Source organism: Saccoglossus kowalevskii, chromosome 9 (assembly GCF_978046115.1).
Source record: "Saccoglossus kowalevskii chromosome 9, keSacKowa6.1, whole genome shotgun sequence".
Taxonomy (NCBI): Eukaryota; Metazoa; Hemichordata; class Enteropneusta; family Harrimaniidae; genus Saccoglossus; species Saccoglossus kowalevskii.
The window spans coordinates 21957368-22244488 of NC_140649.1; the positions used below are offsets into that span (position 1 = coordinate 21957368).

Sequence of the window (287121 nt, forward strand, 5' to 3'; positions counted from 1 at the left end):
CCTTCGCTCATATTTATAATATAAACGTGGTCCTTCGTTCATATTTATAACGTACTCATGGTCCTTCGCTCATATTTATCACGTAATCATAGTCTTTCGCTCATATGTATAATATAAACGTGGCCCTTCGTTCATATTTGTCACGTAATCACGGTCCTACGCTCATATTTATAATATAAACGTGGTCCTTCGTTCATATTTATAACGTACTCATGGTCCTTCGCTCATATTTATCACGTAATCATGGTCCTTCGCTCATATTAATAATATAAACGTGGTCCTTTGCTCAATTGTATAATATAAACGTGGTCCTTCGCTCATATTTATCACGTAATCACGGTCCTTCGCTCATATTTATAATATAAACGTGGTCCTTCGCTCATATTTGTCACGTAATCATGGTCCTTCGCTCATATTTATCACGTAATCATGGTCCTTCGCTCATATGTATAATATAAACGTGGTCCTTCGCTCATATTTATAATATAAACGTGGTCCTTCGCTCATATTTATAATATAAACGTGGTCCTTCGTTCATATTTATAACGTACTCATAGTCCTTCGCTCATATTTATCACGTAATCATAGTCCTTCGCTCATATGTATAATATAAACGTGGCCCTTCGTTCATATTTGTCACGTAATCACGGTCCTTCGCTCATATTTATAATATAAACGTGGTCCTTCGTTCATATTTATAACGTACTCACGCTCCTTCGCTCATATTTATCATGTAATCATGGTCCTTCGCTCATATTTATAATATAAACGTGGTCCTTCGCTCATATTTATCATGTAATCATGGTCCTTCGCTCATATTTATAATATAAACGTGGTCCTTCGCTCATATGTATAATATAAACGTGGTCCTTCGCTCATATTTATCATGTAATCACGGTCCTTCGCTCATATTTATAATATAAACGTGGTGCTTCGCTCATATTTATAATATAAACGTGGTCCTTCGCTCATATTTGTCTCGTAATCATGGTCCTTCGCTCATATTTATCACGTAATCATGGTCCTTCGCTCATATTTATAATATAAACGTGGTCCTTCGCTCATATTTATAATATAAACGTGGTCCTTCGCTCATATTTATCATGTAATCATGGTCCTTCGCTCATATTTATAATATAAACGTGGTCCTTCGCTCATATGTATAATATAAACGTGGTCCTTCGCTCATATTTATCATGTAATCACGGTCCTTCGCTCATATTTATAATATAAACGTGGTGCTTCGCTCATATTTATAATATAAACGTGGTCCTTCGCTCATATTTGTCACGTAATCATGGTCCTTCGCTCATATTTATCACGTAATCATGGTCCTTCGCTCATATTTATAATATAAACGTGGTCCTTCGCTCATATTTGTCACGTAATCACGGTCCTTCGCTCATATTTATAATATAAACGTGGTGCTTCGCTCATATTTATAATATAAACGTGGTCCTTCACTCATATTTATCACGTAATCACGGTCCTTCGCTCATATTTATAATATAAACGTGGTCCTTCGCTCATATTTATAATATAAACGTGGTCTTTCGCTCACATTTATAATATAAACGTGGTCCTTCGTTCATATTTATAACGTAATCACGGTCCTTCGCTCATATTTATAATATAAACGTGGTCCTTCGCTCATATTTATAATATAAACGTGGTCTTTCGCTCATATTTATCACGTAATCATGGTCCTTCGCTCATATTTATAATATAAACGTGGTCCTTCGCTCATATGTATAATGTAAACGTGGTCCTTCGCTCATATTTATCACGTAATCACGGTCCTTCGCTCATATTTATAATATAAACGTGGTGCTTCGCTCATATTTATAATATAAACGTGGTCCTTCGCTCATATTTGTCACGTAATCATGGTCCTTCGCTCATATTTATCACGTAATCATGGTCCTTCGCTCATATTTATAATATAAACGTGGTCCTTCGCTCATATTTATAATATAAACGTGGTCCTTCGCTCATATTTATCACGTAATCACGGTCCTTCGCTCATATTTATAATATAAACGTGGTCCTTCGCTCATATGTATAATATAAACGTGGTCCTTCGCTCATATTTGTCACGTAATCACGGTCCTTCGCTCATATTTATAATATAAACGTGGTCATTCGCTCATATTTATCACGTAATCATGGTCCTTCGCTCATATTTATCACGTAATCACGGTCCATCGCTCATATTTATAATATAAACGTGGTCCTTCGCTCATATTTATAATATAAACGTGGTCTTTCGCTCACATTTATAATATAAACGTGGTCCTTCGTTCATATTTATAACGTAATCACGGTCCTTCGCTCATATTTATAATATAAACGTGGTCCTTCGCTCATATTTATAATATAAACGTGGTCTTTCGCTCATATTTATAACGTACTCATGGTCCTTCGCTCATATTTATAATATAAACGTGGTCCTTCGCTCATATTTGTCACGTAATCATGGTCCTTCGCTCATATTTATCACGTAATCACGGTCCTTCGCTCATATTTATAATATAAACGTGGTCCTTCGCTCATATTTATAATATAAACGTGGTCCTTGCCCATATTTATTACGTACTCATGGTCCTTCGCTAATATTTATAATATAAACGTGGTCCTTCGCTCATATTTATAATAAAAACGTGGCCCGTCGCTCATATTTATAATATAAACGTGGTCCTTCGCTCATATTTATCACGTAATCATGGTCCTTCGCTCATATTTATCACGTAATCATGGTCCTTCGCTCATATTTATAATATAAACGTATTCCTTCGCTCATATTTGTAATATAAACGTGGTCCTTCGCTCATATTTATCACGTAATCACTGTTCTTCGCTCATATTTTTAATATAAACGTGGTCCTTCGCTAATATTTATAATATAAACGTGGTCCTTCGCTCATATTTATCATGTAATCACGGTCCTTCGCTCATATTTATAATATAAACGTGGTGCTTCGCTCATATTTATAATATAAACGTGGTCCTTCGCTCATATTTGTCACGTAATCATGGTCCTTCGCTCATATTTATCACGTAATCATGGTCCTTCGCTCATATTTATAATATAAACGTGGTCCTTCGCTCATATTTATAATATAAACGTGGTCCTTCGCTCATATTTGTCACGTAATCACGGTCCTTCGCTCATATTTATAATATAAACGTGGTGCTTCGCTCATATTTATAATATAAACGTGGTCCTTTGCTCATATTTATCACGTAATCACGGTCCTTCGCTCATATTTATGATATAAACGTGGTCCTTCGCTCATATTTATAATATAAACGTGGTCTTTCGCTCATATTTATAATATAAACGTGGTCCTTCGTTCATATTTATAACGTAATCACGGTCCGTCGCTCATATTTATAATATAAACGTGGTCCTTCGCTCATATTTATAATATAAACGTGGTCTTTCGCTCATATTTATCACGTAATCATGGTCCTTCGCTCATATTTATAATATAAACGTGGTCCTTCGCTCATATGTATAATGTAAACGTGGTCCTTCGCTCAGATTTATAACGTAATCATGGTCCTTCGCTCATATTTATAATATAAACGTGGTCCTTCGCTCATATTTGTAATATAAACGTGGTCCTTCGCTCATATTTATCACGTAATCACGGTTCTTCGCTCATATTTATAATATAAACGTGGTCCTTCGCTAATATTTATAATATAAACGTGGTCCTTCGCTCATATTTATCATGTAATCACGGTCCTTCGCTCATATTTATAATATAAACGTGGTGCTTCGCTCATATTTATAATATAAACGTGGTCCTTCGCTCATATTTGTCACGTAATCATGGTCCTTCGCTCATATTTATCACGTAATCATGGTCCTTCGCTCATATTTATAATATAAACGTGGTCCTTCGCTCATATTTATAATATAAACGTGGTCCTTCGCTCATATTTGTCACGTAATCACGGTCCTTTGCTCATATTTATAATATAAACGTGGTGCTTCGCTCATATTTATAATATAAACGTGGTCCTTCGCTCATATTTATCACGTAATCACGGTCATTCGCTCATATTTATAATATAAACGTGGTCCTTCGCTCATATTTATAATATAAACGTGGTCTTTCGCTCATATTTATAATATAAACGTGGTCCTTCGTTCATATTTATAACGTAATCACGGTCCTTCGCTCATATTTATAATATAAACGTGGTCTTTCGCTCATATTTATAACGTACTCATGGTCCTTCGCTCATATTTATAATATAAACGTGGTCCTTCGCTCATATTTGTCACGTAATCATGGTCCTTCGCTCATATTTATCACGTAATCACGGTCCTTCGCTCATATTTATAATATAAACGTGGTCCTTCGCTCATATTTATAATATAAACGTGGTCTTTCGCTCATATTTATCACGTAATCATGGTCCTTCGCTCATATTTATAATATAAACGTGGTCCTTCGCTCATATGTATAATGTAAACGTGGTCCTTCGCTCATATTTATAACGTAATCACGGTCCTTCGCTCATATTTATATTATAAACGTGGTGCTTCGCTCATATTTATAATATAAACGTGGTCCTTCGCTCATATTTGTCACGTAATCATGGTCCTTCGCTCATATTTATCACGTAATCATGGTCCTTCGCTCATATTTATAATATAAACGTGGTCCTTCGCTCATATTTATAATATAAACGTGGTCCTTCGCTCATATTTATCACGTAATCACAGTCCTTCGCTCATATTTATAATATAAACGTGGTCCTTCGCTCATATGTATAATATAAACGTGGTCCTTCGCTCATATTTGTCACGTAATCACGGTCCTTCGCTCATATTTATAATATAAACGTGGTCCTTCGCTCATATTTATCACGTAATCATGGTCCTTCGCTCATATTTATAACGTAATCACGGTCCTTCGCTCATATTTATAATATAAACGTGGTCCTTCGCTCATATTTATAATATAAACGTGGTCTTTCGCTCATATTTATAACGTACTCATGGTCCTTCGCTCATATTTATAATATAAACGTGGTCCTTCGCTCATATTTGTCACGTAATCATGGTCCTTCGCTCATATTTATCACGTAATCACGGTCCTTCGCTCATATTTATAATATAAACGTGGTCCTTCGCTCATATTTATAATATAAACGTGGTCCTTGCCCATATTTATTACGTACTCATGGTCCTTCGCTAATATTTATAATATAAACGTGGTCCTTCGCTCATATTTATAATATAAACGTGGTCCTTCGCTCATATTTATAATATAAACGTGGTCCTTCGCTCATATTTATCACGTAATCACGGTCCTTCGCTCATATTTATAATATAAACGTGGTCCTTCGCTCATATGTATAATATAAACGTGGTCCTTCGCTCATATTTGTCACGTAATCACGGTCCTTCGCTCATATTTATAATATAAACGTGGTCCTTCGCTCATATTTATCACGTAATCATGGTCCTTCGCTCATATTTATAACGTAATCACGGTCCTTCGCTCATATTTATAATATAAACGTGGTCCTTCGCTCATATTTATAATATAAACGTGGTCTTTCGCTCATATTTATAACGTACTCATGGTCCTTCGCTCATATTTATAATATAAACGTGGTCCTTCGCTCATATTTGTCACGTAATCATGGTCCTTCGCTCATATTTATCACGTAATCACGGTCCTTCGCTCATATTTATAATATAAACGTGGTCCTTCGCTCATATTTATAATATAAACGTGGTCCTTGCCCATATTTATTACGTACTCATGGTCCTTCGCTAATATTTATAATATAAACGTGGTCCTTCGCTCATATTTATAATAAAAACGTGGCCCGTCGCTCATATTTATAATATAAACGTGGTCCTTCGCTCATATTTATCACGTAATCATGGTCCTTCGCTCATATTTATCACGTAATCATGGTCCTTCGCTCATATTTATAATATAAACGTGGTCCTTCGCTCATATTTGTAATATAAACGTGGTCCTTCGCTCATATTTGTAATATAAACGTGGTCCTTCGCTAATATTTATAATATAAACGTGGTCCTTCGCTCATATTTATAATATAAACATGGTCCTTCGTTCATATTTATAACGTACTCATTGTCCTTCGCTAATATTTATAATATAAACGTGGTCCTTCGCTCATATTTATAATATAAACGTAGTCCTTCGCTCATATTTATAATACAAATGTGGCCTGTCGCTCATATTTATAATATAAACGTGGTCCTTCGCTCATATTTATCATGTAATCATGGTCCTTCGCTCATTTTTATCACGTAATCACGGTCCTTCGCTCATATTTATAATATAAACGTGGTTCTTCGCTCATATTTATAATATAAACGTGGACTTTCGTTCATATTTATAACGTACTCTTGGTCCTTCGCTCATATTTATAATATAAACGTGATGCTTCGCTCATATTTTTAATATAAACGTGGTCCTTCGCTCATATTTATCACGTAATCACGGTCCTTCGCTCATATTTATCACGTACTCATGGTCCTTCGCTCTTATTTATATTATAAACGTGGTCCTTCGCTCATATTTATAATACAAACGTGGTCCGTCGCTCATATTTATAATATAAATATGGTCCTTCGCTCATATTTATCACGTACTCATGGTCCTTCGCTCTTATTTATAATATAAACGTGGCCCTTCGCTCATATTTGTAATATAAACATGGTCCTTCGTTCATATTTATAACGTACTCATGGTCCTTCGCTAATATTTATCGCGTAATCGCATGGTCCTTCGCTCATATTTATAATATAAACATGGTCCTTCGTTCATATTTATAACTACTACATAATTTGTGAACAAATGCAACGTATAACAACGTTATTTGTATCAGGTTTTATGGTCATTACACCCGTTTAAGTCCTTCGGTCCTTCGGTTAGGTTCTTCGGTCCTTCGCGGTCCTTCGTTTTAGTGAGTACCTAAAATAACTCAGAACAAAACATATGACAGGGAAAGGGCACAAAGTGTTCATGAACACTGCCTATGTTTTATCCATACGTAAATAAGGTAATTACTTAGAAGTGGAACGATAATAAAGCTCACTGTAATTTATATTAATTTATACCAAAAATAGTATATGACTGTTCCAACATCACTAAACTATACCCTGGCCTGAACATATGCAGACATTTTAAAAAACATTTTCTTGTTTAAGGATCTGTCCTCCACACCATCTGCTGTATGATACGTCTCCAATTTCCACTGTATATACAATATTTGAACATTTTAGCGTATATGAATTACCCATGTCGATGGTTTAATATCACTTCAGCCCTTCAGGTTTATATTTCTCGTTTATTTTGCCAGCAATGCTAAAATTGTCGTCGTCGTGTCTGGGCCTTGTTGCGGCTGCAACTATGAGATTATTCATAATACCGACATACGTCATTTGATATTGGCTAGATTACAGGGAATAAAATCCAAGATGGAAAACTTGTGATTGATTTGAAGCTGTGTATTGGATAACTCAGGGGATAGTTTTCGGGTAAGCAATTTGCGTAACAGGTATATAAGGCAGTTAGCAATCATTAAAACAGACGATTATATTTCCTTAATTTTTCAATGTAAAGTTGTATGGTGCTGTTCATAACAAAGATAAAATACGTGGTCACTATACGACTTTTTGCACAACAAAACGTGTAAAACCACCACGACAATTTTAGGGCATTTGTTTACATGGCTAATGGTTTATTACATATATCTATCTATCTATTCTCCAGGTGCCCAGTTAAATACTTTGTTCGAAAAGTAAAGGTCTTTAAGTACTTGAAATACTTCACAGATCATCATTATAGTTATTCCCTATGTGTGTCTTGTCGTCTCATACTGAGTAGATGATTGAAATTCCATCAGCAAATTGTATTTTTCATGCCAAGTCCAAAGTGTCTCACTAATTCCTAATTGCACTCCTGTAAGGACCATGGCTTCCCCCAAATTGTTAGGCTCAGTAGTATTCGTTCGGTATCTGGTTTATGTAATTATAGATTAGGTTATTAGCCCAAAACCAAACCACAACCTGGAATACGAGGGGACTATAGCCGTCTAGTTCTATCCGTCAACCTTTTCGACTTGGATGACCCTACCAGAACTACAAGCCTTCTGGCGGTATAGCACTCAAGGTTACTGAAGCGCACAAACACCCCCATCAACGATAAGGTGATAGTCCCAATGGTTATAACGTATAACCATTACTATATACTTGTTGAGCAGGTTTCTCGTGGAGTACGATCTATGATTCGAATCTATATTTGAAAATGTTATCGCTTGAGCAGGAGCACGGTACACGGAGAATTGCCATTAATAAACATTTTAAGAAAGTATTTCACTTCTTTTTTGTACATCATTTTATTAAAATCATTAAAAAAGTGAGTCACCCAAATGTACAGAGCCACTTTCATGACTACCATGACGAGTATTGACACGATATATGGCGGTTCTGTGGAAGATTCGTACAGTACTTTGAGATTGTTTTAATGTAAACACTCCGATAAACATTTTACCTCTTCCGATATTCCGATTTTCAAAAAAAAAATTACAAAATGCAGCTTTTTGTCATAAAAGGCAGGTGTTGAAGATCATAAAAAATAGAGTGTATTATCTTCAACAATACTCCTATGAACTACCACAAGTTTTAACTTTCATGAAACCTATATTCAGTGTAGCAATATAATAAGGAAAAAAATAAAAAATATAAAAATATCCAAATGAGCATTGTGCTTTTGTTATAATTTCAAAATATGCAATTTAGTGAATATTATTTATTATTTGATGGACATGCACACTGACCAGCTAGGTTTACTATTTCAGAGGGGCTGATCACCATAGTGAATTGCAATTATTATCTATCTTTTTTTGTCAATAGCGAATCTATATTAACAGTGTTAATCGTTCGAGTACTATTAAAACTCCAATAGCTGTTAATATCAATATTATTCTCTTTGATTTTAATTTTTAATTTTTAAATTTTTCTATTCCTGTGTTATTAGCACCAATTTGAAACACCGATCACCAAAAAATAGACACAAAAATTATAGCATGTGAGTTACATTTCGACGTTGTACATTACATCACTTGCAAGTGAAAACAGATGGCCAATGATTTGCTTCTATATCTCTAGAGGGCGCCATTTATTGAAATCCATGGAAAATTTTGTGGAGTGAACCTCGAAGATAACGGTACAAGATGAACATTTCGCAGAGAATCATAACGGTGTGTTCAATCTTCATCCAACACTCACACATTGACCAAAGATCATCTGATAACTGTTATCACGTGGTACCGGTAAGCCAAATTCAATTGTAGTCAGTAAATTTGACAACACTTCCCACTGTATACCATTAATTATCACGATGAGAATTATTCGGACAGTTTTAAATTACAAGATAGATTGCAGCTTTGCATAGCATTGGGTTTTTGTTCACTCTAGAGTAGACGGCGCCGTTTCATTGACACGCCCACAATTTAGATCATTCCATTATCATTCTAGAAGTTATAAAATAGTGCACTTATTTCAAAATAGTATGCCTTATATAAAATACCTTATAATGCAGTGCACTACAGCAGTCTGTTTTAGTCGATCGGACGAGTAGGCTCGCTTAAATAACCGGCAATATGTCTACCATTATTGTCCTCCCCCTAATATCACACGATAATGGAGTGTGCGTAGTCTTTAAAATCCTACGTAGGAATGTCAACAATTTCATTTATGTTTCAAAGGTATATTGACCAGGTAGTACTACTTAGCCATACTGTCGACCTACTTACATGTAATAACACGAATGTAACCCTATATAAGGAAGCGATTCAGCGCTCGTACCCTTTGACTCCACAGTGAAAATACTCGTGTGATTTATTTACAGTAAAGTTGGATGTACGTAGTAGACTTTTATTCTATTCAGGGTGAAGATCAATACATTTTGACGGTTACTAGCCATTAGATAATCATTTGAGAACAAAACAATCCCAGTTTCAGGTACGTTATATGAGTTTGTTTTACATTTGTATGCATATTGTAGTCAACAGGGCAATCTGTACATGGTTATCGTAATTGAAAACTGTTGACGTTAGATTATAGCTTAACCTGACAACACATAAGCTGGTGTGTTAATTATTAACTACTGAAGGACATGGTGTAATTCTTCTAGCTGGTCAACTGTGTAACTTTAGTATTTGGCTTACATATACAACGAATGACGCCAACAAATATCAATGTTTCCCGGAGTTGTTGACAGTCAAGGTTGAGATCTCATAATTCATTTTTTCGATTGATTTTCCCAAAATCAATTTTGATTCTTGATTGGGCTACACATTTCTTGCACATCATCTACATCTCGTTGATTCTCGTGAGACTATGATGTCATATCATTCTCTTAAATTAGGGGCGATTTGTCTTCAAGGACAGCAGAATAAAGGAAATGTTTTCTTTTTTAAATATTTGTGTGCGAAGCTGTGTGACATCATCAAACATAATGGTAGTTTGGGAATTTAATGAGCTAGTTCCGGTCCAACACAAACACCTGTGGACCTGTGACCGTGTGATGTCTTGCAATTTCTACGATTCTCCGCAAAAGATTATACTTGGTTTCATGATGATCCACACACATTGTAATAGTTTATAACCGCACTTATATTCAGTAGTATATGCTACTTTCTTAGAAAACTAATTCATTATTGTTTGTAATTGTTTTATTGAAGTAGTGTTGGCATAATATAACAATGGAAAAAACAACAATGCACAGCCAAAATTGTTGTCACTACAAACTGTTTTTTTTTCATAAACATAATTGTAGTATTGTTATTTAACTCGCATGTTCTTATTGAAATTGTTAATTATCAGAAAAGTGACCCTTTTATTCACTAGCTACCCTATGGCGACTCTAATAAACAATCCCTAATGTGCACCGTTATTATTGTAAATTAATGCTCTTTCGCGCTGTGCCTGGGGTATTTATTTATAGATAGATAATATGTGGTTAATGAAATAAAATATTGATACAAATGTGACAACTTGAATTCAGAGTGTAGAGATTATTTGATGAATGCTCTGAACAAAAATAATAGTAATAAATAACGACAAGTCTTCCCAAGTTTCATCATTGAATACATAACATGAATTGCGTACAAGTTTTAAAATAATGAAATAATATATCAACAATCGATCCGGAAGAAAACTGTTCAAAATTTTAGGCGAGAAGATGCTTGTCAAAATTATGGCCGGATAAAATCTGATCAATAATTACAACAATATATATTGTTTACTGTGTAAACTACAAAAAAAAGTTATGATGAGGATGACATCAAAATACATTTTCGCTCTCGTATACCTACGCCAAATTTGACTGGAAAAAATTCTGCACAAAATTCAGGCTCGAAAAATACAGATCTTTAGGAAAGAATTCTCTCTGTACCCTCAACTTTTAAAACTAAACTTAACTCTTACCTAAGGCTCCAAAATCAAATGTTTATGGACATTGACATAACTATAGTGTTCCCAGGGGGCATATGCAGTTAAATTTGGGAACTCTGGATGGTAGGGGTATGGGTAGAGTTAAGGTTTCGGGTAGAGGTACATAAGAAACCCTGTTCATGATGATTGCAAGGTCAATTAGAACAGGCATTTTTTCCGGGTCTTCTTTACTGTCCCGTGAATGTGACCGTTCAAATATATGTCACCGTTTTTTGCTTTTCTTTTTGCGTTCAATATATCAATTACCATTTTCATTAGAACTTTCAATTTGTGTAAACTATAAATACCAAACCGTGCGCATTTAATTGTTTATAAGATAATATATAAATCTCACTGTTGATTATGGCATGGAAAGTTTATTTTGACTACAGGGTTCAACTGCTGTTTATCAAGTCATGTTCACGGAACTGTATGAATGCATTTAAAATTTTATTTTAGCTACAATGGTGTTAACAATGGATGTAAAATACTCATTATTGCAAATGTGATTATTTTTGTTTGCACAAATTGTGCTCTTAATCCTCTTTCTCCCAAGGGGTATCTCCGTAGGTCTCCCAAAGCGTAATTTTATGTAATCCGTGATATGCCCGAGTGGTTTTGAGGCTCCTGCCCGACATAAAAAATGCGTATTGGGTTACAAGGTCAATTGCTTTTTAATGACCTGTGGTAAACTGATACTGCAGGAACATTACACTTGGTTGGCCCTAACTACTGTAGTGCTCCATCTGGATAGCCTGTACTACCATAAATTACAGCTTGGATAGCTGTGAGTGTTTGACAACTACTTAAATAAACTACTTGGCTGACCGTGAATACCATAGGATGCATGAGGGGTTTTCACCAACTACTAAAATATGCTGTTTGGCTGGCAGTAACTACCATGGGACAACTTTCAGATAACTGATACTACAAATATATCATATTTGCCTGCCCCATGTTCAAGTAGCTTCGCAATGGCTCTGACAGAATGCATATATTTTTGGTTAGGCTCTACATTATGACATCTAATTACCTGCAAAACACAGTACTGCAGGGGCTCTACAAACGTATAATTGTGTATAGTAGTGATATATATCTTGTATTCTGAGGCTTTATCTTCTATGCTGCAATAATAAAAAAAACATGGTAAGCTTACATGTCATGTACATGTCTTCTCAGTCTCCTATCAAGACCCTCCACCCTGGGGCCCAATAATCTGTTCTTCAGACTTTTCTGATTCCTCCTCTTCTTCTTCCCCTTGTTCCAACTCTGCCGCCTCCTCTGCCACCTCTGACTGCTGTACCATCACTCCTGCCATGATCCCATCTTTTTCTGGACTCTTGAAGATCATTTTCACTGGTCTGTGTTGTCTTGGGTCTGTCTGGGCAACCTGTGGCCACATGGTGGTAGGGCAGAAAACAGCCCTTGCATAGGTTGATGCTACACTCCTGACATCTGAACACAGTCGATACAGGGCAACCTTTCCTTGTTTTTCTCCCTAACTGAATGCACCATCTGCAGGATGAGCCACGGGAGCGCTGACTATGTACTAAATGGTGGTTTTTGAATGAGCTGATCACAGGTTCAGAATTTCTGGTATGCTGTTTTCGGGATGAAAAACCACCAACCAGTGCCATGCCAACTTCAATTTGGAAGGCTTTGTGCATTTTCTTTGGATCCACTGATTCTTTGTACAGGATCCAGCTGTTGCATATAGCAGTATCCAGAAGGTAGAAAAAAATATACTTCCACCATTTCTTTGACTGACGCTGGGCTGTATAATAGGACCTGAGTTGGTTTGACTTGTCAACTCCACCCATGTACAGATTGTAGTCATAAATTGCTTCTGGGGAAGGTAAAGAGTATGCTACTTTCCTGCCAGTATCTGGTGAGCGCACAAAACGGGTAACTCTTTGATTCTCGGTTCTATAGCCCTCATAGTATGTTGTCAGTATATTCAGGAGGTTGGAGTCCTTCCATGATATAGCCACCACTGTATCCTTTTGTCTGGATACAAACTGTCCCCTCTCTAAATTTGTTATTGCCTTGTGATTTGAATTTTTCTTGGAGTTGGTACGGAGGGCATTTGGAAATCCCACTCTATCTTGCCTAACGCTGCCAACCACATATATTTCATGATTTTCTAGCAGGTAACTCACCATGTCTACACTGGTATAATAACTGTCAGTGTACAGGACATGATGGCATCCCCTAATGTCAACGATAAGCCTTTCACACAGATCTCTTGTTCTGGACACATCCCTTCTATACTTCTCATGACTACCAGTAATTGACATGATCTCAATCCTGTAGTTGTAGCCTGATTTGCTATCAGCCAAGGCATATATTTTGAATCCCTTAGCATGGGGTTTTCCCTGGATAAAAACTGTAGGTACTCCTCCATAACGACCCTTGTAGCCAACAATAGATTCATCTATGCTAACCTGGCGATGCATGTTGTAACATTCCCGGGAATTGGTGAAGACAGCATCCAGTACTGGCTGTACTTTATACAGAGGCGCTTCTTTTCTCCTTTCTCTGCGTTCTTCATCATTGACTATATTCATTGGGTCAGTTTCTGGGTTGTTACAGTGAAAATACTGCATCAGTTTTTGGTACCTGTTGCGGCTCATAACATTGGCAATGTAGTCATTTCTTATAGCTTGGTAGGTGGACCAGTAGTCTGCTATCTCTGGTTTTGAATCAACACCCATGATGGCAATTATTCCAATCAGTGCACTTATTTCTTCACTGCTAGCTGGAGACCAGAATCTATTCCCTCCATTCTTAGTGATGCACCAGGTTGCATAACTGTTGGTTTCTTTCCATAATCTTTTCACCAGGGATCTTGGAAAGATGGAATAGAAAGCATCAATGGGTTTTGCACCCTCACCCAAATCAATGCTTGGTCCAGGTGTGTTACCAGTGAAGGGCTGTGTATGGCGTTTTTTTAGCATTGTACTCCATCCATCATCATCTATCCTACTACTGTCGTCTTCAGACTCAGAGTAGTGTGCTGGTTCAGTATATACTGTTTTCCAGGTGTTTTCTATAAATTTGGCATTGTGGTTACGTAATCTTAACCGTGCCATCTCTTCATCTTCAGATGAAAAACCACCTATTTCACTCCCTGATGAGGAATCTACTGGAGGTGGTGGGGATGGTGAGGACATGTATGAACCATCATCATCGTCAGAAGTACTGCCATGTACCAGGGCATGGCTTACAATTATCCCCTGCATTTCTGGTAGTGGTTGCTCCCTACTTTCTGATGGTGGTGGGTCTATATTTTCTGGTGGCGGTGGGTCTACACTTTCTGCAGATGTGTCATTGCTTGTATCCATCTTTTCCTCATTTTCAATGTCACTAACAATTGCATCTTTTTCAATATCCCCTTTTTTCTGCTGTTTTTGTCGCACTTTCCCAGACCTGGTTGTTGAAGGCTCTGTAAGGAGAAGCTTTTCTGCATCAGTAAGCTGCAATGAGGACATGCTTCATGCAAGTGGCTCACAGTTGGACCAATTCCTGTAATAACAATGAATGAGAACCCACTGTTACTGACAGGAAACAGGTTTCCATGCATATAAGGGAGGGTGCAGAAGGAAGGGCACTTGGATAGAGAAATCAGCGTGTCCTCCTGCAACTCTCCTGGACACCATAAAATAAACGCCATGCAAAGGAATCACACATAAATGACAGTAGTGCATATCAAAAATATTTGCATTCTAGCAGAGCCAACATGTAGTTATCAATTTTTCATACCGCCCCAGTATGGATATTTTATAGTGTGGATGAACCAAGGCTTTTATATGTGTACTTGCTACCAGCAGAGTTGAACTGGCATGCACTCAGGCCATGCTCAGTGGTATGAAACAGTAGCCTCGTGTATCCATTACGGTATTTTATGTAGTTAGCTTTGACTGATCAGCACTCAGGCTATGCTCAGCGGTATGAAACAGTAGCCTCGTGTATCCATTACGGTATTTTATGTAGTTAGCTTTGACTGATCAGCACTCAGGCTGTGCTCAGCGGTATGAAACAGTAGCCTCATGTATCCATTACGGTATTTTATGTAGTTAGCCTTGACTGATCAGCACTCAGGCTATGCTCAGCGGTATGAAACAGTAGCCTCCTGTATCCATTACGGTATTTTATGGAGTTAGCCTTGACCGATCAGCACTTAGGCTATGCTCTGTGGTATGAAACTGTAGGCTCGTGTATCCATTACAGTATTTTATGTAGTTAGCCTTGGCTGAACTGTACTTACCAGTTCTCAGCATGAGCTGTGTACGGGTTTCTTGCAATTCAATGTAGACAAAATTCAACGGGAGAGCTGACAAAAACACGTCCTGTTTTATCCTCAGGAATGCACCAAATAAACAGGATTAGTGAAAAATATTCCCTTGAGTCACCTCTATATGCTAACATGGTTGGCTGCAGGATATATGATATCCCTGACCCAGGGGTGCTGCCAGACCCCACATGTTCAAGACTGCATATTTCTGCAACTTGGGCAATGAACCAGTGATCACTCAATTACATTTTGCTGCACTGTGGGAGGTAATCTCAAATTAGGTTGGGCAAATCACCGGCTACTAAAAATTACATTATTCTTTGGTTGAAAAGTGGAAATAACATACCCAACCAATCTTTGTGAGATGTATAAGTTTAGAAAGGAGTAAGCACATCCTTTACAAATACTTTATTTATTGTTTGAAACAAATTATGAAGTCACATTTTACTCTTTGATCTAAATTACCTTTGGAATTGTGAGAGCACTTATTTTCGAGGCACAACGTTTTGAGAATGACTGTCATTGAAACTGTGTAGTGAGCTTTTCAGGATATCAAGCCAGTTGGCTGGGATATTGGGCAATTATCTAGCCGTCTGGCGCCTTGTAGAGATAATACGTCACATGGCCGACTGTTGAAATTCCAATTAAATTTACTATAATAGCTGGTTGTTTATATGTTTTTAGAGACAGAGACCTAAGAAAACACTCATATTACAAAATGAAAGATTCGTTAACTTCACTACGTCGTATATTTTTTAAAAATAATAATGTTATTAGTGTTGCAGTAGAAACAAATAGTAATGTTTCTTTACAATACAATGAACATGCTATACCATAACAACCGATTTATCTAGAAGAGTAACGTTTATTTTGGGAGGCTTGAAATGTGTTTTTATTGTTTTATACTTAATACCAATTTTTAGTACTTTGATTTTATGTTTCATGGGATATGGTTGTACATATTCACCCAGTGCATTCAGGACAAGACAACATTTTAATTTTCAATGAACTCATTTATTTTAAAAATAAATTTTAATTTGTAATAAAGCGGATCGTGAATAATATTTTGTTTGCAAAGTATGTTCATTATTCCCTTTGATTCTAATATATATTTATAAAGGCAATCCGGCGACTGAAGTTGAATCAGTTAAAAAGCATTTATACTAAGCCATGCATATTAAAACTAGTACTATTGTTTATTTACAAACTAATATGTCCAAATATAATAAACATACTTAAAACGCATTTTTAACATATTCAAAATGCATTCACTTCATCGCTCCAAGTGTTGAAAACGAGGGCGTTTTTTCGCCGTGTAAAAAACATTTCAAACACCTTTAAAACACATGAAAAATACATTAAAATATGTAATTAAAAACGCATTGTAAATACATTTTAAATGTATTCTTATTTGTTAAGGTTTCTCTTCATAGGTCATGAATTTATATATACATTGAGTCATCATGGTCAGCATATTAACAGTTCGTTGTAACAGCTTTGTTAAGTACTAATACAATGTCACTATAGGGTACACACAATAACTCGCCTGTTATAGTATATGGACGTTCAAAGGGGTTTCAGGTAAATACAACATACGCAGTAAAAGCGATTGCAACTGCGTGTAGATTAATGCTACACTTGTCCTCGTTGCACTAAAGGTGACCTTGTTCGACCTTGGGAAAATGGCTGCCACCGAGGTCACTCGCGGTTCAGCGAGCTTAAACACAAGGAAAAAACAACATCAAACAAATAGTCTTTTGTCACAGTTTTCGCTCTGGTGGTTATTGACAGGTTAATCGTCGGTCAACACAAAGTAATCTTTTAAGATATGTTTATTTTTTGATAGTTTTCACTCGAAAATTTAGGTTGATTATGTATACACATATTTCAGTAAGCCTTGTGTATAATTTAAAATGTTATAGTTTTAGTGCAAGCAAACTTTGAACGCGTTACGAAAGAATTGTTGTTGACAATTAGTTTATTAGCCTGTTCAAACTTCAATAACCTATTAAACACGGATTATGCGATATTTGTATTGTCCCTTATTCAGTGACTTTTTAGTGTTTGTCTTTTACGATTCAGACAAATTGAACATCTATTTTAAACTAAATATGGTTTATTACAGCACTATTGTTCTTTTCCAGAGTCACATTCTTTGTCATGGCAAGACATGGTACTATGTCACAGTTGCTGGTTATTGTGATCGTATGTGTGATATTTGTAGATTCCACCATTGTCAATGTGTTTACCAAAGATTCCCTTGAATTCAATCACATGACTGTACATGGCAGCACCGGTGACGTATACATTGGTTGCGTTGATTACATCTATAGACTGGATAAAGATTTACAACTAATCTATAATATAACAACTAAACTTGATGATGGAACCGATAACTATAATAAGATATTATCAATTAACTACGATGACAATAATTTGGTTACTTGTGGAAGTGACCATGGATATTGTCAGATTAGAAACTTGACTGACTTGTCTGTGCTGGGTACTAGTGACATATATGTTGCTGCACCTACTGTGGAAGACTCTACTGTGGGATTTGTAGCACCCGGTTATGATGATAAACCTATGTTGTATGTTGGGACATTAAAACGTGGACTTAATTATGGAAATGAAAATGTGAGTGGGCGACAACTTCAAGGAAGCATTTTCAGTGTAGTATCTGAAGGCTCTAGACCTGGAACTTGTGTAAATATGGATGATACCATTGTTCAAGATTTTGTAATCTATATAAAAGGTTTCAGCTATGGTAGATTCAGTTACTTTCTTACGGTACAGCGTTTGGGTAGATCTGAAAATTCATACATATCTAGGATTGTACGTGTATGTCAAGAGAGAAATCCCTACTACTACGACTCTTACACAGAAGTAACGTTACAGTGTATTGGATCTGATGGTACGTCATACAATTTGCTACAAGCAGCCCATGTCATGAAACCAGCATCAGATTTAGCTACATCACTATTGTTGGAAGACGGGGAACACGTTCTATTTGCTGTGTTTGCCAGGGGAGAAACACCACAGGATTTAACACTATTACAACAATCTGCAGTGTGTATGTATAAAATGACAGACATTGAACACACCTTCAGTGATGTTATAATTGGCTGTGTTAATCAGGGTGGTGTTGATTATGAATTAGATTATATACGTTGGTCCGTATGTCTCGGCTCTGGAGGCACTGTAGTAAGTATACACTGTAGCATGTATGATTGAGACATACTTATGGTTTACTTGCAATATCTATATATAAGCATGACGTAATCGCTATAAAATCGCTGTAAAGGTGTTCTCGGTTCAAAAATATTAAAGCACAATTACAATTATTGGCGAATGTTGATGCTACAATATTACATGACCTGGTTAATATGATGCTTACTACAATATAATATATATTCTGAAAATCGATTACAAATATGTTACTTGTATAACTTTCTTATATTGAGTAAAATCGCATGTTGTGTTCAATACGTTTTATTAATTTCATTAATCTGTTGGCTGTGTGCATTATTATTTAGGAGGAATGTTCAACAGGTGGTCTGTATAGATTTTTAAATGGAATAGATCCCTTATCCATAAATGCTAGTCTTGAATATCCCAATAGATTGCTCACATCTATTGGTGTAACCACTGTACAAGGACACACTGTTGGATTTATAGGGACACAGGATGGACACATACTTAAGGTAAGAGTTACTATGCAAATAAATCCATGATTGATGTACATAAATAATATCCCAATACACTGCTTACATCTATTGCTGTAACCACTTTACAAGGACACACTGTTGGATTTATAGGAGCACAAAATGGACAATTACTATGCATAATAAATCAATTGCTGGTGTACTGATATACCCCAGCACGCAACACTAATAAATTGTACTATTCCCTTGCACTAATGCATGGCGGGTAATTTAGTAAAGTCATTAGCTTTCCAGGTAGCGGGATCTTACCCGCACAGAATATTGCCATCGACACTATTATAGTAAGTTTACATTCATCCTACCATGGCCCTTAAATGTCATAATGGTTAGTTTATTTGGAGTGCTAAAATTTTGACCGTGAATATTATTTTTCTTGTGTATTATTATTTGTAGGTTCATTTCAGACAAAGTGTATCTGCCGTAGATTATTACACCCAGTACCTGCAATCTTCATCTGTTCTGTCTGATATAGCGTTTGACAATAACTGTCAACATGTCTATGTTCTTACCCAACACAGAGTGAGTATAACACGTTAACAAATTAAAGGAATTCTATCGGTAAAACCAAACTGATTTTATGAATGCTAATAGAACGAAATATTTCAAGCTGTCGAAATATATATTTTTTTAATTATACTAAAAACAAATTCAACTGGGTCAAAATGCGTTTGGTATTTCCATGGAGAATGATCGTCGCCAGTGCTCTCGTTCGCAATATAATGAGTACCCAGCATGTGATTAGTGTACACAATATTTGACTAATAACTTTCTGTGTAACTGTAGCTTTACAAACTCAAGGTACAAGACTGTATTCAGTATACAACATGCAGTGAATGTTTTAGTGCTATGGATCCTTACTGTGGTTGGTGTACACTGGAAAAAAGGTTGACATAAGTTGCATTAATCTTCAATGTTTTATTCACATGAAAATAACAAATTAAACAGATATGTAAATTGAATCACGACGAAAACATTTTATAAACCTGTATGTTTTTGGTTTAGCAGATGTTCCCTTTATAGTGATTGCCCATTTTCACATCAAACATCAAGATGGTTAGAAGTGTTTTCTGATGATATGTGTGTTAATATAACATCAATAAAACCAACCAATAGTATCGCCATTACTGTCCGAAATCAGGTATAAATTAGAACAAAGATTCATCGCTCGATATTAAAAATAATAGTAATGCTGTCGCATTTTACATTGTCGTGTTACAACCATATAACAATACGTGATTCTCAGTTCGTGTAACTATTATTATATTGTTATTCAGATCACTCTCAGTGTTACTGAATTACCTGATGAACGTGATATAACCCCAGCTTATCATTGTATGTTTGGAATAATATTTATTACACCAGCTGTTCAATCTGGAAATGTCTTGACTTGTGATACACCGCCTTTCGACATTCGATCTAATACACCAAGTGGACAAGGTTTTGTATAGCATGTTATATTTATCAACACTTATAATACAATCAGCAGTGCTGTCAACATATTGTAGATATTGCGAATACCTGTACTTGCAATTAAGTGCCATACGACATTTCTTTTGTTGTCAGATTCCGTGGCAGTACAACTTTCTGTAAAAAGTATGGAAACAACTGTAGAGTTTGTACATACTGAATTTTATTTTTTCAATTGCTCTGCCCACAACTCGTAAGTGTGTTAATTGTTTTATCTATACATTCTTGATGTTTATACAAATATTTCATTATACTATGATAGTTGATATAGTTAACAAATAAATATTACAGCCATAGAGTATACGTGACATGATAAACAAAAACTCACATTATATTCGTATCGTGGTCATCGTTATTGTTTACAATTTACTATCTACAGATGTACAGAGTGTGTAAGCAGTAACTGGGCATGTGATTGGTGTATATATGAAAACAAATGTACACATGAAAGTAGTACATGTGCTGAGGATGATAGTTCTACAATTGTTGTAGGAGAAAATGTAAGTTCACAACATAACATAAATGCGCTAACTATTGATAATGATAACTATAAAAGACCATCATAATTAGCACATATAATTCAGTTAATATAAACATTGTACTTTTATACGTACATGGCTATTGCAATTTCATTTCAGAATATATTTGAAAGCAGTGAGAGAAGAGGGCGTCATTACTGTCCTTATGTTGAGCAGCAAGGTGATGAAGTTCTCGTTCACGTTAGTTTGAGAATATCGCTTTTAGTAAACGCAGTCAATATCCCGGATTTGAAGGTAAACTAAATTATATTGTAATGAGTATATGTTCTTTATTTTGACACTATGCATTTTGTTCAGGTTACAACTGTACAAGCTGTACCATGAACATGCTGTTACTGTAAATAATGTACACACATACACGCACACACACACCCACACACACACACACACACACACACACACACACATACACGCACACACACCTGGTAATTAAACGTTTATATTTGGTTGTATTGAGACACGTTCAATCAAATTGTAACTCCAATGTATGGCAAATGTAGCTAGTCTAGCATGAGCATATTACTTTCCTGGAAAGATTATTATTGACGAAACATAAAAATACGACCCTTCAATCTTATTCTAGTATTATATTGAAAGTTATATTTGGAGGATAAGAGGAGGACATTCAGTTAAGCTACTAGATATAATGAATCTTTAATATTTGTAGGGTAATCCAGGTTATGAATGTATTCTAAGCGGAGATGGATTTGAGGATTCTACATCAGCTACTAGATATAATGAATCTATATTGATATGTGATGCTAAAGAAGTGAGTTTACGAATGGTAACTTAGCATTGAGTGGGTGATCCATGTTTTGATATGTATAACTTTCAATGTTTTGTGGTACGTACACCCAGAGTTATGTCATTGTATTAATATTACTGTCAAGCACGGTATAGCAATGATATACAATGTAATACACATTTACGTGAATTGGCTTTTTGGCAGATACTATATGGCTGACCTGTGGTCATGTTGATAACAAATTATCCAAGATCACCATTTTCTTAGTTGTTAATGTTTCTACTCAATCAGATAATACACGAATGTTAATTTAGTTATGGCAAATGTGGTCCAAATGAAAGCCTTATCTCCATATTGGTTGAATTGGCATGTAACTTCCAGTTTTACTCACATTCAATATAGGGACATATGTATTATATGTTTACCTCATATATGTAAGGACGAATAAACATTTGTATGTTATTGAACACAATTTCTACTTTTGTTTATGTAATACTTGTATAATCATTTCATAGGAGTCAGTATTTAATAGTATTTTGTAAACTTCTGCCTCTGTCTTAGTACCATTATAATGCTGATACCAAAGAGTTGAACGTTAGTTTAATTGTACAATGGAATGATAACTATATCATTGATGATATATATGGATACATAGGTGAGTATATTGTGGAGAAACAGGTAACCAACTTCCGTTTAACGCTGAGACTAATTTAAAGCCAGGCAATTCGAAGATTACCAGTGTTTGTGATATGACATGCATGTAATCTGCTTTGTTAAATTTGTGGCGTCACTTTGTCGAGCTAGTGCATAAATCTATAACATGACTATTATGGTTTTGTGTTGTCTGACATTTTACATCTGAGATTTTATTTGCAGTAACATTGTATGATTGTAGTGTCAGTCTTGACTGCAGTGAATGCTTATCTACTGTAACAAGTAGAGAGGAACTACAATGTGGATGGTGTGTTAGTGATAATTCCTGTCAGATTGAACAACATTGTGATCATGATTGGTTGCCACAAGATACAACTCACAACTGTGCTGGTCCTGTTATCTACGAGGTAATATGAAATATTTTAAATTTGAAAAATACAATTGGTGCACTGGTTGATATATCAAGTGAATATTTTTAATATTATTCGAATTATTAAAATTAAATTATTCTCTCAGATCTGGCCGTCTTCTGGTTCATTTGAAGGTGGGACAGACATTGTCGTTAGTGGCAGCAATTTGGGAAAGACGTACTTCCACATTGACAATGTCCACATTGGAGGTCGTGACTGCATACTAGTTGAAGAAAGATACACTGTATCTAGAAGGTAATAAGTCCAGCCAAGCTATTATAACGTACCATCGCAAAACAACGCAAACGGGAATGAACTAAACAAATTTGATAAATTATTAGGTGCAACACAATTGTTGACAATGACAATATAATTTTATTTTATTTCACTCTAATCACAGTATCGAATGCACAACCGACTCTGCAGATGTTGATATGTCTGGCGAGATCAGTGTCACAGTTATTGGTAATGATGGAACAACACAAACTGGAATATCTGGAAGTTCAATACAGTTCACATGGAGGGTAATATTTAAGCTATGTTGACTAGGGATCAGTTGAGGCACAGGGGAGTCGCCCCTCCAAAACCAAGCTGAAACCCTTTGTGTCAGCAAATTTTGTTCCTCAAAATGCAGGATATAGCGTTTCAGAGGGCCTAGAGTTCAAAATCTGTCCCGGACTCCCCAAGTAAGATCTCGCCCTCATGCAAAATTTCGTGCCGCCGCCTCTGAGGTGTATTGTGTCTTTTCAATTACTAATTTCGTGCACGTAAATTTATTTAACATTTCTTCAGAAACAAATTCCAGATGACTTTATTCCCAAGATTGGTCCAAAAGCTGGAGGTACTAGAATAGTGATAACAGGAAAATATATGAATGCTGGAAGGAATATAACAGCATTTATCGATGGAGCGCTGTGTACAGTTAAAAGGTGATAACTCATTGTACCAATGCTGTAATATTTTATAGTGTCAGTATTTATTCACATGTTTCGACATATATAAATCAACAAATAAATAGTGCATATATAATGCATTTATTAAAATCAGGTTTTTTTTCTATTTTGTATTTGTCCATAGTGATTTAGTGAATAGTACAAGTATTGTATGCATATCCCCACCGCATCAACAACCATATAGTGCAACGATTACAGTGTATTTCGATGGCGCTGCACGGCCAATTAATGAAATAACATATGAGTACACAGAAAATCCTACAGTATTCAGTATTTCAAAAGAGGGAAGTATGTTCAGGTATGGGTAACTACCAAATATACAGACAAAATCTACAAGCATTGGTTTGATTATTCGGTTGCAGATCTCATTGCCTAATTGTGCGAGTTAATGAACCATGATTAATTGATGGATTGATTGATTGAATTGTTTATTGATTTTTTTTACTTTACCTTCCAGTGGTGGTCGACAAGTTAGTGTTTATGGAACTAATTTTGGTTCAATTCAGGAGCCCAAACTGATAATTTATATATATCAAGAAACCTATACCTCAGTGAGTTATTTCTTATAATCCTCTTAAAAATGGAACGCCATTTTATTATCCATTTACTGAATTATAATACTAGTAAAATAAAATATATAAAATTAAAAACGCCATACAATACATCAGATTGTAATCAGATTGCCTTCACTTTGTCCTTGTTTCAAACCATCAGAGGCATCTGAGTCAGGTGCCATATAACACAAATATATGAAAATATATTAAATTCATATTACCACACTGTGACATAAAGGTGAGAGCAAATCTACACCATTGGTAACAGATAATATTAAGTGTGATTAATTTATATTACAGGATCCATGTGAAGTATTGTCCGATACCAGTATGATATGCATAACTCCATATGTACCATATCCACCACCAACACAACCCAATCACACGAGATCAGATGAGTTATCACAATCTAAAAGATCGACATGCGGTGGGACCTGTGTAGATGTTACAATAGGATTTATAATGGACGATGTACACGAGCTACGCAGTCTTCCCCAGTTATATTTCAACATCTACATGAACCCAGTTTATTTTAGATTTGATAATGAAGCACATATCAGCCACTTTGAAAGAGAGCAACTCTATATCAAGGTAAATTGTTTCTACATTTAGAAGCAATAAGAATATGAATGGCATGTATAGAAAATGTTTAAATAACAAACCGTGCAATCTCCCAAAATGACGCAATTTGTCCCTCGAAACTATCTAGTATTGGTTCGTATATGGTTGTATACCAGAACATCGTGTATCACTTTATATTTACTACCAACGCTGACACAGTCTAACGTATTTTGTGAGTTAGCACAATTCCAAATTGTCGCATGTGTAGAGTTTGATTTATAATGGTTTGTGTTTAAGTGGTCTGACGTCTACCAAAGTACACATTTAAGAGAGAGGAAAATCTAATAGTGCTATAACATATGTTATAGGCAACAGTGAATATTTACAACATTTACCCACATTATAATGTCGAATTATTGGCCGTATATTAACACTTTCTATGCTATATATTATGTCCGCCTGATTGCATGTCTGATTGCATGGTGGCTTCGATATTTGTATTCAGGGAGAGAACCTCAATCTTGCCAGTACGAGGGATGAAGTGACCGTATACATTGGAACTGAGATATGTAATGTAACAGGTATTGATAATACTATATTATACTGTATACCTCCTGAATCGCAACCCAGAGGAGTGGATATTAATGGCACCGCAACTATTAACAATTTACCTAAAGTGATGGTAAGATATCTTCTATATTCTATATTCCAATTCACCAAATCAACTATCGTGATAATGTTAATGTGGTAATGTGTAGTAAACTCGTCATCAATACGTTCAATTGCATTACTTTTTTTTCTCCAGGTTGTTGTTGGAAACCTTGACTTCTTCATTGGATATTTGTCTTACATGGACCAGACGTCGGGTCCTAATATCATTCTTATTGTAGTCAGTTTATCTGTTGTGGCATTTTTATTATTGATTGTAATCGTAGTAGTTATTGTCATATATCAGCGTAAACATATTGATAGTGAGAGGCAGATCAATGACTTACGAAGAAATGTTCTGAACATGGACATTAAACTCAGTGATATTAAGGACGAAAACACGACAGATCTACGTGGTTCAACTGCTGAGGAGGAACTACAAACACCTGTTTCTGAAATACCAAGTGAAGGAGTTGCTAATATGTGTACAACGAGTGACTATCAAACATTACAACCCCAAGTTACCAGTGATTATCAAGCATTGGAAACAATGCTTATTTCGCGTGAATATGAATCATTGCAGCCATGTGATGTTAGTCAGTATCAATCACTAAACAAACCTGCAGTTACCAAGCAACAGGAGACAAGTAAATATGAAGAGATTGATCGTTCTACTCCAGACACCAAACCAATGGAATCGAAGTAATAGTATTGTATGTTAATAAATAATAAGTAAATGTACATGTGTGTTTTCACTGTGGCAATACATAAAGTACACATAAACTGAGACAACATATTATTTACCGAATGACTATATATTTTGATTAAAATTTGTTGAAATGAAAATGATGTTATCGTCATCATTGTGAATTGACAAAAAATGTTAATTCCTCATTATGTAAATTCATCATTATGTATCTGAATCATTTGCATTCAAACCAGTGTTTATATATTTCATATTTCTATAATTGAAAAAAACAAAACAGTTTTATCATTGTTAACCACTGTCAGAAGTAATAAATCATATATGTATTTTGAAATATAAAACTAACCACGCTTCAACAACTCGCCGACGAAGATATGCTTTTTTCAGGTATGATGAAATTAACGTTTTTTAATGTATTATACATTTATCATTTGTAGATTATGTGATATTGTAATATCTTTACATTACGCCACATTACATACTACTCTGCAGTGTCTGATGTACAAATAGTCTCTGTAAACATTTCTCTGTACGAATAAATATAAATGAAGTTCATGCATCAATTCGATTTTCTGTTTCTCAATTGACTACTCAATTGACATAATGTCATAGATTAAGAATTTTCAATTTTAGATTCTATATCACATTTCAGTTTGTGAATCTAAAATTAAAAAAACAGATCATTATCATCGAGAATGTTTACACATACTCGTGGAATACTGAAATACAAGCATTACGCACGGACCAACATATTCGACTTTACCGGCGTTTTGACGATCTGCATGACAGCTACGTACAGCATTATTCACAATTCCATGATGGGAATACCCCTTATTTTAATAGTAGTCTTAGCAGGTTAAAATGTCTTACATGTTAATACGTCTGGTAATATCATAACGATAAATATGAACAATAAACGTGGTCTTCTACGTAAAGGCCATGTGCTTAAAATACCGATTATCGTGTGATACAATTGCAATTGACGGACATAGATGTGCGCCACCACTGGCAATCACACTAAAAACTCCATAAAAGACTCCAACTCACAATCTGTGTCCCAACTCTCCTCGTTTTGTTATTTAATGTATCAAACACTGTAAAATTGTTTCTACTAAAGTTTCAACGTTATAAAGTGAATCTGCTGCAAGGTCTACCAACAAAAGCACATACTGCCATACATAGAAGGGGAATTAAGCTACAATCTCAAACAATGCTAGATTTGACTAATTGTTTTCTTTTTGACAAACCTCAGTTCAGTGCTCAATTGCTCCATTCCAATCCTGGTTACTATTTCATGGTACCATGGTTTTGCCATTTTATCTTCAATATCCTCCTTAAATACTTTTTTCGAAAAGTAAAGGTCTTTATGTGCTTGAAATACTCCACAGGTCATCATTATAGTTACTTCCCCTATGCGTGTCCTGTCGTCTCATATAGAGTAGATGATTGACATTCCATCAGCAAATTGTATTTTTCATGCCCAGTCCAATGTGTCTCACTAATTCTTAATTGCACTCCTGTAAGGAAGGACCATGGCTTCCCCAAATTGTTAGGTTCAGTAGTATTCGTTCGGTATCTGGTTTATGTAATTATGGATTAGGTTATCAGCCCAAACACAAACCACAACCTGGAATACGAAGGGACTATACTTCGTCTGGTTCTACCTGTAAATCTTTCCGTCTTGGATGACCCTACCAGGAGAACAAGACTCCTGGTGGAATAGAACTCCAGGTTACTGAAGCCCCCATCAACGATAAGGTGATAGTCCCAATGGTTATAGTGTCTAAACCATTACTATATACTTGTTGAACAGCTTTCTCGTGGAGTACGATCTATGATTCGAATCTATATTTGAAAACGTTATCGCTTGAGCAGGAGCACGGTACTAGACGACATGTATGATGTATATGAGAATTGCCATTACTACAAGTTTTAAGAAAGGATTTCACTTCTTTTTTGTATGCCATTTTATTAAAATCATTAACAAAGTGAGTCACCCAAATGTACAGAGCCACTTTCATGAATACCATGACGAGTATTGACACGATATATGGCGGTTCTGTGGAAGATTCGTACAGTACTTTGAGATTGTTTTAATGTAGATTTGAGAGCGATGTTTGATTGGCATGCGCACTGTCCATCTAGGTTTACTATTTCAGAGGGGCTGATCACTATGATAGTGAATTGCAATTATTATCTATCTTTTTTTTGTTAATAGCGAATCAATATTTCTATTATATTAACAGTGTTAATCTTTCGGGTACTATTAAAACTCCAATAGCTGTTAATACCAATGTTAATTCGTACCAAAATATTATTTTTCACCACCAACCAAGATGAAATTCATTGCATTGCAACAGAGTACTAACTCGTATATTTTATTAAATTTGGGTAAATATTTGTTTAAGAGTTTTCATTACAGAGAAATTGAAATGAAAGTATGATTTGAAGTATATGTATCTTGTAATTTTAAAGCGACCGTGTGTAATTTAAGTTTTGAAATGTAACAGTACTTTAGGCCGGTGGCCATATAGTGCGGAATAAAGAAATAATAAATAATAAAATATCATCCTTTTTACCTTCGATTTTTAATTTTAACATTTTCTTTCCTGTGTTATTAACACCAATTTAAAACACCGATCACCAAAAATTGGACACAAAAATATAGCATGTGAGTTACATGCAGACGTTGTACATTACATCACTTGCAAGTGAAAACAGATGGCCGATAGTTTGCTTCCGTATCTCTAGATGGCGAAATTTATTGAAATCCAGTTTTGTGGAGTGAACCTCGAAGATCACGATACAAGATGAACACTTCGCAGTGAATCATAATTGTTTGTTCAATCTTCATCCAGCACTCACACATTGACCAAAGATCATCTGATAACTGTTATCACGTGGTTGTACCGGTAAGCCAAATTCAATTGTAGTCAGTGAATTTGGCAACACTCCCCACTGTACACCATTATTATAGCGATGAGAATTATTCAGACAGTTTCAAATTACAAGATAGATTGCAGCTTTGCATAGCATTGGGTCTTTGTTCACTCTAGACTTGACGGCGCCGTTTCATTATCACGCCCACAATTTAGATCATTTCATTATCATTCTAGAAGTTATAAAATAGTGCACTTATTTCAAAATAGTATGCCTTATATAAAATACCTTATAATGCCGTGCGCTAAAGCAGTGTGTTTTAGTCGATCGGGCGAGTAGGTTCGCTTAAAATAACCGGCAATACATCTACCATTACTGTACACATCCCTGTCCTCATCCTAATATCACACGATAATGGAGTGTGCGTCGTCTTTAAAATCCTAAGTAGGAATGTCAACAATTTTATTTATGTTTCAAAGGTACATTGACCAGAGAGTACTACTTAGCCATACTGTCGACCTACTTACGTGTAGTAACACGAATGTAACCCTATATAAGGAAGCGGTTCAGCGCTCGTACCCTTTGACTCCACAGTGAAAATACTTAGCTTGCTTTCGTGTGATTTATTTACAGTAATAGTTGGATGTACGTAGTAGACTGGTATTCTATACAGGGTGAACATCAATACATTTTGACGGTTACTGGCCATTGCATGACATATCAGGACGTAATCGCCACAGCGAATAACAATAAAACATAATTTGAGAACAAAGAAATTCCACTTTCAGGTACGTTTTATGAGTTTGTTATACATTCGTGTGCATATTGTAGTCAACAGGGCAATCTGTACATGGTTATCGTAATTGAAAACTGTTGACGTTAGATTATAACTCTACCTGACAACACATAAGCTGTTGCGTTAATTATTAACTACTGAATAACATGGTGTAATTCTTCTAGCTGGTCAACTGTGTAACTGTGGTATTTGGTTTACATGTACAGAGAATGACGTCATAAAATACCAATGTTTCCTGGAGTTTGTGGCAGTCAAAGATGAGATCTCATTTTTTTTTTCGATGGATTTCACCAAAATCAATTCTGATTCTTGATTGGTATACACATTTCTTGCACATCATTTGGCGATTTTCCTTTATGGACAGCAGAATAAAGGAAATGTTTTCTTTTTTTGTGTGCGAAGCTATGTGACATCATCAAACCATAATGGTAGTTTGTGAATTTAATGAGCAACAAGGTCCGGTCAACACAAACACCTGTGGACCTGTGACCGTGTGACTATGTCTTGCAATTGCTACGATTCACCGCCAAAGATTATACTTGGTTTCAGGATGATCCACACTCATTTTAATTGTGTGTAATCGCACCTGTCTTAAGGTAGAGATGCATGTTCGTGGGCACTTGGGAGTGATTTTTTTTTGCTTTCTATTATACAAACGGTCTTGGCTATAGACTGTTAAAACTTTGTAGAATTGTGAATAGTGGAACATACTCAAAAAACGATTTTAAAATATAGATAACAGGTGCAAACATTATCTCTTTTGAATGCTTAGCATGATTTAGCAAGGCTGTACATAAATAATAAAAAAGAAACATGGTGAAAAAAAGAAATGACGGGATCTCCATTATGCACTATATTTAAGTTTTAACAAAACGATAATACATTTAAATTTGAAACTGTTACAGCCATTTTAATTATGAGCATTAGCAAACTTCTTACTGAGTGAATTGTTATGCAAATTAGCAATTATCTCAGCTTCTTTTTAGTGCACATCCCAAACTTAAAAAATAGCTCCTAGACGCTATGACCTATTGTTTTGAAATTTTCACAAATGATTGACAATGTGTTTATATTCAAAACGCCGTCGGGCATTGTTTTGGGTTGAACAGTGTTACAGCAATCGTACAGACACCTAGCCTGGGTGTTAATTATGCATAAACTTGACGTAGTGCAATTTGAGCTGCTGCCCTGCAAAATTGACAACTAGTAGACAGTTTTCAAGACGGCACTTTCTTCATAGTATACAGATGTACCCATAAACCAATTTTGACAGGAAACAGAAGCATGGTTTAGAAGCTAACTTTTTAAAATTTTTAAATCACTTTAGACAAAAAAGCACATTTTTGTGCATATTTCAAACTACAGTGTTCATAAAAAAAATACTACAAAATTTTTAAAATTCATACAATAAGCTTTCCGAAAATATATAGTTGTGTGGACAAGGAAGGTCATCTTGGTTTCCTAATTAACTAATTAAAATACCTGTCAGGTAAACGGCATTTCTACCTTAAGTAGTATATTCTACTTTCTTATAAAACTAATTCATTATTGTTTGTAAATGTATATTGTAAATGTACTGTATTGGCACCATATAACAATGGAAAAAAACAATGCGCTGCTAAACCTGTTGTTTCATCATTGAATATATAACATGAAGTGCATGCTAGTTTCAAAATAATACAATAATATATCAACAATTGGTCCGGAAAAAGAACTGTTCAAAATATGAGGCGAGGAGATGCTTGTCAAAACTATGGCCAGGTAAAATCAGATCAATAATCACAACAATATATACTGTTTAAACTACAAAAGAAAAATTATGATGATGATGACATCAAAATACATTTTCGCTCTTGTATACCTACCCCAAATTTGACTGGAAAAATCCTGGTATGGTTAGAGTTAAGGTTTGGGGAGGAGGTACAAAAGAAACTCTGTTCATGACGATTACAACAGTCATTTTTCCAGGGTCTTTTTCACTGTCCCGTTCAAATATATGTCACCGTTTTTTTGCATTCTTTTCCAATTGCGTTCAATATATCAATTACCATTTCATCAAAGCTTTGTGTAAACTGTAAATACCAACCCGTGCACGTTTAATTGTTTATATGATACATATAAATCCCACTGTTGATTATGGCATGAAAAGTTTGTTTTTACTACGGGGTTCAACTGCTGTATGTCAAGTCATGTTTACGGAATTGTATGAATGCGTTTAGAATTTTATTTTAGCTACACTGGTGTTAAAAATATATGTAACATACTCAATAGATGGGGAGTACAGATGGCACTGCCATATTTATTGCAAATGTGACTAACCTTTTTCACAAATTGTGCTCTTAAAACATTGACTTTGTATTCTTTGGTTGAAAAGTGGAAATAACATAACCAACCATAGATCTTTGTGAAATTTATAAGTTTAGAAAGGAGTGAGCACATTCTTTTCAAATAATTTATTTTTTGTTTGAAGAAAATTATTTTTTTCTTTGTTCTAAATTACCTTTGGAATTGTGAGAGCACTTACTTTCGAGGCACGACATTTTGAGAATGACTTAGTCTCTGTCATTGAAACTGTGTAGTGATCATTTAATGACATCAAGGAAGTTTGGAGGGATATTGGTGCAATTGTCTAGCCGTCTGTCACCTTTTAGAGGAAAAATCAATTCTCATGGCCGACTGTTGACAATTCAATTATATTTACTATCGATAGCTGGTTGTTTATATGTTTTTATTTGTGACTGAAGATGAACCTGTTAAAAAAGCATTTATACTAAGCCATACATGGTAAAATTAGTAATAGTAATGTTCAAACTAATACGGCCCAATATAATAAACGCACTTAAGACACATGTTAATACATTCAGAAGTCATTAACTTTATCGCTCCAAGTGTCAAAAACATGGCAGTTTAATGTAAAAAGCATTTCAAAGACCTTTAAAACACATGTAAATGCATTAAAATGTCTAAATATAAACGCATAGTTAATACATTTTATTTTTTTATTTTTATTTGGTAAGGGTTCTCTACATATGTCATGAATTTATATATATACATTGAGTCAACATGGTCAGCATATCAACAGTTCGTTGTAACAGCTTCGATAAGTACTAATTAAAATGTGTAAATAAAAAGCCATTGTAAATACATTTTAAATGTATTTTATTCAGTAAGGCTTCTCTTCATAAATCATGAGTTTATATGTGCATTGAGTCAGCATGGTCAGCATATAAACAGTTCGTTATAACAGTTATAACAGTTATATGCGTTTACAAAGTACTAATACAATGTCACTATAGGGTACACACAATAACTCACCTGTCATAGTATATGAAGGTTCAAAATGGACGCAATTGAAAAAAACATACACAGTAAAGGCGATTGCAACTTTATTTAGATTAATGATACACGTGTCCTCGTTATACATTATATGTATCCTTGTTCGATCTTGTAAAATTTTCTGCACCGGGGTTACTCGCGGTTCAGCGAACTAAAACACAGGGAACAACAACATCAAACAAATAGTCATTATCACAGTTTTTACTCTGGTGGGTGTATAATAAACATATTATTGATATGTTAAAATATGTTTATATTTTTGACAGTTTTGACTCTGTAGGTTGTAGGTCGACTTTGTATAGACATATTTCAGTAAGCCTTTGATTCTGTTAATCACAAGCTCCTTGTGTATAAGTTAAAATGTTATAGTTTTAGTGAAAGCATACTGCACTTCATTGAACGCATTACCAAAGAATTACACGCGGATTCTGCGATATTGGTATTGTCACTTATTCCGTGACCGTTTTACGATTCAGGCAAATTAAATATCTATTTTGAACTAAATATGGTTTATTACAGTAAGATTGTAATTTTTTATTGTTCTTTTTCAGTGTCACATTCCTTGTCATGGCAAGACACGGTATTATGTTAAAGTTGCTGGTTATTGTGATCGTATGTGTGATATTTGTAGATTCCACTATTGTCAATGTGTTTGCCCAAAATTCGCTGTAATTTAATCACATGACTGTACATGACATGACTGGTGACGTATACATTGGTGGTGTTGATTACATCTATAGACTGGATAAAGATTTACAACTCATCTATAATATTACAACTAAACCTGATGATGGAACTGATAACTATAATAAGATATTATCAATCAACTACGATGACCATAATCTGGTTACATGTGGAAGTTATCATGGATATTGTCAGATTAGAAACTTGACTGATTTATCTGTGCTGGGTACTAGTGATATATATGTTGCTGCAGCTACTGTGGACGACTCTACTGTGGGATTTGTAGCACACGGTTATGATGATAAACCTATGTTGTATGTTGGTACATCAAAACTAGGAAATTTTTACCATGGAGAAAAAGCCGTGAGTGGACGACAACTTGAGGGAACCATTTTCAGTACATTATCTGGAGGCACTGTTCATGAAACTAATGTAGATATACACACATCCTACCAACAAGCAAACAGTGTTATCTATAAAACTGGTTTCAGCTATGGTGGATTTAGTTACTTTCTAACCGTACAAAGTTTGGGTAGATCTGACAATTCATATATATCTAGGATTGTACGTGTATGTCAAGAGAGAAATGACTTCTACTACGACTCTTACACAGAAATAACTTTAAAGTGTAATAGCTCTGATGATATGTCAAACAATTTACTCCAAGCAGCCCATGTCATGAAACCAGCATCAGATCTAGCTAAATCACTATCATTGGAAGACGGGCAACACGTTCTATTTGCTGTGTTTGCCAAAGGAGAAACACCACAGGATTTAACACCATTACAACAATCTGCAGTGTGTTTGTACAAAATAACAGACATTGAACAAGCATTCAGTGATGCTATATTTGGTTGTATTAATCAGGGTGGTAATGATTATAAATTAGATTACATTAGTGGATCGGCATGTCCCGGCATTGGAGGCATTGGACACACTGTAGTAAGTATACAATATAGCATGTATGATACACTCATTATCTTAACCAAACAGTTAAGATCCATAAGCATGACTTAATTTTTGTGAAATTCCAGTATATCACGATTTTTTGTCGGTTTAGAAATATTAAAAAAGAATTATTGAAGAAGGTTGCGGCCACAATATTACATGTCCTGGTGATATGATGAGGTTAAGCGGCGTATACGTATTATTTCATATTAAATTTAATTAATTTGTAACAGAAATCATTTACAAATCAACCATATTTTAGCCTCGCATTGTTATTTAGGAGGAGTGCTCAACTGGTGCTTTGTATAGATATGTCAATGGAAAAGATCCTTTATCCATATACGCCATTCTGGAATATTCCAATACACATACTAAAGGTAATGCTTACTGTAAAAATAAATCAATTGTTGGTGTGCTGGAATATCCCAATACGCTGCGTTTTCCTTTGCAATATTACTAGGCGTTTAAGTAAGTAAATTCGGAACATTATTTTTCTTGATGGAGGAATTTTACTATCATTATTAAACTTTATTTACCAAAGCTATTATAGAATATTTTACGCCCATCTTACCATGGCCCATAGTTTGTTTGAGGTGCTATAAGAAAACCAAGTTTTGAACGTGAATATTATTTTTTCCGACGTGTATTTCTAGGTTCATCTCAGACAAAGACTATCTGCCGTAGAGTATTACAACCACTACCTACAGTCTTCAACTGTCCTGCCTGACATAACGTTTGACACTGTTTTTCACCATGTCTATGTTCTTTCCCAATACAGAGTGAGTATAACAAATTCACAAATTAAAAGAGTATTGTTAAAACCTAGACGACTGTATGACAATTAATACTGCTCAAATAATGTTCTTTGAATCATACCATTAAACTAGAAATAACTATGTTTTCAGATTAGTCGAAATGAGTTTTGTATTTCTCTGGAGAAAAGCAATCGTCAATGCATGGAGCCGGCTCAGGCCTCACTTTCTCTCGTTTGCAATATAATCAGTATACAACATGTGATATGTGTACACAATGTCTGACTCTGTCTGACTTTAGGTTTACAAATTAAAGGTACAAGACTGCAATCAGTATAAATCATGCAGTGAATGTTTTAGTGCTATGGATCCTTACTGTGGTTGGTGTACACTGGAAAAAAGGTTGGCATCAGTTATATTTATTTCTTTTCACATGAAAATAGCAAATTAAACAAAACTGATATGTAAAGAAACACAATTTTATAAAAGTCTATGTTTTTGGTTTGGCAGATGTTTCCTTTATAGTGATTGTTCATTGTCACACCAAACATCAAGATGGTTAGATGTGTTTTCTGATGATGTGTGTGTTAATATAACATCAATAGAACCGACGAATAGTATCGCCATTACTGACTGGAATCAGGTATTAGTACAGTGATTCTTAACTCATTAAACTGCTATAATGTTTCTAATATCATGATTGTACACATATCCGATCAATAATGCGTTTCATGATGACGAAATGGGTAAATGTAAAAATCGTAATGCATTTTGCATTATGATATTAGAGATATATAACAATTTATCTCAGTTAGTGTAACTATTATTGCATTGTTATTCAGATCACTCTCAGTGTTACTCAGTTACCCGATGAACGTGATATAACCCCAGCTTATCATTGTAAGTTTGGAGGCATATTTATAACACCAGCTGTTCAATCTGGAAATGCCTTGACCTGTGATACACCGCTTATCGACATTAGACCCAATATACCAAGTGGACAAGGTTAAGTAAATCATGCTATATACATCAGCATTTATAATACAGTCAGCAGTGTTGTCAACATATTGTCGATATTAGAGTACTTGCAATTAAGTGCAATATAACATTTCTTTTGTTGTTAGATTCCGTGGCAGTACAACTTTCCGTAAAAAGTATGGAAACTACTATAGAGTTTGTACATACTGAATTCTATTTCTTCAATTGCTCTGCCCTCGATTCGTAAGTGTAATACGTTATTTTATCTGTAAATGGTTAATGTTTATACGAACATTTGATCATACTATGATAGTAGACATAGTTAACAATTAGATATTACACTCCGTGTACACGCGGCATGATAAACAATTCACAGTATTTCAACAATATTTCACATTATAGGCGTATTAAAAAGTAATAATCGTTATTGTTTACAATTTACCATCTCCAGATGTACAGAGTGTGTAAGCAGTAACTGGGCATGTGATTGGTGTATATATGAGAACAAATGTGCACATGAAAGTAGTACATGTGCTGAGGATGACAGTTCTAAAATTGTTGTAGGTGAGAATGTAAGTCCACAACATAACATAAATGCGCTAATTATTGATAATGATAACTATAAAGAACATACAATAGCACATACAATTCGGTTAATATAAACAGTGTACTTTCATGCGTACATGGTTATTACAATTTTGTTTCAGAATATATTTGGAGGCAGTGGGAGAAGAGGGCGACATTACTGTCCTTATATTGAACAGCAAATTGATGAAGTTTTAGTACCTGTTGGTTTGACAGTATCGCTTGTAGTGAACGCAGTCAATATCCCGGATTTGAAGGTAAACTGAATTATATTGCAGCAATCAATTTATTTCCTACACCTTGAGACTATGCATTTTGTTTAGGGTACAACTTTACAAGCTATAGGAGAAACATCTTTTTACAGTAAGAAATGTACACTCACTTATGGTTATTACCAATAAAATTATTTATATTTTTTTATAAAACATTTACATTTGGTTCTAATGAGATACGTTTAAAACATTAGGGTGCAACTGCAATCATATGGATGACAAATATAGCTAGTCTACTACGGGCATATTACTTTCCTGGACAGACGATTATTGAAGAAACATATAAATACGAAGTTTTATCCCTTGATCTTATTTTAGTGCTCTAGTGGTTGTTGTATTCAAGGGATAAACATGGTTTCCCAGCGAAGGCAATGTATATATATTAGCTACTGAATATAATGAATGGACATTCATTTATGACATGTTTGTATCTTTATAGGATAATCCTGGTTATGAATGTATTCTCAGAGGATATGGATTTGAAGATTCTACATCAGCTACTAGATATAATGAATCTACATTGATGTGTGATGCTAAAGAAGTGAGTTTACGAATGGTAACTTACCATTGCGAGATTGATCTATGTTTTTATATGAAACACTTTCAATCTTTTATGATTTGTGCACCCGTAGTAATGTCAATCTATCAAAACAAGTTTGGGACAACGACGATACACAATGTAATACATGTGAATTGGCTTTTGGGCTGTTACGATATGGGTGGTCGTTGCAATGTTGATGTAAAAGTATCCTTATTTCAACCAGATATTATATGCATGTTATTTATTTATGTCAAATGTGCTCAAAATGACAGAATTTCTCTCCATATTGTTTTATTTGGCATGCAACATGCAACAGTTATGCTCAAAGGTAATGTAGGGACAGTGTAGTATTTTGTACTACATATTCACCAATCACGTGTGAACATTTGTATGCAATTGAATACAATTTCTACTTTTATTTATGTAATACTAGTACAATCATGTCTTATCATATACCTCGTATTGCCCGGCCTCGTAACGCTATGGGAATCCCGATGCGCGAGCCGTGCAATAATTTTCCATATCACGCCCGGGCCCCGTTCACCATATTTGGTAAACGCGTCTATTTCCTGGAACAACTTGCTGTTTACAAACAACGCGCGTAATTTGAGTCTGCGCTTCGATAGCGGCTGACGATATTATTCAGTGGATGGGAATTATACCAAACGACCAGTTGGACCCATTATTACCCTGACGAAAGCCGGCATTTCATCACAACCAATCATAAAGATAACTGGTCACAAAAACGTGTCAAGTTTACAGTACTACGATACTCACAGTCAGCTGGCATCGGTGTCGCTAGATACACCCAGCGACACCGATGCCAGCTGACTGTGACGATACTGTCCCCATGGAAGATCATCGGCACATTTCAGATATTCTTAGTTGAGCTTCGCCAGAATCTGGAACTATAAACCAAACTGCTTCTTGTCAAGTAATTGTTTCTCGTTTACCGACTACAGTTTTTAACAAAATCAGCTCCAAGAAAACGCCCGTTGTCGGACGGTCAGTAAATAACCAACTTAGTAGGACTGTAGTGTTCATTCTTAAGAAAGAAAATTTATAAGGAGTTCGTATTTACTACCGTTAAAATATTGTTCTAAATTTACGTTCATTTGCTGTTTCATTAAAACGTAATTTGTGGATATATTTGGTGACATTCGTTTGTCTATTGTGTGAGAGTTGTTGACGCGTTTGCGTCGTTTAGAATCCCCCCCCCCCGTATAAAGCCGCGCCAGTAAAACGGCCCGTAGCGAAACCCGGATTAAATCGAATAGGTTTTTCTTTTGGGCCAGACGAGCGTAAAATAACAAAACTAAAAACTTTTTTTTTCATATAAGGGATATGATAAAACCCTTATGGACTGGATACAGCTTTTGCTGCCCTCGATTGTACGGCTTACCTCGCAAGCTCAGGCGCTTCCGCCGCACGACCTTGGGCCGGAAAAGCCGTATCCAGTACATAAAGAATAATAACAGTCAATGCTTAAAAGTATTTGTAAGCCTTTGTTTCTGTCTCAGTACCACTATAATGCTGATACCAAGGAATTTAAAGTGAGTTTAATTGTACAATGGAATGCTAACTATATCATTGATAATATATATGGATACATAGGTGAGTCTGTTAGGGAGGAACATATAATTAACTTCCGGTTACCGTTTAGACTAATTTTAGATAACCCAATTCGAAGGTCACCAGTGTTTGTGATATGAAATGTATGTAATTTACATTTGCTAATTTTTTAGCAGCCCTATTTAATATTGAGCAAAACAGAACTGTGGTCAATTCGTCGGCCCAGTAAGCTCATTGCTAATGATTTTAACAATTGTTTTTTCTTGAGAGATTTGAATTAGTGATATCAGGTCACTACTTAAATCTTTTTTTAATCTTTAATTTATTCATTTACAGTAACATTGTATGATTGTAGTGTCAGTCTTGACTGTAGTGAATGCTTATCCACTGTAACAAGTAGAGAGCAACTACAATGTGGATGGTGTGTTAGTGATAATTCCTGTCAGATTGAACAACATTGTGATTATCATTGGTTGCCACAAGATACAACTCACAACTGTGGTAACCCTGTTATCTACGAGGTAATATGAAGTATTTCCAATTTGACAATGACAATTATACATTAGTTAATTTTTCAAATAGATATTTCAAGTTAGCATTAAACTATTCTAATTGTAATGTGCATTCTAATATTGTTCTTTCAGATATGGCCGTCTTCTGGTTCATTTGAAGGTGGGACAAACATTCTCATTAGTGGTAGCAATTTGGGAAAGACGTACTCCCACATTGACAATGTCCATATTGGAGGTCGCAACTGCATACTGGTTGAAGAAAGATACACTGTATCTAGAAGGTAATATGTCCCCTAAAGCTATATCATAACTTACTATCCAAAACAATGCGAGTGGAAATGAACAAAACTAATCTTACAGATTACTAAGTATAACACATTTGACAATAATAATTACATTTTATTTAATTTAATTTTTATTCCATCCACAGTATTGAATGTACAACAGACTCTGCAGACATCGATATGTCTGGCGAGATCAGTGTAATAGTTATTGGTAATGATGAGACACCACAAACTGGAATATCTGGAAGCTCAATACAGTTCATATGGAGGGTAATATTTACACTATGTTGAACCTATCTCAATTTGTGATGTATTGTCTCTTTTTAATTATCTAACGTGAATCGTTTTTAACATTTATTCAGAAACTAGTTCCAAGTGACTTTGTTCCCAAGATTGGTCCCAAAGCTGGAGGTACTAGAATAGTGATATCAGGAAAATATATGAATGCTGGAAGCAATATTACAGCATATATTGATGGATCGCTGTGTACAGTTAAAAGGTGACAACTCACTGTACCGAGGGTGTAATATTTTGATAGTGTCAGTATTTATTCACATGTCTCGACATACACATCAATAAGTAAATAGTGCGTTTATATGACACAAATGTATTTATTAAAATCAGGTTGTTTCTATTTGTCCATAGTGATTTAGTGAATAGTACAAGTATTGTATGTATATCCCCACCGCATCAACAAACAGATAGTGCAACGATTACAGTGTATTTCGATGGCGCTGTACGTCCAATAAACGGAATAACATATGAGTACACAGAAAATCCTACAGTACTCAGCATTTCAAAAGAGGGAAGTATGTTCAGGTAAGGGTAACTACCACATATACAGACAAAATCTACAAGCATTGGTTTGATTATTCGGTTGCAGATCTCATTGCCTAATTGTACGAGTTAATGAACCATGATTGATTGATGGATGGATTGATTGATTGATTGATTGATTGATTGATTGATTGATTGATTGATTGATTGATTGATTGATTGATTGAATTGTTTATTGATTTTACCTTTCAGTGGTGGTCGACAAGTTAGTATTTATGGAACTAATTTTGGTTCAATTCAGGAGCCCAAACTGATAATTTATATATATCAAGAAGCCTATACCTCAGTGAGTTATTTGTTATGATTCGCTATTTTATTATCCATTTACTGAATTATAGTACTAATAAAATAAAATGTATACAATTGAAAACGCCATACAATACATCAGATTAGAATCAGATTGCCATCAGAGGCATCTGAGTCAGGTGCCATATAACACAAATATATGAAAATATATGAAATGCATATTACCACACTGTGACATAAAGGTGATAGCAAATCTACACCATTTATAACAGATAATATTAAGTGTGATTAATTTATATTACAGGGTCCATGTGATGTATTGTCCGATACCAGTATGATATGCATAACTCCATGTGTATCATATCTACCACCAACACAACCCAATCAGATGAAATCAGATGAGTCGTCACAATCTAAAAGATCGACATGTGGTGGCAATTGTGTAGATGTTACAATAGGATTTATAATGGACGATGTACACGAGCTACGCAGTCTACCCCAGTTATATTTTGAAATCTACATGGACCCAGTTTATTTTAGATTCGAGAATGAAGGACACACCAACCACTTTGAAGGGGAGCAAATCTATATTAAGGTAAATCGTTTCTACTTTTAGAAGTAATAAGAATATGAATGGCATGTATAGAAAATGTTTAATAACAAATAATCACCCAACATGACGCAATTTGTCTCTCGAACCTATCTAGTATTTGTTCATATATGGTTGTATACCAGAACATTGTGTATCACTTTATATTTACTACCAACGCTGACACGTATTTAGTTAGTTAGCGCAATTCCAAATGTTTGATGTATTGGCACATGTGTAGATGTAGCTTCTTGATTTATAATTGTTTGTGTTTAAGTGGTACGTTGTCTACCAAAGGCCACATTTAGGAGAGAGGGAAACATAACATATTTTAAAGGCAATTATATATTAATGTGATTTCCTGTAACTATAGACTGGGTATTTGTACAACAGTCAATATTTACAAAATTTACCCACATTACAAAGTCGAATTAATTGCCGTGTTATAGCGTGTATATTAACACTTTCTATTGTATGTCCGTCTGGTTGCATGTCAACTTGATGGCTTCGATATTTTTATTTAGGGAGAGAACCTCAATCTTGCCAGTACGAGAGATGACGTGACCGTGTACATTGGAACAGAGATATGTAATGTAACAAGTATTGGTAATACTATACTATACTGTATACCTCCCGAATCACAACCCATAGGCGTGGATATTAATGGCACCGCAACTGATAATAATTTACCTGAAGTGATGGTAAGATATCTTCTAAATTCCCATTTACCAAATCAACTATCGTGATAATGTTAATATGGCATTGCATAATAAACTCGAACTTGTCAACAATGCGTTCAATTGCATTACGTTTGTTTTTCTTCTATAGGTTGTTGTTGGAAACCTTGACTTCTTCATTGGATATTTGTCTTATATGGACCAGACGTCTAGTCCTAATATCATTCTTATTGTAGTCAGTCTATCTATTGTGGCATTTTTATTATTGATTGTAATCGTAGTAGTTATTGTCATATATCAGTGTAAACATATTGATAGTGAAAGAAAGATCAATGACTTACGGAAAAATGTTCTGAACATGGACATTAAACTCAGTGATATTAAGGACGAAAACACGACAGATCCACGTGGTTCTGAGGAGGAACTACAAACACCTGTTTCTAAAATACCGAATGAAGGAGTTCCTCATATTTGTATAACAAGTGACTATCAAACATTACAACCCCAAGTTACCAGTGAATATCAAGCATTGGAAACCACTCTTATTTCACGTGAATATGAATCATTGCAGCCCTGTGATGTCAGTCAGTATCAATCACTAAACAAACCTGCAGTTACCAAGCAACAGGAGACAAGTAATTATGAAGAGATTGGTCGCTCTACTTCAGACACACAACCAATGGGATCGAAATAATAATTGTCTTGTATGTTAATAAATAATAAGTATATGTACATGTTTTTACTGTGGTAACATATAAGGTACACATACTGCTATTGTATTCAGACAAAAGTTAGTCAAATATTATTTATCATATATTTTTTTGATTGAAAATTTGTTGGAAATTAAAAATGATTTTATCATCATCAGTGTGTATTGACAAATAATTGTAAATTCATCATTATGTATATGAATCATTTATATATTTTTCATTTCTATAATTGAAAAAAATCATTATTAACTACTATCTACTATCACTAACAGAAATAATAAATCATAAATGCATTATGAAATATAAAACTAACCACTAACGACTCGCCATTGAAGATATGCATGTCTTTTTCCAGGAATGAAGAAATGAACGTTTTTTAGTGTATCATACATTTACACTTGAATACACACGGTGGAAGAGATTATATAATATTGTATTATCTTTACATTACGCCACATTACATACTACTCTGCAGTGTCTGATGTACAAATAACAATTGTAAACGTTTCTCTGTACAAGAACAAATAAATGAATGCATCAATTCAATTGTATGTTTCTCAATTGACTACTCAAAATATAAGACAGAATGGTAGAATATAACTTGAACGTTTTTAATTTTTGATTTTATATCACATTGGAGTTTGTGAATCTAAAATTTGAAATTTAAAAAAAACAGGTCATTTTTCATCGAGAATGTTTATCACATACTCGTGTTCGTTCTTTACGTATCTGAAATACAAGGATTATGCACGGACCATCATATAAGATTTCACCGGCGTTTGGATGATCTGCATGACAGCTGAAAGAAATTCCCTTTCAAAATTTGTAAACATGTTAATAAGCCTGGTAATATCATAACGATAAATTTGAGCAATAAATGACACATTGTAATCAAGTATTCGTAATTAGATATATGTAGTGTACACCACTTTAGATGGTTTAGTTTTAAACAAAGAAATAGTTGAGTGTGACATGGATTAGGTTGGGGACAGGTCGCCCAGCTGTACTATTATATTACGGGAAACTTTATGTGTTATATATAATGTGTAAAATAAGACAACCGTATTGCACATTTCGATGACTTTAGTATAACGTTTCACTAATAGGCAAAGAATCCTAAATTTATACACAGATTATATTTAATCTTTTTTTTTCTTTTGGCGTAATTTATTCTTTCAATATTATTTAACTAATGCATTCTGGTCTTAATGACTGATAGTCTGTGGATCACTAGGCATTATGGTCACAATTGTTGGTATCATATGCATGACAGGTCTCTGCGATGTATCGAGCGATTGTTAAAACTATACTATGATATAACTGTAGAGTTATATGACAGAACTCAGCGGCTTCGCTCGGGTGATTGAGATTTGCAAGCATTTTTTTAGGAGAGACGTAGTGTATTAGTGTATTCATTATCGTGTTGCTTTTGTTTACACCTACAAAGAATGCCAAGAATACATATATATTGCCATTTTGGTGAACATTTATTCACATGCCTGTTGTTGGCAAATTGACATATACAATTCAGGTTGTTCGTTTCGATTTGGCAATGTGCATCTTCCTTCACGAGTGAATGTTCTACAACAGCTACACTGCATAAGAATCTTAGTGAAACTTGACATTTTAATGACCCGTCAAGTGGGGACATTGGCAATCTTAATTCTTTGAGCATGGTTTGGCATGTTTACTGACAATTACACAGGTAATTATTTTGGTCCAATGTTTTGTTGAATAAAATAGTTAAATTGGTTTTTTTTAAAGGCTCAGGACTTACCCAATGAACGTGATAGTTCTGGGATGTGGGTGGGTGGCCCGTTTCTGTACTTATTGTGGATTCACTGTATTTTCCAAATTCCTGCACACTGTACAGTGAAAACCATCACATTCACATATATCGTTGCCCAAGAAATAGAAAGAGCATATTAAACTGTTTGGAGTTCGGCATCAACATGGTGACAACATTCTCGTTGCGATTCCCGCTCTGTATCGCAGAGACTTTGATGGGTGTATGTACAGAAACAATTTACATTCTACGTAGTCGTTTTGTATAACTCTCAAGTGTCAAGAGGATACTTGAATAGTTGGTCCTTATTTCTATTTCCTGATTCGTGGTAATATACAGGTGGCGAGAGAACATGCATGTAACTATATTACATTGCCACGTCATTGCATACTTGTAAGGCCAACTATTGGACAATCTATGTACAGGATTAATGCACCAGTATGTACCAGATGTACGGAAGTAAGTGCAAGATATCGACCTTAGGTGCGAAGCAATGTAATACATACAAGAACTTTCACACATATGGCATAGGATTACTTCAATAACAACGGTCAAATGCAACTATATGCATATAATATTACTTGCTTACTTCACACTCATACCATGTACGAACAAAATATAAAACATTTGTTTTACAGAACAAAGTAATGCCTAACAACACCGCATCATCAAACATATTGGTATCTATCGTTGATTTGATATTTATGGATAAAAATAAATCAGAACAAAAAAAATGTTTTATTTCAAGTATTCTTACCCTGTACATTAGACCAGCAATATATTCTTGTCTGCTCGCAATGAACCATTGTTATCACTATATTTCGTTCAGAACAAACCTACATACTTACCCAAAAGAGAAGATACTTGTTGCACTATCCACATATCTTAAATTAACATTCAAAAACATTTGAAATAAAACATCTTCCAGATTGTGAAGACGTTATTCAATGTCTGCACATATATGACTGGTGCATTGCAAATACCGCCTACAAAAACTGGATTAAAAAACATATTCGATAGTGAAGACAGTCTGGTGTTGGTCAATCTAACTTCATTTGCCAATGTAATTTTTAACTAATTACCAAGTGTACCTATTTTGAAAGTCTCTAAACATACCAAACCTTTTGCCTCACTAATCTTCACTATTAGAGGTTCTGGCACCATTTCGACACATATATATTGTATCACAGAATGCACATAATTTTGCATATATTGGTGTGTATATTTATTTTTTTATTCAAAAAGCCTTGTTAAATACTGGAAAACACTTTTAATACAGATAAACTGAAAAACATTTAGGATCACCAAAAAATAGACACAAAAAGTATAGCATGTGCGTTACATGTCGACGTTGTACATTACATCACTTGCAAGTGAAAACAGATGGCCAATGATTTGCTTCCATATCTCTAGAGGGCGCCATTTACTGAAATCCTGTTTTGTGGAGTGAACCTCGAAGATCACGGTATAAGATGAACAGTTCGCAGGGAATCATAATGGTGTGTTCAATCTCCAATCTTCATACAACACTCACACATTGACCAAAGATCATCTGATAACTGTTATTACGTGGTACCGGTAAGCCAAATTCAATTGTAGTCAGTGAATTTGACAACATTTCCCACTGTACACCATTATTATAGCGATGAGAATTATTCAGACAGTTTTAAATTACAAGATAGATTGCAGCTTTGCATATCATTGGGTCTTTGTTTGCTCTAGACTAAACGGCGCCGTTTCATTGACACGCCCACAATTTAGATCATTCCATTATCATTCTAGAAGTTATAAAATAGTGCACTTATTTCAAAATAGTATGCCTTATATAAAATACCTTATAATGCAGTGCACTACAGCAGTCTGTTTTAGTCGATCGGACGAGTAGGCTCGCTTAAATAACCGGCAATATGTCTACCATTATTGTCCTCCCCCTAATATCACACGATAAGTAGGAATGGCAACAATTTCATTTATGTTTCAAAGGTACATTGACCAGGAAGTACTACTTAGCCATACTGTAGACCTACTTACATGTAGTAACACGAATGCAACCCCATATAAGGAATCGATTCAGCGCTCGTATGCTTTGACTCCACAGTAATAATACTTAGCTTACTTTCGTGTGATTTATGTGTAGTGATAGTTGGATGTACTTAGCAAACTGGTGTTCTATATAGGGTGAACGCCAACACATTTTGACGGTTACTGGCCATTACATGACATATCAGGGCGTGATCGCGGCATATTTATTCAACATGGAACTGTCTGCCACAGCGAATAACAATAAAACATAATTTGAGAACAAAGAACTTCCATTTTCAGGTACGTTTTATAAGTTTGCTATACATTCGTATGCATATTGTAGTTGTCGGGGCAATCAGTACTTATATTAGTTATATTATAACTTTACCTGACAACACATAAGCTGTTGTGTTAATTATTAACTACTGAAGGACATGGTGTAATTCTTCTAGCTGGTCAACTATGTAACTGTTGTATTTGGTTTACATGTAAAGAGAATGACGTCATAAAATAGCAATGTTTCCTGGAGTTTGTGGCAGTCAAAGATGAGATCTCATATTTTTTTTCGATGGATTTCAACACAATCAATTCTGATTCTTGATTGGTATACACATTTCTTGCACATCATCTACATCTCGTTGATTCTCGTGAGACTATGATGTAATATCATTCTCTTAAATTAGGGGCGATTTGCCTTCATGGACAGCAGAATAAAGGAAATGCTTTTCTTTTTAAATATTTGTGTGCGAATATGACATCATCATCATAGAAAAAGAGGGCATTGTTTATCACATACTCGTTCTTTACGTATCTGAAACACAAGGATTGTGCACGGACCATCATATAAGATTTCACCGGCGTTTTGATGATCTACTTGGCAGCTACGTGCAGCATTATTAATAATTTATTCCCATGAAGGAAATACCTTTTTAATAGTAATCTTAAACATGTCTGGTAATATCATAACGATAAATTTGAACAATAAACGTGCTCAATCACACGTGTATTGTGCGATACAATTGCAGTTAAGGACATGGATGTGCATCACCACTGGCAATCACCCTGAGAGTCCAAAAAATGCGCAACTCCGACTCACAATCTGTGTCCCAACTTTCCTCGAGGTTTTGTTTTGTGATTTAATGTATTAATGTTTCTCTAAAATGTCAACTTTATGCAGCGGAACTGCTTCAAGGTCTACCAACAAGAGCACATACTGCCATACATAGACGGGGAATTAAGCTACAATGAAGACAATCCGTATTCGTTATTGTGTTTTTTTTATTTGCATCTACACAAAATGCTAAGAATACAGCTACAATAACATTTTGGCGAACATATATCCACGTTATTAAAATATTTGTTTTCATCTGAAATTCACAAACATTTAAAATAAAACATCTTCCAGATTGTGAAGATGGAAGATATCACATGATATGTGACTGGTGCAATACAAATACCGCCTACAAAAATCAGGATTAACGTAATGGATAATGAAGTCTGGTGTTGGTCTATCTGACTGCATTTGCCAATGCAATTTAAGTAATGACCACGTGTACCTATTTTGAAAGTCTCTAAACATACCAACACTTTCCCCTCACTAATCTGTAGCATCAGAGGTTCTGACATCATTACTGATTTCACACAGACTTGATACAAAAAGCCTTGTTAAATAATGAATAACAAACTTTTAATACAAACACAATTGAAACTATTTCGGGATGATTAGATTCGCTTAAAATGTGCTACTGTAGGGTAGTATTGTTCTTAATTTCCTCATTTCTGATATCAATACAAGAAATTATCAGAAAACAATCTAAAACGAACAAATACAATATTTTTGTGAAAACAAACCATTACAGTAGCACATTTTAAGCGAATCCAATTATTCCGAAATAGTTCCAATTGTGTTTAACAGATTTAAACTGAAAACATTTAGGGAGTAGTTTGCAAATACTCATACTATCCAATACGTGATCCGAAATACAAACAGATAAATAAAGTTATCACCGAGAAGTGGAATAATAAATAAATAATAAAGCCCCACTGTATTTATATTCAGTTCTACCAAAAATAGTATATGACTGTTCTAATATCACTAAACTATGCCCTGGCCTATAGTACATATGCAGACATTTAAAAAAACCACTGTCTTGTTCAAGCATCTGTCCTCCACTCCATCTCGTATATGATATGCCTCCAATTTCCACTCTATATACAATATTTGAACATTTTTGCTTTCATGAATTATCCACTTCAGCCCTTAAGGTTTATATTTCTCAGTTATTTTGCTTGCAATGGTAAAATTGTCGTCGTCGTGGTGGCCCTTCTTGCGGCTGCAACTATGAGATCATTCATAATACCGACATACAGCATTTAATATTGGTTAGATTACAGGGATTAAAATCCAAGATGGGAAACTTGTCGTTGGATTGACGCTGTGAAATGAATAACCCAAGAGATAGTTTGTAGGTAAGCAGTATACGCAATATGGTCAACGGTATATAAGGTAGTTAGCAATCATTAAAACAGACGATTATATTTCCGTAATTTTTCAATGTAAAATTCTATGCTGCTTTTCATAACATAAAGATAAAATACGTGGTCACTATACAACTTTTCGCACAAAACAACGTGTAAAACCAGCACAACAATTGTGATTTTAGAGCATTTTACCACTTGTTTACATGGCTAATGGTTTACCAATTATTGTGGTGGTTATTAGTATATATGCTGATATTTTGGCATTACATATATCTATATATCTATCTATTCTCCAGATGCCCGGTGGAGCCCCATTCTGTCCATCTGGCTTCAGCATATTGTTTGGGTCTCCCCTGTTTTATTATCTCTTCTGGGGTATATGCCAATGTCGTGTTACACATGCTCGTAGATTCATCTCTTAAAGTGCGCCCAACAAAATTCCATCTCCTCTTCATTACTATAGTGCTCAATTTCTCCATTCCAATCCTGGTTAGTGTTTCATGGTAACATGGTTTTGCAATTTTATCTTCAATACCCTCCTTAAATACTTTGTTCGAAAAGTAAAGGTCTTTAAGTGCTTGAAATACTTCACAGATCATCATTATATATAGTTCCCCCTCCTATGCGTGTCGCTGCGTCTCATACTGAGTAGATGATTGACATTCCATCAGCAAATTGTATTTTTCATGCCCAGTCCAATGTGTCTCACTAATTCTTAATTGCACTCCTGTAAGGAAGGACCATGGCTTCCCCAAATTGTTAGGTTCAGTAGTATTCGTTCGGTATCTGGTTTATGTAATTATGGATTAGGTTATCAGCCCAAACCCAAACCACAATCTGGAATACGAGGGGACTATACTTCGTCTGGTTCTACCTGTAAATCTTTCCGTCTTGGATGACCCTACTAGGAGAACAATACTCCCGGCGGAATAGAACTCCAGGTTACTGAAGCCCCCATCAACGATAAGATGATAGTCCCAATGGTTATAGAGTCTAACCATTACTATATACTTGTTGAACAGCTTTCTCGTGGAGTATGATCTATGATTTGAATCTATATTTGAAAATGTTGTTGCTTGAGCAGGTACAAGACGACACGTATGATGTGTATGACAAATGCCATTACTACAAGTTTTAAGAAAGTTTTTCATTTCATTTTGTACGCCACTTTTTTTTAAATCATCAAACAAGTGAGTCACCCAAATGTACAGAGCCACTTTCATGAATACCACGACGATGATTGATTTATAGCGGTTATGTGGATGACTCCTACAAAATATTTGGCGTTTGCTTTGTTGTGGATTTGAGAGAACTGCTTGATTGACATGCGCATTGTCCGGCCACGGTTACTATTCCAGACGGGCTGAATTGCAATTATTATCTATCCTTTTTTTTGTTAATAGCGAATCTATATTTCTATTACTAGTATATTAACAGTGTTAATCTTTCGGGTACTATCAAAACTCCAATAGCTGTTGATATCAATATTTTTACCTTCAATTTTAATTTTTAATTTCAAGTTTTCCTTTCCTGTGTTATTAGCACCAATTTGAAACACCCATCACCAAAAATTAGACACAAAAAGTATAGCATGTGCGTTACATGCCAACGTTGTACATTACATCACTTGCTAGTGTAAAGGGATGGCCAATGGTTTGCTTCCTTATCTCTAGAGGGCGCTATTTATTGAAATCCAGTTTTGTGGAGTGAACATGGGGTCTGGGCGAAATCATGTCAAATAATGTGTCACATCCCATAATAGTGTACGTGGTGTGTCATAATTTTTGTGGTCTCCTACACGTGACCGATTTTAATAATGGCGACTTTTTGACCATTATGTATATATTTAAACAAAAATAGATGTCCAAAAACACATATACCGCTGCTTTAAAACTGTAATTTGAATTTTCTGACAATTTGACGAAACAAATGTATTCATGGCTCATCTTGGTCAGAAAAATGTATTGACATTATCAAAATTGCCTGACTCGTTCATAAATGAAATCGACTGTGTAATTAGCGCTTCTGAGGTCGACATTCACAGGCGAACGACATGTGAAAACGCACTCACAGATATATTCTAAAAGAGAACGAATCATAATGGTTTGTTTAATCCCCATCCAGCACTCACACATTGACCATAAAAACTGCCCCGTTATCATCTGATAACTGCTATCACGTGGTTCCGGTAAACCAGTCAGTAAATTTGACAACAATTCCCGCTGTACACCATTATATACAGCGATGAGAAGTAGTGTGACAGTTTAAATTACAAGATAGCTTTGCAAAACATTGGGTTTTTGTTCAATCTAGACTTGACGACGCCATTTCATTGACACGCCTACAATTTAGATCATTTCCTTCTCATTCTGAAAGGTTATTGAATAGTGCACATGAAAGAGTATACCTTATATAAAATACATTTTAATACTGTGCGCTACAGCAGTGTGTTTCTTTTGGTCGATCGGATAGGTAGGTTCGCTGGAATAATCGGCACAGCCTCTACCATTATCGTACACATCCCAGTCCTCGCACAATATCACACGATAATAGAGCGTGCGTGGTCTTTAAAACCCTAGGTATAAATGTCAACAATTCCCTTTATGTTACAAAGGTACATTGACCAGGTAGTACTACTTAGCCATACTGTAGACCTACTTACATGTAATAACACGAAGGTCGCCCTATATAAGGAATCGGTTCAGCGCTCGTATTTTATGACCCCACAGTGAAAATACTTTCGTGTGATTTATTGACGGTGATAGTTTGCGATACGTAGCAAACTGGTGTTCTATTCAGGTTGAATGTCAACACATTTTGACGGTTACTGGTCATTGCATGACATATCAGGGCGTGATCGCGGCATATGTATTCAACAGGGAACTGTCTGCCACAGTAACAAACAACAAAACATAATTTGAGGACAAAGAAATCCGAGTTTCAGGTACGTTATATATATAAGAGTTTGTATTACATTTGTATGCATATTGTAGTTAACAGGGCAATCTGTACTTGGTTATCGTAATTAAGAACTGTTGACTTTAGACTATAGCACATAAGCTGTTGTGTTTATAAGCCATATTCCGCGTTTAGCGAGATCATACGAAATATCGCGTGACTTAAATCACGCACTTAGCAAACTGGCGACAAGCTTTTCATTCACGACAGTGGCAACCGTATTGATTGCTGTGTTGTAAACAACAATTACCGAACAGTATCGACATTTAAAGCAACAACGGGTGTTAACGTTGTGCGTATGGCGAACGTAAGAGTGATTCCAGATTCGAAAAATGGAATGAATGAATGAATGAATGAATGAATGAATGAATGAATGAATGAATGAATGAATGAATGAATGAATGAATGAATGAATGAATGAATGAATGAATGGACTAGCACATTGATAATAACAAAATATATTCTACTGATTCATATGAGGGATTTGAATTATAACACAACCTAAATCCTACTTTAATCCTATGAACGTTCTATCGTGTTTAGTGCTGACCTCAGCAAATATCCTGTTGATGTTTTTGAGTAATCAAGTGATTGGCCAATTAATGTGCATCTCGTTCAATATTGTTATTTACTACCTTTGAACCAACGAAATGTCCGTCAAGGCATGAGGCAATTCGACCACCAATCCAGTGACGTATTGCCACTGAAATAGTTATGTAGTAAACATATTAACAGAGCATTTGCGTTCGTACTATACAATATCGCTATAAAGTGCACACAATAATTCTCTTGTCATAGTATATGGTCATTGGTAATAGACACAGATAGTAAACTTGCACAGTAAAAGCGATTGCTACTGCCTGTAGATTAATAATAATAATAATAATAATAATAATAATAATAATAATAATAATAATAATAATAATAATAATAATAATAATTAAATCAACATCAAACCGATTGCCTTGTGTTATATTTTCCGCTTTGATCACCGATTCTGTTAATCACAGTTTCCAGTTATGGAATCGTTATGGTTTAGTGAAAATAAAGTATACTTCATTGAAAGGTGTTTTATTTTATTGGGACCACACATTATTTCTGGTAATGATCTCTGATTGCCTGCTATATCATGACGATGCTCCAAAATTGCTCCGATAGATTGCAACCATGTCAACTAAATGGTGTAAACAGTGTGTCTTCTTGGCATGGACGCTAAATCTAAATATCTGTCAATGTCATGTAATTTTGTTTTCCAACATGAAATCAACAATGAAACTTAATTATATCATACCCAAATCGCTTTAGAAACAATAATAAAGAAAACGATTCAGGATCAATTTTAGGAGTACTATGACATTTCTGAGCATATTATTTTACATAAGACCTTTAAAATGTTGGGGTTTATAACGAAAAAAAAGAGTCGAAATTGTTAACACATACACATGCCCATTGTGAATCACTTTGAATGTGCTTCTTTCAACTTGACAGCCTTAATTAATCACAATTACTTGGACTTGAGATTTGCATCAAACGAGCAAAACTAAATTCTCTGTTCATATACTACACATAAGATTCGTCTCCTTTATACAAATGTACGTCCACTGTTACACTTTTAATGATATAGTGAAACATTCCAAAAGTGTCGATCTATTCAGTGATGTGTCCATATTTATAAAAAGTACCTACGGTGTTCATTACATTTTACTCTGTGTTTTTATATTGTATATGTCGTTTCGTTTTGTATATACTGCTGTGTGTTATTGTATTCCAAATTATTTATAGGAGTTCAATAAACAAATGCGGCATAATAATAGATGGTATGACGTTATGTTAATATGAGCCACGGGAATCATTTAAATATCTAAATATAGTTTATCACAGCCAAATTGTTATTGTTGTTTTCCAGTGTCCCATTGTTGTCATGGCACGATATGGTACTATTTTACAGTTCCTGAACATTATAGTCATATGTGTAATATTTGTAGATTCCACTATTGTCAATACGTTTACCCAAGATTCAGTTGGTTTTAATCACATGACTGTTGATACAATCACTGGTGACGTATACATTGGTGGTGTTGATTACATCTATAGACTGGATACAGATTTACAACTCATCTATAATATAACAACTAAACCTGATGATAGAACTGATAACTATAATAAAATATTATCAATCAACTACGATGACAATAATCTGGTTACGTGTGGAAGAGATAATGGATATTGTCAGATTAGAAACTTGACTGACTTGTCTGTGCTAGGTGATAGTGATATATATGTTGCTGCAAATACTGTGGAAGACTCTACTGTGGGATTTGTAGCACCCGGTTATGATGATAAACCTATGTTGTATGTTGGTACATCAAAACGAGGACTTGACTATGGAAGAGAAGCAGTGAGTGGACGACAACTTGAGGAAAACATTTTCAGCACAGTATCTGCAACCCCTGGTGTTACAACTAGTGTAAGTATAATCAGCTACTACCAAACATCAGACGATGTTATCTATATACAAGGTTTCAGCTATGGTGGATTCAGTTACTTTCTAACCGTACAACGTTTGGGTAGATATGACAATTCGTACATATCTAGGATAGTACGTGTATGTCAAGAGAGAAATGACTACTGCTACCATTCTTATACTGAAGTAACATTACAGTGTAACAGCCCTGATGGTACGTCATACAATTTACTACAAGCAGCCCATGTCATGAAACCAGCATCAGTTCTAGCTATGTCACTATTATTGGAAGACGGAGAACATGTTCTATTTGCTGTGTTTGCCAAAGGAGAAACACCACAGGATTTAACACCATTACACAAATCGGCTATGTGTTTGTATAAAATGACAGACATAAAACAAGCATTCAGTGATGCTATATCTGGCTGTGTTAATCAGGGTGGTGATGAATATGAATTAGATTATATAAGTGGGTCGGCATGTCTTGGCTTTGGAGGCTCTGTAGTAAGTATAATCTATAGCATGTATGATTGAGGCATACTCATTGGTTGCTTGCAATATCTATATATAGGCATGACGTAATCTCTGTAAAATTCCAGAATATCAAAATAAAAAGTGTTCACGGTTCAAAAATATTTAAACATAATTACAAATATCGACGAAAGTTGATGCTACAATATTACATAATCAGGTTAATATGATGCTTACTAGAATATGTAATATATATATATCTATTCAAAGTAATCTTTTTCGCAATCAGAATATCGTTAACAATCTGAACATCCATTACAAATAGGTTACTTGTATAACTTTATTATAATGAGTAAAACCGCATATTTTGTTCAAAACGTTTTATTAATTTAATTTATTTTGATTTTAATCTGTTGGTTGTGTGCATTGTTATTTAGGAGGAATGTTCAACTGGTGGTCTGTATAGATATGTCAATGGAAAAGATCCCTTATCCACATACGCCATTCTTGAATATCCCAATACATTACTCACATCTATTGGTGTAACCACTGTACAAGAACACACTGTTGGGTTTATAGGAACACAAGATGGACACATACTAAAGGTAGGGATTACTATACAAATAAATCAAGTGTTGGTGTGCTGGAATACTCCATGACGCTACACTAACAAATTGTACCATTTCCTTGCACTATTGCGTGGCGTGTAAGTAAGTAAATTTATTACGTTTCTTGATAGCGGAATCTTACCCACACAGAATATTGCCATCAATATTGAGCTTTATTTACCAAAGCTCAATAATAAGTTAACGCTCATCTTTCTATGTCAATAATGGTTAGTTTGTTTGAAGTGGTAAATGAAAACCAAGTGTTGACAGTGAATATTATTTTTTTCTGTTTAATATTATTTCTAGGTTCATTTCAGACAAAGTCTATCTGCCGTAGAGTATTACATTCACTACCTGTACTCGTCAACTATTCTGTCTGATATAGCGTTTGACACTAATTTTCAACATGTCTATGTTCTTACCCAACATAGAGTGAGTATGACACGTTAAGGAATTAAAGAAATTACTGTTGGTAAAACCAAATCGATTGTATGAATACTAATAGAATGAGAAACTACGAAACATTTCAAACTGCTAGAATAATTGTCTTTGAATTATACTAGAAACAAATTCTACTGTGTTTTCACATGGGTTAAAATACGTTTGGCATCGCCATGGAGAATGCCCATCGCCATTGCATGGAACAATCACTTGCTCTAGCTAGTTCGCTATATAATCAGTACTCAGTATGAGATTAGTGTACATAATGTCTGACTAATAACTTTCTGCATAACTGTAGCTTTACAAAGTCAAGGTACAAGACTGTAATAAGTATACAACATGCAGTGAATGTTTTAGTGCTATGGATCCTTACTGTGGTTGGTGTACACTGGGAAAAAGGTTGACATAATTTGCATTTATCTTCAATGTTCTATTCAAATTAAAATAACAAATTAAACAGGATAGATTTATGATTTGAATTTTATACACGTGTATGTGTTTGGTTTGGCAGATGTTCTCTTTATAGTGATTGTCCATTGTCACAACAAACATCAAGATGGTTAGATGTGTTTTCTGGTGATATGTGTGTTAATATCACATCAATAGAACCAACGAATAGTATCGCTATTGCTGTCCGGAATCAGGTATATAATTAGTACAGAGATTTGTCACTAAATGTTAAATCATTAACCGCAGATATGGTATTTCGAATATCGTGGTTGTATAAGTCAAAAATAATAATAGTGATATATCGCATTTTACATTGTAATGATTCTCAATTTGTGTAACTATTATTATATTGTTATCCAGATCACTCTCAGTGTTATTGAATTACCCGATGAACGTGATATAATAACTCCAGCTTATCATTGTACGTTTGGAATAATATGTATGACACCTGCTGTTCAATCTGGAAATGTCTTGACCTGTGATACACCGCCTATCGACATTAGACCCGAGATACCAAGTGGACAAGGTTAATTAAACACTTATAATACAGTCAGCAGTGTTGTCAACATATTGTCGATATTTTAGATAGAGTAATTGCAATTAAGTGCAATATGACATTTCTTTTGTCGACAGATTCCGTGGCAGTACAACTTTCTGTAAAAAGTGTGGAAACAACTATAGAGTTTGTACATACTGAATTCTATTTTTTCGATTGTTCTGCCCACAACTCGTAAGTGTAATAATTGTTTTATCTATACGTATATAATGTATATACAAATATGTTATTATACTATGATAGTAGACATAGTTAACAATTAAATATTGAAATCGCAGCGTATAGTGGCATGATAAATAATATTTCACATATTAAAGAAGTAGTCAGCGTTATTGTTTACAATTTACTATCTATAGATGTACAGAGTGTGTTAGCAGTAACTGGGCATGTGATTGGTGTATATATGAAAACAAATGTACACATGAAAGTAGTACATGTGCTGAAGATGACAGTTCCACAATTGTTGTAGGTAATAATGTAAGTACACTTAAATGCGCTATTTATCGATAATGATAACTATAATTTGTATTAGTGAAAGTGGATTTGTATCATGCTAATTAGCAGATATAATTCAGTTATTGTAAACAGTATACTTTCTTGCGTACACGGCTATTACAATTTCGTTTCAGAATATATTTGGTAGTAATGGGAGAAGAGGGCGTCATTACTGTCCTTATATTGAGCAACAAAGTGATGAAGTTCTAGTTCATGTTGGTTTGACAGTATCGCTTGTAGTGAACGCAGTCAATATCCCGGATTTGAAGGTAAACTGAATTATTTATATTGCAATAAATATATTTTTTATGAATGAACAATTAAAATGCAACTGCAATCATATGTATGGCAAATATTTTCTAGTCTAGTATAGGCATATCATTTCCTGGACATGTAAATACGGTGTTTGGCCCCTTATTTTAATACTCAAGTGGTTGTTACATTCAAGAAATCAACATGGTTATGATTGTTTTCCAAGAAAAGGGCAGTGATTATAAGATTATATATCAGCTACTAAATATAATGAATGTGCATTGATTTATGATATATTTGTAAATCTGTAGGGTAATCCTGGTTATGAATGTATTCTAAGCGGAGATGGATTTGAAGATTCTACATCAGCTATTAGATATAATGAATCAACATTGATTTGTGATGCTAAAAACGTGAGTTTACGAATAGTAACTTACCATTGAGTGGATGTTCTATGTTTAGATATGAATCTTTTTAGGTTCGTGCTTCCGTGGTAATTCTATTAAAACATTGCCGTCAAGCATGGTACAACGATGATACACAATGTAATACATGTTTACGTGAATTAGCCTTTGGGGCTGTTACGATATACCCGTGACCATATTGATATTATATGCATGTTATTTATTTATGATCAATGTGGTAAAAATGACTTTATCGCCATATGATCAAAGATAATATAGGAACAGTACAGTAAGTTGTAATTCATATTTACCAATTTAAAAATCACCTCATATGTAGGATGTATGAATATTTGTATGTTATTAAACACAATTTACTTTTGTTCATGTAATACTAGTATAATCATGTCATAGCAGTCACTGTTTAATAATATTGTGTAAACTTCTGCCTCTGTCTTAGTACCACTATAATGCTGATACCCAGGAGTTGAACGTGAGGTTAATTGTACAGTGGAATGATAACTATATCATTGATGATATATATGGATACATAGGTGAGTCTGTTAGAGAGCATCAATTGAAAACAATACAACACAAATCAACTTTCGGTTCCGGTTCCAGTTTAGACTGATTTATGGTCACCCAATTCGAGGGTCGCCAGTGTTTGTGATCTAATATGCATGTATTTTGCCTTGGTAAATTTGGAAAGCAGAACTGTGGTCAATTCATCAAGCTAGTGCATAAATCAATAACATGACATTAAAATAACATTAAAATCTGATTTTTTATTTACAGTAACATTGTATGATTGTAGTGTCAGTCTTGACTGCAGTGAATGCTTATCTACTGTAACAAGTAGAGAGAAACTACAATGTGGATGGTGTGTTAGAGATAATTCCTGTCAGATTGAACAACATTGTGATTATGTTTGGTTGCCACAAGATACAAATCACAACTGTGGTGAACCTGTTATCTATGAGGTAATATAATATATTTTTAATTTAACAATGATATTTGATACATTGGTTGATTGTTCAGGTAGATATTTCAATTTAGCATTAAACTATTCTAATTGTAATGTGCATTCTAATATTGTTCTTTCAGATATGGCCGTCTTCTGGTTCATTCGAAGGTGGGACTGACATTGTCATTAGTGGTAGCAATTTTGGAAAGACGTACTCCCACATTGACAATGTCCACATCGGGGGTCGTAACTGCATACTGGTTGAAGAAGGGTACACTGTATCTAGAAGGTAATATGTCCCCCTAAGCTATTATCATAACGTACTATCTAAAACAACGAAAACCGAAATGAACTAAATAAATATATAGATTAATAGGTATAACACATTTGATAACAATGACAAATATTGTCATTTAATTTCATTTCAACCACAGTATTGAATGCACAACAGACTCTGCAGATGTTGATATGTCTGGCCAGGTCAGTGTCACAGTTATTGGTACTGATGGAACACCCCAAACAGGAATATCTGGAAGCTCAATACAGTTTACATGGAGGGTAATATTTAAGTCTTGTTGAATCTATTTTGAACTAAGATGTATTGTGTCTTTGTAATTACTAATTTTGTGCACGTGAAACTTTTTTCAACATTTCTTCAGAAACAAGTTCTGAGTGACTTTGATCCCAAGATTGGTCCCAAAGCAGGAGGTACTAAAATAGTGATAACAGGAACATATATGAATGCTGGAAGGAATATAACAGCATATATTGATGGATCAGTGTGTACAGTTAAAAGGTAACAGGGGAGTAATGTCAGTATATATTCACATGTCTCGACATATATAAATCAACTAATAAATAGTGCATCTCTATGACACAAATGTGTTTATTAAAATCAGTTTTTTTTTCTATTTTTTCTATTTGTCCATAGTGATTTAGTGAATAGTACAAGTATTGTATGTATATCCCCACCGCATCAACAAACAGATAGTGCAACAATTACAGTGTATTTCGATGGCGCTGCACGTCCAATTAATGGAATAACATATGAGTACACAGAAAATCCTACAGTACTCAGTATTTCAAAAGAGGAGAGTATGTTCAGGTAAGGGTAACTTCCACATATACAGACAAAATGTACAAGCATTAGTTTGATTATTCGATTGCTGACCGCGTTGCCTGATTTCATGAGATAAAGAACAATGATGCGTAAAAGGGTTTTAGTTGGATGTTTTCAGCTTTTGTTAACCAATGGCCGCTGTGTGTATGTTTGATTGAATATTTATTTATTGATTTATTTTATTGATTTTAACTTTCAGTGGAGGTCGACATGTTAGTATTTATGGAACAAATTTTGGTTCAATTCAGGATCCCAAACTAATAATTTACATATACCAAGAAGCCTATACTTCAGTGAGTTATTTTTTATGGTTCTCTAGACGCTAGAAAACGATCGAAAAAATACTGGCGTGTAATATATTTTTTTGTGTATTTCATTTTATTGCTGCTGAGTTGTACAAATTTCTCTATGAATCCTACAAATGAATACACAGTAGACGATGCGAAATTCTCAACATAACATGAATGCAGAAAAAGATAAAATTGTGAAACCATATTATTTTCAAAGTTTTTCAAATATATATTTATTACTAATACACTATGCTATATTTTATTTCGTTTTTTATTTGATGAAATAAAGTACTAATAAAATACATACAATACATCAGATTTAATCAAATTGCTGTCACTTTGTACTTGTCTCAAAAAGATTCCGATTTACATTATCAGCAAATCTGACCTAAGACTCTGGTACCATATCACACAGATATATGAAATGCATATTACGACACTGTGACATTAAGGTGATAGAAAATATACACATATGATAGCAGACAATATTAAGTGTGATTAATTTATATTACAGGATCCATGTGAAGTATTGTCCGATACCAGTATGATATGCATAACTCCATATGTACCATATCCACCACCAACACAACCCAATCAGATGAGATCAGATGAGTCATCACAATCTAAAAGATCGACATGCGGTGACACTTGTGTAGATGTGACAATAGGATTTATAATGGACGATGTACACGAGCTACGCAGTCTTCCCCAGTTATATTTCAAAATCTACATTGACCCAGTTTATTTTAGATTTGATAATGAAGCACATATCAGCCACTTTGAAGGACAGCAACTCTATATCAAGGTAAAATGTTTCTACATTTAGAAGCAATAAGAATATGAATGGCATGTATAGAAAATGTTTAAATAACAAACCGTGCAATCTCCCAAAATGACGCAATTTGTCTCTCGAAACTATCTAGTATTGGTTCGTATATGGTTGTATACCAGAACATTGTATATCACGTTATATTTACTACCAACGCTGACACAGTGTAACGTATTTTTTGAGTTAGCACAATTCCAAATTGGCGCATGTGTAGAGTTTGATTTATAATGGTTTGTGTTTAAGTGGTATGACGGCTACCAAAGTAAACATTTAAGAGAGAGGAAAATCTAATAGTGCTATAACATATGTTATAGGCAACAGTGAATATTTACAACATTTACCCACATTACAATGTCGAATTATTGGCCGTATATTAACACTTTCTATGGTATATATTATGTCCGCCTGATTGCATGTCTGATTGCATGGTGGCTTCGATATTTGTATTCAGGGAGAGAACCTCAATCTGGCCAGTACGAGGGATGAAGTGACCGTATACATTGGAACTGAGATATGTAATGTAACAGGTATTGATAATACTATATTATACTGTATAGCTCCTGAATCACAACCCAGAGGAGTGGATATTAATGGCACCGCAACTATTAACAATTTACCTAAAGTGATGGTAAGATATCTTCTATATTCTTTATTCCAATTCACCAAATCAACTATCGTGATAATGTTAATGTGGTAATGTGTAGTAAACTCGTCATTAATACGTTCAATTGCATTACATTTTTTTTCTCCAGGTTGTTGTTGGAAACCTTGACTTCTTCATTGGATATTTGTCTTACATAGACCAGACGTCGGGTCCTAATATCATTCTTATTGTAGTCAGTTTATCTGTTGTGGCATTTTTATTATTGATTGTAATCGTAGGAGTTATTGTCATATATCAGCATAAACATATTGATAGTGAGAGGCAGATCAATGACTTACGAAGAAATTTTCTGAACATGGACATTAAACTCAGTGATATTAAGGACGAAAACACGACAGATCTACGTGGTTCAACTGCTGAGGAGGAACTACAAACACCTGTTTCCGAAATACCAAGTGAAGGAGTTGCTAATATGTGTACAACGAGTGACTATCAAACATTACAACCCCAAATTACCAGTGATTATCAAGCATTGGAAAAAACGCTTATTTCACGTGAATATGAATCATTACAGCCCGGTGATGCTAGTCAGTATCAATCATTAAACAAACCTGCAGTCATCAAGCAACAGGAGACAAGTAATTATGAAAAGATTGGTCGCTCTACTCCAGACACACAACCAATGGAATCGAAATAATCATTGTCTTGTATGTTAATACGTTTATGTACAATTTAGAAGAGATTGTGTGATATTGTATTATATTATATTAACATTACGCCACATTACATACTACTCTGCAGTGTCTGATGTACAAATGACCATTGTAAAAATTTCTCTATAAGAACAAGTAAAGTGCATGCACCAATTCAATGCTTGTTTATTAATTGACTACTCAAAAAAATATTACAGAATGGTAGAATATCACAACTTAAGAATTTTTGATTTCATATCACACTCGAATTTGTGAATCTACATTTTTGAATTTAAAAAACTAGTCAATATCATTGAGAATATTCATCACATATTCGTGTCCGTCCTTTACGTATCTGGAATACAAGGATTATCATCATATATGATTTCTCTGGCGTTTTGATGTACAGCATTATTAACAATTCAATCCTATGAAGGAAATACCCTTTTCAATAGTAGTCTTAAACATGTTAAGTCTGGTAATATCATATCGATAAATTTGAACAATATATGAGGTCTTCTACGTTAAGGCTGTGTGCTTAAAATACCGATTATCGTGCGATATAATTTCAATTTACGGATATGAATGTGCGCCACCACTCGCAATCACACTGAAAGTCCAAAAAATGTGTAACTCCGACTCACAATCTGTGTCCCAACTTTTCCCGAGGTTTCGTTTTGTGATTTAATGTATCAAACACTGTGGAAATGCTTCTTCCAAAGTGTCAACGTTATGCAGCTAAACTGCTTCAAGGTTTACCAACAAGAGCACATACTGCCATACATAGAAGGGGAATTAAGCTGTAATGAAGAAAATCCCAAACAATGCTAGAATTGACTAATTGTTTTCTTTTTGACAAGCCTCCGATATACGTTAAAGTAGTATATTTCAAAGTTTTTCATAGCAGTCAACTTGTTGTATCCGTACCTCATTTATAACAACCGTCGTAACCTAGGAACGTAGTTACTTGGTACAAAATATTTATGTCGTACGTGCAATAGACTAAAACGAGCACCACAAGTAGTGGCATAGAACGAAGTGTTGCAGGAAGTGACCGTTAGATACGAAGCAACCGTCTGCCATGAAGTGACCCTGTGTTACAAGTGGCCACGTGGTACGAAGTGACCGAGTGGTAGTATTCAAGGAGACGCAATTTGTCAAACCATTTTTCATAAGTGTTAGTATGGACATTTTCATGTCTTCATTGGAACACCTTCCTACATGCATTGCAACTGTTAAATATTCATAATTATTATCCGCCGAGCAGAACTATAGCCGAGCTATCGAGCGATTGTTAAAACTATACTATGATGTAACTGTAACTGCTCGGAGAGTTCAGATATACAAGCGATTTTTTCGGAGAGACGTAGTGTGTCCGCCTATTCATTATTGTTCTCTTTGTTTACAACTACATAGAATGCCAATACATCCACAATACTATCCAAATATTTGTTTTCAACTGACATTCACAAACAGTTGAAATAAAACATTTTCCAGATTGTGAAGATGGAAGATATCACATGATATGTGACTGGTGCATTACAAATACCGCCTACAACAATCTGGATTAACATAATGGATAATGAAGTCTAGTGTTGGTCTATCTAACTTCATTAGCCAATGCAATTTTTATCTAATGACCACTTGTACCTATTTTGAAACATACCAAAACTTTTGCCTCACTAATCTCACTAATAAAATATATATTTGATATGTCAAAGTTGAAAATGATTTCACACATACTTGATACAAAAAGCCATGTTAATTAATGAATAACAAACTTTTAATACAGATAAACTGAGAACATTTAGGATGAAAATATTCATACTATCCAATACGTAATCCAAAATACAAAGAGATAAATAAAGTAATCACCGAGAAGTGGAACGATAATAAAGCCAAATGTAATTTAAATTCAGTTCTACTAGAAATAGTATATCACTGTTCCAACATCACTAAACTATGCCCTGGCCTATAGTACATATGCAGACATTTGTAAAAACATTGTCATTGTTAAAGATGTTGTAGAGAACGACTGGGCTTAACACCCAACAGTGTGCCATATCAAATTTTTAGTTCTCTGTCCTTCATTCTATCTGGTGTAAGATATGTCTCCAATTTCCACTATATATACAATATTTGAACATTTTAACGTTGATGAATTACCCATGTCGATGATTTAATACCACTTCAGCCCTTCAGGTTTATATTTCTCGGTTATTTTGCTAGCAATGCTAAAATTGTCGTCGTCGTGTCTGGGCCTTCTTGCGGCTGCAAAATATAACAACAAATCATAATCTATCAAATACATTTATTGTTTTGTGTGTGTATTTGTGGTGTACTCAAATAATAAAGTTAAACAAATTAATGAATGAAGTCCAATACCGAATCACAAACGACTGACAAACAATTAAATGTCGGTATGGGCAAGTTGCACCACAATGAAAACAGCCAGTAATTAATTTCAGGTGAGATCTGTCTAAATTGTTCTTCCTGTCTATTTGTCATCCTAATTAGATCATTACCCGGTCACTGATTTATTGATTGGTTTAGTAGTGGACTGTCAATGTCATCTATCATGATATTCATCTCAGATATAACATTAGTAAAGACGTTTTTGAGTGTTCCAGCATTACATGAAGTCAGGGTTGGGATAATTTACAATTTGTTTCGTCCTGTTTCATGTCGGAATGTGGTCTAGCGAACCCCAACCATACCTTTGCAAAAATGTCGTTTGTAATAAATACGTAGTATTGTAGGAATTGCTTTGACCTAACGAAGCGTCGGGGGTGTTCTCCTAGATGTTAAAATACTATTACAATTATATTAGCAGTTTTGCTGTATATATTGATTATCCTATTGAAATGTACCAAATAAACTTGACGTAATAATGATAAGTTGATTATCATTCAATTATTATAAAACGTCCAGCTACAATAATTTAAATATCGCACTTTTATGAGAACAATGATTACAAATTCCTGAAAGTCAACGCACATGTATATTGCAATTATCTGTGAATTATTAATATTCGTGAACTGTTATAGCATATTCCATTTAAAAATAGGGACATGGGCCGCTTTCAATTTGTAGACAGATTGTTTTCTCGGCTCGAAATTCATATCTCAGAAGTGGCCTCGTACTCTATGAATTTAATTATGTTGCTACAAACATATTATTTTCATTATGCGCATATAACTATGTGATTTATGTTGAAATGCGTCGTTTCAGTGGTTTCTAGTTTGCTTTAAAAACACAATTTGCGATGAGTCTTTCGTAATCAGTAATTTGTGATATTAATTAAAACAATAGAAATTGTTTAATGCTTTGTAAATCTCCATCACCACTCGTGCTAATTTTAGTTTACAATTTAGTCGATTGGACTGATCGTAAAAATTCATATCATCACATTGAACAGTGACAAACATTCGTACAGTTAAGGACACACAGATAAATGTAGACTGCCCACAGTCCTCGGGCCTAAAGTAATTGTGTTTCCTAGATATTCGAACGCCAAAAGCGTTTGATGGGAAATGCGAACCATTTTACGCAAGGGACTTTGGTCCAGAGAGACTGTCCCAGTCTGCAGGTTTCTAGATGATATGAATAATTCATAGTCGATGCTGACGTCACGAAATCAATTATATTAACATAATGCATGCAAATTTATTCTAAATGACCCCGCTGTACAGTTGTACAGTCGCTTAGAACCAAGGAAATAAAGTTCATTGTGGCAGTCAAATAGAAAATATAGAAAACTGGAGGAGACTGATTCGCGTGATCAACAGAGCTACGACATGCGAAGAAATCGAATTTGTTGTGGCAGAGACGATCATCTACATCTTGCCAGTTCGTATGCGTGCAAAAAATGTGGACTGAGAGCGTCGACTCTACATAAAAACATGGATGAGTTCAGAATACACAATATTTATTAACAATAACAAATTAATAATAGGTACAACCTACTGTCGACAGTCTAGGACAAATGTTGTATTCCCACTATCGGATTTTAGAGCTTCCATGCTTATTCCTTTTCACCTCGGTCATCTACATGTATTGTTCTCGTATATCTGTGTGTCGTTTATGTTTTGCATATTGCTAGCCAATGTTTGAGGAGTTCTTGGATTAGTGATTTCATTATAAAAAATAACGATTTGTTATCTATACAATAATATGTTATTCGCATTGGTGCAGTTGGTTTCTTTTTTTCCATTATCAGATTTTAAATAAAAAATGTGATGATAACATTCTAGTTGTGGTTGTTGATTTGATGTATCTCACCAGTGTATACTTACTTGAGCGAGTTGATTGGAGACTTGTTCTGGATTGTGACATTTCTGAATACGATAAAATTAATATAAGTATATATATAATATAATACTATAATGTAATACAATAACTATGAATTTCATCTAGATTAACGTATCAGCGCGGTAGATTTAATACAAAGGATGATACCAAACATGACTAATCATTTTTTTAAAATATATAATCTCAGTTGTGTCTGATACAGTGTTTATCTTCCCATCCATTTTCTATGATATTAAATTTAATTTTGAAAATTAAAGACTACACTGTTGTGTGTGTGTGTGTGCTTGTGTGTTTTTTTTTTTTTTTTGTGTTGTTTTTTTTTTTGTTTCTTTTTTGCCAAGATTGAATAGAGACTCTTTATGCATGTGTGGTTGTTGTTTTTTTTTGAATATCTGATTCGATTTATCTCACTAAAGTTCTATACTCACCTCTCATAGACATGCTTCTATTTGAAACAAGACTTGTTTTCGACATTTCTGTAATTACAAAAAAAATGGAATTGATTTTAAACATATAATTACAGTATGTTATCTTTATGAGTGTGTGCTTTGCTTAATATATTTTTTAATTACATTAAATTACTACCATTTAACCACGACTATCGATGCGTTTTGTGTATTCTGAGTTGAACGTTTCGCATGACGTGCGCATTTCCACGTAAGGGTATTTCTGTTCCACGAAATGCAGACGAACTTGAGTGTATTGTTCATCCGATTAATACAGATGAGATTTGTTGTTTTCTGTTGCATATACAATTGACTGCGAGGACATTCGCCATGGCTTGCCTGCACATTCAAACCCCAACGTACATCTGGCACAACAATATGAAAATGTTTAATAAAATTGATAGTATGAATGTTGTACTTGTAAATGGATAGCTAGGAAAAATATAAAAAAATCAAACACTGGCACTTTTAACTGCAACATGCAAAGAAAACCACAATTTAATTGGGAGCAGCACCAACATTGGACTAGTTGTTGACAAGACAATACAAGACCGGAGCACGTAACAGAAAGTTTTATCATCTTCCATCAATCACAATAAATGTATTTAATGTTTCAATAATTGTATCAATTTGATACACTTACTATGAAAAATTACTTCAATAATTATTTCAAATTTATGGTTGGTGTTATTGAAACATCAACACATACATAGCTAATGTTGTACATTTACAATAAACCTTAATACACATATCGTTGGCCTTGGTTATATTTGGTCGCAAATTCTGTCTCAAGTGAAATAATAAATAAAATTATCAATAAAAAGGACGTCATAAACATAAAATAATGACGGATTTCCTACAACCTTCGCATTTCAACCAATGGTTTGACTACTGATTGGGTTTATACTTCAACTAAACTTCATGAAAAAGTAGTTATAAATTGACCGACCTTTTCTCAATGGCCTTTTTTTCTTCTTGGACATATCCGGAAGAGGGCCTATTATACTGCCTTTCCTTTCATCAGCTGTAGGTGCAGCCAACATATTCTCTAGCTCATTGTTATTCATCGTCGCTGAAGCGTCTACCGAGGCGCCCTCTAGATTTTTCTGATTGGTATTGTTCATCTCTGACACTGGAGTAGCTTCTTTCGTTGATTTGCTATCAGACATTCGAGTGCCAACTTTCATGTCTGAATTTGGCTTGACTTTTGATTGATCACTATTCAATTTCTTCTTTTCATTTGATTTTGTATCATCTGCTTTCTTAACGACAGACGAGCTTGACATTAAAAAATATGAGAAGATACATATCCATTACAATTTCACAAAAAACGGTTTCTTAGTAACAATTGTCACTGTATATACTAGTAAAATTATTTAAACTCAACTTACTCGTTCAGTTTCTTATTAATATCATTCTTGTCAGTATTCTTGCCGTCTGCATTGTCGCCTACACCTTCCTTTAATTTTGACTGATCACTAGTAAGCTTCTTAATATTATTATTATTATTTAGCTTCTTCTTTTCATTAATTTTCTTAATATCTACTTTTTGGTCGCCGGACAAGCTTGGAATAAATGTATGTGAGAATTCATATGCAAGACAGAAACATTTTACAAAGGGTGGAACAAACTTGAGTTTCATAAAAACGATTAATTTGTTGTATAAGCTATTACATTATAATCATTCCTGACAGCGTTCCTGTCATTTAAATTGCTCCCTAAGCTGCTCTTCAATTGTGACTGGTCGCTGGTGAATTTCGTCTTTCCGTTTAATTTCAAATCATCTGCTTTTTTAACGGATATACTTAATGTAAATAGATATGAGAAGTTATGTATGTTTTACAAAATCATGATGACTGAAATGTTGATTTTCTTAGAAACGATTTGTATCGTATCTACTGATAACATTATAAACTCAACTCACTCGTTCGGGCTCTTGTCAACATCTTTACCATCTACATTGTCTCCTGTACCTTCCTGTGACTGATCATTAGTAAGCTTCTTTTTTTCATTCAATTTCTTATCATCTGCTATTTGGTCAGCAGACGAGCTTGAAGAAAATATATGCGAAGATGCACACGCATTATAAAAAGTGACAGAGCCAAAAACCCAAGTTTTGTAGAAACCATTTGTATTGTATGCGCTGATAACATTACATAAACTCACTCGTTTTGGTCTTTTTTAATATCATTCTTGTCAGCATTATTGTCATCTAAATTGCTCCCTAAGTTACTCTTTGATTTTGACTGATCACTAGATAGATTCTTCTTCTTATTATTATTATTATTGATATTATTTATTTTCATATAATTTCTGATCAGCTGTTTTTTGAACAACTGACGAGCTTGAAATAAATATATGCATTACAAATTCACATGAGTATGATAACAAATGGTTTGGTCTCGCACAAACGAAAAGTATATGCTGATAACATTATACAAACTCAACTCACTCGTTTGGATTCTTCTCAATATCATTCTTGTCAGCATCACTGTTATCTAAATTGTCACTCACGTCTCCTTTCAATTGTGACGGATCACTGGATAGCTCCTTGATTTCATGTATTTCCTTTTCCTCGGCATTATGAACGACGAACGTGCTTAAAGATGCGTATACGTTACAAATTTACATTAAAATTGTGATACAAATCTCGAGTTCCGAGAAACGATATTCATAGTATGTGCTGAAAAAAATCACATTAACTTACCCGTTTACATCATTCTTAATATCATTATTTTCAGCATCCACGCTTGAAGTGATAACTTGTTTATCGGTTCGTTTCTTTTTACGGATAACACACCAGCAGCAACAACATATGAAAACAATAAAGGATATTCCCGCTATTGCCAAGATGGTCATTGTAGCATTGCCTTCAGACTCATTAATCCACCAGTTGTAGGTATTATGCGTATTGATAATCTCGTACGATGTTCTCACGCCTACTACAGGGAAGTTGTCGAAATCCGTTCCGGTTAAGAGCGCCACTGGTGTGCCATCCGAGTCCATTTGCATTGCTTCCGCAAGGTCCGCAAAGTATACAAACTCCTTTGCTGTGTCAACATTGTCCTTAGAATCAGTAAGATCATTCTTCAACGCGTATATCTCTACAATTGCCGTGCTGAAAAGAAAACACAGTGAAGGACAATTTTTATACAATATATTAATTCAATGTTCACATTTTCGAGATCATTGGCACACAGTTGTAAGACTACCGGTACTTCAGACTTTTCTACACTGACTTTCACATTCAATTGTAGTCGCATGCAGTGATTTTTAGGAAAATTGATATTCAAAAACAGTTATATATCTTCATATTGACAATAGACCCTATTCTCGTATGGCCGCCGCGGTCTCACTGAGAGCAAGGAAACCACGCGAGATTCTCTGCAGTCTTCGTGTTAACTGTTCTATATAATCATAGTATTCGGAACAGTGGACACGATGGCGGCAGAAAATCTATTAATATATATATATATATAATATAATATATTATTTATTTAGTATTTGGTGGCGTGACTCTGATCCTCGCTCTCGGCGGATGATTGCAAATAAGGTACATAGTAGCTGATACTAGAGTGCTACTCACCTTTGAAGGAGTTTTCGAGTAGTCACCGTGGCATCACTGCGAACTGAAGATATTCTGAAGCTCCATGGTTTGAAACGTTGATCCAACGCAGAAATAAATGCAGCTTGTTTGGATGTCGTGAAATCGGCAACTGAAATACCCAGATGTATGTCCAAAAGAACGAACTGTGGTATGTAGGTGTCAATACGAATCGTGGAAACACTGTGGATATTATAAAGATAGAAATGTAAATGCAATATAGAAGCATTTGTGATATAATATATCCTTTACGCCATACTTGAATCAGATTCCTGCACAATATCCTGATACACACCTCGGTATCTGAGATAAATTACCATAAAGAAGAATAATTATTCGTGAACTAGCAATTAACAACGACGACGGTATTAGACGGTGTCAAATTAGACACCAGCTTAATAAAAATGAACATGTGTGCTTGCCATGCGATACAAACGGCATGGTGATTCATGGTATACTGTATCTGTAAGAACCATTATGAGAGACGTATACATTAGTTAGCGATTATCCATAAATCTCTCGATGACAACAGCATTGTGTAAAATTGAACATGTTCAACACACTTCGAGAAGTCTTTGAAAATCAACTGCTCAAACTCAACCCAAATCTCTGACTAGAAGTGTTAGAGCAACGTCCTAACAGAGTTTGTGGTATTTTCAGAACTCTGAAATCTAACAAACAACTTCTAGTACAAGATAAAATTGTAAAAACAATTGTCGTGAAGTGGAATAATATTAATTAAAGAAACATTACGAATATGCAGCACAGGATTCGAATACACGAACCGCAAAACAGTGACTGTCATACAAAGCCCCACAGAAAACAATGTTTTGTAAAATATAGAAACACGCTTGGGAGTAATAATTTATAGTACCCAATTCAATGCTCATTATTTCGAGATCCCTATACCAACATCGGTCATATTTTGAGTTTGAAAGCGTAACCCCAATCTCCGACACTTTTATAGAGCAGCGACTGTCACAATTAAAAGACACTGGCGCTATTAGCTATTGGTAATTAACAATAATTCAACGTTCAACAAACGTTAAAATCAGGTATGACATAATATTAAAATTTTATTGGACTTTTACATATTAAAATTTGATAATTTTTTGAGTGTGATTTTACTGCTACTACTCTACTATTAACATAATTTGTTTGACGATATAAAAAGAGTACACCCACCCTGACTTAATTGATGGCACACTATTATCTTCCGCATAGTACATAATTATGTATTTTTCTTCTGCCTTCAGTTTACCTGATGTGAAGACTTGACCATCTGTCGTCATGTTAAATAGTGTGTGTGGCAAATACAGCTTATAGGTGATCGAACCACTTTTTTCTGAAACATAAATTATAATGAAAATCATGTATGGGTGTGGTATGATCACATGGTACGAATGTCTATCGCAATGGACAACCAAGAAATGGGTGGATGGATGATGTGATGTCAGTTTAGGAAAATATAACCTACCAAAAATCTGATCAGTTGTTATGACGTTGTTAACGTGGTTATCTACGACCATGTCATAAGGCACCTCCCAATTCCAATAAGGACGTTCGTTGCTATTAATAGTCACAAAAATAGCGTCGACTTCATTGATGGTAACCTGAACAAAAGCTGTGTCTTGATTCGACCCCAGATCGGTAGCAACCAGTGTAAAGTTAATGACATCCCCACTGATTGATGAGTTAATGGGTTGGTTTACAGTCACCTCACCGACATGGGCGTCAATAACAAAATATGCATTTGCTGGCTGTATGGTGTACGTAACGATGTCAAACAGATCTGCATCCGTTGCCAGAACCTGTAGTACAGGACTTCCCTGTGATTCCCTATCAAACACATTTGCAGAGTATACTGCCTGGGTGAACATTGGTGAATTGTCATAAATATTCTGAAGGAAGACATTAACTCGTAAATAATCTTGCATTCCTTTTGGGTCGGTGACAGTAAACATTACTGAAAATGGGATTGGAAACGAGGCTTCATAATCCATAGTTTGTGCAATGCGTAATTCTGGGTTGAGTCCACCTGATAAGCTGAAGTAGGGAGAATAGGTTCCAATAACCATATTGAAAACTAAGTCAGTTAACGCATCGTCCACGTCGGTGGCTGCCCAGTTCAGAGGTATTAATGTTCCAACAACCTGAGGAAATATAATTTATAAATTAGTATTATATATGTTGAATGGCTTCATGACAAGTATAAATGACAAAAAACAATTTAAACTCGGGATGTGTATATAAATACCCAGAGGCGATGGCACGGAAATTTGCATAGGAGGTGAGATCTGAAATCTTGACCTTCTGAAACGCTATTTCCTGCAATTGGAGGGCCAAATTTTGCTGACACAAAGAGCTTCAGCTTGATTTGGGGCGACGCCACTCTAAATACCTGTTCTTCGTCAATATATACATCCTGGTTATCATTCATAAATACTGGTGGTTCTGCTATATCCACAATATCAACAGTCAGGGTACCCGTTGCAGTGAATTCCCCATCAGTGGCTTCCAATACGAGAGTATATTGATTCACATCCTCAAAGTTGAACACAGGATTGTTGGATATAAATACGGTACCATCATTCCCATCTGTTTGTAGAAATAACATTCAACGTGATGTAATCCATGTCATCAGAGCGAAAGTATTCATTGTGATATATTGGGAAACATAAATACAGGTTTGGGTGAAAATCTATCGTTTGATAATTGCGTCATAGAATGCAACCTGATTACGATTTGTTTCAAAGTATGGGATTTTTGTTCAATTAGTACCCTTATAACAATGAAATACCCCGTGCCTTTAAACTGGCAATGATACGCACTATCCTGCTAGTATAAAGAGGCAACTCAAATCAAATGCTTTATCTCAAGCACTTTCAACACAAGAACGTGCAGCTACAAATACATTTGGCAACTTACGTACAGACCTTCCCCACCATCGCTTTGCCCGACCTAAATTTTCCCTTTGTGTATTGCCATATACAATTATCGCTTACTTGAGTCTGGTACAGAGAACTTCCCCTGACCGGAGGCAGGTGTTACTGTTGTTAGAGTAAAATTTAGAGCATTGCCGTCCACATCAATACCATCAGCTTCGAATATAGATACCGAATGTATGACGTCTTCGGGTACTTTTACCGTTGCTGGTAGGTTAGATATTATCAGTGCTTCATTCTCGTCAGTGATTTGAACAGTTAGTACTTTAGGTGTGCCAGTCATGGAGTTTGCAGGGCCTATATCCCGACACGTTACGCTTAGGGTATATTCATCTACTGTTTCGAAGTCCAGATAAGGTGAGTTGATCATGTAGATGGCATTAGCTGTGTTTAAAAACGGAATAGTTGTTAACAATTGTTTAAAAGAAGCACTGACATCCCTCTCCGTATAGTCGTATAAGGATTTGAAAAAAGTACAATGAACATAGAACAAATTGTTAAGTATAATTGTATAAGTATAACCAATTGCTATAGAGACACTTAATGTTGCGATAAGACGTTCTGTTAAACCTTGACTTAACAGCTTGGACGACTGGAGTCGCAAAGCTCAGAATCGTATACACAATACGCAGGAGCCAAAGAGTTACTGCTACAATGATGGGGAACTTATTAGCTAAGGCTAACATGGTTCACGTAAATACATAAAATTGTTATCTAACCATGGGGGCCTTTCAAGTACTGTGGTCACCGTAGACTGAAAATTAGTGATTTTGAGTTCTTGCTTGGTTTTCCCCGCTAAACAATACAAGAAAATAACTCAGTCTTGCACACAATCCGATATTGCACTATCTAATCTATGTATTCACTCGATTGCAGCCTATCCATACATATGCATGTGAAATATTTCGTTTACGCTTTGCATAAATGTTATATGGAATAAAAGAAGAGTCCTGGAACATTACGACCAATTTTGTAAAAAAAATTACGAATTTCGAATATGGGAATTACATCACATTGTTTGACACTTTTAATATTTTTCATTTGCACATGCAAAGGATACAAGTAATGTAAATTAACAAACAAATTATGATTAATAAATTTATAAAGTTATATACTCACTTGAGGAGTTAAACCCAAAATTACCATCGTTCGGATTAGAAAACATGACACAGAAAAAGTCATCTCCTTCATTATCCGCAGCTTGCACAGCAAAGATATCCATTCCTCCTGCACTCATTTCACTAATCTGTACAGTATCGTCGAGATTGGTGATTTCGGGACCCACGTTAGACAACAACGTGATATGTAAAATTTTATTATCTGTAAAACCGTTTTGATCACCAATGAAAACTGTTACATCCCAAGTAGTTTGTTCTTGGTAGTTCAATCCAGGAGGGAGCACATAAATCGACCCTGGTAGGAGAAGGAAGATTGAAGTATGTCTTTATTTTTATTTGTGAATGCATATATTACATACACAACATACTTAAGTGTACATATTACATAAGTACTTTTAATCGGGTGTAAAATCAAAATCCAATCTCAATTAGTATTTTGCTTCATCGATATAAATTTTAGGGGAACACAGGAAGCAAATTTTCAAACATTGATATTAATATTTGAACTACACTGACATCACACACAAACACAGCGAAGTTATACTTCATGCACTCATGCGTTTCGGTCTATACTCGTCTTCGTACATACTTTTTGGTATCCTCGTAATAACATCATATTGTATGTGTACCTGATGCGTTGATACTAAATGATCCATTGGCCGGTGAGGTAGATATCATCCATATCGGCTCGTCAGGTGGATCCCACTCAACTAAAAATACACTTCCAATTAAAGATTCCGATATCGCGATCGAGTCTGGTAAATTAGTTATTACCATTGGTTCCGGTTCGTCTAAAATGTAGACAGTCAATGTAGCCGTCCCCTTTGCTCCTGATGAGTCAGCAGCTTCAATGAATAGCTCGTAAATGGTTGTTCCTGTTTCGTAGTCAAAGCCTGGTAAGTTCACATTCTGAATTTCTGCAAATGGTAGGTAAGGAAACTTGTGGGTAAGATAAATTGTGCGCCATTACACGATTGATTGAATTTTTATCGTGTTAATATCATTGATTTGCGATCAAGGCTATCACTACGCAATATCTATGATGTCATCATAGTATGGGTATAATAAAATACACTTTCGCCATCTTGAAATGACTGGTTGATGCTTATTTTGTGACAATTAACGCATAATCTACCAAACGAGTTCATTATCTGACTTATCCACTTGTTTTGTGTGTTTTTTCGGAAATTCTCTTGCAGCCTATTTGCATTCGTGTATCTCCCTTCGAGCAGTGTCTGTCTGTTGTCAATCCAATCTGATTTTTATTATTTTGTAACTGTTTTTTTTTATTATTATTATTATTACATATATCATCTTTGTAATTAAGCAATCATAATTTATAGCGTGCCTGGTGATGTCATCGGTCACAAATAAGTCACAAAAACACTCAAATACAGTGGCAAAATCTACCGATGTTAACGATGAAAACGATACGGAAAAACGCGGCTTTTCGGTAAGTTTATCGATGTTAAATGCAACGAACATCTATCTATGATTATTATAATTATATTGCAATATTTCTTCGTATTTTGAACACAATTGGCTGGCGATGATGTAATAGGAAGTGAGCACATTTGCTGGAAATAGAACAACATTGTCAAAAATTGTCTTGCCAAATAATACTGGTAGTTTCAAACAAAACTTTTAGAATACTTCAAATAAAGTTCGCAATGGTTGTACTCAAAAGAAATGAATTTAAAATTTGCAGTTATACTATCACTTTTGTGTTCTATCGATAAGCATTACGTCATTCGTAACAATGTCATTTTTTCTAAATATTTTCACAGGCCTAAGGCTTCGGCAGCAATCGACGGCATAATTAGATCGCCGGAGCAAAGACGATTTAGAAGGTTCGTGCTTGTCCGCGTCTGCTTTGGGCAACTTACAAAGACATATAATCAAAAACACAATAATTAATTCACAATAAATTGTCCGCTGCAAAAGTGAATAACGCTAACTAAGGTAGCTGTAGCCCATATGGTAATTCTCCAGCTTGTCCTTTGCACAAACATGTGCAAATTGACGACAGTACAGGAATTTTAGCCTTCAAAGGCAATTGAAAAAAATTAACGGAGTATCTAACCAACTTTTCATAGTATTCCTCCTCGCCAACTTTTGATTGAGGTGATTGTCTTCAAAAATAAACCCGCACCACGCATTTTTTTTTTCTCGTACCTTTTGTGTTAATTATTTCCTGCAATATAAAGGCGAGATGTGATTGGCTGTAGCTTAAACGAGATTTAAACATTTATGGACATCGGGTCACATCCTTCTGAGATATCGCGATTTTGGTAAATTTAAATAAAATAAAGTAAAAGAAACTGTATGATAAAGATAAATGAATAAAAACATATCGAAAAAAAAAAATATGAAAAAAAAAATAAAGCCCAAACTAGGATTCTATTTTAATCAAATTGATTGCCAATCGGGGTGGTCAAATCCTAGGATGTTGGTTATGGCCTTATTATTGAATATTACGTTGATTAATGTAAATGAAATACTACTGTCCAATCTAGTGATTGTTTTTAACGCCACTGCCGGGTCTTATCGCCGTCATACATTCGGTCATAGCGATGTATGTTTTGAATTGATTCTCTGAAAATATTACAATTCATTTGATTTCTGAATGAATGTTGATATCATTACCACGTCCCAGTTCATCTTGGGGAAATAGATTCTATTGCTAGAAAGTGTAGTTTGTTGTATGAGAATTGTATGATTCTTGTGTGTCGCAACAGTGAATCACGGAATATAATCCACTCAAAATCATAGATTCTGATTAGTCGATAGGTCTAGCTGTATTATAAATAAGTACAAGTTACCAAAGAAATCATTGGTAGCCTGATCCAGTGTGTCACATACTCAACAGGGAGAGTTATCCAACTCACATATAAGAACTGCATGTATGTTGAGTCATATATGGTCTGTGAGTATTTAGTTATATAAATTGTTTTCAGCTATATAAGATGTGTTTCGAGTTTGAAACCGACATTAAGGTAGTACATACAATCATGCGAGACATTCGTTTAATTTAAATATTGATTTTCCTCCATTCAAATGCCAACATGGAATATTTGCATAAATACTAACCTGCAACAGATGTGTTCCCATCAACTGTTACTGGACCGATTTGAAATGGATTTGAACCGACAATATTGAAATTGACGTCATTTGCTGTTCCGTCAGCATCCGTAGCTGTTATGGTGGCAATTGTCTGAGGCACTGTTGCATGTTCTCCTATGGTTGCATTATGCGGAGCGTCAATATATATTGGGAGCTCTACTCGCAGAGTCACAGTGCAGGTGAATGTGTCATCTCTACGCTGTTCTTCTACCACAATATCAATGATGTATTCACGAATGATGTCAAACCCGGGCGGGACCACAGCCAGAAGTCGAGCCTCATTACTCCATGAAGGAGAAAAACCTTTGATAACGTGTAATAAAAATGATGAAATTAAAAAAAAAATTATTAAATATTATTAAAAATAATTATTTGAAATACAATATACAACTTATAACAATTATCTTACCCTGTGCAAGCTCGAAAGGATATGGGTTTGGAGAGAGATCTGGGACGACAGTACCAATGCTATACCAATATTCTGAAAAAAATCCTCCCCCTGCACCAACGATTGGGCTATATATCATATCACCATCAGCGATTCCCTGAGGAATTTCAATCGTCAGTGATGATCCCATGTTTCTTAAGTACAGTGCTGAAAAAGGAAGGCAGGTAAGAGTAATTTGTTGCAGACAGGGTTTTCTTTAGACATTGAGTGGAATGCGTTCAATCTAAAGAGGGAATCTGAAGATGATTGGAAACTCTTTCATTTGTTATTAGGGTCTTCCACACTCACCCGGGCCTTTTATGAATGGCTTCACCTATCTAATTTGTTGAAATATTCTCTTTAGTTCTACAATTGCATTTTTTCCTGATACTTGAAGCTTGCGTCATTGCACATTTGTTGTTAACAAACAAAGATTATAGTTTAAACAAGTATTATATTATATAATGTTATATTGTATTAAATTGTATATATTATTATAGACATAATGACTCTGACCAAGGTCGATATACGGAAATTAGACAACTCATGTAAATACCATTCCGTAAATAAGACAACTCATGTAAATACCATGCCGTAAATTTGACAGCTCATGTAAATACCATGCTGTAAATTAGACAACTCATGGGAATACTGTGCCGTAAATTAGACAACTCATGGGAATGCAATACTGTAAATTAAGCAAATCATGTGAGTACTGTGCCGCAACAATCAGATTGTAGTTCGTACGTGAAAATGCAGGATCTTGTAAAGTGACATCAGCATGTAGTAAGATTTATTTGGCAGACTTTTGCAAATTACCAAAAAATACTTGAATGTAAACAAATATCCCCATATTCAGGATCCAGGATTACCTTCTATCCCATAATAATATCCCATATCATGACGTCAAGGCAGGTAATTGTCTTAATCCCCCGAGAAATTATAAACTGCTCGTATGATAGATAAAATACCTCGGTAGAAGCACCAATTTAAAACATTATGTCAAAATACAATACGTGACTGGTATGTTGAAACATACTCATAAATCTCCTACGAGAATTTAGTTACTATGTGACCTTACCAGACATTTTGTGTAGCAGAATCGACGAAAGAAGCCATTGCAGTACTCTCTTCCACATATCGGAACTGTTTAAACTTAAATATAGCGTCAATATTTCACACATACACCATCCGTTAAATGTATTGAAATGTCTAATATCATCCCAATGGTGTCTGCTTGATAAATTCATAAATAATACACATAGAGGCTCAGTTTAAAATTCATTGTCAGTAATCCATGGTTGCTTGGTAGCATTCACATAGGACAACAACACAGATTCACTCATAGTTGACGTGCGTGGTTATTAGTGGTCGCTTTCCAGTGTGTCCTCTCACTCGGTCATGAACTTTGTTTGAATACATATGACTATTGAATGTATGATTATATGTATGATAAATAGACCCTTTGATATCATACTTGCTGAACGAGTATAGTTTTTTTTATTGCAAAGTTTTAAGGTGCATTATGAACCAAAACATGTTTTAATTATTATTGTTATTCTATTCTCCTTAATGTAGATCAAATCGTATTGTGATTTATCATAAATTAAAAATGTTACGTTTGCAGAACGCACAGCAGTATTCGTTTGATGAAACTTAAAAACCAATAATAGCATGTGTAATGATTGATACTGCACGTACCAAAGCAACTAGTGCACATGCCAATTAGAGAATGTCTTTGTTTTATCGAACGACTGCTTAGATGTGTGATACAAGAACAACGTTTACAGTTCATGATAAATCATAGTCGAATGTATCTATCAATATTCAGTATCTATCATTAATAACATGTTCTAATCATATAGCATCTATAATTGTAGAACTATTATAATGATATGGCATATTATAATATGGCATGGCCGTTTCCACTAAAAAGGAGCGCAGGACTCAGACCCTTGTTTTCTGTAATATTAATATCTGTTAATATCTGTTAATATTAGGATTCCTGGAAAACACTTTTGCTGCATCTGTAGTGTGGTCGATGGTAATATTACCATTTTCTTCATACATTACTGCCCGAATATGGGCGTTTGTGCCCGAGCGCAAATGATCTCCTTGCGACAGCGGCGAGGGAACTAACGGCCATATTCGGCTGTAATATTGTTACTACATGCCTTTAATGATATAAAGAATATAGGGTTTATATTTTAATGTTTAAAGGTAATTATTATTGGTAAAAAGCTACATGTTTCATAAGCAGTAACAAACTTTTGCATCATGATAATTGATAAGTTTGGCACAGCTGAGAATTGCGGTGCCTCGAAGACATACCACCGGTCGAGCTGAATGAGCTTCTGGGCAATTTTTTCATCCAACATGAAGTGTAGTTTGGAGCGCTATCTTCGCGATAAGAAGTACTCCACAAGTCTGAATGATTGAGTAGTTCCGGGAATTTCTTTAATCATTGGACCTCTCTGTTGCTATTGACGACGGTCCGTACATGGCTCACTGGACCGCAAAAAAAACCCGGATGTTCCTATTCTAAAGTGTGTGTGTGATTGGCGGGCGTATGAAGGCATGTAATAATGGATGAGAACGGCACAGGTTGAAGGACCTTCAATGTTTTTTTCACTGCTACTTTGCGCTAATAATATGTCCCGTCCTGTACATTTTTACTTTTTTAGCCGATGAAACACATACAATTCGTCCTGCAGATTTGTTTTTCGTCACCTTGTAAATATCCAATAGTATTCGGAACATACTTTGTAGGGACGACGACGAAACTCCGCCTGCCATTATAGCTGGTGGTCGGCTGAATGGAACTATGGGTAAAATCATAGCTAGGCAAGATTGAGAAAATCGTTGTCACTTTGTTATAAAATGAACAATGAATAAGATGTTAGTAAAATTGCATGTGTCGTCACTGCATATTGGTCGCCATTAAGGATTCTGATAAAGTTAAGCAGCCCGAAACTAGCATAGTGATAACGGTCAACAAATAAACGGTAGGGCACATCCAGAAATGTTTAATAATAAACAGTTTATATTCGCGCAACGTTAGAGAGTACGGCATCGAGAGTAAGCGATGACGTCGGGTAAGCAAGAGAAATAGAAAAGCGAATAAGAACGTGATGGATAATCAGAATGGTTGTCGGAACTATTAGTAGATACCATTCAGTAGTTTTGTGCGGCGCGCCATGACACTTGAGGCGGGAACAACCCAATTGGCAGGTTTCACCTACACGTCAGTGTGTGCATGCGTATACCCATGGTAATGTACTGATTACAATGAATTATGTGCCGACTACATAGTTACATAGCGATTAACCAGGCCGATATTCACGCTGTCCTCAGAATGGCTGGATACAAGGCTAGGATACTAAATGCATATACTTAAGCTACATCTTATACGTCTGTGACGTTGTGTCCATCACCCTGTTACGTCACCCAGTATCTCCCTCCGCAACTTATGCTCATACCTCGCATCTTTATTTAAATAACCTCCCAGTGAAGAGGTTAACAGGTGAAATTAAATTGATTAGGATGTATCAAAACTCGTAGATTTGTGTGACAGTCCGTGTTTGGAAACATAGAGTGAATCAGTGCCTTCTGTTTAATCTCAATTTCTAACAAATAAAAAAAAAAAAAAATTCACTAAAGCATAATAAATACAAGAACAGTGTGCTCCATATATGTGCGAGGCTGTGCTGTTGTCCAGTGAAGGTTGGCGGGCTGGTTCATTGTTCAAATGTAATAGGAATAACCACACGTAGAGTCAAGTATACCACTCGATTTTTGAACAATTCACTTCATATACTACCCCCAGGCGCTGGAGGCTGTAATGTTCCGCTCGCCCGGTAAGATAATGCTCCACAAACAACAATTGTTAGAATTATCTTACCGAGCGGGCGGAACATTACAGCCTCCAGCGCCTGGGGTATTCATATACGTACCGCTCGTGAATGAACGTCGTGAAACTGCAAAACATATCGTGATATAGTCGCCTCAGTGTGGGGTGAAAGAGGATGCGTTTATTCCATATTATTTTTCGTTTATCATATATAACTAACGTTGTCTAGTCGCTGTGTATTAGCAAATGTTTTTAGGTCGTACTAGTTATTTTACTTTATACGGCTTGTCTTTTTAGAAAGCTCTGTGAAAGTCAGTATTAAACATTGTACCGTTATGAATAGAATAAATTCAGCATTGCAGGACATGGGATTAACGTTAATGTGCTATACTCTCCCATATGTGTATTTGTTAGACAGCGGCGTATTTGCAGAGGTTTTAAAGTCATCATAAAAATAAATAAGCTAGCACAATCATTGCAGTCTATACGGATTATGACGCATTGCAATCTTTAGAGAAATCTCTGTTTAAATAGAGAACGAACATGCAACCGCCAAGAATACAATGAGTTCGGCATTACGGGAGCGTGGGCGATTGCTGTGACAACGGTAATAAGGGGGTAATCAAAATATCATGGACGGCATGTCAGCGTACTATTTAACGTGCCTGAATCGTTTCATTTCGATATGATGATAAGATATTTGTATTCTAACAATCGGTGTGCCTGTTTTATACGTAGGGATTCATACGCCATGAATTGAAGAGGGACAATAGTGTTTACTAAGTGGGTATTCATCTCCGTTCACTGACATTGGCTTGAGCGATTAATTGTCAATACTCATGCGTATCTAAGTTGGTTTAAGTAGAAGGCATTGCATTTGTCCTGAATCAAAACTGGGTTGGTCATTAAACAAAATATTTGAACCGTGCTCGCAATGTCAATACACTTTTTTTTCAATAAATCGATAAACATCGGGAGTACACTAAAATATTATGATGGTAATTTATGAATTTCAACTGAATACTTTGAATACATCAAATTACAGAAGGAATATTTTCAAAATTGACAATAACTTCACATTCGTTATTTGACTGGTTATTCCTTCATGGAATATGAACCGAAGTTATTTACAGTAACGTAAATTTCGAAAGAAATAAAATGACTCAAATAGTTAAAATCAGGACAAGCATAGAAATGTTTGTTTTGTCTTCCCTGACAGTGTCGAGTAACAATCCTAAAAAAATGATCGTTGTCTGAAAAACTTAAAGAAACTAATTCTGATTTACATTGAGATAACGTGTTCCATTTTGTTGTGTTTTTTTGCCGTTTTATCGTTAGTGTTTAATAAAATGAAACATGGTGGTCAAGATAAGAGGCTTTTACGATGATCGAAGCAAAATAATGATTTTAAACACTATTTGTCAAAAATACTCGATACTTATACTCGAACAAAAATATTCGCAATGAATATATAAAATTGAAAATTTTGTCTTGAAATGAACTGATATTTTAAAAAGAAATAACACTAGATATAATTGCTGTGTTCAGAAAAAAATAAGTTAAATGCATTGTTTTGTCCGCTAAAACAAACCACAATGATTTCAAAAAGACTCAAACAATACAAGAGACAACCAGCCTGTGATCGGGGTTAAGGCTAAAATGACCAGCAACACATTCGATTCAGGGGGAAATCAAAATATAGATTCAAGCAGCAATGATGGTTTGTAGCTGACATGCTGGGGAACACTGCTGCTATGTACATTTCTTACTTTTAGGGACACACCGTTTGTCAATTAATGTATTTTAAAACCTTTCCTGCCTAAAAAACAAGGGTAAAATACAAGATGGAAATTGGAATTATCTATATATCATTATGTCTTTGTAAACGTATAGTATAGTTTAGTGAATCTCAATCTTGCCAGTACGATGGATGAAGTGAATGTATACACATAGAGCCCAGATGGGTCTCAAGAAGCTTTGTTCGTTTACATAAAAATTAAAATGGCCCAATATATCAAAGTAGCCTGTATTTGGAATTTCTGAATTTGTTTGCGTTGGCGGAGATCAAATTTTTAAGCTTGCTAATTAGGAAGGCCACATTTTAGAAATATCAATTTTTTGAGAGAGGATTTTTTTGGTTTAGAACTACTAGTTTTTTTTCAGTGAACCACCACTACTAGTTGATAACGAAAGTTCTTTGTTGATTTCTGCAAGGATTTGTTTCTACTAAATGAAGACTGAAAATGGAAAATGTTTTCCAGACCCCGTGCCTCAAACACCAAGCCTACTTGGCATCATACTCTCATATACAAAATAAAATGTATGAAAACATACAGTATGATAACCGTACTCGTATTTATTACAACAGATGAATAGATCTCCGAGTCCTTGGCAATCATAAAACACGTATTTCTTAGCTATGCTGTATAATATACTTTGAGTGCACTTCTCACGATATCATTATAATTGAATGGATGCCAAATTTGTAACCTCTACTTTTACATTACAGTAGAATAATCATTAGAATAACTCGGTGTTATTGTTTAAATGGGTTCTTGCAAATGGTTACTGATATGATTAATGTTGAGAAAACGAAGATAAATTTGGAGTCCATCATGAGAATAAATATTATTGCCATCTAGTATTGAGTATTGCTAATAACGAAGTGAATAGATTTAATATTACTTGTTGTTAAAAGTTTTGTTAGTATCAACAACTAACGATGGCACGACTTGGTATTGGTATTCAGTTACCTTTATGTGATATTCACTGAATCTACTATTGCTAATGTTCTTATCCATGATTCCTTTGAATTCAATCACATGGCTTTGGATGACATGCCTGGTGACGTATACATTGGTTGTGTTGATTACATCTATAGACTGGATACAGATTTACAACTCATCTATAATATAACAACTAAACCTGATGATGGAACTGATAACTACAATAAGATATTATCAATTAACTAGTCTGGTTACATGTGGCAGTGATCATTGTCAGATTAGGAACATGACTGGTTAATCTGTGTTGAGTGCTAGTTTTTATTCTGCTGGCACTAAGTTTTGATGATGTAGAGTATCCTCACATCCACCACATGCGCTCTTCCACTGCTCTACCTGATATAACGTTTGACAATAATTTTCAACATGTCTATGTGCTCACCCAACACATACACAAGTGAGTATAACAAATTGGAAATTGCTGTGACTTTGAACATTTATTTTTTTTTCAATTTATAACCGCATAAAGATGACCCAAATAATCCTATACAAGCCTAATAACACAAAAAAACAACAATAAAATGCGATGTCAAGACTAAAGGTCGAGTAGTAGCCATTTCTTTGAAATCGATCACGTGACGAAATTGAAAAAGGAACTATTCTAGGTATTAAATAAATTCATGTTTTATCTTTATATTTTAACTGTTCAATCATTTATTACTCATAATAATAACACGTGGTTCTTTTGATATATTGAAGACACGTAGTTTTCAAGATGGAGGCTTAGTCGTTAATTGAGGTTGCAAAAATCGCGAGAAATGGTTGAACAAATAAACTATAACGAAGAAATAACAAACCCAGATTTCTGTCAAGGGATTTAGTTTAACCTTTGAGGTATTTTACTAGAGGAAATCTACATATTTTTGTTGCGTGATATGGTGCCGGCTTTGTCTCCCTGGTTATGAAAAGAAAAGACAGCCTGAGTCTGACAAGGTGTTACTATGACCACCAAATTAAATATTCATTGAAACTCATTGCAAGAGAGCGTGAACTTTGCGAATTCGCAGTTTTGATCTTGCCGACGATACATACACTAATCTGTCAGGCGTTAGAAGGGTCTGATGCCGTTCGGCCAGCGAGGGCGCCACCCACGCCTACATGTCAGGCTAGTACTGTAAAATGACTAATTTTCACTGGGTTTAAATTTCACTGATTTACCATTTCAGGCATATTCAGTGGGTTTTAAATTCACGGTTTGATCATTTAGATAATGTGTTCTATGGTAAATTTTACATATTCACTGGGTTTTAATTTAGCGCATTTTCCAGTCAGCGAAATAAGCCAAATTAAAACCCAGTGAATAATTAACCCCTTTACAGTATATTGCTTATATGCACAATCCCTATTGAGGGACTGTGGTATAAGCCAGCTTTCAGTGTTCACATTTCGGCGCCGACCGTTACAAAACTGGCGCTAATGACAAAGGAAATGCAATTGCAATTTATTGCTAATTGCAATTTATGTGTAAAAAATGGGGTCACGGATCAAATTTTTAGATAAACGTGATATTACTTTACCTGGAATACGTGGTCAATGCATGGTACTCGCTCAGTTGACGGTTTCCGAATCAATGTTTCATTTCATATCGAATCAATGGGCGTAACTTCGTGTCGTAGGAGGGCATAGTTTGCTCATATTTTTTGCGCGACAGCCAAGCGATTCACCAGGCCTGGCAGTTGCGCAGCAGGGGTGACATTTCGGCTGAAAAGTAGTAAGTAGTCTGAGCGTTCAGTGCTTGAAAGCGGTGAGTGATAGTTTATTTTGGAACTGACGTCAAATCATGCGCGTTTTTTAGGACATTGCATGGGAACATAACTGGCTGGTAACATTGTAGTTTGCGCTTGTTTTTGATCTGTTAACATTCGTCGTTGGGCTCGCCGTCGACTGAAAATTTGCAAATAACCTAAAAGGATCCCCTTGCGCTTCAATAAACGAAAATTAGATTTTCGCCGTATTATTGTAAATTGTCGCCACTAAAGGCATAACTTCGAGAATCACAGCTGAAATCTAAATTTTGATTACTTACTGCCAATTGATTAAGTGAAATTACCTCAAAAACCAAAATGCGAAATTCCAAAAAATATTAGAAATTCAGCCGTCATTGGCGCCATTTCACTACAATAACATTACCTTGCAAAACATAGACCGTGATAAAATTGTTCATGTTTACGTTTTTACTGAAGTCTGACATTAATAAATAGTTCGGCTGTCACGTACATTTGTTGCCACTTTGTGTATTACATTTTTCGGTGTAACAACTACGGAAAAATGACCGTAATTGGGGGGGGGGTGATTTACTACAAAATTGAAGGCCGCCTGTGACAGGTACTATTGCGTAAAGCGTAAAGCACTGTGTGAAGGAGATTGAGTTTAACCTCCCATGGGTTAGCATTAGCATACGGGTCGGAGTACTGAGACAGCACGTACTGTGTCGACAGTCGTTTGACCTGGAACATAGAACGTGTTATCGCACGATCACTCTCGTACGTCCACTTTGTGTTCACACCCACAACAGTGTAACGGTATTGACCCCAGGATACTACTAGTATATAGGTTCGTTCCATTGAAATGGGTTCTCGGTACATATATTGATCTTATTTGCTGTCCAAATAGATTCAGGGTAAACATATCTGGCAGATTGTAGCTGCATCGGGGTAGCTGTAATTGATGAAATAAAATATTTATATTTCAATTATTTACATATACGCTCCGGGGATACGATATCAATAAATATTATCATTACATTGCTATTCATCATCCCCGCCAGACGGGCGCCAGACATAGTACGTTAGAGGGACTGTGCTGTGAACCAGTGACAGGACAGAGCAGTTAGGCAAGAGGGCGTGTAAACTACGTTCGCTAATCATATTCCTGTCGTAATACGACGCGCTGGTAAGAGTCTCCCTAGGTTTATTATATTACGTATAATTAATTAAACATGCGAGAGAGTCACAGTCTCGTGGGCGTGTGGCATGGTTAAGTGCGTTATAGCCATATTACAAATATCAACTAGCCTAAAGGCCCTTGTAAACTTATTTCTATTATGCGTTTTCTTGGAATAAAGATGTTTGTTGCCGCGAAACTTCCTGTTTATTTTCTCCGAAGCTTCGCGTCATTATTGCCTTGTCTGGAACGATCGAGACTGTCGTGCTCGAAACCAAACTATACATTTAGATGTTATAGGTGAGTTATTCATGTATTTTCATTCAGAGTTGTGGTAAATGTTTACTTGTTTAGCGTTTTGTAAATTGTTTTAGAATTATGATGACTAGTTAGCGAGCTGTATTTCACTCTTCCGTCCGACTCAAACGTCACCCGTTTATAAATACGATGTAGTGTCTGAGATACTGTATTAGATCCGGTTAAGTTGCCGGAAGACGATTGCGAAGCATCGAGTCTAAACGAACCCAAAACGACGCGGAACCACAGTTTATTTCTTGTGGAATCGTATAACTTTGCTAGACTGCCCGTTAAGACAGCAGAATGGCTATCGTACTCTACACCGCCTTCGACCATATCGAACGGAGTGGCATTGAGTTAGGTCGGTCGCAAATAGTGGCGACAAATTTATAACAAATTTTGTTTCGAAAGTGTTATTAGTATTGACCATGGAGGTAAAAAGAAAAGGAGTCACAGCCAAAATAATCCTTCTAAACTTCTTTTGTTTTAGACAAGTTTAATCCTATAATTCCCTTTGTCTTATCGTCCTTTCACCCCAGGATCGTCGCCGACGCGTCATTTACTCTCAAGCGTTGCTGCGCACAGTACACATTCCAAGGTCTTGTTTTATGGTGTCGCAGTAAATGTCAAAGGACATAAAGCATGCGCAGATCTTTTATACGTAGAGGAAACGTGTTTGTGAGAACGGGAAAGTCGGAATTTTGAAAATCAGAGAATTTCTTGTTAAGTTTATGTAATTTTTCGTTTTTCAGCACATTTTCCGTTGTAGTTTTGAATCGGCAATATTGTAATGTTTCGAAACCTTGCTAGTACTGTTTTTTAGTCCACAATAAAGCTTGTTTAATGATCTTTGCAATGGTGCATGGCATGGACCGCACCGCGTTGTACCAGTGACTGAATTTTGAGGTTCGAAATGACGCTTTTTGAAGTTTATATCCCTTGTATGTCCTACTTCCTACGGCAGTGCGTCAACAAGAAATTCGCTGCATTTTTTTTTGTTTTCGAGTAATCGTTTCGTTCACAGCATATGGAAAACAATTTTTCGTCTGTAATATGCTCTTCGATTTTGTTTACGTCTTCTGAAATGAAGGACATAGCAGTTTCAGCATCGTAGTCAAACTCGTGCGCGTTATCGATCGTCGCCATATTTGTTTATAAGAATTTGACAGAATTGTCACGAAAATCACCGAGTGCCGCCGAAGGCGTCCATAGTATGCTAATTCACGGTAATCCTCACTGCGCTAAGAGGAAACTGTCCTCCTTGATCCGTTCGGCAAATAAACTCCCTGATCTATGTACAAACAGCGGCGACCATCCTGGTACATTTGATCTAAGCTTGGCTGTGACTCCTTCTCTTTTTACCTCCATGTATTGACACATGTCACCAACTTTTTATTAGCTCCGCTGTCGACTTTGTCCGTCGTCGTCAGTCGTCCGTGTCAATATTTTACTTTTTTGACTTCTTCTTGAAAACCATGAGCCTGAATGCTTTGATACTTGGTGTACTAGTATATGTACCTTGGGTAGACCTCTCTTAGGTTTGTTCATTTTGTAATGATATCTTTAATTCTCTATTTGCAAGTCCAATTGCTTTGATATTACATAATAGGTACTACATGTGGACCTCTCTCAGATTTGTTCGTTTTGTAATGATATCTTTAATTCTCTATTTGCAAGTCCAATTGCTTTGATATTACATAATAGGTACTACATGTGGACCTCTCTCAGATTTGTTCGTTTTGTAATGATATCTTTAATTCTCTATTTGCAAGTCCAATTGCTTTGATATTACATAATAGGTACTACATGTGGACCTCTCTCAGATTTGTTCGTTTTGTAATGATATCTTTAATTCTATAATTTTGGTGAATACTTTTGTAATTTTTGGTAAAAAGTGATATTTTGGACTTCTAGTTAAAAACCACAAGTCTGATTGCTTTTATATTACATATATAGGCACTACATGTGGACCTCTTTCAGATTTGTTACTTTTGTAGTGATATCTTCAATTATCTAATTTTGATGATTATTTTTGTCATTTTTGGTGAAAAGTGATATTTTTGAATTCTTGTTGAAAACAGCAAGTCTACATATTGTTCATTTTCTAATGATATCTTCTGTTCTTTAACTGAAATGTGCATTGCTAACAGCGAAGCTATCTCAGCGGAGAGGCTGCTTGTTTTCTTCACAATATGAACAACTTTAATTTGAGGAAACCGTGACAACTTTAAGTAGTCATTAAATAACTGCATTACTAAATTGTTTGCTGTTCGTAGACCCCCCTCCCCCACAACCTCTGATGGGTTACAAACAAGCCTAGATACCATTTCGTATTGTCATAAATCGAGGCTACCTTTTTAAATGCACAATAATACAAACAAACAAAGCTGTCGTTTTTAATAGCAGGTGAAGACCACTTTTTTTTCCTGTATGAACAAAAATCCACATATACATATTTACTGTATGACTCAATTATGTAAATAATGTAAAAGTTTCAACAAAGAATTTTTCACAAAGCAAAATTAGCATTTGAAAAAGTGAAAAGAACGTTAGATTGGGATTTGAATATTAATAAGATTATCCAACAAGTACACTTTTTAATAGCACAGTACTTTCCATGCTACAAAAATGTAAAATAAATTTTTTAACTATTCAGTTACAAATCAAGGGTTCTTAAGAAAGCAAGTAATAATCATTGTCATGCTTTGCATTAATTTAATTGAATTCTACTTTAGAATGAAGTTCCAAATAACTACCCCCACCGACCGCTGATAAAGGTCACACTGTTTTCGACAATTGGCTAGATTTTGTCAATATGTTCACAAAAGAATGAAAAAAAAATTATTTCAATTTGTTTGCTTTTTTGGTCTTCATGAAAAAGAAAATAACCAATTAAGAACCAATTAATGCCATTTGAAAATTGTTTGATTAATTAGTTCAAATTATTAAAATTTCTGACAATAATCTACCAATTGTTATTTTCAGACATCAATATGTGTAACTTACGTAATACTGAGAAATTTGGTGATGAACTTCACATAGTATTTGAATGTCAAAATACATGTAATATAATTACTCAGATCAGGAAAACAAAATGATTTAGCTTGTTTTTTTTTAAATAAAATGGAATTGTATTCAGCAAAATAATGATGAGATATGGTTGGAACATTGTACCATAGAAACAATTATCTCATGGATATGTATTCATATCTTAATATATATCTTATTCACAATCTGTGAACACCAGCATAAATTTATACTATTATATGATAACAGTTGAGAGGACCTGATCATTTGTTTTAATGATAGCCAAAGAGGTCTTAGTTTTTAATCTCTCTCAAAAACAAAACTTAATATCAATATTTAAACACAATTCCCTAAACCAGTTAATCATGGTGCCCCCTCCCCAAAGAAGGACTTTAAAAAAAAACTTTTTAACACATTATCATGTTTAAATTCATGAAAAAATAACTTGATAAATTCTATTAATGACAATTGAGGAAAGGTTTACGATTGATACAAAACCCACAAACAAAGAAAAAAAATTACATGATTTGAAAACTCACCCAAAACCAATTATTACTTTACTACCATAATTACTACTATTAATGTTGATGGAAGAAAGGTTTATGACTAGTACTGATGCAAACACTCTTATTAAAAGTGTAGAAAAGACAAATTACATGATATGGAAACTCCCAAGAAACCAGTAACCGTACTACTACATGTACGAATTGCTACTATTAATGTTGATTGAACAATTGCTTATTACTATTACAAATGCAAATAAACTCAATATAAGGCTGAGAAAAAAAAATCTCTGTTTCTCGTTTCCCCGTGCATCATTTTGAACTATGCGCCTCGGACGTTTTTTTTTCCTTCTAAAGCATTCCAAAATGCTTTTGTACTTGCACTTGACTCAAATTTCCCCCATTTTAGCTCAGTATTAAAAAAAAAAAAAATTTTCTAGGCCTAAGCATAGAAAAGAAAAATTACATGATTATAGAACTCCCCAGAAACCAATTATCTCAGGAAGGCCTATACAGGGTGTTTGTCACCTATTACATGCACTACATCAAATGACATGGAAATAGTAGTCATTAGCTCAAAAGTTGGTATAATTTCACTATAAAAAACTTTATGAAAGTTTGCGCAGTTAAATTTTATTTTTTAGAACAAATTTTGAGTTAATTATTTTTAAGTAAGTATTAAACTTACATTACAGAGGGAAAATTTGAGATGATGAAGTTTCATGTATTTTTTGTTTGTAAAAATTAATTACATTTACACAGAAAAGAATTATTTGATTTGGCTAGTTTATCAGAATGTTCATGACAATTTTTTCTGAATAATGTTATGACTAGCATTGTAATTGGATGAAATTTTAAGATATTGTGAACCATTGTTACCATAGAAACCCATGGTAAATCAAAAATCACTGTTTTCATGATGTTGTTTTTTTGTCCCCTAAAAGAGATTTGAAGTGTTGCCATGTCAAGAACACTATTTATTCTGATGTATTTTCTATTGGTACAAAACTCAAACAGTTTAAAACTGGAAGGTAAGTCCATCACATATCATATAAGTAATCATTCATCTGTTTTGTGAGTCAAAAAAAAATAGCAAAATTTTGTTGCAGTAACAATTTCTCTTGGTTTCTTCAACATACAGAGTGCCAGTGACATTTGTGAACATTTTTCTTCACGATTGCCATGGAAACCGGAAATTGTGAAAATTCATAGTTAACAGTACACTGTAGAAGTATTATTCTGTGTTTTTTATCAGCAGATTTGATGTTTCGACATAAGTGAAATGAAAACCTAGTTTATAATAAAGAACCATGTACCGGTACAATGTGTATTAGTAATGGGCCATTCCAGTTTATATCTGCACCCCCCCTGTGGATGTGGTGCAGATATAAACTGGAATGGCCGAATGTTTTCATACTCATACATGTATGTATGTACCTGGTATCTGTGCATGTTGTCTGTACTTAGTAATATATTACTGTAATACATCATTTCAATCCATTTGTTATGTCATCCACATCCCAGATTGACTGAATTACTATTTGGAGAAAGTTAAATACTAATGCTTTAGTACTTTTTTATTATAGAATGTGACAGTGAATATTTCACTAGGTTGTTTATCTTTTTCACTACTAGATTTTCTCGCCCAAACGTTTTCTGCACTTTTTCTTATATTCCCCAATATTTCTAGAAATGAACCCTAATTTTAGAGCCAACAGGCAAAATTATATATAGTCAATTTTTTTTTTTTCACTACAAAAAAATGTTTATTTTTGTCCCAATCTTCTAAAGGAAAGTACAGTCTATAAACAGAACTATTTTGTGAATTTGTAATGAAGAAAGAGAACTGGTGGTGAAAAGGTTAAAACACCACAATGTGTTTTATATAGTCCTATATGTGATGTATACAACACATGTACATGTAGCATACATGTATAATGATTGATTATGTAAAGTTTTGACTACTTTCATCTTTCACTTTTTACCCTAGCATCTTTAAATCATCCATTGCAAGCATAAATTGCAGTGAAAATCATTATTACATGATAACAGTTTTTCTTTTAATAGTACCATAATATTAAACTTTGTGTACCTGCAGTTGCTATGCAGATAGTGGTGAAATATGGTGAAACCATGGAAACACAATGTAAACTTGTAGATATAAATGTTGATGAGTACACAGCGGAGGACATTGCTTGGTATAAGAATGGAGATGTATTATCTGAGGATATGTATTCAGTTGTCAATACAACCACATCACTGTTATCTCTATCAAATGTAACTTTTGATGCAGAAGGCAATTATTCATGTCAACTGAATCATCTTGATCAAGTGGTTGCCATAGCGACAACAGACATTGTAGTTGGAAGTGAGTATTATTCTGAGAATTTTGCAAGTCAATAGAAAATTAGTTTCTTTTTGCTTATTTTTTCATGTCATCATCTTTTATCAAAACATGATATAAACACTTGTTGCATCTCATTTCAGTTCATAAATTTATTTTTATTTTATTTTATTTTTTCTGAGATTTCTGCAAGTCAATAGAAAATTAATTTCTTTTTGCTTATTTTTTTCATGTCATCATCTTTTATCAAAACATGCTATAAACACTTGTTGCATCTCATTTCAGTTCATAAATTTATTTTTATTTTATTTTATTTTTTCTGAGATTTCTGCAAGTCAATAGAAAATTAATTTCTTGTTGCTTATTTTTTTCATGTCATCATCTTTTATCAAAACATGCTATAAACACTTGTTGCATCTCATTTCAGTTCATAAATTTATTTTATTTTGTAAATTGATTGATAGTAAAATTACATTTGTTGCATGCATGTTTTGTGTGGCAAAGGCATATTGACAGAACTGTTATTGTCTTTGTGTCACATGATTTTTACTACCAAACGTTCAGTAAACAATTTGTTTGCTTTTTCATGTATTTTTAGCAAATGGACATAATTAACCCTTACAAAAATGTAGCTACAGGTTTTTTTGTAAAAAAAACCCATAATAATGATGTTTTTTTGTTTTTTTTTGCCAAATATGACAAAAGTTGATTTTGGTAGTACAATTTAATCTAAATGTCGTCTACTGAATTATGTTCAAGTGACTTTAATAATTTGTAATGATGGATCTTCATTTTTCAGGGTCACCGAGTATCGCTAATTTTTCCTGTGTGTGTTACAACATGGGTGAAATGTGGTGCACCTGGGACCCAGTGGATAGCAATCTACCAACTCAGTATGTGTTCACATGGAGATCGTTGTGAGTACATTCCTACGTATGATTATAGTGAAAATGTATATAAAAATATCATGCATGGTTGAAAAAATAATCACTTTGCAGAGAAAAATATCTGATTTTTTGGTCACTGAAATAAACTTCGCAATATCGATGATCCTTTTGTGATTACAATTTGAATTCATGAAATTTTAGCCAAAAAAATTATGTTATGATAGAATGCCATTAAATACAACAATTCTGTCTCAGACTATTCTTGAATAATTTTACATAAAAATCTATAATTCCTAGCAGCAGACTTTTTTGGTGTTTATGAGTCAATAAAATAAGATTGAACAATTCATTAGCCAATCAAAGCATGTCTACCAGAACTATCAACATTTGCCAATCAAAGCATGTCTACTTGAACAATCGTATTAGCCAATCAAAGCATGTCTACCTGAACAATCGTATTATCCAATCAAAGCATGTCTACCTGAACAATCGTATTAGCCAATGAAAGCATGTCTACCTGAACAATCGTATTATCCAATCAAAGCATGTCTACCTGAACAATCGTATTAGCCAATGAAAGCATGTCTACCTGAACAATCGTATTAGCCAATCAAAGCATGTCTACCAAAACAATTGTATTAGCCAATCAAAGCATTTCTACCTGAACAATCGTATTAGCTAATCAAAGCATGTCTACCAAAACAATACCAATATCCAATGAAAAAAGCTACTTCTCATCTTCTCTCTCTATTTTTATACAGTTATTATTCTGGAAACCTCTGGAATGACTGTCCAAATAGCATAACAAAAGGACCAAATTCATGCTATTTTGATACATATACTAACCTTGGTTCAGAACATTCAATGAGAGTCACCTCAACCAATCAACTTGACACTGACAATAAAATAATTGCATTCAACCCAGACACCCAATGTAAGTTCAAATTTACATTATATGAATAGAACATAGAGTAGGAAAGTTTCTTTTTTCTCATAAATACTATTTTGATTGTCACAAATAAGTTGACAGTTACCCAGAATGGCTGTATGTTGACCCTTACCATGGTTGATATACAGATTTGTTGCCCCAGAGATAGAACTTTTGACCAAGGAAAACAATGTCAACAATGTTGTCTGAGGGTCAACAAATATGTATATCAACCCTGGTAGGGCTGACATTTTTATTATTACACAGAATAAAACACCATTTTTCTAAATTTATTTCTAAATTCCAGTTGTTAATCCACTAATCTGTGTTTATTATGTAGATATGGTATGGTTTGAATTTTTAACTTATAAGTTTCTAAAATTACTGTTAATTTTAGTATTTCAGTGAGTCATTAGATTTTAATACAGCAGACATTGAATCTTTTGAACCATAAAAGTGAAAAAAAAAGACTGAGCCCACTTAGTCTGCATAGATGCAAAAGTCTATTGGCAAATTTAATTGGCTGATAGGTCAGTGAATTACCGGTATAATAATATCTCATACAGCCCTGTAGGAGTATATAATTGGTTCTGATTGGTTTTAAGGGGTTACACACTTGGTCAAAGGATGCTCAGTATCAAGACAACTAATAAGTCAAAACATCACGTCGAATAATATCTCAAAATATGTAATCAAATTTAAGCCTTGAATAAATTAAAATCATACAATTGTTTACAAATTTGATATCATATGATATCATCTAATACAGTGAAAATAGTTTGTGAAGAACTTACTGCAGTTATAATGGCACATTATTGTCAGCTTATCATAATTATGATATTTTTATGACATTTAACCTGTGTTGTATTTACAACATTTTGTTTTAGATACACCGTTTCCACCAAAAAACTTGCAGCTTGAATCTAGAACTGCCTATTCTATCTTGGCTTCGTGGACCCCACCTATAAAAAACTCACTAAGGTATAAATTGCAGTATCTCAGTGAGTGGGAGACTGAGTGGTCTCAGGTAAGTTCTATATATTACAGAAATAACATTAAATTGCAGTGTGAATCACTGTGCTCTGCTGATAATATTCAGATTATTAGTCCCCGCTCGGACGAAGTGCGAAAACGGGGACTTATAATTCGGTCTCCGTCCGTGCATCCGTTCGAAGTCATATCTCAGAATCCTGTGGACCGATTCCGTTCATTCTTTGCATGTGCCTCGTACCTTATGTAGGACATATGCACATGCAGTGGTTTAGTGATTTGATTCAAAATGGCCGACTGGCAGCCATCTTGTTTTTGAAAATGTTGTATTTTGGACATGCTTTGTTAGTTGTCATTCAAACTTGGTACATAGATTATACATGTTAGGATACATGTCCATGACGATTTATTTTGCAATTGGATCAAAGATGGTCAACTGTCAGGCATCTTGTGTTTTTTCTTATGCGGTATCTTGGACGTGCTCTGTTAGGTTTCATTTAAATTTGACACATACATGTACTTTATACATGTTAGGATGCATGTCCATGACAATTTGTTTCAAAATCTGGTCAAGGATGGCCGATTGACAGCCATCTGACTTTTTGGCCTTAGTACTATATTTCCACAATTTATGTACCATTTTCATCCGTATTTGGCACATACATCATACATGTCAGTGTGTTTCATATTCAGATCAAAGATGGCTGAATAACGGCTGTTTTTATTTTTGGCCATATTACTGCTACACGGAACACGTGTTTTGATGTAAATAAACAATCTGTTGTATACGCCACTTCGAACTCAAGTTTCAAGGACACGCTCGCGACAACCCCTCCGCTTTAATACGACGAGCACAAAGAGAACTTTCAAAAATTTAACGGGGACTGTGTCATTTTAAATGACTTGTATGAATTGTGATTTGTATCATTAATAATAAAATAAGATTATTCCAGTCTATATCAGAGAACACTTATCAATGTGATTATTTGTACTCATTTACTGTGGTGGTAAAAAAGAATAAAGCAAAAATAAGTTTGATATTTTGATATTTTTTTTTCCAACAAAAATTTTGGTATTTGCTCTATTAGAAGCACATCTCCAGTAAAAACAAACCTAAATTGTATTCATTGTGTACTGCAATGTAAAAATGTGATTAGACAAAACTCTGATATATGCATTAGCACATGTGCTACCAATAGTAGCATAGTAAGTTTATACAAATGATCCTGCAGCATGAAACATACATACAATAGGATGTACACCTTGTTTTGCAATGCATGGAAGATGAAATTCAACAAAAATGCATTTGATGTTATTTAAATATATATATCTGTCATGCTTTGTATTGTATTACTGTGGAATACTTTATTTTCGCTGGAATTCATTTTCGCTGAAAATGCTTTTTGGGCATTTTGTATGGAATTTATTTTCACTGATTTTTGATGAGTTTATTGTGAAATATAGAAAAAAAAGTATATTTGCTGGATTTTATTTTCACAACATCATCCCTTCAGCAAAAATAAAGTATTCTAAAGTATATTAAATGAAGTAAGTATATATTATATTTTCAAGTTATTTCGATGTTGCCTTCGTTATCCCATTCCATGATGCAATGTACAAACAAGAGTGACTTTTTTAGTCCCCGTTCGGACGCAGTCCGAAAACGGGGACTTATGTTTTCCCCTGTGCGTCCATCCGTCCGTCCGTCCGTCCGTCCGTGATCACCTGTATCTCGAACATGCATGGACCGATTAAGTTCAAACTTCACTCATACATCACACATTATATGGGACATATGCACATGCATTTTTTTCATGATCCGATTAACGATAGCCGAATAGCGGCCATTTTAAGGCCGAAAATGCATCAAAATCGCACATTTTCACCATTCCGGACCCGGATCTCAGTTATGCATGGACGGATTTTGTTCAAATTTGGTACATACATTAAACATAATAGGAGCTTGATGCACGTCATTTTTTTTTTTTGGATCGGGTTCGAAATGGCTGACTGGCGGCCATTTTGTTTTAAAGAATTCAGTTCTGGATCCGTATCTGAGACATACTTGGATTGATCGAGTTCAAACTTCACACACACAAGGTACATCATGTCACAAATATGTATGTGCATTTGTTTCATGATCTCATTAACGATAGCCAAATGGCGGCCACTTTAAGGCCGAAAATGCATTGAAATCGCACATTTTCACCATTCCAGACCCGGATCTCAGTTATGCATGGACGGATTTCATTCAAATTTGGTACATACATTAAACATAATAGTACCTTGATGCACGTCATTTTTTTTTTCGGATCAAGTTCGAAATAGCTGACTGGTGGCCATTTTGTTTTAAAGAATTCAGTTCTGGATCCGTATCTGAGACATGTCTGGATTGATCAAGTTCAAACTTCACACACACAAGGTACATCATGTCACAAATATGTACGTGCATTTGTTTCATGATCTCATTAACAATAGCCAAATGGGGGCCGCTTTAAGGCCGAAAATGCATTGAAATCGCACATTTTCACCATTCCGGACCCAGATCTCAGTTATGCATGGACGGATTTCATTCAAATTTGGTACATACATTAAACATAATAGGACCTTGATGCACGTCATTTTTTTTTTCGGATCAAGTTCGAAATAGCCGACTGGCGGCTATTTTGTTTTAAAGAATTCAGTTCTGGATCCATATCCGAGACATGTCTGGATTGATCAGGTTCAAACTTCACACACACAAGGTACATCATGTCACAAATATGTATGTGCATTTGTTTCATGATCTCATTAACGATAGCCAAATGGGGGCCGCTTTAAGGCCGAAAATGCATTGAAATCGCACATTTTCACCATTCCGGACCCGTATCTCAGTTATGCATGGATGGATTTTGTTCAAATTTGGTACATACATTAAACATAATAGGACCTTGATGCACGTCTTTTTTTTTCGGATCAAGTTCGAAATGGCTCACTGGCGGCCATTTTGTTAAAGAATTCAGTTCTGGATCCGTATCCAAGACATGTCTGGATTGATCAAGTTCAAACTTCACACACACATGGTACATCATGTCACAAATAGATATGTGCATTTGTTTCATGATCTGCTTAACAATAGCGGAATGATGGCCATTTTAAGGCCGAAAATGCATCAAAATCTCGTATTTTCACAATTCCAGAACCGGATCTCAGTCATGCATGGATGGATTTTGTTCAGATTTAGCACAATGTGTTGTACATATGCAGGTGCATTTCGGTCATGATCTGCTTTGAATGTATATGTCACTCAAATATGAACGGAATGGGGACGTGTCATTGACAATGACTTGTATATTTTTACATTCATTTATTTTGAAGCTGCACCAATTTACATTCTGTTTCTTCTTTTTTTCATTCACATATAAAGCCCACTGATGAATCACTAGAACGTACCAATTTTGAGTTGTTTGGACTTAGACCCTATACATTATACAAAATAAGGGTGTCATGCAGACCTGCTTACCGCTTGGGACGTTGGAGTGACTGGTCTGATATTATATCAAAGAAAACCATGGAAGCAGGTACAAAAATAAAACAACAAAAATACCTTTTGTGTAATTTGAGTTGTAATGGTCAGACATACATGTACTAAACTTAGTAGTAGTTTGTTTGTTTTTTGTGTTTTTATTTGGCAATAAATTAGAGAGAGTCTAGGTTGGGTGGGCATGTGCCATTTGCAGCTTTAGGATTGGACAATATGTGAATATGGAATATGAATTTATTGCCAAAGTAATTATTGACTGTTGAATTTGTTTTTATTATTATAATATACTAGTATCTTTCTTTCTGTTCTGTTATGTTATAAACACTAAAAGTGGTATTTTTGGTGAGCCCAGAGTGAAGGTGGGGGGGGGGATTCCTACAACTAATGGATCGACCCAAGATGTTTAGATTTAAGTCACAGTTAGTCACTTCTCTGTATTTTTTCATTGCTTGTGTGTCAGTTAACTGGTTTGCAAAAGTATATAGCCATCTTGCAAAACTGCAGTTACCGGTACATGCTATTATGCCCCACCAGTAAAATTGGTTAAGGCCATAAAAAAAGTATTGTTTTACTAGTGATTTAAAATGTTCAATGCTGACAATACTGTCACTTAAAATACGTTTGTAGTTTTGAATGCAAACACTAAATATTGTATTTACGTGAGACCTGTTAGATATATTTGTATTAATTACCAATTATTCATCTAATATTTAAAACTTAGTTCCTATGAGTGACCTGATTAGGCAGTGATCTTGAAATGGGGGTGAAATATTTGATATATACTGCCATTTTGAATTTTACACTAGTAAATAATTTACTGGTATAATTTTTTTTTTGGTGTTAGTTTGTTTGGAATAATTCAAAAAGTAAGAGATGAATTTTTATGAAGATTTTAGATATGATTACTCTGGAAGCAAAGACCAATTGTTGTAAGTTGGGAGCTATCTGCATCTGGTCACAATGGCAACAAGAATGTTTTCGATACATGTAGGATCCTTCACAATTTGTATGATTTTTTTTCGTCATTTTTTGAGAGATTTGGACTTGGTTGCCATGGAAACATTTTTTGTGCACGAATTCACCACCATAGCCTGTATTTGGCCTGTAGTTTTAGGAGTTTCAAACCTCAAACCAAACCAAAAGTTAACCGAAACCCTTGCACCCTATATATTCCTAGCATATCCCCAACTCTGGTGTCTCCAACATCACAGCTTATGTTCTAATTGTGTCTCATGTAAATATAAAAGCTTTTAATTTCTAAAAGTTGGCAATTAAAATAACAGTACTCAATAAGACGTTGTTGATTTTGCTTTCAGCCCCAACAGAAGGAGTCAAGTTGTATCTTTCTCGGGAAATACTACATGATAACAACAAACGTGATGTCATCATATCATGGACAGTAAGCAGTTTTCTCATCTCTCTAATTGGAATAATTAATACATCACTGGCCATGTCTTAAGATGTGGTCTCTGATCTCTGATTGGGCCATATTCCATACATTTGCATATTTGTATAATTTGTTGGTACTATATTTGTTCTACTATACTAGCAGCACATCTCCATTAGAAGTACACATAAATTGGTATTTATTGTATATTGGAACATTAGTTTGACCATAGACACTGTCATTTATGTAAGCACTACTAATACAACAAATATGGTATTTTTCTTGGTTATCTGCAATACATGGTTGCAATATTTTCAGCATAAAGAAGCTCTTTTATTCCACTTTTGGATGAATAAGTTTGAAAAACAGGAATTAATGGATTACTGTAAAATACTTTATTTTAGCTGGAATTAATTTTCGCTGATAAGACATTTTGGGTGTTTTGTATGGAATTTATTTTCATTGATTTCTGGCGAGTTGAATGCAATATATAGAAAAAAGGTACTGGTATATTCGCTGGATTTTATTTTCACCTAATCATTCTCTCAGCTAAAATAGCGAAAATGAATTCCAAGCGAAAATAAAGTATTTTACAGTGTGTATCCAGCCATAACTGACACATGCTTGGTTCAATCTAGTTCAACGTCATACATACATCAGACATACATCATAAGCTCATACATTTGTTTCATGATCTGATTCAAGATGGCATTTTAATACCAAAAATGCATCAAAGTCACACATTTCCACCATTCCAAATTTCAGTCATATGTAGACAGATTTGGTTTAAATTTGGTATACATTTTATTTTTTAAATCAATTTCAAAAAGGCAGACTGACCCTTTTGTTTAAAAGGAAGCATGTGACATGCATGGATTGATCAAGTTCAAACTTCACACATAAATCATATTGTACATATATATGTACATGCATTTGTAGCATAATTTAATTCATAGCATAATGTCCAAATGGCAGCCATTTTAAGGCCAAAAATGTATCAAAATATTAAACATATGTTTATCATTCCAGAACCGGATCTCAGTTGTGTATGAATTAATTTTGTTAAAACTTGGTATATACATTTATTACTGTAAAATATTTTATTTTCACTTGGAATTAATTCTTGCTATTTTCGCTAACCTTTTTCCCTATATTTCACATTCAACTCATCAATAATCATTAAAAATAAATTCCATACAAAACACCCAAAAAGTCTTTTCAGCAAAAATTAATTCCAGCTAAAATAAAGTATTTTACAGTATTATGGGACTATAATAATAATAATAATAATAATAACTTTATTGCATCCTTAGAAATACAATGTTTCTATCAGTTAATAGCAATAAAGATTAGTTGTGATAACTACTACTACAAAAAGAAAGTTAGTTGTTAAAAAAAAAAGATAAAGCAAGTGTTACATATCAAATGGCATTTTTATTTCTTGATTGAAATGCATTATGAATATAGTTGCCAATCTTTTTTATTATTACATCATCTTTTGAAGTCATCAAGAAATTAAATTTTTGGAGATCATCCTGGGTTTCTTGTGGAAATATAATGTCTTGTATGATTTGTTGGCGTATTACTTTATATTGTGGACATTTCATAACAAAGTGCAGTTCGTCTTCTATTTCATTCTGTGAACATTGTTTGCAAATTCTATTTTCAGTAGGTATTTTTGGTTGCATATGTCTCCCTTTTTCTATTGCTAAAATGTGATTACTAGTTCGAAATTTTGTCATTGAAATTCTTTGTTTCAAATTTAGCACATCTAAGTATTTTTCAAAATTATAAGAGTCTTCAGTTATATTTTTTCTCCAGAAATTTATGTATTTTTGTTTGACAACTTTGCCAATTTGCTGTATATGTTTTGTTAACCAATCATTCTGTTGTTCTCGTGAAAAGTTCATGTTGTTCATCATTTTTTGTATTGAAGAGTACCATTGTAAATTGGATTTCTTTTGTTCAAGGTATGCTTGTTTTGTGATATTATTGTCTGGTAATTTACTGATACGAGTCCAGTATTTTATTAAATTGATCTGAATATCTACTAAGAGTGGGAATTCTCCTACTTCGGCTCTGCATGCAATGTTTGCCACAAATTTGTTCAGTCCTAGTAGTTGTTTGTAAAAATTCAATTGTGTTTTTTCTGTTATTGTTTTGTCCCATTTGTTGTAATCTTGAATTTCATGGCCCCAGATTTCAGACCCGTACAATAATATTGGTTGAATACACCTTTTAAAAAGATGGATGAAAGTTCTACAATTTGTTTCTGGTGGTAGGAACTGTTTCAATGCATACATTGCTCTGGCTGCTTTATCTGCTAAATTTTGTTTGGCTTAAGTGTAGCAGCCATTTGACTTTAAATTTATACCCAGGTAGTTGTACATATCTATACAGGTAATATTTTGTTCATTATAATAGAATTTTTCTGTCTTTTTCAGTGTTCCTCGTCTGAAAATAACAACTTTTGTTTTTGTCAGATTTACCTGAAGTTTCCATTTATGACAATAAACTTCTAAACTATTTAGTGCATTTTGTAGACCGTTTTTTGTTTCAGATATTAACACTAGATCATCTGCATAGAGTAGGGAACTAATTTTACAGTTATTCAATGTAACCGGATCTAATGATTCATCTTCTAGTGATTTATTTAAGTCATTAATAAACAAATTAAAAAGCATTGGGCTAATGACACAACCCTGCCTAACACCCTTGGTCGTTTCAAATATGGGTGTAATTTTATTTTTGAAACGAATGCATGATTTTGTATTTAGATACATATTTTTAATGATGTTATAGAGATTACCATTTATACCATTATTAAGTAATTTATAGAAAAGCCCTTGTCTCCAGATTTTATCGACTGCTTTTCGAAAGTCTATGAAACACGAGTACAATTTTCCCTTTGATTTCAAGTATTTGTTGACAATAGTTTTCAATACAAATATCTGATCTGTAGTACGATATCCTTTACGGAATCCTGCCTGGTTATTGTTTATAATGTTATTATCTTCGGTATATTGACTAATTCTAGTGTTAATTATACTACAAAAGGTTTTACCTACACAACTAGAAACAGCTATTCCTCTATAATTTTCTGGGTCAGTTTTGTCTCCTTTTTTGAAGATATGAGAGATAGTACTAATGTTCCAAAGATCTGGATAAATACCTGAGTCCAGGATTATATTAAATAATTATGGGACTATGATGCACTATTTTTTGAATTGCATTCCAAATCGCCGATTATTTTTTAAATAATGGATCTTCGACATGCCTTGATTGATCAAGTTCAAACTTCGCACACATACAGAAAAATTCATAGTTACCATGAACTCCCTGGTGTTTTTTTACAGCCACCACCATTAATAGAAAGAAATGGAAACATCACCATGTACAGCATTAATGTTAAACCAGGCAACTTGGATAGTATTATTGATGCAAACAATGGTGAAGAGTATACTATTAAAGGTACAGTTACTAGTATAATGTCAACTTTGTTCCTTTTCTCTTTATGATACAACAATTACATCATGCAATATAAAATAGTGGATTGTAGTGGAAATATATAGTGGATTGATTTTTTTATTGGATTACAATTTAACTGCTGTTTAGTGATGCATACATCATGCATATATAATCCAGCTATTAGCCAACTATTATCCAAGTAATAGCCAGTTATTATCCTAGTATATCTGGATATTATATAAGTATTATCCATAATGTCATGTATTAGCCAGCTATAATTCAAGTATTAGCCAGTTATTATCCCAGTATATCTGGATATTATATAAGTATTATCCATATTGCCATGTATTAGCCAGCTATAATTCAAGTATTAGCCTGCTTTACCCCAACAATTAGCCAGCTATTATACAGGCATTAGCAAAATATTATCCAAGTATTAGCCAGCTATTATCTAAGTATTCGCCAGTTATTATCCGAGTATTAGCCAGCTATCCAAGTATTATCCAGCTGTTACCAACAAGTATTCACCAGTTTTTAGTCCCCATTTGTACAAAGTCCAAAAACAGGGACTATTAATTTAGGTTCCGTGCGTACGTTTTTCCGTTCGTACCCTTTTCTCAGACACCCTTTGACCGATCTCATTCAAACTTGATAACCTACATATGCATGCCAATTTTCGTTATGATTTGATTAAATATGGCTGACTGGCAGCCATTTTGTTCTTCAAATTTGCTAAATTCTGATACTGTGGAGTACTTTATTTTTTGTTTGGAATTAATTTTCGCTGAAGGATAAATTCAGTGAAAATAAAATCCAGTGAATATACCTTTTCTCCTTCATTTTACATTCAACTTCACGGAAAATAAATTCCATACAAAACACTCAAAAAGCCTTTTCAGCGAAAATTAATTCCAGCTGAAATAAAGTATTCTACAGTATTCAAACGTGTCCGGAACTTTTTTCTGAGCTGAACAGGGTGATTTCAATCAAACTTTAGATGGTGATCACGCATATTGGGTTATAGGTGCATGTCACTTTTTTTTCGAGATTCGGTCCAAAATGGCGGCCATTTTGTTTTCCCCGTTTTCATGCTGATTCCTCCATAAGATATGGCCTGATTCAGTTCAAAGTTTGTACATAGGTACATGTACTATACTTAAAGATAACGCAACACCATGTTTTGTTTTGAGATTTGATCAAATTTGTTGAAATGAAATTTGTTTAATATTAAGAGTTTTATTATCCAAGTATTAGCCAGCTACTATCCAAGTATTTGCCAGTTATTATCCGAGTATTAGCCAGCTATCCAAGTATTACCCAGCTATTCTCCAACAATTATATATTATACATGTATAACAATTATATTGTATATTATGTTATACAGGTATTGGCAAAATATTATCCAAGCAATAGCCAACTAGAGTTTTGTATTCAAGTATTAGCCAGCTATTATTCGAGTATTAGCCAGCTATTATCCAAGTATTAACCAGCTATTATCCAAGTATTAGCTAGCTATTATCTGAGTATTTGCCAGCTATTATCCGAGTATTAGCCAGCTACATGTATTATCCAAGTATTCGCCAGTTATTATCTGAGTATTCGCCAGCTATTATCTGAGTATTCGCCAGCTATTATCTGAGTATTAGCCAGTTATTATCTGAGTATATGCCACCTATTATCCAAATATTCACCTGTTATTATCCGAGTATTAGCCAGCTATCCAAATATTAGCCAGCTATTCTCCAACAATTAGCCAGCTGTTGTACAGGTATTGGCAAAATATTATCCAAGCAATAGCCAACTAGAGTTTTGTATTCAAGTATAAGCCAGCTATTATCCAAGTATTCGCCTGTTATTATCTGAGTATTATCCAGCTATCCAAGTATTAACCAGCTATTCTCCAACAATTAGCCAGCTGTTATACAGGTATTAGCAAAATATTATTCAAGCAATAGCCAGCTAGAGTTTTGTATTTAAGTATTAGCCAGCTATTATCCAAGTATTCGCCTGTTATTATCCGAGTATTAGCCAGCTATCCAAGTATTACCCAGCTATTCTCCAACAATTAGCCAGCTGTTACACAGGTATTGGCAAAATATTATCCAAGCAATAGCCAACTAGAGTTTTGTATTCAAGTATTAGCCAGCTATTATCCGAGTATTAGCCAGTTATTATCCAAGTATTAACCAGCTATTATCCAAGTATTTGCCAGCTATTATCCAAGTATTCGCCAGTTATTATCTGAGTATTCGCCAGCTATTATCCAAGTATTCGCCAGTTATTATCTGAGTATTCGCCAGCTATTATCCGGGTATTAGCCAGCTATTATCCAAGTATTTGCCAGCTATTATCTGAGTATTAGCCAGCTATTATTCAAGTATTCGCCAGTTATTATCTGGGTATTTGCCTGCTATTATCCGAGTATTAGCCAGCTATTATCCAAGTATTTGCCAGCTATTATCCAAGTATTCGCCAGCTATTATCTGAGTATTAGCCAGCTATTACCAACATATTTGTAGCCACACATACTGTTGTGATTACAATTTTATCACGTAAAATGTCAAAATTTTGAAGACCATTCTTTTTGTCTTTATGTTTAGGATTAGATAGCTATATATCCTACTATGTGTCTGTGAAAGCTATCAATAATGCTGGTACTTCACCTCCCTCAGGAATTTATATTTTGGATAAAACAACAGGTAAGTCACAGTATTTAGTGAAATTGGATGCGTCTGTCAACCAGTATTTTAATTATCTAATGTTTTCACTGTCATAGCATTGTCATACAATGTATATTACCTTAACAGCTCCTGGAAAACCAACAATAACAAATGTGACATCAATAAATGAAGGCACAATTGCTGTATCTTGGGAAGAACCTGATAATCCTAATGGTGCTATTATCAATTACGTCTTGTCCTATGCTGCTAGTCCAACCATTGGTGGAGAACATCAACAGTGGTAAGTTGCATTCTGGGTAAATATTTCTTGTCCTTAGCTGCCAGTTCAACCATTGGTGTAGACTGGCGCAGTCGGGGCGATTAATTTGTTTTTGTAGTTTAAATAAAATTTTAAAAAAATCGCGAAATGGAGGTGTTAGCGCGAAATCACCCCGACTGGTTTATTCTGCAGGAAATTCATTGCTATTAAATATTCATGATGCACATATTATAATGAGGTGGGCGCGGAAATACGTGCATAATGAGGTCAACATGGTAAAGGTCACACTGCAGACCCAACATGGCGGCACATTGAAATTCGAGTTTGTCGTAGTCGTCGTTTCTAATTCATCACAATGTGTAAAAAAGTAACTCGTACTAGTCCTAGAATTAAAAAAATATCGACTGATACAATCAGCCGACGTCTTCTCGGTCAGAGGTCAGTTGAAGAGACGCTGTGATTGGCTCAGATGATTGTCAATTAGAACACTCATTAACATAATTACCCGTTGAAAAATCGCCGGGTTTCTGCAGTGTCGATAGAGGGCCATGCAGAATAAACCAGTCGGGGTGATTTCGCAGTTACAAGGGATTTTGCGCTAACACCTCCATTTTGCAATTTATTTAAATTATTTAAACTACAAAAACAAATTAAACGCCCCGACTGCGCCAGTCTACCATTGGTGGAGAACATCAACAGTGGTAAGTTGCATTCTGGGTAATTATGTCTTATTCTATGCTGCTAGTCCAACCATTGGTGGAGAACATCAAAAGTGATAAGTTGCATTCTGGGTAATTATGTCTTATTCTATGCTGCTAGTCCAACCATTGGTGGAGAACATCAACAGTGGTAAGTTGCATTCTGGGTAAATATTTCTTGTCCTTAGCTGCCAGTTCAACCATTGGTGGAGAACATCAACAGTGGTAAGTTGCATTCTGGGTAATTACGTCTTATCCTTAGCTAATAGTCCAACCATCGGTGGAGAACATCAACAGCTGTAAGTTGCTTTCTGGGTAATTACATCTTGTCCTTAGCTGCTAGTTCAATCATTGGGGAGATCATCAACAGTGGGAAGTTGCATTCTGGGTAATTACGTCTTATCCTTAGCTAATAGTCCAACCATTGGTGGAGAACATCAACAGCTCTAAGTTGCTTTCTGGGTAATTACATCTTGTCCTTAGCTGCTAGTTCAATCATTGGGGAGATCATCAACAGTGGGAAGTTGCATTCTGGGTAATTATTACTTGTTCTATGCTGCTTGCCCAATTATTGGTGGAGAATATCAACAGTGTAAGTTGCATTATAGGGAATTATGTCTCATCATATGCTGCTTGCCAAGTAAATGGTGGAAAACATCAACAGTGGTAAGTTGCATTCTGGATAATTATGTCTAGTCCTATGCTGCTTCCCAGTCATTGGTGGAGAATATTAACAGTGGTGAGTTGCATTCTGAGTAATTAGCTCAACATTTTCAAACTTGATGATAGACAATTATGGCTTTACAAGTACAAGTACAAGAATATATTTCTCTGCTGCACAATTAAGCTCAAAAGCGATATTCAGACATCTTGAGATACATTATGATTTTCACTTCTTTGAGATTAATAAATATGGTCGACTGGCAACGACAGTGTATTTTGGTCATGGTGCACGAGCTTGAACGTATCTGCATTTAAGCTTCCATATTTGATTGACCACAGTGACAAATAGTCACTGTATCATTTCAATGTCTTGTATTGTATATCTTGTTCTTTCACCACAAATTTTATTTGTTTGTATTCCAGGCATCGTATAACATTTAACAGTTCAGTGTTTTATTTTGAAGTGAGCAATCTAAAAAGTTTTGTTCAATATGAATTTAAAATACAAGCAAAGAATAATGTGGGTTTTGGTGGTAATTCACACACCGTTACAGAGTATACCATGGAGGCAGGTAAGAGATACAATGCTGTATATAATGCTTTATTATGCAGTCTTTGCTGCATTACTGAACATGCTTTCTTAAATATATATATATATCATCATGTTTCATTTAAAAAGTTTACTTGCTTTTCAATAAATTTAATTTATTTATATTTATGTTATAGTAGTTTGTAGAATCATTATTAATAATAACATCCTATTTGTATCATGACTGATTTGAATTGACCAATGGGCTTTCTAGAATTTCTGTAGTTATATGTCATAACATGGATAACAACAGAAATGATTTGTGATGTAATTTGACATGGTGGTCATGTTGGTTCTATTTTTGAGTGAACATTGTCATGCGCTTTATGACCTACTTTTTCAAAAATTATGAGTAGGCTTCTAACTTCACTTCTCGATTCTGCATTGTCAGATTTTATAATAAGTTATTAATAATTCAGCAACATACAAATGGAAACATTGTATGTCATTGACATTTATCTTTTTTAAAACATTGTTTTGTACCATGAATAATACCTAAAAGGACAGTTAATAATAGTTTAAACTCTAAATATTGAATATAAGAATCTTACACACTGACTGAATGGAACTAATATGTGATACTTTCTTTGTGTTCCATGTTCAACGTATAGTGAAAAGTTCCAATTATTTATAATAGTTTTTCATTAATTGTACATGTACTGGTACATGTATATGATTTAAAATGACCTGTACTTTCTATTTGTAGAACCTACTGGTCCTGCAACCAATTTAACTCTGCGTTCTATAGAGACTAATCCGCACAGTTTATCTGCCAGCTGGATCCCTCCATGCCTTGATGATAGAAATGGAATTATCCGGGGCTATATCATCAAATATTGCCCTCATGTCAAGAATGGTAACATCTCTGGTCAGGCATACCCTTGTGAAGGTATATACAATACAACTACATAGTATCGGTTTGACTTATTTTTTGCTACAGAATCACTTCAGCATTGTGTAAACAAAAGACTGCCAAGCTTTGCTATAATTTTCCTAGCATTGCATAAATTATATTCACCTATAATTGTCATTGATATTCACCTATAATTGTCATTGATAATTGTTCCACTGTTTGAATAAATTATTCCAAGCTGAGCTTTAATAAGTGTCGATCATAAACAGTTAAAGAACTTCATACTACAGTATTATGTCCATCACAGAACTGTCAAAAAGGAACCACCCTGCAAAATGCTCAATACGCACTTGATGATAAATAAAAATGATAAATAATTTTGCTATTATACTACTTTATTCACTTCTGTCACCCTTTTCAAGGTGACGCTCCTATTGATTTGAAATAGTAAAAGTATAATTATCTGAATAATCTAACAGTTCAAGTTTGTGATCACAAATGATACAATGTGCCAAATAATTTATAGTGGCATTCATTTTAAATGATTTCATCTAATTATGCACATAGAATAAAATAAGTACTTGTTGTATCTTCAAAACCCATTACTTAAACCATCATTTCAATCACTAAATATACAGGGTATAATAATTATCGCTACCTCTATGCTGAAGCAAAGCTATGCGAACACAAACAGAAATATGCTATAATGCCACATTGTTGCAAAGCCAGTCTTTAGTTTAATGCTAAGCTGTATGGGAAAAAACCTTATGCTTATGTAACAGTTCTGTGCCAAAGGGCCAAGATCATCGTGTCATTGTTTGATATGGGACTCTCATAGCGATGTATACAGTGCGTGTAAAATACATTGTTTGTTTACATGGAATTCATGTAAACATTAACCTTTAATGATCATGTCATGTTTCTTAAATATCTATAAACAAATATATCAAATATTTAAGAAACTACAATTATATCAGCCTGTGAAGTATAATTAGTATTAATTTAATCAATATGTTTGCTTTGTATTTTTTATTTTTAGATCAGATAATATACGAGGCTAAATATACTGTAGTCAATCCTGAATCATTGGAATCCAGTGCTTCCACTTGTCACTATGACATCACTAATCTACGTCCAAATACGGAGTATGCAGTGTGGGTTTTGCCGTTTAATAATAAAGGTCTAGGAAGCGAGGCAACAAATATTGTAACTAGAAAAACTAGTGAAGGGAGTAAGTATTATTTCATCTTAGCCCAACTTAAATTTTCAAATTATTCAGCATGTACCAGTGGTATAGCAATCATCGTGAATTTCATGTATTTTATGGTGAGAATATATTGTAACAAGCCGGTAGGCTGGTTGTCGATCCGCTCCGCTCAAAAACAAGCAACATGTTTTTTGGCTGTTTCCATGGTGACATAAACGTGAAGCTGACGTCGGTTTATAACTAATACGAAGTTCGCAAACACCATTCAGTCTTTAGAAGTCACTTAGTTTAGTACTAGGACCACAGTTACTCTCTCCTAGTAGAGTGACTGTGCTAGGACGTATTCTGCTGTTACATTTATTATTTCCAACCGTTTTGCGATAGCATTTTTTAGAATGAAGCGTTTCCCGTAAATGCTGGAAAGCGAAATAATGAAATAACGAAATGGTAAATATTTACCTAAATTGCAGTGTGTTGACCTTCATAACAATATACTTCATAATGCAAAACATTAGTCACAGTGAGTAATTTAAATATACGACTCCTAATCGAAAAATATGACCACAGTCCAGAATTTCAGACGGATATTAAGCAACCTAAGAGCATATCAGAAGCATTTACTCTAAAATATAAAAAAGAACTGCAGTCAAAAGTCAAGAATGCCAGCAAATAAAGGACTCTGTCCCACAATCCTTTGTGCGCGTTATTACGGACACGCGCAAAAAACTGTACCACGCTTGTCAAATCTGGGTCAAATATACAGTACGCTACTATCTTGCCACAGATTGTTTAGTAGTGGAGTGTTCGGTGACCATTGAATTAGCCCGTGATTCATATTTTATGTGTATTAATTTATTCATCAATTTTCGTGACTGACAGTACTGCCCAAATTTTAGTCAAAAAACGCAACTGGTGAAACGGAAGAGCATCGCCAGGCGATGGACGCAGGGCTCTTTGGCAACAACCGCATAGAGGTCAAAATACGCGTTCTATTTTTACGCGTTAAATTTGGCTCTTCCGTTTCGCCCCCTCCGGAATGTTCTACTTTTGCAGCCTAATCGCAGGTTTTTCGAAAAACGTCTAAAAAACACAAGAATTAGTAGAAATGTTGCTGTTTTGGGCGGATTATTGATAGAGAATAATGTCTTTATTACAAAAATGCTGAAAAGCCGTGAGTTGTTGCCTTAGTTATTTTTTTTATTGGCGAAAAACTGCGAACTCGGCAAATTTGGTTGCACAACTTCCCTTTATCATATACACCCAGCGACACCGATGCCAGCTGACTGTGTACAAAACTGGTAGGAGGTAATACATTTGGGGCGAAAGTATTCAAAAATCAGTTTTTGGATGTTGCAATGGCAGTGGTGGGCCAGGATTTTTTTCCAATTAGTGACGGCACGACCTACCTGTGAAGTATGAACAAAACCAGCCGAGCCGTTGCTGGTGAAAAGTTACCCCAACTTTAGGGTCAAATTTCTCGGTAATGAAAACAGATATCAAAAATTCAAATAGTAACTTTGTGCCCACACTCAAGCTGAGTAGAATGAGCTATGTTTGAAGTGTTTTATCCCAAATTTGTAGGAGGAGATACATTTGGCGCAAAGCTATCCAAAAATCAGTTTTTTGGCTGTTGCTATGGCAACGGTGGACCAAAAAATTTTTTCAGATTTTTCCTTATAACTAGGGTTAAGGTTTGACCTACCTGCCAAGTTTGAACGAAATCGACCAAGCCAAAAAAATCACAGAAGAAATAATACGTGAAAACACTGGAAATGTACACACACAGACACACACACACACAAAACGACAAAAGTGATTATAAGGGCAATCCTAGCGGAGCGGATCGCCAATAATGACATTTGTAATAGTTGGAGTCCTTATATAAACTATAGATATGTAGGTTTATTTTAATTTTATTTTATTTTCTGTTTTTTTTTAGCACCAGGTGTACCTGTAAATTTGAAAGTGCAAGTTGTGACTTCTTCAGAACTTACTATTATGTGGGAACTGCCAGAAGAACCAAATGCTGACATTACTCACTATAATATCACAGCAATCCCATTGAATAACACCAACTGTCGCACACAATATCTGAAACCTAGGGTTAGCCCTATAACATTTCAAAATCTATGTGGATTTGAAACATACATGGTGTTGGCAAGTGCTTGCAGTGATTCCAAGATACCAACAGTGTCATGTGGAAGATATTCGTCACCGGTATATGCAACAACTACAATTGGAGGTAGGTTTTATAATATATTAATATGAGAAAAACTCCACACAAAAAAGCCAACACTACATGTATGTGTTAGATATTAGAACCAGTCAATTGGCCATTACTAGGTTTATATGTTAGATGTTAGAACCAGTCAACTGGTCATTACTAAGCATATATGTTTAATGTTAGAACCAGTTAACTGGTCATTACTAGGTATATATGTTAGATATTAGAACCAGTCAACTGGCCATTACTAAGCATATATGTTTAATGTTAGAACCAGTTAACTGGTCATTACTAGGTATATATGTTAGATGTTGGAACCAGTCAACTGGCCATTACTAAGTATATATGTTTAATGTTAGAACCAGTTAACTGGTCATTACTAGGTATATGTGTTAGATGTTAGAACCAGTCAAATGGCCATTACTAGGTATATATGTTAGATGTTAGAACCAGTCAACTGGCCATTACTAGGTATATGTGTTAGATGTTGGAACCAGTCAAATGGCCATTACTAGGTATATATGTTAAATGTTAGAACCAGTCAACTGGCCATTACTAGGTTATGGTGTATGTGTTAGATTTTGGGCTTAGCAAATTGAACATAACAAAATTATGTGTTATAAGTATGCGGCTCAGCCAAACAAAACAATGTGTAATTTGTCTTTATAAATATTGGGAATAAGTAAATAAGTTTGAGAAACTCCTCAAATCAGGAATTACGTGTTAGATGTTGGAACCAGTTAACTGGTCATTACTAGGTTTATATGTTAGATGTTAGAACCAGTCAACTGGACATTACTGGGTATAGATGTTAGATGATAGAACCAGTCAACTGGTCATTACTAGGTATATATGTTAGATGATAGAACCAGTCAACTGGTCATTACTAGGTTTATATGTTAGATGTTGGAACCAGTCAACTGGTCATTACTAGGTATATATGTTAGATGTTGGAACCAGTCAACTGGCCATTACTAGGTTTATATGTTAGATGTTGGAACCAGTCAACTGGTCATTACTAGGTTTATATGTTAGATGTTGGAACCAGTCAACTGGCCATTACTAGATATACATGTTAGATGTTGGAACCAGTCAACTGGTCATTACTAGGTATATATGTTAAATATTGGAACCAGTTAACTGGCCATTACTAGGTTTATATGTTAGATGTTGGAACCAGTCAACTGGTCATTACTAGGTTTATATGTTAGATGTTGGAACCAGTCAACTGGCCATTACTGGGTATATATGTTAGAAGTTAGAACCAGTCAACGGGTCATTACTAGGTATATATGTTAGAAGTTAGAACCAGTCAACTGACCATTACTAAGTATATATGTTTAATGTTGGAACCAGTCAACTGGCCATTACTAGATATACATGTTAGATGTTGGAACCAGTCAACTGGCCATTACTAGGTTTATATGTTAGATGTTGGAACCAGTCAACTGGTCATTACTAGGTATATATGTTAGAAGTTAGATCCAGACAATTGGCCATTACTAAGTATATATATTTAATGTTAGAACCAGTCAACAGGCCATTACTAGGTATACAAGTTAGATGTTAGAACCAGTCAACTGGTCATTACTAGGTTTATATGTTAGATGTTGGAACCAGTCAACTGGCCATTACTAAGTATATATGTTTAATGTTAGAACCAGTCAACTGGTCATTACTAGGTATATATGTTTAATGTTATAAACAGTCAACTGGCCATTACTAGGTATATATGTTTAATGTTATAAACAGTCAACTGGCCATTACTAAGTATATATGTTTAATGTTAGAACCAGTCAACTGGTCATTACTAGGTTTATATGTTAGATGTTGGAACCAGTCAACTGGCCATTACTAAGTATATATGTTTAATGTTATAAACAGTCAACTGGCCATTACTAGGTATATATGTTTAATGTTATAAACAGTCAACTGGCCATTACTAAGTATATATGTTTAATGTTAGAACCAGTCAACTGGTCATTACTAGGTTTATATGTTAGATGTTGGAACCAGTCAACTGGCCATTACTAAGTATATATGTTTAATGTTAGAACCAGTCAACTGGCCATTACTAAGTATATATGTTTAATGTTAGAACCAGTTAACTGGTCATTACTAGGTATATGTGTTAGATGTTAGAACCAGTCAACTGGCCATTACTAGGTATATATGTTAAATGTTAGAACCAGTCATTTGGCCTTAACAAAGTTATGGTGTATGTGTTAGATTTTGGGCTTAGCAAATTGAACATCACAAAGTATGTGTTATAAGTATGTGGCTTAGCCAGACAAAACAATGTGTAATTTGTCTTTGTAAATATTGTGAATAAGTAAATAAGTTTGAGAAACTGCTCAAATCAGGAATTATTGCCATAAAAACAAGATACTGTTGTCTATATATTGTTATAATGACAATCATCTGTTTCCAAATTACTCCAAATGTCTCAGTTCCTGGTCCTGCCAGTAATGTCAATGCTAATACTGATGATGGATCTGTGATTGAACTTGCCTGGTCCTCACCAAAAAGGTAGGAAACACACTGGTTTCATTTTCATGCTGGTTACATGAACATTTAAATCATAAAAAGTTTATTCTAATATTCTAAAGCGTTTTTCATCATTAGATCACCAACCTCTGTTACACACATTCTGTTTATTTGTGGAGATATTACTCTACCTTTCATGTGCAATGACAAGTAGATAGTACCATATTGAATCTAATACGATATAATGACCAATGCCCTTTAGCCTAATCACCCATCAAACCAAACATAAACAACTGTTTCTCATGCTTTACAGGTGCAGTCTGGCATTGATAGTGTTTCTTTTTAGTTGGAACATTATATTTGAAGATTGACAAATGATTAACTGTTAATGTTGTGAACACTGTACACAATGAATAATGCTGACAATACACTCATATTTATAATTTTAGGGACATTACCAGTTTTGTACACGCTACTTTTTATTATCAAATGCATCAAGAAATGACAGGCAATAACTAGATGAAAACAACTTGTGTAGCAGAATGTGCATAATAAAAGCCAGCCATGGATGTTAGTGGAGAAATTTTCACTAAACAAACACTAAAAGAAGCAGATTTATATAATTGTAAATGAATACTCATATACTTGAAATATTTATGCAATATCTTTCAATGAATTGTATTTATTTTCAAAGTGCGTATACATAATACTATACCTGCAAATTATAATACCTAAAATAACTTTTAATTGTCTCATAGTGAATGTAATTATGTGGCCGTCAGGGCATTAGTAACCGGCCCTTGTCACTGTAAAATATTAAATGTTTTCCTATCCATTATTTGCCTTACGGCAAATTTAGCCTCATTGATGAATCTGGCATTCTCATCTAGGGTAGGTTTTAATCATTTCTTGGTATTCAACTCTGAGGTAAAAATTTGAAATTTGTCGTTGATTTGATGTGAAGGTTATTTCGATTTTTCTGCAATAGCCAATGTGCTACTATTGATTGGTGCATTGGATGACATACTTGAATTAAATGGTGTCTATGGTGACAGCTAGCAATTGCTATGGTCGAGATTTTGAGGAAAGTTGAGTTGATTGTACACTGGCTGATATTGTAAAATCATGTGAAAAACATCAATTTGTGTCCAAAAATGTTTATTTTTTATACTGGTAGGCCTAATGGACCTTTGACTGGCATGGCATACCAAGTATCCTGTTGGAATAAAATCAACACCGAACCTGTTTCACTGGTTGTAGATAGTAATGAAGCCAATATACAAGTAGACTGTGATAACATTAATGAGGGTTTACCAGGTATTTGTACAGTGCAAGCAATCAGCGCTGAAGGCCAGGATGGTGCAATAGTGGCTGCTGAAACGCAACCACTTGTATGCTATAATACTGAAGGTGATTACTCTTATGATGTGTGAATCCCTGATCTTGCTATCATGTTACACTCCTAAGGCAGTCTTCTCGAAATAACCAAATGGTTCAACCACATGCAGACATATATAATAAGATATATATAGTTCATATATTTAACAGAATAACTAAGGTTAATACTTGCAATATTCCTCCATTGCTATTTCAATATCAAATAATACAATCTGTTGCAATGATTTTTTGGTTCCTTCCTCCGTCAGAATGTTTGTCTAACATTGATTCATAGCCTGATGGAGTTTACAACTCAGGGTTTATGTTCACCTATAGAAAACAGCTACAAGATAATTAGATTCAACTAATTGGTGCGGATTATTTTATCTTGTGAAATGGCTGTCCTGGCTAAATTGAAGAACACGTTGGCTAGTATTTGGCTTAGATATTATTAGATATGTACTATTAATTTTTAGGAACAAAGAGATTAATACAGTACAAGTGGTAGTTTTTGAGAAACATGAATTTTATGTAATTTTTATGTAATTATGATGACTTTGTTGTTCTTGTATATTTACATCTAAATTTTAGCCAGTATTTTTCGCGTAAGATATATGTTTAGATATATTACTACTTCAAGCTTTTTATAGTCACTTTTGCCATGCAAAAGAAGATTGTGCATCATTAATTTTTATCTATCCATTTATTTGTTGTATTAATCTTAATGGGCATGGTTGTTATAGATACGCTATGTTCTTTGAGGTCATTTCAGTTTGATTATATTGATTTTTTTCTTGTATGAAAGGAATCTATTCTTTAAGTTTTATTTTTTATTCATTAGTATTTATCTCTAAGTTACAGTATTTGATAGTTATACTAACTAGACTTATAGTCACTGTTGTTAAGTTGAGTATTTTGTTTTTTTCATTCATAATTATTTTTTGGAAATTTCCCAGAGCAGAGCTGTTTATATAGCTGATCGTCTGTCTATAGCTCCATCAACAATTCTATTTGTGACTTTTTCTTGAAGACCACCAGCCCAATTACCTATTTTGTGTAAATACCATTAACTCTTCTTCTTGAATACTAGCAGCTCAATTGATTTGGTACTTTGTGTGTAGGTAACATGGGCGGATCTCCACAGGATTTATTAACCGATTACAGCAATTATGATTGTCATGGCAACAAGCATATTAACTACCATTTTTAGCTCCGCTGTCGACTTCTTGAAAACTACAAGCCTGAATGCTTTGATACTTGCTGTATATGTGCCTTGGGTAGACCTCTCTCAGATTTGTTCATTTCATGATCATATCTTCAATTCTCTAATTTTGGTGAATATTTTTGTCATTTTTGGTAAAAAGTGATATTTTCGACTTCTTGTTAAAAACCGCAAGTCCAATTGCTTTGATATTACATATATAGATCCTACATGTGGACCTCTCACAGATTTGTTCATTTTGTAATAATATCTTTAATTCTCTAATTTTGGTGAAAATTTTTGCTAAAAAGTGATATTTTCGACTTCATGTTAAAAACCACAAGTCCAATTGCTTTGATATTACATATATAGGTACTACATGTGGACCACTCTCAAAATTGGTAATTTCATGATGTTACCTTCAATTCTCTAATTTTGATGAATATTTTTATCATTTTTGGTAAAAAGTGATATTTTCGACTTTTTGTTAAAAACCACAATCATTTATGGTGAAAAATTATATTTTTGAATTCTTGTTGAAAACAGAAAGTCCCATTGGATTGATACTATGCATATTGTTCATTTTCAAATGATATCTTCTGTTCTTTAATTGAAATGTGCATTGCTAACAGCGGAGCTATCTCAGCCGAGAGGCTGCTTGTTGTGATATGGCAAGAACATTGTGAAAACACTAATAACTATGACAAATTGTTAATATCTGAGTGTACAGAACATTATCAACTTTCTTTTGGGGAAATCACTCCACAAAAACAACAGAGCTATTTTAAACGTCAGGCCGCTCGTAATTAATGTTTTTTGTAAAAGATATTTTTGACTTCTTCATGAAAAGCAAACATTTTTGTATTTTTGTGTGTGTTTTGTCTGTCATGTGTCGAAACAGCAGAGTTAATTTGACTGCCAGGTCGCTTGTTGACTGAACCATTGAATGTAATGCTGTCAAATTTTCACATATATAATTTTATATATTTTAATGAAAACCAAAGAGGACAATTGTTAATCCTCTCAAAAGGTTGATGCAATATGACATTTTTGTAGAAGCATCACTGCCAGATGTGCTATGGATATCACAAATAAAAACTAAAAACTTGTAATGTGACTTTTCGTATTATTATATTACATGTGTAATTTACAAAATAACATGAATGAGTTGTTAATTCTTAAATATATTATCAAATTAGCATATAATTTTGAATATGGTTTGAGTTTGCATTCTTATTACATAACAATTATTGAAATTGGCAACCAATTTAGAAAAATGATACATCAACTTTTCAATTTTCCATTTTGATTGGTTTCTTGTTAGGTTTCAGTAATTTGAATTAGTTCTTATAGATTCATTGACATGCTTACAAACAATACCGTTTTACAAATTATATCTTGTCACATGATAGTTTGTATTATCATTGACTTAGAAATGCATAATTTCTTACTCTGGAATTTCCATTAGGTATAAGTACCGCTTTTATAAAAAAAAGAATTACTCAAGTCAGTCACATAAACTGTCCGCCATATTAGATTAACAAGCAACGGCTTAATAATCCATTTATTGAACCACCATCATTCAGCTCCTGCACAATATAACCATACACATCACGTTTTGGGGAAATAAAGTTCATAACTAGTGGTCAATACGAAATTAGATAAAAACCAGTTGAGAAAAAAACATATTGGCTTTATGTTTTTGTTTGTCTAGTTTCTGTCCTTATACAATCTTTAATATCAGGAAGATATTAATAACATGAAATATGTTATTGATATTGACTTATCGAATGTTTGTTTCACTTTTATGCAGATTGGCCATATGTCTTGATGACAATTGCAGTCATATTGTTCTTGGTTCTGCTAGGAGTTCTGATAAAACTATTTTGTATTTATGCAACAAAAAGGGACATTAATTACAAAGTTCCGAAGATTGAGCCTGTTTGGATGGAAGTTGTGGTAAGAATAAACATTTTTGTTTTCAAACTAAGCTGAGTATTTCATTTCAAATTGCAAAACTATGTGGGGTGTTATTTATATCTGTGATACCATTTTATGAAAGGGTGTGTGCTTATTCCTGGAGAAATTAACATATTCCAAAATCAATTCTAGATATCATTAATATCCACCACTCTAATTTAAATATAAGGTGAACATGACATCTCAAAAAATAGAATGAAATAGCCTGTTACTTTACCTAGATGATCATCAATTCATTACCAGATCATAATCCTGTATGATAATGTTAGTTTGATAATGATAGTTCTCAATGTACATGCGTCCATTGGGCGAGTTATTGCGACGTCACGGCGTAAAATATCATTTTTACGCCGATGACACACAGATTTATTTATCGGTTTCTGAAGATGATCAAATTCGCGCCCGGGTGATACTTCAGACATGTATTCAAGACGTTAGCGATTGGATGTCTTGTAATTTCCTACTTTTGAATGTGTCGAAAACTGAATTTGTGTGCATGTCGTCTCGGAGATTCTCACAAGACTCGTGTCCTTTGTCTAGTATCGCAATTGGTGAAGAATTGGTTAGTGCTTCGTCAAGTGCTAGAAACTTAGGTGTCTTGTTTGATTCGCAGCTATCTATGGAAACACACATTTCTACTATTTGTAGATCTGGATATTCCCATCTAAGAAATATTAATCGTATTCGTAAATCATTATCCCAATCTGATACTGAAAAGTTGGTACATGCATTCATATCTTCTCGCTTAGACAGCTGTAATTCATTATTGTCTGGTCTCCCTGTAACTAAGATAAAACCTCTTATTCGTGTACAAAATGCAGCAGCCCGCCTTGTCACTCGTGCTCGAAAATATGACCACATTACAGACATTTTTATTAAACTTCATTGGTTACCAGTTGTACAAAGAATCAATTTCAAATTACTTTTACTAGTGTATAAATCTTTGTATGGTTTTGCCCCAAATTATCTATGTGAATTAATCGAATTTTATGTACCTAGTCGTAGTTTAAGATCTGAATCAAAGTTTCTTATTAAAACTCGTCAGGTGTGTAGTAAAAAGTCCAAGGTGTTATACAAAGACCGTGCTTTTGAAAATTTAGGTCCTAAACTTTTTAATGAATTACCTCTGTCTGTTCGTTCTAGTCCTTCAGTAGACATTTTTAAATCCAGACTGAAAACGCACTTATTTAAATGTGCTTTTAATATTTGACTGATTGTTTATTGTATCAGCGCCTTTGATCTTCATATGTTGGAATTGTTGCGCTTAATTAAATAAAGTTATTATTATTAAAGTTATTATTATTATAGTTTTAATTTCCAGAAAGTAATATTTAATATAATCATCTGAGTGTTGAGAATTGAATATGCATATTGAAGATATCTAATGCAGATGGCCTTTAGCTTAGAGAATACTTGTAAGGATTCTACCTTCTCAGCCCCATGAAAATAAGTGTATACATGTACACACTGGGGTTACATTAAACTTAATCCAACAACATTACTCAATATGATGGTGATGATTGAATATAGATTGCATCCTTGTTGTGTGTACTTTTGAGTGAATTATGACGTGGCTTGTTCCAAACACACAGTTAGTCTTGGTGATTGGCTCAAACCAAGTAAATAATTTTCATGTATTTGTAGGATCTACCAAATCCTGAAGATGACTACAATGAGGGGGCGTATGATATACCCCGTGACGTGAGAAGTGAGAGCAAAATGAGTATGAACCACACTGCTAACTTCAAGTGGGAACCTGTCATCAAAACTTGCCCCGCTCCTGGTGATAGTAAGAGTAACGGCAAGTACTATGTTAAAACATGCCTCAGAGATGACAGTGGGCGACAATCCACGTCCAATCATCATGGGATAGGTTCAAATAGTAACGACAATGAAATGAGTGACCTGTCACATTTTTATGATGAATCTGATGAAGATTGTGAGGAAGAACTTGATAATCCGTTATTGTTAAGTATTATGGGAACACATGCAACTGCTTCATTGACAGATGCACCCCAGGAAAAAAATGACATGCCTTTGTCAGAACTTGTTTCAAATATACAGAGAGATAGTGTCTTATTTGATGATCATGGTAGTGCAGATGAACAGAGAGATAGTATTTTATTTGATGAGCATATTTTGGCAGATGAACAGGGAGATAGCGTTTTATTTGATGTGCATAGTAGTCCAGTGGAACAAAGAGATTTATTTAGCGTACTTAGTGGTGCAGATGAACAGAAAGATATTGATGTATATGATGATTGTAGTGATACTGAAGAACAGGGAGATATTGTTGCATGGATCGAGAAATCTCAAAATCTTGACTCTCCATCAGTTGATGGATAAATTGCGTGTATAATTATATCATTTATACTGGGTAAACTCATCCAATCTGAAGGTTATTATTGTGTCAAGATTACATTATTCCATTTTATCGCGTAGGTGTGTCTATAAGGTAATCGACGTGAGTATTTACGAGTGGTCGGTACTTAGACAAGTCAGAATAATACGAAAACAGCGCGATAATGGAGTAATAAACTATATCATACAAGTTGTCGTGATTGGGTTGTTAACGTGATGATATTCCTCATGGAATATGTAGAGACCACGGACTGACTAAGAATTGATAATCATGTTACTAAAACATTTATGAGCGCAATTCTAAATTATACGAGGCTAAACTGATAATAATGAGTGTAAACGGAGCGGCGATCTTTTATGAAAATTATACATAAGTCGTTCCCGGAAAGGAGCTTATGAACGTCGATGTTTGTGTTCATAAGCTGTCGAATTGGATATCGATTGCCAACATTATTGGGTGTATTATAAATTCGTATTGTGCATAAGTCTGTTAGTGTAGAGTAATTTATGTTTCATATATAGACAGCCTCGTTGATATGCAGTGATACACAATGTGAGCTATGGTGAATTTATAAATTTCAGAGCTACTACTAAACTATACGTAACAAACAATGTAATAAAAAGTAACAAACAATGCTGTTTTTTTATCTTTGAAAGTTGATATGTAAGTTATTCAAGAACAAAATGGCCGTCATATTTTAGAGCTACTACTAAACTATTCGTAGTAATAAATGTATACCATTTACTGATATTTGCTATTAAAATGTAAATCTACCACTTGATTCTCTGTGTTTACTATCCGTAAAATACCATGGTCGTCACACATTTCATATTTTGTGTGAATAAATTGTATTTGATATACATCCTATGGAACCTATATGGAACACGACGTGGTGGCCGGGGTGCTTATTTTAAAATGATATGACTGCATTTAAAATAGTACCTACTGAAATAGTATGCATAACTCTCAGATTTTGAGATTGTGGACAGGATGTGTGGTCTTGTAATGGTTGCTAGTACAAATAACATTTATCTGTCAGACCAGTAGTTTTTAATAATATTACTGCATAACAGATGCTACAAACATAAACAGCGCCACTGTTGTAGTAAACAATGCTGTTTTTTATCATTGAAAGTTGATATAGAGGGTATTCAAGAACAAAATGGCCGTCATATAATGACAGTATTGTTCAACTTAATGTGCACAAGTGAATATCCCGACAAATTGCTCTCTTTCAACAGCTACTGTATTGTTTATTACGGGGGTCCAGTGCGGTATGTATGTAGATATGCCCAGGCACGTTATAACTCAGTAGGTAAAATAGACACAGGCTTGATACAAATGTTTCCTATGTCAACCACACAACACAACAACCTTTTAGGGTCAAAATATCAGGGTCACTGCATGTGTTTAATGTAACTACACAGAAAAAATAGGCAGTGCTGTTGGTATTTGTATTTTTGTTGTAAACGTGATATCATTCATTATCACATCTCCATAGTGAAAAATGCCAAGATATACTGGTTTTCACTCTGCTGTTAAAGTCTGTGTCACACGCCAAAACTAATTGCATTAATCACTTTATATCAAACAACATAATTCCATATGCTTATGGTCTTTAACATTAAGTACACAACGGGGACTGTGCATTGCAAAATGTGTGTTGAATGAATGAATCATCAAGTTGTTCTATTTATATTTCTAATGTATTATCAATTGTTTTATTCGGATCCCTTACACAAAAACAAGTACGAAAACGGGGACTATTAATTTGGGTTCGTTCCGTCCGTCCGTTCGTACGTACGTCCGGAGCTTTATCTCGGACACCTATTGACGAATTTCATTCAGATTTTGCATGAAGACAATACATAATGTCTTACATGTGCGCGTCAAGTTACTTTATGGTCGGAGAAAAAGTGACCGACTGGCGGCCATTTTGGATGTAAAATTTGCTATTTCTGATACCTAAACGTGTCCGCAGCAGTTTTTCGGAGATGACTGGACCGATTTGGATCAAAATTGGTATGATGATCATACATATTTGGTTATAGGTGTACGTCATACTTTTTCCGTAATTCAAAAAAATTTCGCCGACTGGCGGCCATTTTGTTTTTCATGCTACCCATGAAACTTTCTTATGAAAGCCATGAACGTTTCTGTTTAAATTTATACCACGAGATACAACTACACCGTCATTATTTTCGTGATTCGGTTCAATATGGCTGATTGACGGCTAAATTTCATGTATCAGTGCTAAATCGTCATTTTTACATGTCCGGAGCTGTTTCTCAGAGATGACTAGGCCGATTTGAGTCAAAGTTGGTATGATGATCATACATATTGGGTTATAGGTGCACTTCATATTTTTTTTTTGTGATTCGAACAAATATGACTGACTGGCGGCCACTTTGTTTTTCATGGTGCCCATGCTACTTTCTCTTGAATACTATGAAGGTTTCTCTTTAAATTGTGTACAAAGATAGTATACCAAGGGATACATGCGCACCAACATTATTTTTGTGAGTCGATTCAATATGGCCGGCCAATGCCCAATTTTCATGTAAAAGTGCTAAATCGTAATTTTTACATGTCCGGAGCTGTTTCTCAGAGATGGCTAGGCCGATTTGGGTCAAAGTTGGTATGATGATCATACATATTTGGTTGTAGTTGCATGTCATATTTTTTCTGTGATTCAATCTAATATGGCTGACTGGTGGCCATTTTGTTTTTCATGATACCCATACTTTCCCATGATTTTTTTTTACAAATCCATCTCCCATTTATGGTTTCAATCCAATCTCAATGACTTCATCAGCATCAAATTGATATGTCAGATCACAAAATTTTGGACGTGGACTGTGTCATGACAATGACTTGTTTAACTTAAATTTAATTTTGTGTTTGCAAAATATATTATGTTTGAAATGCCTGTTAATAAATTGTTTCTTATTTATATATATATATTGGTTATTCTCCATAATAACACGCTTTGAACACTAAGACCACGTGACAAAGACCGTGTCAATCCGGTCACGCTGTGTGTTTTCCATAGCTAACACTGTCTGAAACTTTAGAGTGTTAGTAATATGTACACGTAGGTACGACGGTGACATTCTTTTGACATGAAATCAAGCTGTCACACGACTGAGTTAGCTACTATTGTTTAACACAGAAAGTATATAAAAGGCTTGCATATTTACAATACATCTCGGCGAAAACTGCACAATAAATAGGAGCGCTAATGATTGGTTCGGGGACGAGGTTAAACAGCCTTGGCATAAGCTCATAATCATTGTTATGACTCGTCGAGTATTGGTTCCAGCTCTGACTGGTTTCAATGAGGTGACGCTAAACATGGTAGTCATATATAATGGTGTATATTAACTCCCTTATAGGATTTACAGTGTTTCTACTGGTGTGTAAAACACGAGGTGGGTACCAGCGACTAATATATATATATATATACGTATAGGGTAGATGTAGTTTAAAATATTATATCGATATATGGAGTTGTCGCCGTGTCTCACTCATTCCTGTGTTGCGCTTCTCGCCTGTCGGCAGTAACCAACGATAACATAGCTGTGATGAGTTATCAATTATTTTCATTTGGTAATTATAAATACCGGTATATAGCGTTCTTATTTGTTGTCAACTTCGCAACAAAGCACATACACTCACATATAGAGTAATACGTCCAATGCTGAGGCGCGTGACTACTTGAGAAATAACATTTGGATGTCATGGGTAGATTCAGTATGGAATCAGATATGGCTTCAAGTAAATACGACTAGTATTATATATGACCTTGAACTTGGAGGCACCTGGTTGTGGTTAACGACCTTACATTGTATTGAGTGTATGGAGTTTCAAAGGTATCATAACAAGTTGATTGTTGTAGAACAACCATTGCAAAGTAAGGGTAAGGTAAGGTATAGGAGGGGGAAGTTTTTGTCCGCGGCGTCTGTCGTCGGTTATGTTAGCTCTGGCTTGTTAGTGCAATAAGTCAAACAATATTTATTCAATTGTTTTCATTTTACTATATAAATACTTGGCCAAGTTCAAAGTTTGTGTGTCTAGCTCTTATATTTTTTCAGATATTGGTAAAAAAAAAGTAGCTTAAAATGTACATTGGATCTACATGGGATCAGCGTAAACTGAGAGACCTGGGTTCATTTTTTCCCCTTTTTTTCTGTTATTTAACTGTTTGTAAATAATCCTTTTGTATAAGCAACTGATTCTTCCTTTTTTTTTGGCATGTTTTGCTTTTTTTAAGAAATTTAGATCAGGACTCTCTATTCAAAGTAGTGCATGGTAGCTTGCAAACCTTTTTACCAAACGCTTCAGCGTGGTATTAAGATTTTGTTTTCAGGCTTGGGTGGTACCAAGGTGGAAAATGGTTGCACATATGGGGGGTAATTCCTGGAATTGCAATAGAGAGGGTTCAGGCCGAAATACATATATATATTGTTTCCATGTTTCGTCTGATATTTCTGTGGTATTCTGCTGCTGTAAATAATGCAAGATTTGTTCCGAAATTCAGTGTGTTGTGTGCACTCCAGGGTTATTCGTTTTTTGCTCAAAACACCCCTATTTATTAATGGCAGAGTCGAATAGTTTCACTCCCACTGGGAAATCTGCATTGTTACTTGAATGAGAGCTAACTAAACACATTTTCCAGACCGGCGAAAGTGTATGCAACAGCCAATTTTAACAGCCTGTCACGTGATTTTAGTCTGAATGTCAATCTCAAAAGAGGCTAATCCATTTACGCAGGTATAACTGGGAATAGAATATGTGAGGGATTGTATCAACAGAGATGTGTATAATGAAAAGTAACATCTATACTTCTTTTGCATCGCTGAGCATTTCTGTTTTAGTATACTGGTTTGAAAATGTTGAATTTGCATGATTTGCAATGTGTTTTTTTACTGAAACTCCCCTATTGATCGAATCCCGGGTTTGAAAGAGAACGGCACACCACGTGATTCGTTTGAATACAATGGTGAAGGCACGCAAGCATGACTTACGTTGTCAGCAGTAGTCGCTGAGCTTCACGCTACAACTTCACGTGTGATGTTGCTTGTTAGCCGTGGATTGAATTAATCTTGATTACCGGTTAAAATGTTGCTTATTTGGCGTTGGTGATCTTTATTTGGAACTGGGTAATGTCGCCAGCAGAAACCTCCTGGGATTTTGATGTTGATGGTTGCGCCTCCATGGCAATCGCTAAATTTTACTGCGGGTGGATCTTCCAAGAGCCCTTCGGGGTTTATAAAACTCATTCAACATACATAAAGTTCTCTCAATCGTAGTAGTCCATGTGATGTACACCTAATATGCCAAACATGTTGCTGAACGATTTTGCCAATGAAAACAAGCCGGTTGGCGATCCACTCCACTAAAAAAAAACTAGCAATATGTTTTCGGCTGTTGCCATGGTAGGACATGAACGTGAAGATAACGTCGGTTTATAACTAAAACTGGGCACCGTATACAAAGTTCGCAAAAAAACATTCAGTCCTTAGAAGTCATTTTATTTTATTGCTAGGACGTATGCTGTTGTTAGGGATTGGGCAGTTACTTCGGCCTGGGGGTGGATCAGTAGGGGGGTTACCCTGTTTTTGATTTTGCGAATGGGGGGGGGGTCACCCTGTTTTCCACAATTCACACACGCGCTTATGTATATATTTTAAATTTTATTTCAGAACAATAGATTAAAAAGTTAATCGTACAAATGTGTTCTTAATAATAACTATTACCCATATTGCCTATAAATTTGTTGATGCAAAAAATGTTATAGGCTAAATATTTTGGGGTTGAAGTTGACAAATAACTAACAGATTATGCAATGCGGCAGAGCCCCATGCAATTATACAGTTAAGTTTTGAACACATCCCAAGTCCATGTGATATCAGATTATTTTATTTAAAGTCTGAAGTCACCATTGTATAAGATATTTACTGGATTTATCCAATTGTAGCTGGAGACGGAAAAACACAGCAATTAGTACAAAGAGCAGTGACAGTTTTTGTTCAGCAAATCAAAAAAGTTAAATGGATTCATGTATATAAATAAATACATGTAGTTTTTTTGTTATTTTAACTTTTAAATATGCATATTTTGCTCTGTAAAATACCAAAATCCAACACAAATTTATACAAAAATCAAAGTGTCCTTTGTTTTCATAAGCACAGACTGTGCTTCAGGTGTAAAGCTTTCCTGGTCTATAAGATATGAAAGATATACTAAATCCAAATTAGTTTTCGATCCGCCTAGATTCAAATCCTCTTTTCCTATCTTATAAGGGCGTTTATCAAGTGAGTACTCCACAGCTTTGTTTTTATTTACTATCTTTAGCAGCATAGATTTCCCTACTTCCTGCAGCTTTTTCTGTAGTCGCTTTTTGGCTTTATGCTTCCCCTCCCCTCCTAAGGTGACTGGTCTATTAAATGCAAACACTAAAAATTACGGCAAACCACGATATTTTCAATGCACATCATACATTTTGTAATCATGTCAGAGCCAAAACTGTTAATGTTTCTTTGTTTTTCGGGGGGGGGGTCAGCATGTTTTAAAATATAATGTTAGGGGGTCGCCCACTTTTTTGTTGTTGATAGGGGTGGGTCAACTGAGATTTACAGCTGACAAAATGGAATCTGCCGACCCCAACCCCAGGCCAGAGTAACTGAACAATCCCTTAAATTTATTATTTCCAACCGATAGTATTTTTTAGATTGCAGGCAGCATTTACAGTTCATTCAAAGTTCAAAGTTGCGTCGGGATTACGTTGATACAGTGTAACAATGTCGGCGTCGGTGATCTCTTACCGGTGTGCAACGTAGCCAAAATAAAAGGCATGAATACAAGACTAGTGGGAGGTAATAAATTTGGGGTCGAAAGTATTCAAAAAACAGTTTTTGGCTGTTGCCATGGTAGCTGTGGACCAGGATTGTTTTGCCAATTAGTGACGGTACGACCTGCCTGTCAATTATAAACAAAATTAGCCAAGCCAAAAAAAATCTCAGTAAATTGTTGCCCACACTCAAGCGGATTAGAATGAGCTACGTCCATGCTTTTTAATCATAGAAATGTAGGGAGTGATAGATTTGACGTGAAGGTATTAAAACATTCAGTTGTTGGCTGTTTCCATGGAAACGGTGGTCAGAATTTGTTTTCAGATTTTACCAATCGTAACTTTGTGCCCACACTCAAGCTGAGCAAAATGAGCTATGTCTGAGGTGTTGCATCCAAAATTTGTAGGAGATACATTTCCTGATAACTAGGGTGATGGTGTGACCTACCTGCTAAGTTTGAGCGAAATCGGCCAAGCCAAACAAATCACAGAAGAATTAATACGTGAAAACACTAGAAATCACACACACACACATATACACAAAATTAAAGTGATTTTAAGGGCAATCCAAGTGGAGCGAATCGCCAATACCATGTTCATTTGCATATTGACCGTGAAAATACCAAAAACATCATTGCATGGGTGATATGCAAATTAGTTTTAGTCAAAATAAGTTACTGCTTAAAAGTACCATTACTGTTGTTCAAATTTCATTTCACTCGGCAAATATATTCATGTACCCAAACGTAAAGTATCGTACTTCTAAATATTGTTTATTTCTGTTGTGTTTCGAAAAACGCTACTCTTGAACGGACTACTTTATTCGCTCTCAGACCTCATTTGCATATGGGGTGTGGAAGTACCGATTTTGATTTCAGGGACGAATCAAAATAAACTGCAGTATATTTGTAATAATGTGGAATACTTCCTTTCACTGTGAACATTTTTCCGCTAAAATAAATTCCAGTGAAAATGCCATTTCCCTCATACTCTATTGAGACTTGACACAGCACAGTAAAAATTTGATTCACACCGTATGCTTGAAAACTTTTCATCGAAAATAAATTAAGTGAAATTCTGTGTGATTTCATGAGAGTTGAAAATGAAAAAAATATATGACACCCAACCCTACCACTCCATACACAATGTAACCACACCTCAAAAACATCCTTTCACCAGTGTATTCTATTTGAATTCAGGAGAAATTTAAATAAACAAATTATATGACAACGAACTTAATTATAATTTCAACCTCTAGTTCAGCACTGATTAAATAAACTACCTCGTCTTTATGCCAACTTGAAGTTATTCAATGCCTACACCAGTGACTTCAAAATCTATGTTTCAATTCCAGGAATTTCACTTGCTATTAATTGTATGGGAGTGCCAGTCTTTCATGAATTTCTATTGTCATGTCAATTTCTTGTGATTACTCGGAAAATGAAGCTGTAACCACAGACCACAGTGCTGCAACTAAATCCTGGTATAAGCACCGGTTAGGCAGTCTTGAACTATGCATGTGAAGCCAGCTGAGAGGTATATCCAATCCTATAGATTTCTCATTGTTTGGTAACTATTTGCTGCAAATGCAACAAAAATCAATATAAAAATATTACCCACACAGCATTCTACAGGTTACTTGTTATTTATATATTCTGATTTAATAAAATACTTGACTAAGTTCAAAGTGTGTGTGTCTAGCTCAAATATGTTTTGAGATATTGATATTGATTAGTTACACAAGGGATCCAGCAAACCTGAGTTCAAGGCCAGGACCCTGTCTCATTTTTCCCCTTATTGTTTCTGTTTTTCACTGTTTGTATTCAATTCATTTGTACAAGCAACTGCATAGTAGCTTGCAAACCTGGGGAAATATTTGAACTATTTTTGTTTACACTATATGTAAATTCTTAAAAAATATTTGGCCAAGTTCAAAGTTGTTGTGTCCAGATTCTAAATATTTGGAGACATCTGTGGAAATGCATAAATGTAGCTTAACATGTACAAGTCTATATTAGTTTAACATAGGAACAACCTGGCAGCTCTTCAACTCTCTGCTCTGCAATTTTCCTATACTTATTTTCATTTTAATGCTTTGCATAAATTAATTTCTGTATTTGACCTGCAACTTGTAAATGTCAAAAATTCATTTGTGTGAAACTGTATTGTGAAGTTCAGTGGATAAGTCAAGGTTGAAACTTAACTCTGGATCCTAAAAATAAATTGGGACTGAGTGAAACATCTATAAAACCCCTCTGTTCCTAGCAAAGTTTCAAAATCACTCACACACATGGCTATATGGGCTTTTATTTTTCTAGAGACTTGCCTTCACATTCATACATAGTAATGATCAAACCTTTTCAGGCAGAGATACTTTGGTTGACATTTGAGAGACTTCCATTTCGACCTATTTCGTGTTATAATGAGTCCACATGTGTATGGACATTGGTGGGCCATGCTTTAAGTGGCTGCAATGTATTTCTTTTGGTCTGCTCAATCTGAACTTTGTGTTTTGTGTAGTTATTTTGTTGCAGGTATTTTGACTGGGTACTGTGTAACAAGAAGTGGATTCATTATTCATTTAATTTGTTACTACAGTAAGTCAATCTATTACCCAAGATAATAAGTTAATTTCTAACTGAGTACAACAAGTTAATTCATTACTCAAAATAAGAAGCCAATTTGTTAGTCAGTACAATAAAGTTGATCTGTTACTAAAGTTACGAGATTAGTCAATTTGTTACTCAGTAAAAAAAGTCGATTTGTGTTACTTAAGTTCATCATCACTATAGTTTTGTTTATCTTGCATACTTCCCAGAATTCGTAGTAAATGTAACCATCTAGTTTCAGTAGCTGAGAAAGAACAAAAATATGTTGGAATGCCCCAAAATTAAACAGATCTACCCCTACCAATCCCAACTACCCCAACACTTCCCATTGACTTCCACCTCCCAAACCAGGTCTGAATCTCATAAGGGCAAATTCAACAGTATAAGCCATCAACAGTACAATCCCATCTTCATAAATGATACACCCCTGTTGGTTATTATGTTGAATTTTTGGAAACCTCCACATTATTCAACTACACCCCGGCCTTCAAAACGCCCTTCAGCTAGCATATATTTTAAACTGTATGCTTCAAACACCAGCATGGTTATTAGCAACGTGAGTCATCTTGCATGTCATCCACCCAAAATGCTCAACACTTCAAAGTTCACATATTACAAAAGGTGTAGTGATTACATTTGTACCTAAAGGGCATGGTGGTTATAGTTCCGCTATGTTTTACGTCTGAAACTATGTAACTGCTGTATTCGTATCACATGTGTATATAAGGTATATATTTTTACAGCTTTCATTCCAAACCAAAATGCCGTTCGTTTCACGGCTCTGGGTGATTGGGGTGGCAAGGCAACACATCCATATACCACTGTGGTAGAAGTAGCCGTTGCCAAGGCAATGGGCAATGTAGCTGATATGTACCAATCACAGTTCACGCTGGCGCTCGGTGATAACTTTTATGAGGACGGTGTTCTGAGTGTGGATGACCCAAGATTCCAGGTATGATTCAAACGTTGGATTTCTCTAAATTTAAAACTTCAATATTCTGCTTTTTTGATAGATATAATAATAAAACTATTTATTATTTTGCGTCACTAGTTTGTGTTCTTGGCAAATGAGCTTAATGCGTGAATCCCGGGAAGATAAAAAATCGTCACTACTTGACGTCAGCATGATACCGATTTCTTAGTTGTTTACACAATAGGAAATAAACATGTAAACAAATCGCAGCTTATGCTACGTTCACGTTACGGGCCACTTTTAATCATTCATGTTTGGAGAGAGATTACAACAGTTCCGTTCACGTCAGTCGAGACCCACATCGGAGACCTACTCGGCTCGTGCCGAAATCACGCCCTCATCGGTCGATCTGTTAGTTGACCCAACATGGAAAACGATACGCATATATAATGATAATAATAATTGCTATATTAAAATTATATCCATTTGTTGTTATGGTATTCATTGTGCACTTGAACGGAAAAGAAGGTTTGAAAATCAATTATTTGTTCACGTCGATGTAGCATTGCAAGAAAATATCGGTACATAAGTATAGCATCTATCGGGACCGAGATCGCGAGATCGATTTCTTTTTATGCACGTGCCGACTCGGTCCCGACCGTTCACACACAAGTGCTGAGATCTCTAGCGTGAACGCCGCTATATGAGTGTAAAGTAAATTATGTCTCCATACTTTTTTTTTAATCCTCAGGAAACATTCGAGAATGTGTTCACAGCAAAATCACTATACAATCCTTGGTATGTGGTGGCTGGTAACCATGACTACAACGGCAACGTTCAGGCCCAAGTTGAATATACCAACCGATCAAAAAGATGGTAAGACATTAATTTTTTGTTTAATCATTTTTGTTTCATATATTCAAGTTAATATGTTTCGCTGGTGTTTTTGTCTAGTATTTTATTTTCCACCAGTGACCCTTTACAATTGTAGTCACGTAACGCATTTCCATAATCATGGTGAAATAGTGTTATGGTGAAGCCAGCTGTAGGCATTTCCGTCAGGAGATGACGCTAGTCCGTGAAATATTGTTGTGCAGGAATCGTACCCACTCGAGTAACAGGTTCTTGTTCATACCCACGGGAGATATGTAGTAATTCTTTGTTTTGTATCACTTTGAGAAAATGTAAAATTGGAGAACATTCTTAAATTATAATTAACAACTGGAAATAACGTTTAACATTTATATCCGAGCTCTAGACGGTATTTATTCCCGGTGAAAACAAATAATTCAGTGACGTGCGCTTGTCGTAAACAACGCCCGCTCTGTCGAAGGTAACATACGCTTTTTTGCCTCAAGTGTTCGCTGATTTACGGCGTCCTTTGCGAATGTAAAGTAGGACGCACCTAGTTAACTAGTAATCGTCATATTCCTGCTATGGATTCACGTTACTAAGTTACGTAATTTGAAAACACACCATGTTCCATTCTAGTTAAACCAGTCTGTAATACTATTACTGCAATAACACCATGCCCATTTAGTCTGCCTGCTTATACTTCATATTTAGTCTGGTTTTGGCATGATTCGCTATTTTGTATAAAGTGTCAAGAAGAGAAACAGTTTTATATTCACGCAACTTTTAAGAGTAAAAACAAAACCTTGGAATTAAATATAGAATGACCACTAGCGTAACAGCTGACGTCAGTTAACCAAGGAAAATAACAAAGCATGAAAACGTGATAAACCAATCAAAATTCCGGATCATTTACTAGTTACCGACCAAAAACTACCATTCGCAAGAATGTACATATGTACGATGGACGCCCTCGTCGACGAACTTTACGTGAACTGCTAATACAAATCATATGGAAATGTCCGATTTGATTAGGGTAGTGCGTGACAACATTGCAGATGTTGGCTCTGAGAACGAAATGTAACCAGTACGAAACAGTGATCAAGAATACAGATAAATAAATAAATTTAGGAACGAAAGAACAAATATATGAGTGAGTGAGGCTATAACGCGACCTTAAAAGCAAGCATATCTAAGACAATTATCATGACCATACCCAATCACTAGACAAAACAAATCGCATGTAAGCAAACTTGTATTGCATACGTACAAAAAATACAAAAATTGAACACTTCACATAAAATGCTGAACATTTTTTTTTCTTACCAGGGAGTTTCCATCCTACTACTACAATAAACGATACAATATCCCAGGATCCAATGCTACCATACTATTTGTTATGATCGATACCATCATCCTTTGCGGCAATACGCAAGATGACATTCCCGGAGCAGAACTTTCTGGTCCCGATGATCCAGTGAGGGCGGAAGAGCAGTGGCAGTGGATTGAAGCGACATTAAAAAAATCTACAGAGTAAAGTGCATATGTTTATATTTTTACAATGAATATTTGAAATGGGCAAGTTTTTCAAAATTTCTGTATTCATCAAACAGTGAAAAAAAGGCTATTCTTAATATTTGGACATCGAAAAGTGACTTTCTTTTTACCCTTTAGATGAGGTGTAAGGTGGTTTGACTTTATCAATGTGCCCTCGTTGATAAATTCAAACGCAAACTGAGTCTGTTGTGGCGAGAGCGCAGTTACGACTCATGCCAATGATTCTCGGCCATGCTCAGCAAGACATACGTAACCTTCGTGGATGTCGATATCAATATACATATCTCTGTTACAGTGATTACGTCATCGTAGCCGGACACTTTCCTGTATGGTCGATTGCTGAACACGGACCTACTCCATTACTTGTAAACAGACTCAAGCCTATGTTGGAAAAATATCGGACGACGGCATATTTTTCTGGGCACGACCACAATCTCCAGGTACCTAAAGTTTTACGAGTTTTGAATACTACTTTTCATTTACCTACAGTTGCATATTGTCGTTGCATTATCGAGATCAGAACATATAATATTCGCGTACAAATATTCTTTTATTTTCCAGTATTTGAAAGAAGACAATTCGACGGTTGAATATTTCGTGATTGGCTCGGCACATGTTGTAGACCCCTCAATTGAACATAAAAACAGTGTGCCACCTGGCTCCCTAAAATTTCACTATGCAGACACCAATAGTCTTGGTGGATTCGCCTACATCGAGGTATCATCTACCAATGCTACGTTCACGTTTGTCGATGCCATGTCAGCAAAAGACATTTACCAGAGAGTGTTGTATCCACGCACAAAATAATTCAACAAGTTATTCAACACTGTACATGTCGCAGAAGGAATTCGTATATACATTTTATTACATATATGTACTGCAGTTTATTTTGATTCGTCCCTGAAATCAAAATCGGTATTTCTACACCCCATATGCAAATGAGGTCTGAGAGCAAACAAAGTAGACCCTTCAAGAATACCGTTTTTTCGAAACATAGCAAAATAAACAATATGAAATGAAATTTGAACAACGGTAATGGTACTTTTAAATAAAACTTATTTTAAATAAAACTTATTTTAAATAAAACTACTAGTAATTTGCATATTACGAATGCAATAATGTTGTCGATATTTTCACGGTCGATATGCAAAAGAACATGGTATTTCTATTGGCAATCGAACTATTTTTATTTTGTAAAAAAACTTTGGTCAGTTATTTTTATTATGTTCCATGTACCATCGCTAATGGAATATAGTTCCGAAATCAACCTATGGGCACAAATAAGCTGACTATGATCATGAAGTCAATGTCGAAAGCAGCGGACCTAACTGGCAAACTGAGTAACCACAGCGCACGTAAAACCTGCGTTTATATTTTAAAATAAATTATTGTAATGAGGATCTTTATTAACTGATACATGTAAATACAAAACATTAAATTATTTACAATATTTCAGCGACTTCCCTCCTAAGTTTCACCGCATTTCAGGTGCATCATTTTGGGTAATTCAAGAAATTAATTTAAAGTTGGTGGGGGTGTAGTAGTAGTGTGGGATATAGATAAATCTAATATGATTATAAAAGTTACAATCTATTAAAAATGGAACTCACTTTCAATATAATTCATATTGTCTCTTTCTATATGACTTCTGTTTTTTTCAATACTTTCACAATGTAATTAACATTATAGCCGAGCTAGTGATTGAATACGGGTTCGAATATGAACAGAAAACAAGTATATTTCTGGTTCTATGGTAGTTTAAATTTACAGTAAGTATCTAACTTGTGTAATGTTAGCCCGCCATACCAAGGAAGGATACTTTTTAAATCGTTCCACAAATATATTGATAACGCATTAACATGCCCAACTTATGCATGCCAGACATCATTCATAGTACAAATAGAAAGTAAATTTTACATGTCACTGATCCAGGCGTGTTTTGTTCTGGTTTCCGAATTTTCGATATTGTATAGCATATTGTAACATTTCTTGGGGTTCCTTAAATCTGGGATGGAAATTAATTTTGCCCAATATTTAATGCAGCGTTTTGCGGAGTACAGATAGATCGTAGGATATCTCCCACATTTTCTCCTAGAATACTACTATTTGGTGATTTATTAAAAACACCAAGTAACATTCTACAGATAAGATATTGGACTCATTCCAGATGTTTACATTCTCTAAAATCCCAGACTTCCTCTCCATACGATAATATTGGTAGTATCACAGTATCAATGAAATCATTGTAGGTTAATTGGGATAGAGGGCGTAACAAATTCAGAGCTTTGAATGAACAGAAGAAAGATTTTTTCGCTTGCTGTGCCAATAATTTTGTCGCCGTTGACCAGTGGAGTCTACAGGAGAGCATAATTCCCAGATGTTTGTAGTATGGAACGGCGTGGACCTCCATCCTACCATAAACCCACTCTTCGGTTTTTGATAAATGTCCCCCACCCTTGAAAACATCAATTTTGGTCTTATCCAAGTTTACAGACGCACTGCAGCGCTCACAATACAATTCTAGTTTATCTAGTATTTTCTGGAGCCCGACAACTGAATCTAATCTAATACAATTGCAACGTCATCAGCAAATATAAGACAGAATAATTCGATTAAATCAGGAAATAACTGAACACCGTACTTCTTAAAATTATTCAGCTCATTACATAATTCATTAATAAGGGAAGACAATAGGAATGGACTTAACATACTACCCTGGCGAACATCCATAGGACACTGAAAGTATTCAGTATATCCGGTTAAAGTTTTAACACATGATTTTAAATTTGCATTGATATTATGTAATACCTTAAACATCTTTTCATTTACTCTTCATTTCAGTATGACATATCAAAGACGTTGTCTCTCTACAATTGCTTTCGGGAAATCCACGAAGGCGCAGTATAATTTTCTCCTGTTCTTGGTTATATATTTTTGGACAATTGCCTGAAGGATAAATATGTTGTCGAATGTCGAGTATCCATAGGAAACTCAGTCTGTTGTTAAGTTATTTTCTCCAACGCATCTGGCCCTTTTTATATAATGATTGCACTTGACCAGTCAATTGCTATTTCGCCAGAATCAAAGATCGTATTGAACAGGACGTGTAGATATGGCAAAAGTAACTTAACAAATCGCTCTGATATACGAATTCATTACTTATAGGTGCACAAGAAAAGAGTTTTTCAAAGTAGTCCTGCTATTAGTTTGCTTGTATTGCCGGCGGGATGTTATTATTGACTGTACTATTGCGTCTAATTGCTGACCAAAACAACTTGGAATTTGTGAGATTAATGGGGACAGATGCAACGCGCAATAATATATATAGTGAATATTAATACCAATAGCAGTGTCGAAATGGATTATAAGTACGCCCTCTCAGTATCGACGAACACTTCTTCTACTCCTTTCGTATTCTTCGTTCACATCCCCGATATTGATATCTGTATTCGTCCTTCAATAAAAAATAATATTTTCAATAGATTTCCTATAATAATTCCGGGTGATAGAGGGTTAATGGGGTAATAACAACTGATGGTAAGATAACTTTTGTTATACCGCAGGTGAGGGGAGTGCGAACAGCTTGATTCATCTCATCCATATTAAATTACTAATGTGTGTGCCTGATAATCAAACACAACCAGTGGTGATTCATGTAAACACTTTGGTTGCACCTGATACGATAATAACACGATCATATGACCAAAACTGACAAGCATGAAAACAAGGTTCGCCTATGTCACTGTAGTTCTGTTCAAGTGGGAAAAATGGCTGTCACTGTTCTGTGTTTATTGGCTATTCTGGCGGTATCACCAGGTAGGGTAACATTAAACGATGATTATTTGAATACGAAGATTATTCCCAAGTTAATGAATTATTCCAGCGTTTATTTTAATCAGTTCAATTTATTTTGTGTTGCACTGGACGTATATGATCCAATTGTGTCGCAATTTAACCATTTAAGACACTGCGTGTCAGACAACCACGTGACACTGACAATGGCTCACGTAGTTCAAAAATGTTCAATTCCATTATGAATCGGTTAATGCTTAAACTAATAGATCACATATGTAGCGAATCAAAATATTGCTCATAACAATGGGAAAAGGTTGGCTATTTTTGTGCCCTCAGTGGACTTTCGAATTTGCATATTACACAGAAAGAATTCATTAGGTATCTACCGAGCTGTTGGATAAATATTCAGTCGTGACATTGTCCATTATACTGTATACGTAATATCAAAGTGTGCATATTGATTTGATTTATCGTAAACGTAATCTTCAAACTAATATTTCATTGATGACACCTGGATTACGCAAATGCACATGCACTTCTAAATTATTAGTACATGCCAGTAGTTGGAATTTATTTAAACTCAGCATTCAATCAGACCCAGAATTCCGTGCGTTTCACTAATATTGGTGACTAGGGAGGTGCCAGAATCCTTTACTCTATGTTTTTTTTATTCCATAAAACCCTGCAAATAGAAGTGTGCATGGAATCATGAGAAGAAACGGTGTGCATTGCAGTGTGCTAACTGTCATAAAAGGTGATTGGCCGATCATACTTGTTTACAACTATGGAAAGACAATTGGAATCTACCAGGTGTGTTTGTGATTTACATAACAAAGGATGTTTACGATCTACTGAATTGGCTACGTAAGTCATTGTGAGACCTGTTTTAAAGTGACGTATTTTGGGAAACTTGTCCTAATATATAATATCATAGAACACTATGTTAAAACAATTGCATTTTTAACACTTTTTGAAACTCCGAGTTTTGAAAATAATTTAGGACAGTATTAAATAACCCACCATTTACAATATATGATATTTCAGTCTATAATCACCAGGCAACAACTTGAGATATAGCATAATATCTCTAGCATGCATATAAAGTTTACAAATTATAATCATACCGATAATTGTTTCACGTCATCAAATCTAAATATTTGTTTGCCTACAGTGACTAGGTCATCTTCGATGTGATTGCTGAGCATGCTTCTGCAACCAAAACCACTTCTAGAAAATAAAACGTAACTACATACTTCTGTGGAAATGAACACAAAATGTACGTATACACATAATTCTACACTAAATATTGTGTTTTAAAAAGGTGAGCACACATTTTTAACGGACCGCTTAGCTATATCAATGATGCTGGGCCCGATATCTGGAGTCTGTCTGAATGTATGGATATTAGTCTTTTTTAAAAACTGGTTAACTTGAATTTTGTTGTGTAGCTGCCTCGATTGATGTAGTTGGAAATCTGTTTATAAAAAGTCGACACAGAGCCCATTATTTATTAGCGTACTTGTACTCCTGTTGTCACAACTTTCCCACAGTGCAGAAGTAAGATTAACGAGATGTGTCCTAGAAAAGTGTATAGACTGGCACACATGGACAAATCGTTGTTTTTTCATTTCTGCATAATTACCGATTATAAAAAAAATATTCTAAAGTTGTAAAAATTAACAAAACTAGACTATATTTGGAAATCACAAATCACGACAGGGTGGTAAATTCTGCCTCATATTCCCTGTCCAATAAATGTCAAAAATGTGGGTACTGATCAGTGAACATGGGCGGTATTACTGAGAGCAGATAGTTGAGAGCATATGCCACTTTATACCAGGTCACTACGTAACACACACTCAGACCACATGTTCACTTTGTGCCATATGTACACTTCGTCGTGACGTACTTCTACCACAGATCCTCATCCAAGGTCCCTTCATACAACATATGAAATATAATTGATATTTAAGAAAGAGGATATCATTTATTGAGAGTATGTACATAGGTGATATACAATTCGAAATGGTATTTTGCAAATGAATGCAAGTTGTTCATTGCGAATATTTGACATATAATATCTTATTTTGTGGATTTGGTGCTGTGTGCGATTGAAGTTCGCACCATAATGACCATGGCTCGGTATATTCATTTGAGAATGTGCATCTATACCCTCAGCTCACTCACCAAGTAATTGATGTTTGCCCAAATAACGTCGCTTGGGAGTCGGATGTCATGACAACAGACTTATTAAAAAAAGTATTCTATTTGCCCAAACCTTATGCAACTCATAATATTTTCTTCAAAGAGGCACAGAGTATGTTTGACGTGGTAGTTGTCCTTGTAAAACAGGTGGAATTGCTACTTTCTGGTCGAAAATCTTTTATTGGTATATCAATATTATTACTTCTGTATGTTTCTAAGCATAACATGATTTTCTTAAGTGAAAACATGGGTTTTAAACTCAGTCTACAGCAATTTTATTTTTGTGTATTTTAAAACGAGGCACCTAATTAGCTTTCATATGCATACACAAATACCCCTGATGACGTATGAAGGGCAGCTTGCATTGCCGATACGTGTATGTATATAAGGTACATTTCTTATTGAATTGTCTCATCTTTGACTAAATTGCCACTTATGTACTTGTTCCTCGGGAAAGTGTGGACAATAATAAACACATATTATCAAGTTTATTTATATGGATAAGTTAAATATGTGTCCTTTTTGGCGCAGCTGCTCGCCGCGATCAACGACGTACTACAATTATAGACAATGTTATGGTGATCGATGAAGTCGGTTGAAGTCAGTGTGAAGTGCCGACATCTATTGCCCATGGAACTCTCCGCGATATCTATGTCTATGTCGATGTTTTTCAAGTTTGACAAAATCTAGTTTGACGTCTGGCGTCTTCTAGTTATTTGTCGGGTCGGTAAAAAGGAGATTCCAGATTTGTAACAGTTTCATTCACTAGATGACTATAGACGTTTTTTGAATGCATTCCAGAGTCAATAACAAGATTCCAGATGTGTAACAAGTTCAAAAATTTTTCTTTTTTTTCTATTTCCGTTTTCCATTTTTTGGGATTGACAATAAAGTCGATGTATGTACAGTAATAAAATCAATAAAACGTGGTATGTAAGTGCCGGGAAACAATGCTAAAACCTAATTAGTTTTGGATTGAAATTTGAGCATACGAATTGCATAATTTGCATAATCATCACATTTCATAGGAATTTTGTACATAGATGTTCTGGGATACTCCATAAACGTGATTAGTTTAATTTTGAAAAACGTGCATATTGATTATCCAGTTATTATTAGGCAATTTCTGATATCTATGGCTACTTGACGGTATTCTTGTGGGAGAACAAACAGTGTAGTACGTCGACCATTCCTAAATAAGAGGTTTCCCCATTTCGTCAGCATTAACTGTACATCTGCATTCTCATTTCTTCTTTATTCAATGTTAAGGCGCATGTTGTGTATGAGATAATAGATGACTTTCCCTATTGTAGGGTCTTGCTGTTGATGATGTTGCCATTCTTTCACGGCGATAGATGGAGGTAAACAGGATCCAAAAAGATCTTTACAAACTGACTCAACTAGTGGGATTAACTGTCTTAGAGCTTTCTGTAATTTTCTCGACTGACTTGTGCTGTTCACCATGTACTGGACTGACTTGTGCTGTTCACCATGTACTGGACTGACTTGTGCTGCTCACCATGTACTGGACTGACTTGTGCTGTTCACCATGTACTGGACTGACTTGTGCTGTTCACCATGTACTGGACTGACTTGTGCTGTTCACCATGTACTGGACTGACTTGTGCTGTTCACCATGTACTGGACTGACTTGTGCTGTTCACCATGTACTGGACTGACTTGTGCTGTTCACCATGTACTGGACTGACTTGTGCTGTTCACCATGTACTGGACTGACTTGTGCTGTTCACCATGTACTGGACTGACTTGTGCTGTTCACCATGTACTGGACTGACTTGTGCTGTTCACCATGTACTGGACTGACTTGTGCTGTTCACCATGTACTGGACTGACTTGTGCTGTTCACCATGTACTGGACTGACTTGTGCTGTTCACCATGTACTGGACTGACTTGTGCTGTTCACCATGTACTGGACTGACTTGTGCTGTTCACCATGTACTGGACTGACTTGTGCTGTTCACCATGTACTGGACTGACTTGTGCTGTTCACCATGTACTCGACTGACTTGTGCTGTTCACCATGTACTCGACTGACTTGTGCTGTTCACCATGTACTGGACTGACTTGTGCTGTTCACCATGTACTGGACTGACTTGTGCTGTTCACCATGTACTGGATAGTTTCTTTCTGATTTTTGCTGGCATAAGCAAAAACAAACTTATTATAGCGAGATATTCATCACCAGTAGTAATCTTAGATTTGAAGTCGGCCCTCTTGGGTTCTGATATAATTTCATTATAATTAATTGTAAGGACCTAGGGGTGGTTTATGCCAAATTTGATACTTTTATCTGCCCCGGTAACAGTACTGTTGAAAAATGGCCTAACTAATAGTATTGCACAACGCCGTCATTCCTCTGAATCGTGTCGAGATCTTCGAAGATCGAAAAAGCTCCACATCACATCTATCTTTAGTTCAAAGAGAAAAACAGCATTGCAAAGTAGTTACATTAACATGCAAAATTGTCCTAAATTGGCGGTTCCAATATGTACGCTACCGTGGCTGGTGAATGGTCGCTTTGTATTATGCCGTATATTATCCAGACAGTGTCAAATACTTGGTTTTAGATGCTTTGAAATGCTTTTAAAGTCTTGAAGCGTATAATCAGTTTGTTTGTGTATGGGCGAGAGACGTATCAATTGTTTCTTATAGTGGCAGACTTATTGTTACTGCTAACGTAAAAGGACCAAACACACACGTTGTAATTTTATACTGTAGACATATTTTCAGCTGGTGCTTTCAAATTTGATGTCCTCTCTAAAAACACTTAAAAACAATCAATAATAACCACACATAGTGTGTCAAAATATCTCCTAATCTGGATTGGCATTGTTTTCTGCAAAGATTCTGTACTAAAAGGCCATTGATATGTACAGAGAATCAATTACTACATCATTTATTATTCCGGAGACCGTCAATTGAGAAATACTGAACTGGTATGCTAACATTGAACAGATAAATTTAAAGTCAGTCTCAATAATGTTAAAATGTGCTTGGAGTAAGACGTTGATTCATGAATGTATGTTGCAATACCGGTAAAAAACTTTCAGTGCTTACTTTCATGTGCTGACATCTGTTGTTTTTTATGTCAACATCTCAATGCTTGGAGTTCACTAGACATTGACTTTACACTGAGTCCAGTAAATTCAGTCTGGGTACTACTCTCTGAATTTTCTTTCTTTTCTGATTCGTCGTTCTCTAACACTATGCATATGTCTTCTGCCCTCCTTTTCTCTCTTATCTGAAATATGTTATAACGCTTCACTATGATAGGCTGCGGGTTTCTGTTGTCAACATTATAAAGATTTAATGTCGGACATACTTTTTGACCTACGAGAGAAAATAATAGTGTCAATTAAATTAATGTCAGAGCCTAACGTTAACGGCATTGTACAGGACGACATTGTTCAACCAACACAGCAGTGTCAAATTTATCACATCGACTGTACTCTCTCCAGGTTTAGATCTATACTAAAATATACAAATACTAAAGCATCGTGCAACGAATATTTTAGAAACAAACGTATCACTTATAAAATGAACAGAGCATACTCGTGCGTTATCAAAGTTCTTGTTCTCGAAACACTGCTCAATCCAACCCAGCCACTCGAGGCTTCTTTCTCCGCTCATACGTTTACATTCCTGGCCTTGATTTGTGATGACTGCTGGAAATCTATAAAAATGTATGTATTTTTTATTTGAACACCTCAAAACTGCAAATTTGATGACCAAGATATAGAAGAAGGATGCATACGCCACAGGAAGTGCGGCTTCAGCACAAACCTGTACCATATGGCGCCTTTCTAGCCGATTTTTTCTAAAATAGCGCCCCTCCTGTGTCTTCGTGGTTATGCATGGATCTTGATAATTATTTTTACAAGTTAAATGCAATTCCCTTCACAGGTGTATACTAAAATTGGGCTGCTCCCCCTTAGAAAAAGTACAAAATATGGTAGTTCCCGAAAAAAAGTCTTTGAATTTTCCTTATGCCAATTCTTTCTCTCAAGTACGGCGGTATGCACTGCCTTTGCAACAGTTCTCATTACTCTCTCTGCTTTACCAGACGCATTACAGCTTACATTTCAGTGCACTGAATGACTTTTGCTGTCTTAGACCCCACGGCCTCGTCATATCTTGATGAGTAAGCTCTCGTATGGGTGCTGATATAGATTTATCTATGTGTCTGGTATGAATCTGGCTATGTAATTTGCCATGCCAAGAGAGCTTCTGACTTCCATTATATCCTGTGGTTGTCTGCTGATACTCCCTTAGCGGAGATGGTATGCAAATAGAATGTGATTTCTGACTTGCTGAATTCACATTTCCCTCTGTTGGCAGTAATGTTATTGTCTTTTAGTCTCTGCTTTCAATTTCTCATCATGATCTGTCTGTTCCTTGCAGAATAATATTATGTCATCGGCATTTTTCTAGCAACTGGAATTCCTTGCAGTACATCAGAGATAGCTTCGGAAATATGCCCAAAGCTAAATTTATGCCAAAACAAAGCCTCTTGTAACGAAATAAACCCAAATGTGTGGCAAATGTGGTTATATGTCTTGAATCAGGAGCCAATTCTAATTGATATTATCTCTTGTACAAATCTGTTTTGATGAACACTATAGCACCATTTAAATCAGATCTATTATTGTCTGTATCGGGTGATGCTCTCTTTCTATAGCTATTTCTGGGGCTCTCATGTCAACACGAGTACGAATAGTTTCTTACTTTGCACAGCCAACAATCGGGGAAACCCATGGCGTTGCACCTACAGCCTTTTCTATTATGTCTAACTCTTCCAATTTCTGCAATTCTTTCTCTACTTCATCTCGAACGTGGAATGGAACACTACGATTCTGTTGAGTAACTCGTTTAACTGATTTATCAATATGTAATTTTTCTTTAACCTGTCACATCTTTCCAATGCCCTCAAAGCGATTCACAAAATCATTAACTATTTTCTAAACAGTGGGTACAAGTGTTGTGGTGCGCATTATTCACGATGGATGGCAAAAATACATAAATTCTCAATCAAAAGTTGTTTGGTTAAAAGTGATTTTACAGACATTTCAGCTTCACCTATTACTGGACGTGGTTTTACAACATTACAGCAGCAAGTGTATATTTAGTCACCGTTTCAGACGAAGCCTGAAAAGCGGACAATTAATTCTTATTTAAATTTTCCGTCTGTGACATCTCTAACATTTTCTCACAAATTTTGCAGCAGATATTGATAAAACTTGGCAGGGTGATTAACAAGTCTTTGCCGATTATGCACGTAATATTTGTTTCCAGATCTGAAAATCCTAAGTGGGTCTTTTTCATAATTTTCATCCAAAACTACCTCTCCCTACTGCACTGAGAAAACAACTGAGCATGCTCAGAATGAATAATTAGCTTAGATTGTAATGCTAGGGTTTTTAGTGATGTCATGACCTTGATCAGAATCAGTGACAGATATGATTTACCCTATCAGTTTCCTCTGTCTTTTGATTGACGTTCAAAACAAGACCTACATCAAGAATGTCTTTTAATGACAAATTGTCTAAGTGCCCTCCTTCTTAGCCTTGCTGATGTTATAGATATTATTATTGTTACTTGATCTCTTTGCAAGTTGTCTCAACCATGTATTATAGTGATTGTCGCAAGGTTTCTGTGATGATTTCTGAATACATAAACTTTGCATGCTTTATTTACTTTTGGTATAAAGTTATTATTCAGTGTTTCTAGAGCTTCCTTGAATTCATCACCAAAATCTGGTAGGGTATCAATAAGATGTGCTACCTCATTCCCAGCTGAATGTAATAGTAAAGCACGCTTTCTCTTATAATCATTGATTGCCTGGGCAACCAAGTATGTCTCAAAGCGTTTAACTTATTTTAAGAATGTGCTTTCGTCATGTACTGTGAATGACGGAAATGAGAACAGCACAGTATCCATTTGTCACAGTGCAAGGCCTGCTTATCGCTAATGAGAGGGCACCCACAGAACTCACACTGGACAGGGGGTTCTTCCACTGCTAGTATGAGGTAGACAAGACAATAGTACTGGAAATGAAATACCTCTCAAAATAATCAAAGGAAATAAAGCACAGAAAAATACAATGAATAAAGTCACTAAAATAGGGGATTGCTTAGGGAAGTGTGCATTGGTGATAACTCAAGTTCCAGGATGTATTAATGGACGACAGTCAATGGCTTCTGCTACACAACAACGAAGAAATACAGGAGTCTTGCTTGCAGAGGAACGATGTTATTCTGGAGTGCACCACTGGAAGCAGGAGATCGCAGAGCAGTTCATACAAGTCTCACAGAATGATGGTTGTAGCCTACATCACTTGCCACACAATATCATAGCAGCACACACCAGATACCAAGTTGAAATGAATGACCAAAACTTCCTGAGTCTGTCCAATTTATAGGCATGATTCAGTGACACCACCTGGGTTTCCACATGAGTCAATCAGAATGTGATCTTGCTAGCAGCTGTGTCACGTAGGCAACTCAGTAGATCATAAACATCATTTTTATTCAAATAACAGCACACCTGGTAGATTCCAATTCTTCTTCCAAAGTTGTAAAAACCCTTTGTTATGTAAATTACAAACACACCTGGTAGAACCCACTGTTCTTCAAGAGTTGAAAACAAGTATGACCTGTCAATCACCTTTATGACAGTTATCACAATACACACCGTTTCTTCCCATGATGTAATGCAAACTTCCATTTGCAAGGTTTTAGGTAATATGGCATAATATAAAGGATGCTGACATTGCCCCCTCTGAACATGACACTTTTTTAATCCAACAATCAGCATCAACTGCCAATAAATTTACATTTCTCAAAATTGCAAAACATATTGTAACAGTAATTCTAATTCTCAATCCTGCTTAGGTAGTCTGCACCTATATTGTCTTTACCTTTAATTGATATAATGCAGTAGCTAAAATATTTCAAATATAGGGCTCACCGCATTAACTTGCTGTTTTAACCTACACCAACTCTATTACAATTACTGACCAATGCATCAGCAACCACTTCCGAAGTAATTTTCTTTAACGCTACAGCCTTAGGGTATCGTGAAGCATAGTCTACAACAGTCAAAATGTACCTATGACCTCTCTCAGTTGCTGGACTGACCGGACCAACCAGATCCATAGCTATCATTTGAAATAGAACTTCAATCAAGGGCATATTGCCTAATGGTACCTTGCTAACACGACCCCTATATAAACATAATATAAAGGATGCTGACACCATTGTTCAGAATTAATTCAATATTTTCACATGCAGCGAATCTGCATTACTCTGACGATAGTCTGAATTCTAAGGAATCTGTAAACTCTGACACTGGGAAATGTGTATGGCTGATTTACACACTATGTTCAGTCAATGCTCAACTCAACGATTTATGAAGTAAAACACTTCTGCAGGCATCTCAGGTTTTCTCTAATTTTGCACTGGTTTTTCCTCGTCGCCATGTTGTAAGATCGTAAGACAGAAATTAAACAATGATAGCAGGGGCGGATACAGGATTTGTTTGTATGGGGGGGGGTCAAACTTTAAAATCGCCAGACTAAGTTAATTATTTTTTATATTATACAAAAACAAATTGAATATTTTTTTCAGGGGGGGGGGGGGGTCCGGAATACACAAATAACAATAACATGAATACAAATGTATACACTGGACATTATAGGAACTAGCAGCGTAAACCGATTGCAAGTTTAAGCAATTTTTGGGCCAGTTTATTTTTACAATATTTCTGAGTTTCATTTTTTCATTATTTAGTAAAGAAATCACTGAAACAATTTATTATATCAGTAAAAAAACTTGCCGACCGACGAATGAATTCGAAATGTTCGAAGTTTCAAAAAAAAAACTTCCGGCACTCTTTGCGCCATATGCGATAGATCGGTCTAGAGATCTTCAAAATGGCTGTGTGTCCGGTTGTCATGGAGGCCGTGACGTAAGTGAAAGGCCTCACAACTGACCCCTGGCGTTATTGTTCACATTACCCCGATTCTACAAGACTCACAATAAGGTAAGCTCACTGCACGTATGTTTGTTGTTTTCGTTTACCATTATTGAGCACAAAAACTGTGCTAACAGAGGGGATAACACTTTGTCAATCAGGAAAGTTTCCTCAGGTGTTAGATTTTCTGCAAAAGGCTGGACATCAGACCTGTCAATTTCATACCCAAATGAACTGAATGTGACAAAATGCTTTTGAGTTGGGGAATTTCTGATAGCAAGTTATTTTTTTTCACTAACATATTATGCATTGAGATGATACAATTTGTAAAAAATCTGCTATCCAATAGAAAATTTACTTTTTAGACACCCTTTTCAAGGAAGTCAATATACAAATGAAGCACACTACTAATTTTTTTGATGATCTTTTCTTTACTTATTAACCATACATAGTTGATGTACAATCAATATTTAGGTGTGCCAATGTAAACATATTTATGAGTCGTGTATTTATTGCATTGTAAATGTTACTAAGCGTAGTTTTTCAATAAAATTCAATTAAAATAGACAGAAATAGTTTTTTTGTTTTCTTGAATTTCTTTTTTTGTGTGCTCGCTCTCGTCCCTTCTCTCGCTCCCTCACTACAGTACGGCAACCGAGGTGGCTCAAAATGGCATTTTATAAAACCATTTTTACATTTTATTTACATTTTTTAAAACTAATATTTAATTTATAATCCTTTTTTAAAAAACATTTTAGTCCTAAAATCGATTTTTTATAACTCACTTTCGTTACTGCGCTCTGTTTTTATTTCAAAAAACAATTGGTAAAATCCATTTTCGTTTTTAAAATCCATTTTCGTTTTTAAAATCAGTTTTCAATTTTCAATTTTTTTGTTTTCAAATTGAATTGTATTTTAAAAATTAGAAATGGATTTTCACAATGAAAACAGATTTTAAAATTTTTAATTTAATTTAAAAAGCTTCAAGATGGCTGCGTGTCCGGTTGTCATAGAGTCCGTGACGTTAGTGAAAGGCCTCACAACTGACCCCTGGCGTAATTGTAGATAAAGTGCAAATTCTTATATATATAGTTGTTCTTGCTTTTTAGACTTGCTACAATAAGGTTAGTGTCTGTGAAGTTTTTGTTGGCGATATAAACTTATTGAAAGTACATATTTACCCCGCTTCTACAAGTCTCACAATAAGGTGAGCTCATTGCACGTATGTTTGTTGTTTTTGTTTACCATTATTGAGCACAAGAACTGCGCAAAGAGAAGGGAAAACAGTATGACAATCAGGGAAGTTTCCTCAAATGTTAGATTTTCTGCAAGGGCTGGACATCAGACCTGTCAATTTAATACCCAAATGAACTGAATGTAATAAAATGCTTTGGAGTTGGGGTATTTCTGATAGCAAATTATTTATTTTTTTCACTCACATATTTTACATTGAGATGATACAATTTTTAAAAAATCTGCTATCCAATAAAAAGAAAATTTACTTTTTAGACACCTTTTTCAGGAAAGTTTATGTACATATGAAGCGCAATACTAATTTGTTTTATGATCTTTTCGTTACTTATTAACCATACATAGTTGATGTACGGTCCGTATTTAGGTGTGCCAATGTAAACATATTTATGAGTCGTGTATTTATTGCATTGTAAATGTTACTGAGAGTAATTTTTCAATAAAATTCAATTAAAATAGACGGAAATAGTTTTTTTGTTTTCTTCAATTTCTTTTTTTGTGCTCGCTCTCGTCCCTTCTCCCGCTCCCTCACTACAGTACGGCAACCGAGGTGGCTCAAAATGGCATTTCATAAAACCATTTTTACATTTTATTTACATTTTTTAAAACTAATATTTAATTTATAATCCTTTTTTAAAAAACATTTTAGTCCTAAAATCGATTTTTTATAACTCACTTTCGTTACTGCGCTCTGTTTTTATTTCAAAAAACAATTGGTAAAATCCATTTTCGTTTTTAAAATCCATTTTCGTTTTTAAAATCAGTTTTCAATTTTCAATTTTTTTGTTTTCAAATTGAATTGTATTTTAAAAATTAGAAATGGATTTTCACAATGAAAACAGATTTTAAAATTTTTAATTTAATTTAAAAAGCTTCAAGATGGCTGCGTGTCCGGTTGTCATAGAGTCCGTGACGTTAGTGAAAGGCCTCACAACTGACCCCTGGCGTAATTGTAGATAAAGTGCAAATTCTTATATATATAGTTGTTCTTGCTTTTTAGACTTGCTACAATAAGGTTAGTGTCTGTGAAGTTTTTGTTGGCGATATAAACTTATTGAAAGTACATATTTACCCCGCTTCTACAAGTCTCACAATAAGGTGAGCTCATTGCACGTATGTTTGTTGTTTTTGTTTACCATTATTGAGCACAAGAACTGCGCAAAGAGAAGGGAAAACAGTATGACAATCAGGGAAGTTTCCTCAAATGTTAGATTTTCTGCAAGGGCTGGACATCAGACCTGTCAATTTAATACCCAAATGAACTGAATGTAATAAAATGCTTTGGAGTTGGGGTATTTCTGATAGCAAATTATTTATTTTTTTCACTCACATATTTTACATTGAGATGATACAATTTTTAAAAAATCTGCTATCCAATAAAAAGAAAATTTACTTTTTAGACACCTTTTTCAGGAAAGTTTATGTACATATGAAGCGCGATACTAATTTGTTTTATGATCTTTTCGTTACTTATTAACCATACATAGTTGATGTACGGTCCGTATTTAGGTGTGCCAATGTAAACATATTTATGAGTCGTGTATTTATTGCATTGTAAATGTTACTGAGAGTAATTTTTCAATAAAATTCAATTAAAATAGACGGAAATAGTTTTTTTGTTTTCTTCAATTTCTTTTTTTGTGCTCGCTCTCGTCCCTTCTCCCGCTCCCACACTACAGTACGGCAACCGAGGTGGCTCAAAATGGCATTTCATAAAACCATTTTTACATTTTATTTACATTTTTTAAAACTAATATTTAATTTATAATCCTTTTTTAAAAAACAATTTTGGTCATAAAATCGATTTTTTATAACTCACTTTCGTTATTGCGTTCTGTTTTTATTTCAAAAACCAATTGGTAAAATCCATTTTCGTTTTTAAAATCCATTTTCGTTTTTAAAATCAGTTTTCAATTTTCAAATTTTTTGTTTTCAAATTGAATTGTATTTTAAAAATTAGAAATGGATTTTCACAATGAAAACAGATTTTAAAATTTTTAATTTAATTTAAAAAGCTTCAAGATGGCTGCGTGTCCGGTTGTCATAGAGTCCGTGACGTTAGTGAAAGGCCTCACAACTGACCCCTGGCGTAATTGTAGATAAAGTGCAAATTCTTATATATATAGTTGTTCTTGCTTTTTAGACTTGCTACAATAAGGTTAGTGTCTGTGAAGTTTTTGTTGGCGATGTAAACTTATTGAAAGTACATATTTACCCCGCTTCTACAAGTCTCACAATAAGGTGAGCTCACTGCACGTATGTTTGTTGTTTTCGTTTACCATTATTGAGCACAAGAACTGCGCAAAGAGAAGGGAAAACAGTATGGCAATCAGGGAAGTTTCCTCAAATGTTAGATTTTCTGCAAGGGCTGGACATCAGACCTGTCAATTTAATACCCAAATGAACTGAATGTAATAAAATGCTTTGGAGTTGGGGTATTTCTGATAGCAAATTATTTATTTTTTTCACTCACATATTTTACATTGAGATGATACAATTTTTAAAAAATCTGCTATCCAATAAAAAGAAAATTTACTTTTTAGACACCTTTTTCAGGAAAGTTTATGTACATATGAAGCGCAATACTAATTTGTTTTATGATCTTTTTGTTACTTATTAACCATACATAGTTGATGTACGGTCCGTATTTAGGTGTGCCAATGTAAACATATTTATGAGTCGTGTATTTATTGCATTGTAAATGTTACTGAGAGTAATTTTTCAATAAAATTCAATTAAAATAGACGGAAATAGTTTTTTTGTTTTCTTCAATTTCTTTTTTTGTGCTCGCTCTCGTCCCTTCTCCCGCTCCCACACTACAGTACGGCAACCGAGGTGGCTCAAAATGGCATTTCATAAAACCATTTTTACATTTTATTTACATTTTTTAAAACTAATATTTAATTTATAATCCTTTTTTAAAAAACAATTTTGGTCATAAAATCGATTTTTTATAACTCACTTTCGTTATTGCGTTCTGTTTTTATTTCAAAAACCAATTGGTAAAATCCATTTTCGTTTTTAAAATCCATTTTCGTTTTTAAAATCAGTTTTCAATTTTCAATTTTTTTGTTTTCAAATTGAATTGTATTTTAAAAATTAGAAATGGATTTTCACAATGAAAACAGATTTTAAAATTTTTAATTTAATTTAAAAAGCTTCAAGATGGCTGCGTGTCCGGTTGTCATAGAGTCCGTGACGTTAGTGAAAGGCCTCACAACTGACCCCTGGCGTAATTGTAGATAAAGTGCAAATTCTTATATATATAGTTGTTCTTGCTTTTTAGACTTGCTACAATAAGGTTAGTGTCTGTGAAGTTTTTGTTGGCGATGTAAACTTATTGAAAGTACATATTTACCCCGCTTCTACAAGTCTCACAATAAGGTGAGCTCACTGCACGTATGTTTGTTGTTTTCGTTTACCATTATTGAGCACAAGAACTGCGCAAAGAGAAGGGAAAACAGTATGGCAATCAGGGAAGTTTCCTCAAATGTTAGATTTTCTGCAAGGGCTGGACATCAGACCTGTCAATTTAATACCCAAATGAACTGAATGTAATAAAATGCTTTGGAGTTGGGGTATTTCTGATAGCAAATTATTTATTTTTTTCACTCACATATTTTACATTGAGATGATACAATTTTTAAAAAATCTGCTATCCAATAAAAAGAAAATTTACTTTTTAGACACCTTTTTCAGGAAAGTTTATGTACATATGAAGCGCAATACTAATTTGTTTTATGATCTTTTTGTTACTTATTAACCATACATAGTTGATGTACGGTCCGTATTTAGGTGTGCCAATGTAAACATATTTATGAGTCGTGTATTTATTGCATTGTAAATGTTACTGAGAGTAATTTTTCAATAAAATTCAATTAAAATAGACGGAAATAGTTTTTTTGTTTTCTTCAATTTCTTTTTTTGTGCTCGCTCTCGTCCCTTCTCCCGCTCCCACACTACAGTACGGCAACCGAGGTGGCTCAAAATGGCATTTCATAAAACCATTTTTACATTTTATTTACATTTTTTAAAACTAATATTTAATTTATAATCCTTTTTTAAAAAACAATTTTGGTCATAAAATCGATTTTTTATAACTCACTTTCGTTATTGCGTTCTGTTTTTATTTCAAAAACCAATTGGTAAAATCCATTTTCGTTTTTAAAATCCATTTTCGTTTTTAAAATCAGTTTTCAATTTTCAAATTTTTCGTTTTCAAATTGAATTGTATTTTAAAAATTGGAAATGGATTTTCACAATGAAAACAGATTTTAAAAATTTTAATTTAATTTAAGAAGCTTCAAGATCGCTGCGTGTCCGGTTGTCATGGAGTCCGTGACGTTAGTGAAAGGCCTCACAACTGACCCCTGGCGTAATTGTAGATAAAGTGCAAATTCTTATATATATAGTTGTTCTTGCTTTTTAGACTTGCTACAATAAGGTTAGTGTCTGTGAAGTTTTTGTTGGCGATACAAACTTATTGAAAGTACATATTTACCCCGCTTCTACAAGTCTCACAATAAGGTGAGCTCACTGCACGTATGTTTGTTGTTTTCGTTTACCATTATTGAGCACAAGAACTGCGCAAAGAGAAGGGAAAACAGTATGGCAATCAGGGAAGTTTCCTCAAATGTTAGATTTTCTGCAAGGGCTGGACATCAGACCTGTCAATTTAATACCCAAATGAACTGAATGTAATAAAATGCTTTGGAGTTGGGGTATTTCTGATAGCAAATTATTTATTTTTTTCACTCACATATTTTACATTGAGATGATACAATTTTTAAAAAATCTGCTATCCAATAAAAAGAAAATTTACTTTTTAGACACCTTTTTCAGGAAAGTTTATGTACATATGAAGCGCAATACTAATTTGTTTTATGATCTTTTCGTTACTTATTAACCATACATAGTTGATGTACGGTCCGTATTTAGGTGTGCCAATGTAAACATATTTATGAGTCGTGTATTTATTGCATTGTAAATGTTACTGAGAGTAATTTTTCAATAAAATTCAATTAAAATAGACGGAAATAGTTTTTTTGTTTTCTTCAATTTCTTTTTTTGTGCTCGCTCTCGTCCCTTCTCCCGCTCCCACACTACAGTACGGCAACCGAGGTGGCTCAAAATGGCATTTCATAAAACCATTTTTACATTTTATTTACATTTTTTAAAACTAATATTTAATTTATAATCCTTTTTTAAAAAACAATTTTGGTCATAAAATCGATTTTTTATAACTCACTTTCGTTATTGCGTTCTGTTTTTATTTCAAAAACCAATTGGTAAAATCCATTTTCGTTTTTAAAATCCATTTTCGTTTTTAAAATCAGTTTTCAATTTTCAAATTTTTCGTTTTCAAATTGAATTGTATTTTAAAAATTGGAAATGGATTTTCACAATGAAAACAGATTTTAAAAATTTTAATTTAATTTAAGAAGCTTCAAGATCGCTGCGTGTCCGGTTGTCATGGAGTCCGTGACGTTAGTGAAAGGCCTCACAACTGACCCCTGGCGTAATTGTAGATAAAGTGCAAATTCTTATATATATAGTTGTTCTTGCTTTTAGACTTGCTACAATAAAGTTAGTGTCTGAGAAGTTTTTGTTGGAGATATAAACTTATTGTAAGTACATATTTACCCCGCTTCTACAAGTCTCACAATAAGGTGAGCTCACTGCACGTATGTTTGTTGTTTTCGTTTACCATCATTGAGCACAAGAACTGCGCAAAGAGAAGGGAAAACAGTATGGCAATCAGGGAAGTTTCCTCAAATGTTAGATTTTCTGCAAGGGCTGGACATCAGACCTGTCAATTTAATACCCAAATGAACTGAATGTAACAAAATGCTTTGGAGTTGGGGTATTTCTGATAGCAAATTATTTATTTTTTTTCACTCACATATTTTACATTGAGATGATACAATTTTTAAAAAATCTGCTATCCAATAAAAAGAAAATTTACTTTTTAGACACCTTTTTCAGGAAAGTTAATGTACATATGAAGCGCAATACTAATTTGTTTTATGATCTTTTCGTTACTTATTAACCATACATAGTTGATGTACGATCCGTATTTAGGTGTGCCAATGTAAACATATTTAGGAGTCGTGTATTTATTGCATTGTAAATGTTACTGGGCGTAGTTTTTCAATAAAATTCAATTAAAATAGATGGAAATATTTTTTTTAAACCCACTTTCGTTACTGCGCTGTGTTTTTATTTAAAATACCAGTTGGTAAAATTCATTTTCGTTTTTAAAATTGTTGTAAACTCTTTTCTAAACTACCAGTAAAATATAGATTATTTGCTCTCGTGTTATTTTTACGTAAACTGGTTAACATTGACAGTTTTAAATACTATTATCATATTAATCTATATGTTGTTTAGGTTTTTCAAGACATATATAAGAAAGAATACAATGTATACAAAACCATCTTTACTTCCTATCCTTGTGTTTTCCGTCACGTGCATCTGTGTACTGCAAGCTGGACCTATTCAAGGTAGAATTTAATCACACAAAGGAAATCATGTTACAAATAATAATTGTCATAATTTGCATATATGACGCTAAATGTGTAAAACATTCTTAAGCTGCAATATCTGAGCTATAAAATTATCATCTGAATAATTAAAGATAATATTGTATATTAATTGTTCATCTTTTAAAGTTTATATTAGGGAAAAAATATGATGAGTTCTCCATTCGTTAACAGATTCAACCCTCCAAAAGGATGGAATGTGTCCAGTTGTGTACATGTTTTCCAATGAAGCATGTGAAAAAGCTTGTAGACATGATTTTGATTGTGAAGATAAGAAGAAATGTTGCAGTAATGGATGTGGCCAGCTTTGTAAGGACCCTTTGTTTACAGATACGAATGAATTGTCAGTAACAGGTTCGTTTCTGGGTTTGTCTTTGTTGATGAGTGTAAATTATGCATCATCCACTTGATCCCACACTCTGTGTATATGTGCGTACATGAAATGGTTTTGTAAAACTTTCTCTGATTTGATTATATGAGGAAGATTGACAAATACAATGAGATGACATATGACATCCTTCCTACTTAACAAACATGCTACTAATTTCACTATCTACTATCATCAGCCCAAGTCACATGGAAACATATTGATTTCCCACTAACGCATATTACGAACATATTGACATGGTTAATAGTTATATAGTTATATGCATATGTCACATGACTAGCTAATATTTGTTATCCCAATCTGTGCTGAATAACTGATAACAGGTTATGCGTATATACAATAAATCTCCCAGAATTATATATGTGCATACTCAATGGGGTCAAATGGCTAGATACCAGTTTATCCAAATCACTTTATCAATTTGCATATTTTCAAGTTAGCAGTAAATCTATTGATCAATTGTTCAGTCATTTAAACTATCGATAACACAATAATAAATGTTATTGAGTGAGATTTTATCAAAATTTTATTTTTCAGGAACTGAATATAATTTCATTTTGACGTCACAGAATGGTATTCTCCAAAATGAGTCAAATACGCATGGTATGTGTTACATTTTTTTTACCGTGAATAATTTGTTTTTATAATAATCAGCAATATGTCATCCCTGCGAGACAATACATTTTTGGGATCTAAACCATATAGATTCGTCATTCCTTGTTTGTAATGAAATATAATTTAAAAACAGTACTGAAGTTGCATTGTCGTTTCCCTGTTGCAAGTTGGTTTGTACAGCCAGGTTGAATCTTAACTTCAGTTCAAGTTCTTGGGGCATTCTTTCCTCCCTGTAGCTACTGTACATGTGTTAACTGATGGAATGTGCCAACGTTTGTGTTTACTAATTCGTCATAATTCATCTCTTAACTTCAATCTGCAGAAATTGTTTTTGGAACAAATAAGGGTACATGCAATTGGACAGTTGGTTGATCAGTCTGTTGATTGTTGATTAATTTATTGACATAACATCAAAATTCATAGATAATTTTTATTTTCTAGGAACAGATTATAAGGTCATTTCAGCATCACAGAATAGTATGCCTTATAATGAGTCAAATACTACTGGTACGTCTTACAGTTATGTTGTATTGTTTGCGGTTCTAAAACGGCAATATAGTTTTCAATCTGTGGACACAAACACATTTCAAATACAGATATATGTATTTAGTTTTATAAGTATAATGAAATGAAACATTTTGATTGATTTGTGGTTGGATTGTTTTGAAATGTTCATTAGTGTTCACATTCATGCCACTCTATTTAAAACACGAGTGATCCCTTATTTGTAATGAACATAATTAAACTCCACTGACTTGGCATTAGCGTTTTCTTTTTTCCATATTTGTTTGGGGAATTTGTAAATTATGGTAACTCTCCTAATGCTTGGACCTTCCATCATCCCCATAGTTACTTTCCATTTGTTAATTATTATAATGTTCAAACAATTGTAATCACCAAATCGTCCTTACTCATTTCGATTTACAGAAACTATTTATGGAGCAAATCAAGTCTATGACGATAGTTATGATGATGGTAAGCTTTGGTGTGGCTTTTAGTTAAAGCAATGTTGTGACAATAATTATATTGTAATCAGCATTAATATACTATCTTGACATTTGAAAAAAATAATCAATGTTTTCTCACAATCTATAAATCTAAAATTCAAAATGGTAAGGTTGATTGGATTCGACAATATTTTGTATGTTTTGATTATAATTTATGTCTTCTAGTTTCTCTTTCATTTTATTTCACAGATAAGGATGCTTGGAAATACATTCTGTACGCAGTTGTGTGTATTATAATAATTGCATTAATGATATTTGCTTTGTCTAAAGGACATTATGAATTGGCCTCGGAATTATTCAAATGTTTATGTGATGTCAGTGACATTTTCAGTGAATAATGCACCATTTGAGGATAACCAATTTCAATCTGTAACTATAATAGTTACAGTATCCCCTCGCTAAGTCGCGGGTGTCAGGGTCCAAACAAAAACCGCGACTTATCGAGGACCGCGTCTTAGCGAGGTTCTTGGGAAAGTGGTTATTTATTCAAACATAGGCGCAGAAAAAAAACAATCAACACCTTATATCACACAGGAAAAGGTTGTCATTGATCCTATACATGTACATGTAATTGTGAATAAAGATAAAAGAACTTATTGATTGTTGTAAAACAATCCAAAGTAGGAAACAACGGCAGGCAAGCATAACCCATTTTTGTTAAGTAACTGTTGCTCGGTTTAATAGATGAACAAACACTGAATATTTAATGTAAACACTGATAACAATTTTCATTGTAGTCGCCATTTCGCACCTTTTTATTCACAATTACAAGATCAGATACTTTCATTATTCCATTTCGGACAAAGTCCTCTATATAGACAGATTTCCCTCCAATCAATATTTTTCGTTATTCCATATGATTTGTTCTTTACCTTGTTTACATATTTTAAATTTTTCCATAGTCTCTGTGACAAATTCACTCAGTTTCGGCATGACGCTAGTACTATAATTGAACCTGAAGATCATCCAACCCCCACTGGTTCAAGGTGCTTGTCTAGAAAGTGTCCAGGGATGGTTAAAGGGTCTAAATAATGTTTGGTCCAAAGGATCTTTTGTTGTTTTTTAATGATATACAGGTACAGCATAGCCAGACCTCCCTGGCCCACGCCTCCCATCATTGTACTTCTAGCTATTTTGTCTTTGCCTTCCCACAGAAATTCATACATAATTTTTTGCATTTCTTGAATAGTCTGTTTTTTCGGGGTAATTGAATTTAGATATTTCAAACGTATTGTTAATTTGTACAATTAAGTATTACTTTGTAGTGAAGCGTGTAAATACAAGTAAACAGAATTTTAGTCTATAGTTATCATGTATATCAGAACGATAGTTTAAACGCATTTATGAAATTGTTAATTGCAAATAGCACTGTACTCATCTACTCATTGTACTAGCATTTGATTTCACAGAATAAATGTCTACCACATATATTAACAATACCAGTTCTCTCAATTTTGAAGTTTTTTTAGTTCAGTGTGGAGCTGTTTATAAAGGTGATTGTTGTCCAGCGCGTCCGTCAACAATACTATTCTCAACTTCTTCTTTCATGGTGAGAACTTCAATTTTTTTATTTTTAGTTAATATTAATATTTTCGAGTTCTTCTTGAAAACTACTATCGTTAACTCAATTCCTTTTATAATGGTGGACCTCTGTGACGAGATATTCAATTATATTTTGGTAATTTTTTGGTAAAAAAGCTATTCGTGTTTTTGTATTAAAAACTACCAGCTCAATTGTTTTGATACATGGCGGACTTCAATCAGATTTGTTCATTTTGTGATGGTATCTTCAATTCTCTATTTTTGTCAAATATTTTTGGGATTTTTGATAAAAAAAAATGTGCCTGCTTCTTCTTCTACTAAAACTACTAGGTCAATTGCCTATTTCGTGGCAATTTTGTCAATTGATACTTAATGTGTAGGTCTCTTGGATGATTGACCTTTTATCAGATTTTATGATGCTAATATCTGGTAAAAAGGATATTTATGACTTATTTGCTCTATTCACAAATTATCTATTAAAACGGCATTATAGAGCAGTAGTCTTTGTGGCTTTGCCTACACCGAAGTAGCATCTACCAATGCTATATCCACGATAACACGAATACGATAATAACACGATCATATGACCTAAACTGATAAGGCATGGCAACAAAGTTCGCCTATGTCACTGTAGTTACCCATTCTATCAAAGTAGGCAAGATGGCTGTCAGCGTTCTGTGTTTATTTGCTATTCTGGCGGTAGCACCAGGTAGGTTAACATTAGACGATAATTATTTGAATATGACGATTATTGCTAACTGATATCTTGAAAGTTAAGTAATTATTCGAGCAGTTATGTATATTTTCATCAGACCTTGTTTTGGTATTGTACTGAACGTATATAGCCTAATGGTGTCGCAAATCAACCATTTAAGAGCACTGCATGTCAGATAACCACGAAATAGCTCACATGGATCAGTAAATGTCTAATTCCAACTGAATCGGTTTATGCTTGAATTAAAAGATCACAGTCGTCACACGGTAACCCTTCCGTCTCATGTACACTGTTTGTGGTGAATCAAAATATTGCTGATAACAATGGGCAAAGGTTGGCTATTGTTTGTGTCATCGCTGGGCTTATGAATCTTGTAGAATTTGCATATTACGAAAAAAGTACATGTTTGTTTTTTTAGAACTGTTGGAAAAGAGATTCAGCCGGGACATTGTCCATTACACTGTACACGTAATATCAATGTGTGCATATTGACCTGAGATATAGCGTAAACTGTAAACACAATTGTTAAACTAAACAGTGTATCGTCGATGAAATCTGAATGCAAGTGTTAAATTATTAGTACGTACCAGTAATTCAAAACGCATAAGCGCGTGTTGTTCAACATTCAAAATCATAAGCGTATTAATAACCTGCATTTTCGGGCGAAGGTACGCACAAATATAATATTTCAGTCCATATTTAGTAAATATTAATATTAGTAAATTTGAGTTCATATAAGGCCATAATCATATTTTCTATATCGTTGACATTGTCTGCAATGCAAGCAAATACGTCATGATATTGTTTCTCAGTACTACTGCTATGTAATCTGGGTAATATACCGAATTTATTTAAACTCAGCATTCAGTCAAACCCAGAATTCAGTGCGTTTCACTGCTATTGGCGACTGGGGAGGTATACCCACCTGGCCATACACCACGCCGTTTGAGTTAGCCGTAGCGGTCACTATGGGTAAAGTAGCCAAGGTACAAGACTCGCAGTTCACCATCACTTTGGGAGATAATTTCTACGAGAGTGGTATTACTGACGTCACTGATAAACGATGGAAGGTAAGGAGAGTGCTGTTCTAGTGTTTAGTCACACCCCCAGTCCAACATGCCATGTCGTGTCGGTGAGCACGCCAATATTAAAGCGGGAGGGTCGTCACCCGCGCACGCGCGAGAATTGAGTCCCAAGCGAAGATAACAACACACGTTAGGACGCAAAGGCTCATGGGTAGGTGCTTGTTTGTAAACAATGACACGCTATGGTCACCTGACGCATGCGTAGGTGACGACTCCCACGCTTTAAGAATATAATACAAATGTGGACATATTACGTAGATATATAACAGCTTGAAACGTTTCTCGTGAACTCAAGGTCGTTCACTGACATTCAACTCAATGAGCGGGATTAATTTTAGCACAATTTGTTGTTTCAAAAATATTACAAAATTATTGATGTAATGTCATCATCATTTTGTGTTTTTCACCATGTACGAACTTCTATTTTCGAAAAAAAATCTGAAAATAAATAACATTCACTAAAATTCCCATCTAATAAATTTCACACCATCATATTATGGTATTATGATCATATATGTAACCGAACGAAATTTTCAAGTTGAGATATAGTAAGACCATTTTACTATAGAAACCAATAGTTAATCGCCATTTTCATGAATTTTAATTTATTTTTTGTACGAGAAGCTTCTTGGTGATCATATATTGCTGTATGAAATGTGTGAACAATATAATCAAATAAAACCCCACTGTGAAATCAGGGATCTGATCCTCTGTTTCAACGGAAACAAACTATTAACCAGTTTTATAGTCACGTGTTTCATTGCGGTATATAAAGCTCAGATTGTTCAACGCTGATTCTCATACATTGATCACAGTCCCTCTATCTATAGATATAGATTTATAGAGGGACTGTGCATTGATATATGTATTGTGTATGATTAATTGGTTGAGTTGTTTACATAAACGACCTTTGACTTTACAGACAACTTACGAGGACATATTTACTGCAGCTTCCCTACACAGACCGTGGTACGTGTGTGCTGGTAATCACGACCACATCGGTAACATATCGGCACAACTAGCATACACAAAGTTTTCCGATAGGTGGTAGGTATGCGCATATACCCTATATAAATGTCTGTGGTGTGAAGTGCCAATCGAACACTGGAGGCGCTAGTATTGCAATTATATCACCTTCAGTACGTTGATATTTAGAGAAGCATTGTATTCTACGCCTTTTTTTTTAATCGGGGTGGCGATATTATTTGTGTGCACATCGCAATTTTGAAGAGGATACTGACATGGTTAATTAGATCAATTAGTCACGTGTATGTCATCTGATTATCTCTTGAAAGGAACTATCCTGACCTATACTACACTAAACGGTTCTCCATACCAAACTCTGAATCTACCTTGCTGATAGTTTTCATTGACACCGTGATACTGACTGGTAACACTGACGACCACACACCTGACTCCATCCTGCCAAGCCCCGAGGATCCTCTTAAGGCTGACGAGCAATGGAAATGGATAGAGGACACACTTAGCAATTCTAAAGAGTAAGTTTATATGTCTAGTAAAGAAGTTAGGCTACACACTAAAAATGCTTTAAAAGTCAAGTTTTTTCAAATTGTGCTTTTTACGTACACCGTAAGATCAGGCCGGGACAGTGCTCCAGAGAATAGAATAGAATAGAATAGAATAGAATAGAATAGAATAGAATAGAATAGAATAGAATAGAATAGAATAGAATAGAATAGAATATACAGTGTGTACGCCCTACAGTAATGTTAGTAGTATTTACAAAGTACAGTTAAATACTGTAAAATACTTTATTTTAGTTGGAATTTATTTGCACTGGAAAGACTTTTTGTATGGAATTTGTATGGAAGTTAACGTTGACTGTAAAATATAGGAAAAAAGGTATATTCGCTGGATTTTATTTTCACTGAATCATTCCTTCAGCAAACTTGAAAATAGCGAAAATATTTATGTATATAAGTATTTTATAGTAATTGCTTTTCGTCATCAAATTTGAGTATTTGTTTCCCCTCAGTGATTACGTCATCGTTGGTGGGCATTACCCAGTGTGGTCCATTGCTGAACACGGCCCTAACAATCTGTTAGTTGCGAAACTCAAACCACTACTGGAGAAGTACAACGTGACAGCATACTTCTGTGGACACGACCACAACATGCAGGTAGTACAACACCACTAGTTTATAAGGCGGTTGTTGCCTCGGCCATGTTTGTTTGAATGTTCTATGAATATAGCATTTGAGCCATATGTTGCTATGCGTAACAGAGGACCCACATTGACAACCACCCCTTTAACAAAGAGGCCAATGTTAAGTATATTGATAAACTGAAGATGGTAGTTGTTTTTCCAGCATATTTATCAATAATGTACTATGCTAATATGCATAAATACATAACCATATTTCAGACCTCACACGCATGTACGAATGATAATTATTTAAACAAGACAGATACTATTTTGTACAAACATAGAAATAGTGCATATAGCAACAGAAATAACTGGTAAAAAAATTGGGGAGCGTTTTTCCATCAAAAGCCGTATCTAGTTTTGCATTGATGTTGAACAATCATAAAGGGAATGACGTCTCGTGAAATGTGATATATAATCTTTTAATGTTGGTAGCAAAATTTCCACTTCTTGTATTGTGACAGTCAAATCGTAATACACATAATACTGGTATTACATTTTTGATAGGTAAACATTTTCATCAATACTAGCTATTAATATCCAATTATTTTTTATAGCATTTCAAGGAAGACAACTCTAGTGTTGAGTATTTTGTGATTGGTGCAGGTGACGTAGTGGACCCCTCAACTAAGCATAAAGATGATGTGCCACCTAGATCACTGAGATATCACTGGGCTGATGTACTTGGATTGGGTGCCTTCGCATACGTAGAAGCCACAAAAGATAGCTTGTCTGTGGCATATTACGAAGCACTGAATGGAAAGAACATCTATACTAGAGTCCTCACTCCACGACACAAATGACAGGCATCATAGTTGTCTACATTTACAGAGATCTTATTATGAGTAACGAACAATAATCTGTAAAATGTTTATGATTTATACACATGTTATACACATGTTGGAATGTTCAGCACACAGCTGGACGCACGACTTATCATGCCTGCGAGTACACGAGTTACCTTCTATCAAGACCCAATAACAATTCAGATACTGTAGAACATGAAGACAATCGGATCAGATCTTTATGCCAGTTATACACATAGTAATTACCATTTTCAAAGATTTTGACTTGTATATTTTGTGGTTCAGTTTATCTAAAAATGTGATTAAAATATAGTTGCTTTGCCCTTTTTTGCGACAAAGCATGTATGTGACGCCAAAATTGTGTAGATGTCCCTTATAACATTAATGTCACAGCAGTACTTCACCACTAGAGGGCGGTTATTATAACTAGACAATATGTCTATGTTACAACATGTTATCTGTCTTCATATGAAAGAAGCAAAAAGAAATTTGGTGAATTATAATTGAACAGTAAAAATAGACTGTGTGTGATATACTAGTGAGTTTGGTCATTAGTGCATGCGTGTGACATGTTTTATTCATTTCATAGGAATTGAAGATATTGTCATGATCTAATAGAGGTCCCCCAAGGTACATAATTTTATATAAAAATTATGAAACCAACTGGCAGAAGGCAGAGAAAAGTAAGGTGCCCTAAAACAACACTGAGGTGAAAAGAAGAGAGGGAAAAAAAAAGTTATTGGGGTAGACATCCCCAAATATAATCACAAAAGGTTAACAGTTTTCAAGAAGAAGTCGTTTGAAAAAAAGAGTTAATGCAGATGACGATGAATGCAATCATCTGTACCAACTGCTCTGACTGTCGTCTTTGTTGAAATAAAATATACAAGACAACTTTACAAGGAAGCAATTTACTCACACATTTCAGTATTTTGGCTTCAGAATACACTTGATGCAAACTAATGTCATGTATACAAAAATACATACTATTTGAGATTCAGATACTGAAATAATCTTGCTTTGATAGAAGTTTTGTTTCTTTGCAAAAAAGAATGACTTACTGGTGATCTTATTTCAAAGAATTTTTTTTTTCAAGCAAATTTCATTACTAGTAATACTAAAATTGAGATGAACATAAGTTTGGTATTTTGTTTTAAAAAAAAATTATACAAAACTACATCATTGAGTCATGTGATCAAAATACTGTATGTCGCTTAATATTCATGAGACAAACGTTCACGAGTTAGTAGAAATCATCATGAAATTTTGTCGCATTGAAAATTTCATTCACAAATGACATCAAATCATGAAACATTCCTAAAATTAAACCGTTTACAGTGATAACATCACATCCGTTAAATGCAAAATTGAAATTTAGAAATTGTCAGTGGCGACAGAATACTTTTGAATTTAGCATAAACTGGTTGATAAGTGAAATTTCACACATGCATATGCAGATGAATCATTCAAATGGTTTTTGTCAAAATCCAAAATTTGTTACAAGTAAAACAAACTGAAAAATTATTTATTTCTAGCACACAGACAAACAGACAGAAAACAAAGTGCCAGATAAAACAAAACATGATAGGTCAGCATGTCCAAGAAATCATTGATAACACGTCGAGATTTTTGTTTCACCAAAATGGCCGTCAGTTGGCCAAATGTTTGACATCAACAAAAAATAACTTTGCATATTTCTCTCAGTACGTCTAATCTTTCTGCAAATCTTGAATAACATCTGTCCAGATAAATCTGACGAAACAATCTTGACAGAAAGTTGCAAAATATCATAATATTAACAAATAAAAGCAATATTATTTGGTTTTACAGCTAAGTGCCAATTTGTACTTCTGTAAATGCATCAAGTTCACACACAAATTTTTGACATAAAGATCTTTGTTAATAAAATATTAATAAAACTGTATGTTACTTATTGGATTATGTAAATTTTCTAATGAGCTGCATCAAACAAGTTCAATATACAAATTAGATAATCGATTTAGATTTTCACAAAAAAAGGAATCAGGTCTTCATAATTTCATTCAACCAATTCACTGTCACAATATATACAGAAAATGCTTATTCTATTTTGCAAAGTAGATCATTAATATGCATGATTTTTGACACTAGAATAACATCATAGAAGCAAATTATTAAAATTAAATAAATAAATAAATTACAAATCAAATCGATAATGAAATTGAGTACTTTCAGATGGGCAAATACACAAGCACAAAGCATCCCTAGGTTCAGCCAGATGAGCAAATTCACAAGTACAAGGCATCCCTAGGTTCAGCAAGATGGGCAAATTCACAAGTACAAAGCATCCTTAGGTACAGAAAAACAAACAAATACGCAAGCACAAAGCATCCCTAAGTTCAGCCAGATGAGCAAATTCACAAGTACAAGGCATCCCTAGGTTCAGCAAGATGGGCAAATTCACAAGTACAAAGCATCCTTAGGTACAGAAAAACAAACAAATACGCAAGCACAAAGCATCCCTAAGTTCAGCCAGATGAGCAAATTCACAAGTACAAGGCATCCCTAGGTTCAGCAAGATGGGCAAATTCACAAGTACAAAGCATCCTTAGGTACAGAAAAACAAACAAATACGCAAGCACAAAGCATCCCTAAGTTCAGCCAGATGAGCAAATTCACAAGTACAAGGCATCCCTAGGTTCAGCAAGATGGGCAAATTCACAAGTACAAAGCATCCTTAGGTACAGAAAAACAAACAAATACGCAATCACAAAGCATCCCTAAGTTCAGCCAGATGAGCAAATTCACAAGTACAAGGCATCCCTAGGTTCAGCAAGATGGGCAAATTCACAAGTACAAAGCATCCTTAGGTACAGAAAAACAAACAAATACGCAAGCACAAAGCATCCCTAAGTTCAGCCAGATGAGCAAATTCACAAGTACAAGGCATCCCTAGGTTCAGCAAGATGGGCAAATTCACAAGTACAAAGCATCCTTAGGTACAGAAAAACAAACAAATACGCAAGCACAAAGCATCCCTAAGTTCAGCCAGATGAGCAAATTCACAAGTACAAGGCATCCCTAGGTTCAGCAAGATGGGCAAATTCACAAGTACAAAGCATCCTTAGGTACAGAAAAACAAACAAATACGCAAGCACAAAGCATCCCTAAGTTCAGCCAGATGAGCAAATTCACAAGTACAAGGCATCCCTAGGTTCAGCAAGATGGGCAAATACACAAGCACAAAGCATCCCTAAGTTCAGCCAGACTGGCAAATGCACAAGCACAAGACATCCTAGGTGCAGCCAAATGGGAAAATACTTAAGTATTTCTAGCATAAATACAAAATCACAAAGCTTTCTTAGACAATTTCACAAAATATATTTCTATATATTAAAGAAAATCATGAATCAAGTAGAGTAACTGTACGTAATGCAATCTTTGGGTCAATTTCCATCGTAGCCGTGGCACCATCATTGAATACGAATGACGCTCCACTGTCCATCACTAAACACGCATCCCACATTCGAGACTTCACAACAATTCTGAGAAAGAAAAGAAAATGGCAATTATATATATTATATAAAATTCTCCAGAACAGAACAAACTAAGCAGTTTTCAAAAGAGAAAAAAATGCAGATTTTAAGAACCATTATTTAATGCTTTTTATCAAATCCTCTATATGACTTGACACTACATATACCTTTGACTACAGGAACATGAATTGTATAAGGTGTATATTTTATAGAAAATCATCTAGGTGACTTGACACTATATATACCATTGACTACAGGATCACAGATTGTATATGGTACATATTTTTAGAAAATCCTCTAGATGACTTGCCACTATATATACCATTGACTACAGGATCACGTATTGTATATAGTACTTACTTTTAGCAAATCCTCTAGGTGACTTGAAACTATATATACCATTGACTACAGGATCATGTATTGTATATAGTACTTACTTTTAGCAAATCCTCTAGGTGACTTGAAACTATATATACCATTGTCTACGGGATCAGGTATTGAATATAGCACTTACTTTTCAGCAAATCCTCTAGGTGACTTGACACTATATATACCATTGACTACAGGATCACGGATTGTATATAGCACTTACTTATTAGCAAATCCTTTAAGTGACTTGACACTATGTATACCATTGACTACAGGATCATGTATTGTATATAGTACTTACTTTTAGCAAATCCTCTAGGTGACTGGACACTATATATACCATTGACTACAGGATCACGGATTGTATATAGCACTTACTTATTAGCAAATCCTTTAAGTGACTTGACACTATGTATACCATTGACTACAGGATCTTGTATTGTATATAACACTTACTTTTTAGCAAATCCTCTAGGTGACTTGACACTATATATACCATTGACTACAGGATCACATATTGTATATAGCACTTACATTTTAGCAAATCCTCTAGATGACTTGACACTATATATATCATTGTCTACAGGATCACGTATTGTATATAGTACTTACTTTTAGCAAATCCTTGAGGTGACTTGAAACTATATATACCATTGTCTACGGGATCAGGTATTGAATATAGCACTTACTTTTGAGCAAATCCTCTAGGTGACTTGACACTATATATACCATTGACTACAGGATCACGGATTGTATATAGCACTTACTTTTTAGCAAATCCTCTAGGTGACTTGACACTATATATACCATTGACTACAGGATCACAGATTGTATATAGCACTTACTTTTTAGCAAATCCTCTAGATGACTGGACACTATATATACCATTGACTACAGGATCAGGGGATTGTATATAGCACTTACTTATTAGCAAATCCTTTAAGTGACTTGACACTATGTATACCATTGACTACAGGATCTTGTATTGTATATAACACTTACTTTTTAGCAAATCCTCTAGGTGACTTGACACTATATATACCATTGACTACAGGATCACATATTGTATATAGCACTTACATTTTAGCAAATCCTCTAGGTGACTTGACACTATATATATCATTGTCTACAGGATCACGTATTGTATATAGTACTTACTTTTAGCAAATCCTTGAGGTGACTTGAAACTATATATACCATTGTCTACGGGATCAGGTATTGAATATAGCACTTACTTTTCAGCAAATCCTCTAGGTGACTTGACACTATATATACCATTGACTACAGGATCACGGATTGTATATAGCACTTACTTTTTAGCAAATCCTCTAGGTGACTTGACACTATATATACCATTGACTACAGGATCACGGATTGTATATAGCACTTACATTTTAGCAAATCCTCTAGGTGACTTGACACTATATGTACCATTGACTACAGGATCACATATTGTATATAGCACTTACATTTTAGCAAATCCTTTAAGTGACTTGACACTATGTATACCATTGACTACAGGATTTTGTATTGTATATAGTACTTACTTTTAGCAAATCCTCTAGGTGACTTGAAACTATATATACCATTGACTACAGGATCATGTATTGTATATAGTACTTACTTTTAGCAAATCCTCTAGGTGACTTGACACTATATATACCATTGACTACAGGATCATGTATTGTATATAGTACTTACTTTTAGCAAATCCTCTAGGTGACTTGACACTATATATACCATTGACTACAGGATCAGGGATTGTATATAGCACTTACTTATTAGCAAATCCTTTAAGTGACTTGACACTATGTATACCATTGACTACAGGATCTTGTATTGTATATAACACTTACTTTTTAGCAAATCCTCTAGGTGACTTGACACTATATATACCATTGACTACAGGATCACATATTGTATATAGCACTTACATTTTAGCAAATCCTCTAGGTGACTTGACACTATATATATCATTGTCTACAGGATCACATATTGTATATAGTACTTACTTTTAGCAAATCCTTGAGGTGACTTGAAACTATATATACCATTGTCTACGGGATCAGGTATTGAATATAGCACTTACTTTTCAACAAATCCTCTAGGTGACTTGACACTATATATACCATTGACTACAGGATCACGGATTGTATATAGCACTTACTTTTTAGCAAATCCTCTAGGTGACTTGACACTATATATACCATTGACTACAGGATCACGGATTGTATATAGCACTTACTTTTTAGCAAATCCTCTAGATGACTGGACACTATATATACCATTGACTACAGGATCACATATTGTATATAGCACTTACTTCTTTTTAGCAAATCCTCTAGATGACTTGACAACATATATACCATTGACTACAGGATCATGTATTGTATATAGCACTTACTTTTTAGCAAATCCTCTAGGTGACTTGACACTATATGTACCATTGACTACAGGATCACATATTGTATATAGCACTTACATTTTAGCAAATCCTCTAGGTGACTTGACACTATATATATCATTGTCTACAGGATCACTTATTGTATATAGCACTTACTTTTTAGCAAATCCTCTAGGTGACTTGACACTACCGTACTTATCCGGGTAAGAGCCCATGCCTGGGCAAACACCCACCCCCCACTTTTGACACAATAAAGAAGTTGAGGTCATATCCGGGCACACGGCCAGGGGTCTTTTTCTACACAAAAAATAATAAAAAATCTATTTCCTATTCGTTGACTGTGGTTGTATTAACAGTTGACTTTCTTGAAGTGTGTCGTGATGCTTATAAAAACTCTTTAAATATAATTGGTTAATTGCGTAAAACAAGGGGTGAACGCGAAATAGCTGTGACAGCTTTCTGCCTTCAGGGCAGCGCGTTCACCGCTGATTTTTTTTCAGAATCATAACAGTTAGCAAGTCTATAAAAATATATTAAAGCAGAAACGGTAGTTCTCTTTTTGAAATATGTCGTGGCCCTAAAAAGAGCCGGCAGTTTGGTTTGTGCTTCCTTAGAAACGATTCAAGCACATCGTACAAGGAGAGCCGCTAAGCAAGTGTCGCACTTGTTCGGCTTTAGCATTGTCGACAATAAAACCAATGGTGAAATGGTGGTTGAAATCACGTTATTTTGGCTTTATAAAATATTTGGTAGCGGCTTGCGAATCCATAACTGGGGCCAGCAATTTTGCAATGTCACACCGAAGACTGCCAACTTTTTTACCATCTTTCATCACCGCTATTACATTTCTGTCATGAAAACTATTCCTCTGTCGTTGGATAAAAAAAAATTCCTATTTCAAGTCCACTGCGATATCCATATAGTGAGGCATTCCAACCACCGGAACATTCACCGTGACCGATAAGCGTTGAGTCTGATAAAAAAGCAATGTCACGATTTGACCTTTATGATGAAATACTAGTAGTGATGTCATTCTTATCCAATTAATAAAGCAGATGCATAAAGGTCAAAGATGATTGCCAGACTGTAAACAAAAGCATCGTGTGCCATCACAGTAGAGCGACCCAATTTTTCTTGTCTCTTTATTGTGAAAAGTGCCAAGCTGACAGACTGCGAAATCCGTAGATTAAAAGTGCTAAGTCCAAATTGTGTGGGACGATATCGATGAACTTCAGGAAGAAGTTGTAGGGATTTTGTTCGACGGCTACAGTGACGACGACTTGGACTTTGAGGGTTTTGAGTTTGACGAAGATGGCAATGAACGTACAAATAAAGATCTGAGAAGTTTTTTCAAACAGCTATGAATTTTTATAATTTTTACAGTGTAAATTTGTAAATTATTATTGATCTTGTATGACAGTTGATTCGTAATTTGTCGAAACCGGAAATCATTTTACGCAGTTTAACCCCTGAAATTTTAATTCATTTTGAGTTCACGCGTATTGGGCGTGTTTGTTGGCGTGAAAATCCTAATTCAAATGATTCCTCACTGTCGATTTTTATTATTTCTGGTTTATTTGTCACATTATAAGCAATACATTAATTTTTTTTTACTTCTAATGTTGCATATTGTTCATTTATTTCTGTTGCATGTTTTTATTTGCCGTTCTATTCCCTGCTGCAGTTCGATCTGTGTGTTGTCAATTTTCGCGAATTTTTGCTTTTTTTGCCGGGGATCTCCTGGCAAACGCCCACCCCTATTTTTTGGCAATTTTCCATGTTCAGAACCTTGGGCTTATACCCGGATAAATACGATATATATACCATTGACTACAGGATTACGTATTGTATATAGTACTTACTTTTTAGCAAATCCTCTAGGTGACTTGACACTATATATACCATTGACTACAGGATCACATATTGTATATAGCACTTACTTTTTAGCAAATCCTCTAGATGACTTGACACTATATATACCATTGACTACAGGATCACGGATTGTATATAGCACTTACTTTTTAGCAAATCCTCTAGGTGACTTGACACTATATATATCATTGACTACAGGATCACGTATTGTATATAGTACTTACTTTTTAGCAAATCCTCTAGGTGACTTGACACTATATATACCATTGACTACAGGATCACGGATTGTATATACCATATGCACATCATCTGGTGCGTAGACCAAAGAACGATTAAATTTCTTAGTTACTGTTTTCACTAATCTCTCGTCTAACGGCAACTGTCTTCCTATTTCAGTGCTGGCTGCAGGTCAAAGGTTAACATTATGCTATGAATGATCATGAATGATTCAACATAAACTATGATCGTGATATTTGCACAAGCGTGGACAGCCATCTGGTCTAAACAAGATAAAGCTGATTGCAAAGACCATCAGAAATAGAAGTCATTCTAGCCTACATGAATAACATAGCATAACAACATAGAAATCTACTACTGTAACACTTTTTAATCGATGGATTCTGGGAGCATATTACTAACATCTGGGTTCTCAATAACAGCATGTTTACATTCTGTTCAATGGGAAGGCCAACTCCACTGGCCGAGATTCATTCACTAACGAATGCGACTTTGGGGGAACCTTGGTTAAGGTCCGCAGGTGCTTGTGTTCAACCGAGCCTGGTTGATGCCAGGATAGCCCATTAAAATTTGCCATCTGTGTGGAGATGGCCACACAGCCCTGTCATGTAGTCCCAAACATGAATATGACTTCTGTGGCAAAATGCACTATGTGTCAGAACTAGTACTTGCAATTTGCACATACAAAATAAAAAAGTCAGGAGAGACAACAGTGACACTCACCCACACCAAAGTCAAAGTTGGTTGTCATTTTATAGCAACTGATAAGATTTTCAAATTTGAAGATAATCAGATGAAAATTATTAATTGTAATCTTAATCAGAAGGCAATTTTATGTGAAATTTTACAAATATTTTCAAAAACTATACATCGAATATATAAACCAAAATCAGAATCGACCCCACACTAGTTAAAATAAATATCCAAGTTTGAAAGAGAATGGATAAAAAATCAACAATTTTAATTGCAGCATCAATGAAGAAGAAAACAAAGTGAACAGGGAGAGACATTTCCTTCTAATATAACTTTTCCTTCATCATCTATGATATTATGGGCAAGGTAATCAATGATAAACAGAAAACACCAATCACATCAGATTTAATCAACAATTGCTATACATTTTATTTGTTTTGTGTATTAGCCATCCCACCCTTTGAATTCAGGAACATGGATAAATCGGAGAATGCAGTTATCCATTTGCACTTACTTACAAGTACAATCAGCCAGTATATAAAATGTTGTATTGTCACAAAATTTAGTTTTGACCAAAAATCAAATCTGACAGTTATTGTTTTGGCGAGTTTTACTGATTTAACGCTGACATATTGCACCATGGATGGATTTAGATGGATGGACATCCGTAGATGCTGATTATTCAATTGCAATCAACTCTAACAAACTGAACGATGATGCTATTGACAAAGCGAATATTTTAAGAATAACGTAGTTGTTGTATTTATTACAGTACACACATTATCTAACATTTCAAAGGCTTCAAACAAAATTCTGCTGACAATACAACTTTAAAACCTAACTACCATGTTTTCATCACAAATTCACAAAATCTGAAGATTGGGACAAAAAAGCCAAACTTTTTGAGTAAAAACTGAACATGGACTCAAATTTTGTCTTTTGGCTCCAAAATTAGGGTTCATTTCTAGAAATACAAGAGAATATATAAAAAAAAAAAAGCGGAGACAAATTTGGGCAAAAAAATCTGGTGGTGAAAAGGTTAAAAAGATGAAATATCATATATGCACTCTATACAAGCTTGGATGACTTCGATAAAAGATAGTTGTCATATTACGTACCTATTCTAATGATATCTGTCACACTTTGATCAGATAATTTATTAATATTGAAAGACCTACAAAATAGAACAAGACATCATGGCATTGTTATGTAGCCAGTATATAATCTATGGGGTTAATGAGGTCCCAGTAATCTCAATGGTGAGAAATGATGTACTGAGTATAGAAAATAGGATACAAGAGCTGAGTAAGTTACATAGGCTGTGTTATGTTTACACAGGGCTTTGGCATGTTTACAAAGGCCTGTGAAATGTTTACAGAGGGTGTGGTATGTCCACACGGGCTGTTGTATTTTTACATTGACTGTTTTATGTTTACATGGACTGTTTTATGTTTACATGGACTGTGTTATGTTTATACGGACTGTGGTATGTTTATACGGACTGTGGTATGTTTACATGGACTGTGTTATGCTTACATGGACTGTTTTATGTTTATGTGGATTGCATTATGTTTACACGGACTGTTTTATGTTTACATGGACTGTGTTATGTTTATACAGACTGTGGTATGCTTATATGGACTGTGGTATGTTTATACGGACTGGTATGTTTATACGGACTGTGTTATGTTTACACTAACCGTGTTATGCTTACACGGACTGTTTTATGTTTATGTGGACTGTATTATGTTTACACGGACTGTTTTATGTTTACATGGACTGTGGTATGCTTATACGGACTGTGGTATGTTTATACGGACTGTGGTATGTTTATACGGACTGTGGTATGTTTATACGGACTGTGGTATGTTTATACGGACTGTGTTATGTTTACACGAACTGTGTTATGCTTACACGAACTGTTTTATGTTTATGTGGACTGTATTATGTTTACATGGACTGTGGTATGTTTATACGGACTGTGGTATGTTTATACGGACTGTGGTATGTTTATACGGAGTGTGGTATGTTTACACAGACTGTTATGCTTACACAGACTGTTTTATGTTTATGTGGACTGTGTTATGTTTACATGGACTGTGTCATGTTTACATGGACTGTGTTATGTTTACATGGACTGTGACATGTTTACATGGACTGTGTCATGTTTACATGGAGTGTGTCATATTTACATGGACTGTGGTATGTTTACACAGACTGTGTTATGCTTACACAGACTGTTTTATGTTTATGTGGACTGTGTCATGTTTACATGGACTGTGTCATGTTTACATGGACTGTGTCATGTTTACATGGACTGTGTCATGTTTACATGGACTGTGTCATGTTTACATGGACTGTGTCATGTTTACATGGACTGTGTCATGTTTACATGGACTGTGTTATTTTTACATGGACTGTGTCATGTTTACATGGACTGTGTCATTTTTACATGGACTGTGTCATGTTTACATGGACTGTGTCATGTTTACATGGACTGTGTTATGTTTACATGGACTGTGGTATTTTTACATGGACTGTGGTATTTTTACATGGACTGTGGTATTTTTACATGGACTGTGTTATGTTTACATGGACTGTGTTATGTTTACATGGACTGTGTCATGTTTACATGGACTGTGTTATGTTTACATGGACTGTGTCATGTTTACATGGACTGTGTCATGTTTACATGGACTGTGTCATGTTTACATGGACTGTGTTATGTTTACATGGACTGTGGTATTTTTACATGGACTGTGGTATTTTTACATGGACTGTGGTATTTTTACATGGACTGTGTTATGTTTACATGGACTGTGTCATGTTTACATGGACTGTGTTATGTTTACATGGACTGTGTTATTTTTACATGGACTGTGTTATGTTTACATGGACTGTGTTATGTTTACATGGACTGTGTTATTTTTACATGGACTGTGTTATGTTTACATGGACTGTGTTATGTTTACATGGACTGTGTTATGTTTACATGGACTGTGTTATTTTTACATGGACTGTGGTATTTTTACATGGACTGTGTTATGTTTACATGGACTGTGTTATGTTTACATGGACTGTGGTATGTTTACTTGGGTTGTGGCATGTGTGAATAGTTTGTGGTGCACATGGGTTGTGATAAGTTTGCACAAGTCATGTTATTGCACATTTTTTTATGGGCTGTGTTAAGTTTGCATTGGTTGAGGTTTAGTTAACATGGGTTGTGGTAAGTTTACATGGGTTGTGGCAAGTTTACATGGATTGTAGTATGTATGCACAAATATTTGTTTGTTTATACAGGTTATGATCACATACAACTGGATCTACTTACCATGATGTAGATCCGGAACCCGTTGAAACTGTCAATCCTGAACTTTTCTGTTTTTCTATCGGACCATCATTAATGCCTACTTCATAATAAGATACCCTATCATACAGAAAATAAGTATACTGTACGCATTATAGTTTATAAATATTATTGGTTTAATATTACAACAACTGGAAAACACAGTGAAACTGCTTAAAACTTGTCATTGGTAAAAAACTGGCAAGAACTGTTATCACAGAACAGAACTGAACTGTTATCATTATGATATCATCGGTTGTTTTCTGAAAGTCCTATTTTGATTGAGTTAATCATTGTAACGTTTCACTCAGGCTCCTTAGATTTCCTAAATATTTCTTAAACAGCAAAAGACATAGTCTTGACATAACTACTCCTTGTATTGTACAACACACAGGGAAGCATTTCCGAGGCTCACATTGGATTAATATTTAATGTCACTTACCTTGATGCCAGGGATTCTCCTACAAACACTTCATTGAGTGCAAATACCGGTAATACCCGAGGTGATAAATCCTGTATGCTGTCATCTTTAGGATTATGATGTCTGTCATAGTGTTCGGGATATCCTATGATCTCTTCATGCAAATCTACAGGTTCAGTGTTAACATGTCCACCTTCCACAGTTACACGAATCCTCTGACGCCAAGTCCATCTGAAAATCATAATAAATCATAGGATATTACTGACATTTACATGTATATTGTGTTACTGGCCATTCATATCACATTGTGGTGGGCATTTGGGTTTTTGCCAGAAAATGAGTTTGTCTAAAATTAATTTTGAAATATAAGATACTAGATGAAAAAAAAAGCAATGACAGTAAACTTTGATCAAAATCAGCTTGAAAGTTTTTTTAATATTTTGCTTACACAGGCTGAAATGAAATAATTAATATGCAAATAAGTTACTTAATATGCACAGACATGGCGCCACATCTTATCATGTCGCACATTATCTATGTACCAATTTAATCCAAAAATCTGCACATATAAGAGCTAAAAACTGGAAATTTTCAATTAAAGTTGACAGATTTATAGAAATTTAATAAAATTGAAGGCCGGGTGGACATCCATTACTGTGCAATTAAGTCATTAGATTACCATACTCAACCGACTAAGTATTTATTACCCACCGTGAATATCATGAATGAGTAAATTACAATTCAACCTGTTCATGAAAGGTATTTAATGCTTCCTCCATATTCAAAAATTGTGAATTACCACAAAAATCCAGCTGTTTTTCTTATTGAAATCAGGGTCAAGAAATCATAATTAAACATTGATACCGGTAATTCACTTTCTCATTGCATTGTGCCATCATCAATATTCAGAAATTTTAGGAAAATTGCATCAGCATTCTGATTGGATTGTGCATGGCCGAAATTGAGAGTTTAAGTACTATTGAAAACATTCAATGAAGATTACTGTAACAATGAATCTCTTGACTTCAACAGTTTTCCCACAGATCTTAAAAATGTTATATATTGTAAATTCTGATGGTATGTAAATAATATTGTAATAAAATTTGCATATTTGTTGTGATCATGTCTGTTTCATCATTGGTAAAGTGTTGTGGAAGCCAATGATGACACGTTATTCCTAATCTGGTACATGGTGAAAGAAAATTATTTTTTGAGCAGTTTTTCAAGTGGGGTGCTCCACTTAGCAGCAACCCATAAAAAAACATCATTTTTTGGCTGAGCACTCTTGGCGCTAAGTCAGACGAGTACGGTAATACTGTAACATTTCTCTTGAGTGGTGCAATGTTCTGTGTAGAAATTAAAACACTGTTGAGAAGGATTCTCCATACTTCGATGGTAGAGGGTGCTATATTCAAGATGGCTGTTTTAAGATGTGTCATTTTCTATGATGAAAAAAAAAACACTTATTTTAGTGATTCAGAAATGTTTGGTATCCCATCCAGTGAACAACTGAAAGAATATTACACAACAAAAATGAACATAGAACCACTGAATGTATAGAGACAAAATTAATATTCCTTCCAAACTATATTGAAACCCATGTTCATATAGGTGTATATCCTTTGCATGATGTGCCAAAAGATCGTGTACCAAAAATGTCATCAAAAGATCTTTTCGGCATCAAAAAAAAAAACTATTAAAGCTGTAGTACAGCCATCTTAAATACAGCACCCTTTAACATTGAAATATGACAAAATTCATGTCAACAGAAGTGTTGCATGAACCACAGTGCTTTTAATTTTCCTCACTCAAAAAGAGTGTTTTCATTGTTTTAAAGATATTCTTGTCTTGACTCTGTAATACATTACATGAAATGTATGTTAAGTGAACACAGGGTTTATGATTTTAAGGCTTGTTCAAGGAATATACTCACATGTCACACACATCTCTTTCGAAATATAACATTATTCATTATTACAAAGCTTACATGTACATAATGTCATAGTTGACTTTTAGTCAACAAGTGATACACAGTTGAAAGATCAGGATCACAATAAATAAAATTTAGCACAACAGATTTGAAACAAATTTCTAATATTTTAGACTTTCTCAAGGCTTTTTAAAAAGGGCAAAGTTGAGTTCACATACTTTAAAATCGTTTATTTTCACTTACATTTAATTTCACTATTTTGATGTTTTGAGTATATTGACTTTGTTTTAATTTCACGCTTTTGTCAAGGATACAATGAGTTTCATTGTTATTTTACATGTTCATGTAGATTTAATTTAGCAGATTTTACTCATCAGCGAAAATAGCGAAATTAAAACCCAGTGAATAATTAATGCATTTACAGTATCGTGTGCTGAACGTCTCTTAAGGATAAATGAAAAAAAAACGATGTCAGCAGGAAATGTGTTAAGACCTTTATGACTTTCAAGAAAATTCTCACTAAGACAAGGTACTGGTAGTAAACAATTGTTGAATGTTTAACTTACATTACAGCAAAAATGGAAATTTGAGACAAATAAATATGATGACCAGTGTGCATATTATAATGCTTTAACAACACCATTTCCAAGTCCTAGATAAAGACAACCTTTAGATCAAGATCTTCCCATAGTAAAGGATAACACTTACTTGAACTTTCCTGTGAGTAATTTTGACAGCGTATCTTCAAAATTCACAGTGCATTTATTTGGTAAAGCTAAAAAACCTTCAGATCTCTTGGCATCAGTGTTAACACCAATGACAGGTGTATCATCAAATACTTTACTGGCTGCAAGTAGAAATGTACCGTCACCGCCAGCAGCTATCACTGCATCAGACTTTTTTACTTCCTCTATAGTGAAATCATTCCTGGACACTACTTTGTATTCCAGTTTCCTCTTCCTGCAAAGACAGATAGCAAAGTGTATGCAACGTCTGAACATTCACAAATATATCCATGGTTGGCAGCCAAGTGTAGTGAGTGTATGTGATGTCTGGCCATTCACAAATGAATCCATGGTTGGCAGCCAATTGTAGTGAGTGTATGTGATGTCTGGCCATTCACAAATATATCCATGGTTGGCAGCCAAGTGTAGTGAATGTATGTGATGTCTGGCCATTCACAAATATATCCATGGTTGGCAGCCAAGTGTAGTGAATGTATGTGATGTCTGGCCATTCACAAATATATCCATGGTTGGCAGCCAAGTGTAGTGAGTGTATGTGATGTCTGGCCATACACAAATGAATCCATGGTTGGCAGCCAATTGTAGTGAGTGTATGTGATTTCTGGCCATTCACAAATAAATCCATGGTTGGCAGCCAAGTGTAGTGAATGCATGTGATGTCTGGCCATTCACAAATATATCCATGGTTGGCAGCCAAGTGTAGTGAGTGTATGTGATGTCTGGCCATTCACAAATATATCCATGGTTGGTAGCCAATTGTAGTGCGTGCATGTGATGTCTGGCCATTCACAAATATATCGATGGTTGGCAGCCAATTGTAGTGAGTGTATGTGATTTCTGGCCATTCACAAATAAATCCATGGTTGGCAGCCAAGTGTAGTGAATGCATGTGATGTCTGGCCATTCACAAATATATCCATGGTTGGCAGCCAAGTGTAGTGAGTGTATGTAATGTCTGGCCATTCACAAATATATCCATGGTTGGCAGCCAATTGGAGTGCGTGCATGTGATGTCTGACCATTCACAAATAAATCCATGGTTGGCAGCCAAGTGTAGTGCGTGCATGTGATGTCTGGCCATTCACAAATATATCGATGGTTGGCAGCCAAGTGTAGTGAGTGTATGTGACGTCTGAACATTCACAAATAAATCCATGGTTGGCAGCCAAGTGTAGTGAGTGTATGTGATGTCTGGCCATACACAAATATATCCATGGTTGGCAGCCAAGTGTAGTGATTGTATGTGATGTCTGGTCATTCACAAATATATTCATGGTTGACAGCCAAGTGTAGTGAGTGTATGTGATGTCTGGCCATTCACAAATACAACTGTATATCCATGGTTGGCAGCCAAGTGTAGTGATTGTATGTGATGTCTGGCCATTCACAAATATATTCATGGTTGGCAGCCAAGTGTAGTGAGTGTATAATGTTGTCTGACCATTAGGAGTCAAAGGAAGTCACTGTGACTTTCACTGGGGTCCTAGGAAGTCACAATGATTTTCACTGGTGTCAAAGGGGGATCACTGTGAATTTCACTGACATGCTAGGGAGTCACTATGAATTAACTGGGGTGCTAGGGAGTGAATACCATCAAATCATGAAAATTAATAGTAGTGAAAAATAAACAGTTTAAAAAATATTCATGATTTTCAATGAGTATGCATATTACATGTAGGGGTAGAAATAAGTGAACATTAACAATGGACACCAGACGACGATGACGGACAATCACTCATATGATAAGCTCTGCTCGACAAGATCAACAGAGGAGCTAAAAAATGATACATGTAGAACCATCAAGCTCCTGGTCTCATCCTATTTAACCATGTGGTTAGTGGTTTGATGAAACTACAATTTACTTGTTGTTTTCTCTAAGGCAGCAAGACATGAATAAATCTATGTCATAGTGTGGGATATGGATTCAAGTAGAATTCGTCAGATCTTTGCTCATGGTAGTCACAGTAACATAACTCTCAACTTACTCTAATGTATCAGTGATCTTTTCAATGTTCCTTTTATGAACATTATGAATTCTGTAGATTTTTCCATAATCAGAGCCTCTCTTGGAAAGCTACAAAAAAACAAACATTATGCAATAATATAATTCCCAAATGTGTACATCGCAAGTTTTGAAAATTTGTTAATGACTAACAATGTTTTTTTTTATGAACAAATACAGAAGTAAATGTTACAATTCGATGTATTAAATAGTTTTTGGACTACACCATAATTGTTTACATTATTTGCATGTACCTGATAATGCCCAGAAAAAAAAAAGTTCAGAGCTTGTTTTGTTGATCCAAGTCAAACTTTAATCAATGCATGTATTCAAAAGCAGTATTTATTGTAAAATCTGTATTAGAAACCGTGGCTTCTATTAAAATGGTACAATGCAACAGAGGGGATTTGGCTTCTATTAGAGCATCTACACATATGAGAAAGTATGAATTTTTGATTCTCAATTATTCACAAAAATGGATGCGACTTCTATTGAGGATGCGGTTTCAAATACAGATTTTACGGTAATAAATGTTAAATAATTAACATGTGATTTATCCTGTTGTTGTGATACTGAATTATCTTTAATACAAAAAAAAAATTTAATCACATTCAAATTCAGATCATGAGATGAATCCAACGTATTTTTTATATGATTTACACTCCAGGTCGAAGCTTTGTGGAATACACATACATATACATATGTATTCCTCAAAGCTTCGACCTGGAGTAAAACTAATATAGTGACCATAAAAAAACAAACTGATGCAAACCCCAACAATTTCTTTCATAGACTACTATTACTACTATTTTCCATTTCTAGATAATTGTCGTTCCTTCAAACTATTTCCCATGATTTGTGAGATTGTCAGCATGTATCCCACCACAATTGCATTATGGGGAAAAAACAATAAAAGCAAAGACCTACATGTACACTGGCAATTCGAAAAGATATTTAAAAAAAAAAAATGTTCAAAAAATATGGATTTACACAAGCCAAATTGTCATGTTCTGTTTAAATAACTATGAAATAGAGAAGGTTAAGAAACCACATACCAGCAGAATGTGCAACCTATGATCAAAAAAAAAAAATACCATTGTATTTTTTTATAGCGAAACAACATAATTTAAAATCAATATAAAAAATCAACATTTTTACAACTCTAAATAAAGTAAATGGTCATTAATTTTAATATAACAAGTGGCGAATTTATTTAACAGCAAAATGTTTCCTCTTTGGTTTTGGTTATCAGGGATTTTTTTAAACAACGGAACAGGGGCGCAGCGCCCTCATGCCATGACCATGCACCCCCTAACCCTGGGGAGCAGATCCTCTGGCAACCATAAAATTCTGATTGACCAGGAATCACATGTGGCCACAGTCTTCAAATGTGACCTGTCTGATAGTAATTGGCCCTAAGGAAGCCATAGAATGCTCCATTTTAATTTAGAATTATCAAAAACTCCACACCCTGGTAGGGAGAACCCTATCTCCCCCACTTAGTGGCATCGCTGAATTGCAGTGCTCCCTCTAGCAGTTTTTTTTCTAGAAAAAACCCTGGTTATGATAGTACTAGTGTACAGTCTGAGTATTTCCGTAATATATACGTGCTGAGTGCTTAAGTTACACTTGGATCCAGTAATTATAAAGTTTAGACTAGTAATAATATCATTCACTTAAGAGCTGAAAATACAAACAAAGTGATCAGTACAATTTTTTTAATTTAATAAATTTATTTCCTTATTTTCCTTTATAGTTAATAGCGATGAAAAATCAGGAAAAAACTAATAAAAACAGTACTGGTCCATTTATTTGGCGTATCATCCCTCAAGTGACTGTATTATTTTCACTCCATTACTGTTAGGCAATTTTAAAGATTTCAATAAAGATACAGATGTATTTTCGCATTCAATAGTACACTACACTTAACTAGGTTCAGCGGTGATAAATTGATAAATTATAATTCATCTTCAAGACATTTACAAGATACTGGTGCCCCTATTTATGAAATCGAACAATGGGTGTACATATCACCAGACACAGTACATCGTTATTTCAAATATTTCATCCACCATACTTACCAGTCTCTGCAGCTGATCATCATTAAGATCGGGAAATCTCCTTTTCTCGAATTCGTATCGCGTAGTCTTAGATAACACGAGCACACGGTTGGGGTCAAAGTCAGGTGACTCGCCATTTTGTTGGGAGCAATACGTACAAGTAACTGGTGCTGTCGAAGTTTTTGCAGGCTGCAAGAGTCGCAGCCTTGCTACGATTTTTGCAATATATGCTCGATGCATCCTACATGTTATATTCGTTCCATCGATGGCTCCAGCAAACTGGAGAAAACGTCTACACGTACCGCATTAGATAAACATACAAACTTCACCCTGACCTGCTTCTGACCTACTTATTGCGTCCAGCGACGTTGGTGGCGCTCATCTGCACCCGGGGTAAGATCTAAATAGCCAAAGTTAATAAATATCAAGACTAAAGTCAGTAGGAATATTAAAAAGAGAGTACATGTACGCTTCTTAACTTAATAAATAAATATTACAATAAATACAGCCAACACAATCGCGTGATTATCAGCTATTTTGTATATCAGTATTAGTGGTGTGCACCCCCCGGAATTGGAAAAGAAAAAATCAAACCCCTCAGCTCACCGTTCGAATATACGGAAACCATGACTTGATATTTGGTTTTGGTGTAATTTTTCCACCTTTTAATTAAGACGTATTCTGTGAGTTTCTTGCCATATTTGTGATAGATATGTTGCCATTACACAACAAAGACGATGGATATAAGCCTGGGTTTTGGATAAAGGCCAAGATATTCGGATGGTTTAGGTAAGAAACCTGTCTTCCTGTCGGATCATGTCTCAACTCCGAGTGGATCTAATTTGGACCATATGCTTCACGCTCTTAACGTAATCTCGTTATTTATCTACACAGGGCGATATTCTCTGATGCGACATCGAGAAACCTGTTCTTGTTCCTGTTACTCAATCTTTCATTCGCTTTTGTTGAGTTGCTGTATGGAGTATGGACAAACAGGTAAGATTTGCCGGCTGCGATTCACACGCGACCATTGATAAAAGGCCCCCTATGCATGCCTGCCACGTATACGCCGTAAATACCACGCCAAAGAATGAATGTTTATTTATTTTGATCGTGAAAGTTATAGTTAAACACGTGATAATAAACAATGCGATAGAAAACTATGCGAATATTACGTTGTCCCCAATGGATAAGATAGATGGCCGCTGAGTTTGCTTTTGTGATCATATTCTAAACAGGAAGTGACATACGTATGTTTCTGTGTGGATATTTGTTCTAGGAATCGTAGCGATTTCGCTCTAACGAACCTTAGATTTAATCGCCAATTTTAATCCATTGTTAGATGGTAATAACTGGTGCCATTAACAGTGTGCTAATATTGTATTATCAAACCATTAAAAAAAGTGACAAACGCCAACAATTAGCATCTATTGTTGCGCTGTCAGAAAATTGTTAGAGAGAGAAATGTTTACTTGGTTTAATTTTAGTGGATTTGATGTTGCAAAGTAAGTTTTAAAATTCACTGGCTTGTGAAGGGAACTATAATACATTCTATTTTTAACTTTGCATATTGTGAATGAGTTTTAATTTAGCTACATGTACATGTAAGCAAAAATACAACCCAGCTAATAAGTAATCCCTCTACAGTAGTCCAAAGTGACAAGATTATACATTGTATAAAACTATTGTGACAATAATATACTCTACTTTTCAGGTATACTGTGAAATACTTTATTTTAGCTAGAATTAATTTTCACTGAAAAGATTTTTTGGGTGTTTTGTACGGAATTTAATAATATCACTGATTTTGGATGAGTTGAATGTAATAAAACAGGAAAAAAGGTTTATTCGCTGGATTTTATTTTTACTGAATCTTCCCTTTAGCGAAAATAGCGAAAATAAATTACAAACGAAAATTAATTTACAATAAACAATATTTAAGTTTTCTAGTTAAGGAACGTTCCATTTTCTGAAAGGGGTGTTTGTTAAAGGAAAACATTGACAAACACTAATATTTGCTGTCATATATAGAAAGAATACAATAGAATAAAATGCATCTATTTAAATATATGTTTTATGTTTTTGTATTAAAGATGAAATATGGACATAAACATATATTATTTTATTGTTGTTTGTCAATGTAGACCAAATCAGACTGATTTATCATAATCTAAAAATGCTACGTTTGCATATAACACACAACAGTATTCGTGAGATGATAATTCAAAACCAATAAAATGGCACACAAACTCCTCAAAATGGATGTTGAAGCGTTTCACATGAGAAAATGTTCTGAATGTGTGGCACAAATTATTAAAACTTGAATGCTCTTTAAGGTTGGTGACCCATCTTTTTTATTCGTAAACCTGAGATTTCAAAGATTTGAAAGAGTCGTATTTTAATTTTTCTTCATACAACCTATGTATTAATGCATTATTATGCATAATATTAAGACCATACAATTTTTTCCTTGTTTTTTTTTTTTATTATTGATAATGTGATATTATGATATACTAGTATTCGAAAAGTATAACAATTGTCAATGTTTTATATTACCACATCAAATATCATTTATTTCAATAAATAGATCAATAAAAAATATTTATTATAACTTTTTATTTTCACTGACTCACAATATGTAAAATAAATCAAAATATTAAACACAGCAATGATTTAATTGACACAAGTTGGATGTCATCAAATTATTTCTTACCTTATCCCCCAGAGCACCTTCCTCCACTTTTGTCATCGTTCACAAATTTAAATTCCATACTTTTTCATGTTTTTTATAAAATTTTTATCAAGATTTGGAGCCCACTGGACTAAAATTATCAAAACAATTTACAAGTCCACAAAAACAGTCAAAATGTTGTACCAACATTTTTTTTTTTCAAATTCTAGAAAAGTGCTTAAAAAATAACCTGAATGTTACACCAAAAATTCTAAAAAAGAATTCTAGAAAAAGTGCTTAAAAAAATAGCCAAAATGTTACACCAAAAATTATAAAAAAAATTATAAAAAAAGTGCTTAAAAAACAGCTAAAATCTTGCACCAAAAATTATCAATACTCTGATTACATGTATGTAGGTAGAACCATGCAGAATTCTGATTGGTTAATGGTATTCTCAACCAGTCAGGTCAAAGGCGAGTCCTTTGGTAGGTCAACTGATGTTTTGGAAATCATGGCAGATTTCGGTATGCTTTCATGCAAAACATGCTTTCACCATTAAACAAACTTAAAGTTCACATATAATTTCATAGCAAACAAAAGACATACCGTAATATTTTTTGGATCAAACCATGACTTAGTATTAAGTAATGCTGTTAGAACCTCTGAAAAGTAAGTTATTTCTGTGTGTACGGCTGTAGGTGATTGTTTTCTTCAAGTTTCCCTATCATCACATGTCAGTTCAATGGTTTCTGTTTTCATTAGTTAATGTCTAAAGTGAAATCAAACCATTGGTCCAAGAAGAGAAATCTGAGATGGACAAAATTTTATAGAACTAAAAACAGCACAGTTTTAGAGGCCAATAAATCTGCACTATAATTGAGAGGTCAATTTTTTGACGAGGCAAGTTTTTAAGATAATTCATAAATAAAACATAATGTCTTTAAATCAGTAATACATATACATACATATAGTTTGTTAATTCCATATGGAGTAGTTTTAATAGATCCTCAATTGGTGATGATTAAAGGAGAATTATATCTACCGTACATTTAGTGTTACAAATAAACAAGGCCCTACCTGCATTTTGGTGCTTTTGTGGTACACATTTCACTTAATAGAAATTAATATTTAAAAAACCAGTGTGTGTCAGTTTTCTTGGTTAGAAATTAATGTTTAAAAAACCAATGTGTGTTAGCTTTCTTGGTATGAGTTGAAATGCATTATGGGAATATCTTGCCCGCATGTAAGGCATCATTAGTAAAATATTTTTTTTAAATCTAAATATTCAAAATAAAATCAAAACTCGATGTAGCTTGCTGTGTTATTTATCATGTACAGGTACACATTCCTCAGAAATTTGTTATTTGGCGTTCGGTACTGAAAGTCTTAGTGCCTGTCTAAAACTTTATGGAAATGAAAAATAGCAGTTCCCTCTGACATGTAGTGTATTTTTTGTTGATAATTTATGGCTTTTTTGTAATTTACAGGGAATTTTCAGTGAAAATTTGACAGATTTGTAAAACTTTCGCCCGTCAAATGAAATTTTGTGAGCTGTCTAAAATGTGGAATGCCTGACAGATGACTGGCTAAACGCTTGCTGGTACCTACAAATTGATGTTTAGTGTTCATCGTATGCAAATGTGGGACTATCAAGAACTTTCCTATTTCAGATTCTGACGCAACTGAATTTGTGACAGTAGAATTTAACTGCCATATGTTTTATTTTTTTTGCTAGCTTGGGACTGATTTCAGATTCCTTCCATATGTTTTTCGACTGCACTGCTTTGTTAGCTGGTTTAGCTGCATCAGTGGTATCAAGATGGAGGGCAAATGAAAGGTTTTCTTACGGGTAAGCATTCTATTTCTCAAAAAATTTAGAGCATATGACTATTTGTTACTTTGAAAGTTATCTATTTTTATTGGTGTCAACTCTGATAATAACCCTAATAATTCTCATAATAAAGACAAAATATTGCGAAAGTCATTAACCTTAATATGTATTATTGGTCCACAGAGATAATTTCACCTTTACAAAATTTTGCAAATTTCAATGACTCACGAAAATTTCTATTACATTCGCTGTTGGACATCCCTCATAATGTCAGATGTAATTTTGAGTTCGCAGTCTGTATATCAACTGCTTTCACCAATAATCAAAATTTAATTAAATCATACTTTTTGTAACTGATAATTTCAATTATTATCTTTCTTATTGCAGTTATGTTCGTGCTGAAGTTCTAGCTGGATTTATAAATGGTCTATTTTTAGTTTTTATTGCATTTTTCATATTTTCTGAAGCGATTGAGGTAAGAATTTATTTCCACAATATACAATTTATGATTACTCATTTATATTAAGAGAATTTATTTAAATGTTACAGGAAAGCATGGGCATTATGTAACTTTTTTAACTTCACAAACTGCTCAAAACAGAGATGTGTAATATGTACAGTACAACTCAAGAGTAACATTATTTCTAAGCTGGCTATCAGCTGGCTTTGCATTTTTATGGAAATTTTTAAAGCGAGTATCATTGCAATCAATAATTTCAACATACTCTTTGTAGCATTTACTTATAGCCGGAGGGTTGTCACCTGCGCACACGCGGGAATTGAGACCCAAGCGACGATAACAACACGCTAAAAAACGCAAAGGCTCGTGGGTAGATGCTTGTTTGTAAACAGTGACACGCTATGGCCATCTGACGCATGCGTTGGTGACGAATTCCCCGCTTTATGTTACTATAATCATGAGACATACTCAGGCAGATTGCTAGATGCACAATTTAGATGTATAGTTGAAAGCAGGCTAGCTAAATATTATGTTACACTCAGACTGTGCTGTATACAGAATGCATTACATGAGTACAAGTGAAACCTGATGATGCAAAGGTCGACTGTGAGGGCATTCTTTGTGATAATTTCATACATAGTATACTGAGGTTGTTGTATCAGACCCAAATGCATCCACAAGCAAGTCGATCTATTGGCTGAAGATAAGACTCCCAACACTACTGACCGAAATTCATGGATGCGTCATTAGGGGCACCTTTGTTAAGTTCCAAAAGGTGCTGGTAGCATAGTGGTTGTCGCATCAGACTCATGATCGGTAGACCCAAGTTCAAATCCTACCTTAGGCTGAACATTAAAAAGGTTGACCCCTACCCTGGATGAGTGTGCCACAGACTCAATGGGAAGGCAAATTCCACTGGCCGAGATTTATTCACTAACGAATGCGACTTTGGGGGAGCCTTGGTTTAGGTCCGCAGGAGAATGTGTTCGTCCGAGCCTGGTTGACACCAGGATAGCGCATTAATATTGCCATTTGATAGAGAGATGGCCACACAGCCCTGTCATGTAGTCCCAAACATGAATATGACTTCTGTGGCAAAAATGCACTATTGTATGTGTCAGCACTTGCAATTCACACTTACAAAAAAAAAAAAAAAGTCAGGAGAGACAACAGCGACACTCAATGTCCAGAACTGTCGCCTGGCACAAAAACATTGAAAAAAATAGTTCCAAAGGTGTCACTATGATAGAATGTTGAATTGCTGGTATATATGATACAGTAGGAAAATTGTTACACAACAGTATTACGGTATGGTAGTCTCAAATATTGAATATAGTTTTTCTGACACTTGCACTATGTGAGTGTCCTGCCATATAATTATGATACATAAGTTATTAATATTCCATTTGTATTAATATTAATTATTCTCATTTCCAGCGCCTTGTTGAACCACCCGAAGTGAAACACGAACGTTTATTTGTAGTGTCTGTACTTGGATTTTTAGTCAATCTTGTCGGTATATTTGCATTTCATCATGGTCACTCTCATGGAGGTGAGTATTGCTTTATAATGTCACTGGAAAACTGTGACACATGTCTCTGGGAATGTCATCCGTCATTTTGAAGTCTACGGAATCATCACATCCACGAATTGAGTATGGTAATGAGTGCCATATGCACTACTGACTTATGACACTCATGCTTTGTATTTTTGGTACTTAATTAGCACCTTCTGCACTCGTACACAGATGACCATTCCTTAGCCAAAATGATGATCTGTATGTCCTCTACTGAGTTAAAAGTCCAAGGGTAGGAGTAAGTTGTAAAATTTGGGAGCCGCTTAGCGACAACAAATTTAGCCAGTCTAAGAATGAGTCCTGTAAATGTAATTACAATTTTACCATGATGTGACCTCAAACACGCGAAATAATTTAGAATGACTCATCTTGTTTTGATTGATGAAAGCCGGTCACCCTGGGCCAGGCGTGACACAGAAAATTATTGCCCAGATGTGAGGGCGCACTTCCCATAGCGTTATGACGGCGGGCAATATGAGATAAAAGATTATTCTGATTGTCGCAAATTATTAGGAGATTCTGGAATAATGCACTTTCACCATTTGTCACATGATTTTCTTGTAAATCATGATTTGTATCTCGTAATAGGTCAACATACCTGCGAATGACCTTAATGTTTATTTTGTAAGTTTCTCTCTTCGCTATGGGATCATCACTAGACAAACATGTGAGCAGTGTGATGTCAACAATAATTATCGAAAAAACAACAAAGAAATGAATTAGTACCTACATTATAATAATAATAATGAATTTATTGCATTCTTAGAAATAGTTTTCATTGGTTGACAGCAATAAAAATTAAATAATGAAGCACAATATATATAATATTAAAAGTAAAATGTCAGTATTCACCAACTTGTCTTATTATTATGTCTTCTTATGAATATATATTTAAATATCTGGACATTACTTTTTAATATTTCTGGAATATAGATATCATTATATAATTTTTGTCTTTCTGTTTTGTACCTATTATAGTGTATATGGGAAGTGTTTGGCAAACCTTGACCTTCTTTGTTAATTATGGAACTTGCTCAAACTCAAGCAAGCTTGGTTGACTTGTTTCAGTTTAATCTATGTTAATGTATTTTTGTCTTAACTACAGGCGGTGGTCATGACCATGCACACAGCGCTAGCAATGGAGGTTTTATAATAGGTCATGGTCATTCACATGGACATAGCCATGATAGCGGGCATGGACATAGCCATGATAGTGGGCATGGACATGAACACAAAAGCGACCACGGCCATGGACATGGACATTCACATGGACACTCGCATCACGAAGGTTAGTTTCGTCAGAAATGCATTCTTTACATTGTGTGTATACATGTCTAGTAATATCATCCATATGCTTACAAAGATTTAATTACATGTATGGCCGACTGGTGGCCATATTTATTAAGTTTTCAGATGCATATTTACATTATTTATTCTGCATTTTATTTGTTAGTCCCCGTTCAAATGCAGTCCGAAAACGAGGACTTATGTTTTGACATCCGTGCGTCCATGCGTCCGTTCGTGCATCCATGCGTCCGGACCTGTATCTTAGAAATGCCTGGACCAATCACAATCAAACTTCACACATACATCATAATGATATTATACGTATGCACTTCAATTTGTTTCATGATCTGATTCAAGATGGTCGAATGACGGCCATTTTTTTTCTAAAAATCATCAAAATCAAGCATTTCTCGGCTGTTTACAGATGGATTTTGTTCAAACTTGGTATATATGTTGGACATTATAGGACATTTTGTTTTCAGATAAGGTTCAAAATGGCCAACTGGCGACCATTTTGTTTTAATAAATGTGGTTCTAGTGCCATATCTCTGACTTGCTGTTACTGATTATGTTCAAATTTTAAATATTCATTATACATCATGTCATAGATATACAGATATATTGGTTTGACGATCCTATTAAAAATGGTTATTTTTTGTGCTAAAAAATCATCAAAATCAAGCATTTCTCGGCTGTTTACAGATGGATTTTGTTCAAACTTGGTATATATGTCATTAAGCTTGCATAAACCATATTCTATTTACTTACAGATGATACTCTTCCCCAGGCACATAAAGGACCCAAAACTCAGATTTTACAAGGTAAGTACATCATGGCTTGCTGAGTAACTTCTTCTTTGACTGCAATAGCTTGTGGGGGTCAGAATTAGAAGTAGGACCTATGTTCAATAGAGTCATGGTTTCTTTAATCAACCCCTTAGTTATCTTATGGATTGACGAGTATCCAGCCATATCTCTTATATGGGCTGATTAAGTTTAAACTTCCACATACATCGGATATGAAATCAGACAATTGCATTTGTTTCATGATGTGATTTAAGATGCTGATTGATGGCTATTTTAAGGAAAAAAAATCACGCTTCTCCACCATTTCAAAGCCCAATCTCAATTGCGCATGAATAGATTTTCTTCAAACTTGATACATATGTTGAACATAATGAGACCTCCATGCTCTCAGTTTTATTTTTCTGATTTTGTTTTTTGAAAAATGCAGTTCACACATAATTGTCGCCATCAAATCCAAAATGGCTGACTGGCGACCATCCTGTTTACGTACATGCCTGGGCCAATCAAGTTTAAACTTTACACATACGTACATCCGACATTAGTTCATATATAATACAAACATTGACAATGACTTGTTAAATTTACATTTTGATTTACAAAAAATGCATTCAATAAATGTACTAGTGAGCATTTCATTCTTCATATTTTATAAAAGCAGCATTGTGATTGGACACTGATCTCTGCCTGGTACCATCAAAATTTCAGTTATTCTAAACTGAGTTTTATCTTTGTTTTGAGTGTTAGAAGTCAGCTCATATGGCTGCTGGGCTGCTCTGAAACATTGTCAGTATGACTGATTGTTCTATGCTGTGATCTAATCTACCTATTGTTTTTTTTATCTTAAATCATTCTCTTTTTTTTCTATTTATACATGTATATGACTTTTAAAAAAATAGGTAATTTTTCATTCACTGTGATATCATTTAATTTTTGTGACAGACTGAACCGCATCTGTCCCACATTATGTGAGTTTTTGTAGTAAATGGCAAAATCACCAATTAAGAATTGGATCATAAAAAGTAACGTTGCAGGGCTTGCACTTCACTTGAGTTATGTAAGGCCTAGAAACCTAACCACTTTAATTTATAAACTAGATATTCTGTATTTTATAATAATAACACACTGGGTTCTCTCTCAAATTTAAAGCGGGAGGGTCGTCACCAACACACGCTAAAAATGCTTGTTTGTAAACAATGATGCACTATGAGCAGACACACCCCACTTTAACTAAGACTTTGTAATACAGGACATTACACAATGTGCATATTTACTGTCTTCAGTGTCAGTCCAGTTACACACCTTATATTGTGCATTGTTCATTGCAGGCGTGTTCCTTCACATATTGGCGGATACCCTCGGTAGTGTGGGCGTTATAGTCTCTGCTGTATTAATGCATTATTTTGGATGGATGATAGCAGATCCAATATGCTCCATGTTTATATCAGTTCTAATATTTATAAGGTAAGACCATATGACACACTATGGTGGTGGCTCTTGTTGTCATGCCAACAAACAACTCTGTGACAGTGCCCTGCTTGCTCTGATTAAGAAAGTAACTTAAAAGTGGACATATATTGAAATCATATTATATGTTTTGTAACTCCTTGGTGTGTATTGATTTCCAGTAGCAGACTTCTTTCCCAACTAATTTTGTTGCAGTGATTTGATTTGTTTTCTCTGTATATTTTCATACATTTCAATATATTAGACAAAAAAACGACTTGATTTGTTTCTGGTCAGTATGTGTGTCAGTTAAAAAAAAGGGCCACTCACTAATTTGCTGTCACATTTCTGTCAAAATTTGAGAAAATGTTTTTAAAAAAACAAAGAAAAAAAGGACCAGAAACAAATCTTTTGGTTTTTTTTCTTTCTTATCAAAATGTTATCCTCTTTTAAGATCTTGTTTGAAGTACAATAAAATATTAAAAGTAAAATATTTATTTTATTTTTCTTGCCCACATTTTATCTGCACTTTTTTTTTTATATACTTCAATATTTCTGGAAATGAACCCTAATTTTGGAGCCAACAGTCAAAATTTGAGTCAATTTTTTCACTCCAAACATTTTGCTATTTTTGTTCCAATCTTCTGAAGGAAAGTACAAGACTATAAATGTGATATTTTGTGAATTTGTGATAAATAGAGGCTACTGGTGGTGAAAAGGTAAAATATGTTTTAAAAAAAATACAGAAAAAGATGGTTTCTCTGGTCAAAGTATTTTGTTACTGTTCGTTTGCATCCATATAAAGACTGCAACAATGTGTTCTTCTTTGTCTGCAGTGTTATACCTTTACTACAAGAATCAGTATCCGTGCTAATGATGAGAACGCCATATAGCTTAGACACGGTTTTACCTTCATGTTATCAAAGGGTAAGGATTAAAGGTCATTTCTTTTGTTACTAAGGCAACTGTGTACTTGCATTTAGTACATTTTCATTTTCTTTTCAAAAGAAAATGGATCTTCACTTGATCCATCATGTCTACCTACTGCAATACCGGCCAGTCGATAGAGAACTCTCCCAAGAAACATATTAAATCTTTTGTTTTTTATATTAACCTGACAATGCAAGTCTAAGTCTACTTTACTGCTATAAAGCATAATGTGACCTTTAAGAGAATGGTGTATAATATGCTGTACAATGATATCAACTATCGTATGTTTCCATCTGAGTGACGTTTTCAGGGTCATGTTGACTAAGCACTCAACCCCTTGTGAAACAAGACAAATTGAACCATCAAGTCGTGTAACCTAGTCATTGGCCATCATTTTTTGTTAAAATTGGTTCCACAGATTGTATTTAATTATCAGTAATTTGATTTTGTATTACATTCTGAAAATTAGCATCATTAATATTCAGAAATTGTTGGGAATATTGCATCAGTACAACACAGCATTCTGGTTTAACCTGTCAGGTCTGAGGGTGTTGTTGCACAAAGTGGATCACATTGTGAAGAAAAACTTAATGGTAGAAATTACTTTGCATCAAGAGTTTTCATACAATCTAAAACATTCAACAAAAAAGATAATGAAGCCTCTGACCTTTACTGTCGAATTTGTCAAGCATGGAGATACCAATAATCATATTACAGATAGTTTGTGGCTTTCTGTGTCAACATTTTGACTTAAATCTGAAAAACCTGTCTCTAGGGTTGAGTCTGTCTGGCTATCTCTAGGTTGGAGCCTGTCTGGCTATCTCTAGGGTGGAGCCTGTCTGGCTATCTCTAGGGTGGAGCCTGTCTGGCTATCTCTAGGGTGAAACCTGTCATGCTATCTCTAGGGTGGAGCCTGTCTGGCTATCTCTAGGGTGGAGCCTGTCTGGCTATTTCTAGGGTGGAGCCTGTCTGGCTATTTCTAGGGTGGAGTCTGTCTGGCTATCTCTAGGGTGGAGCCTGTCTAGCTATCTCTAGGGTGGAACCTGTCTGGCTATCTCTAGGGTGGAGCCTGTCTAGCTATCTCTAGGGTGGAGCCTGTCTGGCTATCTCTAGGGTGAAACCTGTCATGCTATCTCTAGGGTGGAGCCTGTCTGGCTATCTCTAAGGTGGAGTCTGTCTGGCTATCTCTAGGGTGGAGTCTGTCTGGCTATCTCTAGGGTGGAGTCTGTCTGGCTATCTCTAGGGTGGAGCCTGTCTGGCTATCTCTAGGGTGGAGCCTGTCTGGCTATCTCTAGGGTGGAGCCTGTCTGGCTATCTCTAGGGTGGAGCCTGTCTGGCTATCTCTAGGGTGGAGTCTGTCTGGCTATCTTTAGGTTGAAGCCTGTCTGGCTATCTCTAGGGTGGAGCCTGTCTAGGGTGGAGCCTGTCTGGCTATCTCTAGGGTGGAGTCTGTCTGGCTATCTCTAGGTTGGAGTCTGTCTGGCTATCTCTAGGGTGGAGCCTGTCTGGCTATCTCTAGGGTGGAGCCTGTCTGGCTATCTCTAGGGTGGAGCCTGTCTGGCTATCTCTAGGGTGGAGCCTGTCTGGCTATCTCTAGGGTGGAGCCTGTCTGGCTATCTCTAGGGTGGAGCCTGTCTGGCTATCTCTAGGGTGAAGCCTGTCTGGCTATCTCTAGGGTGAAGCCTGTCTGGCTATCTCTAGGGTGGAACCTGTCTGGCTATCTCTAGGGTGGAGCCTGTCTGGCTATCTCTAGGGTGGAGTCTGTCTGGCTATCTTTAGGTTGGAGCCTGTCTGGCTATCTCTAGGGTGGAGTCTGTCTGGCTATCTCTAGGGTGGAGTCTGTCTGGCTATCTCTAGGGTGGAGTCTGTCTGGCTATCTCTAGGTTGGAGCCTGTCTGGCTATCTCTAGGTTGGAGCCTGTCTGGCTATCTCTAGGGTGGAGCCTGTCTGGCTATCTCTAGGGTGGAGCCTGTCTGGCTATCTTTAGGTTGGAGCCTGTCTGGCTATCTCTAGGGTGGAGCCTGTCTGGCTATCTCTAGGGTGAAGCCTGTCTGGCTATCTCTAGGGTGGAACCTGTCTGGCTATCTCTAGGGTGGAGCCTGTCTGGCTATCTCTAGGGTGGAGTCTGTCTGGCTATCTTTAGGTTGGAGCCTGTCTGGCTATCTCTAGGGTGGAGTCTGTCTGGCTATCTCTAGGGTGGAGTCTGTCTGGCTATCTCTAGGGTGGAGTCTGTCTGGCTATCTCTAGGTTGGAGCCTGTCTGGCTATCTCTAGGTTGGAGCCTGTCTGGCTATCTCTAGGGTGGAGCCTGTCTGGCTATCTCTAGGGTGGAGCCTGTCTGGCTATCTCTAGGGTGGAGCCTGTCTGGCTATCTCTAGGGTGGAGCCTCTCTAGGGTGGAGCCTGTCTGGCTATCTCTAAGGTGGAGTCTGTCTGGCTATCTTTAGATTGGAGTCTGTCTGTCTATCTCTAGGGTGGAGCCTGTCTGGCTATCTCTAGGGTGGAGCCTGTCTGGCTATCTCTAGGGTGGAGCCTGTCTGGCTATCTCTAGGGTGGAGCTTGTCTGGCTATCTCTAGGGTGGAGTCTGTCTGGTTATCTTTAGGTTGGAGCCTGTCTGGCTATCTCTAGGGTGGAGCCTGTCTGGCTATCTCTAGGGTGGAGCCTGTCTGGCTATCTCTAGGGTGGAGTCTGTCTGGCTATCTCTAGGGTGGAGTCTGTCTGGCTATCTCTAGGGTGGAGCCTGTCTGGCTATCTCTAGGGTGGAGCCTGTCTGGCTATCTCTAGGGTGGAGCCTGTCTGGCTATCTCTAGGGTGGAGCCTGTCTGGCTATCTCTAGGGTGGAGCCTGTCTGGCTATCTCTAGGGTGGAGCCTGTCTGGCTATTTCTAGGGTGGAGCCTGTCTGGCTATTTCTAGGGTTGAGTCTGTCTGGCTATCTCTAGGGTGGAGCCTGTCTAGCTATCTCTAGGGTGGAACCTGTCTGGCTATCTCTAGGGTGGAGCCTGTCTGGCTATCTCTAGGGTGGAGCCTGTCTGGCTATCTCTAGGGTGGAGCCTGTCTGGCTATCTCTAGGGTGAAACCTGTCATGCTATCTCTAGGGTGGAGCCTGTCTGGCTATCTCTAGGGTGGAGTCTGTCTGGCTATCTCTAGGGTGGAGTCTGTCTGGCTATCTCTAGGGTGGAGTCTGTCTGGCTATCTCTAGGTTGGAGCCTGTCTGGCTATCTCTAGGGTGGAGCCTGTCTGGCTATCTCTAGGGTGGAGCCTGTCTGGCTATCTCTAGGGTGGAGCCTGTCTGGCTATCTCTAGGGTGGAGCCTGTCTGGCTATCTCTAGGGTGGAGCCTCTCTAGGGTGGAGCCTGTCTGGCTATCTCTAAGGTGGAGTCTGTCTGGCTATCTTTAGGTTGGAGTCTGTCTGGCTATCTCTAGGGTGGAGCCTGTCTGGCTATCTCTAGGGTGGAGCCTGTCTGGCTATCTCTAGGGTGGAGCCTGTCTGGCTATCTCTAGGGTGGAGCTTGTCTGGCTATCTCTAGGGTGGAGTCTGTCTGGTTATCTTTAGGTTGGAGCCTGTCTGGCTATCTCTAGGGTGGAGCCTGTCTGGCTATCTCTAGGGTGGAGCCTGTCTGGCTATCTCTAGGGTGGAGCCTGTCTGGCTATCTCTAGGGTGGAGTCTGTCTGGCTATCTCTAGGGTGGAGTCTGTCTGGCTATCTCTAGGGTGGAGCCTGTCTGGCTATCTCTAGGGTGGAGCCTGTCTGGCTATCTCTAGGGTGGAGCCTGTCTGGCTATCTCTAGGGTGGAGCCTGTCTGGCTATCTCTAGGGTGGAGCCTGTCTGGCTATCTCTAGGGTGGAGCCCGTCTGGCTATTTCTAGGGTGGAGCCCGTCTGGCTATTTCTAGGGTGGAGTCTGTCTGGCTATCTCTAGGGTGGAGCCTGTCTAGCTATCTCCAGGGTGGAACCTGTCTGGCTATCTCTAGGGTGGAGCCTGTCTGGCTATCTCTAGGGTGGAGCCTGTCTGGCTATCTCTAGGGTGGAGCCTGTCTGGCTATCTCTAGGGTGGAGCCTGTCTGGCTATCTCTAGGGTGGAGTCTGTCTGGCTATCTTTAGGTTGAAGCCTGTCTGGCTATCTCTAGGGTGGAGCCTGTCTGGCTATCTCTAGGGTGGAGCCTGTCTAGGGTGGAGCCTGTCTGGCTATCTCTAGGGTGGAGTCTGTCTGGCTATCTCTAGGTTGGAGTCTGTCTGGCTATCTCTAGGGTGGAGTTTGTCTGGCTATCTCTAGGATGGAGCCTGTCTGGCTATCTCTAGGGTCGAGCCTGTCTGGCTATCTCTAGGGTGGAGTCTGTCTGGCTATCTCTAGGGTGGAGTCTGTCTGGCTATCTCTAAGGTGGAGCCTGTCTGGCTATCTCTAGGGTGGAGCCTGTCTGGCTATCTCTAGGGTGGAGCCTGTCTGGCTATCTCTAGGGTGGAGCCTGTCTCGCTATCTCTAGGGTGGAGTCTGTCAGGCTATCTTTAGGTTGGAGCCTGTCTGGCTATCTCTAGGGTGGAGCCTGTCTGGCTATCTCTAGGGTGAAGCCTGTCTGGCTATCTCTAGGGTGAAGCCTGTCTGGCTATCTCTAGGGTGGAACCTGTCTGGCTATCTCTAGGGTGGAGCCTGTCTGGCTATCTCTAGGGTGGAGTCTGTCTGGCTATCTTTAGGTTGGAGCCTGTCTGGCTATCTCTAGGGTGGAGCCTGTCTGGCTATCTCTAGGGTGGAGCCTGTCTGGCTATCTCTAGGGTGGAGCCTGTCTGGCTATCTCTAGGGTGGAGCCCGTCTGGCTATTTCTAGGGTGGAGCCCGTCTGGCTATTTCTAGGGTGGAGTCTGTCTGGCTATCTCTAGGGTGGAGCCTGTCTAGCTATCTCCAGGGTGGAACCTGTCTGGCTATCTCTAGGGTGGAGCCTGTCTGGCTATCTCTAGGGTGGAGCCTGTCTGGCTATCTCTAGGGTGGAGCCTGTCTGGCTATCTCTAGGGTGGAGCCTGTCTGGCTATCTCTAGGGTGGAGTCTGTCTGGCTATCTTTAGGTTGAAGCCTGTCTGGCTATCTCTAGGGTGGAGCCTGTCTGGCTATCTCTAGGGTGGAGCCTGTCTAGGGTGGAGCCTGTCTGGCTATCTCTAGGGTGGAGTCTGTCTGGCTATCTCTAGGTTGGAGTCTGTCTGGCTATCTCTAGGGTGGAGTTTGTCTGGCTATCTCTAGGATGGAGCCTGTCTGGCTATCTCTAGGGTCGAGCCTGTCTGGCTATCTCTAGGGTGGAGTCTGTCTGGCTATCTCTAGGGTGGAGTCTGTCTGGCTATCTCTAAGGTGGAGCCTGTCTGGCTATCTCTAGGGTGGAGCCTGTCTGGCTATCTCTAGGGTGGAGCCTGTCTGGCTATCTCTAGGGTGGAGCCTGTCTGGCTATCTCTAGGGTGGAGTCTGTCTGGCTATCTTTAGGTTGGAGCCTGTCTGGCTATCTCTAGGGTGGAGCCTGTCTGGCTATCTCTAGGGTGAAGCCTGTCTGGCTATCTCTAGGGTGGAACCTGTCTGGCTATCTCTAGGGTGGAGCCTGTCTGGCTATCTCTAGGGTGGAGTCTGTCTGGCTATCTTTAGGTTGGAGCCTGTCTGGCTATCTCTAGGGTGGAGTCTGTCTGGCTATCTCTAGGGTGGAGTCTGTCTGGCTATCTCTAGGGTGGAGTCTGTCTGGCTATCTCTAGGTTGGAGCCTGTCTGGCTATCTCTAGGGTGGAGCCTGTCTGGCTATCTCTAGGGTGGAGCCTGTCTGGCTATCTCTAGGGTGGAGTCTGTCTGGCTATCTTTAGGTTGAAGCCTGTCTGGCTATCTCTAGGTTGGAGCCTGTCTGGCTATCTCTAGGGTGGAGCCTGTCTGGCTATCTCTAGGGTGGAGCCTGTCTGGCTATCTCTAGGGTGGAGCCTGTCTGGCTATCTCTAGGGTGGAGCCTGTCTGGCTATCTCTAGGGTGGAGCCTGTCTGGCTATCTCTAGGGTGGAGCCTCTCTAGGGTGGAGTCTGTCTGGCTATCTCTAAGGTGGAGTCTGTCTGGCTATCTCTAAGGTGGAGTCTGTCTGGCTATCTTTAGGTTGGAGTCTGTCTGGCTATCTCTAGGGTGGAGCCTGTCTGGCTATCTCTAGGGTGGAGCCTGTCTGGCTATCTCTAGGGTGGAGCCTGTCTGGCTATCTCTAGGGTGGAGCCTGTCTGGCTATCTCTAGGGTGGAGCCTGTCTGGCTATCTCTAGGGTGGAGCTTGTCTGGCTATCTCTAGGGTGGAGTCTGTCTGGTTATCTTTAGGTTGGAGCCTGTCTGGCTATCTCTAGGGTGGAGCCTGTCTGGCTATCTCTAAGGTGAAGCCTGTCTGGCTATCTCTAGGGTGGAGCCTGTCTGGCTATCTCTAGGGTGGAGTCTGTCTGGCTATCTTTAGGTTGGAGCCTGTCTGGCTATCTCTAGGGTGGAGTCTGTCTGGCTATCTCTAGGGTGGAGTCTGTCTGGCTATCTCTAAGGTGGAGCCTGTCTGGCTATCTCTAGGGTGGAGCCTGTCTGGCTATCTCTAGGGTGGAGCCTGTCTGGCTATCTCTAGGGTGGAGCCTGTCTGGCTATCTCTAGGGTGGAGTCTGTCTGGCTATCTTTAGGTTGGAGCCTGTCTGGCTATCTCTAGGGTGGAGCCTGTCTGGCTATCTCTAGGGTGAAGCCTGTCTGGCTATCTCTAGGGTGGAACCTGTCTGGCTATCTCTAGGGTGGAGCCTGTCTGGCTATCTCTAGGGTGGAGTCTGTCTGGCTATCTTTAGGTTGGAGCCTGTCTGGCTATCTCTAGGGTGGAGTCTGTCTGGCTATCTCTAGGGTGGAGTCTGTCTGGCTATCTCTAGGGTGGAGTCTGTCTGGCTATCTCTAGGTTGGAGCCTGTCTGGCTATCTCTAGGGTGGAGCCTGTCTGGCTATCTCTAGGGTGGAGCCTGTCTGGCTATCTCTAGGGTGGAGTCTGTCTGGCTATCTTTAGGTTGAAGCCTGTCTGGCTATCTCTAGGTTGGAGCCTGTCTGGCTATCTCTAGGGTGGAGCCTGTCTGGCTATCTCTAGGGTGGAGCCTGTCTGGCTATCTCTAGGGTGGAGCCTGTCTGGCTATCTCTAGGGTGGAGCCTGTCTGGCTATCTCTAGGGTGGAGCCTGTCTGGCTATCTCTAGGGTGGAGCCTCTCTAGGGTGGAGTCTGTCTGGCTATCTCTAAGGTGGAGTCTGTCTGGCTATCTCTAAGGTGGAGTCTGTCTGGCTATCTTTAGGTTGGAGTCTGTCTGGCTATCTCTAGGGTGGAGCCTGTCTGGCTATCTCTAGGGTGGAGCCTGTCTGGCTATCTCTAGGGTGGAGCCTGTCTGGCTATCTCTAGGGTGGAGCCTGTCTGGCTATCTCTAGGGTGGAGCCTGTCTGGCTATCTCTAGGGTGGAGCTTGTCTGGCTATCTCTAGGGTGGAGTCTGTCTGGTTATCTTTAGGTTGGAGCCTGTCTGGCTATCTCTAGGGTGGAGCCTGTCTGGCTATCTCTAAGGTGAAGCCTGTCTGGCTATCTCTAGGGTGGAGCCTGTCTGGCTATCTCTAGGGTGGAGTCTGTCTGGCTATCTTTAGGTTGGAGCCTGTCTGGCTATCTCTAGGGTGGAGTCTGTCTGGCTATCTCTAGGGTGGAGTCTGTCTGGCTATCTCTAGGGTGGAGTCTGTCTGGCTATCTCTAGGGTGGAGCCTGTCTGGCTATCTTTAGGGTGGAGTCTGTCTGGCTATCTCTAGGGTGGAGTCTGTCTGGTTATCTCTAGGGTGGAGTCTGTCTGGCTATCTCTAGGGTGGAGCCTGTCTGGCTATCTCTAGGGTGGAGCCTGTCTGGCTATCTTTAGGGTTGAGTCTGTCTGGCTATCTCTAGGGTGGAGCCTGTCTGGCTATCTTTAGGGTGGAGCCTGTCTGGCTATCTCTAGAGTGGAGCCTGTCTGGCTATCTCTAGGGTGGAGCCTGTCTGGCTATCTCTAGGGTGGAGCCTGTCTGGCTATCTCTAGGGTGGAGCCTGTCTTGCTATCTCTCGGGTGGCGCCTGTCTGGCTATCTCTAGGATGGAGCCTGTCTTGCTATCTCTCGGGTGGAGCCTATCTGGCTATCTCTAGGGTGGAGCCTATCTGGCTATCTCTAGGGTGGAGCCTGTCTGGCTATCTCTAGGGTGGAGCCGGTCTGGCTATCTCTAGGGTGGAGCCTATCTGGCTATCTCTAGGGTGGAGCCTATCTGGCTATCTCTAGGGTGGAGCCTGTCTGGCTATCTCTAGGGTGGAACCTGTCTGGCTATCTCTAGGATGGAGCCTCTGCTTTTACTTTCCTCAGACTTTATAAATTTTTGTCTTTATATTTATGCTAGGTTACTAATTTAGATGGTGTTTATAGTATACAAGAGCCTCATTTCTGGACGCTATGTAGTGAAGTCTATGTAGGAATGGTCAAATTAGAAGTAGCACTTGATGCAGATACAAAATATATTTTAAGCCAAACACATAATATATTTACACAGGTAAGTTCAACCTTTAATATTGGTTATCATTGCTGTTGTCATCTTCAGTGTTCATACGAAACAAGCGATTATTTAAATTGACCTGGACACTAATCTTGTCTAATTTATCCAAACTTTCTTATAAATAAATATTGCAACTTTTATACCCTTAACAATGTGTGTCATTAAAAGCTGTGTCTGTGTCATTAAAAGCTGTGTCTCTGTCATAAAAACATGTCTCTCTGTCATCAAAACCTGTGTCTCTGTCATCAAAACCTGTGTCTCCGTCATCAAAACCTGCGTCTCTGTCATCAAAACACGTGTCTCTGTCATTAAAACCTGCGTCTCTGTCATCAAAACCTGTGTCTCTGTCATTAAAACCTGTGTCTCTGTCATTAAAACCTGTGTCTCTGTCTCTTAAAACATGTGTCTGTGTTATCGTTCTGTTGTAATCTTTTTTACCATTCACATACATGTACTAATAATACTACCGGGTAATAAATACTTTTTATTTTTGTTGGTAGGCTGGAATCAGGCAGCTTTATGTTCAGATTGATCACGCAGCAATGTAGAAGTCATCCACATGAGTACAGTTACCTTACCTGAAACAAAAATGGACAAGTCCATCATGAATAGATGGACGGGACTACATTTATATGGAATGGGGCTGCAAGCTACTTCAATGACATTGCTAATGCTTTAAGCGTCTTTGTGGTGCTACAAGTCTAGTCATCTAGCCTTGCCACCCAAGCATAATTATGGAATGACCCAATCTATTTTTTATTTAAAGTGGATCAGTCTAACTTATTAAAATGCAGGGGTGGAAGGATGAAAATTGATGAAACATATCTACAGAGACAAAAAAAAAATATTTTTCTTATTTGTCAGTTTTAAAATGCTTTATAATTGTTGTCCAGTCTTCATGTACAATTAAGAAAAAAAGTTGAAGTCGTGAAGTTTCGACAAGACTTTTCCTGCCTTTTATTTTATAGATGTCATCCTGATTGATCATGTGACTACAATATGGTAATTATGTATTCGTAAAATTTAGACGCAGATATGTAAAAATGTAATATAATTATGGTTTGACACGAGTACAAACAAGGTGTGAATATAACAAGCTCACACATGGAACCAGGGATAGAGGGCGCTCTTCAAAATATTAATCAAAGTGCCTGTATTATTTTAAACCTGCTTTTTTTTTCTGTATAATTATAAATAAACAAGACATCACTAAAACAGTTTAATATCGCTTAAAGCTGTCGATTCTAACACACAAGCTGGCTGTTAAATCTAATCGAGATGAGTCCCATATCGAACAGGACGCGGCACGACGACTGCCGCCCTTTAAATGCTATAGAAGTGCAATCATTTTAATTTACGCTTCACCATATAATCTTGATTATTGTATACTCTTTACATTATTTTAAATAATCTGCTATATATATGTTTTGCTAATTTGAAAGAATTTGTAGGTTTGTCGGATTATCAGTCCAATCATGTTTTAGTGCACAATTTCTGGTGATGTCATTGAACATGGTCAGTGACCCTTGACCCATACAATATTATACTTAATGGCCAGCCTAGCTGACAGCCCTAATAATGATTTTACTGTATAAACCTGTCCTGTTTGAATGTGACAATTTAATATGCAAATTTGGCGACAAGTGGATGACTGTTATTGTCATGGATTCCTGACATTTTCACAGCTGAATTTTGATTTAAAGTGAGTTGATTCGATCTGCAACATTCAAACATGCTGAAAAATGTAGTAATTTAAATGTTTTAATGGATTTCCCATTAGTGGCATTCTTTATGTCAAAATCTATTTTCTGTCAGTTTCACACAACTGAAGAAAAGTCTTAACTAAAAAACTGTGCAATTTGGACAATTGTCGTATAACCCAAACTGGTCCCAACCAGTGATAACCAGATTAAAGTGCAATGCATACTGGGATAGCACCACATGAACAACAGAAATAATCAGTAGCTACCAGAACTAGAAAATAATTACCATGTGCACACACAACTCTGTATATTCATTCATCATAATCAACCTTGACTCCAACTTATACCGGTACTTTGTTAATTGTATTTATTCTCTGGCACTTTAACCTTTTGAGCGCCGAAGTCAACTTTTGTCCCCATTCACGTTAAAATATTTTTTTTATAATACCCCGGTAATAAATATTTTGGTCAAATGTGCACTTGGTTCAATAACATAGAAAAATGCATAAAACAAGCAGAATGTTCCACCAAAACTTTGCTGAACTTTTTTACAGTTATAAAATTATTGGCCGTGAAAGTGTAAAAAGTGAAGAACAAGTGGACGAAGAATATCCCTTCTCTTCAAATAATAACCCTCCCCCACTCTTCAGTAAAATACCTCCCTCATTGGTCACTCCCATTATAGTACCAGTGTTCCTTGTGTTTGAAAGATGTGCTCACTTTACTCCATATAAACATTTTTGAATCAAGCATTATATTTTATTGTCATTTATTTTAGTGATGTATTTGTGCTATTCTTACATAAAATATGTTTACATTAAAGTCATTTTCAAATCCAGTCTGTTGAAATACTGCTGTACAAAATGAGAATGACAGCTAGAAAGTTGGGCTACCTATAATGTATATAGATATAGTACAGTTGCCAAAAATTGAAATTCTGCGCATAGCTCCAGCAAACTGTAGCACCAGTGACCTCCATAAAAAAACTGATCTTGTACATTCTGCAAGTTTAAGTCCCTTATTCTTTGGTGTATGTTATCTAGTTATGCATAGAATGACTTCTTTCTTTTACCCTCAATTTTCAATCCAGAAGCACCTTTTTCAATTTGTCTTCTTTTGAGTTTTCATGAGAGGTGTTCAATTACTCTAGAGTTATGATAGTACAGCTACCCGTGACACATAATAGTCTCGGCTGCAAAAAGGAGATTTCCAGCTCCTCCAACATGCACCTTGATGAGTAATTCTCAAGATGAGAAATGTTTTAAGTAAATTTAGAGTTGGAAGAATATCATGACCATAGAACTTTCATTCGGATTCAATTTTGCAGTTGTAGATTAATATTTAAAATTCAATATTATTGCAAAACGATCACTCTGTTTTAGAATATGCCCTGTGACCCCGTTCATTTTCCAAACTGAAGTTTCCCGAAATTGTGTACACAGAAAAACCATGTATTTAGCGAATTTCCTATTAATTTAATTTTAAGTTTTCAGGATTTATTGCAGACTCATTTGGCAACATTTATTGCCACATAATTGGCTTTACATTCAGTTCTGGAATGGTGAAAATGTGTGATTTTAATTCACTTTTGGCCTTAAAATGGCTGCTATTTAGCCATTTTGAAACAGATCATGGAACAAATGCATAATAACGATGTCTGATGTGAAGTCAGAATATTATTAGTCCAAGCATGCATGCATGCATGCATGGTAGTCAATCTATGAATCTCCGTTTTTGAACACCATCTAACTAAAAATGATGTTTTTAACAAATATGGCTACAATAAACACTAAATTGTACATATAATTTTGTAACAGTAACCCCCAAATTAGAATATGACTGTACAGATAGAAATTGTACCAACAATGTTGACAAACATGTATGTTTTATATAAAGCATAACTTTTATCTGGTCAAAGTTGTGGAATGTCCAGCGCTCAAAATAAAATGATCAATGTACATTGTATGTAGCAATAAATTTCACAAACATACATACATACAGACATGTAGTATTGTTTATATAGACACCACATTCACCTCACCGCTTTGTAGGAGCAGATGCTCAGTTATCTGTGTTTGTATAAACCCTCTAAACTTTGATGATCTGTATAATTTTGGTTGTTATTTCTGGTTTTAATTTTATAAATACATATACCAAACTGGGTAATATCAAATCCTGGAATTACCCCTGCATTTAACTCTTACATTCAAAGTTGTCCCATGCAAAAAGTACCAAATGAGTGTAAAGATTGTTGACGCGAAAACTGAACGTATCCTGAACTGTAGAATTTTGCATTGTCGCCTCCACTTCCTGACGACATCACAGAAACAGGTTTCATCAAAGCACATGATGTTTTTTCACCAATTCATCAAAATTGTTTTTGTCAACAGCAAACAGTCTGAGCATGTCTATTTCCAGTGGATGCATGTGACCAGCAATGACCAATGAATGGAGAGGAGCACCTAAGTCAGTATTGACCATCTGTTTCAGAGTGCCTGCCATAATGTTCTGGTCATCAGCACCTACCCTGGCCACACCCACACACATGGTATCTTCTATTAAACCTGCAGAAATCAACATATTTAATTTGTTATTGAAACATTTAATCTATGTTATGGTTGTGTAAGTGAATCATCAACAAGCAACTCATGTTTATAAATATTTAAAAACCCAATTTACATAAAAGACTCTTGAGCTGTGGCACTGTGAGTTTGTCGACATCATCCATCATATAAATGTAAAAAGAATGATAAAACAAATGGATCGCAAACGTGGAAATTGCTAGGACGCCATTTTGAACTAAAGCTTAATCAGTGTCATGTGGCTGACAACTGTTGTCAGTGAGCGGAATACCCACTATTTATATTTACTCTCATTCAAATCCAAATGAGATGATTGGCTAGTCAGGCGTCATCAGACAGCCTACAACAACTTGCAATTGGTTGACATTTTTCAACCTCTCCATGATCTACTGTGGTAACACATCACCAGCTAAAAGCCTCCACAAACAGTCGTTTCAGTTTACAATTAAAGCGGGAGGGTCGTCATCTGCGTACACGCAGGAATTGAGTCCCAAGCGATGATAACAACACACACTAAAAACACAAAGGCTCATGGGTAGACGCTTGTTTGTAAACAATGACATGCTATGGCCATTTGACACATGTGCAGGTGATGACTCCCCCACTTTAATTAATATAACATACATCGCTTTATTTATGTATGAAGATGCTTATGACAAGAATACTATGATCTGTTGTGTGCACAAAAGATTGTCTACATCCTCTCTGACTAGATTTTATTCTACCAATCACAAATGCTAGGAGCATAACAAGTGTATATTCTCATTTTTATTGTAGCGTAGGCAGTTGATCACCGTCGCCAAACTGTCAGATTCCCTGATAGAGGACACATATCAACCCATTATGCCAAACATCAAGTACAACATCGTATCCACCTCCAATTGTATTCATAAATGTGTCTTACTTAAATTCTCTTGACCTTCTGACCTCTTTTTTTCAATAATTTCCAATAACTGGGAGGCCGCTTGGCTCACTGTCATATACCTGGGCGGCTCATAAATATGTCTTCCTCTGGAAAAATGAAAAATAAATAAATTAATTTAAACCCTTTGTACGTCCTTGTTCATAACTTCAGCATTCAGCTTTACCTCCTTTCTTCAGTGCTGGAGTCAATATGAAGCCACTTACAAGATTGTACCTGATTGGCTAACAAACTCTAACACCTGACAGTTAGACCAGCATGTTTGTTGACATCAAATTCTGCCTTTTATTACACATTTATCAAGTATTTTTTTAAACAAGGAACAGGGGCGCAGAACCCTCATGCCATGGCCATGCACCCCTTACACTGGGGAGCAGATCCTCTGGCAACCATAAAATTCTGATTGACCACAGATAACATCATACATGTGGCTACAGTCTTCAACTGTGACATGTCTGATAGTAATTTTGGCCCCAAAGAAGTCATAGAATGATCCATTTAAATTTAGAATTATCAAAAACTCCACACCCTGGTAGGGAGAACCCTATCTCCCCCAATTGGTGGCGTCGCTGAATTGCAGTGCTCACTCTTGCAGTTTTATTTCTAGAAAGAAAACTGTTGATTTATATATACATGTATGTACTGTGGTATTCATAGTTACAAACTTGCTCAATAACATTGGTACAGACTGCAAAAGCATGCAAATAAAATAGTCCCTTCTAAAGACTTGTTAGCAGTTGATGCACAAATTGAAAACATAGTTGAACTCTGGTGACCTTGCCCTTTGTTATATAATATAATTCCCTCTATCACAGTTTGTTTCAATATAAATACGCATTGTCATAATTAATTTTGAATACAAACAAGTTTTGGGGTTGAACCAACAGTGGGGAATCAGTCTACCGAATGTCCTTAAAAGATGTAAATATCTTACAAAAACATTGGTGCCTTATTTGTTTAATTATTTTAAGGGACATAATTTCCAGTATTTCAGATATTTTAGTATAAAAATAAATGCCTCATCGCAAAAAAAAAAGTTCTGCATTTAGACGTGAATAGATTCATAAAACATGCAAGATAACAGAAAATCTTAGCTGGCTTTTGTCCAAGTATTTTGTATTACATGAAAAGTAAAAAAAAAAAAAAAACACCCTTTATGAATAGCTATCATGTTGCAAGCTCTGCTTTGTATGCAAATCAACTTAAATAGTTAGTTGGTGTCCAGTGGAGGGAGAAGTCAACAGTACTGTTGCCTCCTGAGAATCTACATCTTCAAACACTGCAATCTTCGAAGTGCGTTTTTAAACTAGTATTATGAAAACTCTATCATTCTGTTCTAATAGCTGAAACATATTCCGGCGAGTTTTCATTTGTCAAATGAACTGTTTGTCAAATACAGAATACGTATTATTTAGAACAATTTTCTTTTTAAAATGTGGATGAAATGTTTTGCTTTTTATGTATTTTTTATGTATTGTTTTTGATTTGATAACTTTGAACTAAACAGATTTTCTATTAGCTTCAGATCTTGATCAAAGTTTGGCACCCAGTTCATAGGAGTGCTTATATTGATTTTCTGACATCTTGTTTTCTGTAAAGATTTTATTGGTAGGTTTGCAAATGTGTATCAGACTGTGCAATCTCTCCATGAGTTGGTTTTGAAACCCAGTATGGGATTCTGGTATACATTACCAAGGATATTATTACAAGATAAATCATTTGCTTCATTGAACACATACAACAATGCATATTTCCACTGAGATCAGTGACCTTTGATGTGTATCACCAGTGATCAGTCAAGTAGAAACAGTCAAAATATTTTATCAGATTTTCTCAATTTTTGCATGATATTTTCATACAGGACATCTGTTGTTCAAACTCAGGGAAGACATTATACTGATGAATAAGTTGACCAAGTTGATGAAGTTTGGAATAGAATTAGTAAAGTTATTATGCACACAATAACAATTATTAACGACGACAACGACAACAACAACAACAACAACAACGACAACGCCGGACAAAATCTTTCCCTTAATATACCTTTCCCTTCCATCTTTGATGGTACAGGCAAGGTAAAAACCATTGACAAGGCCATTTGAAACTTTGTTTAACCGTTTCACCAGCACTTCCCTCTTTTCATCAAAATTTCACAAAATAGTCTGGTTTATAGTCTGTACTTTCCTTCAGAATACTGGGACAAAAATAGTTTACTTACTTCATGAGGTTTTCAATAGACTGTTCTTTGACTTTAATATCCAGCAGACACAGTGTGTGTTGACCCCTCTCTCTGTTTGACTGGATCTTGTCATAAAAGCTATCCGGCCTCCATGAATCTGTCCAGAATACGATAGATACAGTCTCACCAAAATTATACAACTGAAAAAGCAAGTTGTTGAATATTACAGATGAAATTTGTTTGTATTGAAGAATGTTTGTAATGTAGTGTTAGTGTTAATGTTGGTTAGTGTTAGTTGTCATGTGTCACTGATTGGCTAATACTAACCTGCAATCCACAGCAGCCAATGGCATTCATTATAGATGCATTGTGTATCACTTTGAAAGGTATCCCTTCTTGAGTTGCTCGGAGTACAAAGTCTGTGTGAGTTGTTGCCCTAATACATAGTAATATTGGAAAGAAAGATTTACACATCCCTAAATTATACTTGCATACAATATCAGTGTAGCATCGCATTACTGTATTCAAGTTACTATGTTATGCAATGTCAAAATTTATGACATAATGTTATATCACTACACAAATTGTGAATTCAACCATCTTCACAAACCAGGTTTTGTGTATTTGGCCATACTTAGGTATGCCCTTCCTGGCAATACTAGACAAATTTGACTGTAATGCATTCATTATTTACTGGGTTTTATTTTTTCTATTTTCGCTGATAAGTAAAATCCGCTAAAAAAATAAATGTAGAAAAACAATAAAACTTTGAGAAATTCATAAAATAAAGACTCAATATGCGCTCAAAACATCAAAATATTGAAATTAAATGTCAGTGGAAATAAATGGTTTTAAAGTATTTAATAGATTGTCCAATCAAACTGCTTGGTAAAGCTTTATCACAGAGAAAATAGATAAGTCTACAGTCAAATAATTTTTTTCACTACAATACACTCCACTAAAGAAATGAAATATTCATGTGCACAGTGCTATTGTACAGTAATATATGAATGTAGAATTTCAACCACTATACATTAGACAAGCAGCCTGTCGGCTGAGATAGCTCCGCTGTTAGCAATGCACATGGCAATTAAAGAACAGAAGATATCATTAGAAAATGAACAAATCTGAGAGAGGTCCATGTGTAGTACCTATATGTATAATATATCAAAGCAATTGGACTTGCGGTTTTCAACAAGAAGTCGAAAATATCACTTTTTACCAAAAATGACAAAAATATTCACCAAAATTAGAGAATTAAAGATATCATTACAAAATGAACAAATCTGAGAGAGGTCCACATGTAGTACCTATATATGTAATATCAAAGCAATTGGACTTGCGGTTTTCAACAAGAAGTCGAAAATATCACTTTTTACCAAAAATGACAAAAATATTCACCAAAATTAGAGAATTTAAGATATCATTACAAAATGAACAAATCTGAGAGAGATCCACATGTAGTACCTATATATGTAATATCAAAGCAATTGGACTTGCGGTTTTTAACAAGAAGTTGAAAATATCACTTTTTACTAAAAATGACAAAAATATTCACTAAAATTAGAGAATTGAAGATATCATCATGAAATTAACAAATCTGAGAGAGGTCTACCCAAGGTACATATACACCAAGTATCAAAGCATTCAGGCTTGTAGTTTTCAAGAAGAAGTCGAAAAAGTAAAACATTGACACGGACAACGACGGACAATCACTCATATGATAAGCTTCGCCCGACAAAGTCGACAGCGGAGCTAAAAAGTGAAAACATGTCAACTGTATTTAGGTCTTTGGGCTATGAACTGTGATCTGACAAATCTTTAAGAGTTAAAACAATTCAATATATTAAATATTGACCCATGTTTGCGATGCAGGCTCTGTATTCCATATTAGAAAGGAACAGATGGAATCAGGAACTATTACGCAATGCCTATACCAAATACACACTGTTACAGGATCCACGGTGATAGCGTATAAATAGTTCAGTGCTAGGCCACATACCAAAGATAATTCTAGCACGAGGAAATGCGCAAAATTGGAAAAAATACATCAACAATTCTTCATAATCAGCAACACAATGCTACAACGTACATTTTATTCATGACATTACATGTTATGCAAACTGTGATTGGGCAGTTCTTTTGAGGCGTCTCCAATCAGATCTATGCATTTTAACAAGGGTTCATAAAGGAGTGTTTACATCAAGCTCTCTAAATCATGCGATTTGAACGATGGAATACTATTTAAATTATAGATACACATGTAGTTAGGGAGATTGCATCTTCAATTTTGCCACTGTTGATGCAAAAATTTATTCTAAATGGTGAGAATACAATCAACTGATTAAAGATAAATAAATGATGAGAATAAATTTGGTCTCACCAATAGAACTAAGATTGCAAAATACAGCAATATATTCTCACAAACTGTTTGAAAATTACCAATATACCAACTAAAATTCTAGCTTCACAATTTATCAAATTAGTCACTGGTTGCCCGTGTTCCTGGCATTTAACCCCGCCCTCCTTTACATCAGAGTGCACAAGTTTAATTCTAAGGTAATGGTGGAACTAGAAAATTGTCTTGACTGTTGGTTAGGATAGTGATGCATACTAACTGCACTTGGTGTAACACAGATTACCCCAACAATTTTATTAGAAAATAACCTTACATTAAAAATAAATTATTCAATATACCTACCCAAATGGATCGCCAACAACCAGAAAGACTATATCCTCGGATTTAGCTTCCTTTAACATATCATCAGAATGCTGTTCTACCATTTCTCTGTCAGCAAGAATAACCTCCCTTCCATAGTATTCTTCCTGTAACAGGGACACTGTATGGAGTCTAACCGTGGTGTGAAACAATACTGCCAATCAAATTTAATTCTTGTGATCCGAGAGACAAATTTTCGTGAATTTTGTAAGTCAATGAAAAATGCTAAATTTTGTAGCATGGAAAATTTGTGTCATGTAATTTTGTCTTCACAAATGCTGAACAATCCTGAACATTTTTAGTAGTGAAAATTGAATGGTATATTGTACTCACCACACTTATTTGTTGATTGATCAGGGAATTACTGTTGTCCAAACTAGTTTGATTACTACCGGTTGTATAGTACTGTAAAATGACTAATTTTCAGTGGGTTTAAATTTCACTGATTTAGCATTCCAGGCATATTTAGTGGGTTTAAAACTCATGGTTTTATCATAGACAATCCGTTCTATGCTCAATTTGACATATTCACTGGGTTTTAATTTAGTGCTTTTTCCAGTCAGCGAAATAAGCAAAATTAAAACCCAGTGAATAATTAACCCTTTTACAGTATACTAGTATCATCTTGTCAAAATACTAAGATTCGTTGTAACTACAACATGATCGATATTCACACGATTTCCTGATAATAAATTCTATATCAACTTTACAACACCATTGCTGAAATGGTCAACGGCCATTTTGAATTTATATAAATTATAACTTTTACAGTGTATGGCACAGGACATTATGTTCTATAACTACGAATAATTTGTATAAATAAAAAAGCTGTTAGAATTTCAACTGACCAATCCATTGTGACATAATTGTGTGTTTTAATTAATATTAATCAGTAGTTCAACCATAGACCTTAGAACATTTTCTAAGTGCTTGGGCGATCCTGGTGATTATGTTATATAATGCATGTCCCTGCATTTCAATCTTAGAAAAATGTTAAGTAAATTTAGACTCAGTGATCACCATCTAGAGATTGAACTAGGGAGAATGAACAAACCAAAAATTTTGTTAGATTACAGAACATGTAAAAGATGTAACATAAATTCTCTTGATGATGAGAAGCATTTTATCCTTATATGTCCTTCCTTTAAAAGTGAAAGGAAAAGACTTTTTGACGATTGTGATCTCTAAGTCTAATTTACCAGACGATATTTTTCTTGAGGTAATGAAAAATGCAAAAGCCCTTTCACTAAGATACTACTTCCACTAAGATACTTTCACCTAAAAGATACTATCTATAAATCCCCTGTTTAAAAGTTGCGAAAATAGTGAAATTTTTATTTTGATATTTCTTTTGTCTTTATCTTTTAAGTTTTTTTATTGTTTGTTTGTTTTTATTACATTTGTACACAAGCTGCATTTACAATATTTTTATAAATACCTTTATAAACCAAAGACATTATTGTCTTTGTATGAACTAAGGCAAAGATTTCATAACCCATTTCTAACATGCAATTTTCGAAATTTAAATTACAGTAGGTAGTTGTTTTTTTCATTTTTTTTCAATCCTCTAGTCATCTTAGACGTGTCTTGTTGTTTTTTAAATATAAAAATTATAAAAAAATCACAGAGGAAATGCAAAAATGCGATCAATATTTTCTAACCATATTAATTTAGAAATTGAAAGAGGCAGACAACAACGACCAAAAATTCCTGCGGATGAGCGATTTTGTAAAAAATGAGGACGAACAACATTTTTTCCTAGATTGTGAATTTCTCAATAAAGAAAGAGGGGAAATGTTTCAAGAAATAGGAATTAAAAATAAACTAAATAAAACAGACAATTTCATTAAAATAATGACGTGCTTCATACCCCTGGTAAAGTTTCTAAATAAGGCAAAACAGAAATCAGGTATATGATAGCTATCACCTCTACATTGGGAGAATCCTGTAACTATCCTTAATTTGTTTTTCCTATTAAGCTTTTAACATCTTTTATTTTTAATTTTATCTTATAGTCTAGCTACTGTATTTTTTCTTATGATTTGTATTTTATTTACCATACTGCGCCCTCTGATGGCATAATAGTGTAATAAAGTTATTATTAAACCTTATTACCATTAGCATTTTGTTATTTACGAAAAATTACGAAAAGATTTGTAAGCAAGTAAAGCATGCGCACCATCCATAAAACTTATTATTATTGGAGAGAGAATGACTGTGGTCTGTGTAACCGCAGTTTTGATTGTTTTTATCATTTCTAACCAATATTTCTGCAACCAACCGCACGATTACGTGTAGATCGCCATACTGGTGAACGACTTGCAATCCCCACTCACCAGTGCGTCTTTTCCAACAGTCAAAATTGACGTGTATGCCTCTAAATATACTGTCTTTGCTTTCTTGACTATTTCTAGTCCCTTTACCGTGATATCTTTGGCATCACCGAGCCCAAGTCCCACTAAAAACAACATAATACCATTCGAAAAAACACACGTGTGTGTTCCCAAACAGCTGTCTTTTCTACTTCCGGTTATATTTCCGGTTATTGACCACTGCCGCAAAACTAGCCGTCTTTACGACATGTATAATGTTGAATCGACAATAACGTGTTGCTGTTTAAAACTACGTTTACTACGTACATATATAATTAAACATTATTTTGTGTATTTGCACAAAGTTTCTGTTAAATTTAACATTCTAACCGTATATTTTGCGACAGTCGTAAAAGTTGTTTAAAATAAAATGACAGCACCCAAAACAAAGACCGTAAGATTGTCAAATGGAGTGAAAATACCAATTTTAGGACTGGGTAAGTAGTGTTCTGTCTACTTCGCTTGGTAAGCTGTTGTAATAATAATACCTCCATCAAAAAACATGTAACTATGACATCGGCCCTGTCTTGAGCCATCTCTATATAGTTCTCCAGACTTAACATAATCTAACCATTAACCCACAGTCCCTATAACCTTGAATTCTACGTTGTCACTGTCACCATTTAAAAGAAAACATTTGTTTATTTTCTAAACAGTGCAATATAATTTCATTCATTCATTCATTCATTCACTCACTCACTCATTCATTCATTCATTGATATTCTTCATAGAGCTTTATTGTTGTCTTGGCACCTAACTGCCCTATATCATTTATTTAAGCACTCTTACATATACATATATATAAGATAAGATAAGATAATTCTTTATTACAACCTTATAGAATGAATTACATATCTATTTTGGTTTATGAAATGCAATAAAGGTGTTAAAATAAACATAACAAGTTAGATATCTAAAATCTACTACAATACAGTTACATGAAATAATGTTAAAAAAAAAAAAATATTAATGACCCATTAGGTGGTTTTCTCTAATGGTATTTGCTGTTTTTATAAATTTGATAAGCTCTGTTAGTAAATATTTGTTGTTTGTATTCAATATATGAATGAATTTTTCTTTGTTTGTACAGTGTTGAAAATTGTTAATTTTCTTTGAAAAATGTGAATAAAACAACTCTCTTTCATCTGTGTAAAGTTCACATTTTGTGATGTAATGAATTTCATCCTCAAGTAGGTTGCATTTAGTACATTTTCTGTCTTCTGTTTCTATATATTATATATTGCGAATTTTAGGTAATCCCGGATTAAATCCCCTCAGATGCTTGTAGATTAGCTTCTGATAAGGATCTCATACTTTCTTCTGTTATTATGTAACTATGTTGAAATTGTTTTGTAAAATGTATTTAATTAGGAGAAAACTGAAAAGAATTTGTTGTAGCATTGGACCATAACCCTTCAACTAAAGGTCAACTCTGCTGTCACTCTGGATTATTCAAATTCCAGTCTGGTTTTTCTTCTGTAATTAACAACATTCAAGTTCCTAATAGATGCTTATTTGCATAATGATTTCAGGGTTTTTTGAATGAATAAACTTAGTTTGAGGAAAGTTCCAAAACTTCGTAAATTCCCCCAGGAGCGGGCATAACTTGAAGTAATAAACTAAAGGCAAAGCTTATTGAACTTGTAGAACATGCTGATAAGCCAAGTGTTCGTCCCTTGGAGCCTGACATTCATAAAATATCAAGTAAGCTCCATAGTACTTTGCAAAACCATTATACAATACACTACAGTACCTGCAGGGATTGAAAACAAAACCACCACCCAATAATAATTATTTATTGATTCTCATCATTGTTTGTACCATAGACCTTAGAATGGTCTATGATTGTACAAATATGTCTCCTGAAAATAAGTGTGGCAGACCATGGAACTAAACGTACAGTGATGTGCCAAGCAAGTTTCAACAAGAAATAATACTTTCCTTATGATGAACAGTTGTTTCATGGAAAGTAACGTCCGGAAGTCAGGGATTTTTCGCCAGATTTGTTTTTCTTGATTGTACAGGAAAAACATGAGGAGCATAGATTATATTTTCACTGAATCATTCCTTCAGTGAAATTAGCGAAAATTAATTTCAAGCGAAAATAGTATTCTACAGTACAATACATGTATATCCACAGGTACTTCCCACATTGGTGGATACTGCCATTCTACAGTTGTCCATGCTTTGAAAGATTGTGGATATCGACTCATTGACACAGCTGCGCGATACAAATGTGAAGAAGCTGTGGGCAAGGCAATCAGAGAAAGCAATGTTCCCAGGAAAGACATTTTCCTGACAACAAAACTATGGAAATCTGAGCTCGGATACAAGAAGACAATAGATGCCTTCAGTGCATCCTTACAGAGACTGAAAGTAGAGTACATTGGTAAATACTGACTAAGCATGAAATTTCATATTTTATTTTCAAGTTTTTTCAAACTGCCATCAGACCATCTTTAGGCAGTCTCAAAGTTGAGTGGTCCACATGACTAGTGAGTCTAATGTGACTAATGAACATTTAGAATTTTATACTTTATATATATTGTATTTATTCGGTTTAATAGAAGCATATCTCCAATACTGTAAAATACTTTATTTTAGCTTGAATTAATTTTCACTGAAAAGACTTTTTGGGCGTTTTGTATGGAATTTATTTTTACTGATTTTAGACAAGTTGAATGTAAAATATAGAAAAAAGGTACATTTGCTGGATTTTATTTTCACTGAATCATTCCTTCAGCGAAAATAGCAAAAATTAATTCCAAGTGAAAATAAAGTGTTTTACAGTATAAACCATATGGACATATAAAAAAAAATTGCATTTGGTGTATACTGATTCATTAAATAGTACTTACCGGTACTTGTATTATGACAATTTATTTTGTAATTTTCATATAAGCATGTGCTACTAATAGAGAAAATAAGGTAGTGTGCACTTTAGGTTCCTTGAGTGGTTACAATAAAACATGTAGATTAAATTCTGTAAAATGACTAATTTTTACTAGGTTTAAATTTCGCTTATTTGCCATTTCAGGCATATTCAGTGGGCTTTAAATTCATGGTTTTATTATTTAGATAATGTGTTCTATGCTAAATTTTACATATTCACTTAGTTTTAATTTTGCTTATTTCGCAATCGCTGACTGGAAAATGCGCTTAATTAAAACCAAGTGAATACCGGTATGTAAAATTTAACATTAACCCATTTACAGTAGTCTAAACTGTTTTATATTAAAATTTCAGCAATTTGATGATTTTTTGGCAGTTGTGAAGACAAATGTGAATAAAACTCCATGGCATAGGGGCCTCAGAGAAACTTACACTGCTACAAATTTTGATGATTTTTATGTACTCACAATTCACAAAAATTTGTATCGTGAACATTTTTTAAAGTGGTTTACAGAATAGTATATAGCATTTACCAACCCATCTTGTTTTATTGTTGTTGTATCACTGTATCACGGTCTACATTTGATTTATTACAGATTTGTATTTAATTCATTGGCCAGTGTGTCCACATGGTTCAAATAATGTGAAATCATTGAGAGCTGAGACGTGGAAAGCAATGGAAGAGTTATATAAACAAGGTATTGCATTATACGCGTATATGATGAGTACATTTTAATATTAAAATAGAATTGTAGGTTAATTTTGCTGCAGTACTAGTAGTTGCAAGAAAACATCAGTGTCAGGGTTATAGTCAGAAAATGAAAAGTGTCGGTCTAAAATCTATATTGAAATGAAAGATAGTAATTGCTGGTATGTAGCCACAGTTTTGTAGTCTTTTTTTTTTCAATTAAAAGTTGACAGGTTTGTAGAAATTCAAAAGTTATGCTTTCAAAAAAAGATGGTTATCTCTATCCCTACACCATCCCTTACAGCCTTTACTTAAGGATAGTTTGTTTCTACATTTCTCTCCAAATTGCTTTAAACTCTTGAGTGTCCTTTTTGCCACAAGTTGACCCTGAAGGTCAGAGGTCTTTTCTTCTTGTAAAATTGTGATTGAAACATGTCGTGAGGTTATAGGCAAAAAAATTACATCAAGTACCGGTAGTGCTAAACCATGGTTTGATCAAGAAATTAAAAGTGCAATAAATGAAAGGAAAAAATCAAATAAAAAACACAGAGAGTGGGTTAAAGAAAACAGCAGTTACCATGACAATGAAGGTAAAATATTATGGAATAAATATCTAGAAGATAAAAATAATGTCCAAAATCTTATAAAACAGAAAAAAACTGAAAACAAAGTTAAACAGTGTATTGAGGTTGGTAAATGTGGAGGTAAATCAACTCGAAAGTACTGGTCAATTCTAAAGGGTCCTAAACAAAGAACATATTCTTCAGTTGTTCTTGACCAGGAACATAAATTAATCATCGAAAAAGATAAAGTTAAAAATGTTTTGATAAATTATTGGGAACACTTGGGTGAAAGAAGTCATCAAAATTTGTATGAGAAAGATAGTTTTTTCCAAGAATCAAAGATGTTTGAAAAAAAAGTTCTAGATTCAATAGCCAAGTATGAAGAAGATTTATCACAAAATGTAAATAATATCTCTGTAAAGGATGAACAAATAAATAAAATAATATCAGATCTCAAGAATAATAAAGCTGCAGGGCCAGATGAAATCACCCATGAAATCATCAAAGGTGGTGGCAAAGTAGTGACAGACTCATTAAAATTGATGTTTAATATGTGTCTCCACCTTGAGGTTGTCCCTGTAGATTGGGGAAAAAGCATAATAATACCATTACACAAGAAAGGCAATATAAAAAATTTGAATAACTATCGAGGCATTTCACTCAGCTCAGTTATTGGAAAAATTTATAGTAAAATAGTTGAAAAAGAATTAACCGATTTGGTGGAATCTAATAATATTTTAGGGGAAATTCAAGGGGGTTTCAGGAAAAACAGACGGACAATTGACCAAGTGTTCATTCTAAAAGGGATAGCTTCAATTCGTAAACACCAGAAAAAGCATACATATTTTGCCTTCTTAGATTTTAAAAAGGCTTATGACAGCATTTGGAGAGAAGGTTTATGGTATGCTTTATGGCAGAATGGTGTAAAGGGCAAATTATGGCGTATAATAAAAAATACATATAACCATATTGAAAGTAAAGTATCATTTGGCGATATTGAAACAGATTATTTTACACAGAATGAGGGTTTAAAACAAGGATGTGTTGCAGCCCCAACGTTATTCTCAATTTATATGAATGAATTCAAAAAACTGTTAGATGATTCACTACTTGGTGTTAAATTGGATGAAATTTGTATAAATGGATTGTTTTTTGCTGATGATGTGGTGCTTATTGCACCAAATGAGGTCCAATTCAATTCCATGTTAAATGTCACAAACCATTTCTGCAAGCTATGGAAGATGACAATTAATGAGGAAAAGTCAAACGTGTTGATCATTAACAAGAAAGTTAACAAAAACAAAGATTGGCAGATTGGGAACTCAAAGATAAAAGAAGCGTCTGAGTATAAATATTTGGGTTATTGGATTACACTCTTTTGTCAGATCATACACAATGTACAAAAATGTCTGAAAAGTTTAACAAGTTATTCCCCATTATGAAATCAATTCTTGGTAACCATGGCAATGTAAATAGAGTAGATTATGGTATATCCCTGTGGAACCACATTATTAGACCTGCCTTAGAGTATGCCTGTGAGTTACTAATATTTAGTTCAACAGATATGGAAAAATTAGAAAGAATGCAACGTACAGTGGGAAAGTTTATTCTAGGAGCATGTCGATACACAGCAAATGAAGCCGTTCTAGGGGACCTGGGGTGGATAACTATGAAAAGTAGAGTCAGTTTATTAAAACTGAATTATTACAAGAGGTTGTGTTTAATGGAATCAACCAGATGGTCAAAAGTTATTTTTAATAAACTAACAGCAGTTAAAGAGAATAATCCGATTAAGACCTGGCCATGGCTAAATAGCATTGAAGATATAGAAAGAAATATAAAGATAAACAAAAGTCAATTCACTAATCTGTCTGAAAGAAATATTAAAAATTTGATTGTAAAAAGTGACGAGATTCAATGGAAACAAAAAATGGCAGAGAAATCAAGTCTCGTTCATTATAGAAAATTTAAAACAAATTTAAAATATTGTGAGAAATATTTAAATTCTTTATCCAACTTCAAGGGCACCCAATTAAAATTCAAGGCAAGATCCTGCACTCTTGGTTTGGCATATGAGAAAAGGAAATGGGCAAACTTGGATAATAATAATTGTATCTGTCCATGTTGCAAAAAGGAACCTGAAACACTGGAGCATTTCATATTACATTGTGAATGTTTCTCAGCACAGAGAAAAACTCTAATGGAAGGGATTGAAATGCTCCTATGTAACAAAAATGAAATAAATTTACATAAAGACTTCATAGCAAACAAAGAAGTGCTATGTTTAATCCTGGGTGACAGTACAAGGCAGTATGATTCAGTCCTGTGTGACGAAATTGATACTTTTACAAAAAAATTCTTAGTTGATGCCATGGACAGTAGAAAGAGGTATACAGATAATATTTAATATTTTTCCAGTGTACTTCTTATATTTTAGTTTTCTTATTTTTTTTTGTTGTTGCTACTTTTAGATGTCTTTTGTTGTTGTTATATTTTGTTATCTTAGTTCATGTAACTTAATTTCTTTTTGTTTATCAAAAGTTTTTTTTTTTATCCATAAGTCTTTGAGTGAAATGTATTTTTTATTTGGTGCAGCTCCTCGTTTTAATACATAGTGAGCCCCTGTTACAAAAAGGAAGCAATAAATAAATAAATAAATAAATAAATACTAATTGGGAATTTATGCCAAATCTAATTTGCATACAAATACAGCATTTTCAAACTTCGGACTTTATTGATTTGGATTGGGTGTTTTGTATTGAATTTATTTTCACTGATTTACCGGTATGACAAGTTGAATGTAAAATATAGGAAAAAAGGAATATTCGCTGGATTTTAATATTTTATTTTTGAATCTTTCCTTCAACGAAAATTAATTCCAAGCAAATAAAAATTATTTTACAGTAATCTATTCACTTGAGTACAGTGTGAGGGATATTCAGTGTTCTTCCCAAAAAAATAGCATAGAGTCTTGGCTAATTTGCATAACAACAGAATAAATGTATGAACTCACACTCTATAATGCCCTGGTGAGAACCCTGATATCATATGACAACATATACTACCAATTAATTTTTGTTTGTACTTTCATGATTTTAGTTTAGTAGGACTCTGCTAGCATGTAGATGCAAGTAATCTAATTACATGCACTATTTTATGAATTACTATCATTATTCTGTAGGTCTGTGTAAAGCCATAGGAGTCAGCAATTTTGAAGTTTCACATTTGAGAGATTTGGAAGAAACCTGGGACATCATACCACATGTAAATCAGGTATTTACACCTTTATACCATTCAGGTCTTGAGTGAATTTGTTTCAAAATTCTCATAACTTCAGTGTTTGTAAGTTAATAATTTTAGTACCACAGTATCATTCTCATTTGTATCTGAATAGGCAGTGGTCATTGAATCATGTTTTTTTCAATGTGGTCACAAAATAATGTATACAATGCGTGTTTGTTTACTGTAAAATACTTTATTGTACGGTAGCTGGCATTAATTTTCGCTGAAAAGGCTTTTTGGGTGTTTTGTATGGAATTTATTTTCACTGATTTTTGATGAGTTTGAATGTGAAATATAGGAAAAATAGTTATATTCGCTAGTTTTTATTTTCACTGAATCATCCCTTCATCGAAAAATAGCAAAAATTAATTCCAAGCGAAAATAAAGTACATTTGTGTATTTTTAATACAGTATATTAAATTTAATATGAGGAGCACCCTTTAACGTAGAACAACAGAATAATTGTAACTTGTAATCAGACAGATTTCATTACGATGGTTTAGTTTGAATGTGCCTTACTTTTTTCAGTACTTTAATTCTGTACAACTAGATAAATTGAAAAACCATAGATGAATATGGTTTTCATGATGTCAATGAGAACGAGAGACTTTCCCCTAGAATAGTGTTCTATTTTCTCCCATTATTGAGTCTGCTGCTCCACTGATCTACATGTATTTGTACACCGGACATGATGCAGTAAAGAATGGAGCATTATTTGAAAAAAACAAGTTATGTGGCTTTCTCGTTCTCAACAAGATCTTAACAACCATTTGCAGATCTATTCAATTTATTCAATTGTACAGGACTAGTGTTTTGACAAAAGTCATATATTACAACCTAACTACCGCGATACTATTATCAAGAATATGTAGCCTTTGATAACATAATTGGAGCTGGTCGTTGTGGCAAATACCATTATCTAAATTGCAAAGGATTTTTTGACATTCGTTTGTAAATATCTTGATACAGAAGTTTGGTTACCAGAATTGTTAGGAGAACTGCAAAAAAATTACATTGTACATTTATATCCGCTCACATCCTTGTCTTATGTATTCTTGTTCTGATCGTATTCATTTTAATCATTTTTTATCCCTGTTCGGTCGCAGTCCGAAAACAGGGACTTATGTTTTGACCTCTGTGTGTTCTTGCGTCTGTGCATCCGTGCCTCCGTGCGTTCGTGCGTGCATCTGGACCTGTATCTTAGAAATGCCTGGACCAATCACAATCAAACTTCATACATGATATTATACATATGCACATCAATTTGTTTCACGATCTGTTTCAAGATGGCCGAATGGTGGCCATTTTTGTTCTAAAAATCAACAAAGTCAAATTCTCGGCTGTTTACAGATGGATTTTGTTCAAACTTGGTATATACGTTGGGCATTATAGAACCTTGATGCACATCATTTTTTTTCCAGATAAGATTCAAAATGCCGACTGGCGGCCATTTTGTTTTAATGAATGTGGTTCTAGTGCCATATCTCTGACTTGCTGTGACTGATTATGTTCAAATTTTAAATATTCATTATACATGTATTCAAAATGGCTGATTTTGTTTTAATAATTAATGCTGTTCCAGAGCAATATCTCTCAATACTTGTTTGACGATCAGATACATATGTCAATCATTTCAATGTTATACAATCATCATAATTATATTCCTGACATGTTTATATTCCAGCTATATTACTATAAACAAAACTATTTATCTTAAATTTGATAACTAACAGGGACTGTGCCATGCATGGCTTGTGTTTATTTGTTTAGATAGAACATCATATTTACTACAGACCTATGGAGCTAATACAGTATTGCAAAGATAAAGGAATATGTGTTGAGGTAGGTACAGTTAAAAACAATCTTATTGATAATCTCATTTCTTTAGTTCTAATTTCAGCATATTAAGTAAAACCAAAGGTTCATAAGATAGGGGTTGTGCAACAATGATATGTGATGAAGATCTCATGAATTCGCGAGTTTCATGCACCGATGAATCAAATATATTACCCAATGTCATACAGAATGCTGTGGACTCTTGGAATGGTTTGATTGTTTAATTAAACAAGATTATCACTGTATACGAATAAGCAAGGACACAAGCATAAAAAGCTTGTGACGAACAGTCATTTGCTTTTTAAAAATGTATTGCGATTTTGTGATCATCAATTCGTGTGACTCCCTTTGCATATACACCAGTTGCACTCCTTTAGTTATCTTATAATCCATAGTAAAACATATCTATGTATCTATGAGAGTCTCTTGGTTTTGAACCAACAAATTAATACTTTGTACATTACATGTACTTTGATTGAAGGGAAATAATTGCCATGAAATTAAGTTAATATTCTTAAATCTCTCTGTAGGGCTACTGCCCTCTATCTCAGGGATTAGCTTTAGAGGAACCAATCATCCAAGAATTAGCAAATAAATACAAGAAGACTAAATCTCAGATACTGATTAGATGGAATATTCAGGTATGTTGCTTAGGAGACAGTGATCCATTCATCCAGTATTTGCTCAATTTATGGGGGCGGAGCTACATCACGGAACATTTAACGTTGCCAAGACGTGTATCACTGTACCATGTATTTCTTTGGGCTTTGTATGAGCTGCTGTGGAACACCGGTCAAAGCTGGTGAAAACAGCTAGAGTCAAGAAAACAGCACAAACTCAACTTGGAAGCAATCCTGTGCAACCAAATATATATCTGTTGCACATGTACAGGTATTCTTGTTACACTGTTCAGTGTCTGAGCAACTATCCCAAATTACAGTTGTTTGAGAGTTTGGTGGTGAAAATGACCAGACGTTCACCCCCAAGAATTAAAGGCACATTTGCAATAGCCTGAAATGGGATCAATTGTATGCTAGATTATTAAAATATGACTTTATTTGACTGAACATACTTCTTTTATATACATAATAAGTTCATGCTCAAATACAGTGACTGTTTTAAAACATTTCTGATATTCATTTTGGTCTAGCAGAGCAGTGTTCTATTGAGTTCTCGGATGTCAATCAAACTGGAACAACTTATTCAATGTGGAGAAATGTGTTTGGCATCTGTCATAACAAGCTAGATTTGTTGCAGTTGAAAATGTGTGAAACAATTCTGATGAATTCTAATTTTTTCATCTGTCATAATTTGTTATTATGTTCTGTTCTTTGTATAGAATGATGTCGTCACAATTCCAAAAACTACTAAAGAGTCTCGTGTCCATGAGAACTTTCAGGTCAGTTTTTTTATTGTTATATTTTTGCTTATATCATTTTTGCTTATTATGTACAATCACTCGTACTAGAGACTGACATGCTATTATCATTTAGATTAGAATGTACATCTTATGATAAAGTAGTAAAATCCTGTTTTATTCATGGGCTTCTGACTTTTAATGTACACCATAATATTGGACCACTAAACTGCCAGTTCAGCTTGCCCATGTGAGTGCAGGCAATTGTGATTACATTAATTTATTAATATTCACATGGTCAGTGTTAATTAATTACTGTAGATTGCACTAGGGCTAGGACCAGGACAATTTTGGGAGTTAATTCACCTGAAGTCATGCAACTTAATGTAATTAAAACTGGGAAAAAATCATTTTGCAATCTTATTCAACATATTTATAATGTAAACCCCTTAAATTGCATGTTATACAAAACAATGTATCAGGTCTCAACATGGAATACTGTAGAATACTTTATTTTCGCTTGGAATTTATTTTCGCTGAAGGGATGATTCCGTAAAAATAAAATCCAGCGAATATACTTTTTTTCCTATATTTCACATTAAACTCATCAAAAATCAGTGAAAATAAATTCCATACAAAATGCCCAAAAAGCCTTTTCAGCGAAAATGTATTCCAGCGAAAATAAAGTATTACACAGTAGTTTCACTATGGTTATTTTAATGCCATTGTAAGCATTTCTACATTTTAATACTGATTATCACTTTCCCACCAGGTATTTGATTTTGAAATCCATGAAGAAGACATGCAGAGAGTGAATAGCATACACAAGACAAAAATGAAAAAACTCATCTTGTCTTAACTAGGGAGTTAATAAATAATACCTTTACTGTATTTTCTCTATTGAAATGCATCCCTAATAGAAGTGTATATAGACAAAATATTGCATGTATTGTTACAGTAATGGATCATTAAAATATTACATATTTTTTCCATGAGCACACTTCTGTCATTTCTCTTTCAGACCAAATATGGTAATACATTATGGTTCACTTAAATACTTCCAAAACAATAATGGTGCTAATTTTTATGATAATAAATTTGAAATTGTTTTAAAATATATGCATATTTTATAGTGCTTATAAACTTGTAGCTGTTAACTCAATTTTTAACCTAATATTTGCACTTTGTCTTGTGGTATAAGTTTGCCAAGTGTTTTCACACAGTGTTTATAATTATCTGTGTTTGTTCTGTAGACTGATTTTTAATATGTGATTCTTGCAGGTTGTGGAGGGAATGAGGATTTGCTGTTGTCCTTATTGTATTGATAATGAAAGACAACTGTTTTAGTTTTAGTTTTTCACCAATTTAGAGATGAATGGAACGTCACACTTCGTAGTTATATTAGTTTGAAATATTTTTATGTTGTAACTTGAATATTTACACATCTGCATTTAGAACAGAAAAAATATATTTTAATTATTCATAAAAAAAGTTGTATTTGCATTAGTTCAAAACATATTTGCACTTTTTCAAATGTTCAAATATTTCTTATGTCACTAATATTGAAAGCATTCCAGATCAATGAATACTATACGTGATGGAAATAGAATCCCGTCAATGAACGCACATGTTCGCACAGCACAAAACACTTTTCATTGCCATTTAGAGCTGTTACCTCTTATTAAATTATTACTATGACCCCGAAAAAGTATGTATAATAAAGACTTGGGTTATCATGAGAATACTGCAAAGTTTTTATTTGGTGTTTAAACTAATTTGAACAATTAGTTCCTGATTTAGTGAAATTAATATGTAGATTCTTCTGAAAGTTACAGTATAACTTTCTGTTTTTTTTCACTAACCTGCTGAACATTCCCATACAAGTGTCTGCATTACTTATTCAATATTTTTATATTATCTGTTATACTATTATTTATTTTATATTTTTACTTTATAACTGCACATTATAGTGTCCATATAGTTATATTATAATAATAATATATTAAAGAATTTACAATTTGTTTTTAATTGTGTGTTTTCTTTGTTGGTCAAAACGTCATCCCATTATTAAAGTTTTGAAATCCTCTCCCATGATTCAAAAACGTTGAATAACATTGTTTATGAGAATACTCCAATAGTTGAAGGTATATGCTGCTATTTTGACCCAAATTTTCACAGTCCTGTCAAACTTTTTGACCCCAATTTCATGATTTTTTGACATTTTAGCAAAATCTAGGCAATTCTTTTTGCAGCAGCATAAATCGAAGTAAATCGAACCACTCCTTGCCATCACACATTATATATATAATATATCAACACAGCTTTGATTCCTGAATTTTTTAAAGGTTATATCTCTGACATGTTTGGACTGATTATGTTCAAATTTTAAATATTCATAATATATCATCTCATAGATATACAGATGTATTGGTTTGACGATCAGATTCAAAATGGCCGAATGGTGGCTTTTTTTTTTGCTAAAAAATCATCAAAAATCAAGCGTTATGTGTCCCTGATGCACATCATTTTGTTTTTCAAATCGGATTCAAAATGACCACCAATCGGCCACTTTAAGTGACTGCAATACAAGCTCATAAAAAGACTTGTGCTGTTTGTGTGTGTTGTCAGTTAATATGATAAATCATGATCCAATCCGATGACTATTACTTTTTGTCTTGAAAATGCGTTGTGTTGTGTTGTGAGTCGCATGTGGAATACGTCTGCCATTTTACAAGGCCTTGCTACTTCTCCTATAGTTATGTAACTCGCCTACATAAACTCGTACTGTGATCTTAACCCTTGACTTTGAAATGTAGCAGGGTTATTGGAATCGCAAAGAGAATATGTTTGTCAATGTTAATGACATTGGCTATTTTTCCCTCATGAAGTCATATTGCACAACGCCATGGAAGTAAAAAAAAACCATAATAGTATGAATTCCGAAACCCACACAATGACCTTTGACATTTTGTCTCTGAAACTCGTGATGTGATGTGTGGCTTGCATGAACGACATGTGTTCCAAGTTTGAAGGCACTGGCTATATTCTGAGTTGACATTTCGTTCCTTTAAGGTTGCTGTGACATAGGGTACATTTGTGAAGTCTGTACCTATTATTTGTCTTCAAGTTAAAATGCAGATATACATCAGAATAATAATTAATTATTTGTCTGGAAATATACCACAATAAACACCCTGCTGATACACTGCTTCATGCTGGCGTTGTTAACTGGCTGGACCATTAGGCAGTACAATGCGCAAAAGGCGTATATTTGTTGTGAAAGGTTTATGGAATTAACTGTTATCCTCCTTTTGATATGAGTGTCTTTAGTTTATTTATCATCAACTGATTTTCCATAGAGGAATATATAAGCGTAATTAGAATACTATGCCGTAGTTTTCAGACCACTGGCTTAATCCTAAAAGGCTCGTTGTCTCAGGTTATACAATGTAAACGAATCATTTGTATCAGTTTTAACGTGCTCTCGAAACCCAGCACCTTCGTTCCCCCCACTTGCATTTCTCACACAACTCAGGCTTGTGTGGCTTTGCTATAGTAGTGTCTTCTCCATCCCGACGATTGTCAACATATGTTCCATCAATTAACGCCAGGCATCTGAAATAATTTAAACCACATAAACATAGCAATCACAATTACCACTTCAACATATAATTGTTAAGTTTTGTTTGTGCACAGACCTTCTGATGTAAAATATTTCATTTTAGCTGGAATTAATTTTCACTGAAAAGACATTCTAGCATTTTGTATGAAGTTTATTGTCACTGATTGTTAATGAGTTGAATGTAAAATATAGAAAAAAAAAGTATTTTCAGTGTATATTCAAATACGGACCAACACCGGAAGCATTGTGATGGGAGTAAGGACTACATTCATAACTTCCATATTGGTTGGATATGTGGTCGTCATAGAGAGGGGGACGTGACTTATACCATTTCTCAATATAAGTGTAACACAACACATTCGATTGTATAATGCGACCTCAGTCAGATCACTGTGGTCCTCCGAAGTGGGGGGCAAGGGTTATTTTCGTTCAACGTAATTGCAATATTTTTTGTTCGTACAACGTAAATTGAAAAAATAAATTCCGTAATTCTGTAATCACAGGCTAGACGTACAACGTAATCAATCAAATATTTTTTTCGTACACTGTAAAAATGTGCATTTTTTCTCGGTACGTACAAGAATTTACATCCAAATAAAAAAAATCGTAAAGAAAAATCCAGGGAAATTACATTTTCGAAACTGTAAAACGACTAGATGACACAATTCACTGCAAAATTCAATTTTCACTGTAAACTGTAAAAACGTCTATTTTTCCTTGCAAATTGTAAAAAGCCCTTTTTATTTCATGTAAAACTGTACCAGCTACCCCTTGCCCCCCTGTCCGAAGGATACCGTGAACATAACTTTAACCGTCTTGTCTGATTATACCTATTGACTAAACATAATAATATACCTGATAAGTGCGATTTCAATCATTCTGGCCAGTTCGTCTGGGCTGAAGTGCATTCTTTCTGTTTGTCCGCAAGATTTACATTTCTGTTGCCAGAATTTACTTATCCTTCGTTGTTGGAAATCTATCGTTATCCACCCAAGATGAGAGCCCCATGACTTTCCACATGTTTTACGTGAACAACGAGAATGTGCGTTTCCACGTACGTTCTGTAATTTATATTTCCCGTCAATATCACTTGGATACACGTTATACTCTTGCATGGCGTTGCGTATTATCGCAGCCATGTTAGTTCTTTTTTGCAATAAATCTGAAAAGAATGCATTGAAACGAGTTGTGAGAGTTGAAAGCATTACAGTGACATTATCACCACGTGCCGCGCGGAGCGCTCTTCATGGTTTGGGTTTTACGTGACGATTACGCGTGACGTCACGCGTTTGTGCGTCGATGTCATCGAATCCTGGGAACGTCTATGCGTACGTGTAAACAGATCAGCCGATTCCACGTAAGGTGAGAACGCGTGCATTTATATTCCGTTTGGAGAAGAAAAGTGTATACGTTCAGTGATTTTTTCATATCAGCTGTATGTGGGATTACATTGTCACAATATTCACTGCATAATTCATAATTTTATATGAAACTGACCCCAAAAAAACGAAGACTACGTTGGTCGTCAAGGACCGAACGACTACCCTACTTGAGTAGTTGACTATTAAAGCAAGTCACTTGCCGCTTCGCCTCACCAAAGCTTATCAGCACAAACAGCGCTGTATGTTGTAGTGTACGAGACTACGTTACTACCAGGCTTTAGTTAGTTGAAGGTATGGAAGGAGTCACCGGCGGTAATGTGATGAATTTGTTTTTGCGTATCTGTTAATCGACTTAATTAGCTGATTACTAGCGAATGGAGGTGTTATATCTGTCATCGTTTAGGCAGGCGAGGTCCTGGACGGAACTCGACTCAGTGATTTGGAACTAATTACGAGATAACCGTCGCTATTCGGACTACTATTTCTGACAGTTAGTATTCGTAGTTATTAATGTAGTGAACGATTAATCAAAAGATATGACGTGTTCAGTACTTCAGTGTGATTGGCTGTATGCAGGTCGAATGTGTGAAGGTTACGCTCTAGAGTCTTTTTACTGCTCTGTAATTGGTTAAGGTTTTGAAAATGAATAAAGTTGTTTTAGTTGGTCTTAGCGAGTACACGAGGAGAGACGCAGTCCTGGAGAGTCATGGGGAGTCTTGACGCAATCTAGAGAGTCTTGAGTCAGCCTTGCAATAGTCTTGGGGACCTTTTCCCCAGGGCGCTGTGTCTTATAGAGTACTCGACTGACCGACTAAGACGAGAGTTGAAACGTATTTTGTTGTGTGCGTCTTATTTGACTGTAAAGTTTAACTGACTTTCCCGGTCCCGTACCTCAAGGGGACGAGATAAAGAGACGAAACGATATTTCCCCCTGACACATGTGGAGAACCCTAGAGGAGAAGAATTTACCCCTGATAGTAATTTGTGCAAGTCACGTCTAGGTCAAACCTCATACTTGTGATTTACATTAAGAGAGCGCATTGGATTATGGGAAAATTTATGTTTATCAACACAAATGTCGCACATGACGACCACCGCCTTTAACATAGAATCCTACACAGAAAGCCAAATTTGAAATTCTCATCATTTGTCACGAGGAAAATGAAATAAAAATATGGGGGTCACCGTACTCGGTTCGGAGAAACACGGTGTACAGAATAGAGTGAAAATAGCATGCTTTCCCTGTTTTATGGCATTTCACATTTGTTTCATATGGAACGGATAAGACACGATGGACTAAGACATGTCACATTTTCCAAAATAGACAAAATTCAATTCCGATGATTATACAAATATACATGTTGTCTGATTCGCCCCTACGTCACTGTATAGACTAGTAATACAACTCGACCTTTGCTCCCATATTGGTATACGTCAACCACGCGCTACATGCATGCCCACAAACCTCGACTAATAAAAATATAATGCAATTTTGCACAAATGTATTGATCAACATAATCTTTGGGATTATCACCTAAAATGTAATTTTTTTAATAACGCCAGAAAGAAAACCCCGAATTCCAATGTACGTCACTATATTGCAGCTGTAATTTTTTAATACACAATACGTAATAATTTATGTCTCACCGACAATGAAAAACTGGCAGGTCAATCAGTAAGCGCATTGGCTTATATTATTTTGTACATATAACAGCGATAGGACTCAAGGACGCCTGCACGCTGAAAAGTAAACGGGTTTCAGTGCTCGGTAAACGCGTGTTACCCCTCAACTTACCTCATACGTTCAAAATCCCCTGCCGTAGCAACCCGGTAGAAAGATAGGTGTTTATTATCGGATAAGACGTCTACTGACTGAACAACAATCGACTATATTGCGTTATATACTGTGTCGCTCGGGCGAGTCATTTCCGGAAATTCGTTGAGATAATATTACCTAGAAACTCGTTTCTCGCAACCGACGCCCTCTTTATCTGTAAATAATGATGGGTTTTTCGAACAATCGATATGTAACTAAATGTACACATCATATTTTATAAATAGACATGTTTCATAAATAGATAGCATGTGTAGTGACACTTCCGGGTTAATCAAACTATGTCTGCCATTTCATTTGAATAAAATATGTAAAATTATAACATGAACCTTACTTGTATACTGTCGATGAATGGCATACGTATTACGCTGTTGACCAAGCCCCTCAGTGTTAAGAGCCATAGTGCTGGATCGCCACAGCGCGGAGGTGTTCGGTCATGGTATCTACATCGTGTTTATGGAATACGGTGAACCATAACTACAAATTCGGCAATATTGTACGACTGTCTTGGATCTTATAGGATTTGTTCCGCGATGTTATACGATTGTCGTGGATGTTATACGATTGGTTCCGCGATGTTATAAGATTGTCGGAGATGTTATACCTTTGGTTCCGCGATGTTTTACGATTTTCGGGGATGTTATACCTTTGGTTCCGCGATGTTATATAATTGTCGGGGATGTTATACCTTTGGTTCCGCGATATTTTATACTCAGAAAAGCCGTGCATCATTAGTTTGTATCCAGCCTTCCACGTGTTATCCAATCTAGATTCTCATTGGTCAAGGCTGCAATAGTTACACTATGTTTGTTTTTTTACGATTGTCGGAGATGTTATACCTTTGGTTCCGCGATGTTATACGATTGTCGGGGACGTTATACGATTGGTTCCGCGATGTTATACGATTGTCGTGGATGCTATACGTTTGGTTCCGCTATGTTATATGATTGTCGGGGATGTTATACCTTTGGTTCCGCGATGTTATGCGATTGTCGGGGATGTTATACCTTTGATTCCGCGATGTTATATGATTGTCGGGGATGTTATACCTTTGGTTCCGCGATGTTATACGATTGTCGTGGATGTTATACGATTGGTTCCGCTATGTTATATGATTGTCGGGGATGTTATACCTTTGGTTCCGCGATGTTATACGATTGTCGGAGATGTTATACCTTTGGTTCCGCGATGTTATACGATTGTCGGGGATGTTATACCTTTGGTTCCGCGATGTTATACGATTGTCGGGGATGTTATACCTTTGGTTCCGCGATGTTATACGATTGTCGGGGACGTTATACGATTGGTTCCGCGATGTTATACGATTGTCGTGGATGCTATACGTTTGGTTCCGCTATGTTATATGATTGTCGGGGATGTTATACCTTTGGTTCCGCGATGTTATGCGATTGTCGGGGATGTTATACCTTTGATTCCGCGATGTTATATGATTGTCGGGGATGTTATACCTTTGGTTCCGCGATGTTATACGATTGTCGTGGATGTTATACGATTGGTTCCGCTATGTTATATGATTGTCGGGGATATTATACCTTTGGTTCCGCGATGTTATACAATTGTCGGAGATGTTATACCTTTGGTTCCGCGATGTTATACGATTGTCGGGGATGTTATACCTTTGGTTCCGCGATGTTATACGATTGTCGGGGATGTTATACCTTTGGTTCCGCGATGTTTTACGATTGTCGGAAATGTTATACCTTTGGTTCCGCGATGTTATATGATTGTCGGGGATGTTATACCTTTGGTTCCGCGATGTTATACGATTGTCGGGGATGTTATACCTTTGGTTCCGCGATGTTATACGATTGTCGGGGATGTTATACCTTTGGTTCCGCGATGTTATACGATTGTCGGGGATGTTATACCTTTAGTTCCGCGATGTTTTACGATTGTCGGAGATGTTATACCTTTAGTTCCGCGATGTTTTACGATTGTCGGAGATGTTATACCTTTGGTTCCGCGATGTTATATGATTGTCGGGGATGTTATACCTTTGGTTCCGCGATGTTATACGATTGTCGGGGATGTTATACCTTTGGCTCCACGATGCTATACGATTGTCGGGGATGTTGTACGATTGGTTCCGCGATGCTATACGATTGTCAGGGATGTTGTACGATTGGTTCCGCGATGCTATACGATTGTCGGTGATGTTATACCTTTGGTTCCCCGATGCTATACGATTGTCGGGGATGTTGTACGATTGGTTCCGCGAAGCTATACGATTGTCGGGAATGTTGTACGATTGGTTCCACGATGCTATACGATTGTCGGGGATGTTATACGATTGGTTCCGCAATGTTATACGATTGTTGGGGATGTTGTACGATTGGTTCCACAATGCTATACGATTGTCGGGGATGTTATACGATTGGTTCCGCAATGTTATACGATTGTTGGGGATGTTGTACGATTGGTTCCACGATGCTATACGATTGTCGGGGATGTTATACGATTGGTTCCGCAATGTTATATGATTGTTGGGGATGTTGTACGATTGGTTCCGCGATGTTATACGATTGTCAGGGATGTTATACCTTTGGTTCCGCGATGTTATACGAATGTCGGGGATGTTATACCTTTGGTTCCGCGATGTTATACGATTGTAGGGGATGTTATATCTTTGGTTCCGCAATGTTATACGATTGTAGGGGATGTTATACCTTTGGTTCCGCGATATTATACGATTGTCGGAGATGTTATACCTTTGGTTCCGCGATGTTATACGATTGTAGAGGATGTTATACCTTTGGTTCCGCGATGTTATATGATTGTCGGGGATGTTATACCTTTGGTTCCGCGATGTTATATGATTGTCGTGGATGTTATACGATTGGTTCCGCTATGTTATATGATTGTCGGGGATGTTATACCTTTGGTTCCGCGATGTTATGCGATTGTCGGGGATGTTATACCTTTGGTTCCGCGATGTTATATGATTGTCGGGGATGTTATACCTTTGGTTCTGCGATGTTATATGATTGTCGTGGATGTTATACGATTGGTTCCGCTATGTTATATGATTGTCGGGGATGTTATACCTTTGGTTCCGCGATGTTATACGATTTTCGGGGATGTTATACCTTTGGTTCCGCGATGTTATACGATTGTCGGGGATGTTATACGATTGTCGGGGATGTCATACGATTGGTTCCGCAATGTTATACGATTGACAGGGATGTTATACAATTGGTTCTGCAATGTTATACGATTGACAGTGATGTTATACAATTGGTTCCGCAATGTTATACGATTGACTGGGATGTTATATAATTGGTTCCGCGATGTTAAACGATTGTCAGGGATGTTATAACTTTGGTTCCGCGATGTTATACGAATGTCGGGGATGTTATACCTTTGGTTCCGCGATGTTATACGATTGTCGGAGATGTTATACGATTGTCGGGGATGTTATACGATTGGTTCCGCAATGTTATACGATTGACAGGGATGTTATACAATTGGTTCCGCGATGTTATACAATTGTCGGGGATGTTGTACCTTTGGTTCCGTGATGTTATATGATTGTCGGGGACGTTATACGATTGGTTCCGCGATGTTATACGATTGTCAGGGATGTTATACCTTTGGTTCCGCGATGTTATACGATTGTCGGGGACGTTATATGATTGGTTCCGCGATGTTATACGATTGTCAGGGATGTTATACCTTTGGTTCCGCGATGTTATACGAATGTCGGAGATGTTATACCTTTGGTTCCGCGATGTTACACGATTGTCGGAGATGTTATACGATTGTCAGGGATGTTATACGATTGGTTCCGCAATGTTATACAATTGACAGTGATGTTATACAATTGGTTCCGTAATGTTATACGATTGACTGGGATGTTATACAATTGGTTCCGCGATGTTATACGATTGTCGCGGATGTTGTACCTTTGGTTCCGCGATGTTATACGATTGTCGGGGACATTATACGATTTGTTCCGCGATGTTATACGATTGCCAGGGATGTTATACCTTTGGTTCTGCGATGTTATACGAATGTCGGGGATGTTATACCTTTGGTTCCGCGATGTTATATGATTGTAGGGGATGTTATACGATTGGTTCCGCGATGTTATATGATTGTTGGGGACGTTATACGATTGGCTACCCGATGCTATACGATTGTCGGGGATGTTATACGATTGGTTCTGCGATGTTATACGATTGTCTGGGATGTTATACGATTGGCTCTGCGATGTTATACGATTGGCTCTGCGATGTTATACGATTGGTTCTGCGATGCTATACGATTGTCGGGGATGTTATATGATTGGTTCTACGATGCTATACGATTGTCGGGGATGTTATACGATTGTCTCAACGATGTTATACGATTGTCGGGGATGTTATACGATTGGTTCCGCGATGTTATATGATTCTCGGGGATGTTATACGATTGGTTCCGCGATGCTATACGATTGTCGGGGATGTTATACGATTGGTTCCGCGATGCTATACGATTGTCAGGGATGTTATACGATTGGTTCTGCGATGTTATACGATTGTCGGGGATGTAATACGATTGGTTCCGCGATGTTAAAGAATTGTTAAGGATGATGTACGATTGGTTCCGCGATGCTGTATGATTGTCGGGGATGTTATACGATTGGTTCTGCAATGTTATACGATTGACAGGGCTGTTATACAATTGGTTCCGCAATGTTATACGATTGACAGGGATGTTATACAATTGGTTCTGCGATGTTATACAATTGTCGGGATGTTGTACCTTTGGTTCCGCGATGTTATACGATTGTCGGGGACGTTATACGATTGGTTCCGCGATGTTATACGATTGTCAGGGATGTTATACCTTTGGTTCCGCGATGTTATACGAATGTCGGGGATGATATACCTTTGGTTCCGCGATGTTATACGATTGTCAGAGATGTTATACGATTGTCGGGGATGTTATACGATTGGTTCCGCGATGTTATACGATTGTCAGGGATGTTATACCTTTGGTTCCGCGATGTTATACGAATGTCGGAGATGTTATACCTTTGGTTCCGCGATGTTATACGATTGTCGGAGATGTTATACGATTGTCGGGGATGTTATACGATTGGTTCCGCAATGTTATACAATTGACAGTGATGTTATACAATTGGTTCCGTAATGTTATACGATTGACTGGGATGTTATACAATTGGTTCCGCGATGTTATACGATTGTCGCGGATGTTGTACCTTTGGTTCCACGATGTTATACGATTGTCGGGGACATTATACGATTGGTTCCGCGATGTTATACGATTGCCAGGGATGTTATACCTTTGGTTCCGCGATGTTATACGAATGTCGGGGATGTTATACCTTTGGTTCCGCGATGTTATATGATTGTAGGGGATGTTTTACGATTGGTTCCGCGATGTTATATGATTGTTGGGGACGTTATACGATTGGATACCCGATGCTATACAATTGTCGGGGATGTTATACGATTGGTCCCGCTATGCTATACGATTGTCGGGGATGTTATACGATTGGTTCTGCGATGTTATACGATTGTCTGGGATGTTATACGATTGGCTCTGCGATGTTATACGATTGTCGGGGATGTTATACGATTGGTTCTGCGATGCTATACAATTGTCGGGGATGTTATATGATTGGTTCTACGATGCTATACGATTGTCGGGGATGTTATACGATTGTCTCAACGATGTTATACGATTGTCGGGGATGTTATACGATTGGTTCCGCGATGTTATATGATTCTCGGGGATGTTATACGATTGGTTCCGCGATGCTATACGATTGTCGGGGATGTTATACGATTGGTTCCGCGATGCTATACGATTGTCAGGGATGTTATACGATTCGTTCCGCGATGTTATACGATTGTCGGGGATGTAATACGATTGGTTCCGCGATGTTAAAGAATTGTTAAGGATGATGTACGATTGGTTCCGCGATGCTGTATGATTGTTGGGGATGTTATACGATTGGTTCTGCAATGTTATACGATTGACAGGGATGTTATACAATTGGTTCCGCAATGTTATACGATTGACAGGGATGTTATACAATTGGTTCCGCGATGTTATACAATTGTCGGGATGTTGTACCTTTGGTTCCGCGATGTTATACGATTGTCGGGGACGTTATACGATTGGTTCCGCGATGTTATACGATTGTCAGGGATGTTATACCTTTGGTTCCGCGATGTTATACGAATGTCGGGGATGTTATACCTTTGGTTCCGCGATGTTATACGATTGTCAGAGATGTTATACGATTGTCGGGGATGTTATACGATTGGTTCCGCAATGTTATATGATTGTCGGGGATGTTATACCTTTGGTTCCGCGATGTTATGCGATTGTCGGGGATGTTATACCTTTGATTCCGCGATGTTATATGATTGTCGAGGATGTTATACCTTTGGTTCCGCGATGTTATACGATTGTCGTGGATGTTATACGATTGGTTCCGCGATGTTAAAGAATTGTTAAGGATGATGTACGATTGGTTCCGCGATGCTGTATGATTGTCGGGGATGTTATACGATTGGTTCTGCAATGTTATACAATTGACAGGGATGTTATACAATTGGTTTCGCAATGTTATACGATTGACAGGGATGTTATACAATTGGTTCCGCGATGTTATACAATTGTCGGGATGTTGTACCTTTGGTTCCGCGATGTTATACGATTGTCGGGGACGTTATACGATTGGTTCCGCGATGTTATACGATTGTCAGGGATGTTATACCTTTGGTTCCGCGATGTTATACAATTGTCGGGATGTTGTACCTTTGGTTCCGCGATGTTATACGATTGTCGGGGACGTTATACGATTGGTTCCGCGATGTTATACGATTGTCAGGGATGTTATACCTTTGGTTCCGCGATGTTATACGAATGTCGGGGATGTTATACCTTTGGTTCCGTGATGTTATACGATTGTCAGAGATGTTATACGATTGTCGGGGATGTTATACGATTGGTTCCGCGATGTTATACGATTGTCAGGGATGTTATACCTTTGGTTCCGCGATGTTATACGAATGTCGGAAATGTTATACCTTTGGTTCCGCGATGTTATACGATTGTCGGAGATGTTATACGATTGTCGGGGATGTTATACGATTGGTTCCGCAATGTTATACAATTGACAGTGATGTTATACAATTGGTTCCGTAATGTTATACGATTGACTGGGATGTTATACAATTGGTTCCGCGATGTTATACGATTGTCGCGGATGTTGTACCTTTGGTTCCGCGATGTTATACGATTGTCGGGGACATTATACGATTGGTTCCGCGATGTTATACGATTGCCAGGGATGTTATACCTTTGGTTCCGCGATGTTATATGAATGTCGGGGATGTTATACCTTTGGTTCCGCGATGTTATATGATTGTAGGGGATGTTTTACGATTGGTTCCGCGATGTTATATGATTGTTGGGGACGTTATACGATTGGCTACCCGATGCTATACGATTGACGGGGATGTTATACGATTGGTCCCGCTATGCTATACGATTGTCGGGGATGTTATACGATTGGTTCTGCGATGTTATACGATTGTCTGGGATGTTATACGATTGGCTCTGCGATGTTATACGATTGTCGGGGATGTTATACGATTGGTTCTGCGATGCTATACAATTGTCGGGGATGTTATATGATTGGTTCTACGATGCTATACGATTGTCGGGGACGTTATACGATTGGTTCCGCGATGTTATACGATTGTCAGGGATGTTATACCTTTGGTTCCGCGATGTTATACGAATGTCGGGGATGTTATACCTTTGGTTCCGCGATGTTATACGATTGTCAGAGATGTTATACGATTGTCGGGGATGTTATACGATTGGTTCCGCAATGTTATATGATTGTCGGGGATGTTATACCTTTGGTTCCGCGATGTTATGCGATTGTCGGGGATGTTATACCTTTGATTCCGCGATGTTATATGATTGTCGAGGATGTTATACCTTTGGTTCCGCGATGTTATACGATTGTCGTGGATGTTATACGATTGGTTCCGCTATGTTATATGATTGTCGGGGATGTTATACCTTTGGTTCCGCGATGTTATACGATTGTCGGGGATGTAATACGATTGGTCCCGCGATGTTAAAGAATTGTTAAGGATGATGTACGATTGGTTTCGCGATGCTGTATGATTGTCGGGGATGTTATACGATTGGTTCTGCAATGTTATACAATTGACAGGGATGTTATACAATTGGTTTCGCAATGTTATACGATTGACAGGGATGTTATACAATTGGTTCCGCGATGTTATACAATTGTCGGGATGTTGTACCTTTGGTTCCGCGATGTTATACGATTGTGGGGGACGTTATACGATTGGTTCCGCGATGTTATACGATTGTCAGGGATGTTATACCTTTGGTTCCGCGATGTTATACGAATGTCGGGGATGTTATACCTTTGGTTCCGCGATGTTATACGATTGTCAAAGATGTTATACGATTGTCGGGGATGTTATACGATTGGTTCCGCGATGTTATATGATTGTCAGGGATGTTATACCTTTGGTTCCGCGATGTTATACGAATGTCGGAGATGTTATACCTTTGGTTCCGCGATGTTATACGATTGTCGGAGATGTTATACGATTGTCGGGGATGTTATACGATTGGTTCCGCAATGTTATACAATTGACAGTGATGTTATACAATTGGTTCCGTAATGTTATACGATTGACTGGGATGTTATACAATTGGTTCCGCGATGTTATACGATTGTCGCGGATGTTGTACCTTTGGTTCCGCGATGTTATATGATTGTCGGGGACATTATACGATTGGTTCCGCGATGTTATACGATTGCCAGGGATGTTACACCTTTGGTTCCGCGATGTTATACGAATGTCGGGGATGTTATACCTTTGGTTCCGCGATGTTATATGATTATAGGGGATGTTATACGATTGGTTCCACGATGTTATATGATTGTTGGGGACGTTATACGATTGGCTACCCGATGCTATACGATTGTCGGGGATGTTATACGATTGGTCCCGCTATGCTATACGATTGTCGGAGATGTTATACGATTGGCTCTGCGATGTTATACGATTGTCTGGGATGTTATACGATTGGCTCTGCGATGTTATACGATTGTCGGGGATGTTATACGATTGGTTCTGCGATGCTATACGATTGTCGGGGATGTTATACGATTGTCTCTACGATGTTATACGATTGTCGGGGATGTTATACGATTGGTTCCGCGATGTTATATGATTCTCGGGGATGTTATACGATTGGTTCCGCGATGCTATACGATTGTCGGGGATGTTATACGATTGGTTCCGTGATGCTATACGATTGTCAGGGATGTTATACGATTGGTTCCGCGATGTTATACGATTGTCGGGGATGTAATACGATTGGTTCCGCGATGTTAAAGAATTGTTAAGGATGATGTACGATTGGTTCCGCGATGCTGTATGATTGTCGGGGATGTTATACGATTGGTTCTGCAATGTTATACGATTGACAGGGATGTTATACAATTGGTTCCGCAATGTTATACGATTGACAGGGATGTTATACAATTGGTTCCGCAATGTTATACAATTGTCGGGATGTTGTACCTTTGGTTCCGCGATGTTATACGATTGTCGGGGACGTTATACGATTGGTTCCGCGATGTTATACGATTGTCAGGGATGTTATACCTTTGGTTCCGCGATGTTATACGAATGTCGGGGATGTTATACCTTTGGTTCCGCGATGTTATACGATTGTCAGAGATGTTATACGATTGTCGGGGATGTTATACGATTGGTTCCGCAATGTTATATGATTGTCGGGGATGTTATACCTTTGGTTCCGCGATGTTATGCGATTGTCGGGGATGTTATACCTTTGATTCCGCGATGTTATATGATTGTCGGGGATGTTATACCTTTGGTTCCGTGATGTTATACGATTGTCGTGGATGTTATACGATTGGTTCCGCTATGTTATATGATTGTCGGGGATGTTATACCTTTGGTTCCGCGATGTTATACGATTGTCGGAGATGTTATACCTTTGGTTCCGCGATGTTATACGATTGTCAGGGATGTTATACCTTTGGTTCCGCGATGTTATTCGATTGTCGGGGATGTTTTACCTTTGGTTCCGCGATGTTTTACGATTGTCGGAAATGTTATACCTTTTGTTCCGCGATGTTATATGATTGTCGGGGATGTTATACCTTTGGTTCCGCGATGTTCTACGATTGTCGGGGATGTTATACCTTTGGTTCCGCGATGTTATACGTTTGTCGGGGATGTTATACCTCTGGTTCCGCGATGTTATACGATTGTCGGGGATGTTATACCTTTAGTTCCGCGATGTTTTACGATTGTCGGAGATGTTATACCTTTAGTTCCGCGATGTTTTACGATTGTCGGAGATGTTATACCTTTGGTTCCGCGATGTTATATGATTGTCGGGGATGTTATACCTTTGGTTCCGCGATGTTATACGATTGTCGGGGATGTTATACCTTTGGCTCCGCGATGCTATACGATTGTCGGGGATGTTGTACGATTGGTTCCGCGATGCTATACGATTGTCGGGGATGTTGTACGATTGGTTCCGCGATGCTATACGATTGTCGGTGATGTTATACCTTTGGTTCCCCGATGCTATACGATTGTCGGGGATGTTGTACGATTGGTTCCGCGAAGCTATACGATTGTCGGGAATGTTGAACGATTGGTTCCACGATACTATACGATTGTCGGGGATGTTATACGATTGGTTCCGCAATGTTATACGATTGTTGGGGATGTTGTACGATTGGTTCCACAATGCTATACGATTGTCGGGGATGTTATACGATTGGTTCCGCAATGTTATACGATTGTTGGGGATGTTGTACGATTGGTTCCACGATGCTATACGATTGTCGGGGATGTTATACGATTGGTTCCGCTATGTTATATGATTGTCGGGGATGTTATACCTTTGGTTCCGCGATGTTATGCGATTGTCGGGGATGTTATACCTTTGGTTCCGCGATGTTATATGATTGTCGGGGATGTTATACCTTTGGTTCCGCGATGTTATATGATTGTCGTGGATGTTATACGATTGGTTCCGCTATGTTATATGATTGTCGGGGATGTTATACCTTTGGTTCCGCGATGTTATACGATTGTCGGGGATGTTATACCTTTGGTTCCGCGATGTTATACGATTGTCGGGGATGTTATACGATTGTCGGGGATGTCATACGATTGGTTCCGCAATGTTATACGATTGACAGGGATGTTATACCTTTGTTTCCGCGATGTTATATGATTGTCGGGGATGTTATACCTTTGGTTCCGCGATGTTTTACGATTGTCGGAGATGTTATACCTTTGGTTCCGCGATGTTATATGATTGTCGGGGATGTTATACGTTTGGTTCCGCGATGTTATACGATTGTCGGGGATGTTATACCTTTGGCTCCGCGATGCTATACGATTGTCGGGGATGTTGTACGATTGGTTCCGCGATGCTATACGATTGTCGGGGATGTTGTACGATTGGTTCCGCGATGCTATACGATTGTCGGTGATGTTATACCTTTGGTTCCCCGATGCTATACGATTGTCGGGGATGTTGTACGATTGGTTCCACGAAGCTATACGATTGTCGGGAATGTTGTACGATTGGTTCCACGATGCTATACGATTGTCGGGGATGTTATACGATTGGTTCCGCAATGTTATACGATTGTTGGGGATGTTGTACGATTGGTTCCACAATGCTATACGATTGTCGGGGATGTTATACGATTGGTTCCGCAATGTTATACGATTGTTGGGGATGTTGTACGATTGGTTCCACGATGCTATACGATTGTCGGGGATGTTATACGATTGGTTCCGCGATGTTATACGATTGTCAGGGATGTTATACCTTTGGTTCCGCGATGTTATACGAATGTCGGGCATGTTATACCTTTGGTTCCGCGATGTTATACGATTGTAGGGGATGTTATATCTTTGGTTCCGCAATGTTATACGATTGTAGGGGATGTTATACCTTTGGTTCCGCGATGTTATACGATTGTCGGAGATGTTATACCTTTGGTTCCGCGATGTTATACGATTGTCAGGGATGTTATACCTTTGGTTCCGCGATGTTATACGAATGTCGGGCATGTTATACCTTTGGTTCCGCGATGTTATACGATTGTAGGGGATGTTATATCTTTGGTTCCGCAATGTTATACGATTGTAGGGGATGTTATACCTTTGGTTCCGCGATGTTATACGATTGTCGGAGATGTTATACCTTTGGTTCCGCGATGTTATACGATTGTAGAGGATGTTATACCTTTGGTTCCGCGATGTTATATGATTGTCGGGGATGTTATACCTTTGGTTCCGCGATGTTATATGATTGTCGTGGATGTTATACGATTGGTTCCGCTATGTTATATGATTGTCGGGGATGTTATACCTTTGGTTCCGCGATGTTATGCGATTGTCGGGGATGTTATACCTTTGGTTCCGCGATGTTATATGATTGTCGGGGATGTTATACCTTTGGTTTCGCGATGTTATATGATTGTCGTGGATGTTATACGATTGGTTCCACTATGTTATATGATTGTCGGGGATGTTATACCTTTGGTTCCGCGATGTTATACGATTGTCGGGGATGTTATACCTTTGGTTCCACGATGTTATACGATTGTCGGGGATGTTATACAATTGTCGGGGATGTCATACGATTGGTTCCGCAATGTTATACGATTGACAGGGATGTTATACAATTGGTTCCGCAATGTTATACGATTGACAGTGATGTTATACAATTGGTTCCGCAATGTTATACGATTGACTGGGATGTTATAAAATTGGTTCCGCGATGTTATACGATTGTCAGGGATGTTATACCTTTGGTTCCGCGATGTTATACGAATGTCGGGGATGTTATACCTTTGGTTCCACGATGTTATACGATTGTCGGAGATATTATACGATTGTCGGGGATGTTATACGATTGGTTCCGCGATGTTATACGATTGTCAGGGATGTTATACCTTTGGTTCCGCGATGTTATACGATTGTCGGGGACGTTATACGATTGGTTCCGCGATGTTATACGATTGTCAGGGATGTTATACCTTTGGTTCCGCGATGTTATACGAATGTCGGAGATGTTATACCTTTGGTTCCGCGATGTTATACGATTGGTTCTGCAATGTTATACGATTGACAGGGATGTTATACAATTGGTTCCGCAATGTTATACGATTGACAGGGATGTTATACAATTGGTTCCGCGATGTTATACAATTGTCGGGATGTTGTACCTTTGGTTCCGCGATGTTATACGATTGTCGGGGACGTTATACGATTGGTTCCGCGATGTTATACGATTGTCAGGGATGTTATACCTTTGGTTCCGCGATGTTATACGAATGTCGGGGATGTTATACCTTTGGTTCCACAATGCTATACGATTGTCGGGGATGTTATACGATTGGTTCCGCAATGTTATACGATTGTTGGGGATGTTGTACGATTGGTTCCACGATGCTATACGATTGTCGGGGATGTTATACGATTGGTTCCGCGATGTTATACGATTGTCAGGGATGTTATACCTTTGGTTCCGCGATGTTATACGAATGTCGGGCATGTTATACCTTTGGTTCCGTGATGTTATACGATTGTAGGGGATGTTATATCTTTGGTTCTGCAATGTTATACGATTGTAGGGGATGTTATACCTTTGGTTCCGCGATGTTATACGATTGTCGGAGATGTTATACCTTTGGTTCCGCGATGTTATACGATTGTCAGGGATGTTATACCTTTGGTTCCGCGATGTTATACGAATGTCGGGGATGTTATACCTTTGGTTCCGCGATGTTATACGATAGTAGGGGATGTTATATCTTTGGTTCCGCAATGTTACATGATTGTAGTGGATGTTATACCTTTGGTTCCGCGATGTTATACGAATGTCGGGGATGTTATACCTTTGGTTCCGCGATGTTATATGATTGTATGGGATGTTATACCTTTGGTTCCGCGATGTTATACGATTGTCGGGGATGTTATACAATTGTCGGGGATGTTATACCTTTGGTACTGCGCGATTGTAGGGGATGTTATACCTTTGGTTCCGCAATGTTATACGATTGTAGGGGATATTATACCTTTGGTTCCGCGATGTTATACGATTGTCGGGGATGTTATACCTTTGGTTCCGCGATGTTTTCCGATTCTCGGAGATGTTATACCTTTGATTCTGCGATGTTATACGATTGTAGGGGATGTTATACCTTTGGTTCCGCGATGTTATACGATTGTCGGGGATGTTATACCTTTGGTTCGGCGATGTTATAAGATTGTAGGGGATGTTATACCTTTGGTTCTGCGATATTTTATACGATTGTCTTGGATGTTATACAATTGTCGGGGATGTTATATCTTTGGTTCCGCGATGTTATACGATTGTCGGGGATGTTATACCTTTGGTTCCGCGATGTTATCCGATTGTCGGGGATGTTTTACCTTTGGTTCCGCGATGTTATACGATTGTCGGGGCTGTTATACGATTGTAGGGGATGTTATACCTTTGGTTCCCCGATGTTATACGATTGTAGGGGATGTTATACCTTTGGTTCCGTGATGTTATACGATTGTCGGGGACGTTATACGATTGGTTCCGCGATGTTGTACGAATGTCGGGGATCTTATACCTTTGGTTCCGCGATGTTATACGATTGTCGGAGATGTTATATGTTTGTCGGGGATGTTATACGATTGGTTCCGCAATGTTATACGATTGACAGGGATGTTATACAATTGGTTCCGCGATGTTATACGATTGTCGGGGATGTTGTACCTTTGGTTCTGCGATGTTATACGATTGTCGGGGATGTTATACGATTGGTTCCGCGATGTTTTACGATTGTCAGGGATGTTATACCTTTGGTTTCACGATGTTATACGAATGTCGGGGATGTTATACCTTTGGTTCCGCGATGTTATACGATTGTAGGGGATGTTATATCTTTGGTTCCGCAATGTTATACGATTGTCGAGGATGTTATACCTTTGGTTCCGCGATGTTATACGATTGTATGGGATGTTATACCTTTGGTTCCGCGATGTTATACGATTGTCGGGGATGTTATACAATTGTCGGGAATGTTATACCTTTGGTACTGCGCGATTGTAGGGGATGTTATACCTTTGGTTCCGCGATGTTTACGATTGTAGGGGATATTATACCTTTGGTTCCGCGATGTTATATGATTGTCGGGGATGTTATACCTTTGGTTCCGCGATGTTTTCCGATTCTCGGAGATGTTATACCTTTGATTCTGCGTTGTTATACGATTGTAGGGGATGTTATACCTTTGGTTCCGCGATGTTATACGATTGTCGGGGATGTTATACCTTTGGTTCGGCGATGTTATACGATTGTAGGGGATGTTATACCTTTGGTTCTGCGATATTTTATACGATTGTCGGGGATGTTATACAATTGTCTGGGATGTTATATCTTTGGTTCCGCGATGTTATACGATTGTCGGGGATGTTATACCTTTGGTTCCGCGATGTTATCCGATTGTCGGGGATGTTTTACCTTTGGTTCCGCGATGTTATACGATTGTCGGGGCTGTTATACGATTGTAGGGGATGTTATACCTTTGGTTCCCCGATGTTATACGATTGTAGGGGATGTTATACCTTTGGTTCCGCGATGTTATACGATTGTAGGGGATGTTATACCTTTGGTTCTGCAATGTTATAGGATTGTAGGGGATGTTATACAATTGTCAGGCATGTTATACGATTGTAGGGGATGTTATACGATTGTCGGGGATGTTATACCTTTGGTTCCTCGATGTTATACGATTGTAGGGGATGTTATACCTTTGGTTCCGCGATGTTATACGATTGTAGGGGATGTTATACCTTTGGTATCGCGATGTTATACGATTGTAGGGGATGTTATACGATTGGCGGGGATGTTATACCTTTGGTTCCGCAATGTTATAGGATTGTAGGGGATGTTATACCTTGGTTCCGCGATGTTAAACGATTGTAGGGGATGTTATACCTTTGGTTCTGCGATGTTATACGATTGTAGGGGATGTTATACCTTTGGTTCCGCGATGTTATACGATTGTAGGGGATATTATACTTTTGGTTCCGCGATGTTATACGATTGTAGGGGATGTTATACCTTTGGTTCCGCGATGTTATACGATTGTAGGGGATGTCATACGATTGTCGGGGATGTTATACCTTTGGTTCCGCGATGTTATACGATTGTCGGGGATGTTATACCTTTGGTTCCGCGATGTTATACCATTGTCGGAGATGTTATACCTTTAGTTCCGCGATGTTATACGATTGTCGGGGATGTTATACCTTTGATTCCGCGATGTTATACGATTGTAGGGGATGTTATACCTTTGGTTCCGCGATATTTTATACAATTGTCGGGGATGTTATACCTTTGTTTCCGCGATGTTATACGATTGTAGGGGATGTTATACCTTTGGTTCCGCGATGTTTTCCGATTCTCGGAGATGTTATACCTTTGATTCTGCAATGTTATACGATTGTAGGGGATGTTATACCTTTGGTTCCGCGATGTTATACGAATGTCGGGGATGTTATACCTTTGGTTCTGCGATGTTATATGATTGTCGGAGATGTTATACCTTTGGTTCCGCGATGTTATACGATTGTCGAGGATGTTATACCTTTGGTTCCGCGATGTTATACGATTGTATGGGATGTTATACCTTTGGTTCCGCGATGTTATACGATTGTCGTGGATGTTATACAATTGTCGGGAATGTTATACCTTTGGTACTGCGCGATTGTAGGGGATGTTATACCTTTGGTTCCGCGATGTTTACGATTGTAGGGGATATTATACCTTTGGTTCCGCGATGTTATATGATTGTCGGGGATGTTATACCTTTGGTTCCGCGATGTTTTCCGATTCTCGGAGATGTTATACCTTTGATTCTGCGTTGTTATACGATTGTAGGGGATGTTATACCTTTGGTTCCGCGATGTTATACGATTGTCGGGGATGTTATACCTTTGGTTCGGCGATGTTATACGATTGTAGGGGATGTTATACCTTTGGTTCTGCGATATTTTATACGATTGTCGGGGATGTTATACAATTGTCTGGGATGTTATATCTTTGGTTCCGCGATGTTATACGATTGTCGGGGATGTTATACCTTTGGTTCCGCGATGTTATCCGATTGTCGGGGATGTTTTACCTTTGGTTCCGCGATGTTATACGATTGTCGGGGCTGTTATACGATTGTAGGGGATGTTATACCTTTGGTTCCCCGATGTTATACGATTGTAGGGGATGTTATACCTTTGGTTCCGCGATGTTATACGATTGTAGGGGATGTTATACCTTTGGTTCTGCAATGTTATAGGATTGTAGGGGATGTTATACAATTGTCAGGCATGTTATACGATTGTAGGGGATGTTATACGATTGTCGGGGATGTTATACCTTTGGTTCCTCGATGTTATACGATTGTAGGGGATGTTATACCTTTGGTTCCGCGATGTTATACGATTGTAGGGGATGTTATACCTTTGGTATCGCGATGTTATACGATTGTAGGGGATGTTATACGATTGGCGGGGATGTTATACCTTTGGTTCCGCAATGTTATAGGATTGTAGGGGATGTTATACCTTGGTTCCGCGATGTTAAACGATTGTAGGGGATGTTATACCTTTGGTTCTGCGATGTTATACGATTGTAGGGGATGTTATACCTTTGGTTCCGCGATGTTATACGATTGTAGGGGATATTATACTTTTGGTTCCGTGATGTTATACGATTGTAGGGGATGTCATACCTTTGGTTCCGCGATGTTATACGATTGTAGGGGATGTCATACGATTGTCGGGGATGTTATACCTTTGGTTCCGCGATGTTATACGATTGTAGGGGATATTATACTTTTGGTTCCGCGATGTTATACGATTGTAGGGGATGTTATACCTTTGGTTCCGCGATGTTATACGATTGTAGGGGATGTCATACGATTGTCGGGGATGTTATACCTTTGGTTCCGCGATGTTATACGATTGTCGGGGATGTTATACCTTTGGTTCCGCGATGTTATACCATTGTCGGAGATGTTATACCTTTAGTTCCGCGATGTTATACGATTGTCGGGGATGTTATACCTTTGATTCCGTGATGTTATACGATTGTAGGGGATGTTATACCTTTGGTTCCGCGATATTTTATACAATTGTCGGGGATGTTATACCTTTGTTTCCGCGATGTTATACGATTGTAGGGGATGTTATACCTTTGGTTCCGCGATGTTTTCCGATTCTCGGAGATGTTATACCTTTGATTCTGCAATGTTATACGATTGTAGGGGATGTTATACCTTTGGTTCCGCGATGTTATACGAATGTCGGGGATGTTATACCTTTGGTTCTGCGATGTTATATGATTGTCGGAGATGTTATACCTTTGGTTCCGCGATGTTATACGATTGTCGAGGATGTTATACCTTTGGTTCCGCGATGTTATACGATTGTATGGGATGTTATACCTTTGGTTCCGCGATGTTATACGATTGTCGTGGATGTTATACAATTGTCGGGAATGTTATACCTTTGGTACTGCGCGATTGTAGGGGATGTTATACCTTTGGTTCCGCGATGTTTACGATTGTAGGGGATATTATACCTTTGGTTCCGCGATGTTATATGATTGTCGGGGATGTTATACCTTTGGTTCCGCGATGTTTTCCGATTCTCGGAGATGTTATACCTTTGATTCTGCGTTGTTATACGATTGTAGGGGATGTTATACCTTTGGTTCCGCGATGTTATACGATTGTCGGGGATGTTATACCTTTGGTTCGGCGATGTTATACGATTGTAGGGGATGTTATACCTTTGGTTCTGCGATATTTTATACGATTGTCGGGGATGTTATACAATTGTCTGGGATGTTATATCTTTGGTTCCGCGATGTTATACGATTGTAGGGGATGTTATACCTTTGGTTCCGCGATGTTTACGATTGTAGGGGATATTATACCTTTGGTTCCGCGATGTTATATGATTGTCGGGGATGTTATACCTTTGGTTCCGCGATGTTTTCCGATTCTCGGAGATGTTATACCTTTGATTCTGCGTTGTTATACGATTGTAGGGGATGTTATACCTTTGGTTCCGCGATGTTATACGATTGTCGGGGATGTTATACCTTTGGTTCGGCGATGTTATACGATTGTAGGGGATGTTATACCTTTGGTTCTGCGATATTTTATACGATTGTCGGGGATGTTATACAATTGTCTGGGATGTTATATCTTTGGTTCCGCGATGTTATACGATTGTCGGGGATGTTATACCTTTGGTTCCGCGATGTTATCCGATTGTCGGGGATGTTTTACCTTTGGTTCCGCGATGTTATACGATTGTCGGGGCTGTTATACGATTGTAGGGGATGTTATACCTTTGGTTCCCCGATGTTATACGATTGTAGGGGATGTTATACCTTTGGTTCCGCGATGTTATACGATTGTAGGGGATGTTATACCTTTGGTTCTGCAATGTTATAGGATTGTAGGGGATGTTATACAATTGTCAGGCATGTTATACGATTGTAGGGGATGTTATACGATTGTCGGGGATGTTATACCTTTGGTTCCTCGATGTTATACGATTGTAGGGGATGTTATACCTTTGGTTCCGCGATGTTATACGATTGTAGGGGATGTTATACCTTTGGTATCGCGATGTTATACGATTGTAGGGGATGTTATACGATTGGCGGGGATGTTATACCTTTGGTTCCGCAATGTTATAGGATTGTAGGGGATGTTATACCTTGGTTCCGCGATGTTAAACGATTGTAGGGGATGTTATACCTTTGGTTCTGCGATGTTATACGATTGTAGGGGATGTTATACCTTTGGTTCCGCGATGTTATACGATTGTAGGGGATATTATACTTTTGGTTCCGTGATGTTATACGATTGTAGGGGATGTCATACCTTTGGTTCCGCGATGTTATACGATTGTAGGGGATGTCATACGATTGTCGGGGATGTTATACCTTTGGTTCCGCGATGTTATACGATTGTAGGGGATATTATACTTTTGGTTCCGCGATGTTATACGATTGTAGGGGATGTTATACCTTTGGTTCCGCGATGTTATACGATTGTAGGGGATGTCATACGATTGTCGGGGATGTTATACCTTTGGTTCCGCGATGTTATACGATTGTCGGGGATGTTATACCTTTGGTTCCGCGATGTTATACCATTGTCGGAGATGTTATACCTTTAGTTCCGCGATGTTATACGATTGTCGGGGATGTTATACCTTTGATTCCGTGATGTTATACGATTGTAGGGGATGTTATACCTTTGGTTCCGCGATATTTTATACAATTGTCGGGGATGTTATACCTTTGTTTCCGCGATGTTATACGATTGTAGGGGATGTTATACCTTTGGTTCCGCGATGTTTTCCGATTCTCGGAGATGTTATACCTTTGATTCTGCAATGTTATACGATTGTAGGGGATGTTATACCTTTGGTTCCGCGATGTTATACGAATGTCGGGGATGTTATACCTTTGGTTCTGCGATGTTATATGATTGTCGGAGATGTTATACCTTTGGTTCCGCGATGTTATACGATTGTCGAGGATGTTATACCTTTGGTTCCGCGATGTTATACGATTGTATGGGATGTTATACCTTTGGTTCCGCGATGTTATACGATTGTCGTGGATGTTATACAATTGTCGGGAATGTTATACCTTTGGTACTGCGCGATTGTAGGGGATGTTATACCTTTGGTTCCGCGATGTTTACGATTGTAGGGGATATTATACCTTTGGTTCCGCGATGTTATATGATTGTCGGGGATGTTATACCTTTGGTTCCGCGATGTTTTCCGATTCTCGGAGATGTTATACCTTTGATTCTGCGTTGTTATACGATTGTAGGGGATGTTATACCTTTGGTTCCGCGATGTTATACGATTGTCGGGGATGTTATACCTTTGGTTCGGCGATGTTATACGATTGTAGGGGATGTTATACCTTTGGTTCTGCGATATTTTATACGATTGTCGGGGATGTTATACAATTGTCTGGGATGTTATATCTTTGGTTCCGCGATGTTATACGATTGTCGGGGATGTTATACCTTTGGTTCCGCGATGTTATCCGATTGTCGGGGATGTTTTACCTTTGGTTCCGCGATGTTATACGATTGTCGGGGCTGTTATACGATTGTAGGGGATGTTATACCTTTGGTTCCCCGATGTTATACGATTGTAGGGGATGTTATACCTTTGGTTCCGCGATGTTATACGATTGTAGGGGATGTTATACCTTTGGTTCTGCAATGTTATAGGATTGTAGGGGATGTTATACAATTGTCAGGCATGTTATACGATTGTAGGGGATGTTATACGATTGTCGGGGATGTTATACCTTTGGTTCCTCGATGTTATACGATTGTAGGGGATGTTATACCTTTGGTTCCGCGATGTTATACGATTGTAGGGGATGTTATACCTTTGGTATCGCGATGTTATACGATTGTAGGGGATGTTATACGATTGGCGGGGATGTTATACCTTTGGTTCCGCAATGTTATAGGATTGTAGGGGATGTTATACCTTGGTTCCGCGATGTTAAACGATTGTAGGGGATGTTATACCTTTGGTTCTGCGATGTTATACGATTGTAGGGGATGTTATACCTTTGGTTCCGCGATGTTATACGATTGTAGGGGATATTATACTTTTGGTTCCGTGATGTTATACGATTGTAGGGGATGTCATACCTTTGGTTCCGCGATGTTATACGATTGTAGGGGATGTCATACGATTGTCGGGGATGTTATACCTTTGGTTCCGCGATGTTATACGATTGTCGGGGATGTTATACCTTTGGTTCCGCGATGTTATACCATTGTCGGAGATGTTATACCTTTAGTTCCGCGATGTTATACGATTGTCGGGGATGTTATACCTTTGATTCCGCGATGTTATACGATTGTAGGGGATGTTATACCTTTGGTTCCGCGATATTTTATACAATTGTCGGGGATGTTATACCTTTGTTTCCGCGATGTTATACGATTGTAGGGGATGTTATACCTTTGGTTCCGCGATATTTTATACGATTGTCGGGGATGTTATACCTTTGGTTCCGCGATGTTATACGATTGTAGGGGATGTTATACCTTTGGTTCTGCGATGTTATAGGATTGTATGGGATGTTATACAATTGTCGGGGATGTTATACGATTGTAGGGGATGTTATACGATTGTAGGGGATGTTATACGATTGTCGGGGATGTTATACCTTTGGTTCCACGATGTTATACGATTGTAGGGGATGTTATACCTTTGGTTCCGCGGTGTTATACGATTGTAGGGGATGTTATACCTTTGGTATCACGATATTATACAATTGTAGCCGATGTTATACGATTGGTGGGGATGTTATACCTTTGGTTCCGCAATGTTATAGGATTGTAGGGGATGTTATACCTTTGCTTCCGCGATGTTATACGATTGTAGGGGATGTTATACCTTTGGTTCCGCGATGTTATACGATTGTAGGGGATGTTATACCTTTGGTTCCGCGATGTTATACGATTGTAGGGGATGTCATACGATTGTCGGGGATGTTATACCTTTGGTTCCGCGATGTTATACGATTGTCGGGGATGTTATACCTTTGGTTCCGCGATGTTATGCGATTGTCGGGGATGTTATACCTTTGGTTCCGCGATGTTATACGATTGTAGGGGATGTTATACCTTTTGTTCCGCGATATTTTATACGATTGTCGGGGATGTTATACCTTTGTTTCCGCGATGTTATACGATTGTAGGGGATGTTATACCTTTGCTTCCGCGATATTTTATACGATTGTCGGGGATGTTATACCTTTGGTTCCGCGATGTTATACGATTGTCGAGGATGTTATACCTTTGGTTCCGCGATGTTATACGATTGTATGGGATGTTATACCTTTGGTTCCGCGATGTTATATGATTGTCGGAGATGTTATACCTTTGGTTCCGCGATGTTATACGATTGTCGAGGATGTTATACCTTTGGTTCCGCGATGTTATACGATTGTATGGGATGTTATACCTTTGGTTCCGCGATGTTATACGATTGTCGTGGATGTTATACAATTGTCGGGAATGTTATACCTTTGGTACTGCGCGATTGTAGGGGATGTTATACCTTTGGTTCCGCGATGTTTACGATTGTAGGGGATATTATACCTTTGGTTCCGCGATGTTATATGATTGTCGGGGATGTTATACCTTTGGTTCCGCGATGTTTTCCGATTCTCGGAGATGTTATACCTTTGATTCTGCGTTGTTATACGATTGTAGGGGATGTTATACCTTTGGTTCCGCGATGTTATACGATTGTCGGGGATGTTATACCTTTGGTTCGGCGATGTTATACGATTGTAGGGGATGTTATACCTTTGGTTCTGCGATATTTTATACGATTGTCGGGGATGTTATACAATTGTCTGGGATGTTATATCTTTGGTTCCGCGATGTTATACGATTGTCGGGGATGTTATACCTTTGGTTCCGCGATGTTATCCGATTGTCGGGGATGTTTTACCTTTGGTTCCGCGATGTTATACGATTGTCGGGGCTGTTATACGATTGTAGGGGATGTTATACCTTTGGTTCCCCGATGTTATACGATTGTAGGGGATGTTATACCTTTGGTTCCGCGATGTTATACGATTGTAGGGGATGTTATACCTTTGGTTCTGCAATGTTATAGGATTGTAGGGGATGTTATACAATTGTCAGGCATGTTATACGATTGTAGGGGATGTTATACGATTGTCGGGGATGTTATACCTTTGGTTCCTCGATGTTATACGATTGTAGGGGATGTTATACCTTTGGTTCCGCGATGTTATACGATTGTAGGGGATGTTATACCTTTGGTATCGCGATGTTATACGATTGTAGGGGATGTTATACGATTGGCGGGGATGTTATACCTTTGGTTCCGCAATGTTATAGGATTGTAGGGGATGTTATACCTTGGTTCCGCGATGTTAAACGATTGTAGGGGATGTTATACCTTTGGTTCTGCGATGTTATACGATTGTAGGGGATGTTATACCTTTGGTTCCGCGATGTTATACGATTGTAGGGGATATTATACTTTTGGTTCCGCGATGTTATACGATTGTCGGGGATGTTATACCTTTGGTTCCGCGATGTTATACCATTGTCGGAGATGTTATACCTTTAGTTCCGCGATGTTATACGATTGTCGGGGATGTTATACCTTTGATTCCGCGATGTTATACGATTGTAGGGGATGTTATACCTTTGGTTCCGCGATATTTTATACAATTGTCGGGGATGTTATACCTTTGTTTCCGCGATGTTATACGATTGTAGGGGATGTTATACCTTTGGTTCCGCGATGTTTTCCGATTCTCGGAGATGTTATACCTTTGATTCTGCAATGTTATACGATTGTAGGGGATGTTATACCTTTGGTTCCGCGATGTTATACGAATGTCGGGGATGTTATACCTTTGGTTCTGCGATGTTATATGATTGTCGGAGATGTTATACCTTTGGTTCCGCGATGTTATACGATTGTCGAGGATGTTATACCTTTGGTTCCGCGATGTTATACGATTGTATGGGATGTTATACCTTTGGTTCCGCGATGTTATACGATTGTCGTGGATGTTATACAATTGTCGGGAATGTTATACCTTTGGTACTGCGCGATTGTAGGGGATGTTATACCTTTGGTTCCGGGATGTTTACGATTGTAGGGGATATTATACCTTTGGTTCCGCGATGTTATATGATTGTCGGGGATGTTATACCTTTGGTTCCGCGATGTTTTCCGATTCTCGGAGATGTTATACCTTTGATTCTGCGTTGTTATACGATTGTAGGGGATGTTATACCTTTGGTTCCGCGATGTTATACGATTGTCGGGGATGTTATACCTTTGGTTCGGCGATGTTATACGATTGTAGGGGATGTTATACCTTTGGTTCTGCGATATTTTATACGATTGTCGGGGATGTTATACAATTGTCTGGGATGTTATATCTTTGGTTCCGCGATGTTATACGATTGTCGGGGATGTTATACCTTTGGTTCCGCGATGTTATCCGATTGTCGGGGATGTTTTACCTTTGGTTCCGCGATGTTATACGATTGTCGGGGCTGTTATACGATTGTAGGGGATGTTATACCTTTGGTTCCCCGATGTTATACGATTGTAGGGGATGTTATACCTTTGGTTCCGCGATGTTATACGATTGTAGGGGATGTTATACAATTGTCAGGCATGTTATACGATTGTAGGGGATGTTATACGATTGTCGGGGATGTTATACCTTTGGTTCCTCGATGTTATACGATTGTAGGGGATGTTATACCTTTGGTTCCGCGATGTTATACGATTGTAGGGGATGTTATACCTTTGGTATCGCGATGTTATACGATTGTAGGGGATGTTATACGATTGGCGGGGATGTTATACCTTTGGTTCCGCAATGTTATAGGATTGTCGGGGATGTTATACCTTGGTTCCGCGATGTTAAACGATTGTAGGGGATGTTATACCTTTGGTTCTGCGATGTTATACGATTGTAGGGGATGTTATACCTTTGGTTCCGCGATGTTATACGATTGTAGGGGATATTATACTTTTGGTTCCGTGATGTTATACGATTGTAGGGGATGTCATACCTTTGGTTCCGCGATGTTATACGATTGTAGGGGATGTCATACGATTGTCGGGGATGTTATACCTTTGGTTCCGCGATGTTATACGATTGTCGGGGATGTTATACCTTTGGTTCCGCGATGTTATACCATTGTCGGAGATGTTATACCTTTAGTTCCGCGATGTTATACGATTGTCGGGGATGTTATACCTTTGATTCCGCGATGTTATACGATTGTAGGGGATGTTATACCTTTGGTTCCGCGATATTTTATACAATTGTCGGGGATGTTATACCTTTGTTTCCGCGATGTTATACGATTGTAGGGGATGTTATACCTTTGGTTCCGCGATATTTTATACGATTGTCGGGGATGTTATACCTTTGGTTCCGCGATGTTATACGATTGTAGGGGATGTTATACCTTTGGTTCTGCGATGTTATAGGATTGTATGGGATGTTATACAATTGTCGGGGATGTTATACGATTGTAGGGGATGTTATACGATTGTAGGGGATGTTATACGATTGTCGGGGATGTTATACCTTTGGTTCCACGATGTTATACGATTGTAGGGGATGTTATACCTTTGGTTCCGCGGTGTTATACGATTGTAGGGGATGTTATACCTTTGGTATCACGATATTATACAATTGTAGCCGATGTTATACGATTGGTGGGGATGTTATACCTTTGGTTCCGCAATGTTATAGGATTGTAGGGGATGTTATACCTTTGCTTCCGCGATGTTATACGATTGTAGGGGATGTTATACCTTTGGTTCCGCGATGTTATACGATTGTAGGGGATGTTATACCTTTGGTTCCGCGATGTTATACGATTGTAGGGGATGTCATACGATTGTCGGGGATGTTATACCTTTGGTTCCGCGATGTTATACGATTGTCGGGGATGTTATACCTTTGGTTCCGCGATGTTATGCGATTGTCGGGGATGTTATACCTTTGGTTCCGCGATGTTATACGATTGTAGGGGATGTTATACCTTTTGTTCCGCGATATTTTATACGATTGTCGGGGATGTTATACCTTTGTTTCCGCGATGTTATACGATTGTAGGGGATGTTATACCTTTGCTTCCGCGATATTTTATACGATTGTCGGGGATGTTATACCTTTGGTTCCACGATGTTATACGACTGTAGGGGATGTTATACCTTTGTTTCCGCGATGTTATACGATTGTAGGGGATGTTATACCTTTGGTTCCGCGATGTTATACGATTGTAGGGGATGTTATACCTTTGCTTCCGCGATATTTTATACGATTGTCGGGGATGTTATACCTTTGGTTCCACGATGTTATACGATTGTAGGGGATGTTATACCTTTGCTTCCGCGATATTTTATACGATTGTCGGGGATGTTATACCTTTGGTTCCGCGATGTTATACGATTGTCGGGGATGTTATACCTTTGATTCCGCGATGTTATACGATTGTAGGGGATGTTATACCTTTAGTTCCGCGATGTTATACGATTGTCGGGGATGTTATACCTTTGATTCCGCGATGTTATACGATTGTAGGGGATGTTATACCTTTGGTTCCGCGATATTTTATACAATTGTCGGGGATGTTATACCTTTGTTTCCGCGATGTTATACGATTGTAGGGGATGTTACACCTTTGGTTCCGCGATATTTTATACGATTGTCGGGGATGTTATACCTTTGGTTCCGCGATGTTATACGATTGTAGGGGATGTTATACCTTTGGTTCTGCGATGTTATAGGATTGTATGGGATGTTATACAATTGTCGGGGATGTTATACGATTGTAGGGGATGTTATACGATTGTAGGGGATGTTATACGATTGTCGGGGATGTTATACCTTTGGTTCCACGATGTTATACGATTGTAGGGGATGTTATACCTTTGGTTCCGCGGTGTTATACGATTGTAGGGGATGTTATACCTTTGGTATCACGATATTATACAATTGTAGCCGATGTTATACGATTGGTGGGGATGTTATACCTTTGGTTCCGCAATGTTATAGGATTGTAGGGGATGTTATACCTTTGCTTCCGCGATGTTATACGATTGTAGGGGATGTTATACCTTTGGTTCCGCGATGTTATACGATTGTCGGGGATGTTATACCTTTGGTTCCGCGATGTTATACGATTGTAGGGGATGTTATACCTTTGGTTCCGCGATGTTATACGATTGTAGGGGATGTTATACCTTTGGTTCCGCGATGTTATACGATTGTAGGGGATGTCATACGATTGTCGGGGATGTTATACCTTTGGTTCCGCGATGTTATACGATTGTCGGGGATGTTATACCTTTGGTTCCGCGATGTTATGCGATTGTCGGGGATGTTATACCTTTGGTTCCGCGATGTTATACGATTGTAGGGGATGTTATACCTTTTGTTCCGCGATATTTTATACGATTGTCGGGGATGTTATACCTTTGTTTCCGCGATGTTATACGATTGTAGGGGATGTTATACCTTTGCTTCCGCGATATTTTATACGATTGTCGGGGATGTTATACCTTTGGTTCCGCGATGTTATACGATTGTAGGGGATGTTATACCTTTGCTTCCGCGATATTTTATACGATTGTCGGGGATGTTATACCTTTGTTTCCGCGATGTTATACGATTGTAGGGGATGTTATACCTTTGCTTCCGCGATATTTTATACGATTGTAGGGGATGTTATACCTTTGCTTCCGCGATATTTTATACGATTGTCTGGGATGTTATACCTTTGGTTCCACGATGTTATACGACTGTAGGGGATGTTATACCTTTGGTTCGGCGATGTTATACGATTGTAGGGGATGTTATACCTTTGGTTCTGCGATGTTATACGATTGTAGGGGATGTTATACCTTTGGTTCCGCGATATTTTATACGATTGTCGGGGATGTTATACCTTTGTTTCCGCGATGTTATACGATTGTAGGGGATGTTATACCTTTGCTTCCGCGATATTTTATACGATTGTCGGGGATGTTATACCTTTGGTTCCGCGATATTTTATACAATTGTCGGGGATGTTATACCTTTGGTTCTGCGATGTTATACGATTGTCGGGGATGTTATACCTTTGGTTCCGCGATGTTATGCGATTGTCGGGGATGTTATACCTTTGGTTCCGCGATGTTATACGATTGTAGGGGATGTTATACCTTTTGTTCCGCGATATTTTATACGATTGTCGGGGATGTTATACCTTTGTTTCCGCGATGTTATACGATTGTAGGGGATGTTATACCTTTGCTTCCGCGATATTTTATACGATTGTCGGGGATGTTATACCTTTGGTTCCACGATGTTATACGACTGTAGGGGATGTTATACCTTTGGTTCCGCGATGTTATACGATTGTAGGGGATGTTATACCTTTGGTTCTGCGATGTTATACGATTGTAGGGGATGTTATATCTTTGGTTCCGCGATGTTATACGATTGTAAGGGATGTCATACGATTGTCGGGGATGTTATACCTTTGGTTCCGCGATGTTATACCATTGTCGGAGATGTTATACCTTTAGTTCCGCGATGTTATACGATTGTCGGGGATGTTATACCTTTGATTCCGCGATGTTATACGATTGTAGGGGATGTTATACCTTTGGTTCCGCGATATTTTATACAATTGTCGGGGATGTTATACCTTTGTTTCCGCGATGTTATACGATTGTAGGGGATGTTATACCTTTGGTTCCGCGATGTTTTCCGATTCTCGGAGATGTTATACCTTTGATTCTGCAATGTTATACGATTGTAGGGGATGTTATACCTTTGGTTCCGCGATGTTATACGAATGTCGGGGATGTTATACCTTTGGTTCCGCGATGTTATATGATTGTCGGAGATGTTATACCTTTGGTTCCGCGATGTTATACGATTGTCGAGGATGTTATACCTTTGGTTCCGCGATGTTATACGATTGTATGGGATGTTATACCTTTGGTTCCGCGATGTTATACGATTGTCGTGGATGTTATACAATTGTCGGGAATGTTATACCTTTGGTACTGCGCGATTGTAGGGGATGTTATACCTTTGGTTCCGCGATGTTTACGATAGTAGGGGATATTATACCTTTGGTTCCGCGATGTTATATGATTGTCGGGGATGTTATACCTTTGGTTCCGCGATGTTTTCCGATTCTCGGAGATGTTATACCTTTGATTCTGCGTTGTTATACGATTGTAGGGGATGTTATACCTTTGGTTCCGCGATGTTATACGATTGTCGGGGATGTTATACCTTTGGTTCGGCGATGTTATACGATTGTAGGGGATGTTATACCTTTGGTTCTGCGATATTTTATACGATTGTCGGGGATGTTATACAATTGTCTGGGATGTTATATCTTTGGTTCCGCGATGTTATACGATTGTCGGGGATGTTATACCTTTGGTTCCGCGATGTTATACGATTGTAGGGGATGTCATACGATTGTCGGGGATGTTATACCTTTGGTTCCGCGATGTTATACGATTGTCGGGGATGTTATACCTTTGGTTCCGCGATGTTATACCATTGTCGGAGATGTTATACCTTTAGTTCCGCGATGTTATACGATTGTCGGGGATGTTATACCTTTGATTCCGCGATGTTATACGATTGTAGGGGATGTTATACCTTTGGTTCCGCGATATTTTATACAATTGTCGGGGATGTTATACCTTTGTTTCCGCGATGTTATACGATTGTAGGGGATGTTATACCTTTGGTTCCGCGATATTTTATACGATTGTCGGGGATGTTATACCTTTGGTTCCGCGATGTTATACGATTGTAGGGGATGTTATACCTTTGGTTCTGCGATGTTATAGGATTGTATGGGATGTTATACAATTGTCGGGGATGTTATACGATTGTAGGGGATGTTATACGATTGTAGGGGATGTTATACGATTGTCGGGGATGTTATACCTTTGGTTCCACGATGTTATACGATTGTAGGGGATGTTATACCTTTGGTTCCGCGGTGTTATACGATTGTAGGGGATGTTATACCTTTGGTATCACGATATTATACAATTGTAGCCGATGTTATACGATTGGTGGGGATGTTATACCTTTGGTTCCGCAATGTTATAGGATTGTAGGGGATGTTATACCTTTGCTTCCGCGATGTTATACGATTGTAGGGGATGTTATACCTTTGGTTCCGCGATGTTATACGATTGTAGGGGATGTTATACCTTTGCTTCCGCGATGTTATACGATTGTAGGGGATGTTATACCTTTGGTTCCGCGATGTTATACGATTGTAGGGGATGTTATACCTTTGGTTCCGCGATGTTATATGATTGTAGGGGATATTATACCTTTGGTTCCACGATGTTATACGACTGTAGGGGATGTTATACCTTTGGTTCCGCGATGTTATACGATTGTAGGGGATGTCATACCTTTGGTTCCGCGATGTTATACGATTGCAGGGGATGTTATACCTTTGCTTCCGCGATGTTATACGATTGTAGGGGATGTTATACCTTTGCTTCCGCGATGTTATACGATTGTAGGGGATGTTATACCTTTGGTTCCGCGATGTTATACGATTGTAGGGGATGTTATACCTTTGCTTCCGCGATGTTATACGATTGTAGGGGATGTTATACCTTTGGTTCCGCGATGTTATACGATTGTAGGGGATGTTATACCTTTGGTTCCGCGATGTTATATGATTGTAGGGGATATTATACCTTTGGTTCCACGATGTTATACGACTGTAGGGGATGTTATACCTTTGGTTCCGCGATGTTATACGATTGTCGGGGATGTTATACCTTTGGTTCCGCGATGTTATACCATTGTCGGAGATGTTATACCTTTAGTTCCGCGATGTTATACGATTGTCGGGGATGTTATACCTTTGATTCCGCGATGTTATACGATTGTAGGGGATGTTATACCTTTGGTTCCGCGATATTTTATACAATTGTCGGGGATGTTATACCTTTGTTTCCGCGATGTTATACGATTGTAGGGGATGTTATACCTTTGGTTCCGCGATATTTTATACGATTGTCGGGGATGTTATACCTTTGGTTCCGCGATGTTATACGATTGTAGGGGATGTTATACCTTTGGTTCTGCGATGTTATAGGATTGTATGGGATGTTATACAATTGTCGGGGATGTTATACGATTGTAGGGGATGTTATACGATTGTAGGGGATGTTATACGATTGTCGGGGATGTTATACCTTTGGTTCCACGATGTTATACGATTGTAGGGGATGTTATACCTTTGGTTCCGCGGTGTTATACGATTGTAGGGGATGTTATACCTTTGGTATCACGATATTATACAATTGTAGCCGATGTTATACGATTGGTGGGGATGTTATACCTTTGGTTCCGCAATGTTATAGGATTGTAGGGGATGTTATACCTTTGCTTCCGCAATGTTATACGATTGTAGGGGATGTTATACCTTTGGTTCCGCGATGTTATACGATTGTAGGGGATGTTATACCTTTGGTTCCGCGATGTTATACGATTGTAGGGGATGTTATACCTTTGGTTCCGCGATGTTATACGATTGTAGGGGATGTCATACGATTGTCGGGGATGTTATACCTTTGGTTCCGCGATGTTATACGATTGTCGGGGATGTTATACCTTTGGTTCCGCGATGTTATGCGATTGTCGGGGATGTTATACCTTTGGTTCCGCGATGTTATACGATTGTAGGGGATGTTATACCTTTGGTTCCGCGATGTTATACGATTGTAGGGGATGTTATACATTTGGTTCCGCGATGTTATACGATTGTAGGGGATGTTATACCTTTGTTTCCGCGATGTTATACGATTGTAGGGGATGTTATACCTTTGCTTCCGCGATATTTTATACGATTGTCGGGGATGTTATACCTTTGGTTCCACGATGTTATACGACTGTAGGGGATGTTATACCTTTGGTTCCGCGATGTTATACGATTGTAGGGGATGTTATACCTTTGGTTCTGCGATGTTATACGATTGTAGGGGATGTTATACCTTTGGTTCCGCGATGTTATACGATTGTAAGGGATGTCATACGATTGTCGGGGATGTTATACCTTTGGTTCCGCGATGTTATACGATTGTCGGGGATGTTATACCTTTGGTTCCGCGATGTTATACCATTGTCGGAGATGTTATACCTTTAGTTCCGCGATGTTATATGATTGTAGGAGATGTTATACCTTTAGTTCCGCGATGTTATACCATTGTCGGAGATGTTATACCTTTAGTTCCGCGATGTTATACGATTGTAGGAGATGTTATACCTTTGGTTCCGCGATGTTATACGATTGTAGGGGATGTTATACCTTTGGTTCCGCGATGTTATACGATTGTAGGGGATGTTATACCTTTGGTTCTGCGATGTTATACGATTGTAGGGGATGTTATACCTTTGGTTCCGCGATGTTATACGATTGTAAGGGATGTCATACGATTGTCGGGGATGTTATACCTTTGGTTCCGCGATGTTATACGATTGTCGGGGATGTTATACCTTTGGTTCCGCGATGTTATACCATTGTCGGAGATGTTATACCTTTAGTTCCGCGATGTTATACGATTGTCGGGGATGTTATACCTTTGATTCCGCGATGTTATACGATTGTAGGGGATGTTATACCTTTGGTTCCGCGATATTTTATACAATTGTCGGGGATGTTATACCTTTGTTTCCGCGATGTTATACGATTGTAGGGGATGTTATACCTTTGGTTCCGCGATGTTTTCCGATTCTCGGAGATGTTATACCTTTGATTCTGCAATGTTATACGATTGTAGGGGATGTTATACCTTTGGTTCCGCGATGTTATACGAATGTCGGGGATGTTATACCTTTGGTTCCGCGATGTTATATGATTGTCGGAGATGTTATACCTTTGGTTCCGCGATGTTATACGATTGTCGAGGATGTTATACCTTTGGTTCCGCGATGTTATACGATTGTATGGGATGTTATACCTTTGGTTCCGCGATGTTATACGATTGTCGTGGATGTTATACAATTGTCGGGAATGTTATACCTTTGGTACTGCGCGATTGTAGGGGATGTTATACCTTTGGTTCCGCGATGTTTACGATTGTAGGGGATATTATACCTTTGGTTCCGCGATGTTATATGATTGTCGGGGATGTTATACCTTTGGTTCCGCGATGTTTTCCGATTCTCGGAGATGTTATACCTTTGATTCTGCGTTGTTATACGATTGTAGGGGATGTTATACCTTTGGTTCCGCGATGTTATACGATTGTCGGGGATGTTATACCTTTGGTTCGGCGATGTTATACGATTGTAGGGGATGTTATACCTTTGGTTCTGCGATATTTTATACGATTGTCGGGGATGTTATACAATTGTCTGGGATGTTATATCTTTGGTTCCGCGATGTTATACGATTGTCGGGGATGTTATACCTTTGGTTCCGCGATGTTATCCGATTGTCGGGGATGTTTTACCTTTGGTTCCGCGATGTTATACGATTGTCGGGGCTGTTATACGATTGTAGGGGATGTTATACCTTTGGTTCCCCGATGTTATACGATTGTAGGGGATGTTATACCTTTGGTTCCGCGATGTTATACGATTGTAGGGGATGTTATACCTTTGGTTCTGCAATGTTATAGGATTGTAGGGGATGTTATACAATTGTCAGGCATGTTATACGATTGTAGGGGATGTTATACGATTGTCGGGGATGTTATACCTTTGGTTCCGCGATGTTATACGATTGTAGGGGATGTTATACCTTTGGTATCGCGATGTTATACGATTGTAGGGGATGTTATACGATTGGCGGGGATGTTATACCTTTGGTTCCGCAATGTTATAGGATTGTAGGGGATGTTATACCTTGGTTCCGCGATGTTAAACGATTGTAGGGGATGTTATACCTTTGGTTCTGCGATGTTATACGATTGTAGGGGATGTTATACCTTTGGTTCCGCGATGTTATACGAATGTCGGGGATGTTATACCTTTGGTTCCGCGATGTTATATGATTGTCGGAGATGTTATACCTTTGGTTTCGCGATGTTATACGATTGTCGAGGATGTTATACCTTTGGTTCCGCGATGTTATACGATTGTATGGGATGTTATACCTTTGGTTCCGCGATGTTATACGATTGTCGTGGATGTTATACAATTGTCGGGAATGTTATACCTTTGGTACTGCGCGATTGTAGGGGATGTTATACCTTTGGTTCCGCGATGTTTACGATTGTAGGGGATATTATACCTTTGGTTCCGCGATGTTATATGATTGTCGGGGATGTTATACCTTTGGTTCCGCGATGTTTTCCGATTCTCGGAGATGTTATACCTTTGATTCTGCGTTGTTATACGATTGTAGGGGATGTTATACCTTTGGTTCCGCGATGTTATACGATTGTCGGGGATGTTATACCTTTGGTTCGGCGATGTTATACGATTGTAGGGGATGTTATACCTTTGGTTCTGCGATATTTTATACGATTGTCGGGGATGTTATACAATTGTCTGGGATGTTATATCTTTGGTTCCGCGATGTTATACGATTGTCGGGGATGTTATACCTTTGGTTCCGCGATGTTATACGATTGTAGGGGATGTCATACGATTGTCGGGGATGTTATACCTTTGGTTCCGCGATGTTATACGATTGTCGGGGATGTTATACCTTTGGTTCCGCGATGTTATACCATTGTCGGAGATGTTATACCTTTAGTTCCGCGATGTTATACGATTGTCGGGGATGTTATACCTTTGATTCCGCGATGTTATACGATTGTAGGGGATGTTATACCTTTGGTTCCGCGATATTTTATACAATTGTCGGGGATGTTATACCTTTGTTTCCGCGATGTTATACGATTGTAGGGGATGTTATACCTTTGGTTCCGCGATATTTTATACGATTGTCGGGGATGTTATACCTTTGGTTCCGCGATGTTATACGATTGTAGGGGATGTTATACCTTTGGTTCTGCGATGTTATAGGATTGTATGGGATGTTATACAATTGTCGGGGATGTTATACGATTGTAGGGGATGTTATACGATTGTAGGGGATGTTATACGATTGTCGGGGATGTTATACCTTTGGTTCCACGATGTTATACGATTGTAGGGGATGTTATACCTTTGGTTCCGCGGTGTTATACGATTGTAGGGGATGTTATACCTTTGGTATCACGATATTATACAATTGTAGCCGATGTTATACGATTGGTGGGGATGTTATACCTTTGGTTCCGCAATGTTATAGGATTGTAGGGGATGTTATACCTTTGCTTCCGCGATGTTATACGATTGTAGGGGATGTTATACCTTTGGTTCCGCGATGTTATACGATTGTAGGGGATGTTATACCTTTGGTTCCGCGATGTTATACGATTGTAGGGGATGTTATACCTTTGGTTCCGCGATGTTATACGATTGTAGGGGATGTTATACCTTTGGTTCCGCGATGTTATACGATTGTAGGGGATGTCATACGATTGTCGGGGATGTTATACCTTTGGTTCCGCGATGTTATACGATTGTCGGGGATGTTATACCTTTGGTTCCGCGATGTTATGCGATTGTCGGGGATGTTATACCTTTGGTTCCGCGATGTTATACGATTGTAGGGGATGTTATACCTTTTGTTCCGCGATATTTTATACGATTGTCGGGGATGTTATACCTTTGTTTCCGCGATGTTATACGATTGTAGGGGATGTTATACCTTTGCTTCCGCGATATTTTATACGATTGTCGGGGATGTTATACCTTTGGTTCCACGATGTTATACGACTGTAGGGGATGTTATACCTTTGGTTCCGCGATGTTATACGATTGTAGGGGATGTTATACCTTTGGTTCTGCGATGTTATACGATTGTAGGGGATGTTATACCTTTGGTTCCGCGATGTTATACGATTGTAAGGGATGTCATACGATTGTCGGGGATGTTATACCTTTGGTTCCGCGATGTTATACGATTGTCGGGGATGTTATACCTTTGGTTCCGCGATGTTATACCATTGTCGGAGATGTTATACCTTTAGTTCCGCGATGTTATACGATTGTCGGGGATGTTATACCTTTGATTCCGCGATGTTATACGATTGTAGGGGATGTTATACCTTTGGTTCCGCGATATTTTATACAATTGTCGGGGATGTTATACCTTTGTTTCCGCGATGTTATACGATTGTAGGGGATGTTATACCTTTGGTTCCGCGATATTTTATACGATTGTCGGGGATGTTATACCTTTGGTTCCGCGATGTTATACGATTGTAGGGGATGTTATACCTTTGGTTCTGCGATGTTATAGGATTGTATGGGATGTTATACAATTGTCGGGGATGTTATACGATTGTAGGGGATGTTATACGATTGTAGGGGATGTTCTACGATTGTCGGGGATGTTATACCTTTGGTTCCACGATGTTATACGATTGTAGGGGATGTTATACCTTTGGTTCCGCGGTGTTATACGATTGTAGGGGATGTTATACCTTTGGTATCACGATATTATACAATTGTAGCCGATGTTATACGATTGGTGGGGATGTTATACCTTTGGTTCCGCAATGTTATAGGATTGTAGGGGATGTTATACCTTTGCTTCCGCGATGTTATACGATTGTAGGGGATGTTATACCTTTGGTTCCGCGATGTTATACGATTGTAGGGGATGTTATACCTTTGGTTCCGCGATGTTATACGATTGTAGGGGATGTTATACCTTTGGTTCCGCGATGTTATACGATTGTAGGGGATGTTATACCTTTGGTTCCGCGATGTTATACGATTGTAGGGGATGTCATACGATTGTCGGGGATGTTATACCTTTGGTTCCGCGATGTTATACGATTGTCGGGGATGTTATACCTTTGGTTCCGCGATGTTATGCGATTGTCGGGGATGTTATACCTTTGGTTCCGCGATGTTATACGATTGTAGGGGATGTTATACCTTTTGTTCCGCGATATTTTATACGATTGTCGGGGATGTTATACCTTTGTTTCCGCGATGTTATACGATTGTAGGGGATGTTATACCTTTGGTTCCGCGATGTTATACGATTGTAGGGGATGTTATACCTTTGGTTCTGCGATGTTATACGATTGTAGGGGATGTTATACCTTTGGTTCCGCGATGTTATACGATTGTAAGGGATGTCATACGATTGTCGGGGATGTTATACCTTTGGTTCCGCGATGTTATACGATTGTCGGGGATGTTATACCTTTGGTTCCGCGATGTTATACCATTGTCGGAGATGTTATACCTTTAGTTCCGCGATGTTATACGATTGTCGGGGATGTTATACCTTTGATTCCGCGATGTTATACGATTGTAGGGGATGTTATACCTTTGGTTCCGCGATATTTTATACAATTGTCGGGGATGTTATACCTTTGTTTCCGCGATGTTATACGATTGTAGGGGATGTTATACCTTTGGTTCCGCGATGTTTTCCGATTCTCGGAGATGTTATACCTTTGATTCTGCAATGTTATACGATTGTAGGGGATGTTATACCTTTGGTTCCGCGATGTTATACGAATGTCGGGGATGTTATACCTTTGGTTCCGCGATGTTATATGATTGTCGGAAATGTTATACCTTTGGTTCCGCGATGTTATACGATTGTCGAGGATGTTATACCTTTGGTTCCGCGATGTTATACGATTGTATGGGATGTTATACCTTTGGTTCCGCGATGTTATACGATTGTCGTGGATGTTATACAATTGTCGGGAATGTTATACCTTTGGTACTGCGCGATTGTAGGGGATGTTATACCTTTGGTTCCGCGATGTTTACGATTGTAGGGGTTATTATACCTTTGGTTCCGCGATGTTATATGATTGTCGGGGATGTTATACCTTTGGTTCCGCGATGTTTTCCGATTCTCGGAGATGTTATACCTTTGATTCTGCGTTGTTATACGATTGTAGGGGATGTTATACCTTTGGTTCCGCGATGTTATACGATTGTCGGGGATGTTATACCTTTGGTTCGGCGATGTTATACGATTGTAGGGGATGTTATACCTTTGGTTCTGCGATATTTTATACGATTGTCGGGGATGTTATACAATTGTCTGGGATGTTATATCTTTGGTTCCGCGATGTTATACGATTGTCGGGGATGTTATACCTTTGGTTCCGCGATGTTATCCGATTGTCGGGGATGTTTTACCTTTGGTTCCGCGATGTTATACGATTGTCGGGGCTGTTATACGATTGTAGGGGATGTTATACCTTTGGTTCCCCGATGTTATACGATTGTAGGGGATGTTATACCTTTGGTTCCGCGATGTTATACGATTGTAGGGGATGTTATACCTTTGGTTCTGCAATGTTATAGGATTGTAGGGGATGTTATACAATTGTCAGGCATGTTATACGATTGTAGGGGATGTTATACGATTGTCGGGGATGTTATACCTTTGGTTCCTCGATGTTATACGATTGTAGGGGATGTTATACCTTTGGTTCCGCGATGTTATACGATTGTAGGGGATGTTATACCTTTGGTATCGCGATGTTATACGATTGTAGGGGATGTTATACGATTGGCGGGGATGTTATACCTTTGGTTCCGCAATGTTATAGGATTGTAGGGGATGTTATACCTTGGTTCCGCGATGTTAAACGATTGTAGGGGATGTTATACCTTTGGTTCTGCGATGTTATACGATTGTAGGGGATGTTATACCTTTGGTTCCGCGATGTTATACGATTGTAGGGGATATTATACTTTTGGTTCCGCGATGTTATACGATTGTAGGGGATGTCATACCTTTGGTTCCGCGATGTTATACGATTGTAGGGGATGTCATACGATTGTCGGGGATGTTATACCTTTGGTTCCGCGATGTTATACGATTGTCGGGGATGTTATACCTTTGGTTCCGCGATGTTATACCATTGTCGGAGATGTTATACCTTTAGTTCCGCGATGTTATACGATTGTCGGGGATGTTATACCTTTGATTCCGCGATGTTATACGATTGTAGGGGATGTTATACCTTTGGTTCCGCGATATTTTATACAATTGTCGGGGATGTTATACCTTTGTTTCCGCGATGTTATACGATTGTAGGGGATGTTATACCTTTGGTTCCGCGATATTTTATACGATTGTCGGGGATGTTATACCTTTGGTTCCGCGATGTTATACGATTGTAGGGGATGTTATACCTTTGGTTCTGCGATGTTATAGGATTGTATGGGATGTTATACAATTGTCGGGGATGTTATACGATTGTAGGGGATGTTATACGATTGTAGGGGATGTTATACGATTGTCGGGGATGTTATACCTTTGGTTCCACGATGTTATACGATTGTAGGGGATGTTATACCTTTGGTTCCGCGGTGTTATACGATTGTAGGGGATGTTATACCTTTGGTATCACGATATTATACAATTGTAGCCGATGTTATACGATTGGTGGGGATGTTATACCTTTGGTTCCGCAATGTTATAGGATTGTAGGGGATGTTATACCTTTGTTTCCGCGATGTTATACGATTGTAGGGGATGTTATACCTTTGGTTCCGCGATGTTATACGATTGTAGGGGATGTTATACCTTTGGTTCCGCGATGTTATACGATTGTAGGGGATGTTATACCTTTGGTTCCGCGATGTTATACGATTGTAGGGGATGTTATACCTTTGGTTCCGCGATGTTATACGATTGTAGGGGATGTCATACGATTGTCGGGGATGTTATACCTTTGGTTCCGCGATGTTATACGATTGTCGGGGATGTTATACCTTTGGTTCCGCGATGTTATGCGATTGTCGGGGATGTTATACCTTTGGTTCCGCGTTGTTATACGATTGTAGGGGATGTTATACCTTTTGTTCCGCGATATTATATACGATTGTCGGGGATGTTATACCTTTGTTTCCGCGATGTTATACGATTGTAGGGGATGTTATACCTTTGCTTCCGCGATATTTTATACGATTGTCGGGGATGTTATACCTTTGGTTCCACGATGTTATACGACTGTAGGGGATGTTATACCTTTGGTTCCGCAATGTTATACGATTGTAGGGGATGTTATACCTTTGGTTCTGCGATGTTATACGATTGTAGGGGATGTTATACCTTTGGTTCCGCGATGTTATACGATTGTAAGGGATGTCATACGATTGTCGGGGATGTTATACCTTTGGTTCCGCGATGTTATACGATTGTCGGGGATGTTATACCTTTGGTTCTGCGATGTTATACGATTGTCGGGGATGTTATACCTTTGGTTCCGCGATATTTTATACAATTGTCGGGGATGTTATACCTTTGTTTCCGCGATGTTATACGATTGTAGGGGATGTTATACCTTTGGTTCCGCGATGTTTTCCGATTCTCGGAGATGTTATACCTTTGATTCTGCAATGTTATACGATTGTAGGGGATGTTATACCTTTGGTTCCGCGATGTTATACGAATGTCGGGGATGTTATACCTTTGGTTCCGCGATGTTATATGATTGTCGGAGATGTTATACCTTTGGTTCCGCGATGTTATACGATTGTCGAGGATGTTATACCTTTGGTTCCGCGATGTTATACGATTGTATGGGATGTTATACCTTTGGTTCCGCGATGTTATACGATTGTCGTGGATGTTATACAATTGTCGGGAATGTTATACCTTTGGTACTGCGCGATTGTAGGGGATGTTATACCTTTGGTTCCGCGATGTTTACGATTGTAGGGGATATTATACCTTTGGTTCCGCGATGTTATATGATTGTCGGGGATGTTATACCTTTGGTTCCGCGATGTTTTCCGATTCTCGGAGATGTTATACCTTTGATTCTGCGTTGTTATACGATTGTAGGGGATGTTATACCTTTGGTTCCGCGATGTTATACGATTGTCGGGGATGTTATACCTTTGGTTCGGCGATGTTATACGATTGTAGGGGATGTTATACCTTTGGTTCTGCGATATTTTATACGATTGTCGGGGATGTTATACAATTGTCTGGGATGTTATATCTTTGGTTCCGCGATGTTATACGATTGTCGGGGATGTTATACCTTTGGTTCCGCGATGTTATCCGATTGTCGGGGATGTTTTACCTTTGGTTCCGCGATGTTATACGATTGTCGGGGCTGTTATACGATTGTCTGGGATGTTATATCTTTGGTTCCGCGATGTTATACGATTGTCGGGGATGTTATACCTTTGGTTCCGCGATGTTATCCGATTGTCGGGGATGTTTTACCTTTGGTTCCGCGATGTTATACGATTGTAGGGGATGTTATACCTTTGGTTCCCCGATGTTATACGATTGTAGGGGATGTTATACCTTTGGTTCCGCGATGTTATACGATTGTAGGGGATGTTATACCTTTGGTTCTGCAATGTTATAGGATTGTAGGGGATGTTATACAATTGTCAGGCATGTTATACGATTGTCGGGGATGTTATACCTTTGGTTCCTCGATGTTATACGATTGTAGGGGATGTTATACCTTTGGTTCCGCGATGTTATACGATTGTAGGGGATGTTATACCTTTGGTATCGCGATGTTATACGATTGTAGGGGATGTTATACGATTGGCGGGGATGTTATACCTTTGGTTCCGCAATGTTATAGGATTGTAGGGGATGTTATACCTTGGTTCCGCGATGTTAAACGATTGTAGGTGATGTTATACCTTTGGTTCTGCGATGTTATACGATTGTAGGGGATGTTATACCTTTGGTTCCGCGATGTTATACGATTGTAGGGGATATTATACTTTTGGTTCCGCGATGTTATACGATTGTAGGGGATGTCATACCTTTGGTTCCGCGATGTTATACGATTGTAGGGGATGTCATACGATTGTCGGGGATGTTATACCTTTGGTTCCGCGATGTTATACGATTGTCGGGGATGTTTTACCTTTGGTTCCGCGATGTTATACCATTGTCGGAGATGTTATACCTTTAGTTCCGCGATGTTATACGATTGTCGGGGATGTTATACCTTTGATTCCGCGATGTTATACGATTGTAGGGGATGTTATACCTTTGGTTCCGCGATATTTTATACAATTGTCGGGGATGTTATACCTTTGTTTCCGCGATGTTATACGATTGTAGGGGATGTTATACCTTTGGTTCCGCGATATTTTATACGATTGTCGGGGATGTTATACCTTTGGTTCCGCGATGTTATACGATTGTAGGGGATGTTATACCTTTGGTTCTGCGATGTTATAGGATTGTATGGGATGTTATACAATTGTCGGGGATGTTATACGATTGTAGGGGATGTTATACGATTGTAGGGGATGTTATACGATTGTCGGGGATGTTATACCTTTGGTTCCACGATGTTATACGATTGTAGGGGATGTTATACCTTTGGTTCCGCGGTGTTATACGATTGTAGGGGATGTTATACCTTTGGTATCACGATATTATACAATTGTAGCCGATGTTATACGATTGGTGGGGATGTTATACCTTTGGTTCCGCAATGTTATAGGATTGTAGGGGATGTTATACCTTTGCTTCCGCGATGTTATACGATTGTAGGGGATGTTATACCTTTGGTTCCGCGATGTTATACGATTGTAGGGGATGTTATACCTTTGGTTCCGCGATGTTATACGATTGTAGGGGATGTTATACCTTTGGTTCCGCGATGTTATACGATTGTAGGGGATGTTATACCTTTGGTTCCGCGATGTTATACGATTGTAGGGGATGTCATACGATTGTCGGGGATGTTATACCTTTGGTTCCGCGATGTTATACGATTGTCGGGGATGTTATACCTTTGGTTCCGCGATGTTATGCGATTGTCGGGGATGTTATACCTTTGGTTCCGCGATGTTATACGATTGTAGGGGATGTTATACCTTTTGTTCCGCGATATTTTATACGATTGTCGGGGATGTTATACCTTTGTTTCCGCGATGTTATACGATTGTAGGGGATGTTATACCTTTGCTTCCGCGATATTTTATACGATTGTCGGGGATGTTATACCTTTGGTTCCACGATGTTATACGACTGTAGGGGATGTTATACCTTTGGTTCCGCGATGTTATACGATTGTAGGGGATGTTATACCTTTGGTTCTGCGATGTTATACGATTGTAGGGGATGTTATACCTTTGGTTCCGCGATGTTATACTATTGTAAGGGATGTCATACGATTGTCGGGGATGTTATACCTTTGGTTCCGCGATGTTATACGATTGTCGGGGATGTTATACCTTTGGTTCTGCGATGTTATACGATTGTCGGGGATGTTATACCTTTGGTTCCGCGATGTTATACGATTGTCGGGGATGTTATACCTTTGGTTCCGCGCTGTTATACGATTGTAGGGGATGTTATACCTTTGGTTCCCGATATTTTATACGATTGTCGGGGATGTTATACCTATGGTTCCGCGATGTTATACGATTGTAGGGGATGTTGTACCTTTGGTTCCGCGATATTTTATACGATTGTCGGGGATGTTATACCTTTGGTTCCACGATGTTATTCGATTGTCGGGGATGTTATACCTTTGGTTCCGCGATGTTATACGATTGTCGGGGATGTTATACCTTTGGTTCCGCGATGTTATACGATTGTCGAGGATGTTATACCTTTGGTTCCGCGACGTTATACGATTGTAGGGGATGTTATACCTTTGGTTCGGCGATGTTATACAATTGTCAGGGATGTTATACAATTGTCGGGGATGTTATACCTTTGGTTCTGCGATGTTATACGATTGTAGGGGATGTTATACCTTTGGTTCCGCGATGTTATACGATTGTAGGGGATGTTATACCTTTGGTTCCGCGATGTTATATGATTGTCGGGGATGTTATACCTTTGGTTCTGCGATGTTTTACGATTGTCGGAGATGTTATACCTTTGGTTCCGTGATGTTATATGATTGTCGGGGATGTTATACGATTGGTTCCGCGATGTTATATAATTGTCGGGGACGTTATACGATTGGTTCCCCGATGCTAAACGATTGTCGGGGATGTTATACAATTGGTCCCTCTATGCTATACGATTGTCGGGGATGTTATACGATTGGTTCTGTGATGTTATACGATTGTCGGGGATGTTATACAATTGGCTCTGCGATGTTATACGATTGTCGGGGATGTTATACGATTGGTTCCGCGATGCTATACGATTGTCGGGGATGTTATATGATTGGTTCTACGATGCTATACGATTGTCGGGGATGTTATACGATTGTCTCAACTATGTTATACGATTGTCGGGGATGTTATACGATTGGTTCCGCGATGTTATATGATTGTCGGGGATGTTATACGATAGGTTCCGTGATGTTATACGATTGTCGGGGATGTTATACCTTTGGTTCCGCGATGTTATACCATTGTCGGGGATGTTATACCTTTGGTTCTGCAATGTTATGCGATTGTTGGGGATGTTATACCTTTGGTTCCGCGATGTTATACGATTGTAGGGGATGTTATACCTTTGGTTCCGCGATATTTTATACGATTGTCGGGGATGTTATACCTTTGTTTCCGCGATGTTATACGATTGTAGGGGATGTTATACCTTTGCTTCCGCGATATTTTATACGATTGTTGGGGATGTTATACCTTTGGTTCCGCGATGTTATACGATTGTAGGGGATGTTATACCTTTGGTTCCGCGATGTTATACGATTGTAGGGGATGTCATACGATTGTCGGGGATGTTATACCTTTGGTTCCACGATGTTATACGACTGTAGGGGATGTTATACCTTTGGTTCCGCGATGTTATACGATTGTAGGGGATGTTATACCTTTGGTTCTGCGATGTTATACGATTGTAGGGGATGTCATACGATTGTCGGGGATGTTATACCTTTGGTTCTGCGATGTTATACGATTGTCGGCGATGTTATACCTTTGGTTCTGCGATGTTATACGATTGTCGGGGATGTTATACCTTTGGTTCCGCGATGTTATACGATTGTCGGGGATGTTATACCTTTGGTTCCGCGCTGTTATACGATTGTAGGGGATGTTATACCTTTGGTTCCCGATATTTTATACGATTGTCGGGGATGTTATACCTATGGTTCCGCGATGTTATACGATTGTAGGGGATGTTGTACCTTTGGTTCCGCGATATTTTATACGATTGTCGGGGATGTTATACCTTTGGTTCCACGATGTTATACGATTGTCGGGGATGTTATACCTTTGGTTCCGCGATGTTATACGATTGTCGGGGATGTTATACCTTTGGTTCCGCGATGTTATACGATTGTCGGGGATGTTATACCTTTGGTTCCGCGATGTTATACGATTGTCTGGGATGTTATACGATTGTAGGGGATGTTATACCTTTGGTTCCGCGATGTTATACGATTGTAGGGGATGTTATACCTTTGGTTCCGCAATGTTATAGGATTGTAGGGGATGTTATACGATTGTAGGGGATGTTATACCTTTGGTTCCGCGATGTTATACGATTGTAGGGGATGTTATACGATTGTAGGGGGTGTCATACGATTGTCGGGGATGTTATACCTTTGATTCCTCGATGTTATACGATTGTAAGGGTTGTTATACCTTTGGTTCCGCGATGTTATACGATTGTAGGTGAAGTTATATCTTTCGTTCCGCGATGTTATATGATTGTCGGGGATGTTATACCTTTGGTTCCGCGATGTTATATGATTGTGGGGGATGTTATACCTTTGGTTCCGCGATGTTATACGATTGTCGGGGATGTTATACCTTTGGTTCCGCGATGTTATACGATTGTAGGGGATGTTATACCTTTGGTTCCCGATATTTTATACGATTGTCGGGGATGTTATACGATTGGTTCTGTGATGTTATACGATTGTCGGGGATGTTATACAATTGGCTCTGCGATGTTATACGATTGTCGGGGATGTTATACGATTGGTTCCGCGATGCTATACGATTGTCGGGGATGTTATATGATTGGTTCTACGATGCTATACGATTGTCGGGGATGTTATACGATTGTCTCAACTATGTTATACGATTGTCGGGGATGTTATACGATTGGTTCCGCGATGTTATATGATTGTCGGGGATGTTATACGATAGGTTCCGTGATGTTATACAATTGTCGGGGATGTTATACCTTTGGTTCCGCGATGTTATACCATTGTCGGGGATGTTATACCTTTGGTTCTGCAATGTTATGCGATTTTTGGGGATGTTATACCTTTGGTTCCGCGATGTTATACGATTGTAGGGGATGTTATACCTTTGGTTCCGCGATATTTTATACGATTGTCGGGGATGTTATACCTTTGGTTCCACGATGTTATACGACTGTAGGGGATGTTATACATTTGGTTCCGCGATGTTATACGATTGTAGGGGATGTTATACCTTTGGTTCTGCGATGTTATACGATTGTAGGGGATGTTATACCTTTGGTTCCGCGATGTTATACGATTGTAGGGGATGTCATACGATTGTCGGGGATGTTATACCTTTGGTTCTGCGATGTTATACGATTGTCGGGGATGTTATACCTTTGGTTCTGCGATGTTATACGATTGTCGGGGATGTTATACCTTTGGTTCCGCGATGTTATACGATTGTCGGGGATGTTATACCTTTGGTTCCGCGCTGTTATACGATTGTAGGGGATGTTATACCTTTGGTTCCCGATATTTTATACGATTGTCGGGGATGTTATACCTATGGTTCCGCGATGTTATACGATTGTAGGGGATGTTGTACCTTTGGTTCCGCGATATTTTATACGATTGTCGGGGATGTTATACCTTTGGTTCCACGATGTTATACGATTGTCGGGGATGTTATACCTTTGGTTCCGCGATGTTATACGATTGTCGGGGATGTTATACCTTTGGTTCCGCGATGTTATACGATTGTCGGGGATGTTATACCTTTGGTTCCGCGATGTTATACGATTGTCTGGGATGTTATACGATTGTAGGGGATGTTATACCTTTGGTTCCGCGATGTTATACGATTGTAGGGGATGTTATACCTTTTGTTCCGTGATGTTATACGATTGTCGGGGATGTTATACGATTGTAGGGGATGTTATACCTTTGGTTCCGCGATGTTATACGATTGTAGGGGATGTTATACGATTGTAGGGGGTGTCATACGATTGTCGGGGATGTTATACCTTTGATTCCTCGATGTTATACGATTGTAAGGGTTGTTATACCTTTGGTTCCGCGATGTTATACGATTGTAGGGGAAGTTATATCTTTCGTTCCGCGATGTTATATGATTGTCGGGGATGTTATACCTTTGGTTCCGCGATGTTATACGATTGTAGGGGATGTTATACCTTTGGTTCCGCGATGTTATATGATTGTGGGGGATGTTATACCTTTGGTTCCGCGATGTTATACGATTGTCGGGGATGTTATACCTTTGCTTCCGCGATGTTATACGATTGTAGGGGATGTTATACCTTTGGTTCCACGATGTTATATGATTGTCGGGGATGTTATACCTTTGGTTCCGCGATGTTATATAATTGTCGGGGATGTTATACCTTTGGTTCCGCGATATTTTATACTCAGAAAAGCCGTGCATCATTAGTTTGTATCCAGCCTTTCACGTGTTATCCAATCTAGATTCTCATTGGTCAAGGCTGCAATAATTACACTATGTTTGTGATAGTTTGTTCGAATTTGAAAAAACTACTGAATATTTGTTTGTTAATTCAGGTTCAAATTGCTATTTACTACTTGTTAAAACTACTCTCTTCATTGCTGAGTTATATCAGCTGACATGCTGCATGCTTAGTAACAACATTACCATTGGTAGTTGGTATATGGTTCAAACGTGAACTCAAGTTTTGTATATTGTTGATTATTTAACCATGAGCTTTGTTTTGTTGAAACCTGAATGAACTGTTGGTGGATGACACTATATGTCTTAAAGTATTTAATATTTTACATTATTTCGCACACCATGAATGTGAGGTTGTCGTTGGGGATATCCTTTTTAGTACAGGTGGTTACACTGCATTTAACATCCATACCAGCTTTGAAGTTCATCCATGAATTAGATAATATACAGTATAAATCATCTGACATGATTTTACCAAAATCTTGTTTGTGTTCCAACATTCATCAACCGTATACAAAAAGTTTTTTTTATAAACTAATATGTTATTCTGAATTTGGTAAAGCTTAAGTCAGGAAGCTTATCAATGTTCATTCCAAGGTAGTAGGATCAAATAAGATTCATTTGATCCATTGTAGTATTTGACAATAATCTTTTACATGACTGATTTGCAATGAACACAACAGCCAGGTGTTTACTATTTATGCCATTACCCGTTTGTCTAATTGAGTGGAAATGACTGTATAAGTCAACGTTTGCCTAAGTTTGTTAACTAAACCTATGAAAATAAATATACCTATACTGTTACATATGAATCTATTGTTATTTTACTACGTTCAGCGTACTTACATCACACAAAGCCTACTTTAGAGTAGACACCGTTTATGCTAAAGTTGATTGAAATTGGTGGCAAATAGGCATCTGTATGTCATCGCCGACAGTCGTCGTCCCTCCAGAATCAAGTTGAAACCCAAAATTTGTCCCTCAAAATGCAGGAAATAGTGTTTCAGCGGGTCTAGATTTACAATTTTTTAAGGGGGAACATGCCCCCGCCCCCTCTAGAAAGGTCGCGCCTTCGGCGCAAGGTTGGTCTCGCCCCTATGCATAATTTGGTGCCACCGCCTCTGAATCAGACACCATGATAAATTGGATTTCAAGAGTTTCCTTTGATTCCTTTGAATGTCGGCAATTTGTATTTTTCCCTCTCTACCAAATCGAACGTTTTTAATGTTCACGCACCTGCCATCCGTTTGTTTTCATTGTTTTTACGAGCGTAGTTACAGATACGCCGCCTATTATAGCATTGTACTGTAAGCGTGCTTGGTTGGGTTATTTCGGTTCAGTGAGCGTAATTTTAGTGACGTGGTTTTTTCATATTTGTTGCCATGTTGACTGTAGTTTGAAAAGTTCGATGAAAGAATGACTAGTTTTGTGGCAGCCGAACCATTCATCGGGCCTGGCATTTGCTCAAACGCGTAGCGTCAACGGCCCG

At 36.4% G+C, this 287121-nt stretch overlaps 14 protein-coding genes and 1 long non-coding RNA gene across 17 annotated transcripts; 10 read left to right on the plus strand and 5 right to left on the minus strand.

Moving 5' to 3' along the window:
* Positions 1-9823: 9823 nt before the first annotated feature.
* LOC146738977 (plexin-B-like) lies at positions 9824-27322 on the plus strand. 2 transcript variants are annotated; one of them, XM_085503302.1, is made up of 21 exons: positions 9824-10030; positions 17942-19001; positions 19334-19501; positions 19916-20041; positions 20306-20406; positions 20528-20660; positions 20797-20959; positions 21086-21182; positions 21369-21489; positions 21628-21762; positions 22196-22297; positions 22835-22928; positions 23150-23334; positions 23444-23592; positions 23738-23861; positions 24130-24266; positions 24415-24588; positions 24748-24841; positions 25145-25435; positions 25911-26087; positions 26211-27322. In XM_085503302.1, the coding sequence occupies exons 2-21, from the start codon at positions 17958-17960 to the stop codon at positions 26757-26759; spliced, it is 4164 nt and encodes a 1387-aa protein (XP_085359428.1). In that variant the 5' UTR covers positions 9824-10030; positions 17942-17957; the 3' UTR covers positions 26760-27322. The 2 variants fall into 2 exon arrangements, with proteins under 2 accessions (XP_085359428.1, XP_085359429.1); XM_085503303.1 differs by lacking the exon at positions 22196-22297.
* Positions 27323-34449: 7127 nt separating this feature from the next.
* On the plus strand, positions 34450-40633 carry LOC144356564 (plexin-B-like; the record flags this gene model as incomplete). The annotated part of the gene is made up of 10 exons (XM_078011282.2): positions 34450-35397; positions 35637-35780; positions 36057-36182; positions 36998-37160; positions 37280-37376; positions 37585-37705; positions 37841-37975; positions 38430-38531; positions 40052-40145; positions 40440-40633. Coding segments are annotated over 10 exons (2124 nt in total), but the record flags the coding sequence as incomplete, so codon positions are not given.
* A 525-nt stretch (positions 40634-41158) lies between these two features.
* On the plus strand, positions 41159-42896 carry LOC146738978 (plexin-A1-like). The gene is made up of 5 exons (XM_085504000.1): positions 41159-41398; positions 41545-41718; positions 41929-42022; positions 42287-42577; positions 42849-42896. The coding sequence occupies exons 1-5, from the start codon at positions 41340-41342 to the stop codon at positions 42894-42896; spliced, it is 666 nt and encodes a 221-aa protein (XP_085360126.1). The 5' UTR covers positions 41159-41339.
* Positions 42897-43094: 198 nt separating this feature from the next.
* LOC146738979 (uncharacterized) lies at positions 43095-44112 on the plus strand. Its single transcript, XM_085503783.1, has 3 exons — positions 43095-43272; positions 43400-43983; positions 44008-44112. Exons 1-2 carry the CDS (start codon positions 43270-43272, stop codon positions 43940-43942), a joined length of 546 nt encoding a protein of 181 aa, XP_085359909.1. The 5' UTR covers positions 43095-43269; the 3' UTR covers positions 43943-43983; positions 44008-44112.
* Positions 44113-52924: 8812 nt separating this feature from the next.
* LOC102809696 (plexin-B-like) lies at positions 52925-64021 on the plus strand. Of its 2 annotated transcripts, none has more exons than XM_085503784.1 (21): positions 52925-53191; positions 55112-56173; positions 56578-56745; positions 57055-57180; positions 57488-57588; positions 57701-57833; positions 58000-58165; positions 58273-58369; positions 58552-58672; positions 58825-58959; positions 59254-59355; positions 59804-59897; positions 60139-60323; positions 60448-60596; positions 60742-60865; positions 60967-61103; positions 61239-61412; positions 61627-61720; positions 62232-62522; positions 62998-63174; positions 63299-64021. In XM_085503784.1, exons 2-21 carry the CDS (start codon positions 55127-55129, stop codon positions 63845-63847), a joined length of 4170 nt encoding a protein of 1389 aa, XP_085359910.1. In that variant the 5' UTR covers positions 52925-53191; positions 55112-55126; the 3' UTR covers positions 63848-64021. The 2 variants fall into 2 exon arrangements, with proteins under 2 accessions (XP_085359910.1, XP_085359911.1); XM_085503785.1 differs by having other exon boundaries at positions 63104-63174; positions 63299-63432.
* A 6577-nt stretch (positions 64022-70598) lies between these two features.
* Positions 70599-71142, minus strand: LOC144345220 (uncharacterized). Its single transcript, XR_013419331.2, has 2 exons — positions 71052-71142; positions 70599-70649 (listed from the first exon to the last, which is right to left on the minus strand). It is a non-coding gene; the product is annotated as an uncharacterized LOC144345220 (long non-coding RNA).
* Positions 71143-71302: 160 nt separating this feature from the next.
* On the minus strand, positions 71303-79967 carry LOC102809460 (cadherin EGF LAG seven-pass G-type receptor 2-like). The gene is made up of 10 exons (XM_006811251.2): positions 79799-79967; positions 79357-79692; positions 76896-77183; positions 76268-76561; positions 75209-75532; positions 74605-74801; positions 73681-74356; positions 73389-73548; positions 72186-72386; positions 71303-71717 (listed from the first exon to the last, which is right to left on the minus strand). Exons 1-10 carry the CDS (start codon positions 79965-79967, stop codon positions 71303-71305), a joined length of 3060 nt encoding a protein of 1019 aa, XP_006811314.2.
* Positions 79968-89510: 9543 nt separating this feature from the next.
* LOC100371902 (netrin receptor DCC-like) lies at positions 89511-126040 on the plus strand. Its single transcript, XM_085503304.1, has 19 exons — positions 89511-89632; positions 94104-94190; positions 95258-95527; positions 96303-96420; positions 97152-97324; positions 98206-98345; positions 101715-101868; positions 103148-103230; positions 106575-106689; positions 109287-109385; positions 109494-109647; positions 111411-111559; positions 112283-112465; positions 113469-113660; positions 115576-115878; positions 118311-118389; positions 119525-119757; positions 122739-122884; positions 124550-126040. The coding sequence occupies exons 2-19, from the start codon at positions 94121-94123 to the stop codon at positions 125249-125251; spliced, it is 3363 nt and encodes a 1120-aa protein (XP_085359430.1). The 5' UTR covers positions 89511-89632; positions 94104-94120; the 3' UTR covers positions 125252-126040.
* Positions 126041-128597: 2557 nt separating this feature from the next.
* Positions 128598-139672, plus strand: LOC102809351 (tartrate-resistant acid phosphatase type 5-like). Its single transcript, XM_006811250.3, has 6 exons — positions 128598-128698; positions 135473-135681; positions 136394-136518; positions 137824-138027; positions 138347-138491; positions 138613-139672. The coding sequence occupies exons 1-6, from the start codon at positions 128638-128640 to the stop codon at positions 138856-138858; spliced, it is 990 nt and encodes a 329-aa protein (XP_006811313.1). The 5' UTR covers positions 128598-128637; the 3' UTR covers positions 138859-139672.
* Positions 139673-141743: 2071 nt separating this feature from the next.
* Positions 141744-168520, plus strand: LOC100371752 (tartrate-resistant acid phosphatase type 5-like). Its single transcript, XM_085503305.1, has 7 exons — positions 141744-141867; positions 143018-143122; positions 164966-165174; positions 166112-166236; positions 166485-166688; positions 167186-167330; positions 167914-168520. Exons 2-7 carry the CDS (start codon positions 143110-143112, stop codon positions 168157-168159), a joined length of 942 nt encoding a protein of 313 aa, XP_085359431.1. The 5' UTR covers positions 141744-141867; positions 143018-143109; the 3' UTR covers positions 168160-168520.
* A 2978-nt stretch (positions 168521-171498) lies between these two features.
* LOC102806449 (NAD kinase 2, mitochondrial-like) lies at positions 171499-188137 on the minus strand. Its single transcript, XM_085503306.1, has 8 exons — positions 187779-188137; positions 185681-185769; positions 183658-183909; positions 181041-181250; positions 180584-180679; positions 178371-178426; positions 176547-176724; positions 171499-171686 (listed from the first exon to the last, which is right to left on the minus strand). The coding sequence occupies exons 1-8, from the start codon at positions 187995-187997 to the stop codon at positions 171545-171547; spliced, it is 1242 nt and encodes a 413-aa protein (XP_085359432.1). The 5' UTR covers positions 187998-188137; the 3' UTR covers positions 171499-171544.
* A 240-nt stretch (positions 188138-188377) lies between these two features.
* On the plus strand, positions 188378-208523 carry LOC102809097 (zinc transporter 7-B-like). Its single transcript, XM_085503307.1, has 11 exons — positions 188378-188546; positions 188652-188753; positions 192164-192277; positions 192647-192734; positions 194157-194271; positions 195401-195583; positions 196353-196403; positions 197714-197849; positions 198668-198758; positions 207148-207297; positions 207801-208523. Exons 1-11 carry the CDS (start codon positions 188470-188472, stop codon positions 207846-207848), a joined length of 1155 nt encoding a protein of 384 aa, XP_085359433.1. The 5' UTR covers positions 188378-188469; the 3' UTR covers positions 207849-208523.
* A 2343-nt stretch (positions 208524-210866) lies between these two features.
* LOC100366716 (diphthine methyl ester synthase-like) lies at positions 210867-219931 on the minus strand. Its single transcript, XM_085503308.1, has 6 exons — positions 219742-219931; positions 217388-217512; positions 215014-215122; positions 214726-214886; positions 212490-212596; positions 210867-211567 (listed from the first exon to the last, which is right to left on the minus strand). Exons 1-6 carry the CDS (start codon positions 219874-219876, stop codon positions 211341-211343), a joined length of 864 nt encoding a protein of 287 aa, XP_085359434.1. The 5' UTR covers positions 219877-219931; the 3' UTR covers positions 210867-211340.
* A 215-nt stretch (positions 219932-220146) lies between these two features.
* Positions 220147-232137, plus strand: LOC100366868 (putative oxidoreductase ZK1290.5). The gene is made up of 8 exons (XM_002737518.3): positions 220147-220214; positions 221918-222166; positions 223266-223367; positions 227102-227193; positions 228973-229044; positions 229569-229679; positions 230378-230437; positions 231168-232137. The coding sequence occupies exons 1-8, from the start codon at positions 220148-220150 to the stop codon at positions 231252-231254; spliced, it is 840 nt and encodes a 279-aa protein (XP_002737564.1). The 5' UTR covers position 220147; the 3' UTR covers positions 231255-232137.
* A 1567-nt stretch (positions 232138-233704) lies between these two features.
* On the minus strand, positions 233705-237334 carry LOC102806637 (uncharacterized). The gene is made up of 3 exons (XM_006819893.3): positions 237195-237334; positions 234873-235179; positions 233705-234010 (listed from the first exon to the last, which is right to left on the minus strand). The coding sequence occupies exons 2-3, from the start codon at positions 235154-235156 to the stop codon at positions 233869-233871; spliced, it is 426 nt and encodes a 141-aa protein (XP_006819956.1). The 5' UTR covers positions 235157-235179; positions 237195-237334; the 3' UTR covers positions 233705-233868.
* Between the last annotated feature and the right edge of the window lie 49787 nt (positions 237335-287121).

What these genes read in the sequence shown, in the direction of transcription:
- LOC146738977 (XM_085503302.1), top strand. Translation starts at nt 17,958, where the DNA reads ATGGCAAGACATGGTACTATGTCACAGTTGCTGGTTATTGTGATCGTA. An exon ending in CTGGTCCTGTTATCTACGAG is followed by an intron (nt 23,335 to 23,443) that starts GTAATATGAAAT and finishes TTATTCTCTCAG; the next exon opens with ATCTGGCCGTCTTCTGGTTC. An exon ending in ACAATTTACCTAAAGTGATG is followed by an intron (nt 26,088 to 26,210) that starts GTAAGATATCTT and finishes TTTTTTCTCCAG; the next exon opens with GTTGTTGTTGGAAACCTTGA.
- LOC146738978 (XM_085504000.1), top strand. Translation starts at nt 41,340, where the DNA reads ATGAATGCTGGAAGCAATATTACAGCATATATTGATGGATCGCTGTGT. An exon ending in TCGCTGTGTACAGTTAAAAG is followed by an intron (nt 41,399 to 41,544) that starts GTGACAACTCAC and finishes ATTTGTCCATAG; the next exon opens with TGATTTAGTGAATAGTACAA. An exon ending in AAAGAGGGAAGTATGTTCAG is followed by an intron (nt 41,719 to 41,928) that starts GTAAGGGTAACT and finishes TTTACCTTTCAG; the next exon opens with TGGTGGTCGACAAGTTAGTA.
- LOC102809696 (XM_085503784.1), top strand. Translation starts at nt 55,127, where the DNA reads ATGGCACGATATGGTACTATTTTACAGTTCCTGAACATTATAGTCATA. An exon ending in ATGTTCTTACCCAACATAGA is followed by an intron (nt 57,181 to 57,487) that starts GTGAGTATGACA and finishes GCATAACTGTAG; the next exon opens with CTTTACAAAGTCAAGGTACA. An exon ending in GTGAACCTGTTATCTATGAG is followed by an intron (nt 60,324 to 60,447) that starts GTAATATAATAT and finishes TTGTTCTTTCAG; the next exon opens with ATATGGCCGTCTTCTGGTTC.
- LOC102809460 (XM_006811251.2), bottom strand. Translation starts at nt 79,967, where the DNA reads ATGGGATCATCACTGACGATTGAAATTCCTCAGGGAATCGCTGATGGT. An exon ending in TTTTGGGTTTAACTCCTCAA is followed by an intron (nt 75,533 to 76,267) that starts GTGAGTATATAA and finishes TTTTAAACACAG; the next exon opens with CTAATGCCATCTACATGATC. An exon ending in AACAACTGATCAGATTTTTG is followed by an intron (nt 73,549 to 73,680) that starts GTAGGTTATATT and finishes TTTATGTTTCAG; the next exon opens with AAAAAAGTGGTTCGATCACC.
- LOC100371902 (XM_085503304.1), top strand. Translation starts at nt 94,121, where the DNA reads ATGTCAAGAACACTATTTATTCTGATGTATTTTCTATTGGTACAAAAC. An exon ending in AACAGACATTGTAGTTGGAA is followed by an intron (nt 95,528 to 96,302) that starts GTGAGTATTATT and finishes TTCATTTTTCAG; the next exon opens with GGTCACCGAGTATCGCTAAT. An exon ending in ATTCAACCCAGACACCCAAT is followed by an intron (nt 97,325 to 98,205) that starts GTAAGTTCAAAT and finishes ATTTTGTTTTAG; the next exon opens with ATACACCGTTTCCACCAAAA.
- LOC102809351 (XM_006811250.3), top strand. Translation starts at nt 128,638, where the DNA reads ATGGTGTATATTAACTCCCTTATAGGATTTACAGTGTTTCTACTGGTG. An exon ending in ACTGGTGTGTAAAACACGAG is followed by an intron (nt 128,699 to 135,472) that starts GTGGGTACCAGC and finishes ATATTTTTACAG; the next exon opens with CTTTCATTCCAAACCAAAAT. An exon ending in ACCAACCGATCAAAAAGATG is followed by an intron (nt 136,519 to 137,823) that starts GTAAGACATTAA and finishes TTTTCTTACCAG; the next exon opens with GGAGTTTCCATCCTACTACT.
- LOC100371752 (XM_085503305.1), top strand. An exon ending in TCACTGATAAACGATGGAAG is followed by an intron (nt 165,175 to 166,111) that starts GTAAGGAGAGTG and finishes TTGACTTTACAG; the next exon opens with ACAACTTACGAGGACATATT. An exon ending in ACACTTAGCAATTCTAAAGA is followed by an intron (nt 166,689 to 167,185) that starts GTAAGTTTATAT and finishes GTTTCCCCTCAG; the next exon opens with TGATTACGTCATCGTTGGTG.
- LOC102806449 (XM_085503306.1), bottom strand. Translation starts at nt 187,997, where the DNA reads ATGCATCGAGCATATATTGCAAAAATCGTAGCAAGGCTGCGACTCTTG. An exon ending in GGAGAATCCCTGGCATCAAG is followed by an intron (nt 180,680 to 181,040) that starts GTAAGTGACATT and finishes TCTGTATGATAG; the next exon opens with GGTATCTTATTATGAAGTAG. An exon ending in CCTAGAGGATTTGCTAAAAA is followed by an intron (nt 171,687 to 176,546) that starts GTAAGTACTATA and finishes TTTCTTTCTCAG; the next exon opens with AATTGTTGTGAAGTCTCGAA.
- LOC102809097 (XM_085503307.1), top strand. Translation starts at nt 188,470, where the DNA reads ATGTTGCCATTACACAACAAAGACGATGGATATAAGCCTGGGTTTTGG. An exon ending in TATGGAGTATGGACAAACAG is followed by an intron (nt 188,754 to 192,163) that starts GTAAGATTTGCC and finishes TTTTTTTGCTAG; the next exon opens with CTTGGGACTGATTTCAGATT. An exon ending in TATTTTCTGAAGCGATTGAG is followed by an intron (nt 192,735 to 194,156) that starts GTAAGAATTTAT and finishes TCTCATTTCCAG; the next exon opens with CGCCTTGTTGAACCACCCGA.
- LOC100366716 (XM_085503308.1), bottom strand. Translation starts at nt 219,876, where the DNA reads ATGTTGTTTTTAGTGGGACTTGGGCTCGGTGATGCCAAAGATATCACG. An exon ending in TCTATTGAAAACCTCATGAA is followed by an intron (nt 212,597 to 214,725) that starts GTAAGTAAACTA and finishes TCATTTTTCCAG; the next exon opens with AGGAAGACATATTTATGAGC. An exon ending in AGAAGGTCAAGAGAATTTAA is followed by an intron (nt 211,568 to 212,489) that starts GTAAGACACATT and finishes TGATTTCTGCAG; the next exon opens with GTTTAATAGAAGATACCATG.
- LOC100366868 (XM_002737518.3), top strand. Translation starts at nt 220,148, where the DNA reads ATGACAGCACCCAAAACAAAGACCGTAAGATTGTCAAATGGAGTGAAA. An exon ending in ATAAAGGAATATGTGTTGAG is followed by an intron (nt 229,045 to 229,568) that starts GTAGGTACAGTT and finishes ATCTCTCTGTAG; the next exon opens with GGCTACTGCCCTCTATCTCA. An exon ending in GTGTCCATGAGAACTTTCAG is followed by an intron (nt 230,438 to 231,167) that starts GTCAGTTTTTTT and finishes CTTTCCCACCAG; the next exon opens with GTATTTGATTTTGAAATCCA.
- LOC102806637 (XM_006819893.3), bottom strand. Translation starts at nt 235,156, where the DNA reads ATGGCTGCGATAATACGCAACGCCATGCAAGAGTATAACGTGTATCCA. An exon ending in ATTGAAATCGCACTTATCAG is followed by an intron (nt 234,011 to 234,872) that starts GTATATTATTAT and finishes AAATTATTTCAG; the next exon opens with ATGCCTGGCGTTAATTGATG.